General features: G+C 42.0%; 3 protein-coding genes and 1 non-coding gene across 8 annotated transcripts; 3 read left to right on the top strand and 1 right to left on the bottom strand.

Moving 5' to 3' along the window:
• The first annotated feature begins 25,273 nt into the window (after positions 1-25,273).
• arl13b (ADP-ribosylation factor-like 13b) lies at positions 25,274-115,028 on the top strand. 2 transcript variants are annotated; one of them, XM_078559789.1, is made up of 12 exons: positions 25,274-25,523; positions 28,263-28,384; positions 49,223-49,293; positions 54,074-54,323; positions 86,303-86,408; positions 89,030-89,232; positions 90,992-91,109; positions 95,098-95,308; positions 95,458-95,565; positions 102,554-102,622; positions 112,276-112,354; positions 112,451-115,028. In XM_078559789.1, the coding sequence occupies exons 2-11, from the start codon at positions 28,326-28,328 to the stop codon at positions 112,350-112,352; spliced, it is 1,272 nt and encodes a 423-aa protein (XP_078415915.1). In that variant the 5' UTR covers positions 25,274-25,523; positions 28,263-28,325; the 3' UTR covers positions 112,353-112,354; positions 112,451-115,028. The 2 variants fall into 2 exon arrangements, with proteins under 2 accessions (XP_078415915.1, XP_078415916.1); XM_078559790.1 differs by lacking the exon at positions 25,274-25,523 and having other exon boundaries at positions 28,264-28,379.
• stx19 (syntaxin 19) lies at positions 62,911-79,665 on the bottom strand. Of its 2 annotated transcripts, none has more exons than XM_078559791.1 (2): positions 79,440-79,665; positions 62,911-67,954 (listed from the first exon to the last, which is right to left on the bottom strand). In XM_078559791.1, the coding sequence occupies exon 2, from the start codon at positions 67,857-67,859 to the stop codon at positions 66,978-66,980; it is 882 nt and encodes a 293-aa protein (XP_078415917.1). In that variant the 5' UTR covers positions 67,860-67,954; positions 79,440-79,665; the 3' UTR covers positions 62,911-66,977. The 2 variants fall into 2 exon arrangements, with proteins under 2 accessions (XP_078415917.1, XP_078415918.1); XM_078559792.1 differs by lacking the exon at positions 79,440-79,665 and adding an exon at positions 73,037-73,116.
• A 12,170-nt stretch (positions 115,029-127,198) lies between the features above and the next one.
• On the top strand, positions 127,199-178,648 carry nsun3 (NOP2/Sun RNA methyltransferase 3). Of its 3 annotated transcripts, XM_078559788.1 has the most exons (8): positions 127,199-127,411; positions 136,079-136,188; positions 142,161-142,504; positions 150,045-150,199; positions 158,534-158,655; positions 171,953-172,128; positions 173,383-173,464; positions 176,272-178,648. In XM_078559788.1, the coding sequence occupies exons 1-7, from the start codon at positions 127,244-127,246 to the stop codon at positions 173,433-173,435; spliced, it is 1,128 nt and encodes a 375-aa protein (XP_078415914.1). In that variant the 5' UTR covers positions 127,199-127,243; the 3' UTR covers positions 173,436-173,464; positions 176,272-178,648. The 3 variants fall into 3 exon arrangements, with proteins under 3 accessions (XP_078415914.1, XP_078415913.1, XP_078415912.1); XM_078559787.1 differs by lacking the exon at positions 176,272-178,648 and having other exon boundaries at positions 173,383-174,858; XM_078559786.1 differs by lacking the exon at positions 176,272-178,648 and having other exon boundaries at positions 171,953-172,226; positions 173,383-174,858.
• A 69,755-nt stretch (positions 178,649-248,403) lies between these two features.
• On the top strand, positions 248,404-248,475 carry trnaw-cca (transfer RNA tryptophan (anticodon CCA)). Its single transcript has one exon. It is a non-coding gene; the product is annotated as a tRNA-Trp (tRNA).
• Positions 248,476-267,205: the final 18,730 nt, after the last annotated feature.

The raw sequence follows: 267,205 nt of genomic DNA, 5'->3' as shown, positions 1-267,205 counted from the left end.
TCACTGTGAGTAACAATAATGGAAGACGTACCCTTGGATCTATAGGTTGACTTCATTGACATTGAAATGGAAGATGTTCTCCAAATTAATTATGTACGTTTTGCACTAGGTAGATGCCAGCAGCTACAACAGGAAATGGTGAAAGCTTCCACACTAAAGAAACTGGAAAACCATCATCGAAGTCTGGCCTGGTTCAATTCAACATGTCCACGAACACATGAGGCCATTTTGGCCTTACCAGGATGAGCTAGGCGTCTCCCGGCGTGTCATTTTTTAAACCAGGCAGGTCATCATACTGGAATATTTGCAACCTGATATTCTTCAATAACTTCATCACTCACACATGGGCATAGATTGGACGGAGAGGACTTGCAAAAGGCACAGTCTGTTGACCAGGTATTAACAATGACACTGAAATAATCAAGACGTGCGAGGCATGTCAAGAGCATATGCCAAATCAGCACAAGGAGCCACTGATTTGGCATGAAGTTCCTAACCGTCCTTGGTCCAAAATCACATCTGACCTCTTTCATGTCCATGGCACTGACTTCATCGTCATTGTTGACTACTTTATCAACTACTTCATTATATGACAATTATACAATATGTCAAGCACAACTGTCGCATACACTCTAAGTGCTATTTTCAGTTTATTCGGTGTGCCTAGAGAGATCATTACAGATAACAGTCCACTATTTGTTGGTAAACCATTTCAAGATATGTCTGAGAAGTAGAATATCAATCACACTATTTCTTCTCCTCATTACCCAAGATTTAACGGCCTAGCTGAACGAATGATTCACTCGGTGAAATCCCTAATTATCAAATGTAGACAGACCAAGCAAGATCAACACATTGCAATATTACATCCGAGAGCGACACCTTTAAGTGCAACTATCCCATCACCAGCAGAGCTCATGTTTGGCAGACCAGTGTGTACCAATTTATCTACACCTATGCGTACTACTCTCTCAGAAACTAGAGAGCAACTTTTAAAGCTGCAAGAAAGGATGACCAACGTGCAGGATAAAATGTAGATATAGAATTGCCAAGCTTACAGTTGGGACAACAAGTTTGGGACAACCAGGATCCCACAGAAGGTATGTGGCAACCAGCTGAGATGACAAGGATTTGTTCAGAACCAAGCTCCTATGCAGTTATCACACACAAAGGCGCAATGGTGAGATGTAACCAAGGGCAAATCAGACCCATTCCAGATCCTCAACCATTGCATCCTATTGCATCTAGGACAAGATCCAAAATGCAACCAGGAACAATATCCAAGAATGACAATCCTACAGATCACTGTGAGTAATTAAAGAAACATCCAGGCAAGGTTACCATTACAAGATCTGGGCATACCAGGAGATCACCTCTGTGCTTCAGAGACTCATAGATTCACCCATTCTATCCACTTACCTAATGCTAACTAAAAATGAACATGTATTGTAAATAATTATACTTCTTTGGAAGGGAGAAAAGTATTTTTAAAAAGAAAGGGGGATGTTGTAGTATGTCTTTAAGGGATGGCAGCATACCATCACTTTAAGGGAAATGTGTCATGTGATCCAGCCAAAGTTTCACTTTGGCCTGGGGTGGAATACAGATACGCAGCTTTGCAACTCTGCTGTCCTCAAGCTTTCTGTCCATGTATATCTGTTCACATGTACCAAGAATGAATAAATGAATCCACAATATGTTTGCACAATCTCTTATAAGACAGTGGTACCTTTATATCATTATAACATACATGACAGTGGGGTCATCCAGAGGATAGGCTACAGTACCACAAGAGGGTGACCTTCTCTGTTCTGCAAGGGTGAGTGACAAACCTAACTGTCAATGTGGTTGCACTCTGTGGTAGGGTATAAGAGTGATGTGCATGATGTGCCAGGGAAATGGATAAGTAAATGCCACACATAATGAATGCATACTCAAGGAGCCTCCTGTAAGAGCCTCAGCAATCTGCCTGGCTTTCGGTGGCTGAGGGGTGGGGTGGGAAAGGTAGGCTGGCATGTGAAGAACATCGCCATATGGAGAAGCAAGGCACCATTGGTTGTGGGCTATGCCCTGAAGGTTTGATTTCTCCAGAAATAGAACACATCAGTTTTCTATTATCTTTGCAGGGGAAGAGGGGCCATAATGTCTGGCAGGTGGCAAGGACCAGTGGCAGAGCGCCCAACATAGCCGTTATGATTCAGATGGGGGAGAACATCCTGTAGCTGGTCAGTCACCAGGGATGCAGATTCGTTGTCTGCAGAGAGGCTGAAGATGCCAGGGGGATTAAGAATCTGAGGGACAGTCACTCAGTCCAAGGGAGGTGACTGTGTTGCTGTGGTGGTGAAGGGATGATTGTGTCTCATCTGAAGCTGGGAGGGTTTCACTCTGTGTTGTGGGTTAATGGCAAAGGTGTCTGTCCGAGCTGCAGTGATCTCATTTCCAACTTCATTCTGCAGTACTGAGCAATCTTTATCTTTCTGTTTTCTCCAACAGGTCAGTCATTGGCCCCAGGAGCCACTATCAAAGTCTGCTCCTGTTGGATGCATGGCTCTGTATCAGCGATACAGATTCCTTACTGGCATCAAGAGCCATCTCTTTAGCCAAGACTCCCTGTTGCCAACTATCCAGCCCTCCCTCTCTGGTGTTGGCGCAAATAGCTGTCTCACCCTTGCGTGTCTGAGGATATGGGCACCCTGGCTACTCCCGGGTTACCGAACATAAACTTCATGATCCTCTACCGCTGGTCACAAAAACATTTTAACATTCAAGGAGTGAAATCCCTTACGGTTCATGAATGCCCCTGGCTGGCCCATGTGAGACCTGATGGCCACATGTGTGCAATAGATGACTCCCTGCACTTTGGGGAATCCAGCTATGGCACCAAACCCTCTGGCTCTCTTGACCTGACTGACCACATCCATGGCTAAGTTGACCAAATCGCCAGCTCTCCTAAAAAATGCATCAGGGACCACCTTGATGCAGTGGTGCATTGACATCTGGGGGATGCTGCACAAATCTCCGGTTGCTCCCTTATGAACCCAATGCATAAAAGTTTAAGGCTGCTATCAATTTGAGCGCCTCAGGCATCAGGTGGTCAGCCAGCACAATTAGAACTTATCTCTCACACTAACATATCACACAGAGATGTCACTGTCTCCCAGGAGACTCGCAGATGGTGAAGACACTGGCACTCTGACAGCTACAGGCAGCTTGAGCTCTGCTCGTACACCAGCTCCCTTCTTAGGCAGCCTTGCTAACGCTGATGTCTGTAGCCTTCTGCCCCTTCAACATGACCGTGTGCTTCATGTGATGGTCAGCAGGTTGCTGCTGTCCCTGTTCAGTTGCCCTCCTCTCCCTCCTTCTCCTCCTCCTCACTGGAGGAGCCTCCAACAGCGTGCACAATGCCATGTGGATAGTAACTTCCTAGTTTGACTCATTCCTTTTAAGAATACTACATGGCTCCAGGCTCCCTCAGCTATGATTCCCTTCTAGATACTCTTTTGCATTGTATTTCCTTGGAAAGTTGCCCCATGATACAAAAAAATCAAATGCCCCTCACGCCCATCAGTCTCAACTGCTGCCTTCAGTTCCTCAGACTGAGTTCCTCTCCAGCTGTTAATCTCATACCCACGTGCTGTCCGTAAAAACCTGTCGAGATTCACTCTCCCTTATTTGGCCTTTGCACATCCTGACAAAATGCACGGGCCACGTAAAATGTCATTTGATTGCCAGTTTAATGAACTTAACAACCTAATAATTGCTCATTTTCGGAAGGCAGGTGGGTTTCTGATTTCACACCCTGCCTTCTGATTTATTATCAATTGTTCTTATTATTGGACATGGGCGTCCCGACATCATGGTACCTGATATTACAGAGGGCCAGGAGGGACAGCCCGATCTGTACCTATGAAATATAGCCCCACAAGTATAGAGCGTACTCAATGTACTATGCAGAATATTGAGCTTGACTGCCATCTGCTGGCAAACAAGTGTACTGTGACACTAAAAGAAAACAGGAATTCCAAACAGTGCATCACCCCATTTTCATGCATCTCATGTAGCAGCACATCTATTTTGCTAACCATTAAAAAGGAAATGTTAAGTGTGGAGTTTTGGATACCATTCAATAGGTCTTAATGAAGTCTTCATGGTCTTAAGCAGGTTAACTGTATGTATTTATTACTGACAAGAACTATGTACATAAACACAGTAAAGGGTTCAAGCTGGGAGCTGCCTCCATGCTTGCTTGGTACACATGGCTCTGTCCAACACTAGATTAACCCCTAGGTGCGGGTCATGTGTTCTCTTACATCACTGTGCGGGCAGTACTCTACTCAGTCCCACATTAACCCTATGTGTGTCAGACCCTTACACAACACTGAGCTACTCCAACACTTGGCTATAGACTTTGTTTTATGTCTCCACTTTGGGTTTCCAACCTTGTATGAGAGACAGGCAATGACCACACTCTCCATCCAGATTCCCCATGGTGCTGGGGAGGAATCCTGTGATGAGAAGTCAGAAACACGCCACACAGCTCCTGTTTCTTAAGCTGCTGGCCTGGAGCTGCCTAACCAGAGACCTAATCAGAGTTCTTCCCCATCAGGTCCACTGGTCATCCTACGGGAGCTGTTACTCAGGAACCCATGTAGCCATGTGGTTGATTCCAGTGACATGATGCCAGTGGAGAGGAGTGCCCTAGGAGCCAAGGTAACTTGAAGGAGGGGTGTACTGGATGTCAGCAGTTGGATGACGCTGGAAGAATGAATAAACTAGCCCTACATCCAGCCATTGTCATAGCCATCGAGGCATAAAAGCTGCACTCTGCCCTGACTCCACGGATTGTGTTGAGCAGGCTTAAGAGTGAGGAGTGATCCCATCCAAACTGACCCTGTCAGTCAAAGTTTTCATCAGTGCTAAGAGAGCCCTCTGCTAGGGACCCCTTCCTCTGCTGGATGGCAAGGTTTTCTTTCCCCAAAAATATACTTTATTCATAAAATTTGTAAAAGTACCTGAAAGTTCAAATTTGACCTTACATAAAATGCAATACAGATCAGTTTCTTTCAACACAGTACATGAGCTGCCTCAGTAGATGTGCCATTACGGGTTATATTTACAATGTCTATCACATTTCATGTCAAACATTCTCTGATGTGTCATGCAAAACGTGGAATATTCATGATTTGAAGTGTAGACCTTATTAAATTTGGAATCAAAAAGAGAAGCTTTTATGTTCAAAATATTGGTTTAAAAGGGTCACTGCGTCCACAAAATGGCTGCTGAACATCAGGTGACACGGCTGTGTGCATTCCATAACCAAGTCAAGGAACCACTGGCTGGGATTTTCCCTGATATTGGCGAAGTCCGAAATCAGGCGGGGAAATCAGCATTTGACCCGCCGATGGCAATGGCGAAATTTCATCCCTTATCGTGTGAAAACATTGCTAAAAAAAATCAGAGGCACAAGTTTTACGTAGGATCGCTAGCAGGGCAGCCTCGGATTTGCACACCCAACCATAATCTCAGAGCTTCAGTAATCTGGGCACCATATTTAAAGGCCGCCCCTGTACAAAGCTAGCACTCTTCAAGAAATAGGAATCTGCTGGGAACTGATGGCTGCCAAAGGGAGGAACATGCTGCCCCCAAATTTAGCAACGCCTCCCTCGAGCTGGGCACAGTGGAGGCCCACTGTGAAGTCCTCTAACCCTCACTCTGGGCGAAGACCAGCAAGCAAGGTCACCAATCCCACATGGCAGTGGCAGTGGTGGTCAGCGCCAACACAGTCCAAAAGAGGATAGCCACCCAGTGCTGAAAGAGGATGAATGATCTCCTCCGTTCCATCAGAGTAAATCATTCTTCTCATCACTCTCAACTCACACACTCTTACATCCACAGGGATCTCACTCACAGCTCAAGGGGCATCACCATCACCCCCTCACACACATTCATCTGCTCTGCAGGTCATGTCTTCATCCCATCCATGGCATCACTCACCATCCACACATGCTAGGCATCCTTCTCATCTGTCCTGGCAGGTGTCCTGCTTACACTCTCTCCATCTGTCTTCATGCGAGACAATTGGCACACAACAAAAGGGAGAGGTCGCAGACTGGTGGAGGAATTCCCAACCTCAAGGTCCTGACAGGCTTTGAAAATAGAGCAATTCGGATGGTCATCGAGGATGAGGACCATTCTTGTGCTGACAGTGAGGCTGATGGTGCTCAACCAAGCGAGGATCCAGCACAATCAGACAATCATACTGTGAGTGGTGTCTCCTGTTTCACAGGCCACTGCCATGCACTACTTATCTCTCCTTTCTTTTGCAGCTACATCTGGGAAGGCGGTGCAGGGGTTCATGAGCCAGGTCCTCGACTGAAGCCCCGAGGACACCTCGGAAGTGGAATCCGCAGACACCGACATTGAAGGCCTGTCACAGCCTCACCCACACCCTCCGCCAGCGCAGAGACACACACCTCGGTTGGGCCTGGTTCTAGAGTAGCCTCGGGGTCACAATCTGGTGAGCAAGTGGAGGCAGAGACTTCCCAGGTTACTGGCAACACTGGTAGGGTGGTGGCCACCGTGGAGACCTTGCTCCAGGACATTGGTCCTGCACTGCCACAGAAGCTTCACTCCATCGCTGAGGCACTTGCTGGCATCCATCAGTGTCAACGCAAAAGGGGGGCAGAGCATCTCAATCTCACTCCAGCTGCCCCTTCCTCTCAAGAAGCCAGCCAGGGGTCCTCGGACACCCATAGGGAGGAGGATCAGCAGGTGCACATCCCGGGCCATTGACCCAGGTGACTATGAGAGTTACCGGCCCATCAGAAGCCCCTCTACCTGTGATCCCAGCAGCTTCAGCTCTGCAGGCTGAGGAGGGTGCCACTGCCACACAGCAGGACCCTGAAATCAGGCCGGGGCCCTCAGGTCTCGGCCCTCCAGAGGATGCCCGCCAAGGTCATCACAGACAACAGCTGTCAGCAGGCTACTTCCACCTCCACTGTGGATGTCAGGGGAGCACCAAGAGTAAGGAAAGTGATGAAGATGTAGTACACAACGTTGGCACGGGTGTTAATCACTTGTACTTAACATTGACCATTGTAAATATACTCCCAAGAATGCCTCCTTGTCTATGGTTCCTTGTTATGATGAGCAATGTTCGTGTCAATCAGATGTGAAACATTGGTTCCTGCACAAAATGAAGGCAAGTGTCGCAGTCCAGGGCCTCACCCCTGTGCAGGGGGTAACCTTCTGAGCACAGTCTGGCTTCAAAGTCACCCTCCAGCTCAGTAATACCTGCACCTCCATGTGGCTTGTGTTTGCTGCAAGAATCTCATACCCAAGTGTCATTGGGTTCTGTGATGATCTCTGTGTGCTCCCAGCACCTTCACCAACCCAACTCATCATCATTCCTGACAGGTGAAGGTGTGGTGCTGAAGGGATCAGGTGATGAAGCCTGCCAACGGATCAAGTTGCTTTAAGGTCCATGTGCCTGATGTATCTCAGCAGCGTCTCCATGATATGAACCCCTTCACAGAGCGTTTATGCGCTACCCTCAGCCAGACAGTGTCAGACGTTCCCAGGTGCAATGTGAAGATCTCAGGAATGTCCTCACTGCATCTCATCATCATCCTCCTGGAATTTTGCAGCAATGAAGGCCTCACAATGACACCTACCTCACTTGGCCCGTGCAATGGCCTCAGCACCTGCACCCTCCCGTTCCAGGGCCTCATCACACTCATCTTCTTTGACTTCCTCCGCATCAGAGGAGATGTGCCGCTCTTCCATCTGATCACCATCCAGGTCCTCCCATCTTTGCATCGCCAGGTTGTGTATCATGCAGCAAGGCACTATGATGAGTGACACCCTCTAGGAGTGTACTGCAGCGCTCCACCAGGTTTGGCCAAACAATAGAACCTCATTTTCAGGACATCAGTGGTGTGCTCAACCAAACTCCAGGTTGTGGCATGAACATTGTTGTACCTTCTTTCACCAGAAGTCTGAGGCCCCTGTACAGGCGTCATCATCCATGTCCTTTGTGGGTAGCCCTTGTCCCCGAGGAGCCAACCCTGCATCCTGTATGGCCCCTGGATGAAGTCAGGGATCTGGGACCTGCTGAGGATGTAGGAGTTGTGGACACTTCCGGGGTATCTTCCACAAACCTGCATGATCTGTTTGTTATGATTGCAGACCAGTTGAACATTGAGACAATGGAAGCCTTTGCAGTTCAAATACTGGACTGCTTGTTGCCAGGGAGATCTAAGAGCCAGGTGATGAATTCAATGGCACCCTGCACTTGTGGAATCCAGAAATCTCAGCAAATCCCAGCGCACTTGCTTCCTGGCTCACCTGATCTCTGTCGAAGTTGACAAAATTGTGTGCCTTGGCAAAATGGCGTCCCTGACCTCCTGGGTACATTTGTGGGTAGAGGTTTGTGAGATCCTGCACAGCTCTCTAGTGGACCCCTGGAAGGAGCCACTGCCGTAGAAATTGAGCACAGCGGTCACCTTCACTGCCAATGACAGTGGCACCAAATCCAGCAGAAGATGGCATATGTGCATGACCAGTTCCCTTGACATACACATGTTGTCAGCGACACTGGTTCTTGCTCATCTGCAGATAGCACATGTGCTGCCTGGGTCAAGTGAGACCCCTACAAATGACAACTCTCTGGGGTTCATCCTTTGCATGTGGAGGAGGCCGTGCCACCCTTTGTACTCAGAGTTCTGCTCCTCCCCTTGGCCAGCCAGGTGCCTCTGTCTCATTCTTCTCTGTTTTCTCTCCTGCCTATAATCAATCATGCAAACAGCAAGATCACCAGGCTCTATGTTCCTGATAAAGGCAAAATACTGCAGATGCTGGAAATCTGAAACAAAAAACAAAAAATGCTGGAAAACCTCAGCAGGTCTGACAGCATCTGTGCAGAGAAAGATAGAGTTAACGTTTCGAGTCCGTATGACTCTTCTTCAGGGCTAAAGAGAAGTAGAAATGTGGTGAAATATATACTGTTTAAGGGGGGGTGGAACAGGTGAAGCTGGATACAAGGCCAGCAATCGGTGGAGGCAAAGGAGAGGTTGACAAAGATGGCACCTTCCCCTCCCCCCACCCCACCCCCACTAGGGCCATCTGTCACTTTCCAGAGTGCATAACCTGAAACGGCCATTATCACATTCTGCTTTTCACTCTTAATGTCACCATTAGCACCTCCTTTAGCCAGTACCACTACCATTAACACCCCTTTGACCTTTTCTTTGTGACATCTTTCGCAATCTCCCCTTTGCCTCCACTATCACTGGCCTTCTATCCAGCTTCACCTGTTCCACCCCCCCCCTTAAACAGTATAAATTTCACTATATTTCTACTTCTCTTTAGCTCTGAAGAAGAGTCAGAGGGATTCAAAACGTTAACTCTGTCTTTCTCTCCACAGATGCTGTCAGACCTGCTGAGTTTTTCCAGCATTTTTTGTCCATGTTCCTGATGGTCTCCTCACTGTAGTATCAAAGAGAGAGAAGCAAGGGTCAGCAATTGTCTCCTAAGGACCAGTGTTGGTCAAGTCATTGCCTGCGGCTGTGCCTCAAGGCCCCTTTATGCATGCTTGAGAGTCCTAACCGCCACGTGGATGCCCAGTGTTTAATACATATGATGGTTGATATAGTAACCTGAAGTGTAATATACCTTTAAGATAAGTGTTGTAGTGTAATATCACATGATCTAAATACCCAATAGCAGAGTAGCGCGGGCTACCTCTGTGAGAGAGTCTTGAGTTAGACATTGAAGAGTGAAGACAGAGTTATGAGTTGTGAGCACACAAGTGTAGCTGCTGAGTTTAGTTTGTAAATAAACAGCATGTGTTTATTCTAACACCGATCTCCTGATATTCTCTGTCTCTGTACCAACTCGGTCACCCCAAAATAAGCGTGCAACTTGAATCCTTTAGCCCCAACAAACCAAGGGCCAAACAAAATCCAACGGTTGACCAAAACCCCATTCAACACCGCCCCACACCACATGACCAAGTGGCGACAGCTTTGGCCACTCAACTGCATCCTGAACTCTCATCTCAGGCTCAGGCATTGTCCTAACCTGCATTCCAATGCTTGGCAGTTTGCTTGAACCATGAGGGTGACTTTACTGTCTGCTTAAACATAATGCAAGGGATTTCGAGCACCACCCCTCTGTCATTGTTCCATGGCCACCTTTCCTAAGGTAATCTCCAAGCTTTCCCAGTCACCCAATGCTTCTGCAGTACCAGAGCACTCATTTGATTTTGAATTGTGCACACGAGGGGTTAACAATAGAGGGGCAATCATTGGCACTGTGAGGAATTAGTGCTGCTTGAGTGGGCACAGTTGTTTGACTAGCCTGACTCCAAGCATGTCAACTCAGCTCAACTTGATGGTCTCAGATGCAGAAGAGTGCTCATCTTTGACATGTTTTTCCATTTGCCTGGCTGTTTTCTTCCCACCATCCCCCAACTCCTCTACCCCCAGCATGTGTGCAACCTTCAGTCTATACCGCCATGACACCCGCCCCCCCCCCCCCCCACCTTACACTGTTGCCATCGCCCCGAGGTTCCCTTCTCTCCCTTGTCTCCAGCACTGTTGCCCTAGCCCCAAGGTTCACGTTCCCTTCTCTCTAGCACTGTCGCCCTAGCCCCTATGTTCCCTTCTCTCCAGCACTGTTGCCCTAGCCCCAAGGTTCATGTTCCCTTCTCTCCAGCACTGTCGCCCTAGCCCCTATGTTCCCTTCTCTCCAGCACTGTTGCCCTAGTCCCAAGGTTCATGTTCCCTTCTCTCTAGCACTGTCGCCCTAGCCCCTATGTTCCCTTCTCTCCAGCACTGTTGCCCTAGTCCCAAGGTTCATGTTCCCTTGTCTCTAGCACTGTCGCCCTAGCCCCTATGTTCCCTTCTCTCCAGCACTGTTGCCCTAGCCCCAAGGTTCATGTTCCCTTCTCTCTAGCACTGTCGCCCTAGCCCCTATGTTCCCTTCTCTCCAGCACTGTTGCCCTAGCCTCAAGGTTCATGTTCCCTTCTCTCTAGCACTGTCGCCCTAGCCCCTATGTTCCCTTCTCGCCAGCACTGTTGCTCTAGCCCCGAGGTTCCCTTCTCTCCAGCACTGTTGCTCTAGCCCCAAGCTAGCCACCAAGAAGCTGTGGTGGAGACTTGCCTGTGACTCCCCGCCGAATCTGCGGAGCCACTTCCTTGCATTGGGATCCTCGCGAGCGCTGCACCTCTGAGTTCCCCTCAAAGTTCAGGCTGCCAGGTGCATGCCTTTTAAAGGCAGTTGTAAATCACACCATTCTAAAATCACGCTGATGTGGGATTTAAATTTGATGTGGGAGGGTGATTCTCCCTCCCCTCCCCTCGCTATCCCCCAAGCCTGTGCTTTTTCTGGCCCACACAACAGATGATCAACCCACATAAGGACTGGGCTGTCCTTCGGTTGAAGAAATGACCAGAAACCAACTTCATCCCTTCACCTTTTCCACCCTGGCTGCTGAAATCCCTTAACCAACTCTTGGACCAAAGAAGACCATTCACCAGGCTTTGCAGAACACCTGCGGTCTGTCCGCAAGAAAGACCCAAACCTCCCTGTTGCTGGCCATTTTAACACTCCACCCTGTTCTCTTGCCCACATGTCTGTCCTTGGCTTGCTGCATTGTTCCAGTGAAGCCCAACGCAAACTGGAGGAACAGCACCTCATCTTCCGACTAGGCACTTTACAGCCTTTCGGGTTGAATATTGAATTCAACAACTTTAGATCTTAAACTCCCTCCCCCCATCCCCACTCCGTTTCTTCCCCCTCCCTTTTGTTTTTTTCAATAATTTATATAGATTTTTCTTTTCCCACCTATTTCCATTATTTTTAAATCTACAACTAATACCTTGTCAGTCTTTCCACCCCACCCTCACTAGAGCTGTACCTTGAGTGTCCTGCCATCCATTCTTAATTAGCACATTCTCTTAGATAATATCACCACCTTCAACACCTCTTTGATCCTTTTGTCTGTGACGTCTTTTGATTATCTGCTCCTATCACTGCTTGCTTGTCCCTACAACCACCCCACCCTCAACTTCTCTCCCCCCGCCCCCCACCTTAAACCAGCTTATATTTCACCCCTCTCCTAACTATACTCAGTTCTGTTGAAGGGTCATGTGGACTCGAAACGTCGACTCTTTTCTTCTCCACCGATGCTGCCAGACCTGCTGAGTTTTTCCAGGTAATTCTGTTTTTGTAAAGGATCTGAATGGCTCTGCAGACATTGGATACCCCACACTGAAAAATAAAACTTTCATCTTGGGCATCATAGGGCCTTCCTTGCTGCCAATGCTTTTTTCTCTGAAAAGGAACTTAAATTACCTCCACCTTTAAAAATATGGCAGAATTTTAAGGGCAGCCAGCAGCTCATCTGACTCTGCTGGCTCCCAATATTCCAGTTCTCAACATCTGTGGTATTCCCAGAACATCACCCCCCAAGAATCCCACAATAATTATTTAAGTGAGTTGTCTTTGCATGATGCAGAATTATATAAGTTTGCGAATATGGTAAGAACAGGAAGTTGTGGAAACAATGAAATTGACTCAATCTTAAAGATGAAAAAACTTATGAACAAATGATGGAAGTGGAATTGAAGGGAGTGGAGGAAAACAATCAAAGGGACTTACTATCCAGATAAAATTTATTCATAGAAGTTTACTTGGTTTATTCTACTCTCCCTTCTCAAACCAAAGAGTTACATTGGTTACACCTCACCCCAGGGCCTCTGCTATTTCCTATCTGGATTCTTTCAATAGACTGGGGTGTATTCAATTAGGGGTCAATAATGGAATTCTGTTAATAGTTTCTAGAATAAATTTATTTTCTATAGTTAACTCGAGCATAAGATTCATATCATCCCCTAGTATATCTGCATTCTCATTTCCACTATCATTCACAAATGTAAAATATCTATACACCATATCCTTCATTGCCTACAACTAGATTCCTACTTTTGCACCTGAGCAGTCCTTCCCTCTCAAATTATTATTTTTACTTTCTATTTGTCTATAAAAGCCTTACTATTTTCTTTTATTAGCTCTGCCAGCCTTTTTTCATATCTCCTTTTAGCTCTTTTAATCTCCCTTTTCAATTCCCCACTACAACAAATTCCACGTGTTTTTCTTTCAGACTAACAGCTCCAACATTTATCTCCCTTTTAAGTTGCAGTTTAATTTTAATTTCACTATTTATGTATTAAATCCTGTTGTATTATGCATCGTTTTGTTCATCTTGCAGGAATACATTTATTTGCTCTCTATCCATCTCTTATCCATTGCTGATCCATTATCCTGTTTGCTAACTTTTATGCCCTGTTTACTTGAGGTAGATCCCATGTTATCATGTAGAACTTTACCTTCTTCCAGTCTAACACCCTACTCTCTGGTTCCTACCTTTTTCTATTTTTACACTGAACTAAGCTGCAGTTGTTATTTCCCAATTATTGTCCTTCTTTTGCATTAATTATTTGCCTCAATTCATTTCTTAGAATTCGTCTGGCAATGCTTCTTTCTTCATTGGACAAGAAGCCGAGTGATGTGGGAAGCAGTTTTGACACATTGTAAAACCTTTTGCTCATTTTCACCAAGTATATTACTTTTATTCTAGTGCTTATTATTGCCTGACTGTTTTTTATGGGCCATAATTTGCTGTGAAAATAATGATGAGACGACCAGTGCTCTTTGTTATTCATGCAAAGTAGTACAGCAACTTCAGATGAGGGGCAGATGCACAGTTAAATGCAGAGACCAAAATTTGCTGTCTGAATGGCACAGCTCTCCTGTTATTTTTGCCAAAGTGGCATCTCAGCATTAAAATGTATTGAATGGCTTGAAATTGCTCTAAATACAAACTAAACTCATTGCAAAAAGCTAAGCCTTGTCAATTTCAGTCTAAGTACCACTTTAACAACACGATAAATGTTAACTACTGCCAAAAAACTTCACTGGTACAAAAATTAATTATTGCAAGTGTGGCCTCTCATTCCTTCAAGTTTTAATTGCTGTTGAAGATTTTAAAAATGATGGAGTCATGTTTCCATTTGTTCCTGCTAGCTTACAGCCAGATTCAAGAACAATCAACAGATCCAACTCAAAAGGTCACAGAATTTTAAAGTACTTATTTTAGGATTTTCTGCAGTCTTTTACACTCTTTTAAGATTTAATTTGCTTGAATTAACTGGCAACATGGCAAACTAGCCAGGTCCAGATTGCAAATTTCTGCTGGTTCAGGAAGGTTCTTCAAATTGTGATCATTTTCTTAAGCACATAGGCATGTTTTAAATTTTCTTTTATCTAAAATATTTAATTTACAAATAAACATACTAGTGTACAGTGGTGAAACTAGTAAATGGTTCAACATAGTTTTGAAATCAGGGTACTCACAGATAGGAGATTAAATGCTGGTTAGAATGATTCTTTTTTGTAATAAACACATTTTCATCTGTAATAATGATAGTGTATCAGGCTATCACCCTTAACTACAACAATGAATATTTTAAATAAAAATAAGATTATGTTCAATTTTGCCACTCGGTTGTGCTAGTTCATGGAATATTTTGAGGTTGAGCTTAAGCAAATACATTTCAGTGGAAACTTGGGGCAGAATTTTTCGCTGAGTGGGCGGGTGCGCGCCCGACCCACTCGAGTGTCAAATGACGCGCGATGACATCAGGCGCAATATTTCGCTCAGCAGTCGCGGGAGTCGGAGCCGTGCCTGCCATTAATTAACAGGCCAGTTAAGGCCCTTGACAACCCAATTGACGGCAATTTAGCGTTGCCCATGCGATTTTTCACTCGTCGCATGGGCAAAACGGGCAGGCCACAATTTGCAAAACCTCATCCATGGACGAGATAAGAAGGGTCAGCAGCATTGTCAATGTGAGTAGTGAGGAGTTTTGGAGATAACTTGCTGTTAGTGGCTTATTGAGACTTGGCAGCTTAATCTCTGATTAGGGCTTCATTCTTAGCATTTCCAGGCTTCATTTCTGGATTCATTGGTGTCTTCCAGGCCCCCTGAGGATTCAGACCATGTAGACCCTCCCAGGTATCAGACAGCCTTTCCTTACCCTGGTAAATGGGAATTGTGATCTCCACTGGTGTCACCTCCTCTGAGGGGGAAGAGAGGGGCAGAAGGGAGAGGAGGCCAGGTGTCCCAATGCAGCTTCCAGAGGAGGGACCTGTGGGAGGAGAGGCACAGGCACAAGAGGTGCAGGGCCAGCAGGATGTCCAAGCTGGAAGGGGCTGCAGAAGACGCCGCTATCCTGCTGCCAGGGTTTACAGGTGATGATGCAGCTACCTCAATATGTCTGAGGTGCAATGCCGAAGGAGGCTCCGTCTCTCAAGGGAGACCATGACCTCCATTTGTCAGATGATCGGGCCTGAGATCAGATCCGACTGTGTGGTGGACACCACATGCCAGTGGCTCTGGAGGTCAGAGTGGCCCTCAACTTCTATGCCTCCGGCTCTTTCCAGGGCTCAGGGGGGGATCTGTGTGCAGTCTCCCAATTAGCTGTCCACAGTTGCGTCAAGCTAGTGACTGAAGCTCTGTTCAGGTGGGTATTGACATTCATTCATTTCCATACGGACGAGGCCAGCCAGACTGAGCGAGCCAGAGGCTTTGCAGTCATTGCTGCGTTCCCCCACATCCAGACTGCCGTTGACTGCTCACATGTGGCCATCAGGCACCAGCACATCACCAGGAAGGGCTTCCACTCCATGAACATGCAGATAGTGTGTGACCACAGGATGCAGATTCTGCAAATCTGTGCAAGGTACCCTGGCAGCTCCCATGATGGGTACATCCTCAGACACTCCCAGGTGCCGAGGCTCTTCAGTGCTCCAGCTCGACTGGATAGATGGCTGCTGGGTGACAAGGGCTATCTTTTGAAAATGGCTCATGACACCTCTCCACCACCCAGAGGCGAAGCAGCGGTACAACATGAGTCACACCTCCACAAGGGCGGTGGTGGGGAAAACCAAAGGTCTTCTCAAGATGAGCTTCCAATGCCTGGACCATTCAGGGGGTGCACTGTAATGCCCTCCAAAGCGGGTGTCATTGATAGTGATTGCATGCTGCGCACTCCACAATCTGGCACTGGCAAGGGGGGACCCACTGGAGGAAGAGGATCTTGACGCAACTGCACAGGCCACAGAGGATGAATCCAGTAGTGAGTCAGAAGAGGAGCATGATGAGGAGAACGCTGAGGGTGTGGAACCTGACTGTGGTAATCTGCAGGGAGGCAGGCACACCAGGGTCATCTTGATCCAACACTCCTTCAGTTAGGCTGCCAAATAAGAACTACCATTTCATGCCAGGGTTGCTGCCTCCATCGTAGATTGCAGAAATGACCTTTTCCTTGGCCCCCAAGATATACTCAGTGCCTGTGCAATAAAGTTTTGAGCCACCCATGTCGAGCATTACATACTGGCCTACCCTGCACCTAAAAACAAATGAAGCATACTCAGGCCAATAACACAAAAGAAAGTGTAACTTAATGTTGGAACACACATAGTCTTGAACGGAAAAATATTTGGTGTTGGTAGTCACACCATTAAATAAAGAAAAACAAAATGGGGGAACAAAAGATCACCCATGATCAGTCCCTCTTGTGCTTAGGGTCCTTTAAGCTTATGTTTACGGGTGCTATTTCTAGGTACTCCCCTCTTACTGGCATCGACATTGGAGACAACCCCCTGCCTGTGCTAACTTGTTTGCTTTGATGACCTTGGAGGTTGGGATACTGGGTACCCCATCCAACTCACACACGGGCATTGACCAGCTGAGGTCAGTGCCTGTGTGAGGGCTTGCAGGTCTGAGTGCAACCCCAGGAAACCTTGACTCTGTTCCTGGAGCATGAGAGTCACCACTCTCTCCGCGGAGGAGGCATTGCACTCGGCCATGAGTGCTCACACTCCGCACAGACTCCTCCACAACAAAGACCATGGCACGCATACCCTCATGGGTCTCCGCCAGATCCTCTCCCCACACCCCGCTGGATGTCCAACATCTGCTGCCTAATAGACGACTCCAGAGGCTCATCATCTGCCTTTGACTGAGCATCGTCCTGATCTTCAGCAGTCCTCCAACTGCTGGCGCCCTGGGCACTCTCTGCCTCTGCCTGCATCTCAAGCAAATGTGAAGTGCCCTCACCAATGTGCACTGAGATACTAGCCATCGAACTAATGCCCACCAAGGTGCTGGTATCTGCACTGGCGCCTGGTTCAGAGAGTGAGTGTGACGCAGGTGCTTGGGGAGCATGGTGGTCCTCCGGAGTCAGGGGTGGCCCTTCAGGGTCCGGAGAGCGAACGCCTGCTGGCGAACCTAAAAGGGAGAAGAATGACATGTCATTAGTGAAAGTCATCACACTGTCAATGTGCATGCCAGGCACCCTGGTGAGACAACGGAGATCTGCATCATGGTGCTCTCGTCTTTCAATGATCAATGGGGACTCCAGGTTTAAGGCTCACATCAATGAGGAGACTGCACTAGTATGGTTGCAAAAGCTGAAATTCTTACCTCAGTGCACTGCACTCTTACCTTCATCTGACACCCCAGCCTCACCATGACCACTTGACCGAGGTGCATGGCGCCTCTTGAGCTCCAAGGCCTCCTGCTCGTACCAGGAGAGAATGAGGGGGTGAGGGAGTCTTCCGCCAGTCCGCAGCCTCTCAATATTATTATGGGATGTCTTCTCCTGAAAGGACAGAGAAGCATTGATTAGTCCACTCTCTAACTGCAGCGCCATTGCAGCCTGGCCAACCCCAGCTGAGGAGCACCTTGCAGGGCGCATCCGGGTCGTGGCCTTCAAACCGCAAGGCACTCAGTCCAAGCAGCCAGGGCTCAGCTCCTTGGTCAGCTCCGGCATGATTGACAGTTAGCACTCAGGTTCTAACACCCCTGAGCTCCACGGGAGGACAACCAACCCTAAACAATTCAACACACTGACTCATGCCAACATGGTACTCACCCTTCCTGAGCACAGCAGGTCATTGAAGCGCTTCGGGCACTGCACCCAGGTGTACCGCACCATGCCTTGGCTGCTCACCTGGGCTGCCACCTCCTTCCATGCCTTCTTTGTGAGATGCGGTGGCCTCCTCCTCCCATCTCTGGGGACAAGGGTGTCCCTTCTGATAGCCACCTCCTCCGCGAGGGCAGCGGGGAACTCATCGGAAAAACAGGGGGCCGAGTGCCCACCCGACCTGCCCTCCCGCCTGGCATTTGCAGCCGCACTCGAGCTTATCCTTGCAGCGGCGACAGACGTCCTTCGCTGGCAGCCTCTCTGGGGCTGGCTGAGCGCTTTTAAACCGGACGCTGGGTTGCCATTAGACCTAGCGGCCGACAGGCCCCCGCCCCCGCTCAGCCCTTCCTGGCAAGTAACGAGCCGCGTTTCATGCTAGGTGGGTCTTAATTGACCCACCAGCGTGAAATTGCAGATGGGTCCCGATCGTGGGCGGTGGTGGACTTCCCGACCTGTCCCGCCCGCCCCCACCGAGCCTGCCTGACGAGGGCAAAATTCTGCCCTTGAAATCTAAACTAACCAGCACCAAATTTGGGTGCATTTTGGGTATAATTTCCCAATTTCTGAACCCTTTAAAACTTGAAAATTAATTTATGTTTTACTTTCCCTTTCTGTCTCTTTACCCTTTCTTAGGCCAATCTTAGGAGGTCCTATGGTGCAGTGGATAACGTCCCTACCTCTGAGCCAAAAACTCTGGAACTTGATAGCCACGTAAGATGTGTTCATATTGTGACCAAACGGGTTGATTATTAACCTATAAATCCTTCCAATACACATATGGCAGAGTCTCCTGGTCAGCCAGAACCTGCAGAAGGCAAAGTAAACCACTGCAGTGCCTTGCCAAGAATAACCGTGGACCAATGCATTGAGGTCCATGGTTGCCAATGCCTTCTTAGGGCATGGTAGAGACAGAGAGATTACCCTTTCCACCCCAATCTTTAGTTCTCTTTCTGTACTTGAATTGGCATTGAATTCACTCATTTTATGTTTCATTTTTAGTCCTCCATAGTTATTAATGCTTCCAATCCCCTTATTTTATTTTGAATACTTTGTGCGTTCACATATCATAGAACTCCATAATGACTGTTCTTTATTTGGATTGTGGACAATTATTCTTTCTCATGGTTTTCTCAGTGCGGTGAGGGCAAAGAGGGAGAAGAGGGGAAGAGACTGAGTTGACTTTAGTGGGTATGGAAGATTGCTGGAGTTTCATATTTGCCTTTGTGAAGTGAGGTTGCTAGGACTTGGATATGTTTATGCCTCAATGGAGGGCTGATGTTATAGGGATGCAATTCCTGTGTCAGCTGCAGAACATAATATGCATAAAAAGAGGTACTGTTCTAACTCTGGATCCAGGCGCCAATGGGAAAAATTTTCCCCACGTCGGGGGTATGTGCAGGGGCAGGTGGGGGCGGGCGTGAAGCCGATCGGCGCCCCTGACCGGGGCCGCGCCACCATTTTACGTTGGCCCGCCCAGCGTGACGCTCACCCGGAAGTGCTGAGCGCTCCCTGTGAGGGCAGGGGGGGGTGGGGGGTGGAATTCCCTGAGTCGGGGCCTGTGCTCTTTCACGCACATGTGCACGAAAGAGTGCATAAATCTCCCTGAGGCACAGAGGTGCCTCAGTGAGATCAGTTTGATATTTAAAAAACTGAAATAAAGTAATTAAAATTTTTTAAAACATGTCCCCTCATGTGACACTGTCACATGAGCTGGGACATGTCAAAGAATTATTTTTAAAATTTTTATTGAATTTTAAAAACTTCATGAAACCTCACCCGGCCCGTGGATGAAGTTTCATGAAAAATGCGAAGGCCGCCTGGGTTCTTTGTCTGCCCGCCAACCTTAAGGTTGGACAGGTAGCTCAGTTAATTACTTTAATTAGTTTTTAACAGGCCAAAATAGGCCTTTGACAGTTCGGCGGGCGTGCAGATGAACCAAAAATCTAAATGATGCGCGGTGATGTCGGGACACCCGCCCGACGTCACCACGCGTCATTTTACCCGTCAGCGAGGTTAGGCCATTTTCCTGACTGCTTTGCATTGGTGAGCAATTTTACAGCCCTTCAGACAAACTTTGTTGCAATTTTATAAGTTCAGGTGCTGCAGGTTACTTTCCGCTCATTCCACAATGTGTTTGCCATTACTGTTTTTAATTTTTTTAAAATTAAAAATATGCTCTGCGATTTTTAATGGCACCTTTTGAAATGTCTTTATTTCTTCTTACGTTTCCTTTTATTTAAAGTGGCCCTGCCACATAATGTTATATTATGTAATATTATTCTCCCAGCACCACCTAAACCTTTGGCATGTTGCCATTACTGGCATTTTTAAGATAAATTCCCTTTTGATGCAGAATGAAGTATTGCAGGAAATTTATCATGGTTAAGGTCCTTGGATCTGACCAAAGTGTCAGATTTGCTTGAGAGAGTAATAGGGAGTGATTTTGAGCTCCTGCCAGCAGCCAGGACTCATAAATAATGTGCAACTTCCTTTCTCTGCATTCTTAGTAACCCAGTGTATGTGGAGTACACAGTGGGTTGCCTTAGTCACAGACTGAAAGATTATTTTGGTCTTGTTTTAAATTGAAGAATTAATCCAAAATTTTGAGAAAGAATCACGTCCACGTTTTTGCATGCCCAATCACTTCAATTCGATGCTGGAAGCACCTGCTTTAAAATTAATAGGAATATTTTAATAAGGTGGTAATCATGTCGCAACATGGTATGTTCTATTTTCCATCATTGTTACCTCATTAACACAGATTATAAATAAAGACTGGAAAAGAAGAACATTCAGTACTGTTAGGAAGAAAAGAAGAAAGACTTGCATTTATATACTGCCTTTCACCACCACAGGACATCCCAAAGTGCTTTACAGCTAATGAAGTACTTTTGAAGGGTAGCCCCTGTTGTAATATGGGGAAGCATACCAGTCAATTTTTGTACAGCAAGAAATAACAAACAAAAATGTGATGATCAACAGTCCTTTTTTGTGATGTTGATTGAGGAATACATTTTGGACAGGACACCAAGGATAACTCCCTTGTTCTTCTTCAATATAGTGCCATGGGATCTTTTACATGCACCTAAGAAAGCAGAGTCTTGAGCCTTGATTTTTGTGCTCAATTCATTGGAATGAAACTTTGAATTCCCAAGCTTCTGACTCAGAGACATGAGTGCCACCCACTTAGCCCCAGCTGACACTTGCTAGACAATGAAGAAATTTTACAGGGCCGGCAGCTATTTTAAAAGAGCTCAGCACATACTTTCAAAAGAAACATACAAATTTACTGATTTACTGAAATATTGATTTTCATCATTTTATATTTTATTATTGAAGGCAACAGCTTTACAACCTACCTTTGTAGCTCTAATGTGGGTTTGCCATTTCTCCTACCCTAAAAGATGGCACAATGCATTTTCCAATGGGAACGCATGGGCATATTGCTCTTTGGAGTGAGAAAACAGCAACTATGGAGGGAAAACATCTTGGTCAGTCAGCATAAGAGGTACTCGCTACTCACCTGTCAGCTCCCCTGCCACAGTATATAGCCAAGGTGCTCCTGCCCCTATTTCACTCAGGAGCTACAATGGCAGACACTGCTGTTAACAAACAAAAGAAACCACAAAATTACCTGCAGTGCACCTCCATTGCAGACACTGCCAGTAGCTGTAGAAGTCACAACGATCCTGAATAATAATAATACAGATAGCAGGCTATTCTAGGCTGCCACTAGCAACATCAGTAAGATTAGTGCATTTGTGCATTCAGCAAGTCATGGGTGCAAGCCAATGCTCTGCAAGTTTACAGAGAGACAGAATTCCCTAATGCCTAAGAAGACATGTCCCAAGTATTGTGGGACATTGTTCCCTCTGGATGCCCTCTGCGCTGTGGTGGAGAGGAGATAGGCAGTGTCTGCCAGTATGTTTGATGTCTTATGCAGCCAGTGGGCACGGCAGGGACGAGTGGATAGTGGGAATAATATTATGATTTAGTTTGCCCAGTTTTGTATGATTTGGGATTCTATTAGACGTTCCCCCTCCAAAAGGGGGAGCACTTCTGTTTAATGTTATTTCTTTTATTTCGACTGAACAACGCTGGAGCCAACCAGTGTCCACTTATAATAATTTTAAAAAAGCAGCAAATGCTGCCCAAGTCCCTGCTGCAGATTCACGGACAGGGGGAGATGCTGCCCGGGTTCCAGTGTAACAGCCAGCGCAGGGCTCGAGCAGGCAATGACGTCACTGCGCAGGAGGTTCTCCCGTCACCTGGGCGACCGTGGAACCTGGCAACCCGCTTAGCAACAGGCGCCAGGGCAACGTGGGGGGTGAGGGAAGGATACCCGGATATACAGTGAGTGGGAGCAGCGGTTATGGCTGGATGGTAAGTGTCGCTTCTTCTGTGGTAGCTGGGGCCGGGGCCGGGGCCGAGGGCGAGGAGGGGAGAGGGTCGGGGAAAAATCCATCCGGAGCAGGCCCTTGCTGTGCGGGAGCGGCAGCTTTGTTGAGCTCGGGCCGAGGCTGGAGGTTTTTCTTTGTGTTGCTTCCCCCCCGATCCCCGGGCCTTTGTCCCCAGACCAGCACCGAGCGGCTGGAGGGAAGGGTTTGCACCGCCGGGTTGTCAGGTTCAAAGCTGCAGCGAGTATTTCAGCTGAAGAGTTTCTCTGCTTCACTAGATGGGACACTGTGATCCAGGGTTTTCACTGTGATGTTGGGGAAAGGGCAAGGAATGCAACCTCTTTAAACATGCATCACTTTCATAAAATTGTCACATTCTTTGGGAGAGTAGAAGATGGGGGAAATTAAGAAAAGCCGAACATCAGTTTTATCACAGAGATAAAAAAACAAAAAAACTACTGCGGATGCTGGAAATCCTAAACAAAAACAGAATTACCTGGAAAAACTCAGCAGGTCTGGCAGCATCGGCGGAGAAGAAAAGAGTTGACGTTTCGAGTCTTCATGACCCTTCAACAGAACTAAGTAAAAATAGGAGAGGGGTGAGATATCAAAATTGGGTGAAATTTCACCCCTCCTATTTTTACTTAGTTCTGTTGAAGGGTCATGAAGACTCGAAACGTCAACTCTTTTCTTCTCCGCCGATGCTGCCAGACCTGCTGAGTTTTTCCAGGTAATTCTGTTTTTGATCAGTTTTATCACTATATTTAACTGGTTCTTATTGACATTACTCATGGACAAGTTTTTTTTATATATAATTTCTAAAAGTGCATCTTCAGTCACTTGCTTTCCTGCTCCTTCTGACTCGTTTCATCTAAACAGCCCAATGATTTGTTCCAACATTAGTGTTGTATTTTGTAAACAAAGATTTCTAAACAAAGATGTCATCTTTGTCAATCTTTCCTTTGCCCCCACCTATCGCTGGTTTTCTATCCAGCTTCACCTGCTCCACCCCTCTTAAACAATGCAAATTTCATTACATTTTTACTTCTCTGTAGCTCTGAAGAGTCACACGGACTCGAAACGATAACTCTGTTTTTCTCTCCACAGATGCTGTTAGACCTGCTGAGTTTTTCCAGCCTTTTCTGTTATTGTTTCAGATTTACAGCATCCACAGGACTTTGCTTTTATTTTGCCTAAACTGAAGCTAGTACTTCTATGCATTATACAACAGCACAGAAACAAAACATTTAGTCCAACTAACCTGTGCTAGTGTTTATATTTCACACTAGTTTCTTCCCATTCTATCTACCTCACATGTATCATCTCAACCTTTCAGCATATTTAATTTTTCTTTTTCTATCACGTATTTACCATGTTTCCTTTTTTGAAAGCATCCAAGCTAGTTGCTCAATCACTTTTTCCTGAAATCCCTCTTGGATCCATTACCTTGTATTTATGGCTCCTAGTTTTGTATTCTCTCCACACCTGCAAGTCACCTCTTTCCTAAAGAAAAACCCTAACCGATTCAATCTCCCTTGATCACTGTAATCTCAGTTCTGGTACCATCTTGTAATTGTATTTTGTACTTTCTCCAGTGCACTCTCTGCCCTTTTTATAACATGCAGATCAGAAGTGTGCACTCTGAACTCTTAAGTACAGTCTGACCAGGGATCTATACGAGTTTACCAGAACTTCACTACTTTAAATTCTATACCCCTGTGCTTTGTTAACATTTTTTAATGCTTTGCTGATCTATTTGATTTAAGTGCACTTCTGATAGTTGTATTATTGTGCAGGATTTGCTGGAGCAGGACATCTTGTGGCATGCCCCACTTGTTAAACGTTTTCCCTCACCTGTCAGCTGAAATTTCTTTTTTGCCCTGGAAGTGCAAGCTGATGCTGGTTTGGGGAGGACAGAGGGGTGGTAGGGATTTTAGTGAAGGATGGGACCAACATTGTATCTCATCAGCTATTGAACTTTAAGTGTTAAGGCAGAAAAAGAGGGATGATGGAGAAAAAGGGTGAATTAGGGTGGATGAATTAGTGAAATCAGGTACCGATAGAGAAATGAAGTCAGGGAAAAAAAGATTGAATTCAAAGAAAGTGAAAAAGAAAGGGGAAAAAAATAAAAATTAAAAAGAAGCAACAATTGAATACTTGTAAGAATGAGATCCCACGGTTTAAAATGCTCCCTTTTTGGGCTAGAAAATTTGGTTGGCACTGTAGGAACATAACAGTATATCCTTTTACTGAGGAGATTTAATTACTTTTCCTAACTTACTGAGGCAAGTTTAGTGGGCATGAGGACTCGAAACGTCAACTTTGCTCTTCTCCACCGATGCTGCCAGACCTGCTGGGTTTTTCCAGGTATTTCTGTTTCCATTAAACTCAGTTACTTTGGCAGCAATTTCTGGGTCATTGTTGAATGAATATTTTTAACCTTTAAAAAATATAGTTTAATTCCTTATTTCAAATCTCCTGAGAACTAGTAATCCTATCCAAGGCTCCCTGCAATGGGAGAATACATTCTTTAACTACAGTGTTGGCCAACTGGCGCCTCTGGAGCTGCATGTGGCTCCTTTGTGGCTGAAATGTGGCTCTTTGACTGCTATACATAGTTTGCTTCTGTGCTGGAGCTATGTTTAGTTCCCCTGTCCATGTACTCAGAACTGATGTAAGAGGTGACGAATAAGGAAGGATGGACACAACAAAGTATAATGACTTTTTTTCATCTTAACAAAGTTCTAACGTTCCCTTATATTTTGTGCCCTATTATCTGTCTTTTGGATGAGTTGCTAAACAAAGGCCCCTTCTGCTTTCTCAGGTGAATGTCAGAGATCCCATGGCAGTATATCGAAGAAGAGTGGGGGAGTTCTCCTTGGTGTCCAACTGAATTATGTTGATTTAGGGATTCATTCAGTAAAACAGGCTATCTAGTCATTATCACATTGCTTTTTGTGGGAGTTTGCTCTGGCTAAATTGGCGACTGCATATCCTCCATTACAATAGTGACTATACTTCTAAAGGATTTCATTATCTGTAAAACAGTTTGGATGTCCTAAGATCATGAAAGGTGATTATATAAACGCAAGACTTTTTTTCTTTATGCAGTTCAGAAACAGATTTTGTTTGATAACAGTCCTGTGAAGCACCTTGGGATGTTTTACTATGTTCAAGGAGCTATATAAATGAAGTTTGTCATGTGTGCTATAAGAATTTGTACAGTGCTTTACTATATCACAACACACCAATAATAAGGAACCCTACCTTGAAATTCACCCTTTTTTTTTAAAATTAACTTAATTTTAGGAAATAGACTTGTTAAATTTTGCGAAGGGAATATTTAATAACTTATAATTTGTAAACAAATACTGTCGTGCCATGTTTCTTTTAAGTTAATTCTATTGTTGGGTGATGAAAAGGATTAATAATATGATTTTTTTTGATTCAATATCCATTGTACAGTTACAGAAATATATTGATTAAGTTTGGAAATAGGTTCTATTTTAGATTGGAAAACATTTGGTGATCCAGATTACAATCTGCTATCAGAGAGATCAATGGTTCAGCTTTCCTTCAAACTTTGTTTCAGCATTTCTGTATCTCTCTCTTGTCTGCATTTGCAAAAATACTTTGACTATATCATTTTTAATGTAATTCTCAGGATGAGAATTGTTCTTGAGACAGAAATACTCTTATGATAGAACCTGCATGTCAGATCTTTTAGACTGACAAGATATATAGCCTTATCTGATATTTATAGGATAACTCGATGAAAAATCTATGTTGTTTTGAGTGATGAGGAATAAATCGAGCCCCACCTTCTCGGTCATGTAAATGTACATGAAAAAACCTAGTGAGTTCTCATCAATTTTCTTCTCCCAAACACCCCCAGGAAAACCAGATTTCTAATTGTTTTAACTGAAGTTTGTGCATAGAACCATACTTTAAACACATACGCAGACAGGGAAACACAGAAGGGCTGTCAGTTAGTGTGTGTATGCCAGAGAATGAAGGCAGAAGGTCTAATGTCCAAAAGGTCTAGTGCAACTGCATTTAGCGACGTAACAGCAATGACAGCACTTTGAAAACAAGCCATTGGTTGTAAAGTTTTGGGGCACCTTCAAGACATGAGAAACAATATATATCCATACCTTAGCATCATACAAGATTAAAAAATAATGTAAAATGGCATAAGGAAAAAGTAAAGAACAGCTCAAAAAAGAATTGAAGATGTTGAAACTCGAAGAATAACAAAGTAATTAATATGTATGACATAATAAGCATCTGCAACTGGCTATGCTGAACAAGGCCCAACTCAAGAAACACTGAAGGATTACAAGAAGTCAGATAACTAAATGCAATATAACAAAAATTGGATGCAAGGCCTCTTGAGGCAACTGGTAATTACCCCCCCACCTCCATCATCGCTGAGATGGAATTACCCCACATGCCTTGCCTGATAGGGCAACACTTGCACTCAGACATTCCCCACACATGCTGAGGCAAATGCCACCTTGCCTCTCCTTCCCCTTCCTGGCTCTTTATCTCCTCTTCCTGTTTTACGCTTCCCCCTTCCCTCTTCCCTACTTATTTTTTCCCCCATTGCCAGGAAGTCTAGGGCCCTGTTTGTATATGTGCATTTTTAACGAGGTTTTACAACTCTTGAAGTGATGAGATGGGTTACCAAGGGGCTGGTAGTTTAGTGAAGTTTAAAAGAAGCATAAAAAGAAGCAGAAAAAAACTGTGCTGTTGCCTAAACAGACGGAAGGTCTAATCTCGCTAATAAGAAATCCTGCAAGCCTGCTGCGGAACTGATGTTGGGGAACTCGTGTTTGCTCTGAAGTTGAAGTAATAGTAAATTTAGATTGTGGTTTTTAGGTGTCTCAGGGCGAGATACCAGCTGAAGAAAAACATCTAGTGAAAGCTCAAAAGACAGCCAGAAGAAAACTGCTTGAAACTGAGCTAACCCAAGCAACAAGCCATGGTGTTGAGATAAGTGGTGAATCTTCACTGGGCAAAAACAAAAATAAAAATTCCTGGAAAAACCCAGCAGGTCTGACAGCATCTGTGGAGAGGAATACAGTTGACGTTTCGAGTCTGTATGACTCTTCATCAGATGAAGTCATACAGACTCGAAACGTCAACTGTATTCCTCTCCGCAGATGCTGTCAGACCTGCTGAGTTTTTCCAGGTATTTTTATTTTTGTTTTTGTCTAGATTTCCAGCATCCGCAGTATTTTGCTTTTAATCTTCACTTGGGTTTTGTGTCTGTAATAGTTGCTGGGATAAAAGGAATAGTGTGAGTTTGAATCATTTTCTGGTATCTGTATTGAAGTCTTCTCAACCCTAGCATAATATAGTTCCTTGTTTTCTTGCTTAATAAACATTTTATTCTTTGTGTTAAAAGTACACTGGCAGACTATTGTGAATGTGTTCGGTAATTGACCTCCACGATTTCTAAAAAAATACAAAGTTTGGATCTACCAAGCCAGGCTTCATTCTGGGATCTGCCTTGGCCAGTATTAACATCAGCTGGGATCATAACACTGGATAATAATGAATATATGTGAATAATGAAGTAATGGTTTGCCTTAATATCTTATTTGTACCTGTTTAGCACTTCAAAGTTGCCAAGATCATTGCTTTTCTGCATGAAATAAATTTACTTTGAACTGAGGTTTCAAATTTTATAACTTTCGTTACATAGAGAATCTTATTTCTTTAATTAGATTATTTCAAATTCAAACTTAATTTTGAAAGTACATTTTTGTAAACTTGGTTGATGTAGTTTTTATTCATTTTGCTGCAGGTGTTTGCCTCTCAGTTGTTGGCATATTTGCTGAAGTCTGCTCCTCACAGAATTCTGAGAGGGATGTTTAGTCTGATGGCTAACTGCTGCACCTGGCTAAAACGTTGGCGAGAACCTGTCAGGTATAATTTAAGCAGTTCTAATGAAAAGTCATCGACCTGAAATGTTTACTCTGTTTCTCTCTCCACAGATGCTTCTTGAACTGCTGAGAATTTCCAGCATTTTCCTTTTCAAAGTTGCCGTATATGCAATATTTTCGCCTTTGTGTGAATTAAGCAGTGTTGCTGTATTCGAGCCTGTTAATATAGAAATTCCAGATATTTGGTCTGTAATAGTGGTAAAGTATTTTCTAAAAATTATATTTAACATTTACAATTAATGACAGTTTTGTAAGACAATTGTTATGATCCCGTAGAAACTGATAACTTTTTTCTAAAAAAAATTAATTTCCCATAGACCAACGGAAGTAAACCAAGGGACAAGATTTAAAGTTTTAAGAAATTTACTGTAACAGACAAACTAAAATCAAATATTACTTAACAGGCAACTAATACACCAAACTAATTAAGATATGTCTTACAACTGCTTTTGCTGTGCACTTCACTTCTGGTAGATATATAGCATTAGAAGATTGAGTCCCAGTTTGCTCTCAGCTCCCAGCAGGCTCCCTTCTCCCTGCCACGCTAGGTTGTAACTTCCGGTGCCTTTCAAAAATCGTTCCATTCAGCCTGAGTATGCCAGGACTAATTTCCACCAGCAAAGCCCACCTCAGTGACTCCTTGTTCCATAAATCTCCAAAAGTCCATCTGTTCTGTCGTTTTGAACAGCGAACCATGTCTCACAAAAGCAGTAGGTGCATTGTCTGTGTGTCTCTCTCTCTCTCTCTCCAAAGAGCAGCTGCCCCTTTTCGACGTCAAAATGTGAGAACTCTTGCTTGATTTTCAATAGGTTTTGGTTTGTTTTTCTTTCCCCATGACAACCAGATCACATGGGCCTTCCTCTGAGCAGAGGTTTAGTATTACATCACCATTCCTCTTTGCAGAACACTCTGTTTCACCTTAAGTCAAAGGAGACACTTTAAAACATAACCGTCCTGTAAAGTTCCGCATTTGTAACACAATTCAGGTCTTTTCCTAGTAAAAACACAACTTTTTTCATAGAGGAATGTGGTACATCTCATTTGGGCCTTCAGTTAAACCCATTTTGCACTGTCATTGTGATCTCTACCGAGAAATAAGAATTACAGTAGGGGGAATTGTGATTGCAAGTTGCGCAGAAATAGTGTGTAAGTACTATTCCATTAGTGAGGTCTTCAATTTCTGGATTTAGTTCAGAGAAAATGTATCAGCACAATCAAATACAATCTGTAGATTTAACATTTTCTTCTCTACTGCCAATTAGATAGGTAATTGTGAAATAAAGATAATTCACTTTAGTGAATAGTATATTCTGTGTTCTTAAAATTGCACTCTAAATGGACTACTACCAGAGTAATGCTCTGCTTAGTAGTACAGTGATACTTTTCCAAAAATTGAATTCTCAATTATATGTCCATTCAATGGATGTAGTATACTTGAATTTTCGGAAGGCTTTTGATAAAGTCCCTCACAGGAGGTTGATTAGCAAAATAAAAGCACATGGGATAGGAGGCAATGTACTGGCATGGATTAAGGATTGGCTAACAGGCAGAAAACAGAGAATTGGAATAAATGGGTCATTCTCGCTTTGGCAGGCTGTAACTAGTGGGGTGCTGCAAGGATCAGTACTTGGGCCCCAGCTGTTTCAAATATATATCAAGGATTTCGATATGGGGACCAAATGTAATATTTCCAAGTTCGCAGGTGATACAAAGCTAGGCGGGATTGTGTGTTGTGAGGAAGATGTAAAGCAGCTACGGGAGGATTTAGACAGACTTAGTGAGTTGGCAAGAACATGGCAGATGGTATATAATGTGGAAAAATGTGAGGTTATCCACTTTGGTAGAAGGAACAGATGTGTGGATGTGCGGAGTATTTCCTAAATGGTAAGAGATTAGAAAGCGTAGATGTACAAAGGGACCTAGATGACCTTGTCCATAAGTCACTGAAAGCTGGCATGCAGATGCATTAGGTAATTAGGAATGCTAATGGAATATTAGCCTTTATCGCAAGAGGATTTGAGTAGAGGAGTAGTGAAGTCTTGCTTCAATTGTATAGAAGCTTGGTTAGACCGCACTTGGAGTACTGTGTGCAGTTTTGATCCCCTTACCTCAGAAAGGATATTATTGCCATAGAGGGAGTGCAACGAAGGTTGGTGGGTCTATCTTCTGAAGAAAGATAGGGGAAACTGAACCTGTATTCTCTAGTGTTTCAAAGAATGAGAGGTGATCTCATTGAAACCTGCAAAACACTTAAAGGAATAGACAGGGTAGTTGCAGGTAAGATGTTTCCCCTAGTTAGGGAGTCGAGAACCAGGGGACACAATTTCAACATAAGGGGGAAGCCACTTAGGACTGAGATGAGGAGAAATTTCTTTACTTAGAGGGTTGTGAATCTTTGGAATTCTCTACCCCAGAAGGCCGTGGAAGCTCAGCCATTGAGTATTTTTAAGGTAGAGATTGATAGATTTCTGATTAACAATAACGTAAAGGGTTATGAGGATAGTGTGGATAAAAGGCATTGAAGTGTTTGATCAGCCATGATTGTATTGAATGATGGAGCAGGCTCGACTGACTGAATGGCCTTCTCCTGTTGCTATGAACACTGGTTTTGTAAAGGTTACATACCTGTGTTCACTGGTCTGTAATTTGTTTTTATTCATTTGTGGGATCCAGGCTTCGATGGCTAAGCTAGCATTTATTTCCCATCCCTTAAAGCCCTTGAGAAGGTGTTGATGAGCTATCTCACTGCAGTCCTTGTTGTGTTGGTACACCCGCAGTACTATTAAGAAGGGAGCTCCAGGTTTTTGACTCAGCACGAGTGAAGGAATGGAAATATAGTTCCAAGTCAGGATAGTGTGTAATTTGGAGTGGAACTTACAGGTGGTGTTTCCATTTATTGTCCTTGTTCTTCTAGATGGTAGAGGTCACAGGTTTAGAAGATGCTGTTGAAGGAGCGTTGGTGAGCTGCTCAGTTTATCCTATAGAGATACTGCCGTTGCGCATCAGTGGTGGAGGGAATGAATACCTAATGGATGGGGTGCTGATCAAAGAAGCTGCTCTGTCTTGGATGGTGTCAAGATTCATGAGTATTATTCAAACTGCACTCATCCAGGCAAGTCTTGCTGCTGAATTTGCAGCCTCTGACCTGCTTTTGTGACCACAGCATCTTTATAGGTGATCCAGTTGAGTTTCTGGTCAATGGTAATCCCCAGGATGTTGAAGGTGGGAAATTCAGCTATAGTAATGCCATTGAAAATCATGGGGAGATGATTAGATTCTCTCTAGTTGGAGAGGGTCATTGTTGTGGTGCAAATGTCTGCCTGCAGACTTTTTTTAAAAAGAGTATTATTACAAGAAATAGATCTATTAGCTTTCAAAATATCAATTAAACTTATTATTCACTGTGCCAATTATTGCTGAAAAAAGAAACGTCGAAGCTTTTCATCTTGCTCATCAGGCCACCTGTAAGAATACCAACATAAGGGGAAAACAACAATTTATTGTGTATGATAAGAAAGTGCTGATTGGTTGGTAAGTGGACTCTGATTGGTAGAGGCGTTACCATGAAGAATGCACCAATCAATGGTGACTGATAGTTAACTGCCGAGCATTGTTTGAAATTTAAAGCAGGCAGCTTGCCCCTGCTTAGCCAAGGCATTGCCCTGAGGAATGAGCCGGAAAATGGCTGTCACTAATTTTGTTTAGCTGAAACAGGTGTAATGCGTGTACATGTTCTTTCACATAATTGGCATATGTACATGAATTTTCAATCAAATATTAATTCAGAAAAATGTATGTGATACATACTCAATTATTGAAAACTATTGGTATAGTAGTTCTATGTGGTTCTGATACCTGAATACTATGAGCACATTTGTAGATGACTAGCATTTTTTTCCATTCAAGCCATTACCAGTGAACCATTTAAGACTGGACAAATGTTAATGTATGTGGGAAGAAATATGAGTAATGATGGAGAATCCATTTCATAATTCTGCTCATCATTTTAGTTTAGATGAATTCAATGTTATCAGAACATGTAGTAAGAGAAACATTGAAGTTGTCATTCATGTTGTAAATTAGAGTACAGTAACTTATTTTCTTGTTAAGTTATTTTTATTTAGAATGCATGTGTATGGATTCAATTTCTTTGTTACAACTGCCAAAAAATTTGAAGGATCTAAGATTCCTGTTTGGAATTCTTTTATTATGAAGTGGTTCGAGTGGTTTAGCCATTTTTCTCCAGATTTAGCTGGACCCCATATAACACTATGGGGTTCTGCTATCACCTACAAAACCTCACTCTGAAATGAAAAGAAAACCACCTGCTTGTTTTCTCCATTAAAAACAGTCTTATATCCCTCCACCCTTATCTCCAACAAGAAGTGCAAGGAGCTCTAGGACCTTTTTGTCACTAAGATTGAGACCATCTGACCAGCTTCCCCTGCCAATTCCCTCCCTTCCCCTAGCTCACCTGGACAAACATCCTTTAAGGTATCCTCCAGCCTCATCCTGATCTTGCATCTTTCTCTAGTTTCCCTCTATCGCCACCACCCCAAACCTCATGCCCGGCCCAAGTTCATTTTGTCCACGAGACCTATTTCCTACTCCCTTGACCTTATTCCCACCAAACCGCTGACCATCCAACTTCACTTCCTAGCTCCTATGTTAACTGATATTGCTAACGATTCTTTCCTCTGATACTGATCACCTCCCCATCAAATTTGCTGGGATCACCATTCCCCTTAAGAAAACCAATCTCTTACTCTTATGTCCTGGTAAATCTCTGCCCCATCTCCAACCTTTCTTTCCTCTTCAAACTTTTTGAACCTGTTGACCCCTCCCAAATCCATGCCCGTCCTTCCTGAAACTTCATGTTTCAGATTCCTCCCATCATGTTTTTGCCCTGCCTTGGCATTGAAACGGCTCTGATCAAACTCTCAAATTATATCCTTTTTGACTCTGACAAAGTAAGCTATTCCTCTTCCTCAACCTGCCTGCAACCTTTAACACAGTTGATCACATCAACCTCCTCCATTGCCTCTCTACCATTTGTCCACCTGGGTAGTATTGCACTCATCTGCTTCAATTCTTATCTATGTAGTCATTGACGTTGAATTACCTGCAATTGCTTCGCTTCCTGTTCCTGCACCATTACCTCTGATGTCCCCCAGGGATCTGCCCTTGGTTGCCTCCTGTTTCTCATCTACATGCTGCCATTTGGTGATCATCTTGAAATGCAACATTAGTTTCCACGTGTACACTGAAGACATCCAGCTGTACCTCACCACATCTCTCTCGAACCCCCTTCACCAGCTCATCTGCTGAAACCCTCACCTGTGACGTTGTTACCATTAAACATGACTATTCCAATGCGCACCCAGCCAGCCTCTTACGTTATACCCTTCATAAACTTGACTCATCTAAAAATCTGCTCCCTGTGTCCTAAATCATACCAAGTTCTGTTCACTCATCACCCATGTGCTTTGTAATCTACATTGGCCCCCAGTTAAGCAACACTTCAATTTTTAATGTTCTTGCTCTTTGTTTCACTTCTTCCATGGCCTCTCACCTCCCTGTCTCTGTAATCTCTTTGAACATCCCTGCTTTTAATCACTCCACCAAGGCCCTAAACTCTGGAATACCCTCCCTAAACTTCTCCATCTTCCTCTGTTTCCTTCTTTGAAATATTCCATAAAACCTACCTCTGATCAAGATTTTGGTTGACAATGGTTGCAAGGAAAATTTGATGGCCTCCCAGTCCATGAAAAGGCATCTGGAGGCTATGAACTACAAGCTACAGGAGGAAATTGTGGAACTGTCAAAAATAGTTGAGAAACTACTCGGCCCTACTCTCTCTCTATGTGGCTCAGTATCAAATTTTAATTGTTGAGTTTGTTGATTCTGTTGTGAAGCATTTTGGCATGTTTTACTACATTAAAGGTGCTCTATAAGTGAACTTGTTTTCGCGATTTATTTTCTAGATTTTGAACTTATTCAGTGCAGGCAGAATTATTTTTTTATTCATTCACGGGATGTGGGCTTCGACGACTGGGTCAGAATTTATTGCCCATTCCTAGTTGCCGTTGAGAAGGTGGTGGTGAGCTGCCTTCTTGAACCGTTGCAGTCCATGTGGTGTAGGTACACCCATAGTGCTGTTAGGAAGGGAGTTCCAGGATTTTGACCCAGCGACAGTGAAGGAACGGCGATATATTTCCAAGTCAGGATGGTGAGTGACTTGGAGGGAAACTTCCAGGAGTTGGTGTTCCCATCTTTCTGCTGCCCTTGTCCTTGTAGATGGTAGTGGTTGTGGGTTTGGAAGGTGCTGTTGAAGGAGTCTTGGTGAATTATTTGGCAACTTCTTATGATTTATAAGCAATTGATTAATTACACTATTGCAATTGTTCAAAATATGTTCTTGACATAAATTATTTGACTACAGTGGGTCATATATTTTTATATTTTGACACTACTTTGATTTCCCAGTGCAATTATATTTGTCCAAGCATGTACTACTTCTAAGGTTTGCTGTCTGCCAGCATTATAATTAGGACTATCAAATGAAAGGTATTCAACAATTCGTAACATTAAATGATTACTTAATATTGCATTTGTACTTTGCCTTCCATTACTTTTAGTAATTTGATATAAATGGAAATTTGCTTAAATTTCAATATTAGTAAATCAATGTTACTTAAATGTCTGGTAAAAACATGAGAGTATAAACTGGACTTTCTATTCTTATTAAATCTGTCAGGACAGTGAAAAATGTTATCCATTGCTTGTACTGTATGCTGCACAGTAGCATAAGCAGAAGACTCTGTGCCCATGGTTAATTTAATTTCATTAACAGACCCAATATTCAAGACCAACCAACATTTGATTTTTTTTTGGAAAAATATATTTTATTCATAAAATACCTGAAAGAACATTACAAAACTTTTCCAAACGGCCATCACAAAAAGTGCAATCATATTCAACTTTTACACATGGATCATGAGGTGCTTCAATACAGTCAATGAATATTACAATCATTTCAATATGGTTATTACAGACAGTCAGACAATGCAATGGTATCAACATACATCATGTTGCACTCTGAGGTGCTTCAATACAACGATGATACATTTAGTATTCAATGCATACACTCATTGTGAGTCATACACCCCGAGGGGTCTATACAATTCCCAGCCCCTCGGTGCACTATGGCAGAAAGGTCTTAGACAGCGACCTTTCCCCATTGCGCCTTTGCAGTGGCTGCCTCAAGCTTTAGTGCATCCCTCAGCACGTAGTCCTGGACCTTGGAATGTGCCAGTCTGCAACACTTGGTCGGGGACAACTTTTGCACTGGAAGATCAATAAGTTTCGGGCCGACCAAAGAGCGTCTTTCACCGAGTTGATGACCCTCCAGCTGCAGTTGATGTTTGTCTCAGTGTGTGTGTCCCTGAGAACAGCCTGTAGAGCACAGAGTACTGTGTCACAGCACTGCTCGGGATGAACCTCGACAAAAACCACTGCATCTCCCTCCAGACCTTCTTTGCAAAGGCACATTCCACAAGGAGGTGAACAATGGTTCTTCCCCACCACCGCCACCTCCAGGGCATTGTGCAGAGGGGTGAGACTCCTGGCATGTAAGAAGGATCTGACGGGGTGGGCCTTTCTAGCCACCAACCAAGCTACATCTTGGTGTTTGTTGCAAAGTTATAGCGATGAAGCATACTGCCAAATGACTTTGACAGTCTGCTCGGGGAACCATCCGACAGGATCCACCATCTCCTTTTCCCTTAGGTCCCCTAGGACGTTACGTACCGACCACTGCTTGATGGACTTGTGGTCAAAGGTGTTTCTCTGCATAAATTTTTCCACGAGGGACAGGTGTTACGGTGCGGTCCAACTACTTGGGAGTGTTCCACGGCAGCGTGGCCAGACCCTTTGCACCGCCGGGGACAGGTAGAACCTTAGCATGTAGTGACACTTGGTGTTTGTATACCGAGGGTCTCCGCACTGCTTGATGCAGCTGCACACAAAGGTGGCCATCAGGATGAGGGCGATGTTGGGCACGTTTTTTCCCCCTTTATCAAGAGGCTTGTACATCGCATCCCTGCGAACACGATCCATTTTCGATCACCAGATAAAGTGAAAGATGGTTTGGGTGATCGCCACCACGTAGGAGTGTGGAATGGGCCAAACCTGTGGCACGTACAGCAACACTGAGAGTGCCTCACAGCTGATGACCAGGTTCTTACCCGCAATGGAGAGGGAGCGTCGCTCCCATATGCTCAGTTTTCTTTCCACCATTGCACTCGCTTCTTCCAGTTTCTAACGCATGCCCTGGTCCCTCTGAACCATATCCCCAGCACCTTCAGGCTGTCTGACCTGACAGTGAAGGGGACAAAGGATCGATCAGTTCAGTTCCCAAAGAACGTGGCTTGGCTCTTGCCATGATTTACCTTGGCTCCCGAGGCCAGTTTGAACTGGTCGCAGATGTTGATCAGTCTGCGCACCAATTGCAGAACCAAGCAGAAGACGGCAACATCGTCCATGCACAGGGAGGCTTTGACCTGAGTGCCTCCACTGCCTGGGATCGTCACTCCTCAAGCCTGGATCCTTCCTGATGGACTCAGCAAAGGGTTCTATGCAACACACAAACAGGACAGAGGCGAGAGGGCAGCCCTGCCTGATTCTAGATTTAATTGGAAAGCTTTCTGATTCTCACCCATTGATTGATTGAAACTGCGCTTTTGATGTTAGTGTAGAGCAGTTGGATCCAGTTGCGGATTCCCTCCCCAAACCCCATTTTGGAGAGCACATCCACCATGTAGGTGTGTGATATTCTGTCAAAGGCCTTCTCCTGATCCAGGCTGATGAGACAGGTGTCCACATCCCTGTCCCGTACATAAGCACTCACATCCCTGAATAGCACAAGGCTGTCAGAGATCTTCCTGCCGGGTACAGCGTAGGTCTGGTCAGGGTGGATCACCAACTCCAGAGCAGACCTGACCCGATTGGCAATGACCTTGGACAGAATCTTATAGTCCACATTCAACAGTGAAATGGATTGCCAATTTCTAATTTCCTCCCTTCCCCTCGTAGATGAGGGTGATGATGCCTTTCCTCATGGATTCTGACATGCTGCCAGCCAGAAGCATACATTTCTAGCAAGTCTGGGCCAAGCCAGTCCTACAGAGCCGAATACAACTCCGCCGGTAAGCCGTTGCTTCCGGGAGCTTTACTCTTCTTGAAGGACTCAAGGGCCTTACTCAGTTCATCAGGAGTTAGCGGTTTGTCCAGACTCTCCTGTGTACTGTCGTCTAAGACCTCTGTGATAGAGGACAGGAAGGACTGGAAGGCCACGCTGTCTGTGGGCTTCATGTCATACAATCCTGCATAAAAGGATTTGCTGATCCTCAAAATGTTGGACTGCGATGCCTTCATTGAGCCGTCTTCTTCCTTCAGGCTGCTGATCACAGAGCTCTCACTGTGTACCTTATGGAAGAAAACACATGAGCACATCTCATCCTGCTCCACGGAACGGACTCTGGACCTGAAGATGATCTTGGAGGCCTCCGAGGCAAAGAGCAAGGCTTACTGGCTCTCCACCTCTTGGAGGCCCTCCTTGACATCGACTCACATTGACTGCAGCCGAAGCAGGTTCTGCATGTTTTTCTGGCATCTGGACGTTTCCCTCTGTTCCTTTCTAGCTTTCTGGACACCTTTGAGGATGAAAAACCTCTTGATGTTCTCTTTGATCGCTTCCCACCAGTGTGTCAGGGACTCAAAAAGGGGCTTCACGGTAATCCCTCTTGAGTTCCTCAATGTTCTCTGGGGTCAGCAGTTGCACGTTCAGCTTCCATGTTCCCCTGCCAACCCTCTGGCCTCCCTGTAAGTGAGTCAGTCAGTAGGAGGCAGTGGTCAGAGAAGAACACCGGCTTGACATCGGTGGATCTGACTGTGAACGCATGGGACACAAACAGGAAATCTGTCCTGGAACGGATGGACCCATCTGGCCATGACCGGGTGCATCTTCGCTGCGCTCCATCAAAGGGTTGCTGAAGATGTTGTGCAGCTTGGCATCCTTTACTGTTTCCATCAGGAGCCTGGACATGGCGTCCAATCTGCTGTCAACCCTGCCGGATCGTCCAGCAGCATCGATGATGCAGTTGAAGTCACCACCCAGAATGACTGTACTGGAGGTTGCCAGCAGCAGTGGGAGCTGATGAAAGACTGCCAGCCGCACGCTGTTTTGAGCCGGGACATATACATCAATTAACCAGAGTGGAGCATTCTTGTGCAATTCGTCTGCTCCGCCCACCACCTCCTTAACCTCCTGAGACGGTGAAGTTGCCTCCCCACAGCAGAATACCCAGGCCAGAGGAACATGAGTCGTTTCCTCCCGACCAGATCGATGGCCCATGGGACCACCATCGCAACCATTGCCTGTAGGAGCTGAGGTGTGGTATTGCACATTCCTGCAGAAACAGCAAGTCAGCTTTGACCTTGGCAAGGTAATCCAAGGTCGCAACACATCGCGTGGTAGATTTAATGCTACGCACATTAACGGATACGATCTTTATCCCCATTTTTGAAGCATTCTGGCACTTACCAAACCTGTGGTCTTTGAGAGTCCCAGACCTTTGGTCTGCTCCTGCATACTCAAAGTGTTTGCAAATTGTCTCACTTTAGATGGGCTGAGGAAACCGTCCTGAACCATCCCATTGGAGATGTTCTGCTCAGGTGGCATCGTTAGGTTTGTGCAAGGAGTGAGGTTTGAATTGTCCTCTGTTGGAGAAGTCCAACATTTTTATTTGGAAAAATATACTTTATTCATAAAAAATCTGAAAGAACATTACAAAACATTTCTAAATGGCCATCACAAAAAGTGCAATCAGATTTAACTTTTACACATGGATCACAAGGTGTAATCAATACAATAAATGAATATTACAGTCATTTCAATATGGTCATTACAGACAGTTATCGACATACATCATGTTGCACTCTGCAGTGCTTCAGTGCAATTATGATACATTTAGTATTCACTACATGGAGAAGTCCAACATTTGATGCCCAATACTGGAGTCAAATCCTAATTTGAGTTAGTAAGCAAACAAACTAGCCTCCTACCTAAGTGGCTATCCTCCTTGTAAAGATGTTCTGATCAGAGCCACATTATGTTTTTAAATGTTGTTTATGATTGACTGGAGCTACATTGTACCACCTTTGTTTCTGATTGAAGCTTGCATGTTAAAAATCACTAAGACAGGCCACAGGGAAATTGTTTCCCACAGAATAATCTGCAAGGATCATTTGTTTAAAAGACCTTTTAGGGGCTTGGTGCTTCACTGAATTTAATTTGATTGTAAACATGATGCGGTGTGCTTTGGAATTTACAGAATTTGTATACTGTTAACTTGCAGAAATTGTAAACTAGGCTGAGACCGTAAGAAATAGGGCTGGAGGAAGCCATTCGGCCAATGAAACCTGCTCTGCCATTCGATAAGATCATGGCTGATCTGATTGTGGCCTTAATTCCACTTACCTGCCTGCCCCCCATAGCCCTTGACTCGCTTGTCGATCAAAAATCTGTCTAACCTAGCCTTGAATATATTCAGTGACCCAGCCTCCACTGCTTTCTGTGGAAGTGGATTCCAAAGACTAATGACCCTTGGAGAGAAGAAATCCCTCTTTAAATGGAAGACGCCTTATATTTAAACTATGCCCCTGGTTCTAGATCCCCCACAAAGGGAAATATCCACTCATCATCTACCCTGTCAAGTCCCCTCAGAATCTTATCTTTCAATAAGATAATCTTTTATTCTTCTCCAATGAGTATAGGCCCAACTTGCTCAACCTTTCTTCATAAGACAACCTCTTCATCCCAGGAATCAGTCTAGTGAACCTTTTCTGAATTGCTTTCAATGCACATATATCCCTCCTTAAGGAGATCATAATTATGCACAGTACTCTACGTGCGGTCTCATCGATGCCTGTACGGTTGCAGCAAGACTTCCCTACTTTTACACTCCATCCCCCTTGCAATAAAGACCAACATTCCATTTAAACATTCCATTCTGCGACTCCTCATACTGAAGCAGTTCAGGTCCAAATGCAACAAGACCTGGACAATATCCAGGCTTGGGCTGACAAGTGGCAAGTAATATTCGCACCACACAAGTGCCAGGCAATGACCATCTCCAACAAGAGAGAATCTAACCATTGCCCCATGACACTTAATGGCATTGCCATTACTGAATCCCCCACTATCAACACCCTGGGAGCTACCATTGGCCAGAAACAGAACTGGACTATTCATATGAATGCTGTGACTACAAGAGCAGGTCAGAGGTTAGGAATCCTGTGGTGAGTAACTCACCACCTGACTCCCCAAAGCCTGTCCAGAATCTACAAGGCACAAGTCAGGAGTGTGATGGAATACTCTCCATTTGCCTGGATAGGTGCAGCTCCAACAACACTCAAGAAGCTTGACACCATCCAGGACAAAGCAACCCACTTGATTGGCACCCTATCCATAAACATTCACTCCCCCCAGCACCGTGCACAGCAGCAGCAGTGTATACTATCTACAAGATGCACTGCAGAAACTTAGCAAGGCTCCTTCGATAGCACCTTCTAAACCCACGACCACTACCATGTAGGAGGGCAAAGGCAGCAGACACATGGGAACATCACCATCTGGAAGCTCTTCTCCAAGCCACGCATTATCCTGACTTGGAAATGTATCGCCGTTCCTTCACTGTCACTGGGTCAAAATCCTGGAACTCTTCCTAATGGCACTGTGGGTGTACCTACACCACATGGACTGCAGCTGTTCAGGAAGGCAGCTCACCACCACCTTCTCAAAGGCAATTGAGGATGGACAATAATTGCTGGCCTAGCCAGCTACACCCACATCCTGTGAATGAAGGGTAACTGCGGAAAATAAAAGCCCATGGTAAAGGGGATAATATTGGCATGGATACAAGATTGGCTGGCTAACAGGAAGCAGAGAGTAGGCATAAATGGGTCTTTTTCAAGTTGGCAAGATGTAACGAGTGGTGTGCCACAGGGATCAGCGCTGGGACCTCAACTGTTTACAATTTATATAAATGATTTGGATGAAGGAATTGAAGCAATGGTTGCCAAGTTTGCTGATGACACAAAGCTAGGCAGGAAAGTAAGTTATGAAGAGGACATAAGGAGGCTACAAAAAGATATAAATAGGTTAAGTGAGTGGGTAAAGATCTGGAAGATGGAGTACAATGTGGGAAAATGTGAAATTGTCCATTTTGGCAGGAAGAATAAAAGAGAAGCACACTATCTAAATGGTGAGAGATTGCAGAGCTCTGAGGTACACAGGGATCTGGGTGTCCTAGTGCATGAATCACAAAAGGCTAGTATGCAAGTACAGCAAGTAATTAGGAAAGCTAATAGAATGTTATCATTTATTACGAAGGGAATTGAATGCTAAAATAGGGAGGTTATGCTTTAGTTGTACAGGGCACTCGTGAGACATTTAAAGTACTGCGTACAGTATTGATCACCTTATTTAAGGAAGAATGTAAATACGTTGGAAGCAGTTCAGAGAAGATTTACCAGACTAATACCTGGAATGGGTGGGTTGTCTTATGAGGAAAGGTTGGACAGATGGGGCTTGTATCTGCTGGTGTTTAGAAGAGTAAGAGTGACTTGATTGAAACATGTAAGATCCTGAAGGGTCTTGTCAGGGTGGATGTGGAGAGGATGTTTCCTCTTGTGGAAGGATCTAGAACTAAGGGTCACTGTTTAAAAATAAGAGGTCGCTCATTTAAATCAAAGATGAGGCAAATTTTTTTCACTCAGAGGGCCGTGAGTCTTTGAAACTCTTCCTGAAAAGGTGGTAGAAACAGTGTTTGAATATTTTTAAGGCAGAGGTGGATAGATTCTTGGCCAGCAAGGGGGTGATAGGTTATCGGGGGTAGGTGGGATGCAGATTTCAGGTTACTATCAGATCAGCCATGATCTTATTCTAGGCAGAGCAGGCTCGAGCGGCTGAATGGCCCACCCCTGCCCCATGTTCGTATTAATGAATAAAAAAATTGCTTTCCTAATTACTTGCTGTACCTGCTTGCTAACTTTCTGAGATTCATGAAGAAGGCCACCCAGATTCCTCTGTAAAGCAGCCTGCTGCTGGCTCTCTCTGATTAAATAATATCCTTGCTGCCAAAGTGGACAACTCACATTTTCCCAAATTATACTGCACCTTCCAAATTTTTGTTTACTCACTTAACCTATCTATATCCGTTTGCAGATTCTTTGTATCCTCACAACTTGCCTTCTGACCTATCTTGTATCATCAAATTTGGTTACAATAGAGTGATTCCCTTCATCCAAGTCATAAATACAGATTGCAAATAGTTGAGGCCCCAGGACTGACCCCTGCGGCAATCCAGCATTTACAGTTTATCATCCTGATTTATCCCGATTCTCTTTCTGTTTCCTGTTCGTTAGCTATTTCTCTTTCCACGCTAATATGTCATCCGAATGCCATGAGTGCTTATCTTGTACAGTAACCTTTTATGTGGCACTTTACCAAATGCCTTTTGGAAATCGAAATACACTAAATCTACAGGGGGTTCTGCTTTATCCATCCTGCTTGTTACATCCTCAAAGAACTCTCTAATAAATTTGTCAAACATGAGTACCCTTTCACAAAACCATGTTGATTCTGCCTGATTATATTGTAATTTTCTAAATGTCGTACTACTACCTCCTTAATAGTAGATTCTAGTATTTTCCCAATGACAGATGTTAGCCTGACTGGCCTATAGATCCTGTTTTCTGTCTCCCTCTCTTCTTGAATTGTGATGTTACATTTGCATTTTTCCAATCTGCTTGGACCTTTCCAGAAACTGGTAAATTTTGGAAGATTACCACCAGTGCATCTGCTGTCTTTGCAACCACTTCTTTTAAGACCTAAAGATGCATGTCGTCAGGTCCTGGGCACTTGTCATGGACAGCTAGAGAGTAGATTAAAAAGTAGAACCACCAAGATAATAATTTCTAGATGAGCAAATTTGCAGAGGATAAATAAGTTCGGAGAGTTAAATATGTGGCTCAAAGATTAGAGTGGGAGAAATAGTTTTCGATTCATGGGGCGCTGGCACCACTAATGGGGAAAGAGGGAGCTGTATCATTGGGGTACAACCCTTTTATAGTATTTAGTGAGTCAAATCCACTCTAAACCTCCTGCCCCTTACCTTAAATCAATGCCCCCTGGTTATTGACACCTCCACTAAGGGGAAAAGTTTCTTCCTATCTACCCTATCTATGCCCCTCATAATTTTGTATACCTCTATCATGTCCCCCCTCAGCCTTCTCTGCTCTAAGGAAAACAACCCTAGCCTATCCAGTCGCTCTTCATAGCTGGAGAATGTGAAGAGCCTAGCCCAGTACTTCCCAAGCTATTTTCCAATGTATCTCCATTTTAATATTGAAAATTGTGTGTCCAGACGCCAGCAAAAATAAAACACCAATAAAACTGCATGGTAATATTCAGTATATAATTATTAGTTCACATATTATAGATCAAAATATAATACATGGGAGAAATAGTTTCTCACAATATAATTAGTTTCTCACAATATAAATATGAAAATCCGAGATTTTAAAATACTTTGTAAAAATGTTATTTATTCGTTTTTTGGGATGTGGGCACTGCTCACCAGGCCAGCATTTACTGTCCATCCCTAACTGCCCTTGTTCGGGGGGCATTTAAGAGTCAACCAAATTGTTGTGGGACTGGAGTAACATATAGGCCAGATCATGTAAGGATGGCAGATTTCCTTCCTTAAAGGACATTAGTGAACCAGATGGGTTTTTACGAAAATCGACAATGGTTTTTAGGTCATCATTAGACTTTTAATTCCATATTTTTATTGAATGCAAGTTTCACCACCTGCTGCGGAGGGATTCAAACCCGGGTTCCCCAGAGCATTACCCTGGGTCTCTAGAATACTAGTCCAATGACAATACCACTATGGCACCGCCTCCTACCCCATGTGCTCATTCATGTGGTTATAACAGTTTGAATTTTTAGAAAATGGTGATTTTTTTTTTCAATTCAGCATATACTTGACAGTATGTAAAGCTATGTGAAGAAATAAGCCAGCCAGATCTCTTGAGTTAACAAGTGAGGAGTTAGTTTTCTTCTTTAAAAACTCATTCGGGTAAAAGTATAAAACTTATTAAAAAGTAAAACCACGTCCCGAACCCTACAACATGCATATGCACGCGCACACACACACACAAAACTTAAGTTATAAGGTGGAGGAGATGGAATTGATAAAAGTAAAAGTCTGTAAGAAAGAAAATACATTCCGACATTCCTTTGGTAGTCTTGAAATTCTGGTGGGGTTGTGGCTGATGTAAACTAGTTGTTTTTCTGAAGACAGTCTCTTTTAACCGTAATCCATCTAATGGCACTCGAAGTTTCTTTTAATTAAAATTCTCTGTCTTTGTGATGTGTTCCAAAATGTAACAGAGAAAGAGTCCAAATTTGAGAATAGCAGGGAGAGATGATGTTACATTCTGCAGTCGTCTTCTGGATATTACTAGTGCGTACTGCCAACTCCACTTTGCATAATCAGTTTTGACAGTCCTTTTTTGTTCCAGACAATTTCAGAAGTCAGGATGTCTGGTGGCCTGTTGTCCTTATGTTTTGCAGAGAGTTCAGGCAATGACAGATGTGAAGTCCATCAGAGAGCTGCCCAGATATGTCCCCTGGTAATCTGCTTTTAGAGGCTTCTAGAAACTTAGCCAGTCAATTTGTAGGTCAGGAACTCTACAGCCATTTTAAAACCGTGTTTTTGCAGTTCTAGCTGGTTCTTTCCTTTTTTAAAAACAATCCAGGGAATTACACCAGCTGATGAAATTAGTAATGAATATTCTACATTGCACACAGCACATTGTCATGACAGGTTGAGGAACACTTTCAGCTCACCACCACTCCTTGCTGTTTGATGACATCAATCCAGTGAGTCCAGGGCTGTGCTGCCAGAGCCTTCAGACTGGGCAATCTCCTCTCCACAGTTGCCATTGCTGCTTGGACAGGGGTGACTTGCACCCCAAATATGACCTCTATGACCCACGGTTTGGGAACTACTGACCTAGCCAAAAGGGTGTGACTGCCTCCTGGACAAAATATCCAGGTAACTTCCATGCTCCTCGATGCATTGCAGTGTCCGAAGCTTGGATTCCAGCTCATTAATCCTGAGTTGATGTTTCTCGAGCTGCAAACTCTTAATGCAGATGTGGTCGCCATGGATCACACTAGTATTCACCAGCATTCCACATGCTGCAACGGCAACACACCACCTCCCCTGCCATCTTTATTGTGTTCTATTTAACTAATTAGGTTTCAGTTCTATAAAGAAAAGTTTTACTTGGTGCTGCGCAGAAGATTTGCAATCTGTCTAAATAAAACTAAAAGATCATAGTTTTTGCGTTTTGTCATATAACTTGATAATTTCTACAATTTCCACTTTTTATATAATTTTGAAACATTGTTTACCGATAGACCAATCAAGCTCTTGTACATTAGTGGCTCTTCTAAATATTTGCAGACCTCACCACTCGAGTTTTTTAGTTCTGAAAATAAAAGTATAAAGAAAATTCACTGTGCTAGTCTGCTTGATACATCTAAGTTACTGATGTTTCATTTTATTTAGGCATAGATGGGTATTATTGGGTCTATCACAGGATTGACACTTGCTATATACCATCTACCTTATCACTTTGGCTTTCCAAAATATGAAGGTGAAAGTACCTGATCTGCTTTGAGAACTGTTCGTCTATGTAAATAAGATTGAAAGAATGCAATGAAGAATAACCAACTGGACCATGCTTCAGAAGACTAGGGGGTGGGGGAAATCTTAACCCCCACTTCCCAAGATTGGATGTGTTGGGGATAGATGGAGCGGTTAAAATTTTTCAACTTTTGACTAGGAGCGCAACCCAATTCCAAACCCCTCACTTCAGGGTTTAACAATAGTGATAAAAACAAAAAGCTAAAAGCTACTGCGGATGCTGGAAATCCAAAACAAAAACAAAAACCTGGAAAAACTCAGCAGGTCTGGCAGCATCGGCGGAGAAGAAATCAGTTAACGTTTCGAGCCTTCATGGCCATGCCGAAGGGCCATGAAGGCTCGAAACGTTAACTGATTTCTTCTCCGCCGATGCTGCCAGACCTGCTGAGTTTTTCCAGGTAATTCTGTTTTTGTTTAACAATAGTGAGTTTGGATGTTCATGAGAAACCGACTTGCCAAAGTCATGGATTTAATTATTATAGGTGAACAGATAGTTATTGGTGAAATTAACAAAAACTTACATAGCATTAATGTTGCTTTGATGCAGTGAAAAATCCCAAGGTGTTTCACAAGAACATTATAAAACAAAATGAAATATCAAGCCACAGAATTGGATAAGAGATCAGATGACCAAAAGCTTTGTCAAAAAGGTAGATTTTAAGAACACCTTGAAGGAGGAAAGCAAGGTAACAAGATAAAAGGTCATAGAAATTGAATACTGTTTGTTGCTGAAAGCTGAAGGCATAAGTATGTATTGCAAGACTGAGTGAAAAGGGGATGGGGGCTTTAAACCCCTGGATGTAGTTAAATCAGCAATATTCCTAACCATTCCTTACTATTTTCTTAACATGGTATGCTTATTAAAGCAGTTCCTGCTCTGCATCCTAGACCTGGGCACAGTTTCCCTGCTGCTCACCACCTTGATGAGGGTCACAGATTTCTTCCTTTTCATATTGCAGTGGAAAAGTATGCCCTGACTGCACCCAGTTACAATTCCAGTGATGCATCATTGAATCTGGATGCTGCTCTTGCTTGATTTCCATCAACCAGCTGTAACACCTCCAAGTTTCAGTACGTATTCAGAATTAAAAATTCAGCACACTTGGCTCTCACAAAAGAATTGTGTCCTCTGCCAAACCACTTGTTACACACATTTGCAATAATATCATTGCTCAACATGGTCAGGGGTGCTGTCCACAAAATAAATAAATCATGTATTCATCACTGTACTCACTTTTTGGATTTCCACTGTAATATAACTTCTCATTCAGTTAGTATGGTCTTTTAATTTGCTCCCTTTATCTCTTCCCAGTGGTCGCAAGTAGTTTAATAATCTAATATTCTGCTTGGTTAATATTTGCACAAAGTTCCCCAGCTAACGAGATCACTTAATTTTCTGTTTTTGAAAAATAATAACATAAGGGATGCGTTGTACAACAACCCCTTTTCACAGGCTGATATGCATTAGCTCTTGTTGTTATTCACAATAAGTGTCTGTTGTGGAAGAATGAGTCCAAGCCAGTCTTTTACCTCAAGCTGGTTTATCCTCAAGACAGCTCTGCAGTGCAGCAGACTCTCAGTCCCTTGATTACTGAGGTGTTACTCCTGTACCCATTAATACTATTTTGATAGGTGAACGAATGCCCATCACCCGTTTTAACAAGTGGTTATCTTAACAATGTAATTGCTATATAATGTAATTGCCAGTCAACAAGAAGATTGCCAAGGCCCAATAACAATACAATTACTGATGTATTGACGCTTCTATGTTACAGTTCTGCAGACAGTCTGGTTGCTTCTTAGAAACATTTACACATCAGTAATAGTTGAAATGAAAAATATTTTTAAAAACTTACAGAGCTCTTACCATCGCATTCCCATCCCCACCCCTGTAAAACATTCCAATTTAATAGTAGTCCTTTTTATTATTACTAAAGAACAAAAGGAGCAGCGTGGAATTAGGAAACTAGGCATTAGGACTGCTACTAATATGGAGGATTATACTATTGCAGACTGGTTGATTGAGTGGTATGCTAGAGGGCCAGGCCCAGGAACTTGTGGGTGGTTTGAGCGAGACAGGGAAAAGAGACTAGGGTAAAGAGGGTACAGAGTATCTAGGATAGTTACATTGTGGACATCGCTGTGATCTTCATGTCCTGGAGATTTTCTTCTCACTCACTTTGGCTTTGATTCAAAGAGTGTTCTATGCCTTCACCCTTGAATGATTTCAGTCCACATGTACTGATACAGTTAGCATATCTTCAAAAACAGTTCCCCTTCCCAGCCTTGTTTATCTTTCTCCTGAATTTCCCAAGGATCTATTACTGAACTCTTCTCCCTCTTCCTCATCTTAATTCAGCCTGTTCAACTTTCATAGGTATAGTGATGACAGATAGTTTTACCCCTTTATTCATTACTGATGAATCACTTTCAGATTTGTTTATTATTCAGATTTAATTTGATATAATGTGGATCGCTGATATATTGCCCCTTTACCCATTACATTATCCAGTATTTTTATAGTGATAACACTAGTGCCACAGCACAGTTGGGTTTTTTTCATTCGTTCATGGAATGGGGGCGTTGTTGGCTAGGCCAGCATTTATTGCCCATCTCTAATTGCCCTTGTGAACTGAGTGGCTTGCTAAGCCATTTCAGGGGACATTTAAGAGTCAACCTCACATGTAGGCCAGGCCAGGTAAAGATGGCAAATTTTCTTCCCTAAAGGACATTAGTGAACCAGATTGGTTTTTACAAAAAAGCCCAGTGACAGTACCACTACGCCACTGCCTTGCCTGGAAATAACATTCTGGAAAATGTGATTATGTTTAATTTTATAATCATAGGTGTATATGCCTCCAGCTTTATCACTATATAATGTCATGAGTTCTGAGATCCTTGGTTTAACATATTTCTTTTTTATAGTATTGTAAATGGAAAAAGTAGTCTTACGTAAATGCAACATGCTCTTTTCACAGGAAGGTGACTCTCGTAATGGTAGGATTGGATAATGCTGGGAAAACTGCAACTGTAAAAGGAATTCAAGGAGGTAAGAAATCTTTAGTGATCCGTTGAAACTTCTAACTCTCTGTGGTAATTGTAGGTATAAGCATTGAATTTTACATGAAATCTTGTCCAACAAGAAATAACAGTTGTACCTTTTAAATTATAAAAATTAAATGTAATCTCCTATTCATATTAGATCTTTCAGATATTGTAGTGGGCATTGCTCTCAACTAATAAAACTTGGCTGTTAACAAGCACAATAGCCTCAAAATAGGACTCCATAATGCCCATAGTTTTGGCATGATGGGTACTGTTTTGCTAACAAAATGGCAGCTGCGCTGCACATACATATGGTACAGTAAGCAAGATTATGTCATTTGCTTGTAATGTTGATTTGACACCAGTGGTGCCGTTTTCAAGCTTGCCACTGTAGCTAACGTCCTCCCTTAACCTTGCACTGTTGAACATGAGTTCAGCAACAGGACCAGTGCTACTTAAAGTGATCATCAACTTTCAGGTTAGTTGCTGATTACTCTGTACTGGCTCTGTTTGAGTTTGTGAAAGGGCATGTTGTTTTAAGTTGGTAAAGTCAGCAGGAAGTGGTGCTGCATATGGAGAAAGCCTTGGCTGTCATTGTTCCCAGTCATGGATGCTATGGTTGCAATTGCCCTTGGGCTGCAGCATGAGAACAAAATGAAGCAGAGGCAGAAAAGAAGAGAAGAGGACAAGCTCCTTTCAGAGTGGGGAGGAGGAGGAGAGGGGAGAAGGATTCTCAGCAGGAGGCCTTATCCACTTGGAGTCTTCTGGAGCACTTTTCTTACCTCCACCTAGGTCGGGAGCATTCTGTGCATCATCTGCGCTTTAGAAAACTCTCAGAATTCTGCCACTTTTTGAAACCAGACCTGGAGCCTCAGAGCTTTGTGAATATGGGCACTGCCACTGGCTGTGAAGGTGACTGTGGCCCCTGAATTTCTTCATATGGGATCCTTCCAGACTGAAACGGGCAGTTTACCTAACATCCCCAGTTCGCCTTCCACTGCTGCATTGGAGAGGTGACAGATGCCCTTTATACTGGGAGAGGGGACTTCATTGTGTTCTCTCTGAATAGAGAGAAATAGGCAGAGGGCACATGACTTTACTAGGATAGCAGATTTCCCCATGGGGCAGAATGCCATTGAATGCATACAGATGGCTTTGTGGACGCAGGTACCCAATGCAATGTACCACAACTGCGAAGGTTGGCACACCAAATTCATAGTTGGTGTGAGATCATGTTCAGTACATTGTGCTGGTGAATGACAGCTCTCCTGGTAGCCCTCCTGATGCTTTAATTCTGCACCAGTCCAATGTTCCCTCAATCTTTCAGACTTTGGGCTTCCTCTTTTTCTAGCTTTCTCCCCATTTAGAAAGTACCCTGTTGTATCCTTTTTAGGTCCAATGTGGATGACCCTGGATCTTGGGGGGAGATCCAGTTAGGGACCACTAATGTTTTGTTTAAAGTAGATGAAGTTTGAGATTCAAGACGCTCACTATGTGAATAAAGCCACAAGATTCCATGGGTTTTGAACAAACAAAAATAAACTTTACTATTTAAGTTCAGAAAGATAACACAATTTACAATATCTAGCTTATACTCTAACATTCAGGGTAAGTATGAGATGCACGTGAATTAACAGGCGAACTGTGGTTGGACACACCATACTAAACAATAAATGACAGGTGCAACCAACAACCCACCCAGACGTTTGTCACATTGTGAACCAATCAAACTCATGAAACGTCGCCTTTCTCGCGAGGGTTTCCAATCTCCGCATTTGAAGATCTTGCCTTTGAATTCTCTCCAATGGCCCCTCCCATTCGGGTAGCTTCAATAACGACCCACCTCGAAGGGCTTCACTCTTGCCTTCCAAGATTCTTTCCTCCTGGATCTCCGAGTACACTCAAGCTTCACCTGCCAAGCATAATTTCAGATCTTCAGCCGTACCAACTAGAACACCACTGCTCCAAAGAGGTATGTTTGCCCCAACAGCCTGCAGCATGGAGTTACCAACCTTCAGTTGACTTCTTGGATCTTCAGAGCTCCTCTTGTGCACACTCCGCTTAAAGTCTTCTCCCTGCAGCTCGCTTTTAAATTCAGAGCCTATTACCCTGCTCCTTTCTTATTACTTAACGGGACCTATTCTTGTCCCCTATCTTCATCCCTTACCTGGGGCTACCTTTTTAAGACCTTCTCCTTGCCCCCTCCCTGGTTTGGGACCGTCTCCATGTCTCCCTCCCATGTCCTGATCCCTGGAATGCACTCACTCCGCTGGCACTCCATATCCAGTCATTTGACCTGCCTCTTTGCATCGTTTTTTTTCTTTCCCCTTCTGCGCGCAGGGCTGGTCCCTGGTCTGAAGAACATATAAAAAAAATCGAACTGTGCATGTGCAGCCATTTCCCGCCTGGCGCATCTGTAAGTGGCCCAAGGTCTGTCAGGAACCTTCAAAGGTAAGTAAAGGTTTCTTAACATCCTACATTGAAACCCATTAACTACAGTTTTTTTCATTCATCTTATCTATCTGTTTGTAATGTTATACTTCTATCTACACTGCTTATAATGACGTCTATCTTGGTATCATTGGCAAATTTGGTATCTGGCTTTCTATCTTATTTAAGTGATTAATAAATACAGTGAATAGTTAAGGCTCCAACACAGATTGTTGTGGAACACTACTTATCACTTTCTGCTAAATAACATACCTGCCCACTATCCCTATTCTCTGTCTTCATCCACTCAGCCAGTTTCCAAACCAGGTCAACAAAATTTGCTTTCAATTCCACGGGCTTCAACTTCAGCTAACACTCTCTTGTGATGAATTTTATCAAACTTCTTCTGCAAGTCCTATAAATAACATCCATAGACATTTTAAAAACAAAAAGCTAAAAGCTACTGCGGATGCTGGAAATCCAAAACAAAAACAGAATTACCTGGAAAAACTCAGCAGGTCTGGCAGCATCGGCGGAGAAGAAATCAGTTAACGTTTCGAGCCTTCATGGCCCTTCGGCAGAACACTCGTCGGGTAGAGATTGCACCGCAGAAGCAAACTATTGATGAGTCTGGATTGCTTTAAGTTGAAACAAGTTTTTATCCAGGAATTAGAAGCATAGTCGTTTGCGTAGTACTTGACGCCAGTTCCTTGGCATTGGAGGTCGGCCCACTTTGAAAATTCAACCTCCCTCCAAGCCTCGTATCTATTAATGGGTTTGGACTTTCGGGTGTTAGCATTAGCCCATCCCATATCGATAGCGAGTTGCTCCAGGCCACCATCGTCATTCACCCCTATTGGACCTCCACTATCCGTAAGGGCTTCTTCGATCTCTCTGAGTACTTTGAGGTTCCTCAGGGATTCGATTGTTTGTTTATTATAGACATAGACATTTCCTTGTCTACTGGTTTTCAGATGACCTGCCTTTTACAAATTGATTCTGAATTTTAAGGGAGTAAAATCACTTACGGTTCATGAAAATGTCAAGTTGTTAAAGGAGTCAGGTTGTTGATGGAGTCTTGACAGCCATATGTGCTGTTGATGGCACTCTTCAATTATGGTAACCCTGCAGTGACTGCACAACCCACAGCCCTTGCCTGCTGGTTTCCGTTGTCCACGAGAAGCCAGAGAAATTCTTTAAACCTGGTAAACAGTCCATTTGTGATTTTAAAAACAAAACGTGTTGGAAAAACTCAGTAGGCTTGGCAGTTTCTGTGGAGAGGGAAACAGTTAATGTTTTGAGTCCAATATGTCTCTTCTTTGGAACCCATTTGTAACTTGCTTTTTGCAGGAACGCACTGCAGCCATATTGCACATGTCTTCAGCCTAAAATGTCTCTGTGGTCACTTTAACTTTCACAAGCAATGCAGTACCAGTTATGGGCTCCAATTCCTGTTGCAGCATTCTATAGGTATCTGATCTTGCCTGTTGTGGGAATGTCAGTCTTCTCATACTGCTGATTGATCTACCTGAACTTCAGTCTGGACCTCGAGTGCAAATGCAGGGTAAATCTGCCTGTGAGGTGTCATCCTCCATCCTGAATTCCTTGCAGGGCTGAGAGATACTCCCTAAAGTTCCGCAAACTGATGCTGTTTCTGTACCTGTGCCCCCTCTTTCGACAGCCAGTGGGGGTGGTAAATATCACAGTTACCCATCAGTAAAGCAAACACCTCTTAGTACTAACAGGATGGTTGACATGTCAAAAGTAGCACAATTTGAAAGTCTGATCATAAAAGTTCCTTCACCTCTCCAGAGAGACACCAATGGTCTGACTACTTGCAAATGAGTGTTCCATTGAATATTGTTGGAAATGTTTGTTTACAATCTCTAGCATGCAGTACAACTGGATGGGTCTGGCACTGAATGTTCACTGTGCCAAGGTGAATGAAAATACATTGGAATTCTGTTGAGTCACAGGATCTAGATTTACATACTTTAATGAGGCTGTCAACTGTTGTTGGCAGGACTTCAAGTCATTTATATTGAGGCCTTGATGAAAATAGCAGCAGGCAGATCAACAGCAGGAATGGGGCAGTAAGTTGAAAACTCAACTGCTAAAAGCAATGCTACTACATTCATGCCTGATAAGAAATTGAAAACTGGTCCTAATGTGCGGAACCTATGAATGTGAATTCAGTGATTTCTAATTGGTCTTATTATCTGTAAGATTCCATTTGAGGTCAATCCTGGACCAGAGAAATGGATTTAAAATGTTGAAAAATGTATTAGTAGCAGTTGAATATTTTTCATTAATCCAATGATTATGTACACGTAGCTTTTTCTTTCCTTCTGCAGAGTCTCTAGAAGATATAGCTCCCACAGTGGGTTTTTCAAGAATTGATCTAAAACAGGACAAGTTTGAAGTCACCATCTTTGATTTGGGAGGAGGGAAAAGAATCCGCGATATCTGGAAGAACTATTATGCTGAGTCCTTTGGTGTTATTTTTGTTGTGGACTCCAGCGATGTTGATCGAATAGAAGAAGCCAAAGATATTGTGGCAGGGGTCATTAGGCATCCTAGGATATCAGGGAAACCTGTGCTCGTGTAAGTATTGCCTCTGAACATAGAACAAAACATATTGTATATAGATCTATTATTTGTCTTATCCAACGTCAATATATGCATTAATAAAATGGTAAAAGTAATCTTCTATGCAACAATACCACAGGTCTTCTGTTAGTATAACTTTGAATGCCCAGTAGGTAAACATTTGGCCGGTGCTCACTCACCCATAAATGGTTGTAGGGTGCACAGGCTTGGATTATTATGATCAATCTGTTCTTAATACGGGTTCTTAAATCTGAAATGTAAAGAGGATCCTACAGAATATCTGGGATAGCATTACTGCAGAGAAAGTGAACTTTTCTACGATCATGACATCCTAACAAGCTAATTTGCTCTATCTGAGCCAATAGAAATCACTTTGTTGATAGACCGTCTCCTTTTGCAGTAGAACTTTACATATGCCAATGGGTTACAAGACTCTAATCTCTGACCATTCAGTCTTGACGTGATGGTGAGCTGCTCATGGACAAAAATACAAACGAAACTACCCCACCCCCAATCATCAGCGCAGCTCAAACATTTTCTCCTTTTAAAAAAAAAATAATTTATGCCCCAGCAAGTAAACACTAACAGATGAGAAATTTCCACTGTTTGGCAGAATTCTGACTTTTGGATCACAGAATTCTACCTTTTTTATTTCAAACCTCCACCTGGCTCCGGGAAGCCATCCATCAGTGCCCTTCTCTTTAATCTGCCACCAATTTGACTCACTTTTTGTGATTTAGGAGATGCAGAGGCCATGCCACCAGTAGCTGCTGCTCCCATGTACAGCCTACAGAGCACCTTCCTGCGCTGGGCTGTCTTTCTGGTGCTGCCTTTGCTGTCAGAGTTGCTGATGCAGGACAGCTGGAGCTTCTCGCCCAATCTGAGGCCCCGTTACTGATGGAGTGACTCAGCCCAAACCCAGTTGCTGCCCCGCCGCTTGGATTCAGGCTCCAGCCCCAGGAGGGAGGGAGATTCCAACCAGCCATGGCCTCGACCACATCCTGCCCTCTGCAGCACTATCTCTGGCTTGGCGTACCTAGAAGTGCCTGGTGATGGAAAAAGCTGCGCTCCCTGTCCTGCCAGGTTCTGAGCTCTTGGGCTGGGCTAAATCTCCTGGAGAGGCAGCTCCACCTTCCCCAGCAGTGCAGATCCAAGTGACACCGGCCGAGAACAAGTTGCAGCTGCCCACTGACAGCAGCAAGGAGGAGGAGCAGCGGCTGGAGGAGCTGCTGTTAAGGGGTGAGGAGATGTTGCTGAAGCAGCGTCAGGCCGGTGTGAGGGACAAGAGAGCAGGGCAGGTGAGGAGAGGAGCGGGGCTGAGGCATGATTGAGTGTGGGGATGGGGGAGAGAAGCTGATTATAATGTGTGTAGGTGGGGAGGGGGAGAGGGGCTTCACTGAGCCTTCTGACACTTAGGTAGATAGCAACCAAACTCTCCAGAGCACATGAAATATTTTTACAAAGTACTTGAAAAACAATGATTTTCATACTTTTTGATGTATGCTGATCTATAATACACAAACTTTAATAACATACCAAATGTTACTATGTTGCTTTATTGCCGTTTTGTTTTTGCTGGCATCTGAGGCCACATTAATTTTCAATAGTTTTTCTTGCCCATCCCTAATTGCCCTTGAGAAGATGGTGGTGAGTTAAGATGGGGTCACGTTGGAGTATAGTTTGTGAAGCACTGCCATTGTCTTTTACTTCGCTTCTAATGTACATAATCCAGCAAGGTTATGTTCTGTTAATATTGACTTCGTCCTGATTACATGCACTAACTGCAATGAATGTTGAAAAGCTGAGGTCACTTTGGTGATTTGTGATTGGACAACAGTCTTGATGGTTATAGAAGGTAAACAAAAGGCAAACTAATGTTTCTACCCATTTGAAGACTCATAATTCCACCCATTTGAAATGGCCTAGAAACATTCGCATTTTTCTACACATCATTAAAATTTTAAATGAAAACATGATTCTTTGTCATAAAAATATTTCAGACCTTTTTGTCTTTCGCAACTAGTTTTGGACCTTTTGTCCTTGGTCACCCTCACCCCTGCACTGAAGTCATTTTTAAGTTATTACAATGCTATGCATAACTACAGTTTCTCATTTATGGTATGTAATGTAGAGATACTTGTGATCTGAAGCAGGACAGAAAACTGTCACACCTGCCCCACCACCAGAGAACTAGTATGGTTTAATTCATATCATCTGGAATTGCTTTGTTCAAATTACTGGATAATTTGAATCATTATTAAGGCAAAAATCAATTGAATTTTCAAAGAGTAGACTGTCCATCATTGGCCCCACTTGTGGGACCAAAAAGGGATTTGCTGATTTTTTTTCTTTCTCTCAGGTGAACTATCCAGTACACGGTCAGAAAGTCTCTACAGAATTCATGCAGACAGTCCAGCTGTCTATACAATGTGGATTGGTCTACACCAAGCTTTTATTGACCATTCATTCACCTTGACTTTACCCACCTAGTGGTCTTGTCTCAGCGCAGCAATCTGATGGTGTCCCTTACCCTTCTTGCAGACTATCAGTTTATTGCCTTGTGTCCCACCTAATTTAGCATTTAACTTCCGTGTATCCACTCTGTAACCTGTTTGGCTCAAAGGATGTGGGCTGAATATGTGATTTGGTGCGGGATTTGCCTTCACACTGTGGACAACATCATAGGGACACCATAGAAAGTGTACTTGCATTTATTAGGAGCAGAAGGGAACATTATCTGTCACAGCAATGTTATTTCATTTCATTTCCAGTAGAGAATATCACATGCAAAATACCTGAAAGCATATAATGTTCATTTCTAGCTTAACATTTTTAAACCTCTCCATATTACAGTGAGTAGCAATTATATATTCTCGGTGGGGGAAATGTTTAAGGTGAAGGAATCCCTTTTAGTATCTGACTCCAGTTTAGCTGCCTATGAATAATTTTCATTATCATTTAGGATTTTAAAGGCCTTTGTCAATAATTTGAAATGAAACCTACTGTGTACTCTATATTACTAAGAGGAAAATGTATTTGTCAGACATTATGTAGGTATGGAATCTGTCTCAGCATCGTTAGTATGCCTGATGAGATTGCTGCTTTGAATTTTGAGATCAGACATCCACTGTTGTACGTATTCTACCAGCTACCAGTCAGTAGGTGGTGCTGCAGTATATAAGTAAATCCATAACAGGAGTTCAGTATCTGTACAATGCAATCAATTTGATATAGAATAGGAAATTATGGGCCAGATTTTGCCCCGAAAATAAAAATGAGATTAATGGTGCTTGAGTTGAGGGACAGATTCACAGTTAGATGAGGATATTGAAAGGTTGTGATGTGAGTTTCCCCACTGCTCCCTTAGCTTTGCAAAAGTGTCATTTCATCATCTGTTTCACCATTGAAATGGATTGAATGGTGTGAGGTTGCTGTATTTGAGTACAAGATATGAATTAAACTGTCCACAGAAAGTTAAGTCTTGTTATTTAAAGTGTAAATACCTTTTTAACAATGTGATAAATATTGTTTACTGCAAATCAACCTCTCTGATAATGAAAATTGATTATTACAAGTGTAGAGTTTTTTTTTTATTCATTCATGGGATGTGGGTGTTGCTGGCAAGAGCAGCATTAATTGCTTTTCCCTAGTTGACTGAGAAGGTGGTGGTGAGCTGCTCTCTTGAACTGCTGCAGTCCATGTGGTTTTTTTTATTCGTTCATGGGATGTGGGTGTCGCTGGCTAGGCCAACATTTATTGCCCATCCCTAATTGCCCTTGAGAAGATGGTGATGAGCTGCCTTCTTGACCTGCTGCAGTCCATGTACACCTACAGTCCTGTTAGGGAGGGAGTTCCAGGATCTTGACCCAGTGACAGTGAAGGAACGGCGATATGTTTCCAAGTCAGGATGGTGTGCCTTGGAGGGGAGCTTGCAGATATTGTTTCTGTGCTTCTGCTGCCCTTGTGATCTCCACTGCCTAGAAGGACAAGTTCAGCCGAAGACAGGTTTTCAGATTTTCCAGATCCTTTAGGTTTTTAAACGTAAAATTTTAACTTAAGCATCTTTATTTTCTCAATCCAATCGCTATTCTCTTCTGTTTTTCGTTCTTGACTTGATTTGACATTGAATTTACCCCTTCTAATTTACACTTCCTTCTCAGTTTTGTTTCACAGTCCTGCAATCTGGTTGGTTAAGGAGATACAGGTTGCTTGCCCTATTCCCTCAGATCTCAGACACCTGGTTCCCTTGCTGTGATGTTATCAGTTCACACTTCCAACAACTTGCCAGGCTAAACATTTAAAAACCTAATCATCCAAGGACAAGTCTGAATAACAGCAAACACTGTTAGATGTTCTGCTACTGCAAATTATGGCCCATGGTCTTTCTAGTAGATGTGTTCATGTGGAATAAATTTATGATGGTTATTGTAAGAATTCAAGAACATACAAAAATACAGATTAATTATGTGACTGTCTGAATGAAAACAGTTGCAATATTGTTTCAACTTTTTGTTTAAGTAATTTTTGGTATGTTGTTGAAAATCTTGGAGTAAGCAGCCCAGCTTATTATTAAGGGGGTAGGGTTAAATTTTGATCTGGACCTGTGAACGCTTGGTTGAGATTGCAGCATTTGCCACCTTCTCAAGTCAACTAGGGAAAAACAATAAATGCCATTCTTGCCGTGAATGCCCACATCTCAAGAATTATTTAATACTTTAAAGTGATTCCCAGCACACATGCACCCTTCTCAACCACAATTCTTCCAGCTGCTCCCTCCAACACACTAACCCCAGATTCCCCTGTTCTGTTTGCTCCCAATCCTGTTTTGTGTTCCTCAGTTGAAAGTAAAACAGGCAGTTGATCTGATTACATCAGTTTCCTGACCAGTGGATTAGGTTAGAATTACCACCCCATCTGAATGTCAGAATCAAGTATTACCAGGTGATGTATAGCATAGCCAGGTGCAGAGTAAAGCTCTCTGAGCTATGCCTCAATCTCAGAATAGCATGCTCTATTGTGCCAGTGTGGCATTTTGCCATTTCCCAAATCAGCCATCATATGGTCTCTCTGAGTTAGATTGCCAATTAGTGTCAAATAGGGCAGTTTTATGTTGTTAGTCCTGGCTCATTAGTAGCTGGTTTGTGAGTTTTGTGCCAAAACTCCTTTTACCTAACAACTCTGCGACAGTTGAATTTGAATCAGGCACCAGAGGTGAAAGATGGCAAAGGTCATTGTGGCACCCAGTTCCTTTATGATACAATTTTATTTTATTTTGTCTTTGAGCAATCTGTGTTATTAAATAATGGTTAAGATTCAGACATTTCAGACTCATCATAAAACAATATAGTTACTAGTGAAATGTGTGTTCCTTGTCTTGGTCGGGAGCATATTGGTGAGGTGGTGTAGGAACATAAGAAATAGAAGCAGGAGGAGGCTATTTGGTCCTTCAAATCTGCTGTGCCATTCATTGAGATCATGACTCATCTTCTACCTCAATTTTGCCTTCCCATCAATCCCCAACTTCCCTTCTTATCCAAAAAAATATAGATCTCTCTCTCATGAATGTCCTCAGTGACTGAGCATCCACAACTCTCTGGGTTAGAGAATTCCAAAGATTCTCAACTCTTTTGAAGAACTTTTTCTTTATCTCAGTTCTAAATGGATGACCCCTTATCATAGAACTGTGACCACCCCCCCTAGTTCCAGAATCCCCAGCCAGAGTAAACATCCTCCTAGCTCCTACCCTGTCAGCCCTTTAAGAATTTTATAAGTTTCAATGAGATTACCCCCCATCTTCTAAACTCTAGGGAATATAGGCCCAGTCTACCCAATCACTCCTCAGGACAATCCTCTCATCTCAGGAATCAGTCCAGTGAACCTTTGTTGCACTCCCTTCAAGGCAAGTATATCCTACCTTGAGTAAGGAGACAAAACTGTTCACTGGATATTTCACTAAGGCCCCATATAATTGTAGTAAGGCTCCTTTACTTTTGTCCTCCAATCCCTTTATAACAAAAGCTAACACATCATTTGCTTTCCTAATTCCTGATTTGTGTACAAGGATACCCAGACCTCTCTGAACAACATTTTCCAATCTCTCACCATTTTAGAAAGTATTCTGCTTTTTTTATTTTTTCTTGCCCATTTGCCTAACCTGTATATCCCTTTGCAGCCTCTTTGCACACTCCATTATACTTTCTTATCTAATGTTGTATGGTCAGCAAACTTGCATGTTTGACATTCAGTTCTCTCATCTATGTCATTGATAGAAATTAGGTCTCAGCGATTTAGAATCACTGATCCTTGCTATACCCCACTAGTTACATCCTGCCAACCTGAAAATGATCCGTTTATTCTTACTCTCTTTTTTTGTCCGTTAATCATTCCTCAGTTTTTTTTTATTTGTTCATGGGATGTGGGCATTGCTGGCTAGGCCAGCATTTATTGACCATATCTAATTGCCCTTGAGAGGTGGTGAGATGCCTTCCTGAACCCGCTGCAGTCCATGTTTTGTAGGTGCTGTGCTGTTAGGAAGGGAGTTCCACGATTTTGACTCAGCAACAGTGATCGTTCCAAGTCGGAACTTGTGGCTTAGAGGGGAAACTGAAGGTGGTGGTGTTCCCATGCATCTGCTGCTCTTGTCCTTTTAAGTGGTAGAGTTTGCAGGTTTTGAAAGTGCTTTTGAAGAAGCCTTGGTGAAATGCTGCAGTGCATCTTGTAGATGGCACACACTGCTGCCACTGTACATTGGTGGTAGAGGGAGTGAATGTTGAAGATGGTGGATGGGGAGCCAATTAGTAGGACTGTTTTGGATGATGTTGAGCTTCTTGAGTGCTGTTGGAGCTACACTCATCGTGACAAGTGGAGAGTATTCTATCACAGTCCTAACTTGTGCCTTGTAAATGGTGGACAGGCTTTGGGGAGTCAGGAGGTGAGTTAGGCCCTGGAAATTTGTCAGCTTTTCATGTTATTAATTTTTCCACTATTATTTCTTTACGAGTACTTATGAGTTCCTCATTCTGCTAGACTCTTGGCACTACTTTTTCAGGGATTATTTTGTCTTCTACCATGGAGATAGATAGAAAGGATTTGTTTAATGTCTTTGCCATTCCCTTATCTTCAATTATAATTTCTCCTGTCTCTTTCTGAGGGACCCACATTTACTTTCACTAATCTCTTTTATGCATACCTTTAGAAGATTTTACAATCTGTTTTTATATCTCTTTCTTATTTACTCTCATACTCCCTTTTCTCTTTATCATCATTTGCTGAATTCTAAAATTCTCCTAATCTTCAGTCTTGCTACATTTTCTGACAACATTATAAGCCTCTTCCCTCAATCCAATACCACCTGTCACTTCCCTTGTTAGTCACGGTTGTACACTTTTTCTCTGAGGTTTTTATTTGTTAAGGGGACGTGTACTTGTTACAAATCATGAATTACAGAATCACAGAATTGTTACGGTGCAGAAGGAGGCCATTCAGCCCATCATGTCTGCATTGGCTCTCCAAATGAGCATAATGGCTTAGTGCCATTCTCCTGCTTTTTCCCCATACCCTTGCACATTGTTTCTATTCAAATAATCATCAAAATAATATTGCCCTCTTGAATGCCTCGATTGAACCTGCATCCACCACACTTCCAGGCAGTGCATTCCAGACTCGAACCACTCACCTGTGGAAAAAGTTTTTTCACACATCATATTTGCTTCTTTTGCAAATCACTTTAAATCTGTGCCCTCTTATTCTCGATCCCTTGACGAGCGGGAAGTGTTCCTCCCTATCTAATCTATCCAGCCCCCTCATGATTTTGAACACCTCTATCAAATCTCCTCTTAGTCTTCTCCTCTCCAAGAACAGTCCCAACCTCTCCAATCTATCCTTATCACTGAAGTTTCTCATCCCTAGAACCATTCTTGTAAACTTCTTCTACACTCTCTCCAATGTGATCACATCCTTCCTATAGTGTGGCGCCCAGGACTGTATACAATATTCCAACTGAGGTCTAACTAGTGTCTTATATAAGCTCAGCATAACCTCCCTGCTCTTGTACTCTATGCCCCTATTAATAAAGCCCAGTATACTGTATGCTTTATTAACTGCTCTCTCCACCTACCACCTTCAATGAATTATGCACATATACACCCAGGTCCGTCTGCTCGTGCACCCCACTAAGAATTGTACCCCTTATTTTATATTGTGTCTCCATGTTCTTCCTACCAAAGTGCATAACCTCACACTTCTCTGCATTGAACTTCATCTGCCATCTATCTGTCCACTCCACCAACTTGTCTATGTCCTTTTTAATTTCTGTACTGTCCTTCTCACAGTTTACAATGCGGTTTTGTATCATCCGTGCATTTCTAATTTCCTGATTTATACTCTGCCCGATACTACCATTAATGTTAGGAAGGAAGGCCATCTTTTTTCAGATTCTAAAATCAGTCAATCTATATATGAACAGCATGAAGTTGCAGGTCAAAAATGTGGGACTTCGGCAGTGTTTTTGTTTTTGTTCATGATTTGAAGACCACTTGAAATCAGTTCATTACCATACCAGCAAAGTAATTTTAAAACTAAGTGAAGATGTAATTCATACCTTACTTTATTTTATTGAAATGTAATTATTTTTCAGTCTGAATATGCTATTTGAATATGATTTGAACATTTTAACGAATAAAACTTTATTAATAAATAAGAGTGCAGCTGCAAATACCAAATAAATGTAAAGAAAAAACTTACATTTCTTAGTGCCTTTCACAATATATTCCCAAGCAATGCTAGCAAAGTCCCAAAAACAGCAATGTGATGTTGGTTAAAGATAAAATATTGACCTGGAAAGCGAGAGAGCTATCCTGTTTTTCAGATAGTACTGTGAAATATTTTATGCCCATTTGCAAGTGCAAGTAGGGCAATACTGCATTGGAATATCAACTTAGATTATGTGCTGAAGTCAATGGAATGGGGCTTGAACCTGAGTGAGGTAACTTTTGTGCCAAGGCTGGTGCCTAGGCCCAGAAGAAGCAAAATTTTACAGAATTTGAGGTATCACCTCGCTAAAGCAACTGCAGTTGGCGAGAAGGCTTTGAGACTGGAAAAACCTCCTTAATTTAAAGTGTAGCATTCTCTGGTTAGGTTGCATGGTTACAAGGTGAATGCAGGTGATGGAAGCTCTTTGAGCTTGTTTAACTCATCCACTCAGCGGTGAAAGATTAGTTGCCCCTTTTCCCCCATCGCATCATATCATTCTACCTTGATGAATCTAAGGTTTTCACAACCACTACTCTACCCAGAAGACCACTCAAAAGTTCATTGCTCTCTGCATGAATTTCATTCTGACCAAAATTTGAAGCTGTCCTTTCACCATCAATTTCAGCTGTGTTCCCTTATTCTAATATCTTGGCTTTCCTTAAAGTATTGCTCTGAGTTTACTTTGACTGTGCCATTTGGTATCTTATGCACTTCTGCCAGATCCACTCCTATCCACCCATTTTCAGAGATGACGAGCCTGGTTTCCCTAGCTTTTCCTTAAAACTCAATTATTTGATGTCAGGGATCAGATATGTGTTTTTCTCCAGTGTCAAAGGTTTGTAAATTTCCTTTGCACCTGGGTGAACACAGCTCTGATGGTACAGTCTGAGCAGAGTGATGTACAATTTTAACATAACATCCTCTGATTAGTATTCCTTTGATCAAACAATATTGTTCAACATTGTATTTGCTTTGTTGCTGTTTTATTGTGATGTGACAGGTTAAATGTGGAGGATACTATCTTTCTCCAATTCATCTTTAGCTATTTAGCCTCACTTAATAGATCCCTGATGCCCGATATTCTTCAGATATTTAGTGCTTTGAATTGGTATGCAGTAAATTTAATTTACTATCATTCTGCCATTTACTGATTTTATCCGACTTCTTCTGCCTGCTTTTACTGACTTGGACATTCAATCATTTTACTATCTGAGAATTTAACTAATTTAGTGTATTATGCATAGATAACTACAGTCTGATACTAATAGATTGGTAAAGTAGTGATTACATATGACAAATTAAAATGAGAAATGTGCCTAATGTGACTTTGTTAGTAAGTTAATGTACAATACTGTAGGTGTATTTTGGCATTGTGATTACATTAATAATAGAAATTAAATTTAATTTCTAATAAGTAACTACCACGTCATTTGGGGGGGAAAAATCACCCCTTCCATGACATAAAACATATTGCACTATGGTAACATCATGATTAAAACTACCTCCTTTTCCCTGACTGCTTCCATAAATCTGTAGCAATACAGTATGTATGATGCCAAATTTGTAGAGATTTTTATATATTATATATATGTGAAATTGTGGAGGTAATTAGTAATACTTGCTCTCTATAAGTCAGTAATGAATAGACTAGCACTTGGGGCTTAACACCTTGTAAGATAAATACTTCATTTCCACTATCTTAAAATACTATCTCTGTGTAGGGAATTTCAAGATAGAAGAGATGAGTGACCGCTCGCATGACAAAATGGAAATAGTAAAGTGAAGCCTCAGACATGAATAACGGCCACTTGGATAGGTACCAGAGAGTGCCCTGCACCGATGGAACCATACCACAATGAGGGGAGAGGAGACATGGAAGGATTCTTTTTTGTGTGTAGTTTCACAGCGGATTTTCAGGAAATCAAAGTGACTTTGTTTTTATATCCAAAACAAAATAAAATTGCACTTCATTGGAAGATCATACAGTACAAATAGAATGATATAATTCTATTTAGTATTTTAAAACTTCCTCAAAGATTACATTGTAGCTGAAATGACAACACTTAAAAGTCTCTTCTTTCTCAAGATCTTTCTTGGCTAAACATTGGCCTGGATCTTGTTTGAAAAATAACAGCACATTACAGCACTGTTAATGCGCAAATTGGCCAGCCAGTTCATGGAATTAAGAAATGTTGGGTGAGTTCCAAATTTCCAGAACTTGCTGGTTGATTTGCCTTGTACGAGCCATTAGCTTTCCTGTCATTTTTGAGGAATTGATGGATTTGCACATTAATTGCCCATTAAACTTGCCACAGAAAGTTAGGACTGGAACCTAACAGCATAAGCACCATTTTAACAACTTGATAATTGCTTATACAATACTAATGAGCCTTGCTGGCCCAGAAAGGAAACAATTTAAACTGTTCAATTTCATTCCGATATGTAGTCAATTGTGGTCAGATTTTGAAAATGCATTTTTTTCTTTCCCTGTGTCTTTTTCTCTCTCTTCATCCAATCTTTCTTTCCCTTTATTTTTCTTTCTGTACTTGGATTTGACTTTAATTCACCCTCTTTCTCTGTTTGTTTCTTAATCCCTAAATCTCACTGGTTAAGGGGATACACCGTTGTTTGCATCATTCACTGAAGTTATATATTTCCTGTCACCCTCATTATCAATGGCACAATATCTTTTGAGCTGCACGGTGCAGAAAATAGTCTAACTACCAGTGTGTACTGCAAGATACCAAACTCCAGCAGGGTGTGGCCCAGTATGTTCAGTCTCTAATTGATGGATATGTTGAAATGCATGACAAGGAGGACAATCATATTTCTGCTCTTAAGTGTAGGATATGTAACTTAAAGCTTTGGCCTTATGCAATGAGTAATATTTTCTACTATCTGATACCATATATTTAAATTAAAATTGAAGGAAAGACTTTGTTTCTGTATTAAGTCATTCCCTACCTAACGTTTTTGGAAGATAACTTATACTTGACAAACTATGATGTGGTTTAGCACCCTCATGTCTATAATGGATACACTCACAATACAATATGTTCAGCATAAAGCAAATATTAAAAACTAAATATTCACTGTTGAAGGCTTCAGAGTTACCTGAAGTAATCACTAGGAACTGCTGACAAATAAATAAAGCAATTAAAAAAGGATAAGTCAGGTTAACTGACTTTTTTTAGGCCTCTCCAAGTAACAGCTTTATATTTCCTCAAACATGCCTGTCTGAATTGGACAGATCACTAACATGTTTGATCAATATTTTTGCTAATTCGGTTCATTTGTTAACTTGTCTTATTTTCCTGGTTGCTAGCATTTATCTGTATCATTTTTTTCTTCCCTCCTAAGTTTGCAAAATTGTTCACTCTAGACCAGTAGTTCCCAAACTGAGTCAGGGGTCACAGGATGAGCAATTGGGATCGCAATCTCCAAGATAGCAATAGTGACTGTGGAATGAAGCCTCTTGCAAGACAGCGCTTTGATATGTGTGCAGAGGTTTTTACTCCTATCCATGATTTGGACAGCATCTCCTCAGAGAATTTTTTCCGAGGCCTTATCGGTGCCTGCAAAACAATCATTAAAAAGCCATCGCATCATAGCTGCTCCCCGCTGGCCCTTTCCCCCAGCTGCTCTGAGAGCTCTCACTCCTATTCCAAATCCCCCCACCACCCACAGCTTGAGTGTTAAAATGGAGTCACATTGCAAAAAACTTTGTGAAGCAATGCTGTAGATTTTTTTGTTTCTTGGAGCAACAGTTTTGCACACTAGCTGCAGCATTCTAAAACCCAATGTGATTGTAAATTAATCTTAACTTTGTAGTGATGAATCTCTGGCAGTTATTACTGAAAATGACACTTCTTATGTATAATATCTAGTTATATAATATCAAATGCAACAAGGGAAACACCAGCAGCACAACTTTCGGCATAGATTTTTCTTTGTGAATTTTACTGCTAGTTTGATTTCATCCCTGCCCTTTTCCGTGTATTCTTTTGTGTTCAGCACTGCTCTTTCAATGTTGTTAAGAAAGTCCCCTTGCTCCTGTACCAAAAGCGAAATCTGCATGAAGAGATCTTGTAGCTCTTTGATTTGATTTTCAAGGTTGATCAGTTCCTTGTGGCGATTCTCAATTTCGTTCAGATGTCCTTTAGTAATTTTGACGTCACTGAGGAAGTTCTCGTTGAAAATGTACCATTTGTCATGCTCCACCATGTTGTTCAGCTCCTCTTCTGATACTTCCTTTCCAACAACTTCAAGCTGACGCTGAATGAATTTCTTGCAGTTTTCTTGCTTTTTATTTAAAACAATATTAAAGTCTGACATTGCTACCTGATACTGCTTAAGCAATATTGAATATTGTGTCCTCTTCATTCTTGAGATCATTGCATCCACTCCAGCCTCTGCTTCTGATTGTTGTGTGTCCTTTTGAATGGTGTCTAAGTGTTTGTGGATGGATTCGACTTGGACTTTAATGTCTTTAATGAGGGTGGAATTGTCTTTTTTTATAATGCTGAACCGACGTGTGGAAGACATGGTAGTGCTCTGTCGACTCAGTTTCTTTATATCATTGTTTAGTTCATTGATTTCATCTTGAATTCGCTGTGCACCCAATAAGAAGTCCTCCATGACTGGCTCCTTTTCAAAAATAATGGCCTGCTGTTTAAAGTCTATACTGTCTTCTGTTTGCTTGCTTTCTTCACCTTCATTTCTTATCTTAAGTTCTGCCTCTTTTGCTCGTTGTCGAAGCTCTTGAAGGCGATCCCTCATTTTGGCTACCTGTACTCTGTTACAGTAGGTTTATCTTCTATTAGTACCTTCACTACAGCTTCCTGGATTTTATTTTCTTGCAGACATCTTTCAACCTGTGTGTAATAAAGGGAAATTTTAAGAAGTGAAAATACAAACTCTTTTATTTCTTATTTACAGATTACACTCGTTCCTGACACAAAACAATGGGATTGTATTATGTTTTGATATTTAAGTTGCAGAGGCTCTCTTTTGCGATTTGAATTAATGTACATTTTTGGATGCTAGTAAAGGGAGTCTTATTCTGCATGTGGCTATTATATTTGATTAGAAATGTTACTTCCTTGACTTCAAGAAAAATGAACAAAAATTGGTGAGGGGAAGAAAGACAAATAAAATAGTTATTATTGCCACTTTGGGACAAATTTCTTGGGTGAGTTTGGCTGGAATTCGTGGATAAGTCATGTTAGGTTGTCATACTGCATTGGGTAACCTAGGTGGAAAAGCACCTTAAATATTGGATAGCTCAATAAGCATTGTTTCCACCAAGGGAGTAGAGCTAATCTGTTGGTCATTGGGTGGCCAGGACACTAAAGCTTTAAATACATTTATTGTTAGAGAAAAAGAAGTAATGACAAGAAACTTGCAATTGTTGGTAGGTGTATTTCACCCAAATTGGATGGTTAGTTGATTTCACGTTATACTAATATATTTTTGAAGGCTTATTAACCTGCACCAACACTTCTTACCCCATGTGCAATCCCAGCAGCTGATATCATGCAAATAGAGTTTTTCTTTAATACCAAGTGAATTGGGGTATTGCTCTCTTTTGTCCTACTTCTCTGCAAACCGCAATTAACAGCGTTTCACATTTTATAGCCAGGGAAGTTGTCTCTTGCTGGATGTAAACAGCCATTTACAGCTGGTCATAGCCATGTATTTCAGAGTGGTTTAAGGCTTTCACAGTCAAACAATGACTCAATAAATTGCAAAGGGATTAAGATAGGATGGCTAACTTTTTGCAGGAAAGAGATCAAGATGGGCAGTCTAAATTCCCTGTAGTGCTGGCCCTTGCCTTTGGAACATGGGTATTGCTTCTCTTTTGCCCATTTTGACATCAACATCATATGAAAGGGCTATAGCTATGCACTGAATTTACAAGATAGTTACTCCAGCCATGCAGATACTGAGGCAAGTAATGTGGAATACAAGATTATTGATCTCCATAATGCTGGTTTAGGAAATTGTGCAATACCCAGTATCTTGTAACATAAATCAAGCTAAGATTTAAAAGTATCAATATCATCACATATTTCAACTAGTTCGAAGAATTTGCTTCTAGTTGTGGAAGGGGAAACCATGTCTGGTTTTTATTCCACTCCTTAATGTAGCTCATGTAGTTAGTATTTTGTCCCAGTAGTTATGAAGTTCAATTTGCAGGTATGAAGTTCATGTGTACAATTTTTTTGCATCAGTGTGCAATTCTACATGTGTCTGCAATGTTTAGTGCATTCTTGTTCACCATAGTTTCAGCGGGTGTGTAATACTGCATTTGTATATTTTTCAATTTATTTATCAGAGCAGTTAGTACTGGGCAAGGGACTCTGTCTATTTTTAAATCAAATTACAGGGTAATTTGAAAGGTACAGATACATCTTTAAAGGTGACAGTAAAGGTAGATAAAGCTATATATTTAAAAATGATTTTTTTTAAACCTAGGAGCATTGAATACATAAGTGTGGTGATGTTATTGGTTGTCTTGGTTAGGCCACAGTTGGAGGATTACATGTAGTTCAGGGTAAAGAATCACGAGTATGATATACTGGAGGTGAGATGGTATAGTTACATGGGCTGAAATAACATTGTAGCTTTTTCATTTGAACACAAGATTGGGGGGTTGGGATTGGGGGGTACTTAAAGTTTAAAGCACATGAAATGTTTTGAAAGGATAAATAGTGAAAGATTGCTTGCTAGAAAATCGGTAGCAAGAATATAAATTTAGGATTATCGCTGCAAAAGTGAAGAGAGAAGTTAGGAGCTGTTATTCTGGTTATTACAACATGGAATGTTTTTCCACGAGTGACTAGTGAGGCAGAGGCAATACGTCTTTTAAAAGGGAAGTAGATAAGTATTTGAAAAAGATATAAGACATACTAGTAAAGGACACAGAAATGGAACTGGAGTGGATGGCTCCAGTTGCCACAAGTATGATGAGCTAAATGCCTACCTAATATGCTGTAATTTATATGATTCCATGTTATTTCAAAATCACATTCTAAAGTGATGCAGCATCTTTGCAGTTAATGATCACGTTAATTTTCAAATTTGTTGCAAGTGAGTCATATTCGGCGATCGTGCTCATCCATCTTCATTAAAGCATACAGCACTACGGCCAGATAAAAATAATCGGGAAATACTTCACTCCCTTGGTTTCTGCTTGTTACATTTATCTTTTCCTCTTTGTCCACCACCGCCCCCCCACCACCTCACTAGTTCATGTTCGCTCAAAAAACAAAAACTTAAATTATCAGGAAGGCAAGTGATTCATAATATGAAGTCACACTAGGACAAGTGTTTGACTGTCTCTGTATATAGTGTAACCTATTCCCTCACCCTCTCTCTTTCTCACAGAGTTACTCCTAGCTTCAATTGCTACACTATGATCTGTATAGAACAGAAGGCCATTCAGCCCCTTGAGCCTTTACACCAGATAGCCATTTCTAACGGTATGCTGCACTGTGCTGCAATAAAATGGTAAAGGTCTGTAAATTATACTCGGGCTATTGCATGTGACACACAGGTAAAGTTTTGAACTACAGGAAACTATTAAATTAGTGTGCCAACAACCGGCTTCCTCTCTCAGTAAAGGAATGCTGAGAATCCTTGGTAAAACAGATTGTGTGTTTGTTTGTGTGAGAGAGATACTTGGGGCAATGTTTTCCCGTCGGGGGGTGGGGGGGACACAGGGCCCGCTCGCCGACGCGTGAAATGACGTGCAGTGACATTGGGTGGGTGTCCCGACGTCACCGCGCATCATTCTGATCCTCAGTTCGGCGCACGCGCAGTGGAGTCAGCTACGCGCCCACCGATTTTAAATTTTATTTAAATTTTAAAACCTTAAACTGATCTCCCTGAGGCACGGCGCAAAAGAGCGCAGAGAACCACTCAGGGAATCCCGCCCCCCCAGCCTGCACAGGGAGCACTCAGCGCTTCCGGGCGAGCGTCATGATGGGTGGGCCTTAATTGGCCCGCCCACATAAAATGGCGGCCCGCCACTGATCCGGAGCACCGATCAGGTTCGCGGCCGCCCGCACCCGCCCCTGCACAACCCCCTCCCTACGGGGGAAAATTTCTGCCCTTGGTTATATGATTGTTTGATTTTCCCCTGTGTTGCCTTGTGATATTTGGCCATTTTTACCATGACAAATTACATGCCCTAATTATCAGAAGATTGGCTGGATTCCACAGACAAGACTTACTTCCTTCAGGTGTTCATGTACACTTCTAAACAGAACGAGGTGTCAGCTGTGGCTCAGTTCATAGCACCCTCGCCTTTGAATCAGAGGGTTGTGGGTTCATGTCTCACTCCCGGAAAACCAAGAACTGTGATTGTACTCGAAAGAGTTGCAATCTGTGACTGTTGATAACTCGAAAGAGTTCCCGGAAACTAAGAACTGTGAATGTACTCGAAAGAGTTACACTTCTAAACAGCATTGCACATTCATGTAGTTTAGTTTTAAACGTATTACTTAAACAATGTGAAATTCAGAAAAATTAATATCCTACACAGTGTGGTCAAGTTCAATATCATCATCTTTGGCTATTTTGCATTTTAGAAAGTAGTCTCTGTCTGCAGTTTGTTTTCCATAGTTTTAATGTGTATCCTTTTAATTCATTAAATTCTGCTACTTTTTAACCCGTGTTTTTTTGGAATTACTTAACTGGTTCCAGATGTAGAAGTTCAATCTGTGAGTCTTTTCTTTTTAAAAAAAAAGCCAATCTTTAAATCGGTGACTTGTACTTGGACCTAATACTATGACTAATGCTTCTGAAACTGTTTACGTCGCAAAGTTTGTCATAGGCCATGACAAGCATATGTACTAATGACACATAATATCAAGAAACTATGTCATAAATGTGGGAAAATCAAAACAGGCATTTGAGATTGTGTAATATTAGTTTGGGAATTTCCTTAAGTGCAAACTCCTCAGCCAACCTTCCAATAAATGGTGAGTATGCTTCAGTGAAACAAGAGAAATATGGAAAAGGGCCAACATAGATTTTCTGCTAAAGACCTCACAGCTTAGTGCCCAAGACTAACTTCTTTGGGAAAGAAGGCAAAGAAGAGAGAGAGAGAGAGCTGTTGCTTATTGCTAATCCCCCTTATGAAACAAGAAAATGAGTGTAGATCAAGAGGTTTTGATAATTGCAGCTGCTGAACAACAAATGCCTAACACAGTAGTCTGGTATGCTAGCTTACTTTCCAGCAACAAATTGGGGGCAGCAAATATGTTGTTCCCAATTCATCAATGCAGTTAATCATTGTGGTAAATCTATTCAGTAATTGTTCCAAGTTTGAAATTTACCAGCTAACTAGATTTGAGGAAATGGTCTAGCTGTTGCTAAGGTTGCTGTAGAGCCAATGGGCAACTATGTAGCTGTTTAAATCATTTACATTTCTACTGATTGTGCGCTTGAAACCAATCATTAAAAATCTGATCAACTGCATAAACTATATCTGATATTTTCAGTCAAACATTAAACTATTTCTACATTAGAGCCTTTCATATTGACAGCGATGAGGTGAATTCAGACATAACGAGAGGAAGTTCAGTTCATGTATGGACACTTGCGTCAAATGCCCAGGGGGCAGGCAGTCCCACGGCATGGTATCCTTCAGTGATGTTACTGAAGAATGCCGTGCTGATTGTGCAGATAGCCCAGCGGAATTAACATAAGTCCGCATAGCCACTCTGTGAGTTAATTCTCCCCCAATGAATGCATTTCTTCCAGACCAGGAAGGCCTCAGGTCTTTGCTAAGGTACCTGATTTTACCTGGACACTACTTGAAATGTTACAATTAAGCTCAACACTCTCTTGGGTTAAGGAAAAAAATGGACAGAGTTCTTCTTCATGTCCACTGTCATGCAGTCTCTGCTCAAAGTGGATTGAATTGGAGTTACTGTTAATACTCTTACAGTTGAATAAACTGCTAATACTTGCTGTCTAGTACCACACTGTGAATGGCCACTTGGACAAAACACCGAAGAGGACTTGTGGCCATGGAACCTTGCATCATCATAACTGCAAGAAAATAGATAAGGAGCAGAAGATAATAGTTGGAAGCAAAAAAAAAATCCTTTACTTAGCTGAAGAGGTGTCACTGTGGTCATCTTGACATGAGACTTTTAAAAATAAAGGATATAGTACTAAAAACAGATTGGGGGAAATTATTTTAGAAGAACTTGACCCTTTTAAGAGTAGAGTGACATGGTCTACCTGAGCAACAGGGACTGTATAGTTTGCTGCCAGTGAAAGTTGCTTCCAGTTCTTGAATACTTACTTTTTATTGACTAGAAAATGATACTGTACTCCAGGATTGGTCTGACATGCATTCTCAAAGTTTAATTGTGATTTTGTCCAATCTGTACAGTTTTCACTATTATCAACTTGGCTTATTTGGTAGCATTCAGAGTTGACAGGCTATGGGTTCTAGCCCCACTCTAGATCTTGAAGATATAATTGACACGTCACACTTTAGTACTGAGGAAGTGCTGCATTGTTTGAGGTGCCATCCTTTTGAAGTCCTACCTTCCTGCACTGTGGTTCAGGCAGACCTGGAAGATCCATGGCATTATTTGAAGAGGAGTTCTCCCAGTGTCTTTGCCAACAATTCCACTTCAACTAACAGCATCAAAAATGGATTAGCTAGTCATTAATTTCAGCGCTGTTTGTGAAATATTGCTGTATAAAAGTCTGCCTCATTTCCCAACATAACTGAATGCACTTTGGGTGATTTATTGGATGTGAGAGACTTTAGAGCATCAACACATGTGAATATGTCAATATAAGTTCAGCTTTTTTCTCTTTGTTCTCTTTCCTTTCATTCTTTCAATGCTTTCAGTTTGATCTTTCAACTTTACTGCTAGTTATTTCTTAAACAATCCAGTTTTTCTTGTTTGCAATACTTATTTATGCTACATTTTATCTATCATTAGTCCACCCATTTAAATATTTTGTTGTGTAATGTCTTTTGTACTTTGGCAGGTTGCCTCTACTAATTAAACAGTCTTTGATAATTTGGTATCTTAATATTTAGCCAAATTACATTGAAAATGAGAGTTGTATTAACAGAAGCCTATTAGTTCAGTTGGCTAGGGATTATTGTGTAGCACAATGAGATGGGACAGGACAGAAAAAGGCAAGTGAAAATATGAAAGGCATAAATATTTGTATTTTACAAAACCTATTGAAGCCATTCTATTGAAACTATGGAAGCACCATACTATATTTTGGAACCTAGATGGGTAACAGATAGCGTGTCACTGTTCCTTCGTGTTCTGTTTTGATTTTTTTTAAGGGCATAATCGGACAACAATTCTGATATGGTGTTTTGAGAAGTTCTATGAACAATATGTGATACACTCCTGTTTTGTGCATTGTCCAGAGGAAAAAAAAAACATTCTAGGGCAAATCATGCCATGTAATTTTAAATTTGTCAAACTGCTGGGATAGCTCTGACGTGCTGTACTGTCAGGTAATAGAGACAGTAACACTGACACATTGGCACAAAGAGCTCTCATGTGACTTCCCCAGTAACAAACAAATTCTTGCTATGGAGAAATGAGGTTCTCTAGCGAAAGTACCAATGAATCATCGAATCATAGAATAATTTTTTTATTCATTTATGGAATGTGGGCTTCACTGGCTGGGCCAGCATTCATTGCCCATCCCTTGTTGCCCTTGAGAAGGTGGTGGTGAGCTGCCTTCTTGAACAGCTGCACTCCATGTGGTGTAGATATATCCACAGTGCTGTTAGGAAGGGAATTCCAGGATTTTGACCCAACGACAGTGAAGGAACGGCCATATATTTCCAAGTCAGGATGGTGAGTGACTTGGAGGGGAAATTCCAGGCGGTGGTGTTCCCATCAATCTGCTGCCCTTGTCCTTCTAGATGGTAGTAACTTCTCGCCTGTTTATCTGCACTGGCTCTTTGCCACAACAATTGAAAATTAATCCCACCACCCCGTCTTACTATGGTGTATCTTCCTTGCTTTAAACATTTATCCATCCTTCCCTTGAAGGAGCATGTAAGGTTCAATGCCTTAAGAACTCAAAAGAAATTTTTTCCATCTTTCTCCTCACTTAATTTTAAAATGGTCACTTGTTACTAATTCCTCAACCAGGAGTTGGCCTTTATTTATCAAATAATAATTTCATAATTTCATAATTTTGAATGCCTCTATTAAGTCTCTTAGTCTTTTCTGTTCCTTCTTAATTTGGTATCATCCTGATGAACACTTTTTATGGCTTTAATGCTCCTTTTATAATCCGATGTCCAAAAGCGCATATAGTGCTCTAGTTAGGGCCTACTAATTACCTTGTACACGTTTATCATAGCCTTTTTTTATATATGCTATGCCCCTGTATTCTAGTAAGTGTTGTATTTTGTGTTAATTACATTATGAGCAATAAAGACTACAATTCAGCAAATATGGTATTTGGGATTTCCATATAAATCTAAGCAGAAATCATTCTGCACATTGTAAATAACAGTAGATCTAGCACTGACCCAGTGGCATTCAGCTAACGACCATTTGAGCTTTGTTCACAACCACTTCAGAAGCTTGCCTTTTATGATCATCTTTGGCATGCTATTAATAAACCTTGTTAAAATCAAAATAGATCACATTCACAGAATTTGTATGAACGACGTCTGAAATTTTCTCAAAGAACTCCACTAAACTTATTAGGTAAGACTTGTTCATAAATTCATGCTAACTCCCTTTTATTTATGGAAATTTAGTTTTTCCCTCTTTCAGATTCCTTCCAATAATTTACCCATAACAGATGTTGGATTCACCAGCCTACGGTTTCCTGGGCTGTCACTGTGCTTTTTAAAGATTGATGTTATGTTAGCTACTTCCCTAAGGATGGTGGAAAGAAGGTAACCAATTCACATTGGCCACTTCCTTGTGCGTCTTTGTATGAAATTCATTAACCTCTGCTTCCTTGCACCCCTTTACTTTCCTTATCAGTGACCAACTAATCCAAAATTTTTTTATCTTTCATTAGTTTCTGTTTTCTTCTTCCCAAAGCAGAAAATTAGCTTCTATGCTTTATTCCATGAAAACAGAAAAGAATAATTCATTTAGCACGTTTGATGTCCTTGTTCATATTATCTGCTATCCTAACCTCATTTTTTATTTAGTTTCCCTGATGAGTTTCTTAACCTCCTTTGCCTACTTTTTATATCTATCGCAATCAAATTGTGTTTCAGTGGATGTATATTTGGGAACAATTTCTTTTTTGCCCTTATTCCCACATTTTTTTTCCACTTGTTCCATTTGTCCTGGAGCTATGTGCTCACTATGTATTCTGTATAGTATTTATAAACATAAATCACTTTTTGCCACTTTTTTTTTTCTGTAACAACATTGCAGTTTCCTGATAAAAGCAAAAAACTGCGGATGCTGGAAATCCAAAATAAAAACAAAAATACCTGGAAAAACTCAGCAGGTCTGGCAGCATCTGTGGAGAGGAGCACAGTTAACGTTTCAAGTCCGAATGACCCTTCAACAGAACTAAGTAAAACGGCCCATCTCCCGCGCATCCGCCCTCACACCTTCTCTCTCCCAGAAACATGATAGGGTCCCCCTTGTCCTCACTTATCACCCCACCAGCCTCCGCATTCAAAGGTCATCCTCCGCCATTTCCGCCAACTCCAGCACTATGCCACCACCAAACACATCTTCCCTTCACCCCCCCCGGCGGCATTCCGCAGGGATCGTTCCCTCCGAGACACCCTGGTCCACTCCTCCATCACCCCCTACACCTCAACCCCCTCCCACGGCGCCTTCCCATGCAACCGCAGAAGGTGCAACACCTGCCCCTTTACTTCCCCTCTCCTCACCGTCCAAGGGCCCAAACACTCCTTTCAAGTGAAGCAGCATTTCACTTGCACTTCCCTCAACTTAGTCTACTGCATTCATTGCTCCCAATACGGTTTCCTCTACAATGGAGAGACCAAACGCAGACTGGGTGACCACTTTGCAGAACACCTTCGGTCTGTCCGCAAGCATTACCCAGACCTCCCTGTCGCTTGCCATTTCAACACTCCACCCTGCTCTCGTGCCCACATGTCCATCCATGGCTTGCTGCATTGTTCCAGTGAAGCTCAACGCAAACTGGAGGAACAGTACCTCATCTTCCGACTAGGCACTTCTGTACTGAATATTGAGTTCAACAATTTTAGATCATGAACTCTCTCCTCCATCCCCACCCCCTTTCCGATTTTACCTCTCTTTTTTCCAATAATTTATATAGATTTTTCTTTTCCACCTACTTCCATTATTTTTAAGTGTATTTCCATCCATTGTTTTGTCTCTACCTTTTAGCCTATTTCGATCCCTTCCCCCCCCACCCCAACCCCACCAGGGCTATCTGTACCTTGCTCGTTCTGCTTTCTACCCTTAATTAGCACATTCCTTTAGATAATATCACCACCTTCAACACCTCTTTGTCCTTTTGTCTGTGACACCTTTTGGTTATCTCCACCTATCACTGGCCCTCTATCCAGCTCTTCTTGTCCCACGAACCCCCCCCTTAAACCAACTTATATTTCACCTCTTTTCTATTTTTACTTAGTTCTGTTGAAGGGTCATTCGGACTCGAAACGTTAACAGTACTCCTCTCCACAGATGCTGCCAGACCTGCTGAGTTTTTCCAGGTATTTTTGTTTTTGTTTTGCAGTTTCCTGAGTTCCCCTCAAAAATCAACTTTCATAAAACTGAATGTTTATATTGTACTTATTCTCTTTTCTACCATAAACCTCAAGTTAAACTCTGCAATATTGTAGTAACTGTTACCAAGATGTTCTCTGACTTTGGCCTGCTGTACCATCTCCTGATTGTTATAACAGAACAATTGCACTGAAACAGCATCTTTAAATCGGATGAAAATGAAAATCTGATGGTGCTTCACAGGAGCAAAATTAGATTGGCTCAGTGTCACTTTTCAAAGAAGGGAATATAAGAACAGATGACTAAAAACATAGACACTGAGATAGGTAGTAAGAAACATCTTAAAGGAGAAGATGGAGATAGAGAGATGGTGAGATTAAGGGAGGACATTTCAGAGCTTGGAACCTAAATTGCTGGAGAGATGGTTGCCAATTGTGAAGCAAAGGATGTGAGACAAGAAGCCAGAGTTCTTGGCAGGTTGTAGGGCTGAGGAGGTTATAAAGATGGGGTGGGTCGAATATAGTGGGGCTCCTGCTCGTGTTGCTTCATTGACCAACTGTTCCATGTAATAATCTAGTGTTTTGACCAGCATCTTGTTATCATTGCACCCTTTCCCAATGTGTCCTGGTGAACTTAAGTCATCCATAACAATTGCCAGTTTCTGTACAGAGTTCCATATTTGATTACAAATGTCTTGGTTCAATCCCTTCTAATTTGATGATCTATAGTGGACGCTCAAGTTAGTTTCTTTCCCTTGTCCCTCTCATCACTAATAGGTTTCCACCTTATCTGCACTTTGATTAGAAAGTTGTACCTCTATTATAATCCAGTTTTCTTTCACATTAAAAAGTTAACACTCCTTCCAGTTTCTCTCTTCTGTGATTCTGATTATCTGTATCCCTGCACGTTTATCAAAGCTGTGCTAATGTTGAGCTCAGTTTCTGACACCTGTGATATCATACTTCATTTGTATCAAGGACTTTTGTGTCTCCCATTTTATTCCAAGTACTTCCGGAATTCATATACAGAAACTTGAGACAATCTTTCTACTCACTTTAGAGACTAACGTAATTGCTTTGTTGTTATTTTCCCATGTAATCATATCCATATACTTGGCAAACTTCTCTGCTGTATCACTGTGATTTACCAGCCCCCACTCTGTGCAGTGATATCTAGCTTCTTTATCTTTTCTACCTGCATTACACCCCCACCATTTCTGCCTCTGCCTGGCTTGTCCATTCCTCCTTATTTTTTTCAATCATTTCCACTGCCGCATTCACTACCTCTGGAAAGACATTGGCACTCTTTTGATTCAGGTGAAGCTCACCCTATCTGTAGAAGTGAGCTTATCCTAATGGATTGGACTTTCAATGTACAAAGATCCCCAGTTCTGCAATAAATTACTGCGCCATTTCAATTCCCTAGTTTTGGAATAGTATTAAGTTGCTAAGTTCAGAAAGTATTTAACAATACAGTATGCTATGTAAATATATAACTATACATTTATGATCCTTAGCTTTTTATGCAGCAGTTTTACAAAATCATAAATACGCTATTTGGTTACTTCCTGCAGTCCACATTTTACTTTACACATGTAACTGAAATTGTTCTTAAAATATGTGTAATCTTTGTACAGTACCTTATGCAATCAGACTAGAATTAATAGCACGTTCGTCCAAAATCTTAGATAGAATCGTTGCTCCCTGGATATAAAAGTGAAAAATCTATGTATAGCAGCTTCATGGTATGCTTGAAGTCTCTAAGAGCAAGTAGTGTTTTAAGATCACAGTGACTTTTCTTTAGTAGTTCTCCATCTTGTATACTTTACTGAAGAAGTGACTTCCTACTATGCTAAATGTTGTGAGTTCTCAGACCATGTAACCTGGCACTCCTCCAAAGGAGATGTGATCAGACAGCTTCGATGTTCACATGACGTCAAGAACAAGAAAACTTCTTCCTGTTATTTCCTGGGCTGGGAATCTGGTTCAGCCTGTTGGGAGGCTTTGGAGGAGCACAATACCATGTCTGCTATCCAATAGCCTAAAGCTTTTAGAAACAATTCCACAATTATCCACAGTATAAATTATCGGGTAGTATAGAATAGAAGGACGAAGCACCTTGACCGAATGCTGGTTTCTATATTTTTAATAAATCTAGAAGATGATTATATTGTACCATGTTGTGTACTTAAAGCTAAAATATTAAAGGCTAATTTGGGATCTTACATTCTGGCCAGACTTTTCCCAAAGGAACAACAATTTCACTGATCTAGTTTACATATGGACATTTGACAAGGAATCACAGTAGTTTGCATCATAGTCATAATTTACTGTGCAAACAAGAATTGATCAAAAAGTCAAAGTCACTTCCAAGAACAATTTAGTGTTTGTAAATATGGCCAGCAATTACCATTAAATTGTTCAGATCGAAAACATTTCTTTTGGAGTGAATTTTTGCTCAAGCAACTGTTTCACAGCATTCTACATGCAGCCTCTATCTTTCATGAATTATATTCAGTGATTTAATAAAAAAACAATGTATGAACCACAGTGACTCTATTCAAACCTCCTAAGGCAAATAAAACCATCATTGTTTTTTATAAGTCAAATGAATAGGAATTGTTATTTCATATTCCCCCTTTTTAAATGATGTTCGTTAACTTTAAACCTTTGAATGCTAAAGCTGTAATTAGTATAATTGACTTGTGTCACTGAACCTTACAATGCAAAGGAAATAATTGCATAACATAGTTGAGCTAAAGTTGCTGAAGCACTCTGGATTGTTCATATCAGTACTGATGATAATTAAGCTTTTTCAACAAAAAATCCTTTTTAAAGAAATATGAGTAAAGATACAAAGAAAATTAATTCATATTTGGCTTCACAATTAGCAACAGCTTGCAATTCTAGACCAAAGGAGAAGGTCTTGTAAACATACTTTCAGCTTGGATGTGTAGTCATAAATCTACAACATGATCAATTTGTTAAGGGAATAAGATTAATAATTTGTCAATAATCATTATTATATGGAAAAATGTTCTTTGTCTACAATGCAGATTTTTGCATACCACAACATTAATCTTTTACATTTATTTTCAGTGAAGATCTATATTGTTCCATTTGGTCTCCTTTTCTGCATTTACAACCCTCTTATCCCCCAAAGAAAGTCTGGAAGAGCTTGTATGAATTTGCTCTTTTTAAAAAAAAAACAAAGTCAGTTCAGATTATTATTTCATCTTTTATTCTTAATGTCTTCCCTTATGACTACATGCTTAGTTTTGCATAACTGTACTTCAGTTATAAACACCTAACAAATAATATAATGAGGATGACGACGAAAAGGTTCAGATCAGAAACGCTCTAAACTACAACTCCAAGCTAATCGAACAGTTGCACCAAACAAGAGCTCTCCAACAATGACTGTACATTAACCAATCCAGTATGCATGGCTACTAAGGCTAGTGGATCAGTGAACATAATTCATCACAGGTGTGCAATAATGGAAACCAGAATCCATGAGCAACTCTTTTGAGTACAATCACAGTTCTTGGTTTCCGGGAGTGGGACATGAACCCACAACCCTCTGATTCAAAGGCGAGGGTGCTATGAACTGAGCCACAGCTGACACCTCTAGAATCCATGAGCAAGGAACAGTCTTTCCATGTTACGCTGATCAGCATTGACAGGAATAATATATCAGTTGTGTAATGAAGTTGCCTTGAAGGAAACTTAACTCTGAGTACATTGCCCTCGAGCCAGCTCTGCCATTCAATAAGATTGTAACAGCAACGTTCCCTCTAATTTTATTTTTTTGTTGTGTGCTGCCTATTAATTTAAGTACATGGGGTTTTAAGTTTTTTGTGGCTGCACACGTGCAGTTAATTAAAGGAGATGACTTGTGCTTGGGCCTGTGCAGGAGCTTCCAGGCTGCAACCAAGCAGCTTGGAAAGAATGTTGCCCAAGGCTCCACATAGCCTACTTCTACTTCTGTGCCTATTTATTCCTTTCTTGTGCTTGCTTGTGCTTGCATTCATCTGCTTAAAAAAAGATGAACTTGTCCAGTTGGAAACACTCATAGCTTTCACCCCACCCACCACCACAACCCCCCCACACCAAAATCTTTTTTTTCCACTTCTGAAAGTGGCAATTCATACTGAGCAGTTGTTTTGTATTCACTGGCAACCTTCCTGCGCTTCACCTACATGCAATATCTTATGTATAAGCCCAGAAAGTCATATTTTCCATCCTTTCATGATCATTTGGTGGAAACTCTGGAAAATGATCAAGCATGAGAAACCCTGCCTGAATCTCTATTCACCTCCCACAAAGACAGGAACATTAAGGCTATTGATAATAAGCAGATGAGATTGGAGATCACACCCCAAAATAAACATCTTGTTTTGATAATCGTTCATGGGATGTGAACATTGCTGGCAAGGTCAGCATTTGTTGCCCATCCCTAAATGCCCTTGAGAAGGTGGTGATGAGGAGCCGTCTTGAACTGCTGTAGTCTATGTGGTTTGGGTGCACACGCAAAGTGCTGTTTGGGAGGGAGTTCCAGGATTTTGACCCAGCAGCAGTGAAAGAACAGTGATATAGTTCCAAGTCGAGATGGTGTGCTACTTGGAGGAATACATGCAGGTGGCGGTGGTGTTCCCATGTGCCTGCTGCCCCTGACCTTCAAAGTGGTGCAACCCACAGGTTTGGGGTGGTGTTGAAGGCTTTGGTGCATTGCTGCAGGACATCTTGAAGATGGTAGGTAGACACTGCTGCCACAGTATGCTGTGGTGGAGAGAGAATGTTTAAGGTGGTGGATGGCTGCCAGTCAAGTGGCTGCTTTGTCAAGCTTCTTGAGTTGAAAGAGCTGCATTCATCCAGGCAAGTGGAGAATATTCCATTACATTCCTGACTTGTGTCTGACCTGATTTAATTTGGCACCTTTCTAATGTGTATAGATTGGTACTACTTGGAACATGTATTTACCATCAGTGTATGTAAGGACTTTTTTCATTCATACAGCCACCGTGCAAGACTATCTTTCTATTAGGCACTTATACAGCCTCCTGGACTCAACATTGGCTTCAATTTCAGATTTTAACCACTGCTCCCGTTTTTGTTTTGGACAGCAGTTGCTGGTAAAGGATTCAGCTGTTGCCATTTACACTTCCTCTGGACCCATTTCTTGTTTCTTTACTTGTCCCAATATTGACCTCCTTTTGCCTTACACCATCATCGTTTTAGTCACTCAATCTCTCCTGTTATCCACCATAACACAGACATTTCCTCTTGTTCTTTCCCCTTACTTACCCCTTTTTTGCTACCTTTGTACTTATTTAAAACTTGTTGCATCTCTAACTTTTTCTAGTTCTGATGAATGGTCATTGACCTACAACAATAACTCTTTCTCCATAATTGCTACCTGACCTGATATTTCCAGCCTTTTCTGTATTTTTATAAGCAAATTAACCCCAAACCATATATTGTGCATGAGCATATTCTGCATTGATCACTTTGTATTTGAAGAAGACACTTTCTCATTGCTATCCTAAAATTACTTCTAATTATCTTAAACCTACATTCTCTTGTTCTTAATCCACAGTTTAATTTAAAGTAATATCCTGCATTGGTTTTCTTTATACTCTTAACAATCTTGTATATCTCCATATGATCATGTTTCAGATACCTCATTTTCAACCAAAAATGGCAAAGACTATTCTTATAAACAATATGCTGGGCATCAGCCTTGTGTCTCTTCTCTACACAGCCTCTAGTACTGAATGTCACTTGTTTCTTGGAAATTAGAACTGTGGTGTATTCAACATGTGGTCTGATTAGGGCAGTATATACTCGTAACAATCTACCCTATCTCTATATGATCATGTGTCAAATACTTCATTTTCAAGCTGAAATGACTAAGTCTATATAGTTTGATTGCCTCTTCTAACATTTTTTTTTACTTGGTATGTTGTTTAACATCAGTAACAACAAAATTATATACAGTAGCTTTTTTTAGCACAGTAGATATCCTAACACATTTCCAGGAAATGAGAGAAAATAAATAAAATAATTCAAGAATGGACATCAAGCCATGCTGCGAGAGTTAGGCGAGCTGACTGAAAGAGTCTTAAAAGTTTATAAAGGTCAAGAAGGACGTGGAGAAAGCGAGAAAGAATTCTAGAGTCTGATTTAGACGGCTAAAGGTGAGACAAAGAAAAGGGGGAAGAAGTGTATAAATGGCCAGTGTCAAAGGGCTGAAGGGGTGTAAATTTAGAGGAGATTGCAAAGATCAATTCTGCATTAGAATGATTAACCAAGGTGACTAGATGCAGTGAATTAGTTATATTTGCTGCTTTTGATTTTTATCCAAACTAAATTGATGGCATTGAAGTGTTCTGCTTGTCTCCAAGATTCGCAACTCAAGTAGTCTGATAAAGTCCTAGTAGATTTCAGTCAACAGCAGAAAACTCCATACTTGAAAGTCTTGCGCATTTAACTTATAGGGTCAGTTTTGATGGGAAATTGAAATGTAACCCTAATGTAGCAAAGAATGCTTTTCTCCAGTTAGATTTCAGATGTTATTGGAAGGTTTTGTTCTTTTCTTTGTGCTAGGAAATTTCTCATGGTGTTGCTTCTGGAACAAAACAGAATTAATTTAATAAATAGTGGGCTGTTCACCTAACATAAGCAAATAAATAAGTTTCGACCCGTCACGTAAAGCAGTTGTATGTAAGTTTACATCTATACACCCCTTTTTGTTTATTCTTGAATGACTTATTATGTTGTGACTAATATCTAGTTCATGGTTCATGTTAATATTTTAGAGGTAATGTGTAGTGCTGTGAAGATTAAGTTGCATTTACCCCATTTTCTACAGTTAAACTTTAAACAGCTTGGAGTCTTTTATTTATTTGTTCACAGGATGTGGGTGTCATTGGCAAGGCCAGCATTTATTGCCCATCCCTAATTTCCCTTGAGAATTAATTAAGTCCGTTGCACTTAAAAGGTTGGGGCCATGTTGACTTATGGGGTTAAAATCTAGAAAGGTAAGATCCTAAAACAGTATATGGGTTTACTTAGCTGGAGAGCTGGAGATGTGATGTCTACACTGCTTGCAAAGAAGTGCAGTCCAGAGAGATGTTTTGTTTTGGGAGTTAGAGCTAAATTAAAATCATTCAGTGAATCCTGAAAGGCTACATCATCATGGACATGGGTGGAGCTTCAGAAGGTTATCTGGTTTCAATTTATCTGTGTGTTTGTTGGGAGGTGGATTGGTTGCAGTTTGGACCTCATGTGGTTCGCAGTTCACAAAGAAGCCCAGGGAGCTGTTAGCAGTTTCCAGGCAGTTAGGGCTCGGTGAAATCCTGGCATTAGAAGGTGGTGGTAGGTCACTGGTTCTGTGCCAGGCAGTCAGGGCTCATATAAGCTCTGGGAGCTATTTATAGCTTGGTATAGCTGGGAGACTAGAGTTCTGAGAAATCCAGGAACAGTGCTTGTTTATTCAAACTAATGGTCTGCTAGGAATTGGAAGTGTGCTGGTAATTAGAAGCGGAAGTGCAGTTTTGTGAATCCCATGGAACGCAATCTCAGAAGAGATTGAACCATCAGGAGGTGAACAATCGCTGAGGCAGTCCAGTTGGAATGACTTCTGTGGGAATTCTGAGGTTAGATATTAGAAAGTGAGGAGCTAAAATCCCTAGTGAGGGAGACAGGGTTTTAATGAGATTTTGTGACTCACAGTGATCAATGACGTCTGTGGGGCTGCTGAGAAATCCATGGGATCTGTCTTAGTCACATCTGCCATCTAATGTGGTGTGTTCAACGACATTTTGCCTCTTAATTCATATTTACCACAGGTTAATTCAAAATGTTAGAGTATAAGATAGACATTGTAAACTGTTTTACTTTTCTGACCTAGTATAGTAAAGTTTATTTTGCTTATTTAAAATTGTGGAATCTTGTGGCTTTATTCTCCTAGTGGATAACTGGGATTTCAAACTTTGTCCGCTTAAGCAAAAAGTTACTGGCCCCTAACCGGATTGTAACAGTGTATGAAGTCAAAGCCTGTTGTTGGGCAATTTAATTCCATTTTCTCCATTATTAATTCCTTTGCTCAAATTCAAACTAGAAAAGCTCTATATAAATAGGCTTCTGTCACAGTACCATTATAACATGGAGTCAATAGGTAAAATTGTGTTACTTTTTCCCTACAAATTGACTTAATTCTTTAAGAAAATTTTACCACCTTTTTTCCTCAGTAACTGAAATTTCTGATGTCAGGAAAAAAGTTGAACAAAATTAAAACTACATATCACAATAATGATTATGTTTATCCATTGAATTGTCTTTTAATGCTTTTATTAAAATTTTACTTGGAACCCTTACAAAATTGATGAATTGGAAATTGCAAGCCTCCAAAGAAGAGTACTAAATATGCAATTACATGGTTATTTTGTAAAAAAAATCAGTTAAACAGAAATATAATCAACATTTTTTTAAATTTTAGGTTGGCAAACAAACAAGATTGTGATGGAGCGTTAGCGGAGGCTGATATCATAGAGTACCTTTCATTGGAGAAGTTGGTCAATGAAAATAAATGTCTGTGTCAAATTGTAAGTATTTGAATATCACCTTCATATATTCACTTTCGTTTCTGTAATAAAAAAGCTCAGTTTATTTCATTTTTCTCCTTCATAATTTCCTAGTCAATCTCTTCTGTACCCTTCCATGGCCTTTATATCTTTTCTAAAATAAGGTGTCCTAAATTAAATAAATTATCAAACTGTGGTTGAATCAATGATTTGTATAGGTTTAACATTATCTGTTTGTCTTTGTATTCTATGCCCCTATTTATAAACTTAAATCTCAGCTATAGCAACTTGCTCTTCTCACTTTTAATGATTTATTCATCAAAGCCCCCTAAGTGTCGCTGCTGCTTTATTTAAAGTTTTATCAGTTAGTGTCCATGTCTACTCCTCATCCTTCCCACCAAAATGCATTACCCCAGTATTTTTCCACATGAAACTTCATGTACTGCTTCAAATGCAAGCTTTTACTTTTAACATACCTTTATAATGACCTGATTTGAAGCTGTTAATATTTCAGCTCATGAATCTGCAGAAAGTTTTAGCAGTAGTTAATTTCTATAAATGATGCCAACAAAGTTTTTATTTATGGATTTGATTGTTAGTTTCTAAGTTAAGCAGTCTTGTAAAATAAACATTTAATCCTTTTTACTATTAATTTTAATGTACTTTTCAAAATACTGTAATGGTGTACCATTCACTGGTGTAGCATTGCAATGGCATATCTGTTTTACAATGAACATTTTTAAGTGGTTTATTAAATTAGCTCTTTTAGAAATGCTTTTAATTATGTTTTGTATGTTTGAATTTATTACTGTAATATTGTAGAGTTCCTTCTCTCAAAACCAGACACCATTGTCCCTTTAACCAGATCATATAATTGGGAACCTATGAGCACTTGATGCTAACTCTTAATGTAATTCCTAATTGCTCATTTCATAGCTGAACCAATCACATCATACCAAACCAATGTTGTGCTATAGAGTCATGGGGCAGAATTTTGCTCTTGATGGGCGGGCGGGCCCCACCGACTCGGTGGTGGGCGGGCAGCCAATCGCCACTGCTGAAAAGGGCCCCGCTGCCATTTTGAGCGGGCAGGCCAATTAAGGCCCGCCCAGTGGGCTGCCCGACGGGAAGCACTATCTTCCTGTGCGGGGGGGGGGGAGGGATTCCCCAACTGTCAGAGTGCGCTCTTTTGCGCATGCGTGCGAAAGAGCGCACTGCTCCCTTAGACTAAGTGTTGTCTCAGGGAGAGCGCTCAAAGTTTTATCAACTTCAAAAATAGAAAAATAAAAAAATTATTAACATGTCCCCCTCATGTGACAATGTCACACGAGATGGGACATGTTAATAAATATCAGATAAACCCAATTAAAGTTTTTTAAACAGACATGAACCCTCATCCCGCCGGTGGATGAGGTTTCATGTTTTTTTCAGAAGCCCGCTGGGGCTCCTGGCCTGCCGGCCAACCTTAAGGTTGGACAGGCAGGGCCTTTAATTGGCTTAATTATCCTGTCAATGGCCTCAATTGGTCATTGATAGGTCGGCGGGTGGACAGCACAATCAGCTGTCCACCCACCTTCCTGAATATTTAAATAGGGCAGGATGACATCGGGGGTTCCCCTCGACGTCATCCCGTGTAATTTTCGCGTCGGCGAGTGGGCCCCGTCCCCAGCTCACCGACGGAAATATTCTGCCCATGAAATTTCCTGCCCCACTTGAGTATCTGCGTCCTTAAGGTTTACTTTATTTCCAGCCTTGCTTGGAGTTCTAGAACCCCTAATTCTTTCTGTGCTCCAGTCCCTAATACTCATTTTATCACCCCACAACCGTACTATGGGACCCTAAAGCCCATATTGCTGCCAGATCATGATTTCCCCGTCCTCAGTTCTCTGAGATCATGACACTATCTAATTCCATTGCTGTGAAACTGAGACATTTCCACAGTGAAACCAAAACAGCACCCTTCTTCCAAACCCCGCTTACCCCTTCTCAATTGCTCTTAGTTATAGGAACACTTTGTCAAGTTCTGAGTCCCTCTAGGATTCTGCTCAGTGTTGCAGACCTCAACATCCTTTCCAATGCAGCCTCATCCTGGGACCTTCTGTTCTCACCAGGGGTGAACCCTGACATTGCCCTCCCATGCCACATCCCAAGAATCGCCCCTTATTCCAGTGGTACCAAAGCTCAGGATCACACTCTACAGTATGACTGCTCAAGCTACCAGAGCCCAACACGCTCCCATAATTACTGCCAAACACTACTTTTGAAGCACCTGCTGCTGCCATTAAACTCCAGCATTTCAAGAACTTTGTAAAATGTTACCTAGAAATTGAATCATTTAATCATAGAAATTTAAATCATGGAAGAAGGCCTTTCAGCCCATTGTGCCTGTGCTGTTTTTTGAAAAAGACGAAGGAACCTATAACAAAGGCCACTCATTTCTGGTTTTCATCAAAACATTAACAGAGCCATGTAATTTGGTCCCCTTAACACCAAGGGGACACTGAAAGAATTTCTACAATTCCACTGCTGCATCAGCTAATTTCACCCATTACAAACCAGGAATTGAATCCAAGAAATGTGTGTCTTCCATGAAGCTTGGTAGCAATTCTCCACTAAGCATAATGTTCAATTTGTACCAATAGGAGCCATGTTCTGCAGCTTTGGGGTATGGAAAAAAATTGGACAAAGCCATCAGGAAAGGCCTTGGTTGGCTTTTGAATACCATAGCAAAAGATTACGATGTCCTACAAGAACGGGTACAAAAAGACACAATGGAGCAGAAGGCACAGGAAGAGAAAGAAAAACGAGAACGGGCAGAGAGAGTACGTAGAATAAGAGAGGAAAGGTAAAAGCACATTTAACAATTTAATTGTCCGACTTATTTAGAGAATACTTAATTTTCAGCGTTATTAGTGAAGTAATTTTTCAATCCTTCAGAAGAATTTGAATTGTAACCAATTTTCCACTTTTCATACCATTGTATACTTTAAAATAATAATTGCAAAATATTCCCTTGCCTCAAAATACATAGATTATATTGTCATGTTTTCTAAGAGTTTGAATGATTAGAATAGCTTGAAAATGGTTAAGAAGATTTACTTGGGAGATGCTAAACTATCATTTTTTGTGTAGTGGATTATACCTTATTTTTAAGATCCATCCTAACTCAGCAGTAACACTTTCATCTGAGTCAGAGGATTGTGAATTCAAGTTCCTCTCCGGAGACTTGAACAAATAATCTAGGCTCATACTTGATTGCTGTGCTGATATATTAAGATATATTTACAAGAGCCTGAAATTTACTGTATTACTCTCAGCACTGAGCTATTTATCAAGAGCTGGTCCACATTTATTACGATAAGTGTCATCTCCTCTCCAGATTTTTTTTTGCGCTAAGTGAAACCAAAGTATGGGGTCCCCATTCTAATTCCTACTGGACATGATTCCATATCATAAAACAAGACAATATTTGTACAGAGTATACACATTATTGTGGGCAAAAATTTTCACTCGGCGGGCGGGCGCGCGCCCGACCTGCCCAAGCGTGAAATGACATTGTGCATTGACATCGGCCAAGCATGCTGACGTCAACACGCAGTCGTGCGATTGTTCGGTCGGCAGACGTGTGCCAGAGTCGGCAGTGCGCCCGCCAACATTTAAAAGGCCTGTTAAGGCCATTAAGTTATCAATTAACATAAAGTTTTCGCTGCCCGTCCAACCTAATGGTTGGCGGGCAGGCGAAAAGGCCAAGTGGCCTTTGCATTTTTTCAGAAGCCTCAACCACAGGCGGGGTGAGGTTTCCAAAAGCAAACAAAAATAAAATAAAAACTTCAATATTTCATTAATAACATGAGTCACATAAGGGGGGCATGTTTTATTATATTTTTATTTAAAAAACATTTTTTTAAATATCTCTTCATCTCCCTGAGGCAGCTTCGTGCCTCGGGAGATTATGCAGTGCTCACTCGCGCGCATGCGTGAAGTTCGCGCTTGGCCGGCTCGCACCCCCAACCCCCCCTCCCCCCAAGGGCTGAGCGTCTCCGCTCACGTTTCACACTGGGCAGGCCTTAATTAGCACGCCAATGTGAAATCGCGGTGTGGTGCCAATCAAGGGCGGCGGTTGGCTTCCCAACCACCCCCGCTGAGCACCCCCACCAAGGGCAAAATTCTGCCCTGTGTTACTGGATTAGTAATCCAGAAGTCTGGACTAAGAATCCAAAGAATATGCATTCAGGTCTCACTATGACAGCTTGAAAATAAAAAAAAAAAGTGATTGTGAAGTTGTTGGAATGTCATAAAAACCCAACTGGTTGACAAGTGTTCTTTTGGAAAATAAATTCGCTATCCTCTGATCTATATATCACTCAAGTCCCACACCAACATGGTTGACTCTTAACTGCCCTCTAAAGTGCAAATTAGTCATTGTATTAAACTATTCTGGGCAACTAAAAATGGGCAATAAATGCTGACATTGCCAATGACCCCTACATCCCAAGAATTCATTTTTAAATTTATGCATGATAAATCTAACTTATCATTAAAATTTCCCTGTGAATTGTCATTTTTTTAAGACTAGTTTTCAAAAAGCATTTATGTCTTTGTAGAGAACAAAAAGAAAAGGAAGTTTCTGAGCAAGAGGGGCTCCCCCTAAATCAGGAAGAGGATGATGAATCTGACCTAAAAATAAACCCTTTTCAACCTATATCTAAGGTCATTTCTGTGGTAGGTATTAAGCACATGGCCAGAAAGAGTTGTTTTTGTTGTTTAACTGTTGGATTTTAATATTGACATCAGTTTTTTGACTGGGTTTCTAATTAATCGCATTACATTTTGATAATTTTAAACAATATTGCCATCTGTGTGTTAATATGTCGCAGTTGAGGTGAGGTTGATTGCATTTGACTGAGTGTGGCATTAAGGAGCTTTAGCCAAATTGATGTCAGTGGGAATGAAGGGGGAGACTCGCCACCGACTGGAGTCATACCTAGTACATGGGGGAGGCAGTGGCTTAGTGGTATTATCACTGGACTAGTATTCCAGAGACCCAGGATAAAGCTCTGGGGGCAGATGGTGGGATATTTTTTGTTATTGTAAAAACCCATCTGGTTCACTAATCTCCTTTAGGGAAGGAAATCTGCCATCCTTACCCAGTCTGGCCTACATGTGACTCCAGGCCCACAGCAATATGGTTGACTCTTAAATGCCCTCAATAGGGATGGGCAGTAAATACTGGCCTAGCCAGTGACACCCACATCCCATGAACGAATAAAAAAAAGGAAAGTTGTCGTTGTTGGTGGCCAATCACCTCAGCCCCAGCACATTCCCTCAGGGGGAATGTCCTAAGCCCAACTGTCCTCAGCTGTTTCATCAATGGCCTTCCCTCCAACATAGGGTCAGAACTGGAGATGTTTTCTGATGATTGCACAGTGTCCAGTACAATTTGCAACTCCTCACATACTGAAGTAACCTGTGCCTGCAGCAGCAAGACCTGGACAACCTTCAGGCTTGGTCTAATAAGTGGCAAGTGACATATAGGTGCCACAGAAGTGCCAGGCAATGATCATCTCTATCAAGAGAAAATCTAACCATCTCCCATTGACATTCAACTGCATTACAATCACTAAATCCGTTGCCCTCAACATCTTGCAGGGCACCATTGGCTAGAAACTTAACTGGACCAGCTATATAAATACTGTGACTACAAGAGCAAGTCAGAGGCCTGGAATTCTGTGGCAAGTATCTCACCTCTTCACTTCTCGAAGCCTGGCCACCATCTGCAAGGCACAAATCAGGAGTGTGATGGAATACTCTCCACTTGCCTGGATGAGTGCAGCTCCAACAACATTCAAGAAGCACGAAAATATCCAAGACATCCCACTTGATTGGCACCCCATCCAATCCCTTAAGCATCCACCACATTGGCATTGGCAGCAGTGTGTACCATCTACAAAATACACTACCGCAACTCGCCAAGGGTCCTTCAACAGCACCTTCCAAACCCCCGACCTCTACCATCTAGAAGGACAAGGGCAGCAGACATATTGGAACACCACCACCTGCAAGTTCCCCTCCAAGCCACACACTATCCTGACTTGGGAAATATATCACTGTTCCTTCATTGCTGCTGTTTCAAAAACCTAGAGCTCCCTTCCTAACAGCACTGTGGGTGTACCTACACCATGTGGACTACAGAGGTTCAAGATGGTGTCTCACCAACATCTCAAGGGCAGTTAAGGATGGACAATTGGGGTTACCCATTTAAGACAGAGATGAGGATTCTTTTTTTTTCACTTAGAGGGTCGGAACTTTCTTCCTGAAAAAGCAGTGGAAGCAGAGTCTTTGAATATTTTTAAGGCAGAGGTGGGTAGATCCTTGGTAAGCAGGGGTTGATAGGTTATCGGGGGTAGGCAGGACGCAGATTTGAGGTTACCACCAGATCAGCCATGATCTTATTAAGTGGCAGTACAGGCTTGAGGGCTGAATAGCCTATTCCTGCTCCTTGTTCATATGTAAATGCTGAGTTTACCAGTTACCCCCTCATCCTGTGAATGAATAAAAAGAAAATGCATATAGAAAAGTCTGTAGACCTTCAGAAATCCTACAGTAGCTCTTAACTGCAATTTTTAGTGTAGGCCTCGCATCAAAACCCAACTACAGTACTGGGGACCACATATGGTCTGAGAGAAAGCTATGTTAATGCTTAGTTTTTGACTCAAATAATGTTGAATGGGATTAGATAGCTAGCTGAAAAATTCAGCTAAAGGATCTATTCAGATCACATAACCTTTGTCATAAGGAGTACTGTGTAAGGAAAGATGTAAATGCATTGGAAGCAGTTCAGAGAAGGTTTACTCGATTAATACCGGAAATGGACAGGTTGTCTTGTGAGGGAAGGCTGGACAGGCTAGCTTGTATCCACTGGAGTATAGAAGAGTAAAAGGCGACTTGATTGAAACATAGAAGACCCTGAGGGGACTTGACAAGGGTGGGTGTGGAAAGGATGTTTCCTCTTGTGGAAGAATCTAGAACTAGGGGCCACTGTTTAAAAGGGGTCACCCATTTAAAACAGATGAGGAAAATTTTATTCTCTTACAGGATATATGAGTCTTTTGAATTCTCTTCCTGAAAAGGCAGTGGAAACAGAGTATTTGAATATTTTTAAGGCAGAGGTGGATAGATTCTTGGTAAGCGAGAAGGTGATAGGTTCTTGGGGTAGGCAGGAATGTGAAGTTGAGGTTAAAATTAGATCAGTCATGATCTTATTGAATGGCGGAGCAGGCTAGAGGGGCCGAGTGGCCTACTTTTGCTCCGAATTTGTATGCTCAGATGTATAAACTGAAGAATATTTTCAAGAATATTTATGTTGCTGTTACATTCTGATCATCTATGGTAGAAAACTCTTAAAGGTAAAATTTAGTTTAACAGATGTATTGAATATTGTATGTGCTTGTTTTTAGTTAGGCATGACCTAGTAGTACAATAACACGTTCAAAGTGTGCATTTATCTGAAATTGGAGTATAAAGATTATAGTTAATTTTAAATTTAACTTTAATTTTCCTTTATGAAAATCTGTTAAAATAATGGAAATAAATGATTGGATTTTTGTTGGAATGGTTGCTGATTGGTTATGATATTGGCAGGATTAATAATGGCTGAAATATCCAAAGAGTTGTGTTGTTTATTACTACATGAATATTCTCGAGAAAGTGAAGTACTGAGACTATTTCATTTTCATGGACTGGCACTTGAGATGTGAAATTTTGTAACAGGATATCACAAGTAGGACTTTGAGCAATGGCAAGTAAACCAACACTTCAGTTAATATCTTTCTGTGCACATACAATTTATTATTATTTGCCAATTATATGAATACATTCCAACATTATAATTTGTAGTTTTCCATTCAATATGTTTGCACTTTTCATTTAGAGTACCTAGAATCGACGGCCTGTGAATAATTGGTTTGTTCTTCACATGCATTACAGGATTCCATAAAGATCAAATTGCTTTGGACGAGATGTCTGTAAAATATGTGAATTGTCTGATATTTATATTTTGGGGTAGATTTCAGAATTATTTGATTTAGAACAGAATTGAACACTGGGATTTCTGGGTTCATGGGAACACTGGAAGCAGTAGACATAAGTAATTAGCTGGCATTCTGAGCTGAGTGTGATTATAATTTTTTTAAAAAAGAAATTTACCAGGTCACATGCTTGCTCAAAAGTCCAAGTTGAAAATAAAGACCAATTCTGCTCAACAGGTTAGGCAAGCAACAATGACATGCTTGTGTAACTAAGTTTAATATAGTAGCTCCCTGATGATTCTATTCATCAGGTTAGATAATTTGATGGACATAATAAATAGGTTTAATATAGTATCACTCAATTAACTCTGTTCAACAGGTTAGGCAACATTGCCTGGCACAAGAAAAATAAGGTAACTATAGCATCGCAAGGAAAGACAGAAAAAGTTGCCAAATAGAATGTTTGAGATCAGTAATTACATTGAGGTTGATGAGGGAAGGCAAAAGAACTAGAGTAGGCCGTGGCATTTTAGGGACAAAGAAATCTATGAGCTCCTCAACTAGCAGCCAGTGTGAGGTCTGAGGAGACAGAAGGGAGCTCAGACATTACAGTTGCCTTGAAGTGCGAACAGGAGAAGAACAGCACTTGCCATTTTCTATTTTCTCCATTTGTTTTTTGTTAGAATGAAGAGAAAATCAGAAAACAGAAAGAAAAAAGCAAAACACAATCTAATGGAGAGATTCTACTAAACGCCTCAGAAAAGCCAAAATTGTCTAAGATGCAAATAGAATCCAGCAGCAGCAATCAAAACATTGAGGAAGTGGAGCCAACTGCCCATGTATTAACTGAGCAACATGAGGAAATTGAGCACAACTGGAAAATGCCAAACTCTGGTAATTATACAAATGAAATTGCTTAGAGAATATGAAGCAAACAGTAATATATGGTAACTGTCTAAATTTGTTCTGCACATTGTTTATTAAACTTGATTAAAATGGTGTTTGTACTTAACTGTATATTTCAAGCTATATGTTTTAAACAGAGCCAGGGAAGAGAAAAGTCAAAAAGATTCCTATAAAGAGAAAGAACAAGGTAGAACCATATGGTACAGATGATGACTCTGAAAATTCCAGTCCACCGCCACCACCTGGTGAGTAGAAGCCCATTTTTCTGGCATACACCTAATAAGAGAACCAATTATGTTCAGAAACAAAGGGAGCAATAAATTATTATATTTGAAATAGAGCAGTCACAAATACTGTAGGAAAAAATGAAATTCAAAAAAGATATTCAAATTAAAAGGAATTCCTAGCATTTGGTGGCAATTTATGACAAATTATAACAATTTTGGCTGTTATTTTAGAATAAATAGAGCTGACCAATATAGTTTTACTATTTTCCTTAAAAAAAAAGCAGTAATCTGAGCTACAGCTGCATACAATAGACAACTGCATCATGTTGGGTGGTACACATCAAAGCAGGGAAATCCCAGGTTAGTTGATGATAGTCAGGGTGATGGTAGGGTTGCTAACATTGACATTGTGTCTCTCACTGGGGAGGGAAAAATTCAGTCAAGGTATCCACTTGTAGCTTCTATCTAATGCTCTGTGCCGAAAAGTACACATGCTAATGCAGGTTGGGAACTGAATTTGTTTTGTCCAACTCGCCCTTCATGACCAAATTGCCTGCCAGCACACTATCCAGCCTCACATGGGAAGGATAGAAAACTGTAAGTTAGAACCTATGTAAATGTACCACAGCAAGAGTTAGTACCTTCAAGAAAAGAAAGGAAAAAATTGGAGGTTGTGGGTGTTATACCACAAAAGCCGGTTGATGAAGGATGATACTGGAACCAATCTTTACTCGGTCTACCATTTATTAACAGAGTGAAACATTATAACCGTACACTTCCTAACTCAACTAACTTCAGTGAGTGTTCCTTTATATCTGTTCGTGAAACCCTAATTAATGTCCTTCACCTGCATATAATAAAACACAATTGATATGCAACTAACAGTTGATGGAAGGGGGTGCTTTAATATTGTGCGGCATCACATTCTGTGAACAATTTGTTTTTCCTGGAAGTTTAAGTTTATTGATATCATGTGAACAAAATTATGGAGTAGATATATTTATGGAGTAGACAGTAGCTGGAACTGTCTTCCATAACCTCCATAGTGAGGCACGCAAGACTGTAACACAAATATTTTAATTGGTCTTGTAATGATACTAGCTGGAAACTTTTAAAAGAATCATATCAATGTTGTGGAACATCAGCAGAGTATGAAGGATAAGTTCCATACAAATTAGAAATTCTCCTGACTTACATTCTAGGTCCCTATTTTCAAACTATTACTATTGATGTATCTTAATAAGAACACAGAATAGAAATTAATTCTCCTTTATATACTGAAACCTCTGGGTGAATTGTCTGTCTAATCAATTTCTGTTGCAGTAAAAATATGTAAGTCTTGATCAACATCAGGAAGAGGCTTTTGGGTTGTAAAATCAGCTTTACAATGCAACCTATATATCCGATTTTATATCAGGTGACTCCATTTAATATGGTAGTTAAGGAATTATAGCGCCACCTGTAGAGGTTATAAAATTAAAGTTAATCTTCAGTCTTAATCTTGTAGTTATAGGTAAATAAGACGTCCCAATATGGGGGAAAAAGGAACCTCTAGTTCAAAGTCTAACCATTCATTTCCCTCCGCCCCCACATGCCTCACATATAATGTATTTAAATGGCAGTATTAGTCATGTACACACTAAATCTGCTAGTCAAAAAGTTTTTCTTTAACGGTACTGTGCACTTGTCTCAGTCTGTGATGTTAAAATATTTGTTCCTTGTTCCATGATTGCTAATGAAAGCATTTAATAACAGGATAGTGATGTTATCTGTTTTGATTGATTCTGATACCAACAGCCATGTCCAGGACGTACTGGCAAGAAACAGGCAACAATTACCATTCACATAGCATCTTTAATTAAGGTACTTGATGACGAACATCGTAGAGAGTTTTCCTCTGAATGCTAATCCCTCTGGGCCAAAGCAAATAAATTAGAGAAAGAAACACATTCAAAATTGGTAGTCCCATCAGGATATAGATCTTACGCCTGAGGTTTCCTAAAGCAAGTTTTGATCATTGCTATCAAGCCCCACAGCTAAGTCATAATTCTTTGTCCAGACCAGGTGTTGTATTTCAACTAAGGCCCTAGGATCTTATATTCATGGATAGAGTGTCCTCAGGGGAATGCCTAAGTTAACTAGGCAAAAGTTCGGTATCGTTTAATAGACGCTTTATCAGTTACCAAGACCTTCCAAGTTCAAGTTCCTCCCTTAATTAAAGATACTATGTGGATGGCCATTGTTGCCTCTTGCTTCCCAGTATGTCCTGGACATGGCTATTAGATATCAGAATCAGACATTGTTGCTGGATTAAGATACATAGGATGATTCCATACATGTAGGTCTGTCAGAAGTCAGAAGGTGACTCCAGGTTATTCTTGGATCAGGTTTTGGATGCCCTCACCAACTACAAGGAAGCCTATTCTGGGGGATGAATCATCCTGTAAGAGACAAAAAAATGGCAAAATGCCTTTTGAACTTAAACACACCATCTTGAGAATGAAAATTTTAACACCCCATTTTAACACTTGCCCAATTCATCAAGAAAGTTGCAAAGTATTGCTGAAAAAAGAGACATGTCGAAGCTTCTTGTCTTGCACTCTTAGGACACTTGCAAGAATACCAATTTTTTTTTATTCCTTCATGGGGTGTGGGTGTCGCTGGCTAGGCCAGCATTTATTGCCCATCCCTAATTGCCCTTGTTCAAAGGGCATTTAAGAGTCGACTTCATTGCTGTGGGTCTGGAATCACATGTAGGCCAGACCAGGTAAGTATGGCAGATTTCCTTTGCTAAAGGACATTAGTGAACCAGACAGGTTTTTACGACAATCAACAATGGCTTCGTGGTCATCATCAGACTCTCAATTTCAGATTTTTATTGAATTCAACTTTCACCATCTGCCATGGTGAGATTTGAACCCAGGTCCCGAAGACAACAATTTATACTGTATGTGAAGAGAGTGTTGATTGGTTGGCAAGTGGACTCTGTTTTGAAGAGGCGTTGCCATGGAGAATGCACCACTAATGGTGACTGACAGCTGCAAAGCATTGTTTGAAATTTAAACCAGGCAACTTGACCCTATTGGTCAAGGCATTGCCCTGAGGAATGAGTCAGCGAATGGCTATCACTTATTTTGTTTAGCTGAAACAGGCGCAATATATGCACGTCTTTTTTCTGTCTGCAAAGAACAGGGCCCTGTGTATTAATATATGTAGCTTCCTGTATATGCAAATGTGCCACACTGTGAGCCTGACTGACAATCTTAAATTGGTTGTCAACGTAATTTTTAGCACATTGAGGATTATTTAGCAAATGTTGTCTAAGCGCGGAGTCACATCTAATGTTGGACGCTGTGTTTTGAGTTTTGCAAGCTCAGGCTGGTTGTGTACGGTCTGTACCTTGCCCGTTGTGAATAGCGACTGGGACATGCTGTTTGATGTGATCTGCCAGTCTTTGGGATGTACAGCCTACATACCTGACATCACACTGGCACTGAAATTAATGTGCCACATTACTCATTTGTGTGATACACAGAACGTCTATTTGACTTGACGGCAGCAACCTTTTAGTGGCGAACGGCAGCAACACGAGTGGTATTCGCCACTAAAAGGTTGCTGCCTATTACACAAATGAGTAATGTTGGATATTAATTTCAGTGCCAGCGTGATGCTAGGTATGTAGGCCGTACATCCCAAAGACTAGCGGATCGTATCAAACAGCATGCCCCAGCTGCTGTTCACAATGAACAAGATGCAGAATGTACCCAACCAGCCCATGCTTGCAAAACTCAAAACACAAGGTGGAATTTCCTGTGCCTGCAGGCGGCGGGTGTGATAGGTGCCGTGAGCGGACAATATGGCGCGATCAGTTTCACGACAGTAGGAAGGCAGGTTGAGATTGTCCACTCAGCCCAGAGTTGGTCGTCGGGAACCTCACTGTAATACATCAGCGTGTCATTATCAGGCCATCCTGCCAGGCTCTTGCACCCCCTGCTGGATCATATGTCCACGTCGGCAGGAAACGTGCCAATCATATCAATGTGGCTGCGCCTGAACTGTCTCAGCTGCAGAGGAATGGTCGTTTTCTACAGGTTTCCTGAATGGCGGCCTGCACTTTGGGTGAACAGGAGGTGAGTACACAGCAATGTTCTGCAGAGCTCACCGGGGTCGCCTGGCTTCAGGGGCACTCGGGGCGGGGGGGGGGGGTGGGGGGGGTGGCGGGGTGAAGTGCTACCCTGCCTCGGAGGTGACTTGTGAGGGTGAGGGGGCACAGGGACCAAGTGCAGCCTTGCCCTTGATGCGACTTGTGAAGGGGGATCAAGTGCAGCCTTGCCGTTGAGGCGACTGGTGGCAGGAGGGGAGAGTGGTGGTTAAGGGCAGCCTTGCCGTTGAATATAGTGCACAAGCATTCGGGGTGGGAGTGTAAGGTGGCAAGCGAAGTGGCCACGCATTTAGGAAACCTGTAGAAAGTGACCATTCCTCTGCAACTGAGACAGTTCAGGTGCAGCCACATTGACATGATTGGGGTTGGGCTCCTAGCTTATCTGCCTACTCAGGCAACGCAGAGGCATCAAAGTGCCACCAAGTTCTCCAGAGCTCCCCCAGCCCCCAGCACAGACTGCAAATTCATGAGCACTTTAGTGGACTGCAGAGCAGTTGGAGCGCAAACGTTGTACAACCTCCTCGCTAAAGCTGGCCATGTAGCAGTCACTGCTGGAGGTGCTCACAGCCCCTTGCAATGTCAGCATCCCTGTTTGGACCAGCCTCCCCCATGGTTCAAGGTAACAGGGCAGCCATGCAGCACAGTGATCTCTGGCCATCCAAGTGGTGGCCAGCACTCTCCAGGAAGCATTAAGGGGCCATCACACTAAACCAGGGCAGGTTCTTAATACACCCATGCTAACCACATGTCTCTCTCTTTCATCCTGCAGGAGAAGTACATCACAATCATGGAGCCTGGCGAAATAACTATATGCCTGATGGCCTACAGAATGCGAAGAAGACAGAGGAGAGAGCGACTGAGGCTCCTGGCTGCGCAGAGGCAGGAGCAGCAAGCTCTGGAAGAAGAAGTGGCTGGGCTCCCGCACACGCCGCCCAAGAGCCACAGCGAGCCGTCGCAGGCTGGCGCCAAGCGACACTTCTGGTCTATAGACACCGTCTTTCATTCCTGCAGATGACCGAGAACCAGTGTCGTAGAAGACTGCGCATGTCTCGGGAACTGGTCGCTCATATCAGCTACTTACTGCAGAATTTGGCGCCACAGGCACATGGAGGGCCGTCCACTGCCATTGGCTGTGAAAGTGACCGCGGCGCTCAATTTCTATGCCAGCGGCTTCTTTCAGGGCTCCACAGGTGACTTCTGTAGGATTTCTCAAGCCTCCACCCACAAATGCATCCATGAGGTCATGGATGCCATCTTTGCGAGGGCACACAACTTTGTGCATTTCGCCCGGGACCAGGGCAGCCACGATGCAAGAACGATTGGATTCCCCCAGATCTCGGGCTTCCCACAGGCACAAGGATGCGATTGACCACACTCATGTGGCGCAGATCTCCATTGCAACACATGGTGGACTACATCAACTGCAAGGCTTCCATTTGCTGAATGTGCAGCTGGTGTGTGACCACCAGAAACGCATCCTGCAGTTGCGTGCATGGTTTCCAGGGAGTGTGCACGACTTACCCTGGCAGAACGGAGGAGATCATTCATCCTCTTGTGGCACTGGGTGGCTGTCCTCTTCTGAAGGGCATTGGCACTGACCACTACTGCCACCGCCTCCCACGTTGGTCACGTTGCTGCCCAACCTGCGGCCGGAGCGGGGGTACAGGACATCGCAACGGGCCTCCACGGCATCCAGCAGCCGCTCGAGGGACCTGTGATTAAACCAGGGGCGCTGCAATCTTGTCTTTAAAGGCCATGTCTCTGGGCAGCAGTGGTGAGCTAGAAGCAATGAGCGCTGTCCTTGCGGCTAGCCTTTAAACATGGCGCCCAGGGTGATGCAGAAGTGGGATGATGGCGGACAGGCGAATGAGGAGCCCACCCGCCATGGAGACAGCATGTTTCCAGGGAGTGCGTAAATAATGAAACGGGCTTGGGACGATACAGCGTGAAAACCCACCGTCGCTGGGCAGCATGCCATTTTACCCACCCTCTACTGCACTTAGTGCAAATTTGGGAAAATTCCGCCCACAGCGTCCAACATTTGTGTGTACTGGAAATTACATATATTAATATACAGGGCCCTGTTCTTTGCAGACAGAAAGAAAATGTGCACACATTGTGCCTGTTTCAGTGTTACAAAGGAAGTGATAGCCATTCGCTGACTTATTCCTCAAGGCAATGCCTTGACCAATCAGTCAATCTGCCTGGTTTAAATTTCAAACAATGCTTGGCAGTTAACTGTCAGTCACCATCACTGGTGCATTCTCCATGGCAACGCCTCTACCAATCAAGAGTCCATTTGCCAACCAATCAGCACTCTCTTCACATACAGTATAAATTGTTGTCTTCTCTCTATATTGGTATTCTCGTGACATGCCCTGAAGAGTGCAAGACAAAGCGCTTTGGCATGTCTCTTTTTTCAGCAATACTCAAGTTCTGTACTACCAAACGACTATAGTTGCAAGGGTTTTTATTCTGGCCCATCTACCATTTTAGTATTTCAACAATATGAGCACACATGTACCAAATTCTGCAATTTCCAGGGCATCTAAGTAACTTGAAGACTATTTTTACTGGATCAAATTTATTTTCAATGTTCTTGTATACTTTAGTTAGCTAACTTCAACATAATTTTTTTAATGTTTTCATTTGTGTTCTCTAAATCATACTTTCTTAAATATTTTGTTTGCTGTAATTTTATTTAGATCATTTCAGCTCACCTGGATGTTTTGGCTTTTTAAAAGCTTTTTCTTGCTTTGTTGGACTTTAACTTCAACATTGTAGCAAGATTCTTTTCAACCCAGATTTCCATGTTTAATGGTGATTTTGTCTGTCTTCCTTTAGTCGGCTGGGGTACTCCCAAAGTTACCAGACTTCCAAAACTTGAACCTCTTGGTGAAACCCAACATAATGGTAATTTTTTTTCAACGTTCAGTGTTGCTTGGCATGCTTATTTTGAACTCCATTTGGTTTGTTCAGCAGCAACCTCCACCAATGATCACATACAATGTAAAGCCCTGAAGCAATCATTGTAATTTGTTTTTATTTTTGATGGTTTTAGATACTTTGGTTTTATTTCATAGCAAGAATGTATTTATTTTGCATAATTTATATGACAAATTTTGGAGTTATCTGTTGGGAGTAGTTTTTGCTCTCTCCAGGCTCGTCAGCATGATGTCTATTACAGCCGGTATATCTAAAAAAAAGTAGTGTATTATGTGAATAACTATTACAAAATGGCATACTGAATGGAGCAAAATTATTTATATATATATAGTATATTGGTAAAACCAAGAAAAAAATTCACTGTATTCACAGAAAACCTCACCTCATGGAGCACTTTGACCTTGAAATTGCAGTCTCTGTGCCAAACTTCCCAACTCCTCTTTCAAACTTTGGATTGGCCCTTTAAATGCTGGAATTGAGTTCACATCATGCGAATCCACAGCATGCCCACTGGTCCTCATTCAACATCAAACTCAGAAGTAAAATGATAATAAGCTGACTCTGTTAAAATGCCAGACAGTTATGTTGAAAGTACTTACAGGTTTCCGAGTGATATTGGACACCCCACACTCCCAGTGCACCACGAAGCGAATATCGGTGTCCATTGGCTTGCGTGCTCATTGTCTGTCTGTGTGTTCCTCTCTATCTACATATATCTTCACACACTTGCTTTTATATAAACTTAACATCTGCAATAGATACTGCAGCTAGTTAAGGGAAACGTGTTCGAGAGCTGAAGTCATAAGTGGAAGAATATTTAAAGAATCAGCAGCTGCACAGTGGAGGGGAGTTAGCTGCTTAATATTAGAAAGATATAATAGTCTGGAGAAAGTGTAAGACAGATTTATCAAGACAATACATAAGAGATGAGAAATCTGGAATTTCAAGGAATACCTAGGTCAACTGGGGCTGGATTCTTTTGAACTAGAGGATTAAATGTCAAGGCAGGGGTTCTTCAAAAAGGTAATTAGTATAAGCAAGGTAAACACTATTTCCTTTTGGCAGGTAAATCCAAGGTTCATGATCTTAAGATAAGCACAAGATGCATAAAGGAGAAGGTTTGATGAAACTTATTCACACCTAAGTGTTAGCATTATGTGAAATACTTTGGCACAAATGATTGCTGCTAATTTCAAATGGCACTGACAAGAATATACAAGGACACGGGGAAAAACAAGATAATGAAACTGTATGAAGTCAACATCCAAATCGGCATAAGCAATAAGAACTGAATGACCTCCCGTGCTAAAATTTCAATATTTACAAACCTAGATTGTGTTTTTTTTATTCTTTTATGGGATTTGTGTATCGTTAGCAAGGCTAGCATTTGTTGCCCATCCCAATAAACTCTGTATAAACTGTTCCAATGCTTCAACTAGTTAAAGTAGTGAGTTGCTAAGTCATGCAGACCAGGAAGATCAGAAACACAACCTCTGAATTAATTGATCTCAGCCAGGATATGAGCAGGAGCACTGCAAATGGGCCTGGTGCCCCAAGTTAGAGGGAAAAATCAACCAGGGTTTCTATTACTAAACTGAACACAAACCAGCAACTGCGCCAACATAAAAACAATATAGCGTGGATGCTGGAAATCATCTGAAATCATCAAGCAGAAAATACTGAAAATAATTAGATCAAGAACCATAAGCGTAGAGAGAAACAGAGTTAACATTTCAAGCCAATAAATCTTAACCTTTTATCAGAACTGGAAGAAGTTTAGCGGTTTAAAAGTACTGAGCTTGGGGGAAAATGGTGGGAAGAGCAGAGGAAAGAATAAAAGGGAAGGTCTGTAATAGAGTGGAAGGCAGGAGTCATGAAATTACAAAAGGACAAGGCAGAAGATGGCGATGAAGGTACAAGAAAAAAAACAAAATATGGGTTTAATGGAACTGTAAATGGTAAAACCAGAACCATTATCAGCATCTACTGTGGGGGGAGAAAAAAAAAGAGCGGTGGTCTTGGTCTGAATTTGTTGCACTCTATGTTGAGTCTGGAAGGTTATAAAGTGCCTAACCGAAAGATGAGGTGCTGTTCCTCGAGCTTGGGTGAATTTCATTGGAACACTATAAGTATCATAGAATGATTACAGCATAAAAAGATGCCATTCAGTCCATCATGTCTATGCCGGTTCTCTGCAAGAGCTAATCAGCTAGTTCCCCTGCCCTGCAGTTTTTTTCCCTTCAGATGCTTATTCAATTTCCTTTTGAAAGCCATGATTGAACCTGCCCCTACCACACCCTCAAGCAGTGCATTCCAGATCATGACCACTTGCCGTGTAAAAAAAGTTTATGTCACCAATGGTGTTTTTAGCACTCAGCCTAAATCAGTGTCCCCTGGTTCTCAACACTTCTGCCAGTGAGAACAGTTTTTTTTCTGCCTACTCTTGCATAGGCACATCAAGATTTTGAACACCTCTACCAAATTTCCTCTCAGCCTTCCCTAAGAACATCCAGGTAACTGAAGTTCCTCATCGCTTGAACCATTCTTGTAAATCTTCTCTTCACTGTATCTCAAGCCTTCACATGCTCCCTAAAATGTGGTGTCCAGAATTGGATATTAATGTTCCAGTAAGGCCGAACCAATGGTTTATAAAGGTTCAATGTGACTTGCTTGCATTTGTACTCTGTACCTCTATTTATAAAGCCTAGAATCCCTTATGTCTCTTTAATCACCTACCATCTTCAATAATTTGTGCACATATACCCCAGGTGTCTCTGTTCCTTCATCCACTTTGGAATTGTACCCTTTATTTTATGCTGCCTCTCCTCATTCTTTATACCAAATTGTAACTCTTAACACTCCTGTGCATTAAAGTTCATCTGCCACGTGCCTGCCCATTCTAACAGCCAGCCTGTGCCCTCTTGAAGTTTATCACTATCTTCCTTACAATTCACAACACTTCAAAGTTTTGTGTCATTTTCAAATTTTGAAATTGTGCCCTGTACATCCAACCCATTAATATATATCTAGAAAAGCAGCTATCCTAGTCCCAACCCTTGGATAATCTCCCTAAATTGCCACAGTCTGAAAAGCAACCATTCACCCTGCACTCTGTTTCCTGTCACTCAGCTGACTTCATACCCATGCTGCCACTTTCCCTTGTATTCCATGGGTTTCTTCTTTGCTGGTAAGTCTGTTATGTGGCACTTTTATCAAACTCCTTTGGAAGTCCATATATACCACATCAACAGCAGTACTCTCATCAACCTTCTCTGTTAACTCATTAAAGAACTCAATCAAATTAATTAAGCACGATTTGCCTTTAATTCCTGCAGTTTTTCTATAATTAATCCATATGTTGACGTAACTGTTAATTTTGTCCTGGAGTATAGTTTCTAAAAGCTTTCTCACTACCAACTACAACTTATATTTATATAGCACCTTTAACATAATGAAACAGAGCATTCTACAACAAAGTATAACACCAAGCCAAATAAGGAAATATTAGGTCAGATGATAAAAGGATTGGTCTCTAGGTTTTAACAAGTGTCTTAGAGGAGGAAAGGGAAGCAGACAGATGGAGAGGTTTAGGGAGGGAATTTCAGAGCTTGGGGCTAGGCAACTGAAGGCATAGCCACCAATGGTGGAGCAATTATGATTTGGAATGCACAAGAGACCAGAATTAGAAAGGTGCAGATATCTCAGAAAGTAAACTGATTGGCCTATAGATGCTGGATTTACCCTTACAATCTTTTTTGAACAAGGGTGTAACAAACCGAGATAGATAGGTTCTTGATTGGTAAGGGGATCAAAGGTTATGGGGAGAAGGCAGGAGAATGGGGTTGAGAAACTTATCAGCCATGATTGAATGGCGGAGCAGACTCGATGGGCCGAATGGCCTAATTTCTGCTCCTCTGTCTTATGGTCTTATTTGCAATTCTCCAGTTCTCTAGCGTCACCCCCATATCTAATGAGGATTAGAAGATTATGGCTAGTACCTCTGCAATTTTCACCCTTACCTCCTTCAACATCCTCTGATACGGGGCTTCAGTTCTGCCGAAGGGCCATGGCTCAAAACGTTAACTGATTTCTTCTCCGCCGATACTGCCAGACCTGCTGAGTTTTTCCAGGTAATTCTGTTTTTGTTATCCTCTGATACGTCCCATTTGGTTCTGATGACCTATCAACTTTAAGTACAGCTAGTCTTTCTCATACCTCTCCTTTATCGTTTCTTAGTCCATCCAGTATCTCAACTGCCTCCTCTTTCACTATGACTTTGGTACCATCCTCTTCCTTAGAAAAGACAGGTGCAAAAGTACTTATTTGGTATCTCAGCCATGCCCTCTGCCTCCATCTGTAGATCCCCTTTTTTGGTCCCCACTCAGCCAGCTCCCTCTTATTATTTATATGCCCAACAAAGAATTTTGGATTCCCTTTTATGCTATCTTCCAGTCTCTTTTCGACCCCTCTTTTCCCCTCGCTCTTCCTTTTTCACTTCTGTAGTGCTGAAAAATGATATTTTGTTGAAGCTTTTCGTATTGCACTCATCAGGTCAGTTGCAAGAATACCAATGTCAGGGGAAGCAACAACATTATACTGTATGAGAAGAGAGTACTGATTGGATAGCAAGTGGACTCTGGTAGAGGCGTTGCCATGGAGAATGCACCAGTTAACTGCCAAGCATTGTTTGAAATTTAAACCAGGCAGCTTGACTCTGGCCAAGGCATGGCCCTGAAGAATGAACCAGTGAATGGCTCTCACTTATTTTGTTTAACTGAAACTGGCGCAATGTGTATACATGTCCTTTCTGTCTGCAAAGAACAGGGCCTTGAGTATTAATATATGTAGCTTCCAGCACGCTCAAATGCGCCACACTGCGAGCCCGACTGATGATCTTAAATTGGTTGTCAGCACAACTTTTAGCACACTGAGGATTAGTTAGTAAATGTTGTCCCATCACGGAATTACATCTAATATTGGATACTGTGTTTTGAGTTTTGGAAGCATGGGCTGGTTGGGTACAGTCTGTACCTTGCCCATTGCGAACAGTGGATGGGAATTGCTGTTTCATATGATCTGTCAGTCTTTAGGACGTATGGCTTACATACCTACCATCACACTGGCACTGAATATCATATACCACATTACTCATTTTTGAGATCGGCACAATGTGTTTTTGGCTTGACGGCAGCATCCTGTTAGTGGCGAATACCGTTCGTGTTGCGACTTTATAGGAGCAGTGTGAAACAGCTAGCTTTACCTGTTGCACAAATTTTTGAGATACCTTACCCTTCCAGAGTAGTCTGAGGTAGACTGGGCACCTTTCACAACCGAAAGTGATAGCCTAAGGCTCATTCATGAGTTTGCATAATATACAGCACAAAATGAAATGATCATGGTAGCCTTATCCTGCAGGATGTCTTTGATGTGCCCTATATCAGCATCAAGCTTGTATGGTGAACAAGTGGCTTGATCCCTATTTACGAGGTTGCCAATAAGGCCAATCTTATAGCGTGTGAAACTGTAAGAATCCCAATGTGTATATTGACCAGTGAAAGTAGGCTTGCAGTAGACTGTGGCAGAGAACCCCCTGGCAGATTTCTCAACTAGTACATCAAGGAAAGGGAGTTCATTTGACTGCTCCATTTCAAAGGTAGATTTGAGCGCAGGATGGAGCCCGTTAAGATATGTAAGGAAATTATTACATGCTGCTATGGATTTAAATATTGCAAACGTATCATCTACATATCAGAAATATACAAGTGGTAGAAGGTTAGGTGTCATTCCATCAAAGCAACGTTTCTCATGGGACCCAACAAAGATGTTTGCGAGAGCTGGACCTAGAGGGGATCCCATGGCAACACCATCTATTTGGGCATACACGGTATTGTTAGAGCCGAACTCAACTGCACTAATTGCTGAGTTCATAAGCGCAATGAATTCTGATTCACACAATGGCGGCAGGCCTAGACCGCCATGATAGAATGCTGCAGCACAAATATCTATGGCTTCCTCAAGTGGAACATTGGTGAATAGGCTAGCAATGTTAAATGAACACATGGACACACATTGCTATCGATGAACAAGTCCTGTATGGTCTTCGCAAATGTGAAGGAATCCTTCATCGTATATCTGAAAAACTTGTTCAAAACTGGTTGCAACAATTCGTCCAACCATTTGGCCAATTCATGCTGTGCAGTACCAGTCATAGATAAGATAGGGCTTAAAGGGACATCACTTTTGTGTTCCTTTGGTAGCACATACATTTGAGGATGCAGAGAGTCATGAGGATGAACCCTGTCCTATATATCATGCAGCAGCTCATCGCTCTTGCACAAGTCCAGCAAGCGTTTTTTTTTAGCTTACTTTCGAGCAAGGCTGTCCAGTCATATTGAGTGGCAGGTCCAATGGATATGAATTTGACCAGTCATTAAGAATGGTGTGCATTTTGTTGATATAGTCACGCTTGTTAAAGGTGACTATTCCCATCCCTTTGTCAGGTTTACTGATGTGTATGTCTGGGTTGGTCTTAAGACCTCGTAATGCTGTGAGACATTCTCATTGCATGTGAAAATCAGACAGGTCGTTCGGAATCCCACAATATGCTTGCGCTAGATCAGCTAGGCGCGCTTTCAAGGATTCAGCATCTTCAGTGGACACTGTGGCGGGATAGTTGGGAGTAGAGGAGTTCGAACTCAGCTAATACCTCTTCCCGTTTGATTTGGGATGAAGGCACACCAAAATTGAAACCATGAACAAGAACTCAAACTCCTCGTTTTCTGAGGGTACATGGTCAAAGAGATTTGTTACATGTTTAGTGGTGTCATTAATTGCATTGCCAAACTGCATCCACTTAAGTGAGTTTATAGTGCAAACGTGTTTCAAACAGGTACTGTTTATGGCGTGGTCATCTATTGAGCCAATATAGCAGCATAAGCAGATCAAATCAAAAAATGAAAGAACCTTTTCTGCTCTCACTTTCTGTATTCAGTCTGGTTCTCGCTTGTATTATCTGTTATATGCCCCTTTTTTCTGCTTCATTTTACTCTGTCTCTTGCATAGTTCAGCAAGCTCTGCGTTTGGTTGCACTACCTTTCTCCATCATGGAAATGTACCTCAACTGTATCCAAACCATCTTCTCTGTAAATACAGCACATTATTTTGTTACAGTTTTGCCTGCCAATCTACACGATTACTATCCCAGATTATATTAGGATAATTAAAGTCTCCAATTATCACTACTCTATAGTCTTCTGATTCTCTCTGATTAGTTGGTGACCCATAGAATACAATTCTATTGTTTCTTAATTCTACCAAATAGATTCTGTCTTTGATCCCTCAAGGATATCCTCTCCCTCTCCAGCACTATAATATTCTCCTTAATTAATACTGCCATCCCTCCTCCTCTCTGTCCTGGACACCTGGTATCCAGGAATAATTAGTACCCAGTGCTGTCCTTTTTTGAATAGGTCTCCGTTATTACCACATCATATTCTGATGTGGTTACTTGCACCTGCAGCTCACAAACTTTATTTACCATTCTCCGTGTATTCACATACATGCACTGTAAACCTAATTTAGACCTTATTTCAATCCCTTTTAGTCTGATCCCATGTAATGCCTTACTATTTCTTACTCTACTGCCCAATCTGTCCCAATCCTATGTGGACCTTGTTTCTCCTTTCTAATGCTACATCCTGGTTCCCATTCCCCTGCCAAGTTAGTTTAAACCTTCCTGGAAAGAAAAGAGGTCAGAGTGGGAATAGGACGGAGAATTAAAATAGTAAGCAACCAGAAGCTCAGTCATGCTTGCAGACTGAATGGAAGTATCCAACACAGCGAGCACACAATCTGCATTTGGTCTCCCCCAAAGTAGAGGAGACCATCATCCTGCAGCTAAGTGGTCAGTGTTAATATGAGCATTTTATAATACGTTGGATGCATTTTCTAGCTACAAGGATTCTAACACCTGATTGCTATCTAGCGGCCCTTGTTGTAAGTATACCTATGTAGATATTGTTTTGTAGCAAGCTTAGGCTTGACTATGATGCTCTCAATAAATAAACAGTCTGTGCTGTTAACACACATGGTCAAAACTCTATTTAAAATTCTATCTAAAAATATTTATCTTTGTGGGCCAGGTACCCGCAAGCAACTACCACTTGTAGAACCATAACTGTGGCAAGTAATTTAATGCCTTCAGAAGAGGAGCATGTGTAAGGTACAGGATTTTTGGTAAAAGTTATCATGGCCACTTCGTGTGAAGGGAGAAAATTGGAAAGAAATGAATAAAAAGAGACAAGTCCAATAAATTAACGTATCACTGCAGCACCCGGTGTTGTTTCACTGACCTAATTAATATGTAATCTTTACTATTTAGATTACTAATCTAGTTGTCCTTATAATTCTGCTTTATTGTGGAACACCAGTAAGATGAAAATAAAACCCTTTTCTCCTTTGTTCCTTTCTTTTTCACCCTTGTTTCCCTCCTTTGATATTGAGTCATACTGAAGCAAAATTCAGTGGGTGCAACAGCTCCCTTCCCAAATATATCACTCTCACATGCACACACACTCATACACGACATAATAACTGATTTCCCACCTATCCGATGGGCAATTGGGCCAATTATAGCATGGCCCTGATCAGCTAATTAACCACTGACCTTTGTAGCTTTTTAAACACAAATTGTGAATGATATTTCATTTGAATTAGTAAATCTCCTCATAAGGATTTGGTGGGAATTGGTGTGAACTTTGTTTATAGAACAGATACTGCATTTTCAATAGAAAGTAATTCATTGCCTAAGGTGCCATAAGAGAAATTAACATGAGTATTGCTAGAAAAAGACACAGCTTGACAGTTAACTGTCAGTCATCAGTTATGGTGCATTCTCATGGCAACGCCTCTACCAATTAGAGTCCATTTGCCAACCAATCAGCACAAAAGCTTTGACAACATTTTTCAGCAATACTCAAGTTCTATACTACCAAATGACTATCAGAAATTAACATGATAGATGCTCTATAAATAAATGCAAGAAGAACCCAAGTGTTGTCCAGAGTAGTACAATATGGTCATGTTATTTAAGACCAAGTATATGAAAATTATTTCTCTAACAGTAATTCACCCTTGTTACGAAGGTTTCAGTGTGTTAATAAACTGTGAAAAAAACTGTTTTGAGAAGAACTAAGGTTTTTACAATAGGTATTGCTGAAAAAAGACATTTTGTCGAAGATTGACTCTGGTCAAGGCATTGCTCAGAATCAAGCTGCCTGGTTTAAATTTCAAAAAATGCTTGGCAATTAATAGTCAGTCACCATTAACTATTCTACATGGCAATGCCTCTACCATTCAGAGTCCACTTACCAACCAGTCAGCACTCTCTTTTCTCATACAGTATAAAGTTGTTGCTTCCCCTGACATTAGTATTCCTGCGATTATCCTAATGAGTGCAAGATAAAAAACTTCAACAAAATGTCTTTTTTCAGTAATACTCAAGTTCTGTACAACCAAACAACTATTTTTACAATTGGTTTATACTCTTGTTGGTTGGTGCTAATTAGGAAATGCCATTATTTCTAATACCTATTACATTTCCCTTTTAATTTATTTGACAGATTTTTACAGTAAGCCACTGCCACCAGTACAAGTGAGCCAGAAACCAAATGCTGATACCGATGAAGTCATCTCCTAGCAGTATGGATCTCTTGTTACTCCTTGACCAGAAATAAAAATATAGTGTTTGAAGTGGTATTCAATAAATCAAACCTATGGTTCATTCTTTCTCATCAGGAAAGATCTAAAGAACTTATCAAGAAGGAAATGAATCTATTGTCACTTTTCAGAACAAAACAGCTTTCCATTCTGCTTTCGAGGACACTATTGAAACTTCATCGGCATGTTTGCAATGGAAATAAATGGCTGAAATGGACAGATTTTAGCTTTGAGGAACGTATTGGACAGATATATTAGGCATACGGTATATTTTGTAAACATAGGGGAAGGAAGAAGCAGTGAGACAGTACACTATAGAAGTATTTTTTTCTGCTGTTTCAGCCAGTAGAATTTTGTATCAATTGAAATGTTCATGAAGATGCACTGAAATCTGACAGAAAAAGAACATAACTTTTTTAATATAAGATTTGGTATTTGTATAGTACAGAACATTTTTATGCCATTTGTGCTTAATGTCTTTTGAGCAATCTTTCTAGAAAATACAGCATAGTCATGTGACTAATTATGTTTAGAACTGCAGATATTTTGGGTTTTGCTTCAAAGTTCAAGAAATAACTTCTATTTAAGCGGTCTTGAAACTTAGTTGGATTGGATGTCTGCAAACACTAATGTAGCGAGGATGTGTTATATGTTTCATGCAGCAAAATGTTATTTTTTTAAAATCACATGTAATATTGGCAAGCAATAATCCCTTCACCTTCCTCATATACGGTTGAGTTGACTCTGGGTATGATCATATAACTGCTTACACAAGTATCCCAGTTTTTAAATTGCAGAAACACTTGTCATTAAAAGACTCACATATTCCACGATCATAGAAAACAAATCAGGGTTTTGTAGATACAGTCAAATGAGACATTATTTTAGAAGTGGCTTGTATTTTCCATCCTGAGATGTAGATAGATCTGTTCTTGTAGAGAGCAGCTGTATAATGTAGTATACGTCAGTGGTCATAAAAGTTGTCTGTAAAATTTAGATTTTTTATCTTAATTAAACGACCCATCTTGTATCTGTAATGTTTATTCCTTTTCTTAAAATGTTTGAGTTTATTTGTTTATAATAGTTATTAATTTGTATTTATCAGACTAGTTTGTGACAGTTTTTAAAGCACTTTCAAGTATCTTTCAAGAAAAAAATCTTGCATTTTATAGAAGTATTACGTGCTGTTAAAAGGATACAGTGAATCACTTGGTAAGACCATAAGAAATAGGAGAAGGCCATGTGCCCCCTCAAGCCTGTTCCACCATTCAGCAAGATTATGGCTGCTCTTTGACTACAACTCCGCTTTCCCCACTTGATCCTCATATCCCTCGATTCCCTTAGGGCACAAAAGTCTGTTAATCTCAGCCTTGAATATACTCAACAACTGAGCATCCAACAGCCCTTTGGTATACAGATTCACAACACTTGAGAGAAGTTACTCCCCGTCTCAATCCTTATCCTGTAACAGGGCCCCTAATCCTTGACTCTTAGCCAAGGAAAATATAATTTCAAATTCTGTGAATGCAAGCCCTCAGAATCTTATATGTTTCAATGAAATTGCCTCTCATTATTCTAAACTTCAGAGAATATAAGCTTATTCAATCTCCTCAGAGCACAAATAATCCTCTTATTCCCAGAATCAATCTGATAAACCTTCATTGCACTACCTCTAAGGCAAGCATATCATTCCTGGATAAGGAGACCAAAACCGTACACAGTACTCCAGTTGTGGTATTGCCAAAGCCCTGTACAATTGCAGCATGACTCCCTGACTTGGGTACTGCAACCCCCTTGCAATAAAAGCTAACATACTATTTGCCTTCCTAAGTGTTTGCTGTACTTTTTTGTTATGTGTTTCTAAAATAAAAACAGAAAATGCTGGAAATATTCAGCAAGTCTAACAGCATCTATGGAGAAAGAAACAGAGTTAATGTTTCAAATAGATGATCTTGTGTTAGAACCATATAACAGCACAGATGAGTGGTTGAAGCTGCCACCCTTTTGCACAAGATACCACTAATAATGGTGAATTCATTTTTGGTAAGAACATTATAAATTGTCAGATTTGTAACATTAAATATTTGTCAAAATATTTATTTATATTTCTGATTATAAAGCTCTTTTTTTTCTTCTTCCAAACACTAAGTACACAAATTTTACCACAGTCAATTGTTACTATTTGTTTTGTTCCAGGATAAACAAGGTGTTAAATTATGTACTCAGCATTTTTTAAAAAACCCACTTTATTGGTTTGCCTGAAAATTTCTTGTAAAAAAAAGAAAGGCTATTCTCTTGTGTTTCAAACATCAATAACAAGTATTACAAATTTAATATTTTGATTTACATTGTGCTTACCTTTAAGCCCAAGTTTACTTATTTACACTTTTTGAAAGTAGTTATGTCTATTATTTTGAACATTTTTCTAGTAATATCTATTTGTAACCCAGTAATCATTTTTTTAAATGTACTGATTTGTGAAACATATTTATCAGTTTGTTTAATGTCAATACTATGTGGAAAGTTGAAATGTTGCTGTAAAATGTCTTAGCCAAAAGCTAATATCTGATTAAAATCAGTTGTATTATACTTTGGGGCTTCATTTAATAACTGAAGATTTTATGATCTTTTAAAATAAAAAGAATACCTTTTAAAAGGTGTTGCATAGTTCTTTTACTATCATTAGTTTGGAGATGAAGGTGTAACACAGTAATTCAACACAGCTTCAACAGTAATTACACCTTTTTACCTCTCATAACCAAGGATCAAACACTCAGATCATCTCTGGAGCATTCCATATAAATGAAATAAATCCATACCAAAGTAGTTGTTAGTGGATAAGGTGAGACTGTCTCCTTTTACATCTGTGCATTTGTTCTGATTGAACATTATGTAAATTGAGTTATGAGGGTAGGGCAAAGAACAGTCACCCAAATTAAAATACTCAAAAGCAAGCAGCAATATCAACCAGTCTAACTACCAGAGCACTGACCTCGTGAAGGAGGTATGAAAACTTGAGCAGCATGTCTGTTCATGGCTAGTTTTGATTTGTGAACTGTGCAGGAAAAACTGCTTGTTTCATTTTGAATATGAAACATAAGCCATCAGCAGAATTTAAGAAATAGAACCTCAAAGGTAATAATCTCTGGAGTATCACCTGATTCACATAGCAAATTGCATAGGGCAAATAAGATTAGTGCAATGAATACGTGGCTCAAAGACTGATATGGGAGAAGTGGGTTCCAGTTCGTGGGGCACTGGCACCAGTATTGGGGAAAGTGGGATCTGTACCGTTGGGATGGTCTACACCTGGACCATGCTGGGACTGGTGTTCTCGCGAGCCACATCCACAAATATCGCCATCATCAATGATGGGGGAGCACAGTACAATAGTGCAAAAGATAAGGCTGAAGCATTTGCTACAATCTTCAGCCAGAAGTGTCAAGTGGATGATCCATCTCGGCCTCCTCTGGAAGTCCCCAGCATCACAGGTGCCAGTCTTCAGCCAATTCGATTCACTCCACGTGGTATCGAAACGGCTGAAGGCACTGGATACTGCAAAGGCTATGGGCCCTGACAATATTCCGGCATTAGTACTGAAGACTTGTGCTCCAGAACTTGCTGCTCCCCTAGCCAAGTTGTTCCAGTACAGCTACAACACTGGCATCTACCCAGCTATGTGTGAACTTGCCCGGGTATGTCCTGTACACAAAAAGCAGAACAAATCCAACCCGACCAATTACCGCCCCATTCTAGTAATGGAAGTGGTCATCAACAGTGCTATCAAGCAGCACTTGCTTATCAAAACCTGCTCACTGGCACCCAGTTTTGGTTTTGCCAGGGTCACTCAGCTCCTGACCTCATTACGGCCTTGGATCAAACATGAACAAAAGAGCTGAACTCCTGAGATGAGGTGAGAGTGACTGCCCTTGACATCTAGGCCGCATTTGTATGAGTGTGGCATCAAGGTGCCCTAGCAAAACTGGAGTCAGTGGGAATCAAGGCAAAACTCTCCAATGGTTGGAGTCATACTTAGCACAAAGGAAGATGGTTGTGGTTGTTGGAGGTCAATCATCTCAGCTCCAGGACATCACTGCAGGAGTTCTTCAGGATAGTATCCTCAGCCCAACCATCTTCAGCCGCTTCATCAATGACCTTCCTTCCATCATGAGGTCAGAAGTGGGGATGTTCCTTGATGATTGCACAATATTCAGCACCATTCGCGACTCCTTAAATACTTAAGCAGTCCATGCCCAAATGCAGCAAGACCTGGACAATATCCAGGCTTGGGCTGACAAGTGGCAAGTAACATTCATGCCACACAAGTGCAAAACAATGACCATCTCCAACAAGAGAGATTCTAACCATCGCTCCTTGACATTCAATGGCATTACCATCAGTGAATTCCCCCACTATCAACAATCTGGGGGTCACCACTGACCAGAAACTGAACTGGACTGGCAATATAAATACTGTGGCTACAAGAGCAGGTCAGAGGCTAGGAATCCTGCAACAAATAACTCACCTCCTGACCCCCAAAAGTCTGTCCACCATCTACAAGGCACAAGTCAGGAGTGTGATGGAATACTCCCTACTTGCCTGGATGAGTGCAGCTCCCACAACACTCAAGAAGCTTGACTCCATCCAGGACAAAGCTGCCCACTTGATTGACACCACATCCATAAACATTCACTCCCTCCACCACCGACGCGCAGTAGCAGCAGTGTGTACCATCTACAAGATGCACTACAGGAATTCACCAAGACTCCTTCAACAGCACCTTCTAAACCCACGACCACTACCATCTAGAAGGACAAGGGCAGCAAATAGATGGGAACACCACCACCTGGAAGTTCTCCTTCAAGTCACTCACCATCCTGACTTGGAAATATATCGCCGTTCCTTCACTGTCGCTGGGTCAAAACCCTGGAACTCCCTTCCTAACAGCACTGTGGGTGTACCTACACCATGTGGTCTTCAGCGGTTCAAGAAGGCAGCTCACCACCACCTTCTCAAGGGCAACTAGGGATGGGCAATAAATGCTGTCCCATCCAGCGAATTCCACATCCCGTGAATAGTATTAACACAATAGAGAGGAATGACCTAAGTTCAGGAAACCAGGATGTAGAGACGGTTTGGGTAGAGATGAGAAATAATAAAGGCAAGGAGTCACTTGTGGGAGTGGCGTACAGGCCTCCTAACATTAACCACATGGTAGGGCAGAGTATAAAGGAAGAAATAATGAGAACTCAGAAAGGTACAGCAATAATCATGGGGGATTTCAATCTACATATAGATTGGATAAATCAGATGGGAAAAGGTAGCCTAGATGAGGAGTTCATAGAGCATTTTAGGGATAGTTTCTTAGGACACCATGTTCTAGAGCCAACCAGAGAACAGGTTATACTAGACCTGGTATTGTGCAATGAGACAGATTAATTAATGATCTCATAGTGAAATGCCCTTTGGTAGCAGCGATCATAATATTTTACATTCAGTTTCAGGGAGAGAAGGGTAGGTCCAAGGCTAGTATATTAAACTTAAATAAGGCCAATTATGAGGGCAGGAAAGCAGAATTAGCCAAAGTGAACTGGAAAATGAGATTACAAAATAGGTCAATAAGATGCTGTGGCAGGCATTTAAGGGGAGATTTCAGAATACTCAGAATAGATACATTCCAATGAGAAAGAAATATTCCAAGGGACGGATCCACCATCTATGGTTAACTAAACAAGTTAAAAAGATAGTATCAAACTTACAGAAAAAGCATATAATTGCGCAAGAATGGGTGGCAAATCAGAAGACTGGACAGAATGTAAAGAATAGCAAATAAAGATTAAAAGATGACTAAAGTGGAAAAATTAGAGTATGAGAGAAAGCTAGCTAGAAATATAAAAAGAGATAGTAAGAGTATAGAATTCTATAGAATTTTGGGTGTGGGAAGGAGGCATTTGATTCATAGGATATTGTCATCAGTACTCAGGGAAGAAGGAGCTATTCCTTTGGGATGGGCTCCACTTAAATTGGGCTGGGATAATGTCCTAGCCAATTGTATAACTTGGGCTGTGGATAGGGCTTTAAACTAATGGGGCGGGGCAGTTGAGTAAAAGGGCATTTTGAAATCCAAAAAAGAATGTCAAGGCAACGGAACAGTGTAGCGATATAGGAAAGACAAGCAGAGTGGGACAGAAAGCTGTAGAGAGTTTAACAGCACAATCAAGTAAGGTCCATACAGAGAATCATTGTAAAAAAAATGAAATTGAAGGCTCTTTATCTGAATCCACGTAGCATCCACAAAAACATAGATGAACTAGTGGCAAAAATAGAAGTAAATGGTTTATATTTAATTGCCATTAGACCGACATGGTTACAAGGTGACCAAGGTTGGGAAATAAATTTCCCGGGGTACACAATATTTTGGAAAGGCAGACAGAATGGCAAAGGAGGAGGGGTAACCCTGAGAGTAAAGGATGAGATAAGGATATTAGTGAGAAAATACCTGGGCTCAGAAGAATCAGTATGGGTGGAGATTAGGAATAGCAAGAAAATGCTGGTGGGAGTAGTTTATAGTTCCCCTAACAGTCGTTATATCCTTGAATGGAGCATTAAACAAGAAACTATTGGAACTTCTAACAAAGGCAATGTAATAATTATGGAGAACTTTAACCTTCATATCGAATGGAACAATCAAATTGGCACGGGTGGTCTAGAAGATGAGCTTGGAAAATGTTTTTGTGACAGATTCCTGTAACAATATATTGCAGAACTGACTAGGGAAATAACTATTTTAGATCTAGGGAAACATTTTCCCCCCGTCAGGGGGTGCGCCGCTATTTTAGGTGGGCGAGCTGATAGTTTTCTTTAGATTAATTTTTACAATCCTTGTAAAGATCTTATTATTGATGAATTAGGAGTCTTGATATCAGATGTCAAAAAGCCTATTATGTGGTGTGGGGATTTTAATGCACATAGTCCGATGTGGTGTAGTGGTCATATATATGGAAATGGGAGGATGGTGGAAGACTTACTTGACCATTGTAATCTGGTGTGCTTGAATGATGGGATGGGCACTAGAATAATTATTGGTAAAAATACTTTATCGTGCCTGGATCTAATGCTGGTTTCCAGTGCTTTGGCAGGAAGATGTGAATGGGATGTTTATGAAGACTCTACTGTTGGACGTGATCATTTTTCTATATGGGGAAGAGTAGGTTTGTGTTTGATTGAAGAATTAACAAAGGTGAATTCACACTGGTGTTTTTGTAAAACATAGTGGATGGTTTTTCAGAAGAGGTGTGCGGATAGCATTAAAGCTCTGGGATTTACAGAAAACGTGGATACTTTAAATAATAACTTAAGTGATATAGTATTGGATGCTGCAGAAGTGTCTACTCCAGTAAAGAAAGGAATACGGAAGAAAAGAATTGTGCCTTGGTGGAATGCGGTTTGTGATTTGGCGATAAAGGAGAGGGATAAAGTTTTCAAGTTGGTGCACACAGCTTATGCGTTTGAAGCAGTATTACATTATAATAGGAAGAAAGCCACAGCTTATCGAGTTATTAAGTGTGAGAAAAAGGAGTATTGGTGGAGTTACTGTGATAGTATAGGGAGAGATACATTGATAGATGCTGTTTAGGAGAAGATTAGGAGGATTAATGGAACTTGTAAGATCAAAACTATTCCAGTATTGGTGGATGGAGATGATGTTGCTAAAACCAACCCGGAAAAGGCAAATATATTGTCAAAGGTTTTTGCTAAGATACATAGTAGTGATAATTTAGATCCTGAATATTCTAGTATCCGCAAATCTTTTCTTGAGAAAAATCAGGATATTCTCAGGAGGAGTGAAAATAAGGGCAATCCTGTAAATGATTGGTTTACTTTAGGTGAGCTGAAACAGGCAATTAACAATACTAAAAATACAGCTCCTGGAAGGGATCTAATGTGCTATGAAATGTTTTGCTACATGGGCGATGGGGTTTCAGAAGTATTTCTTGAGCTTTTAATTTAGAATGGGAGAAGGGTACTTTGCCTAAGAGTTGGAAACATGCTATTATAGTGCCAATTGGAAAGTCAGAAAAGATTTATCTAGCCCATCATCATATCGGCCCATAGCATTGACGTCCAATATTTGTAAAATAATGGAGCACATGGTTACCGGTCAGCTCTCTTATTATTTAGCAAGCAGCTTCTGACACCGTATCAAAGTGGGTTTAAGGAGTTTCGTTGCACACTGGATCAAGTGATGAGGTTAGATACTGATATCTTAAGAAAGCTTTATATAATAAAGAAATCCTTATAGCAGTCTTCATTGATATTGAAAAAGCATATGATATGCTGTGGAAAGATGGGCTTTTATTTAAGTTAAAAGGCTTGGGTATAGAAGGGCGTATGTTTAATTGGATAAGGGATTTCTTAGTAAGTTGTATCATGCAGGTAGGGTGGGCATGGAATTGTCGGATACAGTGGTGGTAGAGAATGATACACCACAGAGAAGTGTGATTAGTTTGGTTCTTTTTAATATTTTGATTAATGTTATGATTATGTGGGTAAGGACGTGGGATTGTCATTGTGTACAGATGATGGTGCAATTTGGAAAAGAGCAGAAATGTTAAGTATGTACTGAATAAAGTTCAAGAAGTCTTAGAGCACTGGTCTAGGCAGTGGGGATTTAAAATTTCTAATTCAAAACTCAGGCAGTTTTCTTTACAGGAAAGAGAAGTCTGCATGGCAATATTTTGTATCTATATCGTAAAACCAATCGAGATGGTAAAGGTGTTTAAGTTTTTAGGGAGCTGGTTTGATTGTGCTCAGACATGGAAAATACATATTGAAACAACAGTCATTAAGTGTAAAAATGTGATTAATTTAATGAGATGTATTGCTGAATATGATTGGGGCGCAGATAAGAGAACTTTATTAAGAATATATACAATCAGAGGTTGACTTTGGATGCCAGGCATATGGATCAGCAGCAGAAACCTTATTGTATAAATTGGACATAGTTCAGTCTCAATCATTGGGAATTTGTTCTGGTGCTTTTATTTCTTCTCCAATAATAGCTCTACAGGTGGAGAATGGAGAAATGCTTCCTGAAGTAAGGAGAAGGTGGATGGATTTGAATTATTGGGTGAACTTGGTAGTGCAGAAAGACAACCATTTAACCAAAAGTGTCCTTCAAGATAGCTGGGAGAACGGATTGCAAATGAAGGGGAAATTTTGGAGGCAAAAGGTGTTTTAGTGGATTTAGTGGGGAGGCAGTGGTGTAGTATTGTGGTGTGGTATTGTCACTAGACTGGTAATCCAGAGACCCAGGGTAATGTTCCGGGTTTGAATCCCACCATGGCAGATGGTGAAATTTGAATTCAATTAACATCTGGAATTTTAAAAGTCTAATGATGACCATGAAACATTGCTGATTGTACAATGCCACTTAGGGAAGGAAATCTGCTGTCCTTACCTGTCTGGCCTACATGTGACTCCAGATCCACAGCAATGTGATTGACTCTTAAATGCCTTCTGAACAAGGGCAATTAAGAATGGGCAATAAATGCTGGCCTAGCCAGCGATGTCCACATCCCATGAACGAATGAATTAAAAAAAGTTGGGCCTGCAAGTTTTTAATATAAGCATACATGCATGCTGGTCAGGAACTCTACCATAGTACTTTCAATATCCAACGGTTGGTTTTATAATACGGACAAATTTAAAGGAAACAGTATAGATTTTAATTTGTCTAGTTTCGTAAAAGAATATATAGATAAGAATTGGTTTGCTTATATTCAACTTTTCCTGATGGTTCTATGGATCCTGGGATGGGAAGGTTCAGCAGCTTTTTTTCCTGAATTTAATGTTAAGATTGTGAAAAGGTTATCCGATAGTTTATCAGTATATTCAGTTGAGTTGATGGCAATTATGTTCGCTTTACCATGGGTAGTGGAGGTAAAGCCATTGAGAGTCGTTATTTGTTCAGATTCATCGTCAGCATTGGTTTCTATCTAACCTTGTTTTTCTGAATCCAGACAGGATTTTATTTTTTTTAATTTTCATTTATTGCATAACATACATAGTTGGGTACTGTAGTGGGTTTTTTTATGGATGCTAGCACAAAAAGGTGTGGTAGGGAATAAGGTAGCAGATTTGTTGGCTAAAAGTTCTATAAATCACTTGATTCCAAATATTGAGATTCATTAGGGAAGACAGAAATTAAACCTATTATTTAGGTAAACTATATGCATTATGGCAACAAAAGTGGGATATGGACGAGAAAGCAAGACATTTATATCAGGTTAAAAACAATGTGAATTTATCTAGTAACTTCACTGGGAAGTGTAGAAAGGATGAGGTGATTATGACCAGGATTAGAATTGGACACGTGGGTTCAATAAGTCTCTGTATCTAATAGGGAAACATGTTGATGGTTTGTGTCAGGAGTGTGGGGAAGGATTCCTGTAATTGGTGGAGCATGTTTTATTACATTGTGCGAAGTTTGCAGCTGAAAGGAGAATGATGCAGTCTAATTTACAATATAAGAACATAAGAAATAGGAGCAGGTGTAGGCCATTTGGCCCCTCAAGCCTGCTCCACCATTCAATAAGATCATAGTTGATCTGCTCCAGGCCTCAACTCCTCTTTTGTGCCAGCTCCTCATAGCCCTCAACTCCCCGATATTTCAAAAATCTATCTACCTCCTCTTTAAATACTTCTAGTGGTCTAGCCTCCACAACCCTCTGGGATAGAGAATTCCAGACATTCACTACCCTCTGAAAGAAGAAATTCCTTCGCATCTCAGTTTTAAATGCGTGTCCCCTTATTCTGTAACTATGTCCCCTAGTTCGAGATTCCCCAACAAGTGGAAACATCTTCTCAACATCCACCCCATTAAGCACCCTCAGAATCTTGCTCATTTCCATGGTACCTCTCATTCTCCTAAACTCTAATGAATAAAGGCCTAACTTGTTCAGCCGTTCTTGAAAGTCAACCCTTTCATCCCAGAAATCAGCCTGGTGAATCTCTTTTGAACTGCCTCCAATGCCAGTATATCCTTTCTTAAATACAGTGACCAAAACTGTACACCATACTCCAGGTGCGGCCTCATCAACACCCTGTACAATTGTGACAAGACTTCCCTATTTTTAAACTCCAACCCCCTAGCCATACAGGCCAAAATTCCATTTGCCTTCTTAATTACTTGCTGCACCCACATGCTAACTTTTTATGTTTCATGCACAAGAACACCCAGATCTCTCTGTGCTACACTTTTTTTGGAGTCTCTCTCCATTTAAATAATAATCTGCCTTTTGATTTTTCTTACCAAAATGCATGACCTCACATTTTCCTACAATAAACTCCATCTGCCAAGCTTTTGCCCACTCACTCAACCTAACTGTATCCCCTCGCAGATTCCTTATGTTCTCATCACAACATGCCCTCCCACCTATTTTTGTATTATCAGCAAATTTGGATACATTACACTCTGCCCCCTCCTCCAAGTCATTAATATAGATAGTAAATAATTGAGGCCCTAGGACTGATCCTTGTGGCACTCCACTAGTTACGTCTTTCCAACCTAAAAATGGTCCATTAATCCCGACTCTCTGTCGTCTTTGTGCTAACCAATCCTCAATCCATGCCAATACATTACCCCAATACTGTGAGCTCCTATCTTGTGCAATAACCTTTTATGTGGCATCTTATCGGATGCTTTTTGGAAATCCAAATACACTACATCTACTCGTTCCCCTATATCAACTCTGCTTGTTATATCCTCAAAGAACTCTAGCAAATTTGTCAAACATGATTTCCCTTTCACTAACCATGTTGACTCTGTTTGATTGCGTTAAGCTTTTCTAAATGTCCTGCTATTTCTTCCTTAATAATTGACACTAGCATTTTGCCAACGACAGATGTTAGGCTGACTGGCCTATAGTTTCCTGCTTTTTGTCTCCCTCCCTTTCCAATCCACTGGGACCGTCCCGGAATCCAGTGAATTCTGGAATACTTCGACCAATGCCTTCACTATCTCTGCAGCCACTTATTTTAAAACCCTTGGGTGCAGGCCATCGGGTCCTGGTGACTTGTCTGCCTTTAGTCCCATTAGTTTATTAAATACTTTGTCCCTCGTGACAGAGACTGTTACAAGATCTTTCCTCCAATTAGCTCCTTGCTTATCTGATATCTTTGGGATGTTTATATCTCTACTGTGGAGACCAATGCAAAATATTGGTTTAGGTTATCTGCTATTTCCCTGTTCCCCGTTATCAGTTCTCCAGTCGCACCCTCCAAGGGTCCCACGCTCAATTTGGCCACGCTTTTTATATACCCATAGAAGCTCTTACTGTTTGTTTTAATATTTCTTGCCAATTTACTTTCATAATCAATTTTCTCCCTCTTTATTAGCTTTTTAATCTTCCACTGCTGGTTTCCTAAAAAATTCCTGATCCTCTGGCCTACAGCTAGTTTTTGCCACTTTGTATTCCTTAGTTTTAGATTGGATACTCTCCTTGACCACCTTTCTTAACCATGTGTGGTTCATCCTTCTCATCAAGTCCTTCTTTTTGACCAGGATCAATTTTTGCTGAGCTTTATGAAATATCTGCTTAAATGCCTGTCACTGCTCATCCACTGACCTTCCCCTTAGTCTATTTTCCCAGCCCGCTTTAGACAACTTTCTTCATACATCTGTAATTGCCCTTATTTAAGTTGAGGACACTGGTTGCTTGCCCTCAAACTGAATTTGAAATTGTACCACGTTGTGATCGCTACCCCTGGAGGATCCTTAACTACGAGATCTCTTATTAATCCTACCTCATTACACATTACTAAATCTAAAATGGCCTGTCCCCGGGTAGCTTCTGCAACGTATTGCTCCAAGAAATAAACCTTGATGCACTCTACAAATTTGTCTTCCTTGTTACCCCTGCCAATCTGATTTGTCCAGTCAATATGCAGATTAAAATCACCCATGACAATTGTAGCACTCTTCTTGCACGCCTCCATAATTTCCTGATTTATACTTTGTCCTACAGTGAGGCAACTCTCCGGGGGCCTATAGATGACCCCCACCCGTGACTTCTTCCCTTTGCTATTCTTTATTTCCACCCAAACTAATTCCATAACAATAGGTAATCTATTGCACCTATTTCAATACTTAGCACCGCACTGACCCCTTCCTTTATTAGCAAAACTATCCCACTTCCTTTTTCTTTTTGCCTATTTTTCTGGAACGTCGAATACCCTTGAATGTTGAGTTCCCAGACTTGGTCACCCTGTAACCACATCTCTGTAATAGCTATCAAGTCATATTCATTTATTTCTATTTGTGCCGTTAACTCATCCATCTTGTTACATATGCTGAGTGCATTCAGATAAAGAGCCTTAAGCTTTGACTTTTTACCATCATTACTCATTCTGGTTCTGATTTCTGCTGTACTCTTCTGCTTATATTTTCTGTCCCTTCCTGTTCCTTCACCTCTTCACTACCCTGCACCTCTGCTCTTTCATTTATTTTTGATTTTTTAAACTTATCTTCAACTGGAACCTGCCCCCAGCTAATTAGTTTAAAGTCCTATCTACAACCCTAGTAATATGATTCGCCAGGATGCTGGTCCCAGCATGGTTCAAATGAAGCCCGTCCCAATGGAATAGCTGTGTTTCCCCAGTACTGGTGCCAGTGCCCCATGAATCGGAACCCATTTTTCCACACCAATCTTTGAGTCACGCATTTACTTCTAATCTTATTTACTCTAAGCGAATTTGCACGTGGCTCAGGTAGTAATCCGGAGATTATTACCATTGTGGTTCTGCTTTATAATTTAGCCTCGAGCTGTTCATCGTCCCTCAGCAGAACCTTTTTCCGAGTCCTACCTATGTCGTTGGTACCTACATGGGCCACGACAACTGGATCCTTCCTCTCCAGCCCAGAAGAGATATCCTTAACCTTGGCACCAGGTAGGCAACACAGCCTTTGGGATTCTGTCTTTCCTGCAGAGAACAGTACTTATTCCCCTAACTATGCTATCCCCTATTACTACTACATTTCTCTTTTCTCCCTCCACTTGAATGGCACTCTATACCATGGTGCTCTGGTCAGTTCGTACAACCTCCTTGCAGTCTGTGCCCTCGCCCCCATTGGGAGCAAGAACCTTGTACCTATTGGACAAGGGCACTGACTGAGGTTCCTCTAAAGCTAATTTCTGGATCCCCATATCTGCCTCACTCGCAGTCACACCTTCCTGTCACTGACCATGGTCCAATTTTGATGTAATTAATCTAAGGGCTGTGACTGACTCCTGAAACAGCGTCCAGATAACTCTCCCCCTCCTTGATGTGTCACAGTGTCCATAGCTCAGACTCCAGCTCATCAACTCTGAGTGGAAGTTTCTTGAGCAGCCAATACTTGCTGCAGATGTGGTCACCATGGATCGCGCTGGCGTCCACCAGCTCCCACATACTACAGCTGCAACAACCGAAGGGTGTGACAGGGTGGCTAGTATTTTAGCGGTTAATTTGGGTAGTAGGATACTCATAAAGTGGTATTGTCTTTTTTACATTTCACAAGATTAGCGCATAGAATTTAGGTTTCCGTGTTGCATTGCACTTCTTCCTCCGATACAGTAGGTGGCAGTAACACACCAAAGAGGTGTCAAGTTGCCAGAAACAAGAACCGTTTGGGAAAAAAACAATTGGGGTTGGCGTCCGGAGGCCGCACCGGGACCCGTCCCGAGGGAAGGGGGAGGCCGCACCGGGACCCGTCCCGAGGGAAGGGGGAGGCCGCACCGGGACCCGTCCCGAGGGAAGGGGGAGGCCGCACCGGGACCCGTCCCGAGGGAAGGGGGAGGCCGCACCGGGACCTGTCCCGAGGCGGCCGCTATGGTTTGGGGATGGGGAACAGCCGCGGCCTGTTCACTCGCACAGGCCGGCTGCGGCGGTAAAGGTGTCCGCCTCACTTCATCCCTCGTTCGGTTTAAGTGTTTGATGGTCGCCGAGCAGCCCGGACAGAGCGGCGGTCCCGATTCCGGTCCCAGGCCCCGGCAACAGGTGAGAGCTGGAGCTCCGTGGGGCGGGGGGGTTGGGATGGGGACTTGGCCGGAGGTCACTGTGAGGGAGCTGGTATTGATGTACACATGGACCCGGGGATTTACCTCCTGGCCACTGTTTACTCTGGCCGGGTTCTCGAGCCCCACCTCCTGAGTCAGACTCGCCCTGGCAGCTTTAGGATTTTAACCGTGGTTTTTTTTGAGCGGATAATGATGCAGCCGAGGGAAACCAGCTGGATGATGAGGAGAAGAAATAAATTGAAGGATTGTGGAATTAAAGTTTGAACTTTAAATTAGAGCCAGTGAATTCGATGTCAAATCAGCTAGTGAGAGAAATTAGATTGGCTTGAGTGAACAAAGAGAAACAAAAGAAAGGTGGGGAAAAAAAAAATCGACATTTTCGAAATCTCCAACAACAACTAAAACCTGAAGGTATGAGATACCACAATTGTAACAGTTGATTTTCAGTACCAGAAAGGCTGAGTGGCAGTAATTAAGTTATCGTGTTATACAAGTGGTACCTAGACTGGAATGGAGACATCTGTGGCAAGTTTAGTGCAAGTACAGAAACTTCATGTGGTTCAATAATGCACAGTGGATTTCAATGATTAGCTGGCCAAGAAGATTTTGTGAAGCTACTGGTGGTGCAGCACAGCTCAGGCAGCGATTTTTGAGTTTTATCACAAATCTGCCCCTTGTCTGAAGTTGCTGTACTATTTAAGTATATGCAACACCCTTTGCCACTAATCAATTTTGATATTAAAAAAAATCATGACCAATAATATTGCTGCATTTGCAAATCATCCTCCATAAAATGCACCATAGAAATTAAGTGTTTGTGCAGTTTTCCAGCTGTTTTGCAAAGTGATAATTGTTAATGACTGCCAATCAACTCTTCTTGCCCAGAAAATGCAAGTATGGAGCCCCCTTCCTTAAAGCTGTGAATTGTTGGAGATTAAAAAATTTCTTTTAAACTTTAAAAAAAAATTGTGCCTTTTCCTTTGTCTTTCAATCTAATCTTTCTTTTCCTCTTCCTATTTTCTTTCTGTACCTGATTGTCATTCCTTCTCTTCAGTCCTCCCTTTATTTCTGAATCTTTAAATCCTATTAAGGGGATACTCTGTTTTTGCTAAGATAAAAGCAAAATATTGTGGATGCTGGAAATATGAAACAATAACAGAAAATGCTGGAAAAACGCAGCAGGTCTAGCAGCATCTGTGGAGAGAGAAAAAGAGTTAAAGTTTCGAGTCCGTATGACCCTTCTAGTGCCCTGAAGAAGGGTCATACGGACTTGAAACGTTAACCCTGTTTCTGTCTCCACAGATGCTGCTAGACCTGAGTTTTTCCAACATTTTCTATTCTTGTCTCTGTTTTTGCTGTTCACGAAGGTCTCAGATACTGTGCTGTCTCACTGTGCCATTTATAAGATCATAAGACATAGGAGCAGAAGTAGGCCATTCGGCCCACCGAGTCTGCTCTGTCATTCAATGAGATCATGGCTGATCTGATCATCCTCAACTCCACTTTCCTGCCTTTTCTCCATAACCACAGATCCACTTACTGATTAAAAATCTGTCTATCTCAGCCTTGAATATACTTAACAACCCAGCCTCTACAGCCCTCTGCAGTAAAGAATTTCACAGACTGACTACCCTCTGGGAGAAGAAATTCCTCCTCACCTCTGTTTTAAATGGGTGCCCCCTTACTCTGAGATTGTGCCCTCTGCTCTTAGACTCTCCCACAAGGTGAAACAACCTCTCAGCATCTACCCTGTCAAGCCTCCTAATAAATCTTATGTTTCAATAAGGTTGCTTCTCATTCTTCTAAACTCCAATGAGTACAGGCCCAACCTACTCAACCTCTCCTCATAAGAAAATCCCTCCATCCCTGGAATCAACTTAGTGAACCTTCTCTGGACTGCCTCCAATGCCAGTACATCTTTCCTTAGATAAGGGGACCAAAAGTGTTCAAAGTATTCTAGGTGTGGTCTAACTAGTGTCTTGTATACCTTTAGCAAGACTTCCCTATTTTATACTCCAAACCCTTTGAAATAAAAATCCCTCTGTGCTGCAGCCTTCTGCAGTCTTTCTCCATTTAAATAATATTCAGCTCCTCTATTCTTCCTGTCAAAGTGCATAACCTCATTTTCCTACATTATATTCTATCTGCCAAGCTTTTGCCCACTCAATTAACCTGGCTATATCCCTCTGTAAACTCCTTGTGTCATCCTCACCACTTGCCTTCCCACCTATTTTTGTGTTATCTGCAAACTTGGTACATTCACTTCCTTCATCTAAGCCATTAATATATATTGTCAATAATTGAGGCCCCAGTACTGATCCCTGTGGCATTCCACTAGTTACAGGTTGCCATCCCGAAAATGTCCCCCTTATCCCAACCCTCTGTCTTCTATTCGTTAGCCAATCCTTTATCCATGCTTATATACTACCCCCAATACCATGGGCTCTTATCTTATTAAGTAGCCTTATTTGCGGTACCTTATCGAATGCCTTTTGGAAATCCAAATGTATTCCGTCTACTAGTTCCTATTTATCTTTCCTGCTTGTTACCTCCTCAAAGAATTCTAATAAATTTGTTAGGCATGATTTCCCCTTCATGAAGCCATGTTGACTCTGCTTGATTAGATTATGTATTTCTAAACGCTCTGCTATTACATCCTTTATAATATACTCCAACATTTTCCCAGCGACAGATGTTAAGTTAACTGGCCTATAGTTAAAAAAACAAAAAAAAACTGCGGATGCTGGAAATCCAAAACAAAAACAGAAATACCTGGAAAGATTCAGCAGGTCTGGCAGCATCGGTGGAGAAGAGCACAGTTGACGCTTCGATTCCTCATGACCCCTCAACAGAACAGGTCATGAGGACTCGAAGCGTCAACTGTGTTCTTCTCCGCCGATGCTGCCAGACCTGCTGAGTTTTTCCAGGTATTTCTGTTTCTGTTTTTGTTTTGGCCTATAGTTACCTGTTTTTTGTCTCCCTTTTTGAATAAGGGTGTTATATTGGCCGTTCTCCAATCCTCTGAAACTTTTCGTGAATCTAAGGATTCTTGGAAGATTACTACCAGTGCATCCATTATCTCTAGCTACTTCCTTTAATATCCTAGGATGCAACTCATGAGGTCCAGGGGACTTTAGCCCCATTAGTTTGCCTAATACTTTTTCTCTAGTGATAGTTATTGTATTTATTTCCTCCCCCCTCCCTTTTGCCTCTTGATTATTTAGTATTTTTGGAATGCTATTAGTACCTTCTACTGTGAAGACTGAAGCAAAGTATTTATTCAACTCCTGTGTCATTTCCTGGTTCCCCATTATTATTTCCCCAGCTTCATTCTCTAAGGGGCCTATGTTCACTTTGGCCTCTGTCTTCATTTTTATATATAAAGAAGCTCTTACTGTTCGTTTTAATACCACTTGCTAGTTTACCCTCAAAGTTTATTTTCTCCCTCTTTATTTTTTTTGGTCATCTTTTGTTGGTTTTTAAAACTTTCCTAATCCTCTGGCTTACCACTAATCTTTGCCACATATATGTTTTTTCTTTTAATTTGATACTGTCCTTAACTTCCTTGGTTAACCATGGTTGGTTTATCCCCTTCCTTGAATCCTTTTTCCTCACTGGGATATATCTTTAAGAGTCATGAACTATTTTCTTAACGTCTGCCATTGTTCAGCAACCGTCCTTTCTGCTAAACTCCTTTCCCAGTCCACTCCAGCCAACTCTGCCCTTATTCCATTGTAATTACCCTTATTTAAATTTAGCACAGTTGTTTCCGACCCAAGTTTCTCACTCTCAAATGCTAAATTCTACCATATTATGGTCACTGTTTCCTAGGGGATCCTTTACTCTGAGATCATTTATTAAACCTGCCTCATTACACATTACCAGATCCAAAATAGCCTGATCCCCGGTTGGATTCACAACATATTATTCTAAGAAACATTTCTGAATATGTTCTATGAATTCTTGCTTGTGTCTACCTCTGCCAATGTGATTTTCCCAAACTACATGAAGATTAAAGTCACTTATGATTAATGTAATGCCTTTTTTACATGCCCTCATTATCTCCTGATTTATTCTCTGTCCTACAGCTACTGTCAGGGGGCTTACTCCCACCAGTGTCGTCTTCCCCTTGTCATTTCTTAACTCCATCCATATGGATTCTACATTTTCTGATCCACGATCCTTTCTTGCTATCGTACTTATTCCGTACGTACTGACAAAGCTACCCCACCACCCTTTCCTTCCTGCCTGTCCTTTAGAAAAGTTACATACCCCTGAATATTTAGTTCCCAGCTTTGATCTCCTTGTAACTATGTTTCCGTAATGGCTATAAGATCAAACCTATTAACCTCTATTTGTGCTGTTAATTCATTTATTTTATTCCGAATACTGCGTGCATTTAAGTAAAGAGCCATTAATCTGGCCCATTATTATTTACATCAGTTGCTTAGCTGGGGCGGACTGTTCTTGGAGAACTCAGGATGCTTGGGTTGGATATCCAAATGGACATGGTACATAAACATCCCCAGGCAAGAGTAGGAGAGAAGATAAGGTGAATCAAATTATGGTCAAGTGACAAAAGCAAAAAATAAAAGCAAAAAACTGCGGATGCTGGAAATCCAAAACAAAAATAAAAATACCTGGAAAAACTCAGCAAGTCTGGCAGCACCTGCAGGGACGAACACAGTTAACGTTTTGAGTCTGTATGACCGTGTGAAGAGTTACGGACTCGAAACGTTAACTGTGTTCCTCTCCGCAGATGCTGCCAGACCTGCTGAGTATTTCCAGGTATTTTTATTTTTGTTATGGTCAAGTGATATTCAGCTTGAGTTTTAAAAGCTTGCTCCTTACAGCAGGTTCAAAGTCACAGAATCTCACAGTGCAGAAGAGGCCCTTCGGCCCATCGAGTCTGCATCGACATGTGAGAAACACCTGACCTACCTACCTAATCCCATTTACCAGCACTTGGCCCAAAGCCTTGAATGTTATGATGTACCAAGTGCTCATCCAGGTACTTTTTAAAGGATGTGAGGCAACCCGCCTCCACCACACTCCCAGGCAGCGCATTCAGACCGTCACCACCTTCTGGGTAAAAAAAGTTTTTCCTCACATCCCCCCTAAACCTCCTACCCCTCACCTTGAACTTATGTCCCCTTGTGACTGACCCTTCAACTAAGGGGAACAGCTGCTCCCTATCCACCCTGTCCATGCCCCTCATAATCTTGTACACCTCGATCAGGTCGCCCCTCAGTCTTCTCTGCTCCAATAAAAACAACCCAAGTCTATCCAACCTCTCTTCGTAACTTAAATGTTTCATTCCAGGCAACATCATGGTGAATCTCCTCTGCACCCCCTCCAGTGCAATCACATCCTTCATATAATGTGGCAACCAGAACTGCACATAGTACTCCAGCTGTGGCCTCACCAAGGTTCTATACAACTCCAACATGACCTCCCTACTTTTGTAATCTATGCCTCAATTGATAAAGGCAAGTGTCCCATATGCCTTTTTCACCACCCCACTAACATGCCCCTCCGCCTTGAGAGTTCTATGGACACACACGCCAAGGTCCCTTTGTTCCTCAGAACTCCCTAGAGGCATGGAAACATCTATAGGTAAGTGATGGAGAGAAACAGCACCTTGACCCTTGATGGCTGACCATGTTAAGTTGCAGCTGATTGAACTGGGTGCAATGAATTGCATTGAATGTACAATACCAACAGGCTATTTTACCCACCTGGCCTATAATGTTTTATACTCCACATGAACCTTCTCCCACTCTTAATTACCTATTCCCACTCTGCCACTATATTCCACTAATCCCATCTCCATATATGCATTAAACGTCCCCTTAAATGCTAGGGTGGGTGGCCACTGTTGGAGGCCAAGAATACCAGATACCAATGTGGCATAGGGGGCGAGTGACATCATCATGTGCAGAGATTCATTGTAGTTCAAGATGGAAAAGGCCCAATTGCAAGTGAGACACAACAGGGTGGAAAAAATTATGAAAACCAACCAGCCTCAGTTTGAGGCTGCTGCAGAGGGGGAATGAAAAGAGCACTGGCACCAACCAGTGATTCACTGCATTAAGTGTACTAAGGCCCAAAATACCAGATATAGACATCTGGTACTGGACAGTAGTTAGACTGGCTAAAAATTAGACTAATGAACATCTTATTAAATGCATCAGTGCTGTCTGCCTTAACAAGTTCCACATTCTCACCACTCTCTGAGGAGAGTTGCATGGTTTGGCACTCTCCACAGAGGACAACAGTGCATCATGCCTGACAGGTAGTGATTGCCAGGGTCAAAGCTGTGTATATTTACAGGATCTTGGGCCAAAATTAGTGAGTATAGAACGTCTTTGAAACAAATGCTAGAAAATAGACAATAAAGGAGTCACTCTGATTAATGGTATATAATTTAATGCAAGGAGTCTAGTAAATAAGGCAGTTGAGGTGAGGGCGCAGATAGACACTTGAAGGTATGATATCATAGCTATTATTGAAATATGGCTTAAAGAAGGGCAGTAATGGCAGCTCAACATTCCTGGTTACAGGGTTTTCAGACTGGTTGGAGAGGAGGATAGAAAAGGAGGGAGGGGTTGCAATATTGATTAAAGAAGCAATCACAGCTGCGAGGAAGTCATTCAAGGAGGACATAAGAAAAAATGTGGGATTCCCAAATCTGTCCGTGTCTCTCTCATATACCTCCCCCCATTTTTGCTATTTGTCATAACGCAAACAGAGTACAATGGGGCAAAAAGAAAGCTCACGTCAGATGGCCAAAGCTCAAAACTGCAGAAAGCCTAGAGAACTGCAGAAAATTCAGGGATGGAATTTAAAAGGAAAGTGAAAGCAAAGAGAGCGTGAAAATACATCAGAAAGTTAAATCAGGCAAAATGCATGTTGGATATCAAAATGATTAAGCCATTACATAAGAAGAGGTTGTATACTGAACCATGGAGTGGAATATCAGCAAAGGAATGGATTGCATTATATCATTGAGCGTAGGTGATCATTAATGTGGAGAAACAGCAGAGTTTGAGAGAACAGCAATAAGGAATCTCTGACATAACTACAGCACAGATAGATTTGAGAAAGGAGCTAGGTATCCATAAACGTAACTAATGTAAAACCGTATAATGGTTTAGAGGTGTACATGAACGTTCCATCAATGGCTTTGAAGATACAAGACCAATAAGTGGTCCACAAAGACCCAAAGAACAGAGTTCTAGGGCGCGTAACATAGACAAGAAGTTTAGTAACGGAATGGTCATACGGAAAACTAGTATAATTTGAAGTTTATGGATAATTTGAGTTACGTAATTGCACCTTCAGTAACTTTAGAAACTACAGATATAAGGGAAACTAGAAATATCAACCTTCACAAAATCATATTCGGTATAATTGTCTATTATAGTTCTTCAATAGGAAAAGACCATTTGCCTAGCTGCTAAAAAGAAATCAGACATAAATTAATGAATTAGTGCCTGGCTATGTCCTTAAACATACACACATTAGATATATTTAGAGACTTGTCTAGTTATGTGTGTATGGTCTTTGATATTAATTCCAAAATCTTAGTCATTTTTAGATACTGCTTGGAAGTGTAGGATCTATTAATGTTAACCTGCTTCTGTAGGAGCAGCAGAGTTGTACAGGCTGTAGACATAACCTAATTGCACCAAAACGTCAATTTCTACTTGGATTTTATAAAACAATCAAGCCAAGTGAAACATTTCTCACTATGAAACATTTAAACCTTTTAATCTAGATTAAATATATTCCTGAGATGAACAAATAAACAAGAAACTAACAAGAATACAACCGCCTGTTAACTTTATATGCACAAACTATATAATATAAACAGAACAGCTATACAAAAACAACAGCTTCTCTTGTGAACAGCAGGCAATATTTTGAGAAATTAGATGCTAGTGCACTCACTTCTAGCTATTAAATTTTGGAAATGTTCCTTCCCCTGCCAATGAGTACAGCATTTAAAATCATGTTATATGATAGATTTAGTTTTGAGGGAAATATTTTTATATAGGGTAGCTCTTGTAATCATCTCTGAATAGTTTGTCACAGTTGGTGGATAATTCTCCTCGAACAGTACAGGAATTATTGCAAGGTATTCAAGTGTTGCAAAGATATTGGAATGTACTTTGGAAGAAATAAAACAGTGTTGGGGGAAACATTATACAACCTTCGTTTTTGTAGATAATGAACACCTTTCCTCCCTTTCTCCTGAAGATGCGTTACATACTAGGGTATGAGAAGCAATCCTTTAATACATTGTCCAGCTGGTTGTTTTACATATTTCTTTCTTCTCAGCACATTCCCCAGCCCTGAAAAAAAACTTGACAGCATTTACAAGCGAGCTTGATTTGCTTTCACAGTTTCAATGTAAACTGCATCTACACAGTACATGAGAGACACTTAAGAATTTTTGCTGCATGCTTACCACCATTTGAGAAATGGTCTCTAGATTGTTACCACTGGATGCAGGAAATGTATTACTGGTTACTTTCTACCTAGCAAAATAATAGGCGAAAAGGAGATGACGTTAAGTAAAAGACATTCATAATGAGCAACCAGAGTTGGCAGAAGCAATTACTGTTGTCAATTTTGTTTTTAGATAAACAAGAAGCCTCGACAGAAACCACAGAAACAAATTTGTAAACCTGTTTTGGAATATTTTGATGAAAGATATGGACAAGAACTTGGCGAATTGTGGGACAAAGTCAGGTAATGAGGTAATTTCCTTCCCAGTAAATTAGATTGAAATAAGACATAAATATTATAAAATCATATTACCAATTACAAATAAAATCATGATTATATGCCACAGATATGACCCTGGTTTCAATTTAATGTCTCATCTGAAATACTTCACCTTGAACAATGTTGTGCTCCCTCAGTACTGCATTAAAGTATCAGCCTAAAGTACATACTCAAGTTTCTAGAATGGGGCTTAAATCCATGACCATCTGACTAGGAGGTGTGAATGCTATGATTGAGCCAAGCCTGACATGTAAGGAAAAGTGTTAAAATTTATGAATAAATTAAATAATTTAAACCATTGGGTCTCTTGCAGAATTGTGCATGTGATGAGATTCAGAAAGGTTTGACAGGGTTGTGTAAAGGGAGATTTAGGTGGAGCGTTTGATGGAGCAGAGAACTTGGCTGTAATGTGAAGTTAGCAAAGGCATAACCAGCTGAGTGACTACTTTCAGTGCTGAAATCTTCATGATTCTTAGCATCAATTCCTAATATTGCCTTTCATACAGATAGGATCAAAAACTCAAATCCCTATAGATTTACCTTATAGAGAGCAAACATTCTTCAATTTGGTGTTTGTTAGTTTCATAAAAATCTGGCCAGAAAGATAGTATTGCTCCCTGCAAGCTAACAGAATATGATACTTCTGATATTAAAGGATATTTCATTGGGAATGTGGCTGCTTCATTGTAAGCTCATTAACACGTTTGTCAGACCATTAGTTTTTTCTCTTGGTAGCAAAGTCAAGATGCTAAATTTGGCAATATCTGCTTTCCAATTCTTAGATGGCCTTGCACCTTTTAGACACATCTGTGATTTGAGTGTATAATAAATAAAATAAAGTAGATTAATTATGTTTTGGCAATATAGTCATCTTTTTTCAGTACAACATGTATATTACCATCATTTCTATGCTTCGCCCTTCTGGATGTGCAAATGTACTGTACCTATATATATAATATTCTGTATTACCTGCATTCATAGACCATTACAATGAGTTTATTTGTAGTTTAATTGTAAATTCTTTGTGTTGTTTATTTTCACCTGGTATCTCTTCTTAAGAACAAAAGAAGTAGCAGCAGGAATAGGCTACTTGGCCCCTCTAACCAGCTTTGCCATTCATTAGGATCATGGTTGATCTGATTGTGCCTTAACTTCACTTTCCCCCCTGCCTCTTCCACCAACCCTTGACTCTCTTGTCAATAAAAAATGTGTCTAACTCAGCCTTGAATATATTCAATGATCCAGAATTCCAAACACTAACAACCTTCTGAGAGAAGAAATTCCTCCTGATCTCATCTTAATACTAAAAGAATGAAGATGGGTCCTCTGAAGAAATCCTTATGTAGTGAAATATGTAATTTAAACAACTCTGGAAGGGTAAGGGATCACTGTCGTTTTGTTTCCCAGTGAGTTTGTTCTAAGCGATGGTACGTGAAGCATATTTGAAATTTTTTAAGTGACTAAACCTAAGTAGCTATTCTATTTGTTCATCCATCATATTTTGCCCTCGGGTAGGATCTCACTAAAATTCTGTCACATTCTTGAGCTACTTACTAGGGAAGAGTAGCTGAGGTGGTTTCCTGTTGCTGCCTCCTTAAATTTTATCTTGAATCTTCTATGTGGCTTGCAGCCAATACTAAAGATCCGAACTGCCCTTTACATTGGGGGTGAACCTACACCCTTCAGACACAAGTCATCTCGCTGGATACTAGTATTCAGAGTCAACACTCCAGTCTCTGTTTGCTGGATTGTCTAGAGTAAGACTGAATCCAAACCTTCAGAGGTGGTAATACTACCTCTGAGTCAGTGGTTACTCAGTCAAAACGTGATGGACGTCAACCTAGTATTCAGAGTCCGTATTCTAACCTTCATTCACTGGGGCTGTGTGGAGTGGGACTTGGACTCTTCACCTAGATTGGTGGTGGAAATGTTACTGCTAAGCTAAAGGTCATTCCCTACCTGTTGATTCTAAATTTTCATTAGAGTGAATGCAACATGCCTGAACTTTAGAAGTGTGGCATTTGTATATTTTGGAGACTGCTTCAGGTGATGGCTCTTTGTCATACTGATATCCGATTGGCTGTGCAACATTGGGAGCACCTGTAACTGATTAGTACAGCAAAATCCTGTTGCTCCTGCTGTGGCTCAGTTCATAGCACCCTCGCCTTTGAATCAGAAGGTTGTGGGTTCATGTCCCACTCCTGGAAACCAAGAACTGTTATTGTACTCAAAAGAGTTGTATCTAATCAGCACAAGTTGACCCACGTGTCTGATTAACAGAACAACCAGTCTGCAGGCTAGAGCAGGTGGACTGACTGATTCCCAGCTCCTCAGCAGTTAGTGACCATCCGGGTGAAACCTCCGTTGCAGAACAAACAGGGTCTTTCCGTCCAAAGATCAGGTTAGTTTATTTCCTTTGCTGATTTGGAGCTTACTGCATTTCGATCTTCCTCAGCAAAAATGTATTTGAATGCAACATATTGTGTGAATCTTGTCAAGTTCCATACTTGTGTATTTACTTACATGTATTATTTTCTTGTGGGGTGTCATTGGGGAAAGTCCAATCGTGTGGTACTGTCAGTAGTATTTGTGTGAATGTAATATTGTAAAATTCATCTCAAGCTTTATGATGATACTGAACCCTTCAGAGATTAAACATTGGAGCTTATATCTATTTAGAAATTCCTTCCAAATTTGTGTGACACGATCAAATGAAATGCTCCATTTTTACTGTACTTAATTCATTATCTTAAATACTTACATTGGTCAGGATTTTGTGGTCATTGGTGAAGGAAAAGCACTCACCGTTCACGTCAAAAAAACTACCCATAAAATTTTACCGGACTCACGAGCAGACTTCTTCTTTTCCGATGCCAGTTTAAACTTACCGCCTTCTCTAGAGCATCTTTTGGGTCTGTGAACAGGGCATGCAGCAGGGAGACTGATCAACCAATCAGATTGAAAAACACTGCAAAAAACAGTAAATAAAAATTACATTTAAATCATTGTGTAGAAAGAATGGGACAAAATATGTTATTAACAGAGAAACGTTATTAAAAAAAGACAAACTTCTAGAAAGTATTAATATTTAAAAATCTACAGCATTTTCTTCCAAGAGTATGAGACTCCACATTTATAAAATTAATCTTTCAGAGCCAGAGAGATTGTTCATTCGCGATTATAACTCAGTACAGCACTAAAAGTTTAGTTACTCCTGATCGAACATGGCTTACATATTTCATCGGTCTTTACAGTGGGAATAGTGGGTAATTAGTTATGTTCACATCAAATCAATGATTCTGTACAAGTTCCAATGGCAAAGACTACAACAGCACACCCTGTGGAATAATAGATATCTCTGATAGCTTCAAGATTTTTGTGCATATGTATATGAGTATATGTAATATATATGCAATCATAGTGAAACCCTGGTTTGTGTCCAGTATCCACCAATTTGAAGAATACTTGATGGTGTGGCTGGAGACTGTGTAATTCAGTAAGCATCTAGAGTAATTGATACTTGTGCTTGATTCTGCTCAAAGTAGGTTATCAAAAAGCTACAGATTATAGTGGGCGAAGACAACAGGAGCTGCTCTTAAAATGATTTTGTATAACTTCACTTGTATAAAGTAATTACTGCCTTGTCTATTTGCAGTTGCACGATACAAATATGCATGTGCAAGGGAATGAGTTCATAGAATAGTCTAACAGGCTATTTTTATTTTGGTCTAGTGATTACATACATAATTACCAAATTATTAAGAAAAATAACATTATAGATAACTATCAATAGTTATTTTTTTTATCTTTTTGCATATTTTGAAATGGCGTGCAATTTGGCAAGGATAATGGTATAGTTTTCAGAGTAGGATGCCAGTTTTTGAATCTTTATGAAAATTAGATTTTAAATTCAGTGTAATTTGTTTACATTACATTTTACAGTTGTACTTTGCACTTTAGATGGTAAATAGGGGTCCAGTAGGAATTTCATAATGTATCTGTGTGGAGAAGGGCAAATGGTTTGATGCAAACAGAAGTTGTGGTTACAATCTACCTTGCCATAAGTGTTGACACTGCTGTAATAAGTTTGGAATTGTTGAAAGAGAAAAGAAAATATGCAATTGCGTACGTTGTTCACTGCCCTGAAGCATCAGTTTACTTAGTAGAACTGTTGCTTACGGACCAGAGGTTGAAGCATATCCCAGGACTTCAGCTCTTGGTATGAGTATGTACCCAATGACAGCTCAGCCATATCTGCATTTCTAAGAACTAATTCCTGTCGATTTGCCTGGGGAAGAGGGAAGTGAGCAGGATCTCTTTAGGGATGAGATGGCTCCCAAGTTGTTTGAAACTCTTAACTTTTCATGGCAGAGTTAGTAATCGAGACACCTGAGCCAAGCAGGTTTGCAATCCTCCAGAGCTCTTTGATGATTGACCAGCCATTCTGGGTTCTGGAGGGCTCATTGGAGGACTGGATACCTGTCAATGAGGGTATAGTTCTTTGCAGGCTCCAAATGATTGTGCAAGCCAGTGTCCAAATGGATGGACAATGTAACCGGGTGCTTACGGTGCTCCGCACAGGTAGGCTGCATCTTTTCCTGCACACACTTTGGCTCCCCTAAGATAGGGCTCTGCTAACAAATTAAGTTCTCTGTACTTTGGTAATTTCGATGTACGTTTACAAAGAGACAACTTGCAGTCTATATTGGGCAAATAGAAACTCTGGCCGGGATTTTCCAGCTCCGTCGTGGGTGGGTTCCAACGTGGGTGAGGTGGCGCACCAGCCAGAAGTCCATTGACTTCCGGCGGGACCGGAAGATCCCGGCGGTGGGTGGCTGCAGAAAATCCTGCCCTCTATGTTGCTGTCTAAATTGTTAGGTTTGGACATTCTTAAAATGTTATTGACCTGATTTTAATTTAGATTGTTGCATAACCCTTTTGTCATCAACTGACCAAAGAGTTAGCCCGTTCCAACAAGTGCATGTTCCAAAATTCACTTAGTACATTACAATACATAATCCTATAGGAGAAAACATAGGGCAGAATTTTGCCGTTGGTGAGCAGGGGCCGGGGCCTGCTCGCCGATGCGGGATGACGTCGGGCTGAACCCCCGACGTCATCGCGCCCCTTTTAAATTTTCAGGAAGGTGGGGGCGCAGCAAACTCAGCTGCAGGCCCGCTGACCTGTCAATGGCCAATTGAGGCCATTGACAGGATCATTTAAACAATTAAAGGACCTGCCCGTCCAACCTTAAGGTCGGTGGGCAGGCCAGGAGCCCTGGCGGCAAATAGAAAAAACATGAAACCTCATCCACCAGCGGGATGAGGTTTCATGCAGGGTTTGAAAAAGTTTAATAAAGTTTTAGTGTAAATTATGAACATGTCCCATCTCATGTGACATTGTCACATGAGGGGAACATGTTAGGGAATTTTTTTTTTCTATTTATAATCTTTTTCAAAGTGGAAACGATCTCCCTGAGGCAGCACTTAGCCTCAGGGAGATGTGCGCATGCGTGAAAGAGCGCTCTCTCGCATTTGGGGAATCCCCCCCCCACCCACACAGGGAGTGCATAGCGCTTCCTACTGGACGTAACGCTAGGCGGGCCTTAATTGGCCCGCCCATATAAAATGGTGGTACGGCCCGCTTCTCCGGCGGGGATCGGCTCCCAGCCCACCGGAGATTGGGTCGATCCCGCCCACCCAACAGGCAGAAAATTCTGCCCATAATCTCTATCTTTTGGCAATCATGATTTAATGATGGAAAGTACTTGATATGTGGATATCAGTAATTCCTTTAGCCTCAGAAATTTTAGATGAAAGTTCAAGCTTTCTGTTTCTCCAACAAGAGCCCCCCCACCCCAACAACCCCCCAAAGAAAATGCTGTAACAGTTTAAATTTTACTGACTCTTTTTTTCTTTGCTTTGGTTGTCTTTCAGGGAAGTGCTCCTACTTCCTTCGGACTGGCAGTACGCTGTGCTTGTGAACAAATTCAGTCAAAGTGTGACATTTGAACAGTATCTGCAATCTCAAGGATATTACAATTTCCTACCAGATGTTCTACCTTTTTCCCAGCATTCTTTGCGATGTTACATCAGCAATATCCAGTACCAGTTCCCCAGACTCCAACATCACACTGATAGGTTGAAGGAGTATTACCTTCTGAATGCAGCCTCTTTGTTGCCTGTCCTCGCATTGGATGTGCACGATGGCGAGTGTGTGCTAGATATGTGCGCTGCTCCTGGAGGGAAATCTTTGGCAATATTGCAATATGCCACACCAGGTAATCTTTGTTATTTTATGTGCTACCCAAAGCTCATACTATGCTATCACTTTTCAGAATTGCCATGCTTGCAGCTTGCTGAAGGCTGATATATAAACACTATTAAATTACTCTTTTTCCTACGCCTGTAGTGCAATTGTTACCATTCCTATTGTGGCTGCCGTGGGCTCTCTAGGCGTAACCTTTCCATCAAATGATTTATTGTTCATTTGTTCCATTTTAGTGGCATTATGCATTGTGTTTCAGTAAATGAGAAGCAGTTTCCAAAATGGGTGAAAAAGGTGATGTTGGGCAGAACTTTATCAAAAAGACAGGAGTCCTGACAATAGCCTGAAATACGTGTCGGCAACATGCCAGTTAGCTGCTGTGACCTCCCCCTTGATTTTACAGTTGGCAGCTCATAATGGGATTGCTGTCTTGTGCAGGATGGCAACCCTCCCCCTAGAGATGTTGGTCCAATCAAAGGGCTGGCAGTTCAGCAGTGCTATCTGGCTGAAGAAACATTGATAAAATTTTTATATTTTCTTTTAATAAATGAAGAGGAAACCCCTTAGAGATTATTGCTAGGGTCATGAGGGCTGCCTTGCCTATCTGCACTCCCCCTCTGAATAAAAAAACAACTCCCCCCCCCCCCCCCCCCCCCACTTCCCGGTCCCCCGGACTGCCACTGAAAGGCTACCGGCTGAATGCACTCACTGGGGGGGCTCAATCTGCCATTGGCAAAATGCAGGTGGTCTGGTAAAATGGCCATTAATGAGCAATTTGAATATTTAAATTTGTTTCCCGTCTCCTCGTGGCAGGAAGCCTGTCGGAAACTGGTCCTGTCGTGGTGAAATTCCTCAACGGTGGGACGTGGTCAGGGAGTTCATCTTTTTCTCCACCCCACCCCGGCCACCTGTTGTGGGTCTGTAAAATTCTTCTGATTGTAACTTTGGATTCAGGTTGTTGGCTTGATAGCTGGGTGCATTGAACCTGAGGGGTATGAGACCATCACTAGTGAATGGGCTCCCATCACTTGGAGCTTTGGCTAGGGTGCAAAACCAAGCTTAAAAAGGTGTCCAGGAGATGCAGCCTTATAAATTTACTTATAAATGTACCTTACTGATAGAGTTGACTGCTTTCTCCTCACATTAAAAATGAACTGGTTTTGCATATGCTTGCATGCATGTACATGCTCCCATGTTGCTGAGCTGAGTGCAAGTTTCAGCTAGTAGTGGTATCTTAAATAACACCCACCTTTAGATGAAATTATTCTATTATTGTTTAGGCCTGAATATTAAATGAGAACCAAAAACCCTGGAGCATGAGGAAACAAGCAATCTTGAAAATTAGTTGGACTAATAGGATGATTGCTTATGCAGCATAGTTGGGATGAAACCACTCAATAAGAGTTGGAGAAATTTCATTAAGAACTGCCATTATTTTGACAGGAACAGTATTTCTGTGCAGTTTCTTTGCTTGTCTTTTTTGAGGAGCAAACCATTGAAATAAGCTGGGATTACATTTTTTGAGATCAGCATGTACTAGGTAAAAATGTAAAAAAAATACTGTGATAACACATCATTTTGCAAAGCTTTTTCTAACAAATTGTCAATACGAGGTTCTATGGATTAACCAGCTAGCAAAACAGACTTTGAAGCTGAATCATAAATAATGAGATAATTAAGCCAATTACACTTAAGATCATAATTGGGATAAAACAATTAGAAATTGCCAAAAGAAGCAACAAGAGTTTAAGCTGACTCTGTGACAGAAAATGTTTACTTAAATAAAGCAATGCTCTTTTAAATGGGCATAAATGAACCTCAGTGAGAAATATAGCTGACTGTGAACTTTAGACAACTTTTAACTGCAAAAAATCCTGTCTATAAACTGACCTTCCACAGGATCATTGTGGTCATATCCATATATATTACGTATGAATGCAGATTTAATTCTTTGTAATGGAAGAGAATTCTGTGTCTTCAAATTAAAAATTGCAAATCACTAAAAAGTTAGATCTTTACACATACAAGTAATCTCGGATTTTGCGGACAGTGGCAAACAAACATGTATCGGGAATCTGAAACAGCGTGTACCCTCTGCAGGGGATTTAGGATCTGTATGACAGGGCAAGCAACAGTGTATCTCTCCAATTAATCAGATCAAGGAATCCTTAGTAAGACAGCCAGAGTCTAAACCAGAAAGGGTAAGTTAGAATATGTAAAATCATGTTTATGGAGCAAAATAAAGAGGAGGCAAAAATGGAATTAAGCGTTACTAAAAAATGAAAAAGAAAAATTTCTTTTTAATTTTTTTAAAAGACCCCCAACAACAATTAATTTCTGAAAGAATAAGTTATTAAACTTATAAAGTAAATTTTCAATGCCAGAGAGGTGTTTAATAGTAATTAAATGTTATCACACTTTTAAAAATTCATTTACATTTGAATGAACGAACCTTAACTTTTCTGGCATGTTTGGTGGATATCTAATAGGTAAGAACTGCAATTTTGCGTCCTCCACGTATGTGAAAGCTGAATCTCTTAGCAAGGTTCTTTTGTTGAATAGAGCATTCAAGAAGGGGAGTGAAATCTGGCACTTAACTAGCAGAGACCAAGCAATGTTTATATTGCTAATAAAATTGGTACTATGAAAGGGGTTTTATTGTTAGAAGAGGTGGAGTTCAAAGGGGCTGGTGATACAATGAGAATTTACATTCAGTGAGATGTGCTAAGTATAACTGACAGCAGTTTTGTGTGTGCAGCGCAGAGGCAATGTAAGATCAAAGCCTGTAAGCCTACCACTGTGTCTGGAAAGAAACCTCATTTTGAATTTCTAAGGTGAAAATGCTTTGCCTGGTGTCTACTTAAAGCCTATGGGTTGCCTTGGTGGAGGTTAGTTTGGGAATTTGTTATAAGTTATGATAGCAGTAATTTGTAGCCATGAGTATATATTTAACTTGTGTAAATTAATAAATGCCTCATGTAGTTTGATATAAAAACCTCTCGAGAACTGATGGTCTGATTCCTGAATTTAGAGCTGCACCTCAAACATACCACTTAAAATATAGTTTCGGACAGTTGTTTAAAGTTTCCCTCTGGGATTTTGAGATAACTCAGCTTTACCAACTGCTGTGTCTTAACATACCCAAGAAGCTTAAAGTTCCTAGTGTCCTGATGGGAATTGTTAACTTAGGCACTGATCAGCTATTTCAATTATTTTATGTAGTTCTAGATTACTATTATTCCCATCAACCTTTACAATTAAAATGCTATAACTTGCTCATGTATTATACAGCCTAACAATTATTTCCTATTAATCACTGCTTATTAGACTTGTAGTGATTGTGTCCCATAATTTATTCTTCACTTTTCCACCACATGCTGTTGCTGTCGGCAAAAAGGTAAGGAATTTAAAGTCAAATGAAATGATCTAAATGGAAAATTATGCAGTGTGTAAAATCTAATGGATTCTATGGGAGTGATATCAAGGCAAGATTTTCTTTTTAGAATTCAGGTGACTTATGAACCACTAGAACTTTGCATCTGACATTCATCAAAGCATTCCAAGTTGTCATATTTTGTTATCACTACCGAGCGGCCAGTATTCTCAATTTACTTTAGAATAATAATACTTAATCACCTACTTTATTTTAGGTTTGTTTTCACCATTCCAGGGAAAAGTTAGTTTAAATTTTTGTATGGATGAATTGGAATCTCTATTCAGTTCTGTCTTTGAACATTTCTTAAACAATCCTATCATGTAAAGTTCCAATAAAGACATGAGAATGTCAGTTAAGGAAAGGAAACTGGACAGGAGAGGTATTTTTTGAGAGAGTGTATATATCACAGAATCACACAGTGCAGAAGAGGCCCTTCGGCCCATCGGGTCTGCACCAACACATGAGAAACACCTGACCTACCTGCCTAATCCCATTTACCAGCACTTGGCCCATAGCCTTGAATGTTATGACGTGCCAAGTGCTCATCCAGGTACTTTTTAAAGGATGTGAGGCAACTCGCCTCCACTAGAACTTTGCATCTGACATTCATCAAAGCATTCCAAGTTGTCATATTTTGTTATCACTACCAAGCGGCCAGTATTCTCAATTTAGTGCATTCCAGACCGTCACCACCCTCTGGGTAAAAAAGTTTTTCCTCACATCCCCCCTAAACCTCCTGCCCCTCACCTTATGCCCCCTTGTGACTGACCCTTTAACTAAGGGGAACAGCTGCTCCCTATCCACCCTGTCCCACGCCCCTCATAATCTTGTACACCTCGATGAGGTCGCCCCTCAGTCTTCTCTGCTCCAACGAGAACAACCCAAGTCTATCCAACCTCTCTTCATAACTTAAATGTTTCATCCCAGGTAACATCCTGGTCAATCTCCTCTGCACCCCCTCCAGTGCAATCACATCCTGCCTATAATGTGGTGACCTGAACTGCACACGATACTCCAGCTGTGGCCTCACCAAGGTTCTATACAACTCCAAAATGACCTCCCTACTATGCCTCGATTGATAAAGGCAAGCGTCCCATATGCCTTTTTCACCAACCCACTAACATGCCCCTCCGCCTTGAGGGATCTATGGACACACACGCCAAGGTCCCTTTGTTCCTCAGAACTTCCTAGTGCCATGCCATTCATTGAATATCAAGGCAGAGAGCAAAGGCTCAGGGGTTCATAACATCCACAGAGAGATTAAAAACACATTTTAAAAATCCCTCAACCGAGATTGGATTGGTGGGTGGTGGGGGTGGGATTAGTAGCAGAAACTGAGGGAATCCCTTTTTTTTAAACCATGGCTTGCTGTGTCCTGGGCAGGGGTGGGTTGGGAGAGTAGAAGCAGCTTCCTGATTGTTATTTAGAAAACAACTCCTTAAAAAAAGGTGACAAAGTTGGTGGAATAAAATTGACGCCAGTTTGAATGATTGTTAATTTCAGTGTCATTTTAAAAAAATATTTGCAGTATTGCCAGCATAGACTTTTAAAATATTTGAATCAAAAGATTGCTTTAATTATGGAGGTGTTCTTTAATCACCAGAGAAGCTGTTAGCGCATCCTAGAAATATTTCAGAACCTTTAAGAAGCAGCATGCAATAAAGCAAAGCAACCTCACAACTAACAGGTCAGATGGAAGCTCTGCAGTCCTGCCACATCTAGTCGTGAATGGGGTGGACTATTAAACAACCTGCCGGAAGAGGCAGCTCCACAAATATCCCCATCCTCAATGACGAGGAGAGTCCAGCACATGAAAAGACGAGACTGAAGCATTTGCAGCCATCTTCAGCCAGAAGCGCCAAGTGGATGACCCATGCCTCCTCCGGAGGCCCCCAGCATCACAGATGTCAATTTTCAGGCAATTCGATTTACTCCACGTGATATCAAGAAATGGCTGAAAGCGCTGGATACTGCAAAGGCAATGGGCCTTCGCAACATTCTGACAGTAGTACTGAAAACTTGTGCTCCAGAACTAGCTGCACCCTGAGCCAAGCTGTTCCAATACAACTGTGGGGCTGACATGTACTCAGCAATGTGGAAAACTCATTAGGTATGTCCTTCCCACAAAAAGTGGCACAAATCCAACCCGGCCAATTATGGCCCCATCAGTCTACTCTCATCAAAGTGATGGAAGGTGTTGTTAATAGTTCTATCAAGCAGAACTTACACAGCAATAACCTGCTGCACTGACACTCAGTTTGGGTTCTGCCAAGGCCACTCAGTTCCTGACCTCATCACAGACTTGATCCAAACATGGATAAAAGAACTGAACTTGAGGTGAGAGTGACTGCCCTTGACTGTATTTGACTGAGTACGGCATCAAAGATCCCTAATGAAACTGGAGTCCGTGAGAAGAGAATCGCGAAAAACTCCACACTAGTTGGAGTCATACCTAGCATAAAGGAAGATGGTTGTGGTTGTTGGAGGTCAATCATCTCAGTCCCAGGACATCACTGCAGGAGTTCCTCAGCATAGTATCCTAGGCCTAACTATCTTCAGCTTCTTCTTCAATGACCTTCCTTCCATTCTAAAGTCAGGTGTGGGGATGTTTGCCGATGATTGCATAATGTTTAGCATCATTCGTGATTCCTCAGATACTGAAGCAGTCCTTGTCCATATGCAGCAAAACATTCAGGCTGATACAGTGCCAGGCAATGACCATTTCCAACAAGACAGAATCTAACCATCTCCCCTTGATTTTCAATGGTATTAACCATTGTTGATTCCCCCACTAACAGCACCCTGGGGAATGACCAGAAAATGAACTGGACCAGCCATATAAATATTGTGGCTACAAGAACAGGTCGGAGGCTAGGAACTGTGTGGCAAGTAACTCACCATCTGACTCACCAAAGCCTGTCCGCCATCTACAAGGCTTAAGTCAGCAGTGTGGTGGAATACTGTCCATTTGCCTGGATGAGTGGAGCTCTAATAACACTCAAGAAGCTCAACACCGTCCACACAAAGCAGCCCACTGCATCAGCATCTCATCCACCACCTTAAAAATTAACTTCTTGCACCACAGATAGACAATAGCAGCAGCATGTACCATCTACAAAACTACACTGCAGCAGCTCACCAAGACATCTTTGACAGCACCTTCCAAACCTGCAACCTCTACCACCTAGAAGGATATGGGCAGCAGATGCATGGGAATGTCGCCACCTGCAAGTTCCCCTTACAAGCCCCACACTATCCTGGCTTGGAATTATATTACTGTTCCATCACTGTCACTGGGTCAACATCCTAGAACCGCCTCCCTAACAGCCCATGTACCTATACCGCATGGAATGCAGCGGTTCAAGAAGGTGGCTCACAACCTTCTCAAAAGCAATTAGGGAAGGGCAACAAATGCTGGCTTAGCCAGTGACACCCAGATCCTGTGAAAGAGTAAAACAAAAGGAAAATATAAAGATTTATGTAGCACCTTTCACTTCCTAACAATGTCGAAATAAGTACGAATAAAGAGAAAAGTTTGGGGAGGTGGAGGGGTCCACTTGGTGAAAGCCCATGAAGCCTATGGATTTCTTTTGGAAGTGTAATCATTGTTGTGGTTGTGGGGAACACTGCAGCCAATTTGCACTCAGTGATAAGTAACCAGATAATCTATTTCAGTGATTAAGGGGTAAAATTTGGCTAGAACACTTGAAGACCTTAGTGCCATGGGATCTTTTATGCTGGGTAGGTTTAATGTTTCTGACAGTTCAGTGCTGCACAGTGTGTCTGGATTATGCTCAAGGCTCTAGAGTGGGGCTTGTACCCATGCCATTTTGGCCCAGAGATAAGAGTCTTACTAATGGGCTGAGGCTGGTATGTAATGGTGTCCTTGGGAGGACAGATGCAAAGGTTTTAGCTTTATTGTTGCTGTTTTTGTAATTTTTTTTCTAATTATTACCTTTCGCTATTGTTGGTTGTAACGGAACAAGTACTTTTAATAAAAGTTGCTTTGTTTTAAGTTGCTGAAACAAATGCCATGTACACAGGAATTTCTTCCTTGACTCAGTGAGATGTTTGGTCACCTGTACAACCCCTCATTTGCTTGTCTTTTTTAAAAAAGGTCATTTTCTCTGCAATGAATATGACAGTTTGCGACACAGACGGCTGAAGCAAGCACTTGAATCTTTTATACCTAAAGACTTAAGAAGCATAATTTCTGTGACTGACCTGGATGGCAGACACATTGGTCCACGGTGGCCACAAATGTATGACAAGGTGAGGCTACATTTTTATCATGTTTTGCTAGACAGGCGCAAGCACTGGCTTTAAGACAACTTCTGTGCTTTGGTGATGTAGTACGTTATAGCTTCAAAGTGTAGTCCTACAGAACACTGAGTTTAGTCATATGGACCACACGGCACTTGAGTTGATATTTGCTGTACTGGTTTTGAGTGGAGGCCAGGTGATAAGTTTTAAAAAGTTACTGATGTATAAGAATTGTATAGTTTAAAAAAAAAACTCTGCAACAATTTGCTTTTATAGGCATGGATTCTATTAAAATTGAAGCCATAAAAAGATGCCAAAGATGATTTTGGAATTACCAAGAGTAAACTTGAGGATTATCTTTATAACAGTCTAATAAACAACAATCCGTATGGTAGAAGGGGAAAATTGGCCTTCTCAAACTGTTTGACCGCTATGACATAGTGAAAACTCAAGTGGACTGTGGAAAGCTCTACAGTATGGTGTACCTCAACTTCCACAAAAGCGTTTGACATTGAAAAGTTTATAAGCTAAGCTCAAAGCTGAGAGAGGAGTCAGGGTAACTCTTGGGGATGGATAACAAATTGATTGAAGAGTAGAAAACAGCGGAACTTTGTTAAAGGAATTATATTAGGATGGAGTGACTAGAATTCAAACTCTATGCAACATTCCCTAGCAGGCTATATAAGGCTTTCGATAGAACTTTAAACTAGTAAGAATAGGGGACGCATCTGTGAAAATGGCGAAAGAAGTGGGAAATGAGAGTAAAGATTAGACTGACGTAGGAAATAAGGGTATTGTAAATGGTCAGTGAGCAAATATAGTTATAAAACAAGCTTAAGAGGACCATTAAACTTACATAAAAGGAACAAGTAATAAAGACAGATTTCCTGTACAACGACATGTGCAGCATGCAAAATAAGAAGGGGAAACTGGAGGCAACCTTCTGTAGGAAGGAATCAGAGGCATGAGGAGTAACTGAAACATGGTTACATAAAGACAAGACTCGCAACTAAATATTGCAGTTTATGATATCAGAAATGATGGGGAAGGAAGAAGTGGCTTGGGTAACTGTGCTAAATAGAGATATAATGGCAGTAGAAAAAAGGAAGGTAACTAACAAAATTAGACACAGGATCTATATGGATTGAAATAAAAGATTTGATCAATCATACTAAAAAATAAACTACAGCCTAACAAATAGCGGAAAGGAGGCTGATGAAATATGTTAAGCAAATATGTGACATGAATAAAGACATAAGTTAATAATCATGGGTGGTTTTAACTTGCTCCAACTCTTAACCCTCATGTTGTTTTCACCAGATTCCTCCACCCTTCTTACTAGTTTAAAGTCCTATTGACAGTGCTATTATCCTTTCCTCTAGGAAATTGACAAGAGGCAGCAAACTGCCAGGGAATGGAGTTTTTACATTGTGTACAAGACTTCTTTCTTACCCAGCATGTAAAAAGCCCAAGAGGAGAAGTAGCATGGCTGGATATGGTAATGGGAAACTAAACAGAACAGATAAGAGAAGTAAGTGCAGGGGACACCAAGGCAATAATGATTGCAATATAATAAGGTTTAAGATAAAAATTCAGAAGGACATCTGGTAAGACAAATGCCAAAGTAACAAACTTGGTGGGGGCGGGGGGTAGAAAAAGCTTATTTTAAGGGAATGAGAGTGAAAAGAGTGAAAATAAACTGGAAATATTTACTGACAAAGAAACAGAACAGTCGGAAGCACTTAAACTGGTGATCATAAAGTAGCAGAAATATATTCCACTAAAGGGAGTAAGAATAAACTAATCAGTAACGATAAACCACAAACTAATCAGTAATGATAAACCGTGGGTAAACAAGTGAAAGGACAAAATTAAAACTAATGGGAAAGGCACACTCTCCTTTGTTGCCCATGTACTTAGTCTATGACAAAAGGGAATATGAAAAGGTTGGGAAAATCAAAGACAATTAGGAAGCCAAAGAGAAACTACAATGCTAAGTTATCAAGGAATATAAAAGGAAATAGTAAAGTATTCTACAGTCACACCTCCTCTAGACACAGCTTTGGTTTCTTTACTTGTCTGATTACCACTCCCTTTGGCCCTGCACCACCTGTCATTTAATCCCTCCTGTCTTCCACCCTATCACAGACCTCTTTTGTTCTTTTTCCACCCTCTCCCATTTGACTTGTTTAAAACCTATTACATTTCTAACTTCTTCCGGTTCTGATGAAAGGCCACCAACCTGAAACCTTTAACTGTTTCTCTTTCCACAGATGCTGCCTGATGTATTGAGTATTGCCAGTTTTTAATGTTTTTATTTCCCACATCAGCAATATTTTGGTTTTGTGTTAGTACAAGTAATTACATTCCTTGAGTATTTACCAGAGACACTAGCATGGCGGCATGACATTAGAACAAGAGATCAGGCAGAGTATTAAAAAATTTAAGATGGGGAAATAATTGGTAAACTAGTCAAACTTGGAGAATCTTGATGAATTGCATCTGCCCATATTAAAATAAGTTAGGGAAGAGAGCATAGGCACTATTACATGCATATAGAAAAGGGAATAGCGCTAGAAAACTGGTGGGCAGTTAATGTGATTCCTACGTATAAAGGAATTCCAACAAGCTCAGGGAACAATGGATCAGTAGCTTAGGCTGGTGGTAGGAAAGATCAATGTCATCCTCCATCAAAGGTGTAATAGAAAAACATCTAAAAATTTTAAAAAGTAATGGAGTAGTTTACACAGATTTGAAAGGGAAGGCCATGCTTGAGCAACCCTCTTGAATTATTTAAAGCAGTAACAAAAGGTAGATAAATGTAATGCAGTAGACATAAGATATTTGAATTTCCAAAATGCCTCTGCTAAGTACTGCATAGTAGAATTGTGACTAAGGTCAGAACATGTGGAGTCAGGAAACAAACAGAATGGATTGAAAGCCCACCAGAAAACAGTAGCAGTTAAGGAAAGTTACTCAGATGGTTGGGAGTCATATTCGAAAAGAATCAGTGCTGGGAATGCTGTTGTCCACAATTTACATAAACAATTTGGACTCTAATTGGAAGTACAATGTCATAATTTGCAGATGACACCAAATTGGAAGGTGTTAATACAGAGGAGGACTGTTATAAAATACAGGAAGTTATGAATAAACTTGTAGAATGGGTGTGTAATTGACAAATAAACTTCAGTATACGGAATTGCAACATACATTTTGATGGAAAGAATAAGAGGACATCAGACTCCTTGGCAAATACATGTCTAAATAGGGTAGAGGAGCATAGGGATCTGGGGGAACAGATACAAATCAGTAAAAGTAGCAACACAGGTCAATAAGACCATTTAAAAAAAAATCAATCAAAGCACTGGGGCTCATTTCTAAAGGGATAGAATTGAAAAGCAGAAAGGTTATGCAAAACGTGCACAGAACTTTATTTAGACCATACTTGAAGTACTATAAAACATTATAAAAAGGATATAGAGGCACTGGAGCAGGTGCAAAAATTATTGATGAGAATGATACAGAATGGAGAAGTTAATGCCTAACAAGAAAGATTGAAGAGGCTGGGGCGCTTTTCTCTAGAAAAAAGGACTGTGGGGTAACCTGATAAAGGTCGGCCAAGATTGTGAAAAGGTTTGACGGAGTAGACCTCAAGATTTTTACACTTGTGGGCAAGATCAGAACTAGAAGCTATAAATAAAAGATAGTCACGAATAAACCCAACAAAGAATTCGAAAGAAACTTATGTACCCAGTGGGTAGTTCAAATGTGCACCTCGCTATCACAGAGAGTAGTTGAGCCGAATAGTATATGTGTATTAAAGGGGAAGCTCGATAAGCACGAGGGAGAAAGGAATAGATGGATATGTTGATGGAACTAGATGAAGCATGTGGAACATAAACTCTGGCATGGCCTGTTTCTCTGCTCTAAATGCTTTGTAATACTTATAAATTTAAAGAATTTTTGCTAAATGCTCTGAGGGTCAATGAAATTGAAGGCAGGATTTCATAAATTACAGAATGAGTTGGACAAAATATAAATATGAACAAATGATTTTTAATGCAGGTATGTTCATTTCTGCACATTGGAAGGAAACATGGGCCAGAATTTTCAGTTTGGCGTGCGGGAGCGGGCCCGACACGTAAATTGATGTCGGGTGTGTGTCCCATTGTCACCACGCGACATCGCGATATTTCGGAAAGCGGGTGCACCAAGAGTTCCGAGGCGCGCCTGCCATTAATTAACAGGCCAGTTAAGGCCCTTGAGGCAGCAATTGACAACGATTTTTTGCAACCCGTGCAATTTTTAAAAACCTCATCCACGGGCAGGATAAGAGGGGTGAGTGGGTTCGCTAGTGCAAGTAGTTTATAAACTAATTGCTACTTTGTGTGAACAGGGCAACTTCAATTCTCTTCAGAGCTGCTTTGACAGAAAGAACAGGCTTCGGTTGAGGACTCTGGAGGAATCATAACGCTTGGGGCTTTGCAGGTATCAGACAACTTTCCCTTAACCTGGGAATGGGGATTGTGCTCTCCGCTGGAGGCACCTCCTCTGAGGAGAAAGAGAGGACAGAAGGGGTGGAGGCCAGGAGCCCATATTCAGCCTCCAGGGGAGCCACCTGTGGGAGGACAGGCGCAGGCAAAAGGGACGCAGGGCCAACAGGAACTGCAAGATGGAAGGAGCTGCAGAAGACGCCACTATCCTGCTGCCAGGGTTTACAGGCGGCGATGCAGCTACTTCAATATGTCTGAGGTGCAGTGCCGAAGGAGGCTCCGTCTCTCAAGGGAGCCAGTGACCTCCGCCTGTCAGATGATTGGACCTGAGATCAGCTCCAGTTGTGCGGGTGGACACCCTATGCTAGTTGCAGTGAAAGTCACGGTTGCCTTCAACTTCTATGCCTCTGGCTCTTTCCAGGGGGCCGGTAGGTGATCCTTGTGGAGTCTCCCAGTCGGCTGTCCACTATTGTGTCAAGCTGGTGACTTTGTTCAGGCATGCATTGACTTTCATTCACTACTGCACGGACGAGGCCAGCCAGGCAGAGCGAGCCAGAGGCTTTGCAGCATCCAGGGTGCAATTGATTGCACAAATGTGGCCATCAAGACACCAGCGGGTGAGCCGGGAGCCTTCGTCAACAGGAAGGGATTCCACTCCAATAATCGTGCAGATAGTGTTTGACCAGAGGATGCAGATCCTAAAAGTCTGTGCAAGGTACCCTGGCAGCTCCCATGACGCATACATCCTGAGATACTCCCAGGTGCCGAGGCTCTTCCGTGCTCCAGCCTGGCTGGATGGATGGCTGCTGGGTGACAAGGGCTATCCCCCCAAAAGGTGGCTGATGACGCCCCTCTGCCATCCAAGAACAGAGGCCGAGCAGCGGCACAATAGGAGCTGTGGTAGAGAGAACCGTTGGTCTTCTAAAGATGCACTTCCGATGCCTAGACCATTCAGGGGGTACACTCCAATACCCCCCAGATTGTGTGTCACTGATAGTGGCTGCAAGCTACGCTCTCCACAATCCGGCGCTGGAAATGGGGGGGACACATTGGAGGAAGCACATGTAGATGCAGATACTCTTGCTGCAGATTATGAGTCCAGTAGTGAGTCTGAGGATGAGCACGCACAGGAGAACGCTGAGGAGATAGACGCTGACCTGGGCAACCTCCAGGGAGGCAGGGACACCCGGGAGGCTTTGATCCAATGCTCCTTCAGCTAGCCTATCAAAGATGAACCATCAACACATGCCAGGGCGGCAGGCTCCATACTCGATACCCGAGAACAACATTTGCCTGGTCAGCAACATTAACTATGTGCCTTTTCAATAAAGCTCAATGATAAACAAGTCACTCATAATAGCATGGGTTCCCCTTCACCTGCAGAACTAATGAAGCACCCAGAGGCTTGTTGAGAACCAAAACATTTAATGATTGCCAACTTGCATACAGAAATCAAAGTCCATTAAAAGGTGTTGAACAGCACACCTCTAAAAAACAACTAAAACGTGGGGCAAAAGAAAACTACTAAGCCTGGGTTGCGCCTAAGTTGATTTACACTTATGCTTGCGGGTGCCACGTCTAGGTGCTCCCCCTTGCTGGCACCGGCATTGCAGGCAGCCTGCTTACTTTGCTGTCCTATTGGCCTTGATGATCTTGGGCATCCTCTGGCCTGTGCTGGCCCCAACTGGGAGGGAGTGGTCAGTGGCACGGCTGGCATCTCCCCAGTCGCCACAGCCTCATCAGCTGTCATGGTCACTGGCATAAGGGTGGAGGAGCTGCAGCCGTCATCCGGAGTGCCCTGAGAGGAGCCCACAGAGATGACAGGCAGCTCGTGCGCCAATGTGAGGTCGCTTTGGACCTCCCTGCTCACCGTTGATGGATGGGCACCTAGCTGAGATACTGGGTGCCCAATCCATCTCCCACACTGACACTGACCAGCTGAGGTCAGTGCCACTGTGAGTGTTTGCCGATCCGAGCACATCCCCAGGAAGCCCTGATTATTCTCCTGGAGGAGCGCCTCCATGAGAGTCGCCACTCTCCATGGAGGAGATATTTTGCTCGACCATGAGGGCCATTGCATTGTTCATGCTCCGCATGGACTTCTATCACAGAGACCATGGCACGCATTCCCTCATGTATCTCCGCCAGATCCTCCCGCACACCCTGCTGGACTTCCAGCATCTGCTGCCTCAGGGATCACTCCAGAGGCACGTCATCAGCCACTGACTGAGCATGTTCCTGGTCCCCAGCAGTCCTACGACTGACAGCGCCTTGGGCACTCTGTCTCTACCTGCATCTCAAGCAAGTATGAAGTGCCCTCACCGCTGTGCACAGAGATACATTTCTGTTTGAGGGAAATGCTTCTACTTCCTTGTCTATGCACACAGCGCTTGACCCTTGTGTCCAGCACAAAACAATCCATCTAAGTATGAATAAGATGCAAGTGATTTCTATTATTTCATAGTTTCACGAAAACTAATGGCATTGTTTAATTTGTTTTGAATAGCAATATAAGCTTTCATTTAATAATTTTTTCTGATTAGTTCTTCCCTGGTATTCATTATTTATAAATTACAGGAAATTAATCTGTCATCTGTATAAAAAGTACAAAGTCTAAGCATGGATAATCAGACACAACCATCCCACCCCATACAACCCTATATCTTTCATAATTCTGTTGTCTACATTTTATTTTAAAAATGCCTGAATACTGAAACTCCGTGATCAGACTACCAGACTTTGTCAAGGGATGAGTTGAGTTTAGCACTGTCAGAAGTTGTACTTTGCCTGTATCTATAAGCCACAATTATGTTTATGCTTTTGGGGAATATTTTGTCATGTGTGTCTCTCGTGACTTGCTGTTATGGTCATGTTATGTTATCATTGTCCAAACAGACAGCTGATCAACAACAGATTAAATATTTAATTTCCCAAATATCTTGGCTCACATGTAACTCAGAGAACGTCTGAGTAGATGCTTCAGTGTCTGAGAGATGAGATTTGAAATTGCTCGGCCAAACTCACTTTTTACCTGAGGCTGTAGGACCATAGACAGTTAGTTTTCTTCAGTGGTCCTTTTGATATGCCAGCTTTCTCTGTGAAGTAAGCCTTTATCTAAGTCACCATGTGCACTTTTTGACAAATTTCCACATGTGATTCATCCTGGGATACCTTGAAGTAGTGCTGATATCCTGAGTATTGAGGAACTCACTTTAATTCAGATAGTCATTTTCAGCATTCATAGCTTGAAATAACTTTTGATTGGGGGTCAGGGAGAAGCAGCACCACCAAATATACAGTGTACAATTACTTTGCAAAAGAAAGAGAAAGAAGTGCCTGACCATATCTTCAGTGTTCAAATGCTCTTTGCAATCAAGAATTATGTTTTTGAAGTGGATTTGGTACTATATAGGTGAACTCTGCAGCCAGTCTGTGTGTAATGAAATCTCTGAAACAGTGAATGAATGGCTAAAGGACAGATGTTAACTAGGTCACCTTCATGACTACCTTCCTGCTCCTTATCGAATGACACCATAGGATTATTTACATTCACCTGAGCAAACAGATGGGACATCATCTGGGGAAATGTGTGAGCCGAAAACTGGAAACTTTGACAGTGCCACACCTCCTCAGTACTACCAAATGTTAGCCTAGATTATATGCTGAATTTTGTAATGAGGTTTAAACCCAGCATCAGTGAACTTAGGATGGGGTGCTGACAACTGAGCCAAGTTGGCAATAAACTGGAAACACAGATTTTGACATAAAGACTCTCTGCCACCTAGACTTGTACATTTTTTTTGCAGTCACTTCTGTATTTTCTTACTAGTTTGATTTTTTTTCTTAGATACTAGTGGATACACCATGTTCAAATGATCGAAGTTGGCTCTTCTCCTCTGATGTCCTTCAGGCATGCATGAGGATTACACAGAGGCCTTATTTACCAGTTTTGCAGAGGCAATTACTCAGGTACGAGGAAACTTTAAAAGCCTATCTATTCATGTTTTACATTTTAAATGGAATAATTGTCAAATATTTTAGTGAGCAACTGGTCAATCTATTGGAACAGACTCCCTAGAGAACTAGGGGAAGCAGTTAGTATTGATTCATGTTGGGATACAGTAGATGAGTAATTTGAGATATGGTCTGTGGTAAGTGTAGCATGCTTGGGGGAACTTGTTGACTTTGGACCTATGGCTCCCAAAACAACAACTCAGCTGTGGTTTTGCTTTGGTTGCTTTTAGTTTCTGTTGTTTTTAGTTTCTGTTGTAGACAAATTGTAGACAAATTGATAGACATTGAATGCCATAATTAGTTAACATCGTCTTTATTATTGCATTATCTGACTACCAGGATGAAGAAGGCAAACTAGATGGACCTGGTCTTTTTTCATCTAGCCATTCCTATGTTGCTATGTTTCATTCCAAGAGACAATGGTCTGTCCAGACTATTCACTTTCATTTTGTTTTCAAAAGATGATGCAGTACCAGTTCACACAATAGATAGCTTATTACTTTATGATATTTGCCTTAATTTAGTTTCTGGGAACATTATTCACCGGTACTAAATAATGTGGTCGATGACATTTATTTCTCATGCCTCTTTTTCTTTTTGTTCAATTATATGTAAAGTTTTCTTTTATATTGATTTGAGCTCCACACAGTTCTGAGAATTTAAGTTAAAAAATTTCTACCAAAATAGTTGATATTCACAACACATTCTATTTGAATACCATTGCATTGATTCTTATATAAGCTTTAATTATACTATTTTAATTCTTGCACGTTCTTTCTGATGGGCAGAAGGGAATATTATTCCAAAAATACCTCTGTAATCAGCATAGTATAATTTTATTATTCTTGGCACTCTATGTACTTTTTACCTTTCATTTATAGTATATGAATATACTAAAATGGCAGGAAAAGACCATAAAGCCCATCAAGCCTGTCCCACATAATTGTGGTGTCTTACTCATCATGATTTCGCCACTTTCTACTTACCTAAAACTGTAATCTCCAGGGAGAGGCAGATTTTGATTATTTCTTCTTTTAATTACATAGCTACCTTGTTCTAATTCAGTTACTGATAATAGGACACTTGCAATATGGAGTTTATATTGTGAAATTGGAATAAGACGAAATAAGAAAAGAACTAAACAGCATTATGTAAAGCTATCAGCTTGTGAAAAATGACTTTTGCAGAGTCTTTAAGTAACAAACAATAACAGAGCCTGCATTATTTCAAAAAAAATAACAGGGAGGCTAACAGTGCTCTCACTTATGTGGAAATCGGACAGCATCTTCCAGCGACTGCATATGTACAGTTAAACGTGGAAGTCAGGAAGTTGCTGCCCCAAATGCCTGACTTCTTTGAAAGCTGTGTAATAATGGTATCCTGCCAAGAACATTGAAATACATGAAATGGAGCGAAGTTGCTGTACTTGCCTCAGAAACGAACTAAATCAACTGAAAAATGTTGAGACCTTTCCCTTCCAGTGAAATTACTCTTTACAGCATGATAAGTGTTAATTGCTGACAAACTACTCTCTGAAAATTAACTTTTACAAATGTTCAATCATTGTGGAAGATTTTAATCAAAAGGTTTTTTTTTACTTTGTGTGCCTCCCTCTAATACTGTCTCCTCAATCTTTCTTTCCCTCTCTTCACACAAACTACCTGATTTCACATGGAATTCAATATCCTAATTCACACTTCCTGGTTTAGACTGCAATAGCCATTAATGATTCTTCATTCTGATTAGAGAGATACAATTGCTTGCCCTGTTCACACAGGTCTCAGGTGCTCTGTAGAGGGTGCTGTGCTCTTTGACTCTTTAATTTACAGTGAGTGCAAAGACAAGTGCAAGTGTAATGAGACTGATCACCATTGAGAGAAAATTATAGCCATTGTGTGTTTAATGAAGTGAAAACCTCTGATAATTTCTAAAGAGATTTTGTTAGGTTTTATAGCAGCATTTTATAGCAAGTATCCACAGCTACATTTTTGTACACCTTTTCAATTGGGGCATGACCTAAATACTTCAGCTCCGATGATGGGGCGGGGGGATGTTTAACTTCCATTCTTCTATATCTGCCACAATGGTTACCTCTAAAGCTTTCATTTTTATTAATGTCTTAGAAATGTAAGCTTCTGGTTATTAGTAACCTTGTGAATAAATCTATTGAGCAATCTCTAACTTTAAAAGTATTTAATACACAATATTTTAATGATTAACGGGTTTAAATGAATCATACATTCTCGCATAAGTTTTATTGGCCAGTTTCAAAAATAACGTTTGAGTAATGAAGGAGAGAATACGTAAAATGATATAATACAAATATTTTGATCATGGAATGATGTGTTGGTTTGTGCAACAAGCAGTGTATTCTGCTTATAATGTAACAGGATTAATTCGTAGTCTTTATAGTTGTATTATAGATTATGTATGGTTTCTTTGTACACTAAGTAGTGATACTTTTGAAGTTTATTTTGATTTAATAAGTTGGTGTTAAAAATTACATTGAATGCATTTATTCACATTGTAACAAAATGGATGTAATGCAAGATTTTTTTCACTGTTCAGAAATGTGGTTGATTTTAGCTGCTTTTGATCAGACTTACTCCACATTGATTTCATTGTCCACTGAAACTAGTTCTGACACACACCAGCTCTATCATGCTGCCCCAGTTTCTAGTTACCTGCAACCTGTTGTTTCACCTTCAATAATGAATCCATTGATCTGAGCTTCCACTTACCCAGTCATTTGTGAGAGAAAATATGCAATGAGCCCTTAGAAGATTTATCCTCACCCTGTTCGACCCTGTGTCGAATTTCATGCTCTACATCTGGCTGACCAAGGAAGAATTAATTAACAAGCTAAATATTGCATGATGACCCACATTCCTTCTGTCAAATTTCTAATCCTCCACCTCACCACCTTGAGGATCGACTTCTCTACCCCAGTCTTTGAAATCTCCTCCTCCTCAACAATTTACAGTGAATTCATAACACCATGACCCATTCCTCCTTCAAACCCATTAGCCCATATCGTTTCAAAGCTCCACTGCTTTCCTGTACCTCAGCAATTAATTTCAGGATCTTTAACCTTAATTTTAGACTCTGCTCTCTCACCAGTCTACCTGAGCAATCTTACCAGCCTATACACTTGCATGTTCTACTCCTCTGGTTCCAAATCACTTTTTGATTATTTCCTTCTATTCAGTTACACTATAGAAGGGCATTCATTAGAATGTTGTGGTCTTTCGAAATTCTCTGCTAAAGTCACTTCATTTGCTACTCCATCCCTGTCTTCAAAAGTTCCTTTAAAACCAATGCCTTTAACCTTGCTTTCAATTTCCCCTCTAAATATACATTTCCTCCTTTTGCTGCTTGGTGTATTTTGTTTGAGTGCTGCTGCTGCCATCTTTGTTCAGGCAGCATGTTTTCTGTTTCTGGTGGGCAGCAGTCGTAAAATTATTCTAAATGTGAATAAAGGTTTTGCTGATGTTTTCTAGTTACCTTCATTTTCTCCATCCCCAATTTGTCTTCTAGAAAGTGTAACCTTAATTTTTACTTGGATTAAACATTTTAAAATAAAGATTGAATGAATAGCCCTGCATTATACTTAATCCATTATTAAATATGACCTGAGGGGACATGATAGTGGCACTGGGTGCAACATGTGATATTTTTCACCTTGAAAAGCAAAAGTGTTACCAAAAACATTTTTAAAAAGTCAAACATGCATGACCATTTTACAATGTTTTTTTTGCATGTGGGTCTCTTTTCTCTAAACCCCAGAGATTTTACCAAATGAAACTGTTCAAACATGACTTTTCAAACAGCTTGGCACTCGCCCTCTGTACAGAAAGAAAATGGAATGGTCTGGCTCTTCATTTTGTAAATCTATTTATCATTAGTAGAGTTAAGTTAATGTGTACATTGTGTATAAAACTGCTTACAGAGCCTATTGATAGAAATGTACAATTAGCTCATTGATAACAGTCCTGAAGCTGCACTGCTCGGCTATTATCAATTAACTAATTGTACATTCTATCAATAGGCACTGCAGGAATTCTTTTTGAGTCATACCTATTTACTTAGTTGGTCTAACACAGGCCACAAAATTAAATCATTAAATTATAGAACTGGAGAGTAGCCCACGATCCTAGCTGGCTCTTTCAAAAAGGAATCCAGTTACTCCCACCCTCTGGTTATAGAACCATAGAATAATACAGCACAGATGGAGGCCATTTGGTCCATAGTAGTTATGGCATTCTCGCACTACACAAGAGCAGGGCATGCCGAGAGGTTGTAACAGGTTTGCTACAAAGCTGAAATCCAGCACAACTTGTATATATTCTGCTTATAAATTTAAGTAAATACTATCATTAGTCTACAGCAGACTGGAAACAAAGTGAGGAAAACCTCCCATCGTGGTGCTGAGCTTTGAGAAGCTATGATGATGGGGGAAATGACCAGTCATGACAAATGTAAAATATAGTTTTTGATTTTGCTTAATACATTTTTGAAATTTCTTGTTATCAATGGATTATTTTTAATAGCATAGATGTGTGGTAACTTGTAGTGTTTAACCAAAGTGTTTGTCATGGTTATTGTTAATTATTATATAACGTTCAAAAATATGACAAATTAATAGTATAATGCACAGCTCCAACCAACGTTCCGATGACTAACTGAGGACATTACTAACAGCAAATCTAAAGATATCAGAATGCGTTCACTAGAAGCCAACTGGAATGCGTTTATGAATCTCTAGAAGCCATGTTGACTGGTTTGTCATCACATATGTGAACAATTGTTCCTTATCTCCATTTGTGCAACAACAGGATAGCTTTTAAAATAAGTAAGCTATCTAAGGAACTACTGGTCTACTGTTCAACTAACATAGGGGTAGAATTTTGTTTCTACCCCTTGAGTGGATTGGAATGTCGACCTACATAGAGTTTATATGATGTGTATTTAATTGACGCCAAGGAAAAAATCAGGTGGGTTCTCTAAAGCTGGGTTGGTGGTGGTGAGGGGGAGGAAATCTGTCCTGGCTATTTGTTGCCGAGCAGTGAAAACAAAGGGCAGAATTTTCGGCTCATCGAGCGGGCGGGGCCCACTCGTCGAGGCGTAAAATGACGCGTGGTGACGTCGGGCGTGCTTCCCGATGTCACTGCACGTCATTCAGATTTTCAGTTCGGCAGGCGCGCACCGGAGTTGGCTGCGCGCCCGCCGAACAGTCAAAGGCCTATTAAGGCCTGTTAACTATCAAGTGTAACAATTAACTGAGCTGCCCATCCAACCTTAAGGTTGGCGGGCAGGCGAAGAGTCCAGGCGGCCTTCGCATTTATCATGAAACCTCACCACGGGCAGGATGAGGTTTCATGAAGGTTTTTAAAGTCTTGTAAAAAAAATTTAAATAAAATTAATAGACATGTCCCAGCTCATGTGACAGTTTCACATGAGGGTACATGTCTTAAATTTTTTTCACTTTATTAAATTTTTTTGAACTCAGAACTGCCTCAGGGAGATTAGTTTATGCTTCAGGGAGATTTCCGCGCTCTTTCGCACGCTAGCGCAAAAGAGCGCAGGCCCCAATTCAGGCAATCCGACCCCCCCCACCCACACAGGGAGCTCTCAGTACTTCTGGGCACGCGTCACGTTGGGCGGGCTTTAAGGCCCGCCCATGTAAAATGGCGGCGCCCTGCTCCCACCCAACCCCTCCCCAATTCTCCCCAAAGTTCTACTCCATTCAAAAGATCCTAAGTTTGAAACTCCCCAGTAACAGACAATTGAACTTGCTTATCCTCTGCAAGCTAGGTAGGCCGCTTTGGTAGCTTACCTTTTATCTGATGGGGGAAGAAAAATAATATTCCCAGGTACTATCTATCCCAATATGGAGAAGCATTCAACATACAATCTTTTGAGAGGTTTTTTGTCTTAGGGGTGTTGAAGAGGAGGTTCAAAATTTAGTTTCTAAAAAATTGAATTAAAATCAGTTCCTTACATTTGTATACCGTGGATAATTCTGTCATTTGTGCAGTGAGGTAACCATTTGTGTAGCTTTGATCGGTTATTTTTGCAAATTAAAATGGCTGACATAAAAGCAGCACCTAACTATGCAGTGATCCAAGATGAACTATTTTCTTCCACGTGAGTGTTTCATGTTTGAGTTACTCTCCTTGTGCTTCAGCTTTACGGGTTCATTCTTCTTGTGTTACAAATTTTGGATCCATACAGAATATTCTCTTGGGTCAATGACGGTGGTCACTCCTGTGGCTGGAATGCACTTCCCTACCATCAGGAGTATAGTTTTACTACCCAATAATTAGTTAAGCAATAGGATTACTAAATATTGTGACCGTGTGTTGTCATGTGCATATTCCTATTCTTTTGTAGGTTGACTGTTGAGCACCAATAAATTGGTTTATTTTAACATGATATGATGAACAGGATACAGTTTCTCAGTGTATTTCAACCAATTCTACATTGCTGTTTTTAACATTAGAATAATAATAGAAACTTTGCCCTTTATGGGTCTACATCGCATCACCGAGTGGATGATCCATCTCTGCCTCCTCCAGAGGATCCCAGCATCACGGATGCCAGCCTTTAGCCAATTCAATTCACTCCACATGACAAAAAGGAATGGCTGAAGGCACTGGATACTGCAAAGTCTATGGGCCCTGACAATATTCTGGCAATAGTACTGAAGACTTGTGCTCCAGAACTTGCGATGCCCCTAGCCAAGCTGTTCCAGTACAGGTACAATACTGGCATCTACCCAGCAATTTGGGAAATTGCTCAGGTATGCCCTGTGCACAAAAAGCAGGACAAATGCAACCCGGCCAATTACCACCCCATCAGTGAAGTGATGGAAAGGGTCATCAACAGTGCTATCAAGTGGCATTTGCTTAGTGATAACCTGCTCACTGACACTTAATTTGGGTTCCACCTGGGCCACTCAGCTACTGACATCATTACAGCCTTGGTTCAAATATGGACAATTGAGCCGAACTCCAGAGGTGAGAGTGACTGCCCTTGACATCAAGGCAGCATTTCACTGAGTGTGGCATCAAGGAGCCCTAGCAAAACTGGAGTCAATGAGAATCAAGAGGAAAAATCTCTATTGGTTAGTCATACCTAGCACAAAGGAAGATGGTTGTGGTTGTTAGAGGTTAATCATCTCAGTTCCAGGACATCACTGCAGGAGTTCCTCAGGGTAGTGTTGTAGACCCAACCACCTTCAGCTGCTTCATCAATGACCTTCCTTCCATCATAAGGTCAGAAGTGGGGATGTTTGCTGATGATTGCACAATGTTCAGCATCATTTGTGACTCCTCAGATACTGAAGCAGTCCATGTCCAAATGCAGCAAGACCTGGGCCAGAATTTTTCCGTCGGCGAGTTGGGGGTGGGGCCCGCTTGCCGACGCGGGATGACGTTGGGGGGAACCCCCAATGTCACCCCGCCCTATTTAAATACTCGGGAAGGCAAAATCAGCTGTCCGCCCACCGACCTGTCAATGGCCAATTGAGGCCATTGACAGGGTAGTTAAACCAATTAAAGGCTCTGCCCGTCCAGACTTAAGGTTGGCTGGCGGGCAGGCCAGGATCCCTGGCGGGCTTCTGAAAAAACATGAAACCTCATCCACTGGCGGGATAAGGCTTCATGTCTGTTTTTAAAAAGTTTAATAAAGTTTCTGTGCTTTTTATTAACATGTCCCATCTCGTGTGACATTGTCACGCGGGGGACATGTTAATTTTTTTATTTTTCTATTTTTGATGTTTATAAAGCTTTCACCAATCTCCCTGAGACAGCACTTAGTCTCAGGGAGCAGTGCGCTCTTTCGTGCACATGTGCAAAAGAGCGCACTTTGACAGTTGGGGAATCCCTTCCCCCCCCCCTCCGCACAGGAAGCGCATAGCACTTCTCATTGGGCAGCCTGCTTAAGGCCTGCCCACTCAAAATAGCGGCGGGGCCCGCTTCGGTGGCGGTGATCGGCTGCCCGCCCGCCCATCAAGGGCAAAATTCTGCCCCTGGACAATATGTGGGCTTGGGCTGACAAGTGCCAAGTAATATTTGCACCACACAATTGCCAGGCAATGACTATCTCCAACAAGAGAGAATCTAACCATCGCCCCTTGACATTCAATGGCATTATCATTGCTGAATCCATTTCTTTGTCCCCCATGATCCCCCTGGTTTGCTCCCACTCTTTTCTTTCACACACACACACACACGCACCCCAATCCCCATCCCGATCGCCCCGGAATCATGACCATCACTATCCAGCCTGCCAGGCGTAGGAGCCTTATGACTAACTGTACATTTTGTATACAGTTGCCCGCTGACCTCTAGAATGTGCTAATGATTCTGTCCACCAACGTTGTCTTGAACTGATATGGTGTTCAGAATATATGCAATTCTGTTAAGTACTTCATCTGATACCTCAGCTAATAGACCTCATTCATATCACAGTTAATTTTTACTTTGCGAATGAATCCTTTGTGCACTGAATTTATGTTCATATCAACATAATTAATCTCAAAAGCCCTTCCATACTAAATAGGTAGAAATTTTAAAGTGTGATACTTGTTTATGCTCCATTTTCCAGCCAAAGGAGTGAGCAGGTGGCCCAATCACATGTTTCATTGCTGTCCTAGAAGTAGCATGATTGCGATTTGTTTTGTGATGCTCTGTTATATGGGAAGATGCCTAGTTTCCATTTGTTCCCTTTAATAACAGTGTGGCTGAGGAGTTGGGAAGTTATTGTAAGAAGGATTATGGCATGAAATGTCCAACAATCTGCAAAATAGTAAATGTATAGGCCTAGAAAGTAGGCCCTGTCCATTTTGGGCATCTCACCTGTAGAGGGTTAATAGCCCGCATGCAAATGAGGAGGGCTGAAGAGCAATGCACCTCGGGCCTCAGACCTCATTGCCATGTAGAAGGCACAGTGGTAAGAACCTGCATAGGTCCGAGTACCAAAATTCAGGTAAGTGATTGTGTAAGATCATGGGGGACTGAAGGAGGAAGGGTTGGGTCGCATGGTGCAGTGGTTGGGGGTGAGTTTGGGGTCAGGAAAGAACATTACTGGGATCAGCAGTATTGCTGGGGGATCAGCGAGTGTGATTGGAGTTTGGGAGAGGGGAGACTGGGCCAGGAGGAAATGGGTTGGGGGTGGTGTCTGGAGTTTGAAGTCAGGAGTGAGGTCCTAGATCTCTGAACAAGGAGTGATGGTGATTGAGATGACTAACCTTTTTCTCATTCTATGCATGGTTTTCCTGGAGGCAGTCAACATTGGTGCTAGCTGCCTCAGATGTAAGCCAAAGTTGTACAAGCAAACAGATGCAGGTCTTATACCCCTTATTTGCATATGTTTCTACCCTTCTTGTTTGGCTTCTACCAAAATGGCATCTGGCATGGCCCACAGCATAATGCTGACGCCATTTTGGACACAAAACGACATTCACACCACTGAAAACCTGTGAACTATGGAATTGGCTTTCAGGTTTATAATTTTCCAGAATATTTTTCCTTTAATTCTTAAAGCCGTAGGTGGTAGAATTGATTATAAAATCATTGGTGCAATATGCACAGCAGTTCATTTGTGACACCAGTTTATAGTTTATAGTCTACATCTCCTGTGCCTTCATCAAACTGCATCATTATATACCTTGGCTTTAGTGAATAGCAGCCAATAAATGGTATACCCTGTCTTATTCACATTAAAATTTCTTTGCTGCTCCAGTGAATAAATTGGCAAATTACATCTTATCTAATTTGCACATTTACTCAACTGAAATGAGATTACAGGAAGCATTACTGTGCAAATAGATTGACAAAAATGATTTACATGGAGGTGCTAATGTGGAGAAGTGGTGAGAATTCTAACATTTCATGTTGTCTTAAGTGATATTAGATGCACAGTCAATATCCTGTAAGAAGGGAATTGAAAATCTGAGTGGGAGAAATGGTAATGTTTGAATTACGATTGTGCTTTCAGCTCTTGAATAACTGGATCAGGAATTCATAATATATAATTAAAGTGAGTGATAAATATTGTGAATTTGGATTCTGTGCTCAGATCAAATAATTTTTAATTGTTCACAGCATCGTTGCAAATCCTATCTTTCACCATCAGGTGGCACTGTTGATATAGCTGAAAGATATGTTGTTGCGAAACAATTAGTAGAGCTGAAAATAGCCTAAACTATCTTATTGTGGTGAAATTATTTCAACATAACTATAAACCAGTGTATAGCAGGTGTGCAGTAATGTGTCGATCTATTACACAAGTTAAATATAAATGAAAATTGTTGAAAATGAGTGGCTGCTTTCTGTTGGATTGGACATCCAACTTTATTTTTGGCGAATTGGATACTGTCTGCTGTCATTTCCAGTTATATTCACAAATCCGTCACCAAAAGTTGCACCGGTTGACTGATCGACTATAGTGATGATGACTGACAATAATTATCAAAAGTAGAGTTTTTTTTCTACTTGTGTATAAGAAGCAGATATTTGGTCAAATGCAATAGACGACAAACTGAGAAGGGATAGAGGGAATTTCAGCAGTCGGAACAGCCATTGACCAGTTGGGCATTGAAAGATGGAAACTTAGTGATTAATACTTCAGTAGCAAATACGTCCACGTCTGAGATTCCTTTTCTTATGGATAGGATAATTGACCAGTTAACCAAACATCAGGTCAACTATTCAACTGCATTGAATTAGCACTGTTGTGATAGTACTACACAGTGTACTGTTGAATATCTGCTTTCTAATAGTAATCCAAAGCTGTAGGTGCAATACATCATTTTAGAGACAATTTTCATCTGATACCATGATTTATTTGTCAGTTAATGGTGTCAAAACTGATATATCTATTTGAAAAAAAAAATCAATTAGAAATTATTGCGTTTAGTGAAAATGACACAATAACAGTGTGGTCAAAGTAAAACAAGTAATTTCTTTCCTAAGTACATTTCCATTAAATCATATATACTTTACAAGCATTCACAATTATGTAAAACTGACTGTTTTACATTATTTGTATCATGATGAATTAGTGTCTCCAAAATGCTAAGATTTACTAAATCAACTGAACAGTATATAGCGTGGATGTAAAAAATTGTTTAAAAATTGTGTAATTTATCAGATTATTAAAGATGCACTAAAATGAACTTGCGGCTTGATATGTACGAAAAAACATTTATTTGCTTTCAGCTGATACTTTGTGACCTACAATGCAGCTTATGCCTTCATCCTGCTAAATGCTTAATAGTAATGCTGAGGCAGATACCCTTTCCTGGAAACTGCTTTTCAATCCATAATGCATATCCTTATTGAATTAACTTTCTTTATTGACTTAACGGCTACTATGTGTTTCTCAGAAACTCCTGATTCCTGTAACCCATTTAATGCAAGCACATCGTAATTTAGAATTACATGAAATAAGATTTATATAGACAGGTGCTTACTACATACTGCTAAATGTCACAGTTTCTTATAATGTTGTGCATTTTTTAAAGTTTTTCAGATGATTATCACTCTACTGTTAATGTTTTAAATTGAGTTAGGGAAAGGGGTTAATTGAGCATAAAACTTATTTATAAAACAATTTTTCCATCAGATTGCTATTTTTACATGTCAGCAAAATGTGCTACTATCTTAGAATGCTTGATTTGGGTTGTCAGTCTTAGTCATGTGTGTGTGTATTTAAGATAACGCAATACAGTCTTGGTAATTTTTTATTTTGTGTTCTGGTTTAGATCTAACAGAGCTATTGCTTTAAGAAATTTATAGATTGATAACAGAATTTGAAATATACTCCCTTTATATTTAAGTAATAATAGTGACGGTGGGCAGGATTTGGGTTTGAGTTCGGGACTCCGACGTCTGGTCAAATGGGGATCCTGACCCTCCAATGTGTTCCCTGCATCAACAGCTACCTGGCAGTGATTTTCCCCAAATTGGTCCATTTGTGGCCAGAGAGTGGACTCACTGCCCAATTAAGGATGGCTAGCAAGCTCTTGATGCTGGAGGACCAAAATAGGCCATCTGGCAGGAGCTTACAGTTCAGGTAAGAGGGAGGGAGGTGCCTTCATCTTGAGGGGTCCTCTCTTTGCAAAGTTTTAAATCAAAAAATGGCCTCAGCAGCCAGATTGTGAAAGGGGGCCCTGCACCCAGGCAGGACCTCAAAGGCATCCCCCTCATCGCAGATCTGCCGCTGAAAGGCCACCTCCAGGCAGCTGGCCTTCTCCCTGAAGCCTCGGAGGGGGCCGGGGGAAGAGGTTCTATAGGCTGACTTTTGGCCTCTGACAATTGGCATAAATAAGCAATTAATTTACCTCAATTGGCAGCCCTATCCGACCCCCGTCCTGCCTCCGAGAAAATGGCCCCGGGCAGGCTGGTCCCGGAACACCAGTCAACGGCCAGATTTTCATGCTGGCCTGCCTCAACACTTGCCCCATATGGGGATGAAAATTTAGCCCAGTGACTCTGTTATAGGAAAAGCATACGAGGATTGAAAAATATCCATCTGCGTTTTACTGAGAAGTTGATTTAAAAGTATGGTATTATATGGTAAACGCATTTGTATAAATACCAATTGGTTTAATTCTATACTGTGTTATTGTTTAACACATTTGTTAATGTATTTACTTAAATTTGTGTTTTTCATATTGTTGAGCAGGTTATTTTGACCTGTTTGCTTTCAACTGTTTAATGTCTGTGTTAAAATAGTGCAGAGAGAAATGTATGCAAATAGACTAAATGGTACACTAAAAATAGTGCACAAATAGGTTATGTTTTTGATGGAGTACTTTCATTAGACAGCTTCTATAACTGTTCAGCTTAAAAAAAAAATCTCATATATATGATGTGGGATGATCAGCGCTAACTCCACCTCGAGAAGAAAGTTTTAAGTAACCGATGAATTCTCTTTTTTTTCTAGGTATTAATATTACAGGAACAAAGTTCAGTTTTTAGAAAATCATATTTTCTCCCATAAGTGACCATCTCTTGTTTCAAAAACACTGTTCATTACTTGAGATTGTTACTGCAATCCAGATAGATTAAGGGTAAACCATGGCACAACTTGAAACCCATATAAAAAGTACTCTCCCATAGAGATGATGCATTATCAAAGTTATTTTACTGTCTGGTTACAAAATAAACAAGACCCATTTTTCAACTTGCTGTTGTGTGTCTGATGGAAGTGACCTAACTGTCTCTTTACTGGTGACTTGCAGGTCAGCTCTTGAGGCACTGCGTCCTGGAGGGACTGTGGTTTATTCTACATGCACACTGTCTCGAGCAGAAAATGATGATGTTGTGGCCTCTGTCTTGAATTCTTATGACAACATTCAGGCTGTGGACTTAACAGGCTTGGCACGTTCCCTCTCTGATAACTTCATGTTTGTTGAAGGTGTGCAGCATGGACAGTTAATCGTGCCAGAAAGAGGGAAATGTTGGGGCCCTATGTATGTCAGCAAATTGTGCAAGTTGCACTGATTTGCAATTAAGGTACAAATTTTAAAAATGGATGGATATCTATGATAATAATTGTGATCATTATCAGGTGCAGCTTACCTCATGGCTTTGTACATATGAATGAGTCCAGTTTCCACAAGTTAATCACAGTTGTGAGCTACACAAATTATAAAGCTCAGAAATTGTTCAAATATACAAAAAATTTAGCTTTGAGAATGGTTTAGATAAATATGTGATGATTATGAACACTTAAGTTTTGAGTCGAATGTGTTACTGACTAAATGGCATAAAAACAAAACATGCTGGAAATACTCTGCAGGTCGGGCAGCATCAATTGAGAGAAACAGAGTTCATGTTTCAAGTTGATCTTTCATCAGATGAGTATTTCTAGCATTTTTTGTTTATATTTCAGATTTGCAGCATCTGTAGTATTTACTTTTTTACTTGAATGGCATCTTATTTATGTTTTGTAACTGCACATTGCACCTTAATATACTTGTCAGTTTTTTATTCCACCCATAAAATCAAGAGGGAAAGATAGAGATGCTTATTGTAACCAAATAAATAAGCACAATAAATGCTATATAGAGATGGCACAGTAGAATTTCCTGTGCACCTGAAAAACCTCCAACAATGTTTTGTTGGAAGTCCATACCTGTCTGAGAAGCTGGAGGATGAATTCATGGGGATCACCGGAACTATCATTCTCAGCTAGAGACCCAACAAGGTAGTAGCCTCCAGATGTCAATATGTATTTGTACCTATAACCAAATTTATATAAATGTGATTGACAGCAAAACTGGCCATTCATGTAGCATGCTAAGATTTGCTTTATGTAAACCTTCCCTACTATTCACTGATGTAACAATAGGAGTACTAAGGACAAATTCTCCCCTTTCTCCAGGGAAACTATTTTAGGACAAGGAAGATAACTTTCTTTCTGTTCATATATAATGTCAGAAGAAGGTTAAAGTGAACTCCCAACTTTGTAAGTTAAAGTAGTGAATACTATATACCAATAGTTAGAGGAAATCAAGTTACAGTAAGAAAACTAAACACCTACTGTTAATGAATAAACTGGTGAATGAGGAAGGACCCAGACAGCAATGAGTAAGAGGGGGTCTTTGTTTTGTAATTTATTTTAAATGCATGTAACAACTGTTTAACTTTTATTTATATTTATACCCAGAATTCCAAAACTGCCCTTTGCAAGTATGGTTGGCAAGTACAGGAGAGAGCTGAACACAGATACTGCAACCAAAACTCAGATGGTAGTAGCTCTAAGTGGAGTATTTGTATATTCTAATGTATCCTAAGTGTTTTACACTATCTGAATGTATTTTCTTTAGGTTAAAGAACTAAAAATAATCTGCAAAAATTAATCTAAACAATAGCATATTATGGAAGAACTGCATCGTTATTCAAATTTACAAGGAGGCTCGGAATAAAAATCCTAAATGTGAACACATATTTAAGTAGATATTTGGTAGCACTAAATATTGTTTCAACATTATCTGGTAAGGAAGAGAAGATGCATATAAAATTATTTAATTCCTTTTTGTAATTCTTCGATCTGTGCCAAAAAAAAGCTACTAAACAGGTGGGCAATCAAAGATTTTAAAAAAACTTATTTCTCCCTGCCGGCCTATATTTATTTAACTATCTACAGTGAGTAAAAATATCACCGATATTTCCCAGGAATCAATCAAAAATACATACTTCACTCTCGCTGGAGAGATGTCTTAAAAATTATTTCCAAGTCTTTTTGATTTAGATGTGTATTCCTACTCCATTTCCACACTGATGACCAGCTCTTTGTAACAGCTCTGATCTAGCTGGAGTATGGGTTTAGAGGTTTTGGTGGTGGTGGAGTGTATCATTCTGGCAGTATCAAAATTATCTCTTCCTTGCCGCATAGTAAAAGGAAATCCTAAATCACTGTAGACATTAAATGATACTGGAAATCTGTATAAAATGTTTTTGTACGTTTCTGAAACAAACAGCAAAGATTCTAATCATTGCTTGCAGGCGAAGCTGTTGATAACTTTTACTGTATGCAGGCTGTCATTATGACAGTACTTAATCAGAACCAAAATCTGTGTTAACACATTTTACCCCTTGCAGCTAGACAAAAAGAAAGAAAGTTTGATGTTGTATTGAATATAATAATCCTGCCATTTGAGTCCATTGTTTAATAGCATGATCAGGGGCCAATGATGCAAAACTGCCACTGAATTGCCAGTCTCACACGGAATAGGACAGCTGGTGCTCGAAATGGAAAATGACACCCTTGTATATACAGACATACAAAAATATTGTACAGGACATGAGCTGACTCATCTAGCATGTCTCACACTGTTGTGATCCCTGTGCCATCCCACTTCAGATGCTCCTGACCCAGCCTGAACCATGTAATCTGAGTTTTGTGCTGAGGTTTAAACTGGTCGAGAGAAGAGCAAGCTATACTTTGCATCTAAGCTGGAGCACTTGTCACTGGCATCATGTGTTGAATTGGAAAAGTACTCAATTTATCCCCCACCAAATGGTACGTGCAAATAAATTGGAAAATATTAGCTAAAACAGTCGGTGTGTTTCTGGTATTTTCAAAATTAAAAACACTTTGATAAACTGCAAATTACCTTTTCTGGATTTTAAACTTAACTTTTAATAAGTTAGGTGATCTGTGTGCAGTTGCTTGCAGAGAATACATCACACCATCATTAAGCTGTGGCCATTGCTTTGCAGCTTCAATATTACCCCCTCTCCTCGCAGGTAGCAGTGTGTGTCTCTGTCTCTGCTTGTTTCACTTCTCTCTCCTCTCTTTGCTCTCGCACCTTGCCCCCCCGACCATCCCATTTCCTCATCTCCATCCTGGCCCAAAACTTTGTTATCCATCAACTTCTCTTCTACCCCCTTTCAAGAAGAACACTGCCAAGCTGAGTTGCTGGGCACAAACAGGGCCTACAAGGAGATGTATGGTGGTGGGGAGAGGAAGATAAATACAGACTGAAGATAATTATGGTACAGTGGCATTTAACTGGAAAAAATTCTAAAGCAAAATCTATGGAACCACTGGCCCATTGCAGTTGTGATAACATTTAACTGGCTATTGGGCTCTGTAACATCTTGCATCTCATTAGTTAATGATCCTGCTGGTGAAATCCAGTAAAATAACAGGTTTGTGTTTGATATAAGAATAAAAAGCTTCAGCTAGGTATTATGTAGTTAGATTACATCAATGGAATGAATAATGGAGCATTGCTGAAAAAAGGACATGTAAGCTTTTCTTCTTGTCAGGGCACTGGCAAGAAACCAATGTAAGGAGGAAAACAACAATTTATACTGTATGTGAAGTGTGTGCTGATTGGTTGGCAAGTGGCATTGCCATGGAGAATGCACTACTGATGGTGACTGACAGTTAACTGCCAAGCATGTTTGAAATTTAAACCAGACAGCTTGACCCTGATTGGTCAAGACATTGCCCTGAGGAATGAGTCAGCGAATCACTGTCACTTATTTTGTTTAGCTGAAACAGGCACAATGTATGTACATGTTCTTTCTGTCTGCAAAAAACAGAGCCCTGTGTATTAATATGTGTAGCTTCAAGTACAAGCAAATGTGCCACATTGCGAGCCTGACTAACAGTCTTAAATTAGTTGTCAGCGTAATTCTTAGAATTGAGGAGAAATTGAGGATAATTTTGCAAATTGCAGACAGAAAGAACACGTACAAACGTTGCACCTGTTTCAGCTAAACAAAATAAGCGACAGCCATTCGTTGACTCATTCCTCAGGACAATGCCTTGACCAATCAGGATCAAGCTGCTTGGTTTAAATTTCAAACATGCTTGGCAGTCACCATCAGTGGTGCATTCTCAATGGCAATGCCACTTGCCAACCATTAAGCACTCTTCACATACTCTATAAATCGTTGTTTTCCCCCTTATATTGGTATTCTTGTGAGTGTCCTGATGAATGCAAAATAAAAAGCTTTGACATGTCTCTTTTTTTCAGTAATACTCAAGTTCTGTACTACCAAACAACTATTTGTTTTTATGAGACACAAATTTTTTTTTCAGAACATTGTCTTTAGTAATCACACAAGGAAAACCTGAACTGGCAGCAGTGGTGCTTGCCCTATCCACCTCACGATATATCTCTGACAATGTAGCCCCAGTCTTGAAGCCTGAAGAGCATTCTGCAATGTTCTTTGTGACATTTCAGTTTTCATGCTTTTGAGAGCTGACATTCCAGAACTAAGGTAGTTTGTGCACAAAGCTTTATTCACAGAGGACTAATTGGAAGCTGCCACTGTTGGTTCCATTTCAATTTCTTGCAGTTGCTGAAGGGAGGTGATATTTTTTGTTTATTTACACTGACTGTGTTTGACTGCAGGCCATCGGAGGTGAAGGGCTGTGCATAGTATGCCTGCTATAAGTTGCGGTGTCATGATCAAGATATCTCAATCTGTAAATGACATTATGCTGAGTAGAAAAGTGATATTCTTTCATTGTGTGAGAGATTATATAGAATCACTATTAGTAGTAGCATATCCAAAAACAAAATTGTTTCAAAAATGTACTTTTATAAATAAAGGTGCTTTAAGACCAATGAATAGTTTTTATTTTGTAGTCTTGAATCAGGATATTTTAGAAAGGAATATCCTTGATTAGAAATAATTTGGGAAATTTTCTGTGAATCTGCTAAAATATATTTTAACAATTATCTGGTAAATATTCTATCATACTTGATTGCAATAAAACAACCTCAATCAGCTTGTTTGTTTTGTGGCAGTACTTTTCAATTTTCAACTACTGCTGTGAAGCATTCTTTTCAATTATAAGGTGATCTCTTTTATATCAAATAATCAAAGAAATGCTCCTTTTTTCACCAGGCATCTTAATTAAGAGCATTTATATGTGACATGTAATTGTGAATTAGATATGGTTTTCCTCAGTACATGGCATCCATTGCTTCAACTTTAATGTTTCATTTTGTCTGTGTGCCAAATGGTCATGAAGTTCCTGTACCAGTATCTTTATACTAGTTTCTATTTTCCTTTAATAGAACTATCACTATCACCATAGCACTGTTCCTTATTTTCACCACAAAACCCTTGGCAATATGGAAGTTTTTACACATGAAAAGAAGTAATAAACATAAGGTGGCAAAATCTGATTTTAATTTCATTAACAAAAAAGACCTGCTTGTATTTCTTTAGTAGTCTTTCTCATTTTTAAATCGAGACCAATTATATTGCCAATCCTGGAGTGAAACCTGTTTGTGCACAAAATAAATGTCATCACTTTCTAGTTTTCCGGATAGCACACTGTCCATTCTCTTCACTATGTAAAAACCTCAAAGTGCCTTTTGAAGAATTTCACATTTTCTAAAAACTGTATACAGATGAAAAATTATGTACCACGTTTGTGGTCTTTATGTTCATTATATATGTTCATTCAGGCTTAATCCACTAGCTACTTTGGGATGAATTTTACTGGCCCATGGTAGCAGAATGGAAATAGAGTCCTGGGTAAAATAGCAGGGAGCCTTGTCGGGTTCGCTCCCCGTAATCCCACCACCAGCAGTGGAAAGATGGCAGACTTGGAGGTGGACCAGCTGCCTGCTCTATGGAGATGGGAGCCAATTTGCATAATTAAGGGCCCAATTACAGGACAATTTACGGCACAGCTGCCATTTTGCAGCGACGGGGTGGCTGCCTGCTACGAGGGGAGGCCACCAGCCTCGTGAAGGCACCTTCCCTGCAGCAGCCTCGGGCACCGTCGGAGCCAGAGACTCCATGGCCTAGAGAGGGGTCTGTGGGCATTAGTGGCAGCTCCCCCTGGCCTCAATGATCCCCAAGGGGATCCCTTCTATCCTGTGGACCTACAAACTTCATAAATTTTAATTTTCAAGTAATTGTCCAAGGCACCCAAGGTTACTGACCTGCCTCGGCAGCGCCCGCCACTCCCGATGGGGCTGCTTAGGCTTCAAAGGTACAGGCCCTTTGGGCCAGCAGCATCAAGTAGGCAACCATATTGTGGTAAAATCACTGAGCAGGTCCCGCTGCCAGCAAGAGCAGGCTTGGGCCTGTTTTTTGCCCCAATGTCTGGGTCCCAAAGGCGATGGTAAAATTAAGCTTTTTTATTTCAATAGTTCTAGAGTAATGTGAAGCATGATACCACCATATAAGTTCATGGGAAGTTCATATCATTGTATGATATTAATCATTACAAAACAAAAACAAAAATACCTGGAAAAACTCAGTAGGTCTAACAGCATCTGCGGAGAGGAACACAGTTAACGTTTCGAGTCCGTTTCAAGTTCGATGCTGTCAGACCTGCTGAGTTTTTCCAGGTATTTTTGTTTTTGTTTTGGATTTCCAGCATCTGCAGTTTTTTGCTTTTACATTAATCATTACAAATTGACTTTTGGTAAGTATACAGACATGCCTGTTCTTTTAGGATTGTTAACTATTAAGTATGCCTGTTTTAATAAACCAAGTTGCCCCAGTGTCATCTCCCAAGTGTTATATATCCCATAACAGGTGTTTTTTTCTTAATCAAATAGACCAAAGTTTTATTTGAAGTAACAGTATATAACTACAAACAGGTACAATTAATCCTATAAATATGACTTTTACAGGAGATTGGGAACAGAAAATGTAAAATCATAAGAGTGAAAACAAAAAGTTTTCAATTTCAAACTTGTTAGCTGTGGCTCAGTTGGAAGCACTTTTGCTTCTGAGTCAGAACATTGTGGGCACAAGCCCCACTTCAGGAAAGTGAGCACAAAATCTAGACTGGTACCCTAGTCTGAGGGAGTGCTGCACTGCAGAGGTGCCATCTTTCAATGAGGAATTAACCAAGGCCCTTTCTGTGTCTCAAATGGATAATGCAGATCCCTTTGCACTATTTCAAAGAAGCACATGCATGTTCTCCTTAGTGTTCTGGCCAATATTTATCCTTCATCTAACCCAACACCTAAAAACAGATTGGTTGTTATAGAATGGCCCAGATCTTCCAGTCAGTGTCGGATGCTGACTGCGGGTTAATCTGCCCGTTTACCATTTTCCGCTAGAGCCTTTTCACCTTCCAGTGCTGGCTCCAACAGCAGTTCCGGAATGAGCACAATTGGGCGGCCAAGTGTCAGATGTAATTCCAGCACAGTCATGCCCCTTTTTTCTTGTCATGAACTGAAGACATGCCACTTAAGGTCTGTTTAGTTCATTGACTTGTTTTTAACGGAGCTGTCAACCCCAACACTGCACAACTTCATCTCACTGACAGTGCTAACCCCTACTGCCCCTCCGGCAATGTTCAAATCCCTCCCTCAGGCACCCCCCCCCCTACCCCAACCATGTTCACCCCACTAAAATGCTGAATCCCCTGCACTCTCCAATAATGCTGACTCTTCTAACATCAGTTGGATGCCAGGAGCCAGCAATTCCAGAAGGTGAGTCAGTAGCGTAGGGGGTGGGAGGGCATCAACAAAAGTTGATTCAGAGCCCTCTTCCCATGATTTGGGTCACTGTTGTTTGTGGGACCTTGCTGAGCATATATTGGGTTCTATACTTTTGACATTACAACAGTGGCTGCACTTGAAAAGTATTTTGATGGATGTAAAAGGCCTTTGGACATCCTAAGGATCGTGAAAATTACTTCATAATGTCCTTTTTTTAAAGTGGGCTATCTGGACTAAGGCTATGGAATTGAATTTGCTTTGACGTCTTCCCCACTCTCCAAGTGTTAAGTTAAATCTACTAGCAATGCCTTTACATTTTCAATAGTACATAGAGAATGTTTTGACATTGTCCTAAAAATAGTGTGCCAAATGATTTGTGTATTAACTTTCTTATAGTAGCTATATGACCCAATTTATACTCACCAGCACTGTACCTTAAAAAATCCAGAAGTGATTAGAATCTAGAACCAGATGTTGCACTTAATTGCCTGTGGTTCTGAGGATGGTTGTAACCCTGAATTTCTTTGCCTCGGAATTGTTCTAGTCTGGAGCAGGTGACAAACAAAATTAGACAGTTTGCAGTATCCTCAACTCAAAAATTGGCAGGGTATTTATATTACATTACAAGACATGATTAAGAAATACTAATCCGAAGAAACAACAAGAATTTATTCAAAAAACAATTTCAAAATGCCAGTCATCACATACTTTAGATACTCCTCTACCTATCTTTGTACTCTTATGAAGTGCCACCACAATGGCTACAACATGGACAGTGGTAGGCAGGCTACTGTTAATTCAGGGAGGGCACTTTGGAGAGTAGTTTTTTTTTATTCATTCACAGGATGTGGGCTTCTCTGGCTGATTCAGCATGTCTTGCCCATCCCTAGCTGCCCTTGAGAAGGTGGTGGTGAGCTGCCTTCTTGAACCACTGCAGTCCATGTGGTGTAGGTACACCCACACTGCTGTGAAGGAGAGAGTTCTATGATTTTGACCCAGCGACAGTGAAAGAATGGCGATATATTTCCAAGTCAGGATGGTGAGTGACTTGGAGGGGAACTTCCAGGTGGTGGTGTTCCCATCTATCTGCTGCCCTTGTCCTTCTAGATGGTAATGGTCGTGGGTTTGGAAGGTGCTGTCGAAGGAACCTTGGTGAATTCCTTCAGTGCATCTTGTCGATGGTACACAATGCTGCTACTGTGCGCCAGTGGTGGAGGGAGTGAATGTTTGTGGATGTGCCAATCAAGCGGACTGCTTTGTATTGGATGGTGTCAAGCTTCTTGAGTGTTGTGGGAGCTGCACTCACCCAGACAAGTGGGGAGCATCCCATCACACTCCTGACTTGAGTCTTGTAGATGGTGGACAGGCTTTGGGGAGTCAGGAGGTGAGTAACTTGTTGCACGATTCCTAGCCTCTGACCTGCTCTTGTAGCCACAGTATTTATATGGCTAGTCCAGTTCAGTTTCTGGTCAATGGCAACCCCCGGAATGTTGATAGTGGTGGATTCAGTGATGGTAATGCCTTTGAACATCAAGAGGCGATGGTTGGATTCTCTCTTGTGGGAGATGGTCATTACCTGACACTTGTGAGGCGCAAATGTTACTTGCCACTTGTCAGTCCAAGCCTGGATATTGTCCAGGTCTTGCTGCATTTGGACATGGACTGCTTCAGTATCTGAGGAGTCACGAATGCTGCTGAACATTGTGCAATCATCAAGGAACGTCCCCACTTCTGACCTTATGATGGAAGGAAGGTCATTGATGAAGCAGCTGAAGATGATTGGGCCAAGGACACTACCCTGAGGAACTTCTGCAGTGTTGTCCTGGAGCTGAGATGACTGACCTCCAACAACCACAACCATCTTCCTTTATGCTAGGTATAATTCCAACCAGCAGAGAGTTTTCCCTGATTCCCATTGACTTCAATTTTGCTAGGGCTCCTTGATGCCACACTTCGTCAAATGCGGCCTTGATGTCAAGGGCAGTCACTCTCACCTCACCTCGAGTTCAGCTCTTTTGTCGATGTTTGAACCAAGGCTGTAATGAGGTCAGGAGCTGAGTGGCCCTGGTGGAAACAAACTGGGCGTCAGTGAGAAGGTTATTGCTAAGCAAGTGCCACTTGATAGCACTGTTGATGACCCCTTCCATTACTTTACTGATGATCGAGAGTAGACTGATGGGGCAGTAATTGGCCGGGTTGGATTTGTCCTGCTTTTTGTGTACAAGACATACCTGGGCAATTTTCCACATAGCCGGGTAGGTGCCAGTGTTGTAGCTGTACTGGAACAGCTTGGCTAGGGGTGCAGCAAGTTCATGGAGCACAGGTCTTAAGTACTATTGCCGGAATATTGTCAGGGCCCAAAGCCTTTGCAGTATCCAGTGCCTTCAGTTGTTTCTTGATATCACATGGAGTGAATCGAATTGGCTGAAGACCAGCATCTGTGATGCTGGGGACCTCTGGAGGAAGCCAAGGTGCATTCGGCACTTCTGGCTGAGGATTGTAGCGAATGCTTCAGGGTTATCCATTGTGCTGGGCTCCTCCAACATTGATGATGGGGATATTTGTGGAGCCTCCTCGAATGAGTTGTTTAATTGCCCACCACCATTCACAAATGTATGTGGCAGGACCAGAGCTTAGATCTGATCTGTTGGTTGTGGGATTTCTTAGCCCTGTCTATCACTTGCTGCTTATGCTGCTTAGCATGCAAGTAGCCTTGTGTAATAGCTTCACCGGGTTGATACCTCATTTTTAGATATACCTGGTGCTGCTCCTGGCATGCACCCTTCATTGAACCAGCGTTGTTGGTATTGATAGAGTGAGGGATATGCCAGGCCATGAGGTTACAAGTTGTGTTTGATGCTGCTGATGGCCCCCAAAGCCTCCTCATGGTTGCCCAATCTTGAGTTGCTAGATCTGTTCAAAATCTATCCCATTTAGCACGGTGGTAGTGCCACACAACATGATGGAGGTTATCTTCAATGTGAAGGTGGGATTTTGTCTCCGCAACTACTGTGCAGTGGTCACTCATACCGATACTGTCATGGACAGATGTATCTGCGGCAGGCATGTTGGCAAGGATGAGGTTAAGTACGTTTTTCCCTCACCACCTGCCGCAGACCCAGTCTAGCAGCTACATCCTTTAGGACTTAGCCAGCAGTGGTGCTACTGAGCCACTCTTGAACATTGAAGTCCCCCCTCAGTGCTTCCTCCAAGTGGTGTTCAACATGGAGGAGTATTGGTTCATCAGCTGAGGGAGGGAGGGTGGTGCGCGGAAATCAATAAAGGGAATTAGTGAACCAGATGGATTTTTACAACAATGGATTCATGGTCATCATGGTACTTTTAATTCAAGATTTTTATTGAAATTCCACTATCTGCCGTGACAGGTTTTGAACCCAGGTCCTCAGAGCATTATTCTGGGCCTCTGGCTTACTAGTCCAGTGACAATACCACTATGCCATTGCCTCCCCTGGTTATGGGTGACCTTGAGGAATTCAGACTTAATAAGGCCTGATTGCAGACTGCAGCATCTCTGCTACGCCCAACACCGTTCAGTCCAGCTGTCTCTCTTGTATGGGCTTACTAACGGAAGGGTGTGTGTGAGGTGGGGCGGGGGGATAGGGGATGATTGGCAGGTGCAGTAGTTTTGCTGTCATTCTGAGAGAAGACAGCATATGCCTTTCCAATCACCCCACTAGCACACAATGGGCTGCAACTCAGCACTTGCACTACTCTGCAGGAGAACAGAGTGTCATAGTGATGCAATGGGTTGAAAATCCCTGTCCAAGTCATATAATCCTTAGGATAAACTGTACTTATTTTTATTCTGAGAATTGCATTTAAGAAAGTAAGAACTCATTGAGCCCAATAGTTTGCTAATTGCAGTATAGCACTGCTGGCTTTATTATGGCTATGTGCTGGTCAATCTTGCTGTGGAAAAATGCACACTTTTATATTACTGTCTTTTTTATCCCCATGTGCTTATAGTTTTCATTCACATAACTGTTTAAGATCAGGTTTGAAACCGCTAAATCATCTTTGAAAAGGTTATTTCTGTATGCAATCATCTGGAAAGTATACCACATTTTATTTTTCAACGGAAAACTTTTTTCTGAACAAGTGGACATTACTGCCTCGAAAGCTTTCAGTTTTCAACTTTGCTGTAAACTTCAGTTGACATGGCAAAAAAAATGCACTCACAGTTCATGTGTGTCACAGAAAAGAAAGCTGTTAAGCCAGTGTCAGTGGCAGTCAGGGATTTGTGAAGGAGAGCAAACAGAAATGGCATTGGTTCTCCTATAATCATGCCTTTGCTACAAAAGGGTCAGAGCCACAAATAGACAGAATGAAGCACTAATGCATTATAAAAAGTCTGCTGTGGGAGGTACTGTTTTTGTGTTTTGCTGAGAAACCACTGGAAGCCTTACAATGCTTATGACTGTTGGCCTATATCAAATTCAGATATCAAAGAATAAGTAGTGACTAATGCTTTGTTTACTAAAAAAAATGGGTAGCTAGTTTGGTTAATTGAATGACCTCAGGTTTGATGAAGTAAAGCCTTTATAGAGCTATTATCCTTACTATGTTGTTTTTTTCTTCTGCGGGCTTTTTTGTGAAGAGAATGCTTTTTGCTTCAATTTTACCCATGTTCAATTGTTTCATCTTTTTGCGATTCTACTCCACGGATTTTTTTGTTTATCATGAAGAATCAGGTTATTAATTTCTCCAATAATTCCTTTACTCTTAGAGAGTGACATTGACACCAGTATGAAGCATTCTTCCTTCCTTGATTGAGGAAAAGGTGTACATTCCAACAGGTCAGATGGTAAGCCACCTCCTAATGCACCAAATAGCACTTCTATCCCAAAAGGCTTCAGCGAAAACTTTCTAGCAAGTCAAAACTTTCAAGTCACTTCTTTCAATCAAATCCTTTCACTTACATTCATTTGATGAAGTTTTATTTTTTCCTCACATTCTTAAGTGTTATTCAGGCTGGTAATCTTGTTTTCCTCGTGCCATTATCTGTCCTCCTTTCCTAAAGGCATTGAATGCTTGCTGGATTATGGATCCATAAGTTCCTGGTACTTCATCCAATTTCCTGTCATTAATTTTGTGGCAGTGGGTTCAATGGACAGGCATTTAGACTTTAGGAGCCATCGCAACCAAACCTTGGGCATGCTCACTTCCCAAAGGTGGCATTGAATACTACGAGGAACAGAATCGTGGCTGATCTTCCAAGCAGGATGTATTGCAGTGGTGCCACTGCCACACTGCAGTGGTGTCCACTGTGCCACTGAGCACAGCCTGGAATCAATTCTTAGACATCCCTGCTCTGCATGTATCAGTTACTCATGGGATAAACATACTGAGCCGTTAAATAGTGCTATATTGGACAATATTCATCTTCATAAATTTTTGCAAATACAAGCCTTTGTTTCAAACCATCATCAGACTAAATTTGGCTTGCTTTAGTTCTAGCTTGCAGCATGATTCATTCTGAATAATGAGAGAAGAAATGGTCTTATGGTATTCTTCCTAAGCATTCCTATAGCATAGTTTTCCATAGCATACAACGAACCTCAGCAACTTGTCATCTTCAGCTGACATTAACGCTTCAATTCATTTCTGGGACAGCACAGACCAACCAGGGAGCACAAGTAATGGGCAAGCTACACAAAACAATGACAGGCTGCCTCAACACTCTCTTTTTGATGGATGTGAGAAAGAATAGCCTTCAATGTGAGACAGGAATAGGTTTGGCCTCTATTGTGGTGTCTGTGAATGCAGTAGTATTTTTACTGACTTATTTAACTCATATGTCTGTTTCCCTGTGTCCTGTATCTTTCTTAAAAACAGTATTAAGGCTTTGGTGTGATGTTCAATTAAACTTTTCTGAATATTTTTACACAAATGCTGGCAATCTTATTAGCACCGCTGGGTGAAAATGAATAGAAAAGCTGTCAAAAATAGCGTTGAATAGGTAATCAGTGTGACAAGAATTCCTTACTGTCTGTTCATTAATAGACTTTTATACATCTTTATAAGAAAACGTACTCACCGCATTGATTCTTACTCTATTTCCTTCTCCAACACAAAATAAAATTTGAATTAAGACTAAAATGTGACTTTTGCTTCGACACATCTGAATTTACCTACCCCTGCCATTGGTTATTGTATTTGTTCAGCCAATCTAAATTGTGCCAATCACAGATTAGGACTGATAATGAAAACTTTTCTCACTCTCCCTAAAGATGAGTCCCATGATTTATGTGTAATATCCTATCACAAAGATCAAGCACAGTTTGGATTCAGATGGCATTCAAGAGTCAGACAGACCTCAAATTCAAACTCCTACCTGTAAAGATGAGACATAAACATATAGGGGAGAATTTGTCCTTTGGCGGGTAGGCGCGGAGCCAATCGCTACCCGCAGTCGGCTGCATGCTGCCATTTTATGCAGGTGGGCTAATTAAATCCCGTCCAGCATAATGCACGGCCAGTAGCGCTCAGCGCCACCTGTGTGGGCGGGGGGAGGACGGAGAGTCGGGGCCTGCGCTCTTTCGCAGTTATAGACTCCCACACAAGGGAGCTCTCTCACAATCTCTCAGCATCCACCCTGTCAAGTCTCAGGATCTTTTATGTTTCAATAAGATCATCTCTCATTCTTCTAAACTCCAGTGGGTACCAAGGTGCTCGACCTTTCCTCATAAGATAACCCCTTCATCCCAGGAATCAATAGAGTGAACCTTTTCTGACTTGCTAATGCAATTATATCCTTCCTTAAGTAAGGACACCAAAACCAAAACTGTACACAGTATACCCAGTGCAATCTAACTAAGACCCTGTACAGCTGCAGTACAACTTCCCTACTTTTATACTTAGTTCCTCTTGCAATAAATGCCAAAATCGCATTTGCCTTCCTAATCGCTTGCTGAACCTGCATAGCAATTTTGTGACAAATGTACCAGAATACCCAGATCCCTCTGTACCATTGAGTTCTGTAATCTCTCTCCATATAAATAGTATACTGCTTTTCTATTCTTCCTGCCAAAGTGGACAAGTTCACATTTTCCCACATTATGTTCCATCTGCTAAATTTTGGCCCACCCACTTAACCTATCCAAATCTCTTTGTAGACTGTTTATTTCTTCTTGACAACTTACTATCCTACCTATCTTTGTGTCATCAGCAAATTTAGCTACCATACATTCGCCGCCTTGATCCAAGTCATTGATATAGATTATAAATAGCTGAGGTCCCAATAGTGATCCGCGTGGCACTCCACTTGTAACATTGCCAACCCGAAAATGACCCATTTATCCCTACTGTCTGCTTCCCGTTGGCCCTTAGCAATAACTCTGATACATTTGAAAAATATCCCAATAGCCTCTTTGAAAATGTGATGTAACACCATGTTGCAAATTGTGTTATATGAAAGGATTTCTTTCAGTTGTTGAGATCAGATAAGAGCTTACATTTTACTTTGTGCTTTGTATTGAGGACTTCGATCTTGGATGATTACATCTTTTTGTATGCATGATGGAATGGGCTAATGATTCGATGACTCAGACTGACCTCCTCACCTCAGGCAGTATCTCCTCTTAGTTAAGTGTTTTAATTGTTAAGATAGATACCAAGAAAAACCATGGCAGCTGGAAAGCTGGAATAAAAGTACACATCAACCATAGGTTCCTCAGCATTTGTAAATGGAGAATCTGATTAGTATTTTAGGTGAGAATGAGAAGAACTTGAAACATTAATCTTTGCTGAATTTTCTCCTCCAGTTCCAGCATCCTATTGTATTCATTTCAAAACAAGTAGTTATTTATGTGCATTAAATTAATATATCCTACTGCTTTTGAGCTTTATTGTTTAAGAAAATTAAAGCAGTTGTATTTGTTATCTGTTCAACTGGGCTTTGGTGATCTGAATTCCTTTTCCCAGGATGTTTGTGTTTTAGCTGCTGTTCCTACATTGGTTGAGGAATCATTCATATGATCTCTCAGTAGGAGAACATTTAAGGCACAGGGATCATTGTATCATAAAGCTTAGGCTGGCTTTGGAAAAGGACAAAGAACAATCCAGAGTAAGTATAATTAACTGAGGGAAAGCCAACTTCAATAGGGTAGGAATGGATTAGGGCCAGATAAACTGGAATCAAAGGTTGGCAGGAAAAGCAGTACCTGAACAATGGGCTACCTTCTAAGAAGAGATAATTTGGGCACAATCAAGGTATATTCCCACGAAAGGGAAAGGTAGGGCAAACAAATCCAGAACTCCCTGGATGGTGAAAGAGATAGCAATTCAGATGAAGAAGAAAAAGTGAGCTTGTGACAGATGTCAGGTGGATAATGCAACCGAGAACCAGGCTGAATATAGAAGGTTCAGAGGGGAAATGAAAAAGCAAATAAGAGAAGCAAACAGGGAGTATGTGAAGAGACTGACAGCTAACATAAAAGGGAATCCCAAAGTCTTCTATAGGCATATAAATAGTAAAAGGGTGGTAATGGGGGATTGGGGCTGATTAGGAACCAAAAAGGGGATTTACACATGGAGGCAGGGGGCATGGCTGAGTTGTTAAATGGATCCTGTGCACCTGTCTTTACCAAGGAAGATGATGCTACCCAAGACATGGTGAAAGAGGAGGTAATTTAGGCATTAAAAGGATTTAAAATTGATAAGGAGGAGGTATTGGATAGGTTGTCTGTACTTAAAGCTGATAAGGCACCAGGACCGAATGAGATGCATCCAAGGGTACTGAAGAAAGTGAGAGTGGAAATGGCGGAGGTACTGGCTATAACTTTCCAGTCCTCCTTAGACTCGGGGGTGGTGCCAGAACAAATGGCAAATGTTACACCCTTGTTCAAAAAAAGGATGTAAAGATAAGCCCAGCAACTACAGGCCAGTTAGTTTAACTTTGGTGGAGAAACTTATTTTTTTATTCATTTATGGGATGTAGACATTGCTGGTTAGGCCAGCATTTATTGTCCATCCCTAATTGCCCTTGAGAAGGTGGTGGTCAGCTGCCTTCTTGAACAGCTGCAGTCCACATGGTGTAGGTACACCCACAGTGCTGTTAGGGAGGGAGCTCCAGGATTTTGATCTAGCGACAGTGAAGGAACGGCGATATATTTCCAAGTCAGGATGGTGAGTGGCTTGGAGGGGAAGTTCCAGGTGGTGGTGTTCCCACATGACTGCTGCCCTTGTCTTTCTGGATGGTAGCTGTCATGGGTTTGGAAGGTGCTGCCTAAGGAAGTTTGGTGAATTTCTGCAGTGCATCTTGTAGATGGTGCACACTGCTGCCATTGCGTCGACAGTGGAGGGAGTGAATGTGTGTGGATGGGATGCCTATCAAGCGGGCTGCTTTATCCTGGATGGTGTCAAGCTTCTTGAGTGTTGTTGGAGCTGCACTCATCCAGGCAAGTAAAGAGTATTTCATCACCACCCTGACTTGTGCTATGTAGATGAACAAGCTTTGGAGAGTCAGGAGGTGAGTTACTCACTGCAGGGTTCTTAACCTCTGACCTGCCCTTGTAGCCACAGTATTTATATAGCTAGTCCAGTTCAGGTTCTGGTCAGTGGTAACCCCCAGGATGTTGATATGTGCGATTCAGCGATGGTAATGGAGGAAGGTTTATAGTGGAGTTCCTCCAGGGGGTCAGTGTTGGGACTCTCGCTCTTCCTGATATATGTGAATGACCTAGACCTTGGTGTACAGGGCACAATTTCAAAATTTCTGCATGATATGAAACTTGGAAGTATTGTGAACTGTGGAGGATAGGGTAGAATTTCAAAAGGACATGGACAAACTGGTGGAATGGACAGGCAAGTAGCATTAGATGTTCAATGCGGAGAAGTGTGAGCTGATTCATTTTGATAGGAAGAACATGGGGAGACAATATAAAATAAAAACTATAATTCTAAAGGGCGTGCAGGAGCAGAGGTACCTGGGTGTATGTGTGCACAAGTCATTGAAGGTGGCAGGGTTGAGAGCGAGGTTAATGAAGCATACAGCATCCTAGGCTTTATTAACAGGGGCAAAGAGTACAAAGCAAAGAGGTTCTGTTAAACTTGCCCAAAAAAACACTGGTTTGGCCTCAACTGGAGTATTGTGTGCAGTTCTGGCGCCGCACTTTAGGAAAGATGTGAAGGCATTGGAGATAGTGCAGAAAAGAATCACAAGAGTGGCTCCAGGGATGAGGAACTTCAGTTAGGAAGAAAGACTGAAAAAATTGGGCCTATTTTCCTCGGAGAAGATAAGAATGGGAGGAGATTTGATAGAGGTATTCAAAATCATGAGGGACCTGGACAGAACAGATAGAGAAAAAATGTTCCCACTTGTGAAAGGATCAAGAGCCAGAGGACATAGATTTGAGGGCGAAGTAATAGCAACATGAGGAAAATCTTCTTCACGCAGCGAGTGGTAAGGATCTGGCATGCACTGCCAGTGAGTATGGTGGAGGCAGGTTCATCTGAGGCATTCAAAAGGGAATTAGACTGTTATCTGAAAAGGAAGAATATACAGGGTTAAGGGGAGAAGGTGGGGGAATGGCACTAGGTGAATTGCTCATTGAAAGCTGGTACAGACATGATGGGCTGAATGACAACCTCCTGTGCTGTCACAATTCTGTGAATTCTGTGATTCTGAATCACTATGTTAAACACAATCCTTTGGCTTGGTTTGTTTTTATCTCTTATTTCTTTGAACTGTAATAAATCAATGAGAGCATGACAATTAAGCAGCACAGTAAAGCCAGTAAAAATTAGTTCCAATGCTCTGAATAAATAGCTACATGTTGAAGGTCCAGAAAATTTGGATTTATTTTAAAGTGCCAGCCAGGACCAGCAGCTAGGGCGCCAAAGCATACACAGACAATCACAGCCTTACATGAAAGCTAAAAACTTGTACAAAGGGCTCAGCTGTAAATTTGCAATTAGGAAATGGGAGACACACACAAAGACACAAGATAACTCAATCAAGAAATGGGGAAGGCCATTTCACACCATCTGATGGCCTCGAACCACATCCAGTCAGCCCCTGTAAACCTTGTGTATAGAACAAACATACATTCTTTGCTGTCTCCAAAAGGACAATACCCAGTCTCTGCACTGCAATTACTGTACAAGAACATAATTATCAGCCCACCGGGGGGTCATTGTGCTGTGGCCTTTGTCTAACTAATACCATTAAGTTGTAACTGATAGTAAAAAATATATAAACTGTGTTCATTTGAACCTCAGTGGAGAAGCGCCTGGACTGCCCAGCGTTTGCTCCCCGCATGCGTAATAAAGGAACCACTAGAATACTGCGTCTGGGCTCTGAGTGTTGAAATTTTGCACCAGAGTATTCGTCAGACCTTTCAATGTTAAGATTGGTTGATTTATGAAAAATGAAAACACCTACAAGGTCACAAGATAAATAGAGATGATAGACTCAAGTTATTCCAATTTGATTGATTCATCTAGAGGACAAAATAGCTTACATTCCCCACCCAATTCAATCTTAGGGAATCTAAGATTTTTGTCATCATTCTGCTTTCCAGAATGCTACACCATATGTTGAACACTTTTTATATGAAGAGGTTCCTCTTGACATCAGTTCCAATTTGGCTTATCTCCAGATTTAGCCTGTGCCTCCGTATTCCATTGTCATGACTTTCCTTGAAATAATCCTTCAACTTTACACTGTCAATGTCAGTTAATGATGCCTTATATACTTTTACAAGATCCCCTCCTTTCAAGACTAAACACCCTAGTTATTCTAATCCTGTTTCACAACTTAGAAGTGTGCGTGAGCCTTTGGCTTAGTGGTAGTTTTCCTGACTCTAAGTCAGAACGTTTAGGTTTCAAACCACTCCAGAAAGCCCTGGGTCTTTGGAGGCTGGAGTTTTTGGCTCTGAGTTATGGTTTTGCCACCCAGTGGACTGGGTGTGGGTGGTCTCTCCCCTCCCATCATAAATAAGACACCATATAGGACTAACTCCCTATTGGCTGGTATAATGCTGGTTGCAGCCATGGAAGGAGCATTCACGTTGTGGCTCCGCAGTCTGTCAATCAGTCTGCAAATCATTCCACTACTCCTGACTGTCGTCCAAAGGACCAATGTGACAATACATAAACAGCAACTCAGTAGTGTTGTGATGTGAAGAATCAGCCTTAGGGCTCTTTGAATCATAGAGTAGTACAGCACAGAGGGAGGCATTTGGTCCATCGAGTCTGCACTAGTCCATTCAATGAGCAATCCAGTTAGTCCCTCTCCCTGGCACTTTCCCCATATCCCTGCAACTTTTTTCTTCTTAGAATATTTATCTGAACTTACTATTGAATCCCCCACTATCTGACAGTGTATTCCAAATGGGCCCTGACAAAATTCCAGCAATACTACTGAAGACTTGTGCTCCAGAACTCACTGCGCCCATAGCCAAGCTGTTCCAGTACAGCTACAACCAGCTATGTGGAAAATTACCCAGGTATGTCCTGTACACAAGATGCAGGACAAATCCAACCTGGCCAATTACCGCCCCATCAGTCTACTCTCGATCATCAATAAAGTAATGGAAGGGGTCATCAACAGTGATATCAAACGGTAATTGCTTAGCAACAACCTGCTCACTTATGCCAGGGTCACTCAGCTCCTGACCTCATTGCAACCTAGGTTCAAATTTGGATAAAAGAGCTGAACTCCCAAGGTGAGGTGAGAGTGACTGCCCTTGATATCAAGGCAGCATTTGACAGTGTGGTATCAAGGATCCCGAGCAAAATTGGAGTCAATGGGAATCAGGGGGAAAACATCCCGCTAGTTGAAGTCATACCTAGCACAAAGGAAGATGTTTGTGGTTGTTGGAGATCAGTCATCCCAGCTCCAGGACATCACTGCAGGAGTTCCTCAGGGTAGTGTCCTCGGACCAACCATCTTCAGCTGCTTCATCAATGACCTTCCTTCCATCATAAGGTCAGAAGTGGGGATGTTCGCTGATGATTGCACAATGTCCAGCACCATTCGCAACTCCCCCAGATACTGAAGCAGTCCATGTCCAAATACAGCAAGACCTGGACAATACCCAGGCTTGGGCTGACAAGTGGCAAGTAACATTCGTGCCACACAAGTGCCAGGCAATGACTATCTCCAACAAGAGAGAATCCTTCCATTGCCCCTTGATGTTCAATGACATTACCATCACTGAACACCTCCTATCAACATCCTGGAGGTTACCATTGACCAGAAACTGAGCTGGACTAGCCATATAAATACTGTGGCTACAAGAGCAGGTAAGAGGCTATGAATCATGTAACGAGTAACTCACCTCCTGACTCCACAAAGCCTGTCCACCATCTACAAGGCAGAAGTCAGGAATATGACGGAATACTCCCCACTTGCCTGGATGAGTGCAGCTCCTACAACACTGAAGAAGCTGGACACCATCCAGGACAAATCAATCTGCTTGATTGGCACCACATCCACAAACATTCGCTCTCTCCAGCACTAACGCACATTAACAGCAGTGCGTATCATCTACAAGATGCACAGCAGGAATTCACCAAGGCTCCTTGACAGCACCTTCCAAACCCAGGACCACTACCACCTAGAAGGACAAGGGCAGCAGATAGATGGGAACACCACCACCAGGAAGTTCCCCCTAAGTCACTTGCCATCCTGACTTGGAAAGATTTTGCCGTTCCTTCATTGTTGCTGGGTCAAAATCCTGGAACTCCCTTCCTAACAGCACTGTGGGTGTACCTGGACTGCAGCGGTTCAAGAAGGCAGCTCACCACCACCTTCTCAAGGGCAACTAAGGATGGGCAATAAATGCTGGCCCAGTCAGTCCCGTGAATGAATAAAAAAAAATCCTGTACTTGTTGTGAAAAATAGCTAACCCCTGTTTTTTAAACTCTGGTTCTTTTTGTCAATCAGCTTAAATCTGTGCCCTTTAATTATCAGCCATTCAGCCATGCTTTATTTACTGTGTCTAAACCCTTCATGGTTTTAAACACCTCTATTAAATCCCCTCTTTACCTCACTGCTCTGAAAGGATCAACCCCAATTCGCCAGTTTATCTACATAATGGAATCCCTAGAACCATGCTACTCAATCTCTTCTGTATCATCTCCAACTTCTGTGTCCTTCCTGAAGTGTGATGTCCAGAACTGGATACTCCAGCTGGGGCCATATTGATAGTTTATATACACTTAACATAACTTTCTGACTTATGTATTCTGACTCTATTTATAAAGCCGAGAATGCTGTATCCTTAACTGCTTTGTTAACCTTTTCTGCCATCTTCAAAGATTTGCGCACAAACACCCTGAGGTTTCTTTCCGTTCTTGCATCACCTTAATGATTGCACTTTCAGCACTTAACTGTTTAGGTTGTGTTTTGGTGGGCAAAATTTAAAAGACAGACTCACCACCACATCTCATTCAACTTCACCAGTGTTTATTTTTACAGCTTTCATAATAAGCATAAATTTCTGAACCCAAGTTGCTGCTGCAGATTACATCCAGTTAAGGCATCATTACCAATTCCGGGGGACTCGATTCACTGCGTGAACCCAGCTGGCTGGAATAATTCCCCAAGTCTGTGTCCACAGCAACTGTTTCTTAAGCCAATGTCTTTCCTTTTCATTTAACTGGATCTTCCCAATTGCTGGTGGTCTTCCTCGGCTAATCAGCTGCCTCTGCCACTTCTCTCACTTCCACTAGCCCACCAGACCATATTTTCCATAAAACTGCCCCTCATCTAGCCTGAACTCTCATCTTTCTCCAGTTTCTCTCCTATCTCCTCTCAGGCCGTCTCCATCTTGTCCATGAGACCCAATCCCTGCTCCCTCAACCTTATTCCCACTAAACTGCTGACCACCCAAATTCTCCTCCTGATGTTGTAAATGGTTCTCTCACTTCAGCTGTTGTCCCATGCTCCTTTAAATCTGCCATTATCACCTGACTCCACCATCCTTGCAAACTACCACCCCATCTCCAACCTCGCTTTCCTCTCCAAAGTTCGTGAACACGCTGTTGCCCCCCCAAGTTCGTGTCCATCTTCGTCAGAACTCCATTTTTGAATCCCTCAAATCAGGTTTCTGTCCTTGCCACAGTACCGAAGCTGCTTTTTTCAATGTCACAAATAGCATCCTTTGTGATTATGACAAAGGTAAACTTCCCCTCCCTGCCCTTCTCAATCAGTCTTCAGTCTTTGATATTGTCGACTACACCATCCTTCTCCAATACCTCTCCATTGTCATCCAGCTAGAGGGGACTGTTTTCACTTGGTTCCCATTCTTCTCTGATTGTAACCAGATAATCATTACAACGGCTTCTCCTCCTGCTCCTGTACCATTATCTCTTGTGTCCTCCAGAATCCATCCTTGGCTTCCTTCTGCATGCTACCCAACAATGACATCATACGAGTGCACGGCATTTGTGCACATTTATCTTACATGTGTGCTGAAAAAACCCAGCTCTCCCTCGCTACCACTGGAATACAAGAGCAAATGACTTTAGATGCTGGAAATCTGAAAAGAAAACAGTGTTGAAAATGCTCAGCAGGCCAGGAAGCACCTGTGGAGAGAGAAGCAGAGTTAACATTTTGAGTCTGCGATGAAAGGTCAGGCTTGAAACGTTAACTCTGTTTCACTCTTCACAGAAGCTGCCAGACCTGCTCATTGTTTCCAGCACTTTCTGCTTTTATTCTACCTCATCACCACCTCTCTCAACTCATTCACAGTTGCTAAATGATTAAACTCTTTGTTGTAATGGTGGCCGAGTTGTACAGTTAATGATGGAGTTGACCTGCAGACACCTCTTGGGTAAAAACATTAAGTTTGTATACAATATACTCAGCAGCAAGTACATATGTGCTTTCAACTCCATCTCTGCACTGACTGCTGAGATTGCCCACATTACTCTCCTATTGGTTACTACAGATCATGTGATCTCTCCTGACAAGTATTATTCTTAATGGTACATTACACACTAAATAAAACCATAATTACTACATTCCTCCTCTTTTAACTCAACTATACATATTATTTTTACAAGTACATATTTTTCAAGACAACATAATATTTGCACTGGGCAAGGAATTTACAAGTTCAGTCTTTCAGGTGGTTTCCTGGTACATGTGGAATGTCGCAGCTCCACAACTTCAGATTCTTTGTCAGGAATCTCCTTTTCCGGAGTTGCCTGAACATCAGTTGCTTCAGTGGGCACTTGCAGTTCTGTATCCTCAACTCTTACAGGAATATCAGTCTTTGGTTGAGTAACCTCAACAGGAAACAGCGACCCAGTCATGATCACTGGTGGAAACAAATCTTGGTGATTTGTCTCTCTGTTCCTTAAAAGGTCCACATGTTTATGGATGATCCTCCACATAGTAATATAGAGGTCCAGTCACCGCACTTATTTCACCCAGTAACCACTTTGGTCCTTCCCCGAAGTTCTTCACATATACCGTCTCTCCCATGGTAAATTTCCTCTCGTGACTATGCCAGTCGTGTCTAGTGTTCTGGCTTCCCCTCTAAATTTGGCATTATTAAGCTCAACCTCGTCCTGAAACGGTGTTTCAACAATAACTCTGCAAGTGTGACACCTGTTGTTGTGTGAGGGGTAGTCCTGTAATGAAAAAGAAAGCGGTGTTGGCTTGGTTGACAAGGAATCACCAGTTGACTTTTCCATGCTTGCCTTGAACCACACTTTTAGCCAGTCCATTTGAGGAAGGGTGGTATGGTGCAGTTTTTGCACGAGTGATACCGTTGAGGCTGATAAATCGTTGAAACTCAGCTCTTGTAAATGGCGTGCCATTATCGGAAACAACTACTTCTGGTAGTCCATGAATGGCAAAAACTCTGATGTAGTTTCTCAATTGTAGCACCCGACGTTGGTGACTTCACCGCATAGATATCCAACCATTTTGAAAGGGCATCGACAATGAGCAGAAACATTGCTCCCAATAAATGTCCAACATAGCCACAGAATCACAGAATCACACAGTGCAGAATAGGCCCTTTGGCCCATCAAGTTTGCACCAACACATGAGAAACACCTGACCTACCTACCTAATCCCATTTACCAGCACTTGGCCCAAATTCTTGAATGTTATGACGTGCCAAGTGCTCACCCAGGTACTTTTTAAAGGGTGTGAGGCAACCCGCCTCCACCATCCTCCCAGGCAGCACATTCCAGACCATCACCACCCTCTGGGTAAAAACGTTTTTCCTCACATCTCCCCTAAACCTCCTGCCCCTCACCTTGAATGTGTGTCCCTTCATGACTGACCCTTCAACTAAGGGTAACAGCTGCTCCCTATACACCTGTCCATGCCCCTCATAATCTTGTACACCTCGACCAGGTTGCCTCTCAGTCTTCTTGTTCCAACGAAAACAACCCAAGTCTATCCAACCTCTCTTCATAACTTAAATGTTTCATCCCAGGCAACATCCTGGTGAATCTCCTCTGCACCCCCTCCAGTGCAATCACATCCTTCCTATTATGTGGTGACCAGAACTGCACACAGTACTCCAGCTATGGCCTCACTAAGGTTCTATACAACTCCAACATGACCTCCCCACTTTTGTAATCTATGCCTCGATTGATAAAGGCAAGTGTCCCATATGCCTTTTTCACCACCCCACTAACATGCCCCTCTGCCTCCAGATATCTATGGACACACATGCCAAGGTCCCTTTGTTCCTCAGAACTTCCTAGTGTCATGCCGTTCATTGAATACTTTCTTGTCAAATTACTCCTTCCAATGTGTAATTGCACCCAGGGACTATCTGGCCACTCCCACAGGTGTAGTGGAGCTGTCACTGGCAACTTTTGCAGTTGTTGATATTGCACACAGTGCTTTACTAAACTCTCTATTTCACCATCCATCCCAGACCACCATAGATAGCTGTGTGCTTTGGCCTTCATTTGGAAAATTCCTGGATGGGCGCTGTGTAGTTCAATTAAAAGTGGCTCCCTTTCCTCTGGAGGAACTATCACTTGTGATCCCCACAGTAAGATGCCATCCTGGCTGGTTATTTAATGTCTTCTGTTGAAATACAGTTTCATTTCATCAGATAAGGGCTCCTGTGACCACCCATGCAGCACTTGTACTCGCACTTGAGTTAGGACTGGGACCCGACTTGTCTGGTGTCTGATCCATCGAGCACCTACTGGCGAGGAATCTAAGAAATTTAACATCTCATTTTGCTCATCATTTTATTGTAAAGGCAAATGACCAAAAACATCGGCGTTTGCGATTTGATTGCCAAGCCTATGTACAGAAGTGTATTTGTATGCTGCCAGAATTAAAGCCCTATTAGCATTTCTGTATCTTCTTTCTACAAGCTTTCTTCTTTCTAGTGAAGACTTTAATCTTGGCCTTCCTTTTGACTTCACTATTGTCCAGATTACTCTTGGATGCAAGCTCAACTTGTCTGAGCTCAGTGACTGAGTCTCCCAAAACTTCATTATCTGTCTGCTTCTTGGAAAATTCTGTGACATTTGCTTCCAAAGCTTCTTTGTCTTCATTTAGCTGATTCTTCAGCCCTTCCATCTCTTTTTTGTATTTGTTTGCTGCCTCCTGGAAAATTGAACATTGTTGTGTCTTCTCTGCCAACTCATTTTTCAGTTTGTTCAGAAAGCTGCTGAATTCTCTTTGTTTCTCTTCAGACTATTCCAGAGGTACAAACTTTGAACTGAGGGAATCTTGTTGTGTGTGAAGCTCTTTCAACAGTTTTTCTTTTTTTTTCCATTCGAAGGTTGCTCACCTCATCTTGAACTCTGCCTTCAAGCAGAGTCCCTTTGAGTTCCTTCTACTGTTCTTCCCGGTTTTGGTTTAAGACAGCCTGCATTTCTTCAGGAAGTTGATTCCTTACACACTCCCTTTTTTAAAAAAGGAACGCTTCCAGCTTCCTTTTGGAATCTCAGTGGCCAATCAAAGTTGAGGCTTGGACCTCTGTCTCTCAATGAAAACACTGGTAGCGTGGCCGATTGGCTTCCATGATGAACAGTTACCCTGCTTATGCCTTTTACTTAAATATCTTCATTTGTATATGTTTTGAGCTTGGCGGCTGTTTCTTCTTAGCATAATTGATGTTCAGCATTATTCAGATATCTGAGGGTATGTTCCCCAATTACTGTAGTCGAAGCTCCTGTGTCCACTTCCATTCTAACAGGTTTGCCATTTACTTTCACTGTGACAAATATTGGTTCTGTCTTTCCAACTTTCAGATTAAACAATGAGTAACTGTCTGAATTTGTTGTTTCAGGTTCTTCTACATTGTAGATTTTATTGGGCTTCTTCTTTTGTTTACAAGCCTGCTTGCATCTTTTCCTTGCATTGTCTCATCCTGTGTCCATTCGATATTTTTAAATTGCCAATTGCAAAAAGACTGTTTGTTTCCACCTCTATTAAAATTATTCTTCAATTTCGCTTGTAAGTTATTTTTCTTTATTTGTCGGCTGAAGGGAGTTGTTTCCCATTTCTCGGTAGAGTCTTGCATCTTCGTGCCCTTTTTGGTTGGGGTTTCCCGACCGATGTGGAGGACGGCGCCATGTTGCGCACCCTGTATTACTTTTGAATCTCTTACTGTGCTTTCCATGGCCAGCGCTATCTCTAGCACCTTCTTGAAATCCAAATTCACTTCGGGCAATAATCTTTTCCAAATAGAGTCCCCTTTCACACCACACACTAAACAATCTCTGAGCATGTTATTTAGAGTTGAACTCACAAAGTTCCGTTAGCTGCTTCAAATTTGCCTCATAGCATGCAATCATCTCAGCTGGGGCTATATTTATATGATATTTCCTAACAGGTATTATTCTTAAAGGTACATTACACACTAAATAAAACCATAATTACTACACTCTTTATCTGACACTCAGTGCTGGATGAGAAGAAATTTCCTCCAGTTAAATATTGGGAAGACTAATGCAATCGTTTTTGGTCCCCACTCCGAACTCCTTTCCCTAGATACTGACTTCATTTCTCTCCTGGCAACTGTCTGAAACTGAACCAGACTGTTCGCAACCTTGGTACCATCTTTGACTCTGGGATGAGCTTCTGACCGTCTATCTCCGCTATCAATAAGATTGCTTCTTTCCATCTCTGTAACATTGCCTGACTACCCCCACTCACCCCACCCCACCCCACCCTCCCCAGCTCATCTGCTTCTGAAGATCTCATTCATGTCTTTGTTATCTCGAGTCTTATCTGTTCCACATATTCCTGGTCGATTTCAAAACTTTCTACCCTTCCTAAACTTGAGGCTATCCAAAACTCTGCTGTCTGTGTCTTTACTTGCATCATGTACCTTTCACCTATCATCCTGTGCTCCCTGACCTGCAGTAGCTCCTGGTCAAGAAAAGTCTTGATTTTAAAATTCTTATCCTTTTTTCAAATCCTCCCATGGATACACTCCTCCCTATCTCTGTAATCTCCTCTAGCACCCCCCAACCCTCCTCTAATTGTAGTCTCTTGAGCACCCTGTTTTTAATTGTTTCACCATTGATGGCTTTGCCTTCAGCTGCTTAGAATTCTGGAATTCCACCTCCACCTCTTTGTGCTTCTATCTTGCTTTCCTTCTTTAAGACACTCCTTAAACCTAGCTTTCTGACCAAGCTTTGGTTCATCTGATCTAATATCATCTTCTGTGATTCCATTTCATTTTTTGTTTTATATTGCTCCTGTGAAGCACTTTGAGACAATTTATTATGTTAAAGGTGTTCTATAAAACAAGCTGTTGTTGTAGGCAAATGAATGTACTCTGCTAGCAACAGCTGTGTGTTTAATGGTGGTAATGGCATGATGTACCATTGAGGCATCAGCAGTTTGAGTATGCAGTTATCCAAAATGCCACAGCCAGTCCACATGTTTACAGGAACTGTTTACAGGAAGACCAGTAAATGTGCTCTTTCAAGACCCATGCTGCTTTGTAAAGGTAGGTTTAAATAGTGCAACTAGTTGGTTGTTGGTCCACGCCAGTGTTGAATCCGAGGTCACATGAAACTTAGTCATGTTGTAGTTCTAATTGCCCAGCGATGCTCAACTTACATTTTCTATATATTGCCAGGGTTGCTCATCATTACCAAGTCAAGCTGAGAGCTCTCATGAGCTGGTGCATTGGGTCATGAGGCAAATGTGCATTACATTTACCAGCTCTGGTTTTTAAAGCCATTTGGGCATTATCAATTTATATTTAAATGGTTGAAGTCCCTATTGATGTCACAGTTTTGTTTTCCGCATTCATCTTATCTCTTCATAGAGGTAGACTGCCTTACTTTTTATTATTACTTTGAGTAACTTACAAAGCTCTCATGTTAGTTTAGCATTCTTTACTTTGGAAACATCAGCTAAAGTGGTCCATTAAGTCGTCTTTCACATTGTACAAGATTTATTTAATTTACATCTCAAGTGTTCCAAATCTACAGCATTTTCCCTCTCATTTTTTTATAACTCCCTAGCATTCTGTATATATGATGTTTTATTCCTTTCTATTTAAGGTAAAGCATTCTTCTTTTTTTCTATTACATCATATTCCCTAATGTTACAATAAATAAGCCTCCTCAATTTACAACAGCTGCTTCTAGCATTTCTATATACACACAATCATCAAAATGTGCCTTTTTTTTTGCTTTCAGTGACTATTCTTGAAAGTTGGATCTGGCATTTCTTTCATACTGTGTTCTTCCCTGTATGTTGATTAACATCCATTCTTCCATCTGTTTTGTATGGGACTCAGTTGCCTCCCACCTCTCTGTCTAGCTGAAATTAATTTCAATAGCTGCCTCTATGTTCTTCATTAGCTTTATTTAAGCCTAGCCAACTTTTCTAGGGCAGTGCCTTTCTTCCTGAATCCAGTCACGTTATTTTCTCAAATTATTATTATCTAGTATGCCATCCTTTTGTTTGTCTCTCCTTCTTGCAGTAATCATGCAGTTTTTTTTGTATCAAACACCAGATGACATTATTGGGGAGAAGTTTGACTTCTACCTGAATAGATGAGCATTTGATAGTGCCTGTTCATGCTGGTTATTGTGCTACTTTGGAGCTGCAGGTGCCAAATGGACCTCCTGCTGCAGCGCTGCAGCTCTGAAGGTCCAGAGGTCTCTGCAACCAGCAGAAAAGTTGAATCAATAATGAAATGAAGGGAATGAACTAGAGGTGACATCACCCACATTATTCTCATGGAGTCCATAGGAGTACTTCTAAGCTCTTCCTAGACCTATAAATTTTTTTTCTTTTACTTTTTTTGGGGCTTCTCCCTCCTCACCAGCTATAACTATGCAGAATGTGCACGACAATTTGCACACGAATTGAACTATTTCCCCAGGGCTCCCATTTAAGCAGCCTAACGCCTGTTTTTTTTTTCCCACAAGAGGGCTGATCTGCCATCTAAAGAGATGCATGAAAATAACATCAAGTGGACCTTGGGCATCATTAGAGCTGAGGACTCCTCCTCACCACCACAATTTTCAACAGCCAGCAGCCCAATTTTAGTTGATAAAGGGACAGCTGTGAGTTGAATTATTCTCCCTATATCTGCTCAGATGATTTCCACACACACCTCCGAGTTCATCTGATTTCTCCATCTATTGTGATTTCTAACAGGGAAAAGCATTTCTCCTGTTATCCTCCTGATCTCTTCAGTAGCTCACTTACAGTTTTGAACCACACAGGTCTAGTTCCAGGTAGAAACTCTGTGTCCTGTAAGTTTTTACTTTTGCAAAGAAGAATTACACTCTTGCTTTGTTTCACATTCTGCTTTTATCCTATCTACCCTCCCCGGTGTCTAGCTAACCTCTTCCTCTGATGGTAAGCTTTGCCAGCAGTGAAAGCTAATGGCTGATATCTGTTACAAGGAGAAAAAGGCACATGGGAACCAGCACCTGCAATTTCTCCTCCAAGCCACACACCATCCTGACTTGGTTCCTTCGCTGTTTGCTGTTCCCTCACTGTCACTGGGTCAAAATCCTGGAACTCTCTCCCTAACAGCACTATGGGTATACCTCCACCACATGGACACCTGTGGTGCAAGAAAGCAGCTCATCACCAGCTTCTCGAAGGTAATTAGAGATGGAAAATAATGCTGAGTTTGCCAGCAACACCGATACCCCATGAAGTAATAAGAAAGAGAAATAGAATCTTCCAGCACAGATGAGGTCCATTCAGCTTGTCCTGCCTGTTTTAACACTGGGTCTGGTTTAATTATTTTTTGAAAGTTCTTATGGAATTTGATTCCACAATCCTTTCAAGTAGTGGATTCCAGATATAACAACCCTCTGTGCATAAGTAAAATAAGTCTAATTTTCTCTACTTCTTTTGTCAATAATTTAAAATCTATGACCTCTGATTATTGACCCACTTGCCAGAGGAAACACTTTCTCCCCATTTGCCCTATAAAAACTCCTCATAATTTTAAATTTGTCCTCCCAGTAACCTTCTCTGCTCCAAGTTGAACAATCCTAGCTTCTCCAATCTCTTCACATAACTGAAGTCCCTCATCCCTGGTATCACCTGGCAAACCTTCTCTGTACCCTCTCCAAGGCCTTGGCATCCTTTTTAAAGTGTGGTACCCAAAATTACAAACAATTCCCAAGCTAAGATGTAACCAATGATTCGTAAATATTTTGCATGACTTCCCTGTTGTTGTATTCAATGCCCCTATTTACAAAGCCGACCATTTCACATGCTTCCTTATCTGCCTTATCAAGTTGCTCTGCCACCTTTATGAATTTGTGAATATGCACCCCTGAATCCCACGACTCTTTTACTCCAATCAAAATACAATCACTTTGATTATACCACCTCTCCATGTTGTTTCTCCTAAAGTGCATCACTTCATACATGACCTCATTAAATTGCATCTGCCATAAGTCTGCCCGTTTCATCAATCTGTCTATGTCAGCCTAGTCCAACCCGCAGCCCATGAAGCTTCCTCCATGAGGCCCCTGAATCATTTGTTGAAAATGCTGGGAGGAGGGGTCAGTGAGCTTGAAGATTTCTGCAAGGGACTGCTCCACCAATCACAGCCTGATTCTCTCCCACACTTGCTGCTGATAGGTTCAATAATGAGCCTATCAACAGCAAACATGGAAGAGAACTAGGCTGTGATTGGAGGAACAGTGACTACTGGCAACTCTGGAATGTGCAGGGCCTCTGCTCACCACGCTTCACCCCTTGGCTTACAGTGCTTTGGCCCCATTCCTCCCCTCGTTCCCCTGGATCATCCCTGCATCCCCCCTGGTTCCTCCCACATTCAGCTGCTCCCCTTGGCGGCCACCCACGTTTGGCCGTTGCTAGGCCTCAGACCTCACCCCAGGCTACTCTTCCACACCTCCCTTGCCCCTGCAGCCAATTTGGTGAGGGAGGGCAAGTGGGTGAGTGAGTAAGTGAGGATGAGTGGGTCAGTGGGTGGGGGTAGCTGGGTGAGTGGGTGTCTGAGAGAGAGAGAAAGGGTGAGAGTGTGTGTCTGAGAGAGAGAGATGGTGAGCGTTTATGTGTTTGAGAGAGAGAGTAAGCGTGTATGTGTCAGAGAGAGAGGGAGGGTGAGCATGTATTTGTCTGAGAGAGAGGGTGAGTGCGTATGTGTCAGAGAGAGAGAGAGAGAGAAAGCATGTATGTGTCAGAGAGAGAGGGTGTGCATGTATGTGTCTGGGAGAGAGAGGGTGAGTGTGTATGTGTCAGTGATAGAGAGAGGAAGAGAGGATGAGCGTGTATGTGTCAGAGAGAGGGTGCGTGTATGTGTCTGAGGGAGAGGGCGAGTGTGAGCGTATGTGTGTGTCTGAGAAGGTGAGGGTGAGAGTGAGCATGTGTGGGTCAGAGAGAGAGGCTGAGTGTGTGTGCATCTGAGACTGGGAGAGAGAGAAAGGGTGAGCCTGTGTGTGTCTGAGACAGAGAGGGAGAGTGGATGTATGTGTGTGCGGGAGAGAGGGGTGGGTGGTAAGAGGGAGGGGAGATTGTGTTTCTGACTCACTCCCAGTCTCAGGGTTCTCAATCACCCTCACCCCCACACACCAACAGGTACTCTCACCCACTCTCATGGGGGTGTGAGTGTGATTGAGCACCCTGAGAGTGAGCTGGACACACACTCTCTCTCACCCATTCACACTCAAATGGTCGTCTTAATTTTAAAAACGAGTAATAAATAATCAATTTATTGTTGTGATTTTTTTGCTCAGCAAATTGTTTCTTTTCATATGTCAGCTTTTGTTTTTGAAATTCATGTTTAATGTTGTGCCAAACCTTATCTTTCTGAAATTGGCTCATCGGCCTCCTGAATGTGAGAAAAATTGAAATGTGCCCCCCGCTGCATCCCCCGCAAAAAGGTTGAACAAGCCTGGTCTATGTCCCCCTGAAGTTCGCTGCTGTCCTCACTATGTATTACAAACTATACATTTTTTTCATCATCTACAACCTTCAAAATTGTACTCCCTATACCCAAGGCCATGTCATTTACATATAATCATTGTCCTAATGAAAACCCTCTGGGGACCCCACTGCAAAATTCTCTCTGGAAAATAACAAATCCATTCACTGCTATTCCCCGCCTCCCATCCTTTGGGGAACTACAATACCCAAGTTGCCAACTCCCCTTTAATACTTTGAACTTTTATTTCCTGAATAAGTTCCTTGTGTGATACTTTCTCAGCTCGATCAGATTAGTTACTTGCCTTTAATAAATTTGTGTCTGCTTTCTGCTTTGATTTGTAACAAAGTATTTCCACCTTGAAGACCTGCCATTGCACGCTTCCTGTTTTCCTGGCCAAACTTTGTTTACAGTTCATCTATGCTAGATTCCTTCTCAAATCACTGAAAGTGGCTCTTACTTTTACATATGTTACATGAATTATGTATTGTTATTTTTATAGTCATGTATAGACTGAGTGCCAGTGAGCAAGTTATTGCTGAGTAACTGCCACTTGATAGAACTGTCAATGACACCTTCCATCACTTTGCTGATCGAGGATTGACTGATGGGCAGTAATTGGCTGTATTGGATTTGTCCTACTTTTTGTGGACAGGACATACACCCGGGCAACTTTCCACATTGCTGGGTAGATGCCAGTGTTTTAGCTGTGCTGGAACAGCTTGGCTAGGGATGCAGCTAGTTCTGGAGCACAAGTCTTCGGTACTATTGTTGGAATATTGTCAGGGTCCATAGCCTTTGCAGTACCCAGTGCCTTCAGCCATTGCTTGATATCATATGGAGTGAATTGAATTGGCTGAAGATTGGCATCTGTGTTGCTGGGGACCTCTAGAGGAGGCCGAGGTAGTTCATCCACTCGGCACTTCTGACTGAAGATTGTTGCACATGCTTCAGCCTTATCTTTTGCACTGATGTGCTCCTCCATCATTCAGGATAGGGATATTTGTGAAGCTGCCTCCTCCTGTTTGCTGTTTAATTGTCTACACCATGCGTGGTTTGATGTGGTAGGACCGCAGAGCTTAGATCTGATCCATTGGTTGCAGGATCACTCTGTTTATTGCATGCTGCTTTTGCTGTTTGGTGTGCAAATAGTCCTGTGCTGTACTTTCACCAGGTTGACATCTCATTTTTAGGTATGCCCGGTGCTGCTCCTGACATGCCCTCCTGCACTCTTCATTGAACCAGAGTTGATCCCCTGGATTAGTGGTAATGATAGAGTGGGGGATATGCCAGGCCTGAGGTTACAGATTGTGGTTGAGTACAATTCTGTTGCTGCTGATGGCCCACAGTGCCTTATGGATGCCAAATTTTGAGTTGCTAGATCTATTTGAAATCTATCCCATTTAGCATGGCAGTAGTGCCACACAACACGATGGAGGGTATCCTCAACTTGAAGATGGGGCTTTGTCTCCACAAGGACTGTGCCGTGGTCACTCCTACCAATACTGTCATGAACAGATGCATCTGTGGCAGGCAGGTTGGTGAGGATGAGGTCAAGTAGGTTTTTCTCTCTTGTTGGTTCCCTCATTACCCAGTGCAGCCTCTGTGTAGCAGCTGTGTCCTTTAGGATTCAGCCAGCCTGGTCAGTAGTGGTTTTACTGAGCCACTCTTAGTGATGGACATTGAAGACCTCCACCAAGAGTGCATTGCTACCCTTAGTCAGTCGTTCTTCCAATTGGTGTTCAACATGGAGGAGTACTGATTTATCAGCTATGGGTATTGGGGCTTTTGGTGGGTGGGGGAGCTAGTAATCAGCAGGAGGTTTCCTTGCCCATGTTTGACCTGATCCCACGAGGCTTCATGGGTCCAGAGTCAATGCTGAGGATTCCCAGTTCTACTCCCTCCTGACTGTATACCACTCTGTCGCCATCTCTGGTGGTTCTATCCTGCTGATGGAACTGGACATACCCAGAAATGATGACGGTGGTTTCTGGGACATTGGCTGTATGTTGCTTTAGGTAATGTGGGCATTTTTTTTCTTTTTTCTAGAAGGCTTATCATCACTTTCTCTCAAAAAATGTTAGACTGCCGTAGTGATTACTTTTCCAAGAGTTTAAAATTAATGATAGCTATAACAGGTTTTCTAAGCAGAGATTCCCTCTTCAATAAGAGCATCTCCATTTTCAGGTGATTCTTCAAGACAGTTGTTATTCTAATAAATGCAGAAGATATATAATTTAAATAAGTGAACTGTCGGAAGGTGTTTCAGCTGTCCTTTATCTTCTGTCAGGCTTTTCATTAACAGTCTGTTACCAACTAAAATTGCCACCTATTCATCGGTTTTAACCACCTATTTATATTCAAGCTATATTTTAGAACTCTTTAAATGACTTCATTATGTCCCCTATTATATTTGCTGCCTGGCAACTGTAATAATTAATGACACCCCAGTCCTTTTACAGCATCTTTTATGACTCTCATGTCACTCTCTCACCAGAAGTCATTTAAACTGTGACAAAACTATTCTCCAAGGCATTCCTGAGATGTCTCAAAATTTGCAACAAGCAATTAAGAAGTCAGATTAAATTTATTTAAATTAAATGCATCACCTATAACATCTTGCACAGCTACCTTTAATAAAGTAAATACATGTACAACAAATATTTAAGTAGACCTTATTTTATGTGGTATATAGTACACTTTGGTCCATGTAAATCCTTAAAGTAACCCATTTCTATAGTTGAATCCTGATCATAGGTCACAGACCAGAAACATTAATTCTGTTTCTCTTTTCACAGATTCTGCCAGACCTGCCCAGTATTTCCAACATTTTCTGATTTTATTTTTGTAGCTGTCTCTTTGAAACAGAAATTATTTATAAAATATTGGGACAAAGTTCCACATCCATGTCATGGGCACTAGTAAAAAATTGGTCTAATGTGCATTAACTCCTTCCTCCCTTAGAAGCATAGTGATGTTTTATCATATTAATGATGCTAAATAAAGGCTAATTGTTGTTGTTTAATAAGACTAGGGCAGAACTTTCATGGGCCAAATCAGGTCAGAACAGAGGCCTGCGTTCCAGTCTGCCATCTCCATTCGCAGACCAGGTAAATTTTATGAGGGGGGGAGGGTGGGGTGGGGAGGAGATTGGGGAAGGGTGGGCTAGCTAACTCAGCCATAGTAATGATCAGGTCAGTTAAGACACTTAAGGAGCTCATTAGGAGCTTGCCGTTGATTCTTTACAATTTTTTACGGTGGTGGGCAGGCTTCAGAGCTGTCTAATACAGACCTGCTCAAAGTGTTGAGAACAGGGTTGGCTGTGCTTTGAGCGCAGAAGATCAACTTATAAATTGCAGTAAAGAGAGAGGGTATAAGTCTAACAATTTTTTTTTAACAAATTCTCATTTCTACCCTATCCTGGATCCTAGACTTCCATCTACTCTCCAAAATGTGAAAAGGCTGCACTTTCCATTTTCCTACCTTAAAAGTTACTGTCCAAATGGCAGCCACAATGGTTGCTGAAGCGAGCCAAACATGGCGTGCATTTTTCCTGCCGCCAGACATGAATTAGCTGGCAGACCTGCCCCATACCCAATTGACAGCTCGCTTCCACCAAAATGCCAGAAAGGTTCTACATCCTGTCAGGACAGTTCCACAACCCAGAACCAAACCGGCCTCCCAATTCCCACCTCCACCATAAAAATCCAGACCTTGGTGTTTAGTCGTACACAGATCACAGGTCACTCTATGCTTGGGGGACTCCAGTGTTGCAGTGTACAAGGAACATATTGCAAAATAAGTCACACCTTTAAGTATAGAGAAGAAGAGAAAATAGGGGGAAAATATATTATGGTCAATTGTTGCCCGAATGCATTAAAAGGCCCCCTTCCACCTGTGTGATGTATCACCAGTGCGATGGATGGAAATAAAACCACTCTTGTGAATGGGCCCAATAAATATTGTGTTACAATCCCAATAGTGTTTAAAGAGAACTGCGAAAACCCTGTTATTTATTGAAATAATGAAGCCACATGATTCCAAGCTTTAAAACAAATGAAATTTGCTCCTCAAGAACCAAGTAAAGCAAACAGTACTAAATAAACACTGTCTTAGGTGTTAACTATACCTTGCACTGAACAGCACAACAAAACACAACCATGCATACTTTAGACTAAAACCCTCAACTGAACCTTCCCTTTTCCACTTTGACTTCCCCCAGAAAGTATTTCGCTACTTCTCAGGTGCTTGAAGGTTATCCACTTTCCTGGGACCAACTGCAAACTTTTCCACAGCTGTCTTGTGAGGCCTGGGACTTTTCAGCTCAGCCCTGAGCTGCACTCAATTCCTGCACAGTGACTTAAACAGGAAATGACAAATACCCTTGGTTTCTAATAGTTATTTTCTCCTTATCCTGGCTTTGAACAGACATAGACTGCTTTCTCCCAGACTGCTCCCAAGCTTAATTGCCCTTCAGTATGAGGGTTAATGTAGATGTCTTCCTGTAGTTCCAAGCTAGGGAAAATCTTCCAGCCTCACTTCCCCTCATGAACTCTGCCCCCAAACTGAGTGTGAGTTCCCGCCCGCATTCCACACAGTGAATAATAAAGTTAGGATGTTTTTCTGCTTAAGGTGCAGGTCTGGCTAACACTTCTTTTTTTGCTTTCCTAGACTCTTCCTTTTCCCAAGCTGAACTGCTTGTTTCTCTGAGCAAAAACACACAAATACAAAACACAAAAATACCTCCCTGTATAGCCTACCTCCATAGCAATGTGACATATTCAGCATGTTCTCAACAGAAATCTTTTGCCTTCAAAGCAATCCTTTGATTCTGTGACCCACATGACTAATTTTTATTTTGAATGTGGTTATCAGCCCTTTTACCAGATTTGCTGGTTCGACGAAGAAACCCCCTTATTTACAAAACTACTTTTTAGCTTCTTTGATGTCAATTCTAACTCTGACCTTATTAAATAAATGCAGGTTATCCTTTGAACTTTAATACCCCAGGTCTGTTTGAATTGCATTTGCTAGAGGGTTCCCAGTTTTTCAATCAGATGTTTTTGTTTAGCTACATTTAAACTAAATTCCTAAAACTAAAACTAATACCTCTAAAACACATGAATTATGAATTTAGATACTCACAACAATTGTGAATGTTAATGTTGGTGGCACTACTAATATAGAAGTGCTATAATTGGATAAAATCCTGCCTTCTATGTTTAACATATATTGAATAATTTAAAGCTTGGGACTATGATTAGTATTAAGACTAGGTAACACATAGTTCACAGGTATAATTGTACAACCAATGCATGGGGAAAATATCTTGCTTATAATTGTGACTTGCACAGTCTCACAGAGATTTGTGTTTATCCTTTGGTTTCGCTCAATGTCCTCTCCTTTAAAAAAGCATCTTTAACACTTATACTCACATTTGAATGCATTGTACATGACTCAAGTGTACAGAGCTCCATTTCTAGGTCTTCTTTTTCTACCAAACACTATACTGTTTGCGGAATTAAAAAAAAAATAGGTGTAATTCTGCATTGGCACAATTTTTGGCAGTAAGAGTCCAATAAACTGCTGTGCTGCATTAGCTAACCGTTGCTGGAAATTGAGGTTGAAAGTTTACACTGTTTGTTTTGTAAAGTTGAAAATTGGTTGCTGGAACTATCAGCAATGTTCATTACCCCAGTGGGGCTTGATCCAATTAACCAATTTCTGTGTACTTACAGAGCCTGGGGTTCTACAATTCAAAAGTCTAAGACTTGATAATGAATGGATGAGGCATCCACGACACATGCCAACATTAAAGTCTGACCTATAATGACTGCTATCGTCTTACCAAGATGAAGAGTAAAGTGATGGGAGGTTCAGAAAAATCTGAGTACCATCCATTTTAGTTCAGGAATTGTCTCTGTTAATACCAATAACTCCATATACTGGGCCAGGCACTGCCTGGTCATATGTACTTACCTAATAAAGCAACATGGTACCCATGGGAAACATTACTTGGACCTCTTTTATTGTCTTCATAATCGTGAAGCATATCAACCACAATTCAGCCTGTCCTATTTTTGTCAAATCAGCTCATTACCATTATCTAAATATACTGTTACCATAAAAAAGGTGGGGAAAGCATAAAGAGAGTGATCTAAAAGACATATTACATTCTTTAGGGGAGATGATGGCATTGTGATAATGTCGCTGTACCAGTAATCCAAAGGCCTCAGGCTAATTCTCTGGGGATGTGGGTTCAAATCCCACCACAGTAACTGATGGAATTTAAATTCAATTAATAAAAACCTAAAATATAAAGCAATGGTCAGTAATGGTGACCAAGACAACTATCATCAATTGGCTTTAAAAACCCACCTAGTTCACTAATGTCCTTTAGGGTAGGAAATCTGCCATCCTCACCTGGCCTGGCCTACATGTAGCTCTAGGCCCACCTTTTTAAGTTGTTTCATGGTACATGGGCATCGCTGCCTAGGCAAGCATTTTTATTGCCCATTCCTAATTGCCCTTGAGATGTTGGTGATGAGCCGCTGTCTTGAACCACTGCAGTCCATGTGATGTAGATACATCCATAGTACTCTTAGGGAAGGAGTTCCATAATTTTGACCCAGTGATAGTGAATGAATGGTGATATGGTTCCAAGTCCTCGATGGTGTGTGGCTTGGAGTGGAACTAGCAGATGGTGGTATTCCCATGTATCTGCTGCCCTTGTCCTTCTCAGTAGTAAAGATCGCGGATTTGGAAGGTGCTGTCGAAGGAACCTTGGTGAGTTACTGCAGTGCATCTAGTGGATGGTACACACTACTGCCATTGTGCATTGGTGGTGGAGGGAGTGGGTGTTAGAGGTTGTGGATGGGGTGCAGATCAAGCGGGCTGCTTTGTACTGGATGGTGTCAAGCTTTGTGAATATTGTTGGAGCCACACTCATCCAGGCAAGTGGAGAGTATTCCATCACACCGCTGACTTGTGCCTTGTAGATGGTGGATAGGTTTTGGGGAGTCAGGAGGTGAATTACTCTCTGCAGAATTGCCAGCCTCTGACTGGTAGCCACAGCATTTATATGGCTAGGCCAGATTAGTTTCTTGTCAATGATAAGCCCCCAGGATGTTGATAGTGGGGGATTCAATGATGGTACTGGCATTGAATGTCAAAGTGAGATGGCTGGATTCTCGCTTGTTGGAGATGGTCATTGCCTGGCACTTGTGTGGTGCAAATGTTACTTGCCACTTGTCAGCCCAAACCTGACTGTTGTCCAGGATTTCTGCATATGGGAAAAGACTGCTTCAGTATCTGAGAATTCACAACTTGTGCTGAACATTGTGCAATCCTCTGAACATCTCCACTTTTGACTTTATGATGGAAGGAAGGTCATTGATGAAGCAGTTGAAGGTGGTTGGGCCTAAGGCACTACGCTGAGGAACTCCTGCAGTGATGTCCTGGAACTGAAATGATTGACGTCCAACAACCACAACCATCTTCCTTTGTGCTAGGTATGGCTCCAACCAGTGGAGAGTTTTCCCCCTGATTCCCATTGACTCCAGTTTTGGCTCTTTGATGCCACACTCAGTCAAATGCTGCCTTGATGTCAAGGGCAGTCACTCTCACCTCACCTGTGGAGTTCAGCTCTTTTGTCTATGCTTGGACTAAGGTAATAATGACACCAGGGCCCCTCAGCTCCTGACCTAATTACAGCCTTAGTCCAAACATAGACAAAAGAGCTGAACTCAAGAGATGAGATGAGAATGACTGCCCTTGACATCAAGGCAGCATTTGACTGAGTGTGACATCAAGGAGCCCCAGTGCGGTTGACTCTTAACTGTCCTCTGAAATGGCCTAGCAAGCCACTGATCAAGGGCAATTAGGGGTAGCCAACAAATGCGGGCCTTGTCAGTGATGCCCACATCCCGTGAAAGAAATTCTTCATATGAATGCAATATGCGCCCACCCTACATACATCATGGTGTCACCCAATTCACTGTCTATTTCTCTTCACCCGGTATGTGCCTCTGAAGAGGAAGGGAGATCATCTGTGGTCCACAGCTGATACTAAATTTACTAATGGAAGGTTATTTATCCAACTATAGAACTTGAGACTGTCTACATGTAATGGTGAAGGGATCAGCGATCCTCCAGCTTGGTGGACTAAAACTGTATGGAGTAGCCACATTAGAGATAAAAACAGAAAAATGTGGGAAATACTCAGGAGGTCTGGCAGCATCTGTGGAGAGCGAAACAAAATTAACACTTCAGTTGGATGCTCTTTCATCAGCCAGTTTTAGAGGGATTTCCAGTTGGGCGGGAGAAGAAATACGACCAAGGTAATAGTAGTGGGGCTTCTTAGACATTTGTAGCCTCCGATGAAGGAAAAACCTTATTTAATCTGAGCAGCCCTTCCTTACTTCATGCTTAATACACAATAGTCTACCTCTAATTTCAGTCCTTTTTGGATTGTAGATCTCATGTCAGATACATGTTAATGAGCAGTACGAAGCAATATGAATACCAGAGCTGAATCCTGATAGTACAATCAAATTCACTCTGGTATTGGTACATACCCTTTTGGTCAGTTTTTCCATTCTGCCTCCAAAGTTTCCTCTCAGCCCTTTTAAACAGGCAGGAAAACAGATTTCTTCTCGGTTCCATGAGGCTCATTTACTCCAATTGCACTTTTAAAATATAATACTGGGAATGAAGCTGTGTTCCCTCATACAAATGTCAATGCACTGAACTCCCTTTAGATCCTGAGAATTTGATTCTCAGCCAGGCAGTGCGAATCAGATTCTGCCAGGCTGGAATCAGTTCTGTAATCCGTTTTCAGACTGATCTTTGATTGTAATAGCAATTGAATTTGATATCTAACAAAGTCAACAACAACCAGCATTTATATAGTGCCTTTAGTGTATAAAAATGTCCCAAGGTCTTCTCACAGAGGCATGATCAGTCAATAAAGGACACCAAGCAAAGGAAGCAGCATTAGGAGGGGTGACCAAAGAGGTGACTTTTAAGAAAGAGCTTAAAGGAGGAGTACAAGATGGAGAAATGAAAGATGAAACTGTTTCTCACATGTTTGCCCTCCTGCCAGACCCCTCAGACAAGTGTACACATATCAGGATGTGTGCTTATACAGCAGCATGAGAGTTGCAACTTGCAGCGGTCCCCTGGGGCTTTGGCTACTTTGATATGAGAGTCACCTGAAACGCCAAAAGCAACTAAAGGAAAACACAGCTGGACACTTCATAACTTTCTGCGACTGAGGGCTACTGAGGACAAGTTGGGGATTGCCTTAGAGAATGACCTTTCATGACCTTTTCAACATGACAGACATGGGCCAGAAAATCCCATCACGGGTGGGACTGACCCCTGGAGCCCCAGCCAGAAGCCCATTGACTTGTGACAGGACTGGACGATCCCGATGGTGGGCGGGTATGGAAAATCCCGCCCATGATCATTTGCTTTTGAAATTCAAATGAATTTTACTTTTGCGGCTTCAGTTGTGATTCATTGTTCTATGAATATAAAGTTTGAGGCAGTAAAGTCCAAGAAGGTTGTACATAGAAATACACAACAGCAAGTTTGTTTTATTCATTCACAGAATGTGGGTGTTGCTGGCTATTTACTGTCCATCCCTAATTGCCTTTGAGAATGTGGTGGGGAGCTGTTTTCTTGAACTGCTGCAGCCCATGTGTTGTAGGTACATACAGAGTGCTTTTAGGGAGGGAGTTCCAGGATTTTTACCCAGCAACAGTCAAGGGACAGCAAGTGTAATGTTTCAAGTGCAACATGGGAGTTTGACATAAGGGTGTAACACCTGAAGTGTTACTTTGTGCAGTTTACAAGTCTAACAGACATTGATACCTGTGCTTCTATGTAGTAAGCTGCAATATTCCTCTATGAATCAGTATTCAGTCCAATTTGATATGGCTAGAGGACCTTCTTGTGATAGACAGAGTATTCACTTCCCACTGTCATTCAAGCTAGGAAAATATGGATTGTGTGAATGCCAGTGCTGAAAGCAGTTTCCATTTTGTTAATATGATTGAAATGGGCAAATTCAAGTCCTGTCAATAGCTCTAATAACAGCAGTGCCAGGTGGAAGGATGTGCTGTCAAATAACCAGTTTTGCTGTGTGTAGACTGGTTACTGAAATAAATGAGAAAACCAAACATGTTTAAAGTATTGGTACAAGGAATTATTTTCAAGAGCTTTCATGATTAATTTGCCAGACAATGCCAACACCTGATTTTGTACAAACAAATATGTCTCACCTTATTTTGGTCCTATAGAGGTACAGGTTGGTGGAATTGATCCCAATGATGCAATGTACATAAAAGGGCAATAAATTCAGGCAGAGATATTCTGTTGTTGAAACCTGCCCCATTAGTGCAATGTATAATCTTCCAGTTTGCTATTTAAGCCAGCCTAAATCATTGGTGTTAAATGCGAGAACTTCATTTCAATACTGAAATAAGATTGTAACCAATTTCATTTTGCCTGTGTTACTCATACTGTGTTTTTTTGACCCTGTAAGGTTTAATTCAGAATTTTTATTTTATTCAACATAAACCAGCAGCCATAGTTACCAGAATGATTTGGAGTATCAATTAGATAACGAAGGTCAGATCATTATGTGCAATCTCTAGCATTTAATGCCATTGTTAATGGAACATTCTTTGCAACATATGATGGAGCTGAGCATCATTTCATTCCATTCACACAGCTGGGGACTTGGCTAAGATAGTCACTTTAAAACTTCCTACTCACACATCAACTGACAAGTGTAGACTTATGGTTGTAACTGAGATGTTCAGCTTGGTGGGCTGAACTGCTCACTTTAATAACAATACAGGTTATAGGGAAGTAGCTTACTCTGCCAAATATACAATGCACTCTGATACAGCAGGCAGCAGCAGAAAATTGCCTGAATTTTAAAAAGACCTAGACCAGTTATCTTTAATAGCTTAACTATAAAATAAGTCTATATTTATAGAGTTGGTAGGATGCAGCTGTGTTATTTTGTATAACAGAGTGGTGTAGGAAATTGACTGTTCTTACTGTGAAAATTGTATTGTCTTCACCAATGTATTCCATGGAGGAGCACAATAGGTAGCATCCCTGCATCTGAGCCAGAAGCCCTGGGTTCAAATTCCACTCTGGGACTTGATGGCCAAGGAAGGTAGGTTGATGTAGTTTGAGTATCAACTTGTAAGTCCTTCCAACATATGTCAATGGCAGGGGGTAAGAGTGGAAGGATTCCTGGTCAGCCACATGATGGAAAGAAATTGGAGCCCCTACCATCACTATCCATAGCTCTGGACCACAAACTGCATGTAATAGTGTATGCTGCCACAGCAACTCAGACTCCGTGGGGGCCTGGTTGGGCCAGTTGGCTGAATGGCCAGTGTGGATCTGATTGGTGCCAACAGCTTGGCATTTGATTTCTGTTCCGGCTGGGGTGGATTCAGGACTTGCCTCCTTGCCCTACTCATGGTGGAAGTCGTGGCTGTGGATCAGACCTGCCTTCAGGCAGAGAACAGAAGAATGTATTTCATATAAAATATATCAGTTTCTGGGTTAAAGTTCTTTCTCCTCTGAATAGTGAGCTTCCCATGCTTATCAGTCCACCCTCAAGAGAGGAGTAGTACATGCAATATTTCAGTTGCAAGGTAGATGAACAAAATAACACAAAGTTCCAAGGGCAACATTTTCTGCATTGCTTGTGAATTTGTCTCAGGTTAATTTATTTTCCACAAAAACGCCATAGGAGGAATTGTATGGGGATAGAAGCGTATAGATTTTTTAATATTAAGTGCCCTGAATCCTGTGACCTTCATGAATGAAGAAAGCAAGGTTTCAATACCAAGCTGAATGTAGTTTTGAGTTCTCAAAGCCCAGAACTCTGACCTGTGGCGAGTCGCAGCTGTAGAAATCATAATCAATTTTATTTGATTTTTCTTTTAAAGTGATAACACTCTTTCCAGCTGTTCACACAGCAAGTTTTACAAATTCAAGCTTTCCTGCAGTGAACTTAGATGCAGTTTCAGCCATGCAGATCCCTGGTTATAGTTCCTGCTAGCTTGGAACTCTGGCCTAGAAATTCCTTTAGACCATTTTCAGATTGGTGATTGGACACAGGGAACAATCCCTGAACATGAGGCTTGAGGCCTAAATTTTTTAAATTCATTCACAGGATGTGGGTGTCACTGGCTAGGCCAGCGTTTATTGCTCATCCCTAATTGCCATTGAGAAGGTGATGCTGAGCTGCCTTCTTGAACCGCTGCAGAGTAGTAGGGGAGATGTAGGTATACCCACAGTGCTGCTTGGGAGGAAGTTCCAGGATTTTGACTCAGTGACAGTGAAAGAATGGCGATAGATTTCCAAGTCAGAGTGGTGAGTAGCTTGGAGGGGAACTCCCAGTTGGTGGTGTTCCCATGTAACTGCAGCCCTTGTCCTTCAGGATGGTAGTGGTTGTGCGTTTTGAAGGTGCTGCCTAAGGAGCCTTGATGAGTTTTTGCAATGCAATTTGTAGATAGTACACACTGCTGCCACTGTGTGTTGGTGGTGGAGGGAGTGAATGTTTGTGGAAGAGGTGCCAATCAAGTGGGCTGCTTTGTCCTGGATGGTGTCAAATCTCTTGATGTTGTTGGAGCTGCACTCATCCAGGCAAATGGAGAGTATTCCATCACACTCCTTGTACTTTGTAGATGTTAGACAGGTTTTGGGGAGTCAGGAGGTGAGTTGCTTGCTGCAGGATTCCTAGCCTCTGACCTGCTCTTGTAGCCACAGTATTTATATGGCGAGTCCAGTTCAGTTTCTGGTCAGTGATAACCCCCAAGATGTTGATAGTGGAGGATTCAGCGATGGTAATGCCATTGAAAATGTCAAGGGGTGCTGATTAGATTCTCCAATGTTGGAGATGGTCATTATCTGATCCTTGTGTGGTGTGAATGTTACTTGCCGCTTGTCAGTCCAAGCCTGGATATTGTTCAGGTCTTGTTGCATTTGGACATGGACTGCTTCAGTATCTGAGGAGTCACGAATGGTGCTGAACATTGTGCAATCATCAGCGAACATCCCCACTTCTAATCTTATGATGGAAGGAAGGTCATTGATGAAGCAGCTGAAGGTGGTTGGGCCTAGGACACAACCCTGAGGAACACCTACAGGGATGCACTGGAGGTGAGATGATTGACCTCCAACAACCACAACCATCTTCCTTTGTGCTAGGTATGACTCCAACCAGCTGATTTCAAGTCCTGGAACCCTCCCTCTGGACTCTTACCTGCTCTCGATCTTTTCTTTGAGAACTGTCAGCGTGACATTAGTCGTCTCAATTTCTCTGCTCTTCTCACCCACTCTAACCTGTCTCCTTTTGAACTCGCTGCAATCCGTTCTCTCAGGTCCAACCCTGACTTTGTCATCAAACACGCTGACAAGGGAGGTGCTGTTGTTGTCTGGTGCACTGATCTCTACCTCGCAGAGGCTGAGCGCCAGCTCGCAGACACTTCCTCCAACCTCCCCCTGGACCAAGACCCCACTACTGAACATCAAGACATTGTTTCCAGGACTGTCACTGGCCTCATCTCATCTGGAGATCTTCCCTCCACAGCTTCCAACCTCATAGCCTCCCAACCTCGGACGGCCCGCTTCTACCTCCTACCCAAAATCCATAAACAGGACTGTCCCGGCAGACCGATCGTGTCAGCCTGTTCCTGCCCCACGGAACTCATTTCTTGCTATCTTGACTCCATTCTCTCTCCCCTTGTCCAGCCTTTTCCCACCTACATCCGTGACTTCTCTGACGCCCTACGTCATATCAACAATTTCCAGTTCCCTGGCCCCAACCGCCTCCTCTTCACCATGGACGTCCAATCCCTCTACACCTCCATCCCCCACCGGGATGGTCTGAGAGCTTTCCACTTCTTCCTCGAACAGAGGCCCGAACAATCCCCATCCACCACTACTCTCCTCCGTCTGGCTGAACTTGTTCTCTCACTGATCAATTTCTCCTTAAACTCGTCTCACTTCCTCCAAAAAGAAGGTGTGGCTATGGGTACCTGCATGGTTATGCCTGTCTCTTTATGGGGTATGTGACATTCCTTGTTCCAGTCCTACTCAGGCCCCCTCCCACAACTCTTTCTCCTGTACATCGATGACTGCTTCAGTGCCGCTTCAAGCTCTAGCCTGGACCTGGAAAAATTTATTAATTTTGCTTCCAATTTCCACCCCTCCGTCATTTTCACATGGTCCATCACTGACACTTCCCTTCCCTTCCTTGACCTCTCTGTCTCAATTTCTGGTGATAGACTGTCCACTAATATTCATTACAAGCCCACACATCTTCCCTTCACCCCCCACCCCCGTCGGCATTCCGTAGGGACAGTTCCCTCCAGGACAGCCTGGTCCACTCTTCCATCACCCCCTACAGCTCAACCAACACCCACAGCTACCTCGACTACAGCTCCTCACACCCCGCTTCCTGTAAGGACTCCATCCCATTCTCTCAGTTCCTTCACCTCCGTCGCATTTGTTCCAATGATGCCACCTTCCAAAACAGTTCTTCTGACATGTCTTCCTTCTTCCTTAACCGAGGTTTTCCACCCACGGTGGTTGACAGGGCCCTCAACCGTATCTGGCCAATCTCCCGCGCATCTGCCCTCACACCTTCCTCTCCCTCCCAGAACCATGATAGGGTCCTCCTTGTCCTCACTTATCACTTCACCAGCCTCCGCATTCAAAAGGATCATCCTCTGCCATTTCTGCCAACTCCAGCATGATGCCACCACCAAACACATCTTTCCTTCACCACCACCCCCGTCGGCATTCCGTAGGGACAGTTCCCTCCAGGACACCCTGGTCCACTCCCCCATCACCCCCTACACCTCAACCCCCTCCCACGGCACCTTCCCATGCAACCGCAGAAGGTGCAACACCTGCCCCTTTACTTCCCCTCTCCTCACCGTCCAAGGGCCCAAACACTCCTTTCAAGTGAAGCAGCATTTCACTTGCACTTCCCTCAATTTAGTCTACTGCATTCGCTGCTCCCAATGCGGTCTCCTCTACATTGGAGAGATCAAACGCAGAATGGGTGACTGCTTTATGGAACCTTTGGTCCGTCCGCAAGCATGACCCAGACCTCCCTGTCGCTTGCCATTTCAACACACCACCCTGTTCCCATGCTCGCATGTCTGTCCTTGGCCTGCTGCAATGTTCCAGTGAAGCTCAACGCAAACTGGAGGAACAGCTTCCGATTAGGCACTTTACAGCCTTCCGGACTTAAACATTGAGTTCAACAACTTCAGATTATGAACTGTCTCCTCCATCCTCACCCCCTTTCCGATCCCCTTTTTTCTAGTAATTATTATATATTTTTAATATATTTTCCTTTTCCCACCTATTTCTATTATTATTTTTAAATTTATTTCCATCCAATGTTTTATCTCCACCTTTTAGCCTATTTCGATCCCTTCCCCCCACCCTACCCCCACTAGGGCCATCTGTCACCTGCTCATCCTGCTTTCTACCCTTAATGTCCCCATTAGCACATCCTTTAGCTAATATCACCACCGTCAACACCCCTTTGTCCTTTGGTCTATGACATCTTTGGCAATCTCTTCTTTGCCTCCATCTATCATTGGCCCTCTATCCAGCTCCACCTGTCCCACCCCCCTTAAACGGCTTATATTTCACCTCATTTCTATTTCTCTTCAGTCCTGATGAAGTCATATGGACTCGAAACATTAACTCTGTCTTCCTCTCCACAGATGCTGTCAGACCTGCTGAGTTTTTCCAGCTATTTTTGTTTTTGTTGAGCGGATAGTTCCCCTTGATTCCAATTGACTCCAGTTTTGCTGGGGCTCCTTGATGCCACATTCAGTCAAATCCTGCCTTGATATCAAGGGCTGTCACTCTCACCTCACCTCGGGCGTTCAGCTCTTTTGTCCCTGTTTGAACCAAGGCTGTATTGAGGTAAAAAACTGAGTGACCCTGGCGGAACCCAAACTGATTGTCAGTGAGCAGATTATTGCTAAGCAACCACTGCTTGATAGCACTGTCGATGACCCCTTCCATCATTTCATTGATGATGGAGAGTAGACTGATGGGGCGGTAATTAGCTGAGTTGGATTTGTCCTGCTTTTTGTGTACAGGACATACCTGGCAATTTTCCACATAGCCGGGTAGATGTCTGTGTTGTAGCTGTGCTGGAACAGCTTGGCTAGGGGCATATTCTGGAGCACAAGTCTTCAGTACTATTGCTGGAATATTGACAGGGCCCATAGACTTTGCAGTATCCAGTATCTTCAGCTGTTTCTTGATATCATGTGGAGCGAATTGAACTGACTGAAGACTGGTATCTGTGATGCAGGGGAGCTCTGCAGGAGGCTGAGTGCACGTGTGGCTGAAGATTGTTGTGAGTGCTTCAGCCTTATCTTTTGCACTGATGTGCTGGGCTCCTCCACCATTCTGGATGGGGATATTTGTGGAGCCTCCTCCTCCAGTGAGTTGTTTAATTGTCCACCACCATTCACAACTGGATGTGCAGACTGCAGAGCTTAGATCTGATCCGATGGTGGTTGAATTGTTTCGCTCCGTCTATCACTTGCTGCTTATGCTGTTTGGTATGCAAGTCGTCCTGTGTTATAGCTTCACCAGGCTGATACGTCATTTTTAGCTATGCCTGATGCTGCTTCTGGCATGCCCTCCTGCACTCTTCATTGAATCAGGGTTGATCCTCCAGCTTGATGGTACTGGTAGAGTGGGGGATGTGCCGGGCCATAAGGTTATGTATTATGGCTGAGTACAACTCAGCTAGCTGCTGCTGATGGCCTACAGTGCCTCATGGTCACCCAGTCTTGAGTTGCTAGGTCTGTTTGAAATCAATCCCTTTTAGCATGGTGGCAGTGCCAACCAACACAATGGAGGTTATCTTCAATGTGAAGCCGAGACTTCGTCTCCACAAGGACTGTACGGTGGTCACTCCTACCAATACTGTCATGGACAGGTCTATCTGTGGCAGGCAGGTTGGTGAGGATGAGGTCAAGTATGTTTTTCCCTCTTGTTGGTTCCCTCACCACCTGCCGCAGACTCAGTCTAGCAGCTATGCCCTTTAGGACTCGGCCAGTTCGGCCTGTGGAGGTGCTACAAAGCCACTCTTGGTGATGGACATTGAAGTCCACCACCTAGAGTACATTCTGCACCCTTGTCACCCTCAGTGCTCTCTCCAAGTAGTGTTCAACATGGAGGAGTATTGATTCATCAGCTGAGGACGGGACAGTATTTGGTAACCAACGGGAGGTTTCCTTGCCCGTGTTTGACCTGATGCCCTGAAACTTCATGGGTTCCGGAGTCGATGTGAGGGCTCCCAGGGAAACTCCCTCCCAATTGTATATCATGGTGCCGCCACCTCTGCTGAGTCTGTCCTGCCGGTGGGACAGGGATGGTGATGGTGTCTGGGACATGGCCTGTAAGGTATGATTCCGTGAGTATGACTATGTCAGGTTGTTGCTTGATTAGTCTGTGAGACAGCTCTCCCAATTTTGGCACAAGTCCCCAGATGTTAGTCAGGAGGACATTGCAGGGTCGATAAGGCTGGGCTGGGCTTGCCATTGTCGTTTCTGGTGTCTAGGTTGATGTCTATTTTCATTCCTTTTTATTGACTTTGCAGCAGTTTGATACAACCGAGTGCCTTGCTAGGCCATGTCAGAGGGCATTTAAGAGTCAACCACATTATTGCGGAGCTGGAGTCCATTACCAGACCAGGTCAGGACGGCAGATTGCCTAAAGGACATTAGAGAACCAGATGGGTTTTTACAATAATCGACAATGGTTTCATGGTCATCATTAGGCTTTTAGTTCCAGATTTTTATTGAATTCAAATTCCACCATTTGCCGTGGTGGGATTCAAACCCTCATCTGTGTATTAGGGGTGATCAGCTGACCTGTCACATCTCTACAAGCAGCTTGCTTGACAATAGAATTCAGTTTTGGGCTGCCTGCCCTTAGATAAGTCAGGGGAGAGGAGAAAGACAACATACCAATTTCTACCCCTGTAATCGTTCAGCCAGTGGAAAGCTGTGCACGTGACTGGATAAACACATGCATACATTTTTTGCTCAAAACTTATAAATGTAAATGTTTAGAGAATAGATTCGACAGAATCCATGTTCTATAAATAGTTAAATTTCAGTCAGGTAGTTTTAAAGATGCCTCGGAATCCATTGGATTCTCTGAGCATTCTGTAAACTGAGTTTAAAATCACCCTGGATTTTCAGTCCATGTAATGTCAAATCAAAGTCCTAGCTCTGAATTTCCTTTATAATCTTAGCATTGGTTTGAATTGAAAATCACATTGTATTGCCCTTGTATGCTCTATTCCACCAGCAGGACAGACTCACAAGAGGTGACAGCACAATGATATACAGGCTGAAGGGAGTGGTCCTGGGAGCCCTCAACAGTGACTCCGGACCCCTTGAAGTCTCATGGCATCAGGTGTTATGATCCCCGTGGAGACCAATAACCTTTTAAAAAGGAATCCCTATTACACCAATGGAAAGAAAACCATTGGACAATATTTCACTTTTTAAAACTTTTACTGTAAGAGGCCAATTAAAATCAACATAATTCAAACTTTAATTAACCTGTGAAGGATATTTCAAATAAAAAGGTAAATTTTGCTTTAAGTAGTTGATACAACGAAGATACACCTCACTTAGTGATAAAAACTCACATTAGTTCCTGCATAAATGTGGTATCATGTGTAATCTCACAGTCTTTCCAACTCAACCTTCATTTTGAAAGGATCTCTCACTTCCCATCCAATTGTTTTGGCCCTTGAGTTGCATTCATCTGCAATATTCCATACAAATTCCCCAAATAAGGTTACCGTAGACCAGGCACATGCCTATGAACTCTCACTCAGGTCACGACAGTCCTGATGGCACAGAATCCTCAGAGACTCCCATCACCATCCCTTTAAATGGCCTGGTGGACTCTGGCGCAGAAATAGATATTCTCCAATCTACAATCTCTTACTCTTCCTGCCTTCAATGTTCTGCCCTTTTCAACTGCATAGTACACACACTAGCACAGTTTCTGCTCTATTCTCAGATAATCGCTTCAACACCAGGATCTCTGTTCAAAGACTGCCAAACAGAAAACCATTCCATTTTAACAGAATATAGCTTGTTTTCTTATTGGGCGAAATCCCAGTGTTCTGAACTGTCAAACAGATAAAACAGGCAGTCCCTGCCCCACAGCAGTTAGTTTTCTAGTTACCCTTTGCATCTTAGCTGTTCATCCCCATGGCAATCCCAAGGCACACAGGCATCTCTTAGAACCTAATGATGTCATTATCAGGAAATCAATTAACCCTCTTTCAAAATACTCCCCAGCCCACATTGTTCTTAAAGGGACAATACACAAAAGAAAATACAGGTTTTTCCCCAACACATTGGTCATTACACAGGAAGAAAATGGACAAGGAAACCTCCTGATGATTACCACCTGCTGGCTTTCTTCAGCTGATGAATTATTACTCCTCCATATTGAACACCATTTGGAAGAGGTACTTAGAGTAGCAAAGGCATATCTACACTCTGGGTGGGGAGTCTTCAATGCCCATCATCAAGAGTGGCTTGATATCACCACTACTGACTGAAATACATGACTGCTAAACTGGGCCTGTGGCAATTGATACAAGAACCAACAAGAAATAAAAGCCCACTTGACCTCATCCTCATCAACCCACCTGTTGCAAATGCATCAGCCCATGACAGTATTGGTAGTAGTAACCACCATGCAGTCCTTGTACAGATGAGGTCCTGTCTTCAACTTGAGGATACCTACCTTCGTGTTGGATAGCAGTACCACTATGCTAAATGGATAGATTAAGAACAGATACAGCAACTCAAATTGGGCATCCATGAGGTGCTGTGGGGTATCAACAACAGCAGGAATGAATTCAACCACAGTCTGTACTCTCATGGTCTGACATATCCCTCACTTTACCATTCCCATCGAGGCAGGCAATTAATCAATGTTTAATGAGGAGTCCAGGAGAGCATGCCAGGAGCAGCACCAGCCACATCTAAAAATGAGTTATTTGTTGAATAACTTAATTGTACAAAGATACCTTTAACCACAAATCTGATTTTGCTACATTGTGACTGGAAAGAATAGTGAAATTCAGAAAATAAGTTACATGTCATAGAATTGGAAACATAAGGAATAATCAATTAGAGGGAGAAATACACTTTAATCAAAGGTAAAGAATAAATCTGAATGGCAATGGTGATTGAAATAAGAGTTAAAGACTTCAAAGTTGCAATAGGCAGGAACTTTTTTATTTATAATGAATGTTAAGGCAGAATAGGGTTTTGTTGTTAGTTGGTATGAACTCAGGCACGCACACCTGTTTGTTCTCGCCCTTTCATCCCTGAGGACACAAATTTAAACCCATCAGAGGGGTGAGACTCATCTCACCGATGACTAGTGATGATTACATGTGAGTTATGATTTATTTGTCTTAGCCCAGTTCCCAATGGATATGAGTTCAAAGCAAATAGGTGACACAAGTGACCTATTTTAACAGTCTCAAAAGGTAGGCATAAGGTGCTGTGGAAATTAGAAATATGGCTGGGTGAAAGTAAAGTAGGAAAATATTCCATTACATCAGTATTGGCATCTGTTGACTTAATAAACATCTCAAAATTTTAAAATGACTTTTGGTGATACCGCAGCTGCAGGGGGTCACTTCCCATCAATGCACAGTTGCAGTTCTTGTGTTAATAATTTTACTTAATATACCATATTCTTTATAATATGCTTAATCTGCAATAATAGTCCTTCTCCACCTTAATTATATTTACCAAACACAGTTTTTAAACACTGTAGATGTCAATGTATAAGTCATACTTCGAAGCCTCCAAAAATGGGGGTCGACTTACCGAGCGAGTATAAAATGTTAACCACTGATTTAGGTGTGGGTGTGGGTGGCTGTCATTTTGAAATATGAAAAAAAACAGAACACCGGTAATTCATATTAAACTAAGGTTCCATGGTTTGTTGAATGAATTAATTGTACAAAGATACCTTTAACCACAATGAAAGTGTTTTAAAACCTGTCACATTCATTGTGTTTGGCATCTGACGCAAAGAGTTCATCAAATTCATTCTGAGTCACTTTGGTTATGACATCAATGTATGAATCCTACTCTGGTCAGATGTGGTGCTTTAGGTTTCAGAATCATCACTCAACAACAAATCACCTTCCTCTCCGACCATTCAATTGGAGATTCGGCATGTTTTGAGTGATTTGATGACAGTTTGTGCACTAATAGCAGCCCATAATTTGATGATGAAACCATACAAAACACCAAGCGGGACAGCATGCACATCTCCAGTCTCTGTGGAGGCTTTTCTCCGTCAACCATCCACTTAGTCCATTCGGTGCAAACATGGTCCTTGAATGGTTTGTTGAAGCACATATCCAAAGGTTGAACTATGGACATTAGAGCCCCTGATTTCACTGCAATTTGAGTGTTATTTCTTCACAGACATCTCTTGATCTCACATGTGATTTGAACATGTACCACACTAATAAGGTGTATTCTTTATTTAGGCCACCTTTTCCACACATTGTTGACCTGTGACTTCACTCCATCCTCATCCATCTAACTGTTGTCATGGAGATGCATAAAAACTCCTGCAGGGAACTTGATTTTTGGCATGGTTTCATGTTTGAAAATTACCATAGGCTTTAATTTTGTTCCATCGGCCATTCAGGCTTGTACCACTATCTTGTCTTCTCATGTCCTGTGGTTTTCACTAGAACTGTTTCTGAACCTTTCCACTTCATAGTTTGGTTTCTGGGCATATCAAAATTCATGGGTGTTTTATCCATGTTCTGATGTGACATAATGGGCACTCATGTTTTTGCCATTGTCTGATGACGATGCACTGGAATCCAGCAATTTTGGCATTGAGGTCTTTTGGTAGTCTCTGTGCGATCTTTTTCTTTTCCTGCAACACTACACATTTCTGTTCTATAACGTGGCTACACCCAACTAATTGTTGCTCTGAAATCTTTGCTGGACTCAAGGTTTGATTTGACCCACTTAAGTATATATATATATGCGTATTGCGTTTCTGGAGGTGATGTATCCGTACTGATGATTTTCGATGACCTGTTCTGATAGATATTTCTCCAGGTCAGGCCATTGAGTAGTCCCTGTTCTCATGGCACATTTGGTCTTGGGCATCTTCTTCAGGGTGGATTCCTTCTTCTATTCTTGCACCAGTTTTTCACTAACACCAAATTCTCTCGCTGCAGCACAGTTATTTGACGAGTTAGCAAATATTATGACTTTTAGCTTGAAACCAGCTTCATACTTAATTCATTTTTTGGACACTCATTTCTCTTTGTTGTTTGCCATGCACAGTCTGTTCCATGTCGGGATGTTGTAAACTTCCATGCATCTTTGCAAACAGCCTGCTCGATCTATTGTGTCCAGCTATAAGGTAAGTAAAACTTGCATTTGTGGGTGAAAAATTGAGGCAAACTACTAGTGCGAGTATAGCATGCTGTGGCTGAAAAGAGAGTGCGGGGTTGGGGGGTGGGAGTTCAACTTACATACCGAGTATATACAAAAACATGATGGCGTAATTGTCTAGTCCCATTGCTGGTGGGCGTCATGTTTAAAAATTCATTCAGCGGACATGGGCTTTGCTGGTTGGGCCAGCATTGAGCCCATTGGGCCAGCCCATCCCTAGCTGGTCTTGAGAAGGTGGTAGTGAACCGCTGCAATCCTTGTGGGGTAGGTACATCCACAGTGGTGTTAGGAGGGAGTTCCAGGATTTTGACCCAGTGACAGTGAAGGAACGGTGACATATTTCCAACTCAGGATTGTGCGTGACTTGGAGTGGAACTTCCAGGTGGTGATGTTCCCATCTATCTGCTGCCCTTGTCCTTCTAGGTGGTAGTGGTTGTGGGTTTGGAAGGTGCTGTCTAAGGAGCCTTGGTGAATTTCTGCAGTACATCTTGTAGATGGTACACACTGCTGCCACTGTGTGTTGGTGGTGGAGGGAGTGAATGTTTGTGGATGTGGTGCCAGTCAAGCGGGCTGTTTTGTCCTGGGCGGTCTCAAGCATCTTGAGTGTTGTGGGAGCTGCACCCATCCAGGCAAGTGGGGAGTATTCCATCACACTCCTGACTTGTGCCTTGTAGATGGTGGATAGGCTTTGCGGAGTCAGGAGGTGAATTATTCATCACAGAATTCCTAGCCTCTGACCTGCTCTTGTAGTCACAGTATTTATATGGCTAGTCCAGTTCAGTTTCTGGTCAATGGTAACACCCAGGATGTTGATGGTGGAGGATTCAGTGTTGGCAATGCCACTGAATGTCAAGGGGTGCTGATTAGATTCTCTCTTGTTGGAGGTGGTAATTGCCTGACACTTGTGTGGCACAAATGTTACTTGCCACTTGTCAGCCCAAGTATGGATATTGTCCAGGTCTTGCTGCATTTGGACATGGACTATTTCAGTATCTGAGGAGTCGTGAATGATACTGAACATTGTGCAATCATCAGCAAACATTCCTGCTTCTGGCCTTATGACGAAGGAAGGTCATTGATGAAGCAACTGAAGATGGTTGGGTCTGGGACACTACCCTGAGGAACTCCTGCAGTGATGCCCTGGAGCTGAGATGACTGACCTCCAACAATCACAACCATCTTCCTTTGTGCTAGGTATGTCTCCAACCAACGGAGAGTTTTTCCTTTGATTCCTATTGATTCCAGTTTTGCTAGGGCTCCTTGATGCCACACTTCGTCAAATGCTGCCTTGATGCCAAGGGCCACCACTCTCACCTCACCTCGGAAGTTCAGCTCTTTTGTCCAAGTTTGAACCAAGGCTGTAATGAGGTCAGGAGCTGAGTGGCCCTGGCGGAACCCAAGCTGGGTGTCAGTGAGCAGGTTATTGCTAAGCAAGTGCCACTTCATAGCATTGTTGATGACCTCTTCCATTACTTTACTTTTATGGCAGGCAGGGGAAGAGAATTCAGTGTGAGGGGCATAAATCAGTTTTACACTGGCATGAAATCACAGTGGGATCATCCGATGGTGTCTGCCAGGACGTGAACATGATTTGCATCTTGCTAATGGAATGCAAAGTAAGGCATGACTGGAATCCACCCCACCACACCCGATTAAACATTATGCTGGCAGGAAAACACGCTGGCTCAGAACATGTCTGGACAAGCATGACGTGCAGAAATCGAGACTTACATTTAGGGCCTTGCTCAGATCGCGGACATCCGAGGAGCAGAAGATGCTGGAGCTCGACAGCAACCGGACCCTGGAGGAACACATGCATCGCATGCTGGGTGGATTCTCATGCACATGGTCTTGCCGCGAAGCAGCTCCTGGAAGGTGGGACTAGCATCCGTTGATGCTTCTGGCCTGCTTAGGAACCTCATGTTCTTGGCCATGGGCTACTGTGGATGATCGGCGAAGGGGAGGGAGAGGAAGATCTAGGTGTGAGTAGGAGAGGAAGATGTACTGGGGGAGAGTGATGTTGAGAGGTGGGGATGAATGTGTTGTGGAGGTGAGGCTGGGAGGGAGGTCAAAGATATCCGGGGGGAGGAGGGAGTATGTGGCGAGGAGGGTGTAATGGGGATAGTGCTGAAAGTGGGGAGGTAGGTGGAAGTAAGGTGTAAGGGAGGGAGTTCGGAGAGGGGAAGGTGTCCAGCGGGGGAAGAGGGAGTAAGGGTGAAGGAGGGAGAAAGTTGGGGCTGGGGGTGCCCAGGTGAACATGCAAGGGAATCTGTGGAGTTAATGACTGCCTCCTGGGGAGCGAACTGAGGGTGGACATGGTAGGAGGGAATGATGAGTATGAGGGGGCAGAGGGAGCCGGTAGGGTGAGAGGGTGAGGGTGCATCAGTGCGGTAGTAGGAGTGGCGAGGGCGGTTGGTGGGACACAGAGGCGGACACAGGCCCTAGGGGTGGGAAGGAGGGGGTTGGGGAGGTCAATGTGGACAGGGATGGGGGTCTCCAGGAGATAGGAAACATGCCTGTTCACCTGGGCATCCTGGAATGACAAAGGTTCGGGTTGGTAGGTGTCAGTAGGGAGGTGGAAGGTGATGCGAGGCGGGTCCACAGTGATAGGGGAAAGGACATGGGTTACTTGGGGGAGGGAAAAGGACAGGGGAGCTGAGTAGAAACTTGACCACGACAATGTTTGTCAAATTGAAAGTGAGCAGAGCCTCATGTTGGACGGGCACAGGTGCTGCATGGGAGTGTGATCAGTGGGTGGGCGGAGATGCAGGTCAGCTCAGATGGACAACTGGGAGAGAACCCCAGCAGGCAGCATTGAAAATTCTTGGGAGAGTGAAATGATTGTGATGGAGGAAGGATCCGCGTACGTGGGAGAGTGCTCACACGAGGTTCTGAAAGGCCCTGACACACACACACACACACACACACACACATACACTTCTCCCTCCAGAATCACTCAGCTGCATGCAGCTGAACTGCAAGTGGGGGTGGGGTGGGGGAAGGGGTGGGCGATGCAGTGGGGAGGAATTGTGAAGCCTGTAAATGAAGCTGAAAGACATTACACATTCTTTACTGGAAGTGAATATACTTTCAGATTATAATGTAACAAGATGTGGATTCTTCACCTGAGTGCGTGAAGCAAATTGGAAATTGGATGAACAGAAATCAAAATTGTCGAAAGTCAGAGACCTTGTTTTGCAAGGATGGACAAATTCGCATGTATCTGAAGATTTGAGACCATGCCAGAAATACAGAGTTAAGCTGTCAAGATGGAATTTTGTTGAGGGGATCAAGAGTTGTCCCATCACAAGGTAGAGAATCACTCTTGACAGAGCTTCACAGTGCACACCCAGGCATATCAAAGATGAAAATGCTTGTGTGAAGCTATATCTGGTGGCCAGGCATTGACAGTGACATTGAAAGCATGGTCAGGAACTGTCTCCAGTGTCAGCAGCAACAGAAGTTGTCCGTTTCAGCTCCCCTGCATCTGTGGGAGTGGCTTGGTTGACCCTGGGTTAGGCTACATATCAGTTATGTAGGACCATTCTTAGGTACCACGTTTTTGTTGATTGTAGATGCACATTCTGAATAGATGAATGTATAAGAAGTCAAATCGCCAACATCGAGCGCAACTATCGAGAAGCTGCGTCATTGTTTTAACATACATGGCCTACTGACCGAAAATCGTTGTTTCAGATAACGACACAGCCTTTTCCAGCAGAGTTTCAAAAATTCATTAATCTGAACAGAATTAGACATATTCATACAGCCACTTATCATCCCTCATTGAATGGTTTAGCTGAGAGAGCTGTACAAACTTTCAAGTCTGCTATGAGAAGGTTATGGGAAGGTACTCTAGAATCTCGACTTTCCCACTTTCTTCTCAGTTATTGTATAACGCCACATTCGACTACGGGTTCAACACCATCTGAATTATTGATGAAATGCCACCTATGTACATGGTTAAGCCTGGTGTTTCCAAACTTAGAGGGGAAGATAGAGTGGAATCAGAGTAATCAAAAATTGAACCACAATATACACAGCAAAGTTTGTATATTCAGTGTAGGTGTGACACAGTATTCATGCAAAATTTCTGAAATGAAAATTATTGGGTTCCTGGAACCATTGTCTCCGAGACCGGTCCATTATCTTTCCAAGTGGAAGATAGAATCATTCATAAGCACGTGGATCATATTCATGCTAGAGAGACACTCCAACAGCCAGCTATTCTGCTTGCCACTAACGTTGAACTATCATTCCCTGAGGTGACTTATTGACCTAGAATAGACATGCCCGATGTCTCTGTAGAGTTACCAAACCTAAAACTGCCACTTTTAAATGATGTGCCTTTTGCTGCAGTTCCTGATTCTGTCAATCCTGTTGCAGGACCTCAAGTGGTAGAGCTATGCCGTTCTAGCCTTATAAAGAGGGCACCTCAGAAACTTGATCTTGAATCACTTGAAGTTGTAGATATGTATATGTTGTTGAATATTCAAATGTTTCCCTGTAGCTAGAAACTGTAAAAAACTAAAGGAGGAGGAAATGTAGTAACTGAAGGTATGGCCTCTCCTGCTGTCTATCAGGGGTCACGTGATGTTCTGGGAGGCGCCGACCAATGAACCCTAAGCGAGGGGTATCTGGAGGGTGTGGCAGCCTGATGAGAGTCCTGATCGAGCATGTAGCACCTGCAAAGCTCTCTGTAATAAAGTTTATCTGTTTCTTGTTGAAACCTGTCCATTCTGTCAAATCATTACAATTTGGGTGAAAAAATTGGAATAAAAACAAAAGTTGTTGGAAATACATTACAGGCCCATCAATATCTGAAAGAGAAACAAAAGGTGAATGTTTTAAATCCAGATGTAGCATCTATGCCTGAAATATAAACCTATTCTCTTTCCTCATACAGAGCGATTGGTTCTGTATTTCTGGCACTCTCTTTTTATTTTTGCTTTACTACTTTTGTTCTTTACCCCGTAACTACAAGTTGTTACTGTTGTTTCTTTCAGTTCAGTAAAATCATCAGCAGTTTGCATAATGATAAATTCATACATGCAATTTATTGGGAAAGTTTTGTTAAAGGTTTCAGAATTATTATAGAAGGGAACTAGTTAAATGGCACAGAACCCAATTTTGGATGTACAACTAATTTAAATAACTGATCATATGCAGTAACCCCAAAACTGCATTGTGCTGAAGGATGCTAATGGAGCACAGAAATGAATGAACAGCAGAGTGAAATAAGTATACCTGAGATGTTCAGCCACTTCAGTTAATTGATTCATTTGGTTAAGTAATATTCAAATAATTCTGAAATGGTAGCTACTGGGCCTAAGTAAAAGTCAAAGGTTTAATTTAGTAATTAACTAGAAGTTGCTGTTTGGATTGGAAGAAGGTGAGTTTTAGGCCAGCTTTAAAACAGGGTTTATATAGGCTCTGTTTGCAGCTACAACTAATTAATTAGATAACTGGCTTGAACAGGTTTTCAGAGGCTAGATTCAAAGAGTATAAAAACTGGCCATCTTACAGTGCTGACTTTGTCTGTAGTAGAGTGCTGCTTTGGGCTGCAGTAGAGTGCTTAAGTTGGAGTTTGGTGACTGAGGGAATGAGATGAGGAGGTAATGAGGTGATCCTTTGAGTACTGTGAGTACGGTCGGGTAAGTATTTACTAATTTTATCACTTATAGTTTTTAAGGTCTTATTTTGTGGTTCATCATTTGTAAGGGCTATATTCTGTAAAAACGAGGAGCAGGGAAGAAGGGCCCTAGAGTAATTGATATTATTTGATATTAAGTATCTTCCAAAAGCTTTAATTTAATTTAAATGGGTAAGTCATGGCAGGAGAGCTCAAAGCCATGGTGTGCTCCTCCTGCTCTATGTGGGAAGCTGGGAACATTTCCAGTACCTGGGACTAGCATGTGTGCAAGAAGTGTCTCCAGCTGCAGCTCCTGGAAGCCTGGGTTTCGGAGCTGGACCAACGGCTGGGGACACTGCGAGGCGGAGAGTATCATGGATAGCACGTATAGAGAGGTGGTCACACCACAGGCTAAGAGTCCACAGGCAGGAAAGCAATGGGTGACCACCAGGCAGAGCAAGACGACTTGGCAGGCAGTGCAGGAATCTCCTGTGGCTATTCCCCTGCAAAACAAATATACTGCTTTGGATACTGTTGGGGGGAATGGCCTCTCAGGGGAAAGCAATAACAGCTAAATTCGTTGCACCACTGTTGGCTCTGCTGCACAGGGGAGGAGTAAAAAGTGTGGGAATGCTATAGTTATAGGGGATTCAATTGTAAGCGGAATAGATAAGCGTTTCTGTGGCCGCAAACGAGACTCGAGGATGGTATGTTGCCTCCCTAGTGCTAGGGACAAGGATGTCTCAGAGCGGCTACAGAACATTCTGAAGGGGGAGGGTGAACAGCCAGTGGTTGTGGTATGCATTGGTGCAAATGACATAGGTTAAAAAAAGGGTTGAGGTCCTAAAAGCAGAATATAGAGAGTTAGGAAGTAAGTTGAAAAGTAGGACCTCAAAGGTAGTGATCTCAGGATTACTGCCAATGCGACGTGCTAGTCAGAGTAGAAATAGCAGGATATATCGGATGAAGAGATGGTGTGAGGGGGAGGGTGTCAGATTCCTGGGACATTGGGACCAGCTCTGGGGGAGGTGGGACCAGTACAAACTGGACGGGTTACACCTGGGCAGGACCGGGACTGATGTCCTAGGGGGAATATTTGCTAGAGTGGTTGGGGGACAGTTTAAACTAAAATGGCAGGGGGATGGGAACCTGTGCAAGGAGTCAGAGGCGGGGGAATCAAGGACAAGAACAAAAGACAGAAAGGGGAATAAGAAAAGTGGTAGGCAGAGAAATCAAGGGCAAGAATCAAACAGGGCCTCAGTGAAAAATAGTGGAAACGGGACAAGTAATGTCAAAAAGACAAGCCTTAAGACTTTGTGCCTTAATGCGAGGAGCATTCGCAGTAAAGTGGATGAATGAACTGTATAAATAGATGCAAACAAGTATGATATAGTCGGGATTACGGAGATATGGCTGCAGGGTGACCAGGGATGGGAACTGAACATCCAGGGGTATTCAGTATTTAGGAAGGACAGACAAAAAGGAAAAGGTGGTGGAGTTGCATCGTTGGTTAAAGAGGAAATTAACGCAATCGTGAGGAAAGATATTAGCTCCGACGTGGTGGAATCTGTATGGGTAGAGCTGAGAAATACTAAGGGGCAAAGAATGACCCCAAACTGTAGTGGTGATGTGGGGAATGGCATTAAACAAGAAATTAGAGACACATGCAATAAAGGAACATCTGTAATTATGGGTGACTTTAATCTGCATATAGATTGGGCAAATCAAATTAGCAACAATACCATGGAGGAATTCCTGGAGAGTATATGGGATGGTTTTCTGGACCAATATGTTGAGGAACCAACTAGAGAACAGGCCATCCTAGACTGGGTATTGTGTAATGAGAAAGGAATAATTGGCAATCTAGTTGTGTGAGGCCCCTTGGGGATGAGCGACCATAATATGATAGAATTCTTCATCAAGATGGAGAGTGACGTAGTTGATTCTGAGACTAGAGTCCTGAATCTTAATAAAGGAAACTACGATGGTATGAGGCGCAAGTTGGCTATGATGGATTGGGAAACGTTACTTAAAGGGATAGGCAATAGCAAACGTTCAAAGAGTGCATGGGTGAACTGCAACAATTGTTTATTCCTGTCTGGCGCATAAGTAAGATAGGAAAAGTGGCCAAACCATGGCTTTCAAAGGAAATTAAAGATAGTATTAGATCCAAGGAAGAAGCATACAAATTGGCCAGAAGAAACAACAGACCTGAGGATTGGGAACAGTTTAGAATTCAGCAAAGGAGGACCAAGGGATTTATTAAGAAGGGGAAAATAGAGTACAAGAGTAAGTTTGCGGGGAACATAAAAACTGACTCTAAAAGTTTCTATAGGTACATGAAGAGAAAAAGATTGGTGAAGGCAAATGTAGGTCCCTTACAATCAGAAACAGGGGAATGTATAATGGGGAACAAAGAAATGGCTGACCAACTAAATAGATACTTTGGTTCTGTCTTCACAAAGGAGGACACAAATAACATACCAGAAATGTTGGGGAACGCAAGGTTTAGTGAGAGGGAGGAACTGAAAGAAATCAGTATTAGTAGGGGAATGGTATTGGAGAAATTGATGGGATTGAAGGCCGATAAATCCCCGGGGCCTGATAATCTACATCACAGAGTACTTAAGGAAGTGGTCCAAGAAATAGTGGATGCATCGGTGGTCATCTTCCGAGATTCTATAGGCTCTGGAACAGTTCCTACGGATTGGAGGGTAGCTAGTGTAACCCCACTATTTAAAAAGGGAGGTAGAGAGAAAACAGGGAATTATAGACCAGTCAGCCTAATGCCAGTAGTGGGGAAAATTCTAGACTCCATTATAAAAGATTTAAAGCTGAGCACTTGGAAAATAGTGGCAGAATCGGACAGAGTCAGCATGGATTTAAGAAAGGGAAATCATGCTTGACAGATCTACTGGAATTTTTCGAGAATGTAACTAGCAGAGCTGATGAGGGGGAGCCAGTGGATGTGGTTTATTTGGACTTTCAGAAGGCTTTTGACAAAGTCCCACATAAGAGATTAGCGTGTAAAATTAAAGCGCATGGGATAGGGGGCAGTGTATTGAAATGGAAACGGGACTTTTTCCGAATGGCAGGCAGTGACTAGTGGGGTACCACAGGGATTGGTGCTGGAACCCCAGCTATTCACAATATATATTAATGACTTAGATGAGGGAACTAAATGTAATATCTCCAAATTTGCAGATGACACAAAGCTGGGTGGGAGGGTGAGCTGTGAGGAGGATGCAGATATGCTTCAGTGTGATTTGGACAAGCTGAGTGAGTGGGCAGATGCATAGCAGATGCAGTATAATGTGGATAAATGTGAGGTTATCTGCTTTGGTAGCAAAAACAGGGAGGCAGATTATTATCTGAATGGCTATAAATTGAGAGAGGGGGATGTGCAATGAGACTTCGTACACCAGTCGCTGAAGGTAAGCATGCAGGTGCAGCAGGCGGTAAAGAAAGCAAATGGTATGTTAGCCTTCATAGCGAGAGGATTCGAGTACAGGAGCAAGGATGTCTTGTTGCAATTATACAGGGCCTTGGTGAGACCACACCTGGAATATTGTGTGCAGTTTTGGTCTCCTTGTCTGAGGAAGGACGTACTTGCTATAGAGGGAGTGCAGTGAAGGTTTACCCGACTGATTCCTGGGATGGCAGGACTGACATATGAGGTAAGATTGAGTCGGTTAGGATTATATTCGCTGGAGTTCAAAAGAATGAGGGGGGATCTCATAAAAACCTATAAAATTCTAACAGGACTAGACAGGGTAGATGCAGGAAGGATGTTCCCGATGGTGGGGGAGTCCAGAACCAGGGGCTACAGTCTGAGGATACGGGGTGGACCATTTAGGACTAAGATGAGGAGAAATTTCTTCACCCAGAGAGTGGTGAGCCTGTGGAATTCGTTACCACAGAAAGTAGTTGAGGCAAAAACATTGTATGTTTTCAAGAAGGAGTTAGATATAGCTCTTGGGGCGAAAGGGATCAATGGAAATGGAGAGAATGCTGGAGCAGGCTATTGAGTTGGATGATCAGCCATGATCATAATGGATGGCGGAGCAGGCTCAAAGGGCCGAATGGCCTACTCCTGCTCCTAGTTTCTATGTTTCTATGTCAATGCTGAATCATGTTGATATATTAAATTTCAGTCCACATTTCCAACCTAAACAGCATGGATTAAAGAAATTGTGCTTCTTTTAATCAACACTAGAAGCTAACTCTTATCTCCTAGTTACACAAGGTGCGTGCATGCTTAATATTGTACACAGATATGTTGATTGCTGTTATGTTTGAAGACAGGCAATGTTCCATTTATTTACTCTCTTTCATCTCAGGGGGTGAAGTTAAAATGCATCCAGGAGGCTGACTTCTTCTCTAACTAATGATTTAATGTTCACAGGTGAGTTAAGATTTGTTTACCTTAGTTTGGTCCCAGTGGACGTGAGTTCAAAGCAAATAATTGTCATTAGTGGCATGATTCAGCAGCCTGAGTGCATAAAGTTCAGGAGTGACACTGTGGAAATTAGAAATATAATTGTGTAGTGCAAGATGTTTTTCTCAGTGCTGCAATCATGTGGTCTTCTATCCAACATTGGCATCTGTTACCTTGATAAACAATTCAAAGTATATTGAAAACTTAAATATAACCAGTTGAGTACATGATCAGTTTTGAAGCCTATAATAAAATTCAATAAAATTAGAGCAAATAATGTTGAATCCAACATTTTGTTCTAAAAATGTTGAATCCAACTAAGCAAGTTTTTAGTCCCAAAAAACTAAGAGGCTTGAAGATGTAATAAATATTCATTGACTAGATGCAATCAATGCAGATTTTTATGTACTCACTCATTTGTCTTAATCAGAAGTAATGAAGTAGTTTTCTATTGCACTATGATGGATCCAGATGGATCAGTAGAGGCTGTCAGATCATTTCCTATTACATATGATTGTGGTTTTTGGCTTATGTGGCATCTCCGGATCCACATCTGTTCCTAATGAAGTAGCTGTACAAAGAACATTTCAGAACAGTTTAATTACCTTTAATTGAGACTGCTGAGTGCATTCATTCATTATAGTAATCGCTCATCATAGGGGTCTGTGTCCAAACTGTACTCTGCAACATAGTGGATCCGCGAATTATCTCAAGTACCTGCAAGTGGTTTCAGCTGGAAGTCAAAACAGAAGCCATAAATCCAAGATATATCAAGCTGCCATTTAATAAGAGATTGAGCCACTGAAAATGTGTATTTGTGTTTAATGAATGGAAGCCTGGCACATAGAAATTCACCTTATTTCCAGATAAGTTGAGTTTATTCAGCTGAGTAATAATTTTTGGGTACAGTGTAAGTGAGGAGGTCCTGTAGTGAAATGGGTAGCATCCCTGCCTCTGAGCCAGCAGCTCCAGATTCAGGTCCCACTCCAGGACTTAATGACTTAATGGTGTTCATAACGTGGCCAAACAGGTTGAGTATCAACCGACAAATCCTTCCAAAACACATCACTGGCAGGCACTTTTTTTAGTGTACCTCTGTACAATGTTTTCTTCCCCTTTGGGGAATAATGGAGAGGTGGAGGAAAGATTCCCAGGCTGATTATCAGCTTGTTGAGCCACATCATGAACACTTCTTTCATGGCCAACAGGTCCTGGCATAGGGCTTGAACCCAGAACTTCTGGCCCAGAGGTAGGCAACACTACCACTGCACCACCAGACCTCCCACTGCAGGCGGTAGGAGTGGGAGAGATTCCTGGTCAGCCATGTGGTAGATAGGAAGTTGGACCCTCTACCTTCGTTCCAGACTACAACATGCATGTAAAAGTGTATGTTGAAACAGCAACTTCTACTCCCTGAATGATCTGTAACATATATATGAGAATAATTTAGTGCAATGTGCATTCTGTTTAGAGTACAATGTGCACAGTTTTACGTAAAATTATGGCCAATGCCATTACTTTGGAAAGGCATGTTGTCTAATTTACAACGGAGATGCTGCATTTATAGTTACTTATTGATATTGTTATTGCAATGTTTTCATAAACCAATATAGAGTGAAATCTAGATTAAGTGGTCTTCTGCCTTTAATGGACAATAACTTACAACAAACCTGGATTAATTAACCATTAGAGTCTCCAGTTGAGAGCTGGACAATTTCTAAGCAGAAGTAAAATCAAAGGGCTGGAAATACACATAGGTACATTAGTATTTGGAAATAGAAGAGACTATGAATGACATCTCTGCACCAAGCAGTAACTAGCTATACAATATCTGCATGGGTGATGCTGTGAATACTACCTGTAAAGAGTAGGTCGTGTTCTCTGCATTTCCGTTTAATTTTAATATTTTCTTAATATTAGGTATATCCATTGCCTAAACAAAATAATCTGCAATGACACTTGTGACATTGACCTCTTCCCCCACCCCATCTCAGTTTCCTCCTGTCTGCTCCTTCACAGAAGACAGGGTCAGGATTAGTGGGTCTTTTTCAGGTTGGAAAGATGTAACTAGTGGAGTGCCACAAGGATCAGTCCTAGGGCCTCGATTATTTACTATCTATATTAATGAATTGGAGGAAGGGGCAGAGTGTAATGTTTCCAAATTTGCTGACCTTACAAAAATAGGTGGGAAGGGAAGTTGTGATGAGGCCAGAAGGAATCTGCAAGGGGATGTGGATAGGTTGAGTGAGTGGGCAAAAACTTGGCAGATGGGGTTTAATGTAGGAAAGTGTGAGGTCATGCACTTTGGTAGGGAGAATCAAAAGGCAGACTATTATTTGAATGGAGAGAGACTCCAAAAAAGTGCAGCACAGAGGGATCTGGGTGTTCTTTTGCATGAAACGCAAAAAGTTAGCATGCAGGTGCAGCAAGTAATTAAGAGGGCAAATTAAGTTTTGGCCTGTACGGCTAGGGGGTTGGAGGCTGCACCTGGAGTACTGTTTACAGTTTTTGTCCCCGCATTTAAGAAAAGATATACTGGCATTGGAGGCAGTTCAAAAGGGATTCACTAGGCTGATTCCTGGGATGAAAGGGTTGACTTATCAAGAACGGCTAAACAGGTTAGGCCTTTATTCATTAGAGTTTAGAAGAATGAGGGGTGATCTTATTGAAATGTATATGATTCTGAGGGTGCTTGACAGGGTAAATGTTGAGAAGATGTTTACACTAGTGGGGGAATCTCGAACGAGGGGACATAGTTACAGAATAAGGGGACACTCATTTAAAACTGAGATGCGAAGGAATTTCTTCTCTCAGAGGGTAGTGAATGTCTGGAATTCTCTATCCCAGAGAGTTGTGGAAGTTAGATCTCTGAAAGTATTTAAAGAGGAGGTAGATAGATTTTTGAAATATCAGGGAGTTGAGGGCCATGAGGAGCTGGCACGAAAGAGGAGTTGATGCCTGGGACAGATCAGCCATGATCTTATTGAATGGTGAGGCAGGCTTGAGGGGCTGAATGGCCTACACCTGCTCCTATTTCTTATGTTCTTATTTTCTTATGTTCAAGGTTATTGTTCATTTGGCACTAACCACTCTTCAGAACTTTGACCAAATGGCCATTCCTTATATATGCAGGTTTGGGCTTTGAGTGCCAACAGGTTACATCACTGTTTGACATACAGTTGTCTCTGTCCTTACTCAGTCTGCACACAAGAACTTGTCAGTAGGAGCATGGTAACTGAGGGTATAGCCCCTCCTCCTGTCTATCAGGGGTCGTGTGCTGTTCTGTTTAAGGCTGCAACCAGTGAGTTCTAAGTGCGGGCAATCCGGGGGTCGGCGGGGGGGGTGGTTGGAGCTTCCTGACGAGAGTCCTGATCGAGCGTGTAGCACCTGCAAAGCTCTCAGTAATAACGTTTAGCAGTTTCTCATTGAAACCTGCCTGCTCCGTCGTGACATTACATTTGGCAATGAGGATGGCATTAGTAATTGTATATCTAGATAATGTCCTCATCACGGGGTTAACGAGACAGAATACTTGACCAACCTGGAGGAGGTGCTAAGGAGGTTCATGGAAGCCAGCATACGGTTAAAGAAGGGAAAGTGCACATTTCAGGCACCAGAAATGACTTATCTAGGCCACAGGGTGGATGCCATGGGTTTGCATCCGGTAGGAGATAAAGTTCAGGCATTAAAAGATGTGCTATCACCATCCAATGTAACAGAACTCAAGTCCTTACTGGGCATGATCAACAACTATAGCTGCTTCTTACCAAATATATCAACTGTGTTGGCACCGTCACATTTGCCACTAAAAAAGAACTACTGTAGGCTTTGGGAGCTCAACAGGAAGAAGCCTTTGTGGAAAGCAAAGGAATTGATGCATTTGTCATGTCTGTTGGTACACCACGACCCATCAAAACACCTGGTATTAACATGTGATGCCTCTCCCTATGGGGTGGGAGCTGTGTTATCCCATAAAATGGAAAATGGGTCAGAAAGGCTCAATGGCTATGTCTCAAGAACCCTCTCCACAGCTGAGAAGGACTATTCCCAGCTAGGAAGGGAAGATTTTATTGGTGGTATTCGGAATGGAGAAATTCCACCAGTACTTGCATAGTCGCCATTTCACCATTGTGTCAGACGATAAGCCATTAATGAGTTTATTCAGTGAGGATAAGGCCATCCTGCCAATAGCATCAGCAAGAATACAACGATAGACTGACATTATCTGCTTATGACTATACTTTTATGTACTGTCCTGGCCTACATATTGCAAATGCAGATACCTCCCATTGTCTTCTGTTGCCAGACAGCATTGTGCATACTCCCATTCCACAGGAATTAGTACTATTATTGAACTTCTTAGATTCTCTGCCTGTGTGTGAAACAAATTAGAAATTAGACAAACAGAGATCCAACTTCATTGAAAGTCACCAACTTTGTCTTAAAAGGATGGCCAAACTTGCCTGTATCTGAAGAATTGAGACCATTCCATGTCAGACAGATGGAATTAAGCTGCCAAGGTGGGGTTTTGTTGTGGGGGCCAAGAGTGGTGGTCCCACCACAAGGCAGAGAGCTGCTCTTGACAGAACTCCATAGTGCCCATCCAGGCATATCAAAAATGAAAATGCTTGTGCGCAGCTATTTATGGTGGCCAGGCATTGATGGAGATATTGAAAACTTGGTCAAGCACTACCTCCACTGTCAGCAACAACAGAAGTTGCCTGTTCCGGCTCCCCTGCCTCTGTGGGAGTGGCCTGGTTGACCCAGGGTTCGATTACATATCGATTACGTAGGCCCATTCTTGGGTACCATGATCTTGTTAATAGTAGATGCACATTCCAAACGGATGGATGTTTATGAAGTCGAGTCGCCAACGTCAAGTGCAACTATCGAGAAGCTACGTTTCAGTTTGGGCATTGTCATTTCTGATAATAGCACTGCTGTTACCAGCACAGAGCTCAGAAATATATGGATCTGAATGGAATCAGACAAATTAAAACAGACCCTTACTATCCTCCATCAAATGACTTAGCCAAGAGGGCAGTACAAACTTTTAAGTCTGGAATGAAAAAGCTATCGGAAGACACTCTTAATGTCGGCTTTCCCGCTTTCTTTTCAGTTATCGTAAAACACCACATTCGACTACGGGCTCAACAGCTGAATTATTGATGAAACGTCATCTATGTGCATGGTTACACCTGGTATTACCAAATTTAGAGGAGAAGGTAGTGCATAATCAGAGTAATCAAAAATTTAACCACAACATATACAGCAAAGCTCGCACGTTCACTATAGTTGACATGGTCTTTGTGTGAAATTTCAGCAGTGGACCCTGTTGCAATCCTGGAATCATTGTCTCAGGGACTGGTCCATTATCTTTCCAAGTGCAAGTGGGAGACAGAATCGTCCATAAGCATATAGATCATATTCGTGCCAGAGAGACATTCCAACAACCAATATTCCACCTGTGATTAACGTTGAACCGTCAATTGCTGATCAATCTAGAATAGACATGCCTCTGTAGAGTTGCCAAAACCTGAACTGCCAAGTCCCAATGATGTATCTCATGCTGGAGTTCCAGAAACTGTCGATCCTGTTGAGGAACCACAAGTGGTAGAGCTACGCCATTCTAGCCATACAAGAAGAGCACCTCAGAGACTTGATCTTTAATCACCTGAAATTTTATATATGTATATGTTGTTGGATGTTCAAATGTTTCCTTGTAAATAGGAACTGTAAAAAGTTAAAGGGGGAGGGAGTGTGGTAACTGAGGGTATAGCCCCTCCTGCTGTCTATCAGGGGTCACATGATATTCTGTTAAGGCTCCGACCAGTGAGCCCTAAGTGCGGGCAATCCAGGGGGTGGAGCTTCCTGACGAGAGTCCTGATCGAGCATGTTGCACCTGAAAAGCTCTCAGTAATAATGTTTACTGTTTCTTGTTGAAACCTGTCTGCTGTGTTGAGTCATTACATGGAGGCATTGGATAGTAACAAGGAGTGCCTGTCTAAGCCCCTGTTATGATCCCTGTAGAGATGGATAACTTATAAAAATAAATTTGAACTTCCAGTTAGTAGCTGAATGGATGGCACAAGGTTTCATGTTTTAAGGTTTTTACGGTAACAAAAAGACTAAACTATTATTATAAGACTATTTTTGTTGGCAACTCATACTTTAAACCACATAACAGAGTATCACTCTTCACTTTAGCACAATCAATAAAACATGCTTCACAGGTATATGTTACACTGTCCTTTAAGTAGATATTCAATTCTCCCAAAATCAGTCCAAAGAAATACTTAGCTCCCGAAGACTTACATCTGTTCTTTTCCTTTTTTTCAGCCTTCTAAATTCTAAACCTAGAACTGGCCTTCACAGTGAGAATATTACAGGAGATCCTCCCTCTAGCACAAGCTAGGGGAATCATCCAGCCTTGTTTTAACTCTTCACAAATTTGGTCTTTTCAATCCAAGCACGAGCTTGCACCCATATTCCAGTGCAGTGAACCATAGAAACTTTTGGCCTCTGGCTGTTCTCTTTCTCCCGGACCCTGGCAGACTAACTGCGTCTGTTAGTTTTCAGGGATATCTTAGAAAACCTTCCCCTCTCAAAGCTCATTTCCATGGCAACATGAATCACATGAGCCTTGTATCCTGTTGGAAATGATGAATGGCTGTCCTTGAGAGCCCAGCTCTCTTTCATCTTGGAACTAAATGAACAGTTTAAAGCACAACCGTTTACAACCTGACATTCTCAAATCTTTTGGGACTTTGGAGGCTCACAGTCTATTCACTATTGGCACACAGGCTGCTGCAATTGCCTCCAAGTGTAAACACCTTGCACCTTTTTATCAGTAAAACAGTCTGGGCCACCTTTAATCTCTAACAATTAACCCACCCAGGCAGACATTAGAACAGGTCACATGGCTCCCTTTATTTTCCCTTAAGTTAAAGACACAGTCCCAAAACATAACAATTTTATAAACCTAGTAATTGTAACACTCCACAGTAGATCATGAATGCTGGAACCAATCAAATGGCTGAAACACCACTCTGGCAGATCAGAGATTAAACATACAGCTTCCACATCTTTACAACTCAGTTTATTTGCCAATTGAATGATGAGGTATCATGTGTTTGTAAAATTATCCCTCCTGAGATCTGCGGTTAGCTTCATTATTGGAATAAACATTCGATTTTGTAGGAAACAGCGAAGAAACAGTGCTCAACATTCACCTCGAAGAAAAGCTGCCCACACAGTTTTAGCAGGCTCTAGAGCACAAACCTCCTTTTTACCTCCGCCAGTTTGAACTTGGCGCCTTCTCTCGGGAATCTGTTGTGTCTGTGAACAGGGCAGACAGCAAGGATTATGAACAACCAATCATTCTGAAGAATTCTCACAGAATATAAAGCAGGAAGTAAAAAGCAGGAGATATACATACAGTCAAATCATTGTACAGAAAGCAAAATAAAGGTTAGAGCATACAAGTGTGATTAAGGGAGAAACTTTAACAGGAAAACACAAACTTTTAGAAAAACACGTTTTGGTATTTTTTTCCTAAAATCTGTAACATTTAATTTTTTTGAGGGAAAGTAATTTATAAAATTATTTTATAACAAAACCTAAACTTTTCAACATTTTTTTACATTGAGAATAGTGGGTGATTAGGTTCACGTCAAATTAATGATTTCTGTGGTGATTGTGTCAGTGAAGACTGCAATAATGCACCCTGTGGAGGAGCAGGGAATCTGACACCAAATTCCAGTTCCAAATTCTAACTCCAATTTCCACATTTAACTGCTCAGGTGTGGACACCAGAGTTGCTGTTAGTTTTATTCAGTGATAACAGTGAGCACTGACAGCCTGACCATTATTATTTCTGCAAGTTCTAGACTATTGTATATAATCATACCACAACCACTAAATAAAGTTCCTAATCACAGGCAATGGATCTCTGGGAAGATTCTGGATACAGTGATACAATATGACACAGGCCAGGAATTTCACCATGCTACTCCCACTCCATCACAGTATTGTCATTGGAAGGGTGCCATGAATCTAGTTTACATGTGAAAATGGGATTTCCACCACACTTCCATAAAAGTTACATTGGCAGAATGGAAGCATGTCTGAGGGTATTCCTGGATGATTAGTTTATGCATAACCTGTAAGAGTGCAACATGCAATAAAGAAATCTCTCCTTCAGATACACAGCCTCCAGTCAGATAACTGGATGCTAGGATGAACAAACTTAAGCTAAGAAGTTGCATCTAATGCATTACATAATCCACAATGTTTTTCTAAATCAAATTAAAGGTCAAAAAGGCAGAGAGAATATTTATTATGCTGGAGACACTGAAACAAAAACATATTAGAACATTTAGGCCGAATTTACATATGCAAATGAGTGAGACTCACAGCAAAGTTTCCCTGGCCCCAAAAACACAATCCAAACATTGTGCTGTTTGGAGAATACAATTATGATGGTATTAGGGATAATGTATTGATACAGCAAGCTAATTCATCTTAAATTATGCATGCTAATTACAAAATACTGTTTCTTTGCAGCAAAATATCATCTTTGCAAAACTGGAAGGATATATGTATCATAAAATAAATAATTAATTGGGTTAGTTAGCATTTATATGTACAAACCGTGGTATTAACATTGTTTAACGTTTAAGAAAGTTTAATTGTGTATGCACAATCTTGTTAGTTTTAACATTGATGTATTATGCAAATTAAACTTAATTTGCATATGAAGATTAAACTTTCCTTAATGACTAAACCAACACATATTTCTTGTGCTGCTATGTTAAAAATGCCAGTGCAACTCAACACTTTCTATAACACATACATTTCTGCACCGTAGTAACATTGTGAAGTTAATGAAAAGCGACTTCTGGAAATATGAGTTTGGCAATATGTAAATGGGCCTTTTATAAAAAATGAACAACAGTATTAAAATGCAAACAAGTTAAAATCAACAGATACTTGCAGATAGTCATACATATATTGTCATCTGTATTATTGACAGTTGCACTTAAATTGGGTGGATTGCAACAAAATGCATTTAAACTATCAATTTATAGCTTGTGATTTATCCCTTTATCATGTAAGTGACTTGAGAATCAGTATATTACCAAACAATATCCATAATTGAGACTTGTCCACATGGCTATGCCTTTTCTTCAATACTATCCTTACCATATGTAATGACTCGATGGAGTGGACAGATTTCAACAAGAAATAGATAAACTTTATTACAGAGAGCTTTTCAGGTGCCACACGCTCAATCAGGGCTCTTGTCAGGAAGCCCCACCTCCCTGATTGCCCGTGCTTAGGGCTCATTTGTTGGAGCCTCCCAGAACATCACGAGACCCCTGATAGACAGCAGGCGAGGCTATACCTTCAGTTACTACACCACACGTGAAAAGGCTAGCCAATGGCTAACAGGTAGCCTGTGTTTATTATGAGGAAGAAGACTTCATAACTCTGTTCTCCATAATACACTCTATTTCCTGAATCAATGTGGGGATAGTTTTGATTTGTTTCTAACTATGTTGTACAATGAAACTCATATGCTCACAAATCATACTTGTTTTTCTGGCTACAATACTATGTAATTCCCCATTGCTTTTGGTCAAACCAGCACAGCAGTTCCTGTAATACCCGGATTATAGCATTGTCCTGTCAGCTGATCTGCTCCTGCTTCGAGCATGTCTTAATTTGTTACTTTCTAAATCTCCTATCCTACTGCTGTGGCTTCCTTGCTGGTATTGCTGCCTCACACCCAACACATCTCCAAACCAACATGGATAGAACATTACAGCTCAGAAGCAAATAGCTGCTTCAGTTTAACAACTATGCACTTCTCGCAGACTGTGCAGCAGTTGGGGGCTGTAGTGAGCATGGTTGGGTATGACAGGGCTCAACAGCATGAGGAGAGCAGGTAAAACATCAACAGGTAGAAATATAACAGGCAATTTGGGAGAGACTGAGTAATCCTCTTTAAAGACTATTTCAGCTCTTCTTTAAATAAGTCTGGAGTGTTATTTCATTCATTTGTGGCCAATTCATTTAAAAGGTGATTTTTAAGTGGCCTTCTAAATTACTACAAGATCAGAGGGTGTTCTAATATTTTGTTCTATTATCAGATCTGCCTTTCCCCAGAGATGAGTTCCGGCAGCCCTAAAAAATTTCTAAGCCAGGCTGCGATTCAGCCGATGATTACAGGCAAAAACCCTAGTTCCCTTATTATTCATTTGTAGGGTGACTGAGCAAAGGCATATTTAAACATAAACTTAAACTGACAATCTTACAGAGGAAAAGGAAGAATCTGCATGTGCTAGTAATTTAAAATTAAAACATCAAATGCCAGGAATACAAAGCAGGTCAGGTAACATTTGGAAATGAACTACATTTAAATGATGTGTTTTAAATTAACTTGTTTAAAATTTAAAAGTTTTGAATTCTCCTTCCCATTGCTACAGAGCAAAAAGGGAGTTTGCGGGGGTCAGTGGGAGGGGGTGCTAAATTCGACACCACCACCCGAGCTCCCCACCGAAAACAGGTGCAGTAAACAGTATGTGGAATTTACCTGTGTGCGTTGCTTCCGATGCAGGCAGCACATCAATTTACTGTTGCCTGCTAATTGACATGATTGATTGGGAATGCTCAAGGGTCCTGAATTGGATAAGCACAAATATCTTGGAGAGTTGTGGGGCTGGAGGAAATTACAGCAATAGAAAGGGGCGGATGGGCTTGTGGCGCAACGGTAGCGCGTCTGACTCCAGATCAGAAGGTTGCGTGTTCAAATCACGTCAGGCTCAAAAAGCTTTACTGCTCAAGTGGAGTGTCAGCTGTGGCTCAGTTCATAGCACCCTTGCCTTTGAATCAGAGGGTTGTGGGTTCATGTCCCACTCCCAGAAACCAAGAACTGTGATTGTACTTGAAAGAGTTGCGATCTGTGACTGTTGATAACTTGCAAGAATTTTAGAGGTGTCAGCTGTGGCTCAGTCCATAGCACCCTCGCCTTTGAATCAGAAGGTTGTGGGTTCATGTCCCACTCCCGGAAACCAAGAACTGTGATTGTACTCAAAAGAGTTGCAATCTGTGACTGTTGATAACTCAAAAGAAAAAATTGTGGAGCCAGTGCTAAGCACTAACTGTGCTGTTGAGTTGCATGCCTCAGCACGGAGTCTGAAATCATTAGAAGATAGCACGAGTTAAAGCTAGCCAGCACTTATCGGATTCTGCGCTGGTAGACTTAGTTGAGGATGTGCAGAGCAGAAGCAGTAAGCTCTATCCACAGGGGGCCAGGAGGAATTTCAGGCAAGATCTGAGAGGTTTGTAGAACAGATAGCTGTGGGGCAGGATTTTGAGGTCATTGGGCAGGCAGGCCCGGGAGTGGCTGGGAAACAGTCCGCCACCCGCGATCAGGCCCCGACCATGATTTCACGCTAGCCAATTAAGGCCCACTCAGTGTAAAAAGTGGCTTCACACTGGCCAGGAAGGGCCGAGTGGGGATGGGGGCCTGTGGGCCGCCGGGTCCAATGGTGACCTGGGGGCTGGTTCAAAAGTGGCCCAGCCAGCCTCTGGAAGACTGTCATGGAAGGAGGTCTCCTGTACTTTCACTGTGGAGTCAAGTGCAGCTGGACACGGCAGGCAAGAGGGCAGGTCGGGCGGGCACTTGGTCCCCTATTTTTCTGATGAGTGCCTCGCCGTCCTCCAGGAGGAGGTGGCTGCCAGGAAGGACACCTTTGTCCCCAGGGATGGAAGGAGGAGGCCACCGCACCTCACCAAGAGGGCATGGGAGGAGGTGGCAGCAATGGTGAGCAGCTATGATGTGGTACGGACTGAGTCCGGTGCCGGAAGCACTTCAATGACCTGCTGCGCTCAGGAATGGTGAGTACCATGTTGGCATGGGTCAGTGTGCAGATGTGTTAAGGTCTGGCCGTCCCACCATGGACCTCAGGGATGCTAGTGTCTGAGTGCCAACTCTCAATGACACCGGAGCTGGCCAAGCGGGTGAGCCCTGGCCACGGGCTGAGTGCCTCGAGGCCCATGACTTGGATGTGCCCTGTCAGGTGCTCCTCAGCTGGGATCGGCCAGGCTGCAATGGAGCTGCAGGTAGAGAGTGGACTAATCAATGCCCCTCTGTTGTTCCAGGAGAAGACGGCCCAGAAAAAAATTGAAAGTTTGCCGACCAGCGGAGCCTCCTAATCCTTTCCAGATACAAGCAAGGTGCCCTGGAGCTCGAGAACCAGCAAGCGCCCCGTGCAACCGGACATGGAGAGGTAGGGGGGCCAGATGAAGGTAAGAGCGCAGTGCACAAAGGTGAGAGTTTTGGATTGTGCAACCATTCTAGTGTAGTCTCTTTATTGATGTGAGCCTCGAACCTGGAGCCCCCATTGATCATTGGAAGATGAGGGCACCATGATGCAGGTCTCCATTGTCTCACCAGGGTGCCTGGTGTGCACAGTGACAGAGTGGTGACTTTAACTAATGACATGTCCTTCTTCTCCCTTTTAGGTTCGCCAGCAGGCATTCACTCTCCGGACCCTGAAAGGCCACCCCTGACACCGGAGGACCACCGAGCTTCTGTTGCACATGCATCACACTGCTCTCTGAAGCAGGCATTAGTGCAGATACCAGCAACTTGGTGGGCATTGGAACAGCGGCTATTATCTCGGTGCACATTGGTGAGAGCACTTCACACTTGCTTGAGTTGCAGTTGGAGGCAGAGAGTGCCCAGGGTGCCAGCAGTCGGAGGACTGCTGGGGACCAGGACGATGCTCAGTTGAAGGCTGATGATGAGCCTCTGGAGTCGCCCATTAGGTGGCAGATGCTGGATGTCCAGCGGAGTGTGCGGGAGGATCTGGTGGAGATCCATGAGGGTCTGCGTGCCCTGGCCTCTGTGATGGAGGAGTTTATGCAGAGCATCAACACTGCATTGACCGTCATGGCCCAGCGCACTGCTCCTCCATTGAGAGAGCGGCGACTCTCATGGTGAGGCAGCTCCTGGAACAGAATCAGGGGTTCCTGGGGTTGTGCTTGGACCTGCAAGTCCTCAAACAAGCACTGACCTCAGGTAGTCAGTGTCAGTGTGGGAGATGGATGAGGCACCCAATATCCCAGCTAGGTGCCCGTTCATCAATGGTGAGCAGGGAGGTCCAGGGCAACCTCACATTGGTGCATGAGCTGCTTCTGGTCTCTGCGGGCTCCTCTCAGGGCGCTCTGAATGACGGCAGCATTTCTTCCATCCTCTGCCAGTGACTGTGGCATTTGATGAGGCTGTGGCAACTGGGGAGATGCTAGCCATGGCACGGTGTTGGCCAGGCCAGTACAGGCTCCACAGGCCAGAGGACGACCGCCAAGGTCATCAAGGCCAACAAGACACCACAGTCAGCAGGTTGCCTCCAATGCCGATGCCAGCGAGGGGGAGCACTAAGACGTAGCACTTGCAAACATAAGTTAAAGGTACCATGAGCACAAGAAGGACAGGTCATGGGTGATTCTATGTTCATTTATGTTTACTTTATGTTTACAGGCCTGGGGTTGAAGTCCCGAAATGTTTATGTAAATATTATTGAACTGCCAGAATGAGATAAATTGTGTTTTGTTGTCATGGCCTGAGTATGCTTCACCTTTTTATTTCATTGGAGCGGGGAATGCCAGAATGTAATGCTGGACATAGGTGGCTCTGAACTTTATTGCACAGGCACTGAGTGTTCTTTATGTTCAAATAAAAGGGTCCTTTCAAACATCCGGAATGGAGGTGCCAGCCCTGGCATGTGGTTGAATCTTATCTTTGGAAGCCTAGCTGAAGGAGCGTTGGATCAAGGCATCCCTGGTGTCCCTGCCTCCCTGGAGGTTACAGAGGTCTGGCTCCATGCCCTCAGCATTCTCCTCACCATGCTCCCTCTTCTGACTCATTATTGGATTCATCATCTGTGTCATCTGTGCAGCTAAGTCAAGATCCTCTCCCTCCAGTGGGTTCCCCCCTTGCCAGTGTCAGGTTGTGGAGAGCACAGCATGCAACCACTATCAGTGACACCCGGGGGTATTGTCGTGCTCCCCCTGAATGGTCCAGGCATCGGAACCGCATCTTCAGAAGACCTATGGTCCTCTCTTTCACTGCCCTTGTGGAAACATGACTTGTATTGTAACACTGCTCTGCCTCTGTTCTTGGGTGGCGGAGAGGCGTCATGAGCCACCTCTTCGACAGATAGCCTTTGTCACCCAGCAGCCATCCATCCAGCCGGGATGGAGGACTGAAGAGCCTTGGACCCTGGGAATGTCTCAGGATGTAAGTGCCATGGGAGCTGCCTGGGTACCTTGCACAGACTTTCAGAATCTGCATCTTGTGGTCACACACTATCTGCACGTTCATGGAGTGGAATCCCTTCCTGTTGACGAAGTCACCCAGCTGACCCGCTGGCTGATGGCCACATGTGTGCAGTCGATTATACCCTGGATGCGGGGGAACCCAGCAATTGCTGCAAAGCATCTGGCTTGCTCAGCCTGGCCGGCCTTGTCTGTACGGTAAAGAATGAAGGTCAGTACCCACCTGAACAGAGCTTCTATCACCAGCTTGACACAACAGTGGACAACTGATTGGGAGACTCCACACAGATCCCCCACTGAGCCCTGGAAAGAGCCGTAGGCATAGAAGTTGAGGGCCACTGTGACCTTCAGAGCCACTGGCATGGGGTGTCCACCCATGCAGTTGGAGGTGATCTCAGGGCCAATCATCTGACAAATGGAGATCACAGTCTCCCTGCAGAGGCGAAGCCTTCTTTGGTATTGCACCTCGGACATATTGAGGTAGCTGCATCACTGCCTGTAAGCCCTGGCAGCAGAATTGTGGCAACTTCTGCGGCCCCTTCCACTTTGGACTTCCTGCTGGCCCTGCACCCCTTGTGTTTGCGCCTCTCCTCCCACTGGTCGCTCCCCTGGAAGCTGCATAGGGACACCTGGCCTCCTCTCCCTTCTGCCCCTCTCTTCCTCCTCAGAGGAGGTGCCTCCAGCAGAGAGCACAATCCCCATTACCAGGGTAAGGGAAGGCTGACTGATAGCTGGAAGGGTCCACACGGTCTGAATCCTCTGGGGGCCTTGCAGACACTAATAAGCCCTGAAATGATCCTGGAAATGCTAAGAAGGAAGCCCCGAACAGAGTTGAGGTTGCCAAGTACCAATAACCAGCAGCAAACAATCTCCAAAGCTCCTCACTACTCACACTGGCAATGCTGTTGACCCTTTTTATCCCCCCCGCCACTGTGGATGAGGTTTTTGAAAATTTTGGCTGGCTGCCTGCCCTTTTGCCTGTGAGCGCAAAATTGGACGGGCAATGAAAAAATGCCCTCAATTGAACTGTTAAGGGCTTTAAGTGGTCTGTTAATTAATGGCAGGTGCAGCTTCTGCACCCGCTCGTGCCCGCCAACCGAAATATTGCGTGAGTGTGCAATGATGTTGGGGCACTCACCCGATGTCATCGTATGCAATTTTATGCCTGATCGGGTCGCGCCTGCCCACAGGACATAAAATTCTGCCCATGGTTGTCAATGTCGGGAATCAAACCCTGAGGAACTGGACTGCAAAACATTTAGTCACCTCATGTGAATGGACATGGTCAGTGAATGTATCTTCAAAAGCTATTCCCCGCCAATTGCACCACTAGTCACGCTGTTCCATGCACCACATGCCCTTCACTCACCTACTAACAACCTCAATCAATCCTGATTCATACCTACCATTTTTGGCCCTCACACACTTAGCACAGCTACAAGCTTCACAGCCTCACCACAATCCTACCCTTGTGCCTTTCTCCTTTCGATTACCAAGCATTGCAACCTGTGGTGAAAGAGAAACAGGTAGAACAACAGGAAGACACTGATGAAGATGAAGCACTAACGTTCAATTTCACACTTGCAGCTATCAGCTCCGATAATGATACTGTGTGCACTTCAGAAGATATCTTAGAGTAGGATCTTCAAATGATGAGATACTGGGCATGGGTGGCCTGTAGCCAGGGCAGGGGACAAGAGTGGCACCTGTGCCAGCTCACTGGAGGGCGAGGTTGCACATGAATTTTGCTGCTGAGGACTCAGATGAACATTTTGATGGGACAGACTACAGAAAATGGGCATGTATGCTTGGTGCATCATCAGGCCTGTAAGAAAGTCTGCGTGCAATGTCAAGAAAGATGGATGAGTCTAACGCCAACTTTGCACACGGCTTTGCGTGGAGCTTGGAACCCATGCTTTTTGGCGAAGAAGTCATGACCATCTCTATTAGCTCTCTTGTGGAACCAACCACAATGCAGCTTCTGGTTGATGTCTCAGCTTCCATTACAGAACAAGCAGAAACCACCCAGCCTGGTGCTGCAGTGGAAGACCAGACTGAAGCTCAGCTTGATACCATGTAAGCATGCTGCCTTCAGAGCTGTGAATACCAGTGTTCAAAGGGGTTTACAGGATCTTCCAGCAAACTGTGGCCCAGGATTGCTGAGGCTCCACTCTGAGGTAGTGTCAGTGAGTCCATTGAGCGTGCATCTGCTGCCCTCTCTCAGGATGACAGTAGTGGAAGACAAATACTATCACTGCGCCAGTGCCTTTGTTGTTGCCTCTCAGATAGCCAGCCCAGACTGCTCATGCAGAGATCATGTAATTCGAAACTGGGCCTTCCAGGCCCAGAGCTGCTCAAGGTCATCCTGCAGTCTCCTCTACTTAAAGTAGCTCATAGACATGTGTATGTGTTTAATTTGTTGTAAATTAATAAATATTTAATTTAGTTTTATATAAAAAAACCTCTTAGGGCTTGGTGGTTTTATTTCTGGATTCATCTCAAACATAACAATTGAAAATATAGGTTATGACAGTTATTCAAGTTTCCCTCTAGGATTTAAACAACTCAGCCTTTACCAACTGCTGTGTCATCACAGGAATTGGACTGATATTGAGTGGGAAATTGGAGCTGCATTTACTGGCACCGCAGTCAGCTGAGAAGTTCACAGACAGCATGGCCAGAAAGAAGCTGTTAAGGTTGCTTCTCCCGTTCCCTGTCTTCCTCCGTCAGCTCCTTCTCCTGCTCTTCCTTCTGCTCCTCAGCTGCTCATCGTAAAGCTGGTGGTTAAGGGCTGACCCCTCATGAGGGCGAGGGTTGTACAGCATGCAGAAAACCACCATAAATCTTAACACCATTGTGCCCAGTACTGCAGGGTTCCTCCAGAGCATTCAAAGCAGTGCAAGTGTTGTTCCAGCACACTAATGGTCTGCTCTATCACACTTCCTGTGGCAGCATGCCTTTAAATGTATGTACGCTATGCACGTGTACATTGATTGCCCACCAAAGTCATCAGTCATCTTGTCAGCAGATAGTCCTTGTTACTTCTGGTTAGCACAATGGACTGTCGCAGAATCAAGATATCATGACTGCTGCCAGGATATTGGGCATTGATCTGCATGATTCTCTGCTATTGTCACACTCCAGGCAGATGTTGAGGGAGTGGAATCCATTTTGGTTGTGGTACATCTCAGATTTGTCAATGCAATGCCTGCAAAGTAATGTGCATGCATTCAATGGCCCTGCTCCATGGGAAAACTGCATTCCTGGTTGAACCCTGTGCTCGCTCTGATGTCCGTTCTCTGACATGAAAGAAGTGAAATTTAGTCAGCTTTTTTGAGTAGAGAATGTCAGTGAGTCCCCTGATGCAACAGTGGATGGCAAACTGGTAGATGTTACAAATACCTCCAGCTCCAGCCTGGGCACAGGCAATGCAATTCACACCACGCCCTGAGGTTGCTGCTGTGGATACAGCAAGTGGCAGATTTCAGTGAGGACTCCCTTAATGAAGGGCAGATGTCTGACACCCTGGGCTGAATTTTTTGGGAGACATTGAAGTCCTGCTGCCAGGGCTAAAAACAGGAGACAACAGCGCTCAGGTGGGCATGGGACCCTGAGGTGGCATTTTGCTTGCAGTGGCCAATTAAGATACCACTGCCGGAGCCACTGTCCAATTGAATACAGTGGCCCGCCACCAGGGCTGCTAGTACAACTAGAAGGCCAATAGCTCAGCAGCATCACCGTTAGCGGTGGCAGTGCTGAGGCTGCAGCTCCAGAATGAGGGTGGCTCAACGATGAGGCGCCCTTGAAGAGAAGGTGGTTTTTTTTGGGGAAATTGGGCCCGGGCAGGCAAGCCTCTGAGAAAGGAAGCGGACATTGGTGTTGTGGTGCACCAATGTCGACATGAGCCATAGGGTCCCCATAACACAGGCCCCTCCTCCTTCCCCACACCACAAGGAAGCCACCGGGAGGCTTTGGCAGTCTTTGCACATGACTGTGGCCTTTTGGATATGGGAGACTTAATTGGGACAGCTAATGGCTCAATTGGCAGTCTGGTGAGTGGTGGAGCTGCAGAGCTCCCTGCCCCTAGCAATATACCATGCCAGCAGAAAGGTGTCAGCCACAAATCCCAATGCCTTCCCTTGCTATATTGCCAGCCTTCCCACCTCCCAGCCCAATCCTAATGGGCCAGGAAAATTCAGTCCACTGTACCTCACTGAGGCGAGAATTGCTCCCTGAACACCTCGGGGAACAACACCTGCTGAGAGTCTGTCTCCTCCTCCTCTCTCTTCCAATAGCTTGTCCTGCTTTGTGTGCCCTCTACTCATTCTTCCAATTGTGCTATAGGCCAAGAGCTCAAAAAATAGGCAGGATGGGTACCAATTTCATCCTCACAATATTAAGTTCAGATTACATGGAGTTCAATTATAGCACACCTGAATTATACTATTATATAGTGAAATTTTAAGTTGTGTAGGCACACTCCTTGAGTGGGGACTATTCATGGGAGTGATAACTCCATTGCACCTGAGGGAAAATCTAAGACAGTCCAAAAACATGTAACATTATACCAGCTGCTTCATAATCAACATTGTTGATGGGACATAATGTTAGAATGAACATGCCACATTTACAATTATAATATGTGAGGAAGAAGGGGCTGTCATTACAGTTTTAATATACTGTGATAAATCTTGTATTACACCGGAATGTATTAATGATTTATCTGATAGAATCAAATTATTGGTCGATATCTGTTTTAATAACTTAATTCGCTGCCGGTGCTGCATACAGTTTGTTCTTTTCAGGGTAATAGTAAAATATGTTAGAGACAGAGATTCATAGAATCCTTATGGCACAGAAGGAGGCCATTCACCCATCAAGTTCATGCTGGCTCTCTGTAGACCAATCCAATCAGGCTCAATCTCCCACCCTATCTCGGTAGCCTTGTAAGTTAATTTCCCTCAAGTGTCCATCCAATCTCCTTTTAAAATCATCAATCGTCTCCACTTCTAACAGCCTCATAGGCGGCGAGTTCCAGATCGCTACCACTCGCAGTGTAATAAAGTTCATACTCACATCCCCCTGCATCGCTTGCCCAAAAGCTTAAATTTGTGTCCCATAGTGCTTGTGCCATCAGCTAAGGGGAATAGCTTTTCTTTGTCTACATTAAACCTGTCATAATCTTGTACATTTCTGGGCAATCTCCAAGAAATCTCACATTTAAAAAAATTCATTCACGGGATGTGGGCTTCGCTGGCTGGGCCAGCATTTATTGCCCACCCCTAGTTGCCCTTGAGAAGGTGGTGGTGAGCTGCCTTCTTGAGCCGCTGCAGTCCATGTGGCGTAAGTATGCCCACAGTGCTGTTAGGAAGGGAATTCCAGGATTTTGACCCAGCGACAGTGAAGGAACGGTGATATATTTCCAAGTCAGGATGGTGAGTGACTTGGAGGGAAACTTCCAGGTGGTGGTGTTCCCATCTATCTGCTGCCCTTGTTCTTCTAGATGGTAGTGGTTGTGGGCTTGGAAGGTGCTGCCTAAGGATCTTTGGTGAATTCCTTCAGTGCATCTTGTAGATGGTACACACTGCTGCTACTGTGCGTCAGTGGTAGAGAGTGAATGTTTGTGGATATGGTGCCAATCAAGTGGACTGCTTTGTCCTGGACGGTGTCCAGCTTCTTCAGTGTTGTAGGAGCTGCACTCATCCAGGCAAGTGAGGATTATTTCATCACACTCCGGACTTGTGCCTTGTAGATGGTGGACAGGCTTTGGGGAGTCAGGAGGCGAATTACTCATTGCACGATTCTTAGCCTCTGACCTGCTCTTGTAGCCACAGTATTTGTATGGCTAGTCCAGTCCAGTTTCTGGTCAATGGTAACCCCCAGGATGTTGATAGTGGAGGATTCAGTGATGGTAATGCCATTGAGCATCAAGGGGCTATGGTTGGATTCTCTCTTGTTGGAGATGGTCGTTGCCTGACACTTGTGTGGTGTGAATGTTACTTGCCACTTGTCAGCCCAAGCCTGGATATTGTCCAGGTCTTGCTGAATTTGGACATGGACTGCTTTAGTGCCTGAGGAGTCGCGAATGGCATTGAACATTGTGCAATCATCGGTGAACATTCCCACTTCTGACCTTATGATGGAAAGAAGGTCATTAATGATGCAGCTGAAGATGGTTGGGCTGAGGACACTACCCTGAGGAACTCCTGCAGTGATGCCCTGGAGCTGAGATGAATGACTTCCATCAACCACAACCATCTTCCTTTGTGCTAGGCATGACTCCAACCAGTGGAGAGTTTCCCCCCTAATTCCCATTGACTCCAGTTTTGCTGGGGCTCCTTGATGCCACACTCGGTCAAATGCTGCCTTGATGTTAAGGGCAGTCACTCTCACCTCACCTCGGGAGTTCAGCTCTTTTGTCCATGTTTGAACCAAAACATCTTTCCAAAAGTTTGGTGACCCGAGAACTGGGCGCTGTCCGCTAGCTCTTGCCCAACCTGAGCTTTACAAGGGTTCAGCACAACTTCCCATCTTTTTTACTCAATACATTTATGAAACCCAAGATCCCGTATACTTCGCTAACTGCTCTCTCATTATGTTCTGTTACCTTCAAAGATCTGTGCACATGCACCCCCAGGTTCCTCTGTCCCTACACACTCTTTGAAACATTAGTCTGTGTTGTTTCTCCTTGCCCCTTCTGTCAAAATGCATCACCTTACACTTGTTTGTATTAAATTCCATCTGCCGCTTGTCTCCCCATCCTACTAGCTCATCAAAGGCCTGTTGGAGATAACTGGTATCATCATTACTGTCAGCCACACCTCCCAAGTTTAGAACCATGGACAAATTTTGAAATATTATTGGCAATATGCTCTTTTGGCAGTCGTCAGCCAGATATTAACTCATTTAAAAGAATCTTGTTGGGAATTACATGGAGTGCAGATTTAAACAGAAAAATATTAAAGATGAGGCATTGTAATACTTCTTTGAATTTGGGCCGATAATTCCACATTATATATTTCATTGGCCCTGAGGAAATATGCAAAACTGAAAAGGTGTTCTAACCGCATAGTGTGACCCTGCATGGAAAAAACTTTCAAATAATCTGCTGTATATGACCAGTCACCCACTTTGTTTTAACAATTCTATGGCATTGAACAGGAAATGGTTGTTACTGGACTATCTAATCTTTGTTCTATGGAGCACAGGTGACTGGCAAGTACTGGCAATTGGGGCTGTGGAAATCCAGAGAGCTCTATTGTTAAAGCGATTATGTTTCTTACTTCCTGGTTTGTCAAAGTTTAATTTCATGGGCCTGGAGGTTTGGAAATGGTGGATAAATCCTCAAATCAGATCACAGATTCAGTACTCAGAGCTTGGGTTATATACAAATGAATGGAAGCATTGGCGCATCATTCCCTGGAAAGTTTCAGTGTAACTATGGCATAAGCTTGGGGTTTCATCATTTTTTTTCTGAAAAATTTTGGGCAGTGCGGATTTATGCCACTTTTACACTAAAACATCACAAACTTCCTCAATTATTTTCTCCACTTCCAAGATGCAGGCCAGCCTTCCATGCAAAAGACCAGCTCGCACAAGTTTCCTGGATTTTTGCAAATAATGCATAGGTGCAATTTACAGCCAAATATTTCAGTGCAACACAGCCAGAAGTCAACCTGATAGCTGAGTAATGGATTCCTGAAGAACGGCAACAAGTAAAGAAAATGTCTTTGTATTTTTCTTACTGAGCTCCATACAATACACAGCCAGTGATGTCAGTCGCGGTGCACCTGAAATTTATCAGACCTCCCACTATCGCCCTGCAGTCCTGGCATACTCAGGTGGACGAAGCAGCTGGAATGGATTTTCCAGTGGGCCTCCCTCTGTTCTTCACAATAGTGTAAGAGAAAGAGTAATAGCAAAGTCTAGAGGTTCTGAGAGTATTGCACCATAGCAATAGGCACTGAAAGCACTAAGTCCCTAGCACAGCAACACAATGTCACTCAAAAGTAGAACTACATCTGGTAGGAATGATAACCTCTAAATAATTTAAACTTGAACAATGTTAACAATGGCTCTTTAGCAGCAGTTTGTATGCTGTCCAAGTTGATAGCGGAGGTGTAAAAATTAATCTTTGTTACTGTACTTAAAAATGATGCTACTTTTCAGTTACATGCAGAAATGAAAGCATTAATCAGAAATAAGTCCCTCTTCAAAAGACCTGGTGGCAAAATGTTATGTATTTCGGCTGGTCAACTGAGTTCAATTCCAGATTTCACTTTCTCACTTTCCTCTCTTTGTGTTCTGAGTTTTGGTGTTCTTGCTAGACCACTAAATGATGCAGCACTGGTTAGAGGTAAAATCCCTGCCTTTGTGAGAAACCATACATGTTGGGCGGAATTTAGTTGTGGTGACAGGAGACACCATGGGAATTCTGTGTTGCCTTTCAACGGGAGACTTGATGCAATTATCAAGTAATCAGGTATGTAGCTGGACAGCTTTTGGTCTCCCATCAGATTAAGCCCCCAGCAGGGTGGAAACCCTGCTCCCAAGACTTGCTGGCCAATCACTGGGAGAGGTGGCCACTACCCAGTGGGGGCTTCACTAGGGATTGCGACTAGATCCTTGGAGAGAGGTAACTGGGGTGGGATGGGGGTCACGGAGAGGGAGTTACTGGCCATTGGGAGAAGTGGGGAGGGGGCCAGATACAAGGGCGGGGCAGGAGTTTCAGCAGGCCCCCCTTCCTGATACCAGGGTTTGGTAGAAATGTGAGAGGCAGGCAAAAGAAGTACAACACATTCCCAGAAGGTAGCAGACTTCTTGCTGTGCTCCCAAAGCACCAACCCTGGCCCTGAGGATGCTGTTAAAAGTGCACTTTGTGCTTACAGACACCTGGCAGATGACATTTGATGCAGACCCATTAAGTGTTGTATACTTTGGTAGGATGTATGAGGAAACCAACATGAAGTATACGTTTCCCAGGGGTTTACGAGTTTCCTCTCAATTAAAGGGAGGGTCAGAGTGGCCGTGCCTACAGTATCTGCAAACAAAGGGTAGGGATGACAATAAGGAAGAAGGAGTAGAGCCAGCTTCTCTGCCTCTTTTTCTTCTCCAATGCCAAAAGCAAGCCAATTTTTAAGAAAACTGGATTTTATGCTCTTTGCTCAGCTGTCTACAACCGTCTTTTTGGTCAGAGGCAGTAGGTTAGAGAAGTGAGGCCTTCTGACTGTTGATTTTGGACAGTGTGCAAAAGTAGCCAAAGCTGGCAGCTGTTACCACAGCAACATATCCACATCTGTTTCTAGAAGTAAAACCCTAACAATGGGCTGGCTGCACTTGGGCCTAAGTTAATGATCTGAATTGGAAAATATGGTAAGGATCAGGTTATGCTGAGTGCTTCACCCGACTTGTGCTGAAGTGTGGATGAAAAGCAGCACCATCATCTATTGTTACTCCCGATTATGTAGTCAGTTTTCAATCCCTTTACCTAATTTACCATTAGGTCTTGTAATTTAAGGATGCATTGACAATACAACATCATTACTGCAGTTAATATATAAATGCATTCTGAATCTAGAATCAGAGGTCAACCTGATATTAGGCTGAAGTGGAGTCAAATTTGCTTCATAGTCAGTTCAGATTTACACTGCAAGTTTAACGTTGATGCAAAGCCAAAACTGCTTCGTTAAACTTTTAGTGTAAATACACCCTTTATCTTCTAAAATACACCCTTTGTCATCTGTAAATGTCTTAGATGAGGGACCTTATCAAGCGCCTTCTAAAATCAAGGCAATTTTTAGCAACTGGATAGACCTAATCCAATCATTTCATCATCTCCTCAAAGATTCCTATAGTCTTCTTACTCTGCTTCTAAATTCATGTTGATTGCTTCCCTGTGCAGTTTTGTAAACATGGATGGCATTTTGTACAATGCAATTAATTAATTTCTCTTCCACAGATGTGGGGAACATTTATTGACGTAGTGTGGCTTTATTTTGCATCTGACCTTTATGTGATAGACTAGGGATGTTTGATATTTTCTGGCACTGTTTCATTCATCTTGATTACACATGCACTCATAAAATGGTACTAGGACACCATTATTAGGGATGAGATCAAATTCCATTTGGGACATATAGTCACAGCTCTCTGGCATAGAAATGAAAATATTGCATTTTGTTTAAATATTGTGTTTTATTATTAAACAATTGAGTTCATGCACAAACCATTCTTCCATTATTAAAGCTTAAGTAAAATCTGCCGAGGGCATAGTTATTTTTCATCACCAGCAGATAAATCATTCAAGTAAAATCAGTCATACTCTTTTCCTGCTTCATGTCACTTTTATAGCCATCAGCTCATGCTTTGCCAGACCTGCGATAAAGACTCCACTATACACACTTTGCAGATCTAAATATGTTATACACCAAGCTGTAAATTTTAAACAAGACATTCTTATTACTCACATTTTTCAAGTATTTTAAAAATGTCATGTCACAAAATTAACTTGTCAGGACTATCAGTCCTAGAACTCCATTATTCCCCAAGCTACAAACTGATGTAATAATTTATAAGCTTTTCACTGGGACTTGGCCCTTACTATGGCTAATGAATAGGTAGTGTAGGAAACTACAATATCGGGCGTGCACATTAAGAGTGATCCTATGATATGACTGAGGTGTATTGTTTAATAGGGGCCATTTTACCCTAAGCCACTTGTTGGGTACCTGTTGGGATCAGATGTAACACTGCTTTGACACCCAACCTAATTTTCCCTTCCATTGAAATCAGTGGGGAGTAATATAGGTCATGGTGTAAAACTGGCATTTCCCCAGCTCCATGATTCTGACGAAAGGTCATCATCTGTCTGAAATGTTAACTCTATTTCCCTCTCCACAGAGGCTGCCAGACGTGCTGAGTATTTCCAGCATTTTATGATTTTATTTCAGATTTCCAGTACCCACAGTATCTTCCTCTTGTATTCCCCCTGCATAATTGGATAGGTCATTTCTTGTTTGTTTAATTATATTGGAAAGAATATAAAAGGCACAGTCCTCTGGGCAGCTGCCAGATGAATGTGCAATGGTCTCCAGGTGCAACCTGGAAGGATCCAAAGCTGTTCTCTTGGAGTGAGTGGAATTCAGCAAGAAACTGGTGTATTTCTCCTGTTTCTGGTGGGAAACTGCCTTCTGTGGCAGTTTTGTGCAGTGTGTTCCAAATAAAGCCTTTGTGGTTTGTCAACCCTATTGAGTGGCTATCTACATGTAGGAAATGAACTGACTGTGAACTGACTCAACTCCTCCAATTGAACCCCATTCTTTTCCTCTTCATAACATAAAAATTGAAGGAATTTTAATTACCGGGACCTCATTTTGCCATGGGCAGGCAGGAAATTAATTCTGGCTGAACCCAGCTGGCAGTTAAAATCCAGACTTAACCTTCAATTGCAGCAAAAATAAAGGTCCAATCAATGCAAGCATCAGGGATATTTGTTGATACTCGTGCTACCATTTATTTAGCAACAGCAGAATTTGGGGAAAGTGGATTGGAAAGATTCACTACGTCAACAGGGTCCTATTTAAATGCTGTAGGGTGATCTCGCAGCCAGGCTTAAAGAAGATTGGTGATTTGTTTGGAACTATAATTCCAGTGCAATATCAGACTTGCATTCTTCAGGTGGTTGGCATTACTGCTCCATCTTACTGTTCACCCTGTCCCAAAATGGACTGAAAATGGGCACTAATTCAAAAGAAATGCAGCCCACAGTATCTAAGCTCAATGTGGCAAGTACCCAAAAAGGGGACAAAAGCACTTTAGTGACCAATGAGCCTCTTCACTCACTGGAAAGTATCACAGGCCAAACTGAAGAAACTAGCAAAGCTAACCCACAGCATCAATAAAGCTCCACTGCCCCACAAAAAGCCGAGAGCATATATATGGCCCCTAGTTTAGTCCTTCCAACACATGAAGCCAAGATATTACACTGAATATGCGGTATCTCATTTGTTTGTCATACGTTTAGTTGGAAGTATGCCCAACGCTTGGTCAGTTTCAAAATTGGAAAAAAATACGACAACAAACCCATTTTGCAACAGTGCTAAATTTAGAGATTACCATAGGGGAATGTGAGTGCAGAAGGCATAAAATTTATTTTATTCAAGAATCTAAGAGCAAATTTTACCCTGGTCCACTGAAAGTTTTGATTTTTGATCCTTTATTTGGCGCACTCTCTAGTATTTTGAAATGTACTATAATTCTGCCCTACAAGCTAAAAATACATCTTCCTGGAATGGTCAGAGATATTTTAAATCTGAAAAAAGAAGTACAGAATTAAACATAGGATATAATTAAGGTAAATCACAGATAAAGAAATGCCAAATGATGCATTAAGGGCCTAACCACTATCGCTACTAACAGTATTTCTTAGTCTAAGTTATCTTGTGAACCTATCACTAAGTTTATTTCCTTTTTGGAAATGAAATCATTACTGGGAATAAAAAATAGGTTAAAAAAAAACAAACGCACAAAATCTTATTTTGCAGGAGCTGGCTTGCCGAGTTGAATCTTCTGCTCACAAATGGTCCAGACTGTCTCAAGTGTAGGGTTGGTAATCTATTGTACTCTTACTGATCATTAAAATGTCAATCCCCACATTTTTCTGTATCTTTCCTGCTGTAATTCAGATGGTGAGGCTGCAGTTTCTGCACAACAAAAAAGAAGCTCTCAATGAGCACGCGGATAAACTTGAAACAGCTTCAAAATAATGGAGCATTAGCAAGCAACACAACTTGCACACAATCAAGCTAATGGTCTTTATCACTTAACATGATCATACACTGTGGTAAAGACTTAAATACAGAGATCTTTATTTAATGAAGCAGATCTCATTACTCCAATCTGACTTATTATTTTCAACCACTGGCACCTTCTCAAATGGTTGTAATTGTTGGAAGTCAATTATGTCAGCCCCGGAACATCACTGCAGGAGCTCCTCAGGATAGAGTTCTAGGTCCGACCATGTTCAGCTACTTCATCAATAACCTTTCCTCCTTCACAAGGTTAGAAATTTGGATTTTGCTGATGACTGCACAATGTTCAGTTTTTAAAAATTCTTTCATGGGATGTGGGCATTGCTGGCTAGGCCAACATTTATTTCCCATCCCTAATTGTGCTTGAGCAGGTGATGGTGAGCTGCCTTCTTGAACCACTGCCGTCCATGTGGTGTAGGTACACCCACAGTGCTGTCAGGGAGGGAGTTCCAGGATCTTGACCCAGTGACAGTGAAGGAATGACGATAAGGTTCCAGGATGGTGTGTGGCTTGGAGGGGAACTTGCAGGTGGTGGTGTTCCCATGTGCCTGCTGCCCTTGTTCTTCTGGAGTGGTAGAGGTCGTGGGTTTGGAAGGTGCTGTCGAAGGGACCTTGATGAGTTGCTGCAGTGCATCTCGGAGATGTTACACACTGCTGTCACTGTGAGTTGGTGGTGGAGCAAGTGGATGTTGGAGGTGGTGGATAGGGTGCCAATCAAGCAGGCTGCTTTGACCTGGATGGATAGTGTCAAGTTTCTTGAATATTGTTGGGGCTGCCCTCATCCAGGCAAGTAGAGAGTATTCGATCATACTCCTGAATTGTGCCTTCTAGATGGAGGACAGGCTTTGGGGAGTCAGGAGATGAGTTAGTCTCTGCAGAATTCCCAGCCTCTGACCTGCTCTTGTAACCACAGTATTTATATGTTTGGTTCAGTTCAGTTTCTGGCTAACGGTAACCCCCAGGATGTTGATTGTGGGAGATTCAGTGATGGTAATACCATTGAATGTCAAGGGGTGATGGTTAGATTCTCTCTTATTGGAGAAGATCGTTGCTTGGCACTGGTGTGGCATGAATGTTACTAGCAGTTTATCAGCCCAAGCCTGAATGTTGTTTAGGTCTTGCTGCATATGGGCATAGACTACTTCAGTATCTGAGGAGTCACAAATGGTGCTAAACATTGTGCAATCATCAGTGAACATCTCCACTTCTGACCTTATGATGGAAGGAAGGTCATTGATGAAGCAGCTGAAGATGGTTAGGCCTAGGACACTACCCTGAGGAACTCCTGCAGTGATGTCCTGGAGCTGAGATGACTGACCTCCAACAACCACAGCCATTTTCCTTTGTGCTAGGTATGACTCCAACCAGGGGATAGTTTTTCCCCTGATTCCCACTGACTCCAGTTTTGCTAGGGCTCCTTGATGCCACACTTGGTCAAATGCTGCCTTGATGTCAAGGGTCGTCACTCTCACCTCACCTCGGGAGGTCAGCTCCTTTTTTCATGTTTGAACCAAGGCTGTAATGAGGTCATATTTTGGTGTAAGTTTTGACCTTTGGAGGGACTTGGGTGTTTCGTACAAGAAACACGGAAAGTTGTCATGCAGGTACAGCAAGCAATTAGGAAAGCAAATGGCATGTTGGCCTTTATTGCAAAGGAATTGGATAACAAGAATAAGAAAGTCTTGCTACAACTGTACAGGGTTTTGATGAGACTGCGCCAGGAGTATTGTGTGCAGTTTTGGTCTTCATGTTTAAGGAATGATTTCTTTCACTGGAGGCAGTACACTGAAGGTTCGCTAGATTAGTCTCTGGGAAGAGAGAGGTGTCCTATAATGAGCGACTGAGTAAATTGGGCCTATTCTCTCTGGAGTTTAAAAGAATGTGAGGTGATCTTATTGAATTGTACAAGATTCTGATAGGGTTTGACAGGATAGACACAGAGTTTGTTTCCCCTGGCTGGGGAATCTAGAATAAGGGGGCACAGTCTCAAGTTAAAGGACTGATCATTTAGGGCTAAGATGAGGAGAAATTTCTTCACTCAAAGGGTTTTGAATATATTTAGGGTTGAGACAGATAGATTTTGAGGCTCTAAGGGAATCAAGGGACATGGGAAGTGGACAGGAGAGTGGAGTTGAGGCTGCAGATTAGCCATGATCATATTGAATAGCTGAACTGGCTCAACTGGAGTATGGTCTGCTCCAGCTCATATTTCTTACATTTTTTTATGTTCTTATCTTCAATTTTTCTGGCTCAAATTAAAGGGCAATCAACAGTTGAAGAAAGTAATGTCTGATTGATTTATTCTAAAAGCCTTCAGTTCTACTCTCTCACAAATCTGGTTCATATTGATAATCTCCAGCTCCAGTGAAAAGACGCAGGGGGTGAAATGCTGACTGCCAACTTA

The sequence above is a fragment of the Cetorhinus maximus genome, chromosome 16, assembly GCF_964194155.1.
Source record: "Cetorhinus maximus chromosome 16, sCetMax3.hap1.1, whole genome shotgun sequence".
NCBI lineage: Eukaryota > Metazoa > Chordata > Chondrichthyes > Lamniformes > Cetorhinidae > Cetorhinus > Cetorhinus maximus.
The sequence above is the reverse complement of the archived record's forward strand: the minus strand, read 5'-3'. Positions and strand labels throughout refer to the sequence as shown.

Excerpts from the sequence above, each read along its gene's own strand:
- arl13b (XM_078559789.1), top strand. The coding sequence starts at position 28,326 with ATGTTTAGTCTGATGGCTAACTGCTGCACCTGGCTAAAACGTTGGCGA. Across the intron at positions 89,233-90,991 it reads CGTAGAATAAGAGAGGAAAG|AGAACAAAAAGAAAAGGAAG; the intron begins GTAAAAGCACAT and ends ATGTCTTTGTAG. Across the intron at positions 102,623-112,275 it reads TGGTGAAACCCAACATAATG|ATTTTTACAGTAAGCCACTG; the intron begins GTAATTTTTTTT and ends TTTATTTGACAG.
- stx19 (XM_078559791.1), bottom strand. The coding sequence starts at position 67,859 with ATGAGGGATCGCCTTCAAGAGCTTCGACAACGAGCAAAAGAGGCAGAA.
- nsun3 (XM_078559786.1), top strand. The coding sequence starts at position 127,244 with ATGGTTTGGGGATGGGGAACAGCCGCGGCCTGTTCACTCGCACAGGCC. Across the intron at positions 136,189-142,160 it reads GAATTGTGGGACAAAGTCAG|GGAAGTGCTCCTACTTCCTT; the intron begins GTAATGAGGTAA and ends GTTGTCTTTCAG. Across the intron at positions 158,656-171,952 it reads TTGCAGAGGCAATTACTCAG|GTCAGCTCTTGAGGCACTGC; the intron begins GTACGAGGAAAC and ends GGTGACTTGCAG.